Source organism: Micrasema longulum, unplaced genomic scaffold (assembly GCF_059751315.1).
Source record: "Micrasema longulum isolate JH-2025_06_02 unplaced genomic scaffold, ASM5975131v1 h1tg002823l, whole genome shotgun sequence".
NCBI lineage: Eukaryota > Metazoa > Arthropoda > Insecta > Trichoptera > Brachycentridae > Micrasema > Micrasema longulum.
Window position 1 is genome coordinate 1 of NW_028279947.1, and position 236,226 is coordinate 236,226.

General features: G+C 32.0%; 1 protein-coding gene across 1 annotated transcript; it reads left to right on the forward strand.

Annotated features, from left to right (window-relative positions):
* Positions 1-6,201: 6,201 nt before the first annotated feature.
* On the forward strand, positions 6,202-167,194 carry rsh (Rap GTPase activating protein radish; the record flags this gene model as incomplete). The annotated part of the gene is made up of 10 exons (XM_088241282.1): positions 6,202-6,346; positions 12,520-12,777; positions 28,152-28,281; positions 31,387-31,550; positions 63,558-63,789; positions 159,401-159,562; positions 161,332-161,483; positions 164,801-164,919; positions 166,386-166,568; positions 166,658-167,194. Coding segments are annotated over 10 exons (2,061 nt in total), but the record flags the coding sequence as incomplete, so codon positions are not given.
* Between the last annotated feature and the right edge of the window lie 69,032 nt (positions 167,195-236,226).

Here is a 236,226-nt window from a genome sequence, read left to right on the forward strand (position 1 = left end):
GAACCTGTTAATGGCCTAGACTTTCATATTCCCTTCTTTAGCATTTTTTTCATCCCTGCTGTAATTTGTTAATCTTAATGACTCCGAGGGGGTGAAGTGCAGTATTTTGTCTACAAACATTTGGACAAACTCAAGTATTGTAATACAACACATATATTTTTTTTAATAACAAAAGAAAATATTTAATTTTTGTTAATAACGAAAGAAGAAATACATATTTTTTTCATAATGAAAGAAGATATTTATACATTTTTTTTATAACGAAAAAGGGTATTCATATTTTTTATTAAATAATGAAAGAAAATATATATACTTAAAAAAAATTAACAGTTGTAAATGGGGCGGGATTTGGATAGCGGTGCATAAAGAGAGATATAAAATTAGACAAGTACTTTCTGGCATTGACAAGTATGTCAATATCATGATTATAATTTCCCTTCTGCACCTATTGATGCATAGGGCACTCGCACCAATTGCAGTGCATCCTGATCATTTTTTTTATACATGAAAGAAAGAAGATCAGTCTTACGCTTCAGTTACTATGACTATATAATAATAAAATATTCTTGTGTAAAAATACAATTTTCAAATAAATATTGCACGTCGGGAATCGAACCCGAGACCTCTTGCACGGCAAGCAAACGCGCTGACTTCTACATCGCGAGGCCGACAATTATGTAGTTCAAATAATTAAGTCATTTGAATCTCACCTGCATGAATAAAGCTATAATTTGTATTTTAAGGATTACCTGAATTTTTTTTTTTTGTTTTTCCATGTTTTCAGACTAGTAATAAATATCCTAGTCAAAGTCATCGCCAATCTGTGCTTTGATACGGCTTGCCCACCACATACCGCACACCGCATCTGAGGACATAAGTCTCTTTGGCGGTGCCCACATACACGGAAAATTTGCTCATTGTCCAACGAGAAAAGCTGCCCGATGAGCTCTCTTAAATTTGGTAGCCTTATCATCTTTGTGCTAAAAGAACGTAATCCAGAAGCACATAATATGTACTTCATTGCATTGAGAAAAGAGGGAAGTGAATTCTTTACTGACTGGGATTAAATTGATTGGACATGATCAATTCGCCAAAATGAGTACAAAACTTTTTAAAAGCCTTGAAATTCTTTTTTTCTGTTCTTCTATGATACAAGCAAGTTTTTTTAATGTAAAATTTGCAGTCATTAATTAATACTCTCTTTTTTACCATTCCTCATTTCGTTTTTGTTTTTCCCTAACTTTACCCTCGCATAAAAAATTGTGGGATTTCGTTCTTATTTAAGAACGTTAGTAAATGGTAGCATTCTCCATTAAAAACAAAAATAGTTCAATTTAATAAATGCGAAATCTTTTCCCGCGGTTATTAAAACTCTTAATGCAAAATACCTTGTTTTGGGGGAAAAAATTGTAATCAGTGTCCATTGCGTCGTTTTTATATTTTTCCTCGGGCAGGGAGCGAAGATCCTTAGGTATGAGCAGCTCTCGTTTCTCGCTTTAATTAAATTATTTTTTAATTTAAATTACAAAAAATGCAAGATCTTAGAAACCTCAGTGAGAGAAAATTGTTTTTACTTATTCTGAGAACTTCAGCACAATATACCACTCTATAATTTGTGAAACTTTTAGGAGGAACATGATTAGAGCATTAGAACCTCCGAGTTTATATTAGACACATTATTATATCATATATATTTTAAGATTACTTGCTATACTTGTTATTCCTTCTTTATTTTTTCTTTTTTCTCTGCTGCATTGGCATGTTTTTATACTTTTAAACTACTTTTTATTACTTATATTATATATGTAAATAAAATCAATATATTGCTGCTCTTACTATAATGTATCATTAATTTTGAAGATGTTTTTTAAATTGACTTAAATTTATTGTCTTATATTTCACTTAAAGATTCTTCTCATCGTTTCTTTGAATCCCTTAAAATAAATATGTGTATATTTATGTTTTTCCTTTTTTTTCTTTTATAATGTTATTACTATTTTATTTTATTTTTACATCTGAGCATGTTTTTCATTCTTTATTTCAATTCTTAATTTTTAATTACTCTTACAAATTTTCTTCATTTTTAATATTATTTCCATTTGTAAATACTCACTAAAAACTACAAACTTTAAAATATCTTCTTTTCACTTAAATTTTAATTTTTAAACAACTTTCATTTATGTTTTTCTTTTTCCTTCTCTTTTTTATACTTTCATAATTAACCTTACATATAATTGCTTTTTAATATGGAAACTTCACTGATCCATTAGAATTAAGTCTAATTGTGTAAAATATTAAACTTTGTAACTGTACTGTATGTTTCCTCAATAAAAGAAAATAAAAAAAATAAAAAATATATCTAGCTTTATTTGTGTATTTTGGTAATATTCAATCTTAGAAGCGGCTTGTGGTCTAAATTACAAACCTACTCAGACTTTTTAGCGAGTTTTAGAGAAGTAACAATAGGACTGATAACTGCCTGGGATATTTATTACCGCTAAATAGTTATGTACCTATTGCAAAACAAAGAACTCTTTCCTAACCCTTTGCTCCCTGGAAGAACACATGTGTTGGATTTAGGTAGTTGAGGGTTTGGCTGAAGTTCCTACACCAGTTAGAAATTGACAGAGAAGACACGAGGTTGCTGTATAATGCTTATTTATTACATGGCGAATAAGATGCAGCACTTGGTTGTGTAGCGCGAGCGTAGCGGCGATGATGGGTTGAAGAGACTGCACTTGAACTACACGCTGGAACTGAGTAAACTGCACTGATCTTGTTGGACTGACTGAACGAGCTGACTGACGTTGGCTACGTTCTCTGGTCTCTTTAAAGACGACGTTCCTTTGTAGTTCATTTCTGCATAGTAGGGAAGATGTGAATGTACTGTAGAACGATGCCCTCCGATTTCATGTGAAATACTCATTTTACGAATGTATTGGATTCGATTGAAAGTAATGACATTGCATCGTCGGTCATTAGTCTATTTTAGGTCAACTAATTTAACAGGTGTGTGTCCTCGACTATGGACTATGGACCCTACAAATGTATCCAGGGGTAAAATAATTCATATGTGTCTTATATGAAAATGCATTCAATGTAACGAATCAATGTCGGTACATATTTGTACATTTTCGAGTAGTGTCGGCTATTTTAAAGTAAAAAGTTCTAAAAAATGACGCGTTTTGCGAAGAACTGTCGCCCGATTAGTTGTGTAAAATTAGAACTAGTTTATAAACCTGAATATTATAATTATGACAACAATTAGAATTTTTTTTCTAACATATTTTGTTGTACGAAGGAAGTAAGTACTACTGACTTTGCAACAATAACCGATGAACCGGAGATTCAGTCTGTTTGTTTAATATATTCATATAAATATCTGTTTCTTTTTATTTTGGCTGAATTTGTGTGCCTAACAATGTGTGCCTATGTAGGATTTACAAACCTAAAATGCATATCTTTTTTACCACTTTTCTTCTATACTTAACTCTTTTACTGTAAATATTTTATTAATTTTTTACTACACATTACTTTTACTAAGTTGAACCATAACAATTAACTATGTTGTCTTTTTATTATATAACTTTGTATTTAACTTTAATTTTTTACAAATTGGCTACGGCCGTCAGTTATAATAATAAATAAAAATATATTTTTGTGGTTTGATTATAAGTCAACCTCGTGGTGTAATAGTCTGCGTGTTAGCCTGCAATGCAAGAGGTCTCGGGTTCAATTCGCGACATGGTTGGCGTGAAATATTTATTTAAAAGGGTGTTTTCACGCTAGAATATTTCATGGTTCCTGGACTGGTACCTGAAGCGTAAGACTGGTCATCTTACCTTCATGTAACAAAAAAAATCAAGGTACGCTGCAATTGGTATACCAATGCAGTGCCCTATGCACCATTAGGTGCGGAAAAGGAACGATGATGATGATGATGATGATTATAACGCGGGCTTTCCAATTATTTTTGTAAATATAAATTGTAAATATTCCCGGACGATGCAAATTTGTGTCTCTATTTTTTATTGTACGGAGTATTATTTTTTTAAATAATAAAAAGCTTTAAATAACATAATTCAAAATGAAAAGATTCAGAAACTCTACTAAATCTATGTTCAAGGAACAATTGGTCAACTTCAGATAGCCGTACAAGCATCAGTAAAAGTCGATTTAGAAAGGCCGCGGCATCATTCATTTTTAATTCTCACCTTATGGACAAAATCTTAATCTACTTAATAATGGCTTATCAGATACATTTTCCACTATTTTTATAATAACAAAATAAATAAGAATTTCCACTTCTATTATTATTACTGAACCCATTTATAACTCAATCCGCCGAGTTTTATTTGTTGACAGCCCAAAAACTGAAATTCTTCCTACTAACTTATTTTTGCTCATGTTCAAACAAAAATCGGATTAATTTTATTTTCTTTCATTTAGGAAACATACAGTACAGTTACATAGTTTTATATTTTACTCAGTTAGACTCAACTCTAATGGACCAGTGAAATTTCCATATTATATAATAATTATATGTAAGGTTATTAATTAAAATACAAAAAAGAGATGGAAAATAAACATAAAAAGAAGTTCAACAATATTTTGAGTTTGTCCAAATTTTTGTAGACAAGTTCTGGATTCAACTCCCCGGGGAGCTGTTTATATTAACATATTACAACAGATATGAAGAACATTTATGATAAGGTAATATAGAAGTCCAGGCATCTACAGGGCTCATGACCTGTCAATGGCTGGTTTAAGTGGCCACTTTACACACTGTGTAACATTCACCATTCTGCCTATATTTGAACATCTGTGTTCCTTTAATTCTTTTATCTGTTGATGTTTGTGAAGTTAAAGAGCTGAAACCCTTATTTATGCGGGTGAGATTCGTCGAATTGAATTATTTCACCTAGATACTAGGCAACGCCAGAAAATGTTATTTTTTCAATTTCTATACTTCTCATGGACCAGGTAATTTATCAACAATATTTTGAGTTTGTCAAAATTTTTGTTGACAAGGACTGGATTCAACTCCCTAGGGAGCTGTTTATATTAACAGTAATATGTTAAAAATAAAAATAAAATTTCATAAGATTCATCTAATTAAAATAAAACAATTAGATGAATCTCACCTGCATAAATAAAGGTTTCAGCTCTTTAACTCCACAAATATCAACAGATGAAAGAATTGAAGGAATATAGATGTTCAAATATAGGCAGAATGGTGAATGTTACACAGTGTGTAAAGTGGCCACTTAAACCAGCCATTGACAGGTCATAAGCCCTGTAGATGCCTGGACTTCTATATTACCTTCTCTTAAATGTTCTTCATCTGTTGTAATATGTTAATAATAAGAAGTTGTTTAAAAATTAAAATTAAAGTAAGAAAATGAAGAAAATTTGTAAAAGTAATTAAAAGTTAAGAAGTAAAATAATGAATGAAAAACATGGTTAGATGTAAAAATAAAATAAAATAAGAACATTTTTTTAAAAATGAAAGACATAAATATACACACCCATATTTTAAGTGATTCAAAGAAACGATGAGAAGAATCTTTTAATAAGAAAATAAATTTACGTCAATTTAAAAAACATCTTCAAAATTAATGACACATAGTAAGAGCAGCAATATATTGATTTTATATACATATACAATATAAGTAATTAAATGTAGTTTAAAAGTATAAAAACATGTCAATGCAGCAGAGAAAAAAAAGTAACAACAGGTATAGCAAGTAATATTTTAAATTTGAAAAAGCAATATAAGGAGAAAATTTTAAACCAAAGGTAGTTGATAAAATTTCAGTAAAGCGATTTTCGCGGTAATACAAATTTCAGTAGAAAAATTTGATTAAAATTAACAATATTAATGTTTGTAATGTGAAGTGCTGTAAGAGAAAAGGGGATCAACGGGAGTTTCATTCAAAAGCTTTCAAAACACTATTTTTTTAATAATTGTAATCCTGTGTGATAGATATCTATATGGTTAAAAAAGCTGTTTTAAGTGGAACACGATCTTAGTAAAAACGAATATATGGCAATTACTCGTATGTTGTATTAACAACATTAACAGTACCATATTTTACCTAAGTTTTTGGAATGACGTCTTTCCTACACCTATCGACGTAATTATTAATTAACGAAGATTGATTATAAAAATGTTCACGAATTGTATTTTCGTTGTTTCAGGTGTTCATTAAATCCGAATTGAAAGTCGGGGTCATCTACGTAAAAGAAGGGCAGTACACCGAAGAAGAAATTCTAGATAATAACGAAAACTCACCCTTATTTGAAGAATTTCTTCAAGTCCTCGGAGATAAAGTACGACTCAGAGGTAAGAATATTTATGCTAGGTATGTATTTTCTCGTAAACCGGCTTTAGGGATGATCGCGCATATAATTCCACACTATTCAAACATAAAATATCCCTCTCTTCGAGGAGATAATTTATGACTTGAGGTAACAGTAGAATATTTCAGTCGGTGATAGCGTTGCTGTTAATAGTTATTATCGTAGGATCGATAATCCATGACAGTATAACTTAATTCATTTATTTTATTTTATTTTATTTTATTTTATTTTATTTTATTTTATTTTATTTTATTTTATTTTTTATTTTATTTCATTTCATTGGAAAGCCAACAGACATTTATACATTTATAAGAATCAATTATACCATAAATACATATCATAAAGTCCAATTAGAGGCTTCCACATAATATTGTTATTGTAAATGTTGTCACATAAAAATTATACATAACATAAAATAACTAATCATACAAAACTTATAATATTACTAGAAATGTAAATGAATATTGGTTACACAGTTGCACATTACAATAAATAATACAACTTTAGTTGACCATACAGTGTTCATTTATTATGTGCCTACATACAGAACTGCACATCACCTGCATAATATAGGCTGCGGATTCAAGGCGCAACATCATAACTTGAATTGTTTTTGGAAATTTCACCTTTTATTCGTATCGTCGTACCCTATGGGCACTCCTTTAAAAACGTATTCAAATTTTCAAAAATCTAAAGACAGAACAAAAAATATGCGCATTTATTTATTTCCTGTCGGTTGAAATTTTTAGTTTCTTTTTGCGAAAAGGATTGCGAATTTCATACAATTTAATAATATTATTTTGTATTCAACAATATTTTGAGTTTGTCCAAATTTTTGTAGACAAGGATTGGATTTGACTCCTTGGGGAGCTGTTTATATTAAAATTTTACAACAGAGATGAAGAACATTTAAGAAAAGGTAATATAGAAGTCTAGGCATCTACAGGGCTTATGACCTGTCAATGGCTGGTTTAAGTGGCTACTTTACATATTCACCATTCTGCCTATATTTGAACATCTAGATTCCTTCAATCAATTCATCTGTTGATGTTTGTGAAGTTAAAGAGCCGAAAAATATAGTTAGAATGGTTTACAGTGTGTAAAATGGCCACTTAAACCAGCCATTGACAGGTCATAAGCCCTGTAGATGCCTAGACTTCTATATTACCTTCTTTTAAATGTTTTTCATCTCTTTTGTAATATGTTATTATTTTATATTACATCTATATTCCTTCAATTATTTCATTTGTTGATGTTTGTGAAGTTAGAGAGCTGAAAAATATAGGTAGAATGGTAAATGTTACAGTGTGTAAAGTGACCACTTAAACCAGCCATTGACAGGTCATAAGCCCTGTAGATGCCTAGACTTCTATATTACCTTCTTTTAAATGTTCCTCATCTCTTTTGTAATATGTTATTATTTTATATTGTTACGAACATTGAATGACTTTACATGTTTCACAAATTTATTTTGCTTTATGTCTATATGAAGGTTTTTTGCAATGTTTAGCCAAAATAATTACACATTCATGAATATATAACAAAGATATCAATAATGTGTGTTTGTATAACTATTGATAAACCTCCTCATAAATTATTTCCATAAAAAAATATTGGCTTATTTTGACTTTTTTATTACGAATGAGCTCTTTCGTCCATGTATGCATCCCTAAGACTAGTATTTTTTTATGAACTACAAAACAATATTACAGGCTAATTACATGTAATAAGTGAAATAAAGGTTTTTTTGTGTGTATAAATCAACAACAATATTAAAATTGTTTCAAAGTGCTGTCTTTTAGACGTTTGTCAGCAGGTAGGAAAAAAAGAATATGGGAAGAAGTTTTGAATTATACTCAACAACACTCAGACTATGCTACTCTACTCCACACTAATACTACATAAATGACAATGTATTTTATAAATCGAAGATAGGTGAAATTGTTGTTTACTCTGGATAATTTATTATCACACGGTTAAAAGACAAATTGCATTGTTTTTAAAAAGTTCAAATTTTATATCCATCGTAACGTATTGTGAAACCTGTTTCGATATAATAAGTATCACTCAACGTAAAACTGTAGAATTTTTGGAATATTAATAAAGGTTTTTTCTTTTTATCTACCAACTCGTCATAAAAACCGTCTAGCGAATTTTTATCGACTCTTTTTAGCACATGGCTTTAAGCGAAAATCCTTTTTTGTTTTTATTGCGTTCTTGTTTTGCTGAAATCGAATTTTCAGCCGTTTGTTGATACGCAAAATGAGCTTTTTTGTTTGCGCATCCTTTTGTGAAATTTGTTTACTTAATTTTTGAAAACCATTTTGGCACACTTCTGAATAAAAGTATTTATTTATTACAATTATAAATCCTCGTATTCTGTTTACTCAAAACTATTACAGCTGCTCTAAGCACTCAAATATGCTTAGTTTTTTTTTTAAAAATCTAATGTTTTTTTTCGAGTATGAATTAGACAATTTATTATATTATACGAGTATAATTTATTATTTTATTATATCGGTCGAGAGCGATTCGAACCTAAGACTTTTTGACCCGGAGCCCGTCAATATCTATTAACAATAAGTTCTAATCCAATTACTGACTTATTTAAGTCATGAGTCATCGAGCATAAGTCTCAAAAATCACCGAATTATGAACATCCTGGTGGTAAAAAAAATATTTCAATTTAGTTAATTTATTTCATATCAAAAAGTGGCAGCATTTAAAAACCGTGATTTCAATATAATTATATTTAACAACAACAGAAATTTATAAAATTAAAGTTTTTAAGAATATTTTTTTTCAGCCTTTATTACCTCTTCAGTTTTGAGATATTCTTTTTTATTCCAATAACGCATTAAAGTAAAACAATTCAATTGATATGAGTTTATGTTAAAAAATATAATGCCGAAATCGGTGCAATGAAATTAAATATTCCTTTTTTAGGTTACTTTTATTGTGTTCAAGCTTAGTTATGTACTCCTCAAATTAAATACACTCGTTGTAATAACATATTGATGGGAAATATTAATTATTAGTCGATCGCTACCACAGTTCTCAAAGAACCGCCAAAGTTTTCAGTATTCGTTAGGAAATGAACCATATACCGAACTCTTTCTATTTGAACAAATTATACAAGTTTTGAGCTTTTTGGAGTACCCTTCAGTTAGAAACTTTGTTAATACAGAAAGTATAGAGCAATCTGTGATTTATGTCGGTTCTACCGGAATACTTCTCAGTTCGTTTCTTTTAATTTCTGGGGGCTTAATTTTTGCCGAAAAATATCGTTTGCACCGACCGAAAACTTTCGACGAGTCTACCGAAATAATTATTTTTAAAAAAACCAAGTTCGCTACCTACGAGTCTCGCAAAACAAATTCTGCTTTGGAAAAAATCCAATGAGTTTTTTGAACAACTGTAAACATTTTAATTAAAAAGTGTGATTATTTTTAATATCACGAAATATTTAAATGTTTTATTATTTTTCTTTTACTTTTATTTAAGTCTAATCAAACAATTTAAATCAATCGTGAAATAAAAACATATTCCAGACATTAAATATACATACCTAAAATACTAAACTATAAATACTAAAAAAAATATTTTTTGGTTTTGGTTAACAATACGTATGACATTGTTGTAATTATCACAATTCTAAAATTATAATTATAAAATTTTTTGCAATACATTATTACTAACATGTTATTACAAATTATTTTACCTCGCTAAGCGAGTATTTAATTTCATAAATTGCGGTACAGTTTTTTTTAAATTTTTTATTAGTAAAAAATATTACACGTATTTTATGATAGCAAAATACAAGACCCTATTGGAAATCATATGCTAACTGGTTCATAATTTATTATTCAAAATATACATATTTAATGTAATAAGAGACAAACCTAATAAATATTACAACATAAATAAAGTAATCACTTGTTTTTTTTTATTTCATATTATTATTATTAAATTTGCTTCTTTTTCAAATTGACTTCCAACTTAAAGTATTTGATAAAAAACAAACAAACAAACAAACCATCACGCCGTTTCCCCGTAGGGGTAGGCAGAGAGAATAGAACGCCATAACACTCTATCTTGGCATACAGACCTCGCTTCCTCTACATTTATACATCTTCTCATGCACGCACGCCGATTATTCCTACTTTTGACATGTCCATCTTCAAGTATTTTATGGACTTGATCGTGCCATGTCTTTCTCGGTCTTCCTCGTTTTCTGCATCCGTCAACATTCGCATCGTAGATCCTTTTAGCCGTTCTTTCGCTGTCCACTCGCTCTACATGTCCAAACCAACGCAGCACCTCTTTCTCGATTCTGTCGATAATGCATGTCTCAGCCTTACACACTTCGCGGATCTCGACATTTGTGCACCTATCGTACATCGTTTTACCACACATTCGCCTGAGGGATCGCATTTCGACAGAACTCAACCTTCTTTCATCATCATTTTTCCAATTCCATACTTCGCTCCTATACATTTGAGTTGGCACTAGAACTCCGTTGTGAACTGCTAGTTTAGCCTCCTGCGATAAACATTTGTTTGCCAAAGTAGATTTCAGTGCACCGTTCACAATGTTTCCGGCACTCACCCTCCTTTCAATATCTTTATCGGCCTTTCCGTCCTTAGTAAACATACTTCCCAGGTACACAAATTCTTCTACCTGATTCAGAATATCTCCGTTCACACTGATCTCTCATTTTAGTTGTATTTGATTATAATAATAAATAAACCTTTTTAGTACAATTCCACTTTTATTTATAACTTTTGCCTATGACGATACCTGTCACGACTCACGACAAAACTCGTCACTGATAATAATTATAATTAACAGTGGAATTGAATCAAAAACGTATTTTTACTATTATAATTAAAATGCAGTTTTGCCAAGAAATGTCCGCAAAAAAGTCAATGCACCATTTATTTATTTATTATGTATACGGCCTATTCCAATTACAACAGTTATATGAAGAAACATGTGTACAAGAAAAAACAAAAATATCATTAAACTATGCATCAAAGACAAACAACGGTAATTAGACAATGGTATACAATATATGCATAAACACTATCAACATATAAGACTTCGAGCAAAATCATGCTAATCCATTTCAAGCCCACAAATTCTTAAATATTTTTTTATTATTGTATGAGCTCAGAGGGCTTTTACGTAATAAATACAAAAAATAAATTCAGTCGTTTTATAGGATAATATGCATAAAGTATTTGTGGTAACGATGTAGTAAGGTCACTTACTGTGAAATTTTCGTCACGGGTTTAATTCCAGCCAGTTGCGAGAAAAAACTTCCTTCTATATTCCTTCGTCCCCACCTGCTAAAAAACCCCTATAACGGGAGCTCAGCGTATTATTTCATATAAAAAACGTAGAAACCCAAATATTTTTTTGCGAAAAAGCTCACACCTTCATCGAGTTAAATGAGAAAATACCAAATTATTTAATTTATTGCAAACGCCTGAAAACAATTTTCAATTATATTATTATTTAACATATTACAACAAGATGAAGAACATTTTAAAGGCAATATAGATGTCTAGGCATCTACAGGGCTTATGACCTGTCATTGGCTAGTTCAAGTGGCCACTTTACTCACTGTGTAATATTTACCATTCTGCCCATATTTGAACATCTATATTACTTAAATTCTTTCATCTGTTGATGTTTGTGAAGTGAAAGAGCTGAAACCTTTATTTATGCGAGTGAGATTCATCTAATTGAATTATTTCTAGGCAACGCCAGAATTTTTTTTTTTTTAATTTCTATACTTCTTCATGGACCAGGTGGATTTATCAACAATATTTTGAGTTTGTCCAAATTTTTGTAGACAAGAACTGGATATAGCTCCCTGGTAAGCTGTTAACATGAATATATTACAACAGAGATGAAGAACATTTTAAAGGCAATATAGATGTTTAGGCATCTACAGGGCTTATGACCTGTCATTGATTGGTTTAAGTGGCCACTTTACACACTGTGTAACATTCACCATTCTGCCCATATTGGTACAAAATTACAAAATTAAACTCGGACGGGAGCGAGCAAGTATCCGTCAAAAACGGAACCTCGTTTGATGTTGTCGGTTTTCTCTCAATTTTAATTTAATTTTTCCTTGGTCCCCAGGTTTCGACAAATACAAAGGCGGTTTGGATACCGTACACGATCTGACGGGGCTGTACTCTGTATACACGAGCTGGAGGTCTATCGAAATCATGTTCCACGTCAGCACCCAGCTGCCCTACGAACGTCACGACCCCCAGAAGTTGCAGAGGAAGCGGCACATAGGAAACGACATAGTCTGCGTCGTCTTCTTGGAAGCGGACAACACGGGCTTCTCGCCAGCCTGCATCAAGAGCCACTTCTTGCACACCTTTATTCTAGGTAAGAAAAATATCCAACTTAATTTAATAGAAAGGATGAACTCCTTATATTATTTAAAGTCTGAGACAAAAACTCGCCGGCCGCCGACGCTAAGAATTTTATGCGCCTACATAGTCCCACATCCCGCTTTACATTTTCAAAAAAAATCGTTTAAAAAACCACGTGCGTCTAGCTCAAAGTGTTTCTCATAACTGACAAACATATTAACATATTTCAACAGAGATGAAGAACATTAAGGAGAAGGTATTATAGAAATCTAGGCATTTACAAGGCTTATGACCTGTCATCGGCTGGTTTAAGTGGCCACTTTACACACTGTGTAACTGTGGAAATGCCTAGACTTCTATATTACCTTCTCTTAAATGGTCTTCATCTCTGTTGTAATATGTTAATGTTTACAGCTCCCCGGGGATTTGAATCCTGTCCTTGTCTACAAAAATTTGAACAAACTTAAAATATTGTTGACAAACATATTGTCGGAGTTATTTCAAGACGCCACCGCTGGTCGAGTCAAAACTCTAATGTAAATTTTTATAGAGGCAAGCGGCTCCAGCGTTCCGAAACATTCCCAAAGTTTATTGAGTTAGAGAGAAAATTCAATAACTTTGAAGTGCTTAATATAGGATTATGAAATGATTTAGGAGTGAAATGTCTGTAACAGGCGCACGAAGCATGACGAAAAGGTGTTTTCGCGTGTTTTTTGTGTAAGTCAAAAATATTATCTCTATTGGCACGATGCGAAGTGATCATTTTATATTTAACCCTTAAACAGTTTCCAACGTACGTTGTCATCGGTTTAGCTTATTCCATTGTCACCTTTAAAGTCAGCCAATTAGATATCAATATGCCGATTGACGACATAATCCACAAACCAACCTTAGCAAAATATGTGACATCACTAATGACGTTATCATTCCTAATGGGAGTATGATATGTACTTTATGTATTATTTGTTTTATTAATAACAATAAAAATAATGATAAAAAAATATTAAAAAATAATACTAATGAATCCAGCGATCGAGGAAACTGACAGGAGAACCTACATTGAGAAAATTTCGGAAAAATTATAATATTTGGAACGCAATAAACAATATTGAATATTTGTGAGCTAAAATAAAAGAATCGACAATGAAAGGTTTTTGAAAACAATTATGTCCAAATGATGAGTAATTTTATACATTCTTTAGAAGCTCTGATGAAATCACAGATGAAATAGTAAGCTTAATAAATGAACTGAACTTGGACTTCAATAACGAAAAGTTGATGATTTGATTGAATTTAACTCAGTACCTCTGTCAAATGAATACGTAATTGAGCAACAACTGGTAAATGAAATTCACCGAAAAAATTACGAAGAAGAAGCTGATAAATTTGTCAAGATTTTTAAAATTAACAATATAAATAAAGCCTTCACCCATATTGTCATTTTGTTTACTCGTCTGGGAAGAATCCGATCCTTAATCTTATTTATTTATTTTACAGAAACAAACAGTCGACAATGATATAACAACATAAAAAAGATACAGTTTAAAGACAGACCAGCGAAGTTTCCAAATAAAAAGTAAACATTTTAAATTGTGGTACAATAAAAGGGTGTGTTCATGTTTATTTGTATGTTAGTAAGTGTAGAGGTGTGTTTGGGTGTATTTGTGTAGGATTATGTATAAATGATTGTATGGTGATATTGAGTATATTATTAGGTGTGAAATAATTGGACAAAAAAAGACAATAGAAATAAGAGTACAGAGAGAGAACTGCGACATATAGTCACTGCAACATTTTATTAAGATCCGATTCTGCTTTTATTAGAATAGGCGGGGATGTATCAATTTTTCGTACATAAATACGGCAATCTTTGATCCATGCGTATTTATGATCTTTCACTTTTGCAAGTTTCATTGTTTTTTATGGAGATCTTTATTTCGTTTAGTTAAATGATGGTTAAGATAAACGTTTCTATCATCTCTCAATCCTAAGTCACCAGTTTTAAGACCTTTTCTCATGCGGATTGCGCCTTTAAGATCATTTTTCTAATCAAACGTCTATTTCCTCTACTATAAACTTAAAAGAACTGTTCACCTTGCAAGGACATTATTAAACAAAAAGAAATAAGACTAACTTAGCACAAAAGTTATACGACTTTGATTTCTGAACAACAGTGTACATATGCTCAAATTCTGTTTTTAATTTTGCGGTTTTCTTATTTGGGCTCATGATTCATCTAAAATTGTTAAACTTTTCATCCAAAATTATTTTCTTCATTGATTCGTATTCATTAAACGCATTAAACTAATTAAAAACAATTCCGCTCCCCTTCAAAAATTAAGCTCCAAGTGAATTCATAATATTGTTTGAAAACAATTCCTTGTAGTGAAATATATGAAAACAATAGAACCTTTACCAGTCTATAGAGCCGATTAAATGAATCGCCAAATTCCATTAAATTATGGTTCTTCTCATCACAGAAGACTTAATCAGTTTTTGATTCCCAATTTATTTCTTCCAAAACAAAATATGAGTTCTCAATACTTTTCTGTTTTCAACTGGTTTGAACTGAATCGATTTATTTCAAAGTAACTAAATATTTTATGATAGTTGTAATTATTTAATTCCTTAATTTTTTTAATAAATGAGTAGTAGTTGTTATAATTGATCAAATACTTGTATTTAATTTTTTCTTGTCGGTCTGAATGTATTAAATATAAAAAATCGTATTTTTGTATTTGTGTAAAAAAAAACGATCTTTTATTTTAAAAATTGTGTATTTGTGTATTCAAAACATTAATTTATCAATTAACTAGTCAATAACGGGTTACGAATACTTAAAAAATGTGGAATTCAAGTTATCATTTGACTTCCGTTGTGCATTTATACCTCTAAAATTTCTCTTTCTCTATTGAGATTCTATTTTTTTCCCATTTTACAATTAACGTTGCATACTCGTATACAAAAAAATCAAAGATGCAAGATTTACATATATTTGTGTATATTTAAATGTCAACATTTTTTTATTAAATGCCACTACAAGAATACGATAGGTATTAAAGTAATATATGCTATACAATAAAAAAAATAAGCCATTCAAATCTGTTTTTTTAGTCCATTATTTCACGTTACTGTTTATATAGAATCCCTAGAAAACAGCATGATTTGCTAACAAAAAAAAAGAAAAATATATACGATGTTTGAAAAAAAAAATATTCGCAATTTTTGCGCTCCGATTATTAGATATAAATTAATAGTCAGCGAAGCACATCATTGCCAATCTACAAATAAGATTTTTACAAAACGTTGCTTCATTAGGATAAATTTTCAATCAACATTAGGTTTGAAATGCCTAAATTAAAAACGATACCTAAACTCATAAAATTATTTTCAAAATACCAACCAACGAAAAACCGTTTTTTGACCGTTTTCTCGATAATCGTGGATACTTATGATTAACCTATAATAAAAATAAATAAAAAAAATGTTCACAAAATTATTAAATTTACTATTTTAGTATTTATACGCAAAAGTAATATAATTTAATTTCAACCCAAAGCAATTTATCGTAGTTTAACTAAATCTTAATTAAGGTTATCGTAAATATTTTAACGACCTTACAATAGTTTTTGATGTTGTGATTTATTCGGGGGTTAATCAAAACTTTCCCTTCTAATCGTCTTAAAACTTTACCCACTTTTACGATTTACTGGATAATCATATTATTGTGTTTCTGGTTTCAACAGAATTAACGTATAATTAATGAGATGAATAAAATTACATTATTATACATCTAACAGTTAATTTACTTATAACACTTTAAACTGTTTCCGTTTTTAGTGACATATTTGCGTTAGTAAATTATAACAATCCGCAAATCACAAAATAGTTTGTAGTCTTGCTTAAAATAATGGAATCCATTTTAATTTGAGTACATTATAAATTAATTATTGCTATATTGCCATTAACATTTAACGATAACATTTTCTACCAAGAAAAATCAAGTTTTCTGTACGAAAAATAGAACAAAAATACATGTTTTTTTATCAACATGTTCCAGTGAAGATTATTGACGAAGATTCTTTAAATTTTAATACGAATATATTTTACGGTCTCGATATGTACCTATGAAGTCAGCGTTTGTAATCGCGGCCCTGGTGATGTTTTTTTTATTTTTTTTATTCAAAATCTATCTCGAGCCAAACTATTAATAAATAAAAGTGTATCGGCGCGTTTCTAATACAAATAAAAATAACTGAAATTGACCATAAAAAACAAATTCACAAAAATACAACCAAAGGTATCAAAAATTAAAAACAATACTACGAATTTATGAAAAGGGAGGAATAAAGTTTAAGTTTTGATTTTCAATGAGGAAGCTTTTTAATCGTTAGCTTATTTGCTCGAAATGTATAAGGCCTTGTGTAACTACCTTACACAAAATGTAACGCACCTACCTTTCAAATGTCCTGAATGTATAAGCTCTTTTTATATGCAATGTTTGGAGCAACTGAAAAAAAAAATATAGAAGACAACAAATATAAATAAATAGATAAGTAAAAATATACATGCATTGCAATGTCATTCTCTGTGTCCAGGAGCGTGATGAAAATATTTAGTTATGTGTGTGAAATCGAACCAGAACCCAGGTTGAACCTCGAGTGTTTTTCGACACGGTGCCTCTCAGGTAAAAATCCTTAATAAGTCAATCTAGTGGAGATATTTCCGCCTTCTTGCGTAGTAATTATTGCGTTCGCTTACCATTCTTGAAGACCTGTGTTCGATTTCTGGCGGGCAGGGCGTAGGTGCATTTGCCTGTGATATCCCGGGTAAATAAGTGAAATATTCTAGTTAGCTTGTGTACATTCATGGTGTAATTTCATTATTTATTTATTTTATTTTATTAATTTACTTTACAGAAATATACAGTCAACAATGACTTAATTACATAATTCAACTAAGGTTTAAAGGAAGACCAGCTAAAATAAAATTTCTAAATAAAAATCATGCATACTAATTTTGGTACATTTTTGAATGTCTGTATGCGTACATTTTTGGTACATTTTTAAATGTCTGTATGCGTATATATATGTAAAAGGGTCTGCCTGCGTATATTTGTGTGAGAGTAAGTGTGCAGGTGTGTGTAAGCATGTGCACCATTAAAAAGTTAGTGGGAGCTTATCGCAGCCAGATAGAATGAGTCTCAATTTATTTTTAAATCAATTTAGGGGCAAGTTAAATATATCAAATGATGAAAAAAAAACATTATAATCTCAGTAAGAACATAATTAGTGCTACAGACTATTGAGATCCAATAAATATTTTAATTTATTATGAAAAAAAAAAGAATGATATTTAAATCCACAAATTTGGAATAGTTAGTAACCGGTTTCATCGCTTTCGCAACATCTTTGAAGCTGGTATCTTTATTATAAAATTTAATGTATTTATACAAAAACGTTACGAAACCCGTAACACCCACTCACCCACCCTCTCACTCACTTACACTCACAAAAACACACTAGTATGTATTGTACGTGTATTTAATGTATTTCTGTGGATATCTGTCATTGGTTTTATTCTCTGTATATTTTATTTTTTATATTTTTGTTACATGTATTACTGTTGATATCCCCAATAAATGAAATTAAATAAAATTAAAATTAAAAAAGAATTAAAAATAATACGTTATTTGTTGATTTTACTTATTTTTGCCTGATGGATTTTTTTTACTAATAATATGTTGCTCAAGGATTTTGATATATTTATAAAATATTTAAAATATTTTTAGTGATGTAAGTATATGTATATACGAGTATTTGTATTGGCTCTGTCGGATATCAAACCTAACATAACTTATGAAGTATGATCTATAACAAAATAAACGTTAAGAATCTTTTTAATGTTAAAAAATAAGAAATACCTTTACATACATGCATGCTTAATCTGTTCTGACATTTTTAATGTTTTTATTTTAAAATGTCTACGATTTTTTACCCAATCTCACAAAGCTAAAATCTATCTGTGTTTTTATCAATGCGGCTCGGCGTTGGGGTAATTTCACGTAATAGACCAAATACATGATATTTTTTCTCGGAAAATCGGTAATTTTCTTATACGTCTAAGCCAATTCCTAGCCAAGCGCCGGACGTGTGGACTTATCCTTGGTCTAGTTTTTGAAATATTTTTTCGAGTACATAGTAAACCTCGACCTCACAGATTTACAGTAACTATATTACTCCTAACAAGATCAAGACCTTCCCCTTTCGCTTTCTTCCCTCACCCCTTTTCTCCACCCACCTGATGCACCCCGCCGATTCCAATGCTGAGACCACACGTTTTATAATATTTATGAATGCCTTTAAGGGCCGCGCATAGAATTAAGAATAGTCCAGAAGGATCGTAGAATCATATTTGAATACATCGGACTGTGTCCAAAAATCCCCCCACTATGCTCCACTTTCGCCGCGTGCATTAGTGAAGTCGCCGCGTAATGTTGCACGATAGGAAAAAATATAATCATAACACAAATGTAAGGTTAAAAAAAAAAAGCAATTTGTTTATTTCTCGAAAATTTTATTGTGAACTCGGAAACATTGATTGACCCAACAGAGTAGATAAGTAAAGGGTCATTTTATAAGAGTAATTGAATTGATGAACTTTGAACTAGGAATACAAAAAATATATTTGACATAAAACGGATATTTTTATATCATGTTAAATAATATTTTATGTTTTAAAGATAATGTCGGTTAAATGTTCACCACGGCGTTGTTTAATCCGAGGTCCAATTTTCATTAGTTCTCTCATTAGATGAGCAACGTAGGATAAAATAAAATACTACCCTGGCAACACTAACAAAATGTCCATTTTGTTTTCTTCGACAATCTGACAGGTGAAAAAATAATTCAATTTTTTTGACCAGACGCCGTAGTGTAGTTGGTAAGACAGCCAACTGTGAAACTGGCGTCGCGGGTTCGATTCCCGACAGTTGCAAGAGAAAAATCCAAGAAAGATTTTTTTCTCATTTGGTCTGGGTGTTGTGATGTATTTTTCATTACCTCCTTCCAAATTCCCCCTATCCCACCTGCTGACAAGCCTCAAAATAGAAGCTTAGCGGGTCATTTCCTTTAAAAAAATGTAATCTATTTGACACTTACACATACATTTGCTAATTACACATAAAATGTGATCCCATTCTGTTTTTTAAGACCCCAGCAGTATTTCTACACTCTAAAACGACACAATACGGCATGGTTGAATTCAAATCGGGAGTTGCGTACTGAGCGACGTCTACAAAGAAACTAATGGGTCAAAACGTATAACTACTGTTTTAAGAGTAGTTTAGTCGCCTTCTGTTTGATACGCGTATGCGGTTTCTGGACTATTCTTAATTCTATGGGGCCGTGTTTATAAACAATTTATCAAACGACTTTCTTACTAACCAATATTGTGTACAAACGGTCATCAGTAAGCATTTTAAACGATATAAAACTAGTCCCGATTTGTATTTTCTTTTAATAACTTGCCTGTCATATCGTCGGCCTTACTTGTCAAACTCATAAATTCTAAACATACTTTTGTTCGGGGGAGAGTAAAGACTGCTTTTACTTCAGTAGCGATGTTTTATTTGATATTTTTTTTTTTTACAAGGTTTAAACACGTATTGTATTAACATGAAACTATAGGCGCCAACTGCTACCCGCTAGAAAATTTCACATTTACAGCCTCATATAATCGGCTCTTTGGGCCTCGTTTTATAAGCCTTTGGGGCTTTGTTTGATAAGGTTCTCGGACACCTAGAATTATCACCTCTTTGAGCTACACATTTTTTTTTGTTGTTCGGAGCAAAAAAAATTAAATAAGAAGAATCTGTCACTCAAAATGATGCCACCATTCACACAAAATAACAAGATACAACAATCCGTTATTCTACGGTGACATAGAATCATTATTCTGTGTCAATATTAATTCATTCTTCACTTAAAATTCTATTTCCACTTATTATTTTCTCGATGGAGTGAGATGTTTTTTCTGAATGAAAAGTAGCATGTGGCACTTGTCAGCTATGATGCGAAAAAATCCCGTCATTCGGTCGCGTGACATAAAAAAACACATTCAAATAGACAAACACACTTTCGTATTTATAATATTACAAGCTGAACCCGACAATCCTTTGCGATTGCTAGATTAGTGTACATACTCGTATATAGGTATATGTGAAACGAACATCAAAAGTTTGATACCAATTAATAGATTTAGTTCAAATTAGATATGGCACAAATACATTATTATTTTTGTGTTTAGGATTACATAAATTGTGAGGATATGCGGTGTCAGGGAATTTTCAAATATATAGATATTTAAACAAATAGTAGAATTGATGAAACGTAATCCCTAAGCAACCTGTCATTCTTAAAAAATGCTATCATTTAAGTTTAAACTCACTGTGTTAATAAATACCGCTACATGTAGTCGTTATTTAATACACTCCCTCCACATACTCGAAATGTTTTAAAGGCCGCGGGTCTTTCTGTCGGTTTCGCTTATATTAAACAGCAATATTTTTTATCAATAATCGATTTACTCTAACGATTAAACGATTAACTATTAAATCTACAACTATCACTCCCCCTTTACTGTGAGATTGGTTTATTATATGGAGGGCCGAGCTTGGATATTTTCATTCTTCTTCTTGACTATATTGCAAACAAGAATGGTAGCTAAAACTGTGTTTACTTGTTCAAATTTAGTTACAAAAAGTTATTTTTATTACAGTAATTCATTAAATTTAATAACATCAAATAAGAAGTTTACTCACACAGCATTTGAAAGGTAAAACGACTGGTAACGCTTAAACGTATATATACTCGTAAAACGCTTTAATCGGCCGGCACGTCAACTATTAATTTAAAAAACTATAAAATGTTTACAAAACCGACCCTCAGTACATTTATTCTTTTGTGCAAAAGCAACCAGTTGGATTATGGAACGTATGAACAATTTGAAAATGACTAATAAACTAATCAAGCACTATTGCCCCTTAGGTTATAATCACCGATATTACATAAAGAGAGTAACATCAAACCACCATAGAGGGTTTATGTTGACGTCCTCAATAATTCATTTATTTCAATAAAACAACAGCTGTTATAAAGAAAAAAATACAATATTTACAAATGAACTAAATTAAATGCCAATTATAGTTTTCTGTATGCACATACATATTTATTTATTCTTTTTTTCAGTTCAGTTCAGGGCCGAAAAAATCGGCGTTTATCAAAAATAAAGCATAGTATTATTATGATCAGATCTGTTTGCTAAACAGTAAAGAAGGTAAAAAAAATATACAAATAAGAAAAATTAATATATATAAGCAAACATATTAGGTACTGCCTATTCTCACTAGGTATAGTACTTACAGCTACATTTATCATATATAAACAACAAAACAAATAACAAATAAGCCGATTGCAGGTTTTCACAAGTAGCACCACAATAAGTTTAAATAAATTATCAACCATAAAAAAAAACAGTAAACTGAATCCAAAAACAAAACTACAAATTATTTTGAAAGCAAACGCCATGTGTCATTATGATTATTTGCAAATAAACCGTTGTTTTGTGATTCAGTTATTATATTAAAATAATTAAAAGTTCGCCATAATTATGATGAGTTTTGCCTAAAATTAAATTAAACCAGAATAATATGAAAAACAGAGTTATTCTAAGAACTTTTGGGGGAATATTAATAGATTATTTCGATAGTAATTCAGGACCGTCAATTGGAACAAAAATCGTGCTTTGTATAGCTCCATTTGTAAAAAAAAAAATGTAATAATAATAAAATTAAAATAAATCGTACGAAAAGAAAAAAAAATCCTAAGGTCTTAAAAAATCTTATCGCTAATGGATTCACATGGAGTAATCACATATTATATTTTTTAAACAAGTGAAAACAAAAATAATCAAAGCATATAAAAAAAATAATCATGTATGAAGTTTGTTAACTCTTGTGTGGCTAGGATGTCGCACTAGTCTACCTTAGGTTAACCTTAGGTAACCTGAGGTTAGGAAATGATCGCCTGATAATCACAGTCTCTTTGCGTCTTATTGAAATTACGTATGTGTCTTGCTTAGTGATCTAACTAGATTACATATCTTTCTCTCAAACGAATGTTTCATGTATTTGTCTCATGGTACTCGATATTTTGTCATTTGTGAAGATCCTGATACACAAAATATTTCATTTGAAATTATTTTATATGTCTAATTACGTGATATATTTTTTTTGTATGATTAAGAAAGGGTCTCTGAGATGGTTTAGTCCCGTAGAACAAATAGACGACAAAAGAATGGTAAAACAAGTATATATGGCGAAAATAAAGGGCAACGTGAGACGAGGTCGACCAAGGAAGACGTGGCATGATCAGATAAACCAAAATCCTAAGTCTGGTCATGTCAAAAGCAGACATAACCGAAGGGCATGTATGACAAGATGTATGAATGTGGAGGAAGCTAGGAATGTATCCCAGGATAGACGTGTGTGGCAGTCCATTCTCTCTGCCTACCCCTACGGAGAAATGGCGTGATGGTAGTAGTAGTAGTAGTGTATGTGTTAAAATTTACTTGATGATTTTTAAAAAATTACCGTAATATTCATAGTGGTTGCCGAGATATTAATTAATTTAGTTCAATTTGCAACGCCGCGCCGGTTACATCACAGGAGCGGTCGGGTTAACGATGCCGCGAGAGAGATGAAACCGGTTATTCATATATCAAGCGGATTAAAATTTTAAAATGTCATTTATTTAAAAAAATATTTTCTGTATTGCAATGAACTTCCACCAATAAATTTCACTATCAAGTTTAAATAGTTTATTATGATAAAACACCTTTTTTATGCATTAAACAACCGTAAAATTTGTTCGATGAACAAAGAGTATAATTAAATACTCACTTCGATATTTACTAGTTGTTAATTATTATCGGGGTTCTTAACAATGTAAACGAATTACAGCGAATGTCTGCGAAATCAATTAATTATGTAAACAGCGTAATTAAACTAACCACTTTTCTCGTTCTGTTTGTTTTTCTTCCAGAATAAAGAAAAGAAAACCATTTCCTCGAGTGATCTTCTCTCTGCCCCTCGGATCATTTCCAATTCTGTTTTCGCTGCGAAATGTTCATTATTTTCTTTTCATAAACATAAGCCTATTGTCTTATTCTAGGGAGAATTTATTTTTAGAAAGCCGCTTCTTAATTAATACCACGTTTTATACAATGGTACAAAGTAAAGATTTTAAATGACGTTTTGACTAAGCAAAGCAAACGATGTCAGAACTAGATGAGTAAATAGTTAGGTATATTTATATCAAACAAAACAAAGGAAATTTTTCCTCTTGAACGCTATCAAATTGTGTTTGAAATATTCAATTTATTATAGTTGAATGTAAGTTATACCGGGTATCCCGTGGCAGATTTTATGCTTTAAAAAAATAAGTGGGCAAGTTATTTAAATGATTCTTAATTTTATTTAGGGTACATTTATTTATTTGTTATCATTATATTACATACACAAAATTATAATTTATATAAAGTTGCTTTGACTGTCTAACTAGGGCTATTTACCCCGTCAAATACCCCGTAAAACAGTCAAAAAATATAAAAAACAGTAATCAATTTATAGAAACAGTTATAAAGATACAGGACAAAGTGAAAAACAAAGTAAAAAATAAAGTAAAAACATGGTTAAAAATGTAGTAAAAACATAGTAAAATTGTAGTAAAAACATAGTAAAATTTTGGTAAAAACATAGTAAAAATGTAGTAAAAACATAGTAAAAAAATGTAGTAAAAAAAACGTAGCAAAAAAAATAAATTATAAAAACAAAGTAATAAATGCAGTGAAAACATAGTAAAAAAAAAAAAAAAAAACCATGAAAATATATAAATATGTCTATAAAAATATTTTGAAACTCAGTAAAATGCGAAATAAAAACAGAATACATAGTAAGAAACATATTTAAAGTCATAATAAAAAAATGAATGTATGTTGTATAGCAAAAAGCATATTTAAAGAAAGAAAAAAAAACAGCATATTAAAAAATAAAGTAAAAGATGTAATAAAAATTTAAAAAAATAAATACATAGTTAAAACAAGTTAAAAAGTCATGAGGATCTTAAAAATTAAATTAAATCTGTAAAAAACTAAAAATATATATTAACAATTGAATATGTATTTATGTTATTATTGTATATTGTATTTATGTACAACTTGAATATGTATTTATGTTTTTAAAGACATCATTATCCAAATGTCAAGCTTTAAGATAATAATAATAATTGTTATTATTATCATTATTTATTAACAAAAAATACAATTACTTTATCTACTACATACACAATTAGGCAATAGATTTCTCTGGATCATGCCTAGTCTGCCTAACTAGGTACAACCTGTTTGAAAGCAGACGTTTTTAGACAAAATAAACAATTACATTACTGCCTACTAGTTAATTTTCTTTACAGTTATACAATATTAATTTATCCCATTTATTATTTAAGAATGTATTTTAAGTAAATTTTCCGATTTTTCTCGACCTAAACTCAGTAGCCATTATTATACACATTTATTAAATTGAATCCGGGTCATGGTTTTTCAATGTTTGGGTAATATATTGAATATTTTGGGGCCTAGAAACCTGAAATTTCTTTGCCCGAATTCAGAGATTGTGGTAGACCCCATGACCCATCCTCTATTTTGACTTCTGGTAGTGTAGGAGTGTTTATTTTAAGATTTGGTAGAATAATTTGCTTTCACAAACATTATTATCCTAAAAATATTTAATTGCCTTATATCCAAGATCTCAAATTCCTTAAATAACTTGACCCTGGGGTACCTGAAGGGCTATTTAAAAATTATTTTAATTATTGATTTTTGAGCGGATTCGAAGGGTTTTAATATTAATTTATTCGTGCCTCCCCATCTTATTATGCCATAAGTTATAATTGAGTTACATTAAATAAAATATAGTTGTTTGAAACACTTTTCCAATACTTAACGCGTATTTTCAAAAACGCATTGGTAGAGATTGCTCGAAATCCTCGAAACCTCAGTTCTTATATTTTCTTTCGGTTATTTTCAGTGGTTGTGGCAGGTTGATTTAAGTAAACAGTGCTCTTGAGGCAGTTTCATAAAAAAGCCAAATTATCTCTTATTAGACAATCGTACCGGCCAGGAGATGTAACCATACAGAGATATCACTTTTCTTTGAAATAAATCTCTTACAGAAATCCATAGACGCAAACGAAGTGTATGCAATGGCGCCACCCTATTAAAACCAGCTGTTTCTGTTGAATTAAGGACTATTGCAAAGACTTTTTTTTGTTTTAAAACAGTTGAACGTATCCCAATATCCCTTAGAATTTACCCTCACCGCTAAGCTACGATGTTTTTTTTAAAAAATAGGGGTCAATGATTCCTCTAGCTGAAATAGCGCACCAAACAGTTAGTATACCTTCTAGCCATGCATTGGTTGTACATGTATTTTTCTTGGATTGTGTGAAATCTAGTATCATAAATTTTACTTGTTCACATAACCTTTAAAACAAAAATGTGCTTCATCACTGTAAAAGTTGTTTCTCAGTCCTGTTTCCAAAGGAAAATCTCTTTCGGCGTAAGTTAATCACAATTGATAGTCATGGTAAAATTTTAGGACTATTTAGATTTTATATGGATGAAACATATTTTTTTTCTTAATTATTTAATGCAAAGTTGATTAGAAGATTTCTCAAACCAACGAGCGCCTTTTTACTGACATCTGGGGGTTTTCCAACACTGAAGGACTTACACTTTGGATATTTTCATAAATTGGAACAGATATAGCTGGACTTTGCCAATGTCTGGTTATAGTTGTCCCCGGGGCTCTAAATCTGGCTACCCAATTTTGAATTGACTTAATCGAAGGCGTTTCACTTGTTTGGCAATATTGCAACGATTACAGAATGTACGCCTAGCCCTTGTAAGCGAAAAATAGCTTTTTATTTACGCCTCGATAGCGAACGCACGCATCTCTTCCGACCAACAATCCATGACAAATAAAAAAATCGGCATTACTTGCAACTTCAACGTCTCACCCCATTCCTCTCTAGGCACTTGCATTAAAAAGTTAGTAAAAATTAAATATGTAAGTTTCCGGAGGACATTCTGTAGGTAGTATAAAATATATTGCATGATCTGTATTTTATCATATTTAATTAGTTCGGTTTTTTTATGTATGGAAAAATGTGTGAATTATTTAATTATAATACGGACCATGTTTACTTATAAAATATTAATATTATTGCTAAAGTTATTTAAACTCATGAACATTGAGTAAATCATTATTGTATTTGGTTTTATAACTAAACGTAATTTTTAATGGTTTTTTTTACTGATAGTACAAAACCACGTTTGTGGTTCTAAAGTAAATTAAAATGGAGACTAACATGTCTACTTTCATAAAGCTGTAGTCTTTGGTAAGTAAACCAAAAAAAAACTTGTTTTTGAGAACAGTCCTTTGAGCGACGACGAATTTTATTTTTTTATTAAATTACAATTCAGAGCAGGCAAATTCGATACATTTTCGTGATAACACTTAATTGATTTTTCCGACCTATCGAAATAATTTCATGAAAACAACTCAACTTAAAGAGTTTTATTTTGTTTCGGAATTGATATAAAAATATTTTTAACTTTGAATACGCCATAGGCGTTGTTTTGTGTACTAAGATATTATACCTGTTGCTTAACAAATCGCTTTGTATTTTTATAAAACTAAAATCGACATTTCATGGATTCAATCGGGAAATATCACATACAACGAATACCGATAAAAATATATGAAATTAGTTTAGAATAATTAATTGTATTTTCAAAATCAATATAGATACTGTGGAGAAATGTTTTCATACATAAATGTAAAAAAGAAATTCAATAAAAATACATTCGTAGAAAAACGTGACGTGTTTGGCCTTGGTTGTTGTGACGTCAACATTTGCGATATTGTTCTGCATAAATTTCAACGACCACGAACAAATAAACATGAATCGTGACGTATTAGGAGCGTGGCCAATGGAATCACCGTTTTTGCGGGAATTCAAAATTACAAATGAAATAGTATTTTTTATGCTACTAATAACTAGCAAAAAATATTTTTTTTACTAGACAGTATTTCATAAATCAAAATAAAAAAGTGATATTTTCCGTTTGTGGAGTCAGCACACAAGTAAAACTGTCAAGCGACTTTCTGTCTTTCGTTCTTAAAAAAAATACACAAAAGCTCGTCTGATTTCTATATTTTCCAGATAGAAGCGTAATATTTATTTTTGTTTTTCATTGTTGCAGTTCGAGTGTCCGCCCGCATCAAGAGGAGGCCCACGCGATACGAAGTTTCTGTGGTGACGAGGGATGAAGTGGGTGCATACAAACCTTACCTCTGGGAGCAGAGTGTGTTCGATAAGGGACCAATGTTCAGGTATGAAACTCCTCCCAGACTTCATTCCATCATTCTACTACGCGTATATATAAAAGCAGTCACACTTACTTTTTTATTAAATGCTGGCACCATGGTGTGAGAATAATGCTTTGAGCATGCGGGTCCCTAGTTCGATTTGCGATAAAATCATGTGTTACGTGATAATGGGTATAATTGTATTTAAAAATTTACCCCAGTAATAATAAGGCAAACGAACAATAATTTATTTTCCTTCTGGCAACATTATTTTATTTGTTTTTCTTTGGATACGACACAGTGAAAAAAATATTTCGCAATGCCACGACGCGCAGCGCAGTGCTACTCTAGCACGGTTGGATCGTTAAACATTCGCATCGCGCCATCGCCGAATCTTAAGTACCTCGCGGATTTTTTTTTCTTTTTTCATTATTTTTTTATTATTAAATTTCATAAAAAGTACATGTTTTTGTAAAATTCTAAACATATCTACTTTTACACAACTAGTAAATGTTATCACTGTAACTCTCCAAAAAAAGATACTAACTCTTGTGCTTGGAGAGTGACTTACACTGTTTTAGCTGTTTATTTATAGTAGTTTATATAATTTTAAATACGAGTACATGAGAAAGAAAAATAAAAACATAGGATGTATAAAGCAAAAACATCAAACAATAATACATTCATACTAATTAAAATTTAATGTTGCTTTTACACGTGTTCAAAAAATTTCTTTAGATTAACTTTAAATTTATTTATTGATATATTATTTTTAATAGTTTTTAGTTCATTGGAAAGATTATTATAATTTTTTACACCCTTGAAGACAAAGCTTTTTTGACCATGACTTGTATGGAGTTTAGGAATTTTAATATTAAGTTGGTATCTGAGTGACTTATTTATCTCAATTTTTTTTTCTTCTTCATAAATTTGTGTAATGGAATTTATTTTATAAATAGTGTCTACTGTATGAACCTTAAATATTGAACTTCTGGTGATGGTTGCTATCATTTTTGGCTATCAAAATTAAGGCAACCGTATTTATTCTTCGAGGAAACGTATTGAAAAATATTCCCACTAACTTTTACTTGTAGGAATTAAAGTATCAAATTTGGAATAAATGTGGGTAATTTAGGAGACAGATTTTAGACTTGATACATTCTTATAAAATAGTTTATTGTAATGTTGATTCTACATTTTGTTTAGAGAATGTACCCCTAAATGTCTTCTTTCGGCGATTGAGATCGTACACAACATTTATCTTGCAACCTTCAATAATAATATGGCGCACTTTCATGCATTATCACGTATTGTATAATAATGTAAACAGTAATGCTGATATTGATATCTTTAACGATACATTAAATAATTTTACGAAAACTGTAACGCAATTTATAAAATCAAATAGTCCCTTATTTTAGTTAGGTAAAATAATTTGTAATAATCTGTTAGTAATAATTTACTGTTATAACTTTTATAACAACGATAGAATTCAATTAAGGTAGCCTATTTTAAAATAATATATTATAAACTTTTATTTTCTTTATTTGTGCATGCTGTGTTCACATCACTGGCGGCTCCTGACCGAAAACTTTGGCAGTGCATTTCTTTACATTTTTTCAACTTGTAACTTGTATATTAAGTTCAATAATATTATAACAATATGGCAGGTCTGACGTGATAAACGGGCAATAGTATGACAAACGACAGCCCGCGCATCGGAACTAAGAACGCTAAGTTCGCCTAACATTATACGCACGTTATAGGATACTAAATCAACTAAATTCGTACTAATATCATGTCATTACGCATGTTCAAAGTGATATTGCAAACGCACTTTAAACTTCAAATATGCGCATGCGTTGGCAATGCCCGGAATATGTATATTATCTTCTCCCTCTAACGCATGATTCACCAGTATGAAGCGTTGACTATCTCCCTCAAATGGCGATCTTAGGAGAAATTATATATTTCATACAAATTCAGGGTAAAGAATTGTGCAAAACAGAACATGCACAGGGACGATTGCGCATGCGTAGACAAGATGTGAAAATCGTCCGCTAGAGTCGATCTCGCTAGATCTTTTGGCGCTAGTATTGAATATTATGATTTTTACGAGCATAATATTGCAACGAATCCCTGTTTTTTTGTAGCTACCTATAACATATTTTTTATTATCAATAAAATTACTCATTTGTTTGCACATATATATATTTTACTTGGCAGTGCACTGCACTTATGCACATACTAAGGAACCGCGATTCACATATAATTGATGAACAATATCTAAAATTACAATTTGTGCTTATTATGCCAATGTCATATGTATTGTTTATTGTTTGTGAACCATAATAAATAAAATATAAAATAAATTATTAAACACACGGCCACCGAGGGTGTTTCCGCGGCAGTGCACCTCTTTTTTAGAAAGTTTATCGTTTATTTTGTCCAAAAAATATAAGAAACTTTTTTTTAAATACTGTACTGCAATGAAAATCGAGGCAACTATAAGGCTGATTTTCGTATCATGCCGACCGTCGGCGCTGACCATCGGCATTGACCATCGGCGCTGACTGTTGAAGCTGATATTTCTTCGTCCATCTTTCGAAAAGGCGTATCTCGAATAAGTTAATTTTTGAAACGACTTTTTAAGAGTTTGTTTGGATAATTTTCGCCTTTTAAAAATAATAAACAAATAATCTCACTGAGTTTTGGTGGGTTTTACTTATTATTTTATTTATTCCATAAATATAAATTATTTTTGATGAAAATATTCAAACCTCAATTTCGATGAACACTGAGATACGCCTTTTTGAAAGATGAACGACGACTTAGCGGTACTGACGCGCGGCGCGCACGGCCGCGCACGGCTCAGCGCTGACCTGTCAGCGTTATTCAGAAATTCTTCATATATTAGTAATACATATGCAGTCAACGTGAGCCGACAGTCAGCGTGAGCCGAAAACCAGCCTGAGCTTGCGATTTATGCGAAAAACAGAAGGAGGAATGATCACATACGGCATATACCCCTTAGTATTGCCGGCTATTGGACTGTATTAGTTTGAACCGTTACTTTAACTCTACTCTAGTATCTTTTGATTGTGGCTTTAATTGGAAGTGTCTGTCCAGGGAGTGGTTGCTGACGAAGATCGTAAATGGCGAGCGTGCCAGTTACTCTGCCCCGAAGTTCGCGCGTATGCAGGAAAGGACCCGCAGCCAGATGCTCGAGGACATAGTCGCCAACTTGGCGAACCACGCGGAGACGGGCCAGATTCCCAAACCGTATCGCAGGGGTAAGTTTATCTACCTTAAACTCAATGAGGAAGTTCAGTGTCTTTTTTTTATTTGTTAAAATACTATTAAACTAAGCCAAATTTTTATTTCTTTATTTTTATCTATCGTATCAGGTATCAGCGCCATGATTTTTTTAAAGTTTTGTATTTCTGTAAAAACTTTGCGTGTAACGCCAGAGGCCTTTTCTGTCAGTTATTCCAATTGGTTCGTTTACGGTAAGCAAACCGGATAAAATTCACTGCTCTCATATAATTGGTTCCGCTGAATTAAGCCTAAAGATCATCATTGACGGCCGAATAAAGCGGCGCTGGATTGACATGGGAAGAATTGAAAGTGCTGGCTGGCGATAGGGTCTCCTGGAGGCAACTTGTGATATCCACATGCTCCACTTAGGAGCGGGTGTGGAAAAGAAGAAGAAGATATCATTGGTTGGTTCATACGGACCAGTGACGTCGTTCAAAGTAGTTGCTTTATGCTCTTTTTTTTCCCTACATTTTCAAGAAATTTTGCGATACAAATTAAACCTTTAATTTTTATTGCACGCAAGAAAACATTTTTTGTATCCAATTTCCTGTAGGGCTAAAGTTCCTCATTATGTGCTGATTCGCTAAATAATGCTGATTTCTTCTTTAATCTGGTATTCCTTACACAATCTACTTAATATTTATTTCTCACTCCAAGAACTCGTCTTGTCGTATTTTTGTGTGTATTAATTGACCGTTATAAACCCGTTGTAAAATATGCTGTAGTCGGTTGACTCTCTTGACTATCAGTTACGCAAATAAATACATAGATATAATTTTTCCCAGCGAACAAACAGTAAGAAGATACGTCGCACCAATCTATCCTTACATGCAGACGTCTCTTTCGACTTTCTCCAGTATTTGTTTGATTTAACCATGTCATGTATTTCTATTTCTTTTATGCATCCATAAATGTTCGCATAATAATTATTTTTAGTCCTTATTTCGCTGTCTATTCGCTCTACATGTCCAAACTCCAAATCAATGATGCTCATTTTTTTTCAATAATACTTGTATCGGCCTTGCGTACTGCCCTGGGCCGCGATTGTGAACCCTATCTTCATCGGATCATATCGAGACGGGATAAAATAACATTGACATTTATGTACGAAAATGTGTATATTTGTATGAAAAATCAAGATATCTTCGTTAGTAACATGTAATTGGACATGTTTAGAAAAAAAAATGTAAACATATTCTATTGTACATACATAAGATGGTCGGAAAACAAATTCCCACGTGCGGGGAAATAGCTGGGGGCGAAGCGCTTGGGCTTCCACAATATATTATTAAAATACATTCATAAGAGATTAATGGATTATGTTAAAAATCTTAATATACTAACTTTCAATCAACATGGCTTTCAGGAAAAAAAAGGAACCGGAACAGCCCTTGTAAATTTAATAAATTTTATTCAAACAAACCTGGATACTGGGATCCCAATCACGGGAGTAATCTTAGATTTTAAAAAAGCTTTCGATACGGTTCATGTTGAGATCATGATAAAAAAATTAAACGACATAGGAGTAAACTATTAAATGTTAACTATTAAAATCATACTTAGCAAATCGGAAGCAGTATACATATGTAAATGAAAAAAAAATCCTTTTGCAAACAATAAATTATTAAATTATTAAACGTTTCAAAAACGGAAAAAAATCTCATGTATGAAGCCTATGTATAAACTTAAATATGTTATACGCAACTACTATGGAGAACAGGATATCAAAACGACATAAACAGACCACAAAGACAACAAAATAAAATATTAAAGTTAATATATGACCTTCCCTATCTAACTGCAACTAGAGAACTTTTTGAAAAAACTAAGCAATTAAATATAACTGAACTCTTCCAACTAGAATCATTAAATTTTTTCCATTAATTAGCCACTGATGTAATTGTAGACAAAGAACTAAAACTTGTAAAAAAATGTAGTCAACGTGGACATAATACGAGAATATCAGAAAAATACCATATACAACTTTCTAAAACAAGACAAGGACAATCAAGACTAATAAACCAGGGACTGAAATTATACAATAAACTACCAGACAAAACTAAACAAAAGACTCAGACAAACTTTTCAAAAGACGTTAAAAATATTATTTTGAACAACAGAGTATGAATGAAAAATGTTTTTATTATTTTTGTTAAATAAATGTAATAATCCGTAAGGGTTAGGAAATAAATTTACAAACAAAAAAAAATTAAGCAGAGTGGACGATATTTTAATTTTAATAAAATAAGTGAATATCTTCGTGTCGTATGCAGTGTCAATCAGTCACAACCCCAACAAACGAGATAGATTAATGGAGGCCACTAACCTGGTTCGTTCTTGTTGGAATTGCTATGGTCTAACTGGTCACTTGCGAGTGGCACCAACGCTAGGACAGACCCCTGATCTGAAGCTGAACACTGGTGGTTGGTGGAAACAAAGTCTGTGATGCGGTACACTTTCAGCAAAATAAACGCGCGATTTACGACACGGAGTCTTATTGAGGTGAGTGACTGGTGGAAAGTGAACAATGGTTGTGGGTACAAAGGATTTAGAAGTTATGACAATACTTGAACAATGCATACCCACCTAATTTGCAACCAGAAGACTTAATTTTACTTTGCAGATAAAATTGAAGATAAATTTTAACTTCCGTTTAGAATACGGGCCCAAATTTCGCCACTTTTGTGCACCTATCACACATGGTTTGACCACATTTTCGCCCATCAAGATTCCATATTCCCTTCTCAAAAATGTTTTCCCTCTATGTTGAAATAAATAAAAATATGAATAACTCCCTAGGGAGGAAACCCAACCAGTCTGCAAGCATTTAGACAAACTCAAATATTGTTTAATTAACTGCCTGGTAAAAGAAGAAGTATAAAAATTGGAAAATTGTTTTCAAGTGTTGCCTAGTAGGTGATTTGGTTCAGCCGGATGAATCTTACCCACGTGATAAAAGTTTCAGTTCTTTTACTTTACAAAAGTCAACATGGAAAAGTTGAGGAAATGTGGATGTTCAAACATAGGCAGAGTGTTGAATGTTTTACAGTGTGTAAAGTGGCTACTTAAACCAGCCAATGACAGGTCATAAGGCCTGTAAATGCCTAGACTTTCATATTCCCTTCTCAAAAATGTTTTCCTTCTCTGTTGAAATAAATTTAAACATTTTATTTAAGTTTTCTGGGGTAAAAAAAAAGTTTTAAATAATAAGTATCAGTAATGTAATCAGTAATGTCACAATAAAAAATCTAGTGCCAGTATGCCAGTTTCAAGAAATTATTTATTTTTCGTGTATTTATTACGTTGTTTAATTACCAACTTTTGAAACTATGCCAACTTTTGAGCAATTGGAGTTTAAAATAGGTATTTCCTATTTAAAATCAATTCACAACATCAAATGGTTTAACTTTATTAAATGAACTATCCTGAAATGAAAACGCGAGCATTAAAAAATATATATGGGATACTTCAAATAATTCTCCTTTCGTTATTGGAGCCCTTAACAAATTTAGCTGACGAATTAAAAGTTTTTGCCCATTCCAGTGCCTTCCCTCAACCCCCTCGCCCCTCCATTCTTCTAATTTCTCGTTCCTCGGTACAAGAAATAGGCAGATTATATCGAAATAGAAAATTGTAAATTTGTAATCTCGCCAATTTCTGAGTTCCGCCACCATTACTATTATGAGGAAAGCAAAAGTTAACGGGAAAAGGTTGTGAACTTTTAGTCGCTACTTCTTTTAAAACAAATTTCAAATGGCGGTGAAAAATATTTGATTATTTTTATATAATAGCTGATCTAACTGATCTCATAGTGTTCTTTTATTTTATATTGTAAAAGGTTCTTGTGCCGTATAATAAATAAATAAATAATCACTACCGCAAACAAATCATTTTCAAGATAGAATAACATTTTAGTATGAAAAATGTATAGGTGCTGGCGCCCCGACGCCGCTTCGTAATGTTAATACTCTTGCCGGTTTAAAATAATACGGTATATATTTCAACCTTGTATAAGCACTTTAAAAATATTAAAATTGTTTCTATGTTGACATTTTCGCGAAGCATTTAAAACGTGCTTAAATAAAATACTCTTCAAAGTAACTTTTTCTATAAAACAGTTCTGGACATCTCGTTATTCACTTTTGCTAGACTGTTCAAAGTTGCATTAAGTTTAATTGCATTCGTTTGTGTACATTCTCTAGAAAAGGAATCCAATGTTATGCAACTGAAAATTTAAAAAAAAACTAAACAACATCCTCTCTCGTTATGTTAATTGGTTGTTATTATCTTAGTAAAAAATTGCAGGTGTTCTTCTGTCATAACATTTTTATATATTTTGTTAAAAAAACGTAGTTTTAGAATAAATTACGTATTCAAAAAACACACAAACATATAGAAAGTGTCTTTAAATTGTCTTTGTGCATGTTTGCCTTATGTCTAGTACTGGAAATTCTGTAAAAAGTCTGTCTGTAGAGTATTGGTAGGGCTTTTTTTTAGCTCCTCTCAGTGAGGCTTTTTGTGCTTTCATTAATGGCTCTAATGTGGTTTTACTTGTTCCTCCCCATCCTTTTATTCCGTAATTGATAATAAAAAAATAAAAAAATAAATATCGAACATAAGATATCTAAGTTAAAAACTTCCACTTTGCCAAAAATCTTGATTCCGTTTTTGATATTATAAAATACAACGATAATTGAATTTTCACAAACTAATTTACATGAAATAATTTTATCAAAGCAAAAGTTGTTTTTCAAGCTTGCTTCTTTTCGAATAGCGATTTAAATTACTGACATAAATAAAATATGCCGCCTCTTTTATTTAGTTTATTTTATTTTTTGATCTCAGGATAAGGCTTTACTGAAAATTCCGGATAGGAATATGAAACACCGTGAACAAGAGACCCCCACAAAGCTGTGTGAATAGGGTAAATTAATATGTAAACCTCACCATGCTGTATTTGTGAATAAAACTTCGTCCAACTTAAACTGGCATAACAATGAATCATTCATAAAGTTTGCATTAGAATAACTTTACTATAGGCACAATACATACATTGTGCTTCTTTTATCCTACCTACTTCTGGAAGGGAAACTAACCAAAAGCTCTAACCCTTAAATTTAAGAATGTCTCTCATATATTTTTGAATCAAACCGTTATGTATTTATGTTTCAATAGATATGGGAGTTTACAAAAAAAATATTATGAAAATTTATTTATTTTATAATTTGTTATAGGCACGCAGCCTTTTGCTAATGCGCCTATATCTCGTGCACTGCTTTTTGTCTGCGTTCTTCTTCCTTCAAAAAAGCATCCAAACGGTTTTTGAACTTATTGAATGAAATGGAATGCACAATTAGACTTAACAATTTATTCCAGTCTGTAACTACCCTGATAGAAAATAAGTTTTTTTGGGATTAAGGTGGAATAGGGGACAATAGAGCTTTTAGTTATGACCCCGTAAATTTGTGTTGCGATTTAATTTATAGATCTCATGCAGGGGGCAGTCATAGTAATTATTCAGTATCTTATAAGTTTCAATCAAGTCCCCTCTCTTCTGTCGTTCTTCTAACGATGTAAGTCCTAGTGCTTTTAATCTACCGTAGTTCTTTTGAGTAATTTCGGGGTTTTTGTAACACAACTTTGAACTTTTTCCAATAACTCGATGTCTTTAGTAAAGTAGGGACTCCATATTTTATATCCATATTTCAATAGAGGTCTAAGAAATATCTCTGGAGTAATATTTTGAAATGCCTTTTTAATCAAATAGATTATTGACTAGGCTTTCTTGGCAATATATGTGATCTAAGCTTCCAGTTTTTAATCCGTCAATATGATTTTGCCGAAATATTTTTGATAACTTACGGGTTCAAATTGGACACTACCCTAAAGATAAGTATACATATGGTTGTTTTTGCCAATGTGAAGAACGGTTCTTTTTTAGCGCTAAGCGAGATTAGCCATGTTTTAGTCATTTCATTGATGTGGTCCAAATAGAAAGGGGTTTGCAAACAGTTTGGTGTCATCTGCAAAAAAACTCGATTAAGATTTTTTGACTGTTTTGAGATCATTAATGTACAGGACGAAGAGGATCGGGCCAAGGACTGAACCTTGCGGAACACCGCTAAGTACGTTATGCTCTGTAGATAAGGTGTTGCCTATTTCTACTTGAATAATACGATTGTTCAAGAAAACTTCAATCCATCTTAGTAACTTACCATGGATACCCAAGTGCTCCAACTTCTTGACCAATATGTGTAGGTAAAGGACTTATGAACTGGTCCCCGCTTCAAATGATTAAAGCAACTGACCAAAATGATATAAACAGACTAAAAAGATAGCAAAATAAAATATTTTAGTTAGTATATGACCGCCTTTATCTGATACCAAATAAAAAACTCTTAAAAAAACTAAACTTTTAAATGTAACTAAGCTTTTTCAATTAGAATCTTTAAAGTTTATTCATAAATTAGCTACTGATACAATTGTATACAAAGAACTAAAATCCAAAAATTACAACAGAAATGAAAATCATTTAAGAGAACAGAATACGGAAATCTAGGCATTTACAGGGTTTATGAACTGTCATTGGCTGCTTTGAGTTGCTATTTTACACATTGTGTAACATTTATTATTTTTCGCATGTTTGGACATCCATATTTCTTCAATTCTTTCATCTGTTGATTTTGGTGAAGTTAAAGAGCTGAAACCTTTATTATTGTGAAGAGATTCATATAATCAAAAATGTTAATATTTCACGGACCTCAAGCATTCTGGGCGAACGCGCCAATCACTACATTACAAGGTGGTTTTATCTCCACTCGTTTTCTTTTTTTGGGAGTTTTATTTGTGAGTCGAAGGCCCAGGGTTCTGGTTCTATTTCACACTCAGAACTATATTATCATCCGCATGAACATACAAACAATAATATAGTGGACAAATATCGAAATTATTTTAGAAACCATCACATGTTAGTATTTATAATTTTCTTAGACCCTTTAATTGATTTAAATTATTTTTTTTAATATCAATAGGATATGTATTCGAATGCAGAGAACAAATTGTTGTCGTCAGTCCATTTGCCTTTTTAAGATCGAATATAAAAGAAATTTAATCTTGCATTTTTCGCACATCTGTCGTTATTCTTCGATCACGACAAAATATTGCTATGGACATGGACTTTTGTAATTTGATACGAGTAAACACAAGTTTTTGTTACCATTTGTGTTTGCAATATAGCCATTAAAAAGATCGCTTTATACGATTTTTTTATTTTTAATAGTAACTCGTTTACTGACAAAAAAACATGACTTTTTTGTATGGGCGAAACCGATTGAAGAACCCGCCGTCTTTAAAATGGATTTGGGGTATGTGTAGGAAGTACTTTCAAGTCTCATTTGCGTATTAAAGTTTCGCCTTGTAAATAAAATACGAGTGCACCATTTGCATTTTTTACGTTACTAATTAAATGTTAAACCCCAAAAAGATATTTGAAGATGTTTTAAATGACAGTGAGGTTGTTTTTTTTTGTTATAAAATTAGTAGCTATCAAAAGTTGTGTGGCTTTACGAGGTTTATTTTTTAAGTATCTTCATTGCATCGCCGACATTTGCCGACAGACGCTCATTTGAAAAAATATGTTATCTTAAATCTGACAGCTGTCTACTGTCTGCTGTGTTACTTTATCTTTTCATATAATTAGTCTTACCAATATTAATTTCGATTTATTTTAAAATTTTCGGTATCAGGTCTCATTATTTTTTTAATAAGGAAATATCACGTAGGTACTATGAATACCGATAAATTATACAAAATGGATTTAGAATAATTAATTGTATTTTCAAAATCAATATGAATATTGTGGAGAAATGTTTTCATATAAACTTTAAAAAAATAATTTGAAAACATATCACTAGAAAAACGCAACATATTTGGGATCTACAGTTGTGACGTCAAGATTTGTTACGATGCTCTAAAAAAAATCGAATGGTTTGGAACAAAGTTGAAAATTAACATGAATTGTGACGTATTAGGGACGTGGCCAATGCACTGACCATTTTTACGGGAATTCAAAATTAAAAATAAAAACTTTAAAAAAAATATTTATGCTACTAATAATTATTTTTTTTACTGGACAGCATTTCATATACCACTTTTACTTAAAAAATGTTTTTTAAAAAAAGTTTTATTTCCCTATCATATGTGATGTCAGGATTTCGATTCTTCAGATAATTTCTGAATAATTTTAATTGTTTATTTATATTTTTTATTTGAAATTTATTTACTTACCCTTACGGATGCTGCATTCATTTACCATCTTCCAATACACAAATATTTGTTTACTCTTCTCGTTGCTATGGCCTTGGGTAGCTACAGTTGCTATGAGAACAATTTTCCATACCCATAGCAACCAACATCAACAATCTTGTTTTTCTTTCTCTGTATAATTTGTTCGGGAGACAGCCGCATGTTTCGTAGTTTATCTGCCCGCATCCGCTCGCCTTTTAATCATCTGCCCGCATCCGCACACTTTTTCATCTTCTGACCGTCGCGTCACGCCTCGACATTCATTGAGATATTCCCCGCATTAATTAAAGTGAAAATGAAACACTTCTAAGAAGAAAGAACTTGGAGATTTGGCATCCGGATTCCTGTCTCTGATCTCCTTTCCTGACTTCCCAAAGGTAGGATTTTTGTCTGCTGTGGATTGTTTGACGACATACTGTTTTTTCGGCATCTGCTATCTGCTATCTTCGCGAACCGCATCTTTTCTTACTCCGCAAAATTAACACAGATCAACAATACAATTAAATAATACCCACCCAAATTATAAATCGCTATAAATGTCACCCCATATACAAACACCCATATAACATAAACAAAGACGCCGTACTGAAATTAAACTCAACATGGTTCCCGGAACTAGACACTTTAAAAATAAAACGGAATGTGCCTGCTGCCGACTGCGACACGGTACAAATTAGTTCATAAAATTGTTAACCTTGCCTACTTCACGCCTATTGCTATTTTTACGAAAGTACCGCTGGCAAAATTATGTAATTAATAAATATTTAATTGATGAATATATTTTCAAAAAATCATTTTATTCTTTACTTCATTATTTACCCTGTGTGGAATAAAATTAATTGAATCACAATTCGAAATCACGTAACTTACAACTTGTTTTATCTTTTTGTTAAATAATTTTCCAATGCATTTTCTAAATATTGTTGAAGGTATGTAATTGGTGCCGTATTAAGTATCTTTCTTTTTCTTCTGCCTTATTCTTTTCACATTTAGATATAAGCCTCTAACAAACATTTGCAATCCTTTCTGTCTCCCGTTTTTTTCATTTATGTCCTACCAGCTATCGAGGCAATATCGTCGGCCCATCTATTTTGCGAGCCTTCCAACACCTCTTATGCTCGCCCATGGTCTCCACTTTATTATTCTGAGTCCAATCTGTCATCATCGTGCCTCGCCAAGTATCCTGCCCACTGCCATTTTAATTTTACTGTACGATCCGCGATATCGACGACTCCGGTTCGGTTCCTCGAGTATAAAAAATATACAGCGTATAAAGTATAATGTGGTAAGTAAAATACGTCACTGAATTCACGAGTTCGTGGAACGAAACAAATAATGATTTAATGATTATAATCTTCAATTACTTTTGTCATTATTTTTTAAATCTTTGTGTAGAGCTCGGGACGAAAAAAGCCCTGCTGGCAATTCATGTCGAATCGAATCCATGCAAATGTTTAATAAGAACTTGTATGTATTTTTTATACGGCCAAATTGTTCATAAATATGTTTCTTTAATAACCGTTGTGCCCAAAAGCAACCCTTTTTGTCCCAGGTGATTAGATTTGATCAACTGTGCTTTAAAGCTTGCATAACACTTTATTTTTTTATGATCCTATAAATTCAAAGAACTGATACTCAATATTTCCACATATACTTTCCATTTAATATTTGTTTGATCCTTTTTTAAAAACATTTTTAAGGATTTCAAAAAAAAATCTCTTTTCCTTATCGGCTAATACATATAAAGCACTGTATTGATAGACCCATTGCAGAGAAACTCTTTCAGAAATCACAATGTTTCTTCCGTTTTATTTGTCGATCTAAGAACTTTGGTTTATCGTTGTGATTGTTTTCAAACTATTTGATAGTTAAAAACCTATACCACTTACAATGATGCAAACATTTGTAACCCAATGATAAATAAATATTTTGTGTTATCCCGAACGGAAACTGAATAAGAAGATTTGTGTAGCATAACACTTTGATCATCTATGAAAACGAACGTGCAAATGGGTGTGGCTTTAACGATAATTATAAAATAATTCTAGTTTTGATGGCCAAATAATCGAATGTACGCTAAAACGGTAAATCTGTCATCAAATTGACAGCATCAAAGAATCTGCAAACTATTGCTGATTATGGTGAAAATACATGAAAATTTAATAAAGCATACAAATCAAATGCCAAAGGAACTGAGAATAATCGTTTTCATATTTAAGCATGTTTGATAGAACGAATTTTAGTATGTTGTGAGCATTCTCCGGCCACTTTTCTCCTCGCAATTACTAAAATGCCTACATGTACGCTAAGATACTACACAAATCGATCAGAAAAAGCAATGGTATAACATTTCACCGGAAAGTAATGTTTTTATCTTACTCAATGATTGTTTAAAATAGCTATTTCATTTTTTAAAAACGTTTTATTAATATGTTACCAGCTATATTCTGTCTCTGTCCTGCTCAGTTAGTCGGGCGTATAGTGAAACGATAAATAAAAGTGAGGCGTATGTGGAAGGGAGCGACATACTGAATAAAATTTACAGTAGACCGATGTAAACAATTCATGCTTTTTACTGTACTGCTTGTTTTGCTGGTCAAAGTCGACGTGATATGACGTGACGATACTTGCTACCTCCACTGGTCATTCCTTTTCGCAGGGGATGACTTTTTAGATCGGATTTGTATGGAGTGTTATCTCTATACGTTATATTCCAATATGATTAAGTGATTTATTTAGGGAATTTGTGAAAATTATTTACTATAGCCAAAAAAAATAATTATATACTAATATTCAAATAGCTTTTTGTGATTGTGAAGATTTTAAATGCTTGTGTGCATGGAAACACAAATCTCAAACTACATAGAATGAAAATTGTCGCGAGTACTAGCTTTCTTCTCAAACAATTTCTCAAGACAGAATAAAACTGTCGGAGGTAAACTGAAGCCCTCGACTTGAGCTTGAAATGTTTCTTCTGGCGAGTTAAACTTAAAACGTGTTAGTATGCATATTTTAGCAATTTAAGTCGACAAAGAAGAATTCTCTCGGTTAGTCTGATATTAGTCTTGGAATAATCAGGCAGCTGCCGCTCACTACTTCAGCTACTCCCAGCAATGAACAACATTACAACACGTCAGTTTGTACGAAACTTACATGCTAACTTTCATCTTACGAATTCCGTAATAATTATAATTGAGAAGATACTGTTACGTCGAAAGGAAAATTCTTTAAATAATATTATTTCAAATATTTGGTGTATGATTGCCTTTTTTAAAAATATTTTAATACAGTAGGTTTATTTACGTTCCCTCGCTGGGATTTTGCCTTAAGACTAAATTTGTATGTTTTGAGTGATGAATGCAATTTAGCCACATTTTTTACTCTCTCACGTATCTCAATGATTTTTTTGTGAGTAATATACCACAACCTTCAGTATTCTTTGAAATCAATTATTTAATTATTTATTCATTATTATAACAAACTGCTGTAGCCAATTTGTACAAAATTAAAGTTAAATATAATAGAAGGAAAGAAATGTTAATTGATATGATTAAACTCAATAAGAGTAATATAAAGTTAAAAAAAAACAATAAAAGATTTTTAGTTATACAGAAAAGTGTAGAAGAAAAACAGTATATAAGAGATGCATTTTAGGTTTGTAAATTTTACATAGGCACACATTATTAGGCGCAAAATTGAGTAAAATATCGAGAAAAACAGTACAGTAGTTATGATGATACTGTATTTTCTTCATATTTTAACAGTCAAATGATCAAACACCAAAATATTACTCTTAATTATAATGTTAATACTGCATCAATAAATTTTTATACCTTTGTTTTTCCTCTTCTGCAAAACAGCTGATTTAGGCATACCAGAGTGGACTTCTGTGAGCGAATAAAGCGCCATCTTTTATACCCCACAAAACTTTTTTTAAATACTTTGAAAAATCTTTTTTTTCAAATAAATAACATATCAATATTTTCGTGCACATATCATTGGTGAAAAAAATCACCTACCAATCGGATAGATTTTTTAAATTTATTTATTTTAAAGAAACAAACAGTCGACAATGATAAAGTAACATTTAAAAAAAATACGGTTTAAAGACAGTCCAGCAAAGTTTCTAAATAAGAAACATACATATTATTAAATTGTGTTACAACAAAAGGGTGTATCCATGTGTATTTGTATGAGACTAAGTGTAGATGTGAGTTTATGTGTATTGGTGTAGGAGTAAGTGTTCAGGTGTGTGTAAGTGTGAGCATTATTAAATAGTAAGTAGGATCGTATCCCAGCCAGAAATAAGGAGTCTTAATTTATTTTAAAATAAATTAAGGGTCATGTAAAATATATCAATAGATGAAAAAAAAATGCTTTATACGAGTAGTTAGAGCAAGAACAATAGAGAAAATAGTGTTGTGAATAGTTAGTGCTACAGACTGGCAGAAGGAATAAATATTTATTTCTTGTCACGCGAAAGGGGACACTAAGAATAATTTTGGAGAGTAGGTTAAAAGAGTCTACTTTGTTATTTAATAATTTATGTAAATAGCATAATTCCGATACAGTGCGTCTATTTTCAAGGGTAAAAAATCCATTTTGTTTGGCAGATTGGCTGTAAGTGCAAAGCGTTTTATTGTTTTTATAATGTAGGTATTTTTAAAATTTTCGTTGAACATTTTCAATCCTTTCTATGTTTGTTTTGTTCATAAACCTTAACAATTGTTACCTTACATCATGTAATTATTAATTATTATATTTTCTTATCTTATTTATTGAATTGATAATAACGGCATATATTTAAACGGTTGAATATCCATTAATATCCTAAGCTCATCCAGAACAAGATGATATTTTTTATTTTTTATTATTTATTTTTCAAAAATATTTACAAAATAGTCTTAAATTAAAGTCCTGCTGAGTTGCATACATACAACTCGTCAGCAGGTTCTTATAAATTACATCGATTATTTACACTTAACCTACATTAACAATAATTTTACTTGAAAAACAAATACAGATTACATTATGAATTGTTAAAAACTATTTAAAAAAAAAATAAAAAATCTAATAACCATAATTTGAGCAAACGTCGCACTTCTGTATTTAACTCAGTATTTTTAATATTGTTTGGTAACATGTTAAATATTTTAGGTATACTGTATTGCAGTGTCTTTTTGCCATATTTATTGCAGTATCTAGGAACAGCTAGCCCTTCCATACTAGTAAACCTGGTGTTGTAATCATGTACCAACTTGAGTTTATACTCGGAATACGACGCATGCTGACAAATTAATTTGTACCAAAGTAGAGCCCTAACAGACATTAATGATATTGAAATATTGTGTCTCTGGCGGCATACATCTTTATGTAGTAGCAATTTGATCATAGAGTTTTGCAAGGTTTGAATAAAATCAGTATTAGTTTCACTTGATAACCTCCAGGAAGTTATGGCGTATCGTATAATTGATTCAGAGAGAGATAAATAAATAATTCATAAAGTATTAACAGGGACATAATATTTTAATGTGTACATTCTATTACTTATTAAAATACGTATAAGGATTTATTTATCTGTATCACAGAAATTGGAAATTAAACATGGAATTTATAAACTAAAACACGAATCGGATCAAATACGTCGAAATTTCGAACTAAAACTAAAAAAAATTTTTTGCAACAGAAAATGCAAGTTTCAAAAATTAATACTTCAATATTTTCATTTATGTTTGTTTGCGTAAAAATCAAGATTTTGTTTTAAAAAACCACAGAATTTCATTTTTGTCTTTTTTGTTTGACCGAAAGTTAAGTCCCTACGCATGAAAGTTCAGTATTCGATTCCCGGTAGTATTACAGTAATAAAATGTCATTTTTCCAGCCCGGGTATTTATGTTCATATGTAATTGGGCCTTTGCCTTATCCAAATACTATAAAACATTGCTGTAAAAAACAGATTCAAATAAATTTATCGCTTGATATTATAATTCAATGGAAAACAATTATGAAAACTCTCTCATTCGCTGAAGACACTATTTTTGTAATTTTCCATTCAAATGTAAAAAAAGCGCAAAAAATGGTTCAAAAAGACTTAAAATCGCACAAAATGGGAGCATGACTATGGCTTACTAATGAATTTTAATAAAATAAAAACTGTTAATGTATCCTCACTATATATGACTAAATGCGAATTTGAGATTCATATGCGGGTGAGATTCATATGCATATATCATTAGCATCTCCCTAGGGATGAATCTAGTCAATGTCTACAAAAATTTGGACAAACTCAAAACATTGTTGATAAATCCACCTGGTCCAAGAAGAAGTACAATGTTTTTAAATTATTTTCAGACGTTGCCGAGTATTTGAGTTAATTCAACCATATGAATCTTACCCGCAACAATAAAGGTTTCAACTCTTTAACTTCATAAACGTCAACAGATGGAAGAATCAAAGGCATATAGATGTTCAAATATAGTCAAAATGGTGAATGTTACACAGTGTGTAAAGTGGCAACTTAAACCAGCCAATGACAGGTCATATGTTATATTCCCTGTGGATGCTTAGACTAATTCTTATTCTTAGAGGTCGAGATCAGTGCTATTCAAGCTCCTGACGTCACTGCGACCTGTGAAGATCTATTGTGATGGGTCCCCGTGAATAGTTCTCGCCCTCTAAGCCCCGGTCTATAACGAACCTGGCTGCTGTGTGGAAGGCGAGAGTTTACATTTCGCCGAATCTCCCCCTCCAAACCCAGGTCAATAAAGAGCCTGGCTTATGTTTGGAAGGCGAGATTTTACATATTTTTTTGCTAAATCTCCCCCTCCAAGCCCAGATCCGTAAAATATCGGACTATTTGGTAGGGGGTGAGCTCTTTAATATCCTCAGGTTTCACCAGAGGTTTTTATAAAGAATCACTAAGTATTTTATGATATAAAGAATCACATTTACATAGAATGTGTATAGGTGTTTCCTCATCTGCACTGCAGAACCTACATCTAGAAGTTTCGGAAAGGTTCATTCTAACAAGGTGTTTGTTTTATCTGCAGTGCCCTGGGCGGGCTCTAGTGATAACCCTCACTTGATGAGGCTGAGCTTTGTCAGGTCGAAGGCAAACCTTTGCTAGTATCCTTTGGATGCTAAGATTTCTACGTTACCTTCTCTAAAGTGTTCTTCATCTCTTTTGTAATATGTTGATATTAGCAGCTCCCTAGGAGGTTTAATCCAATCCTTGTTTACAAAAATTTTACTTTTAGTACTTTTAGTACTTTTAGGCTAATTATATTTCTTATAGTTTAAAAATTACTTTGCTTTTCAATTTATTTTTAATATGATGAATTTGATTAGTCCATCTTAAATTCCCATGTATTTAAATTACAAATATTTAATTAAATCTACTCTGTCTAACGATTTACAAATACATTCAATATTCGGAATTTGGTTATTATAATTACAGCAATAAATAATTAAGGAAAGATTTGGATTACATTTAGTTTTATTATTAATTTTAAATGTTATGTATTTTGTTTTCGAGTGATTTAGTGTAAGATAATTTGAGTCAAACCATGTATATAATAAATGGGGTAAGCAAATTGGATCCAAGCAAAGATTCTGGACCAGATAATATTCCTCCCCTCTTCCTCACCCAGTGTGGTTCTTCCTTGACTGATCCACTTACTAAAATTTTTAATTTATCCATAAAAACTGGTATATTTCCTGAAAGATGGAAAGCCAGCTACTTGACACCTATTTTTAAAAAGGGTGATAAATCAGATATTGCTAATTATAGACCCATCTGCATGCAGTCAACTATACCTAAACTATTAGAATCTATTTTTTTGATAAAGTTTACTCCAGAAATAAAAAAAGTTATCTCTCCATTACAACATGGATTTATTACAGGAAGATCTACAACGACAAATCTAATGTTGTATCAGCATCGGCTTATGGAAGCTATGGAGAAACGCCGGCAAACTGATACGATCTATACTGACTTTAGTAAAGCTTTTGATAAGGTGTCACATGCGATTTTAGTACACAAATTAAAACTATTAGGAATCTCGGGAAACATTTTAAAATGGTTCAAAAGCTACTTATCATCTAGGAAAATTTTAGTCAAAGTATTCGGTTATGGGTCGTATCAGTTTGAGGCATCTAGTGGAGTTCCTCAGGGATCTCACTTAGGTCCTGTTTTGTTTTTGCTTTTCGTTAATGATATTGTATCGATATTCGAGGGAGTGGACATTCTTTTATTTGCTGATGACCTGAAATTATCTAAGACTATTGCTTCTGTTAGTGACTGCGAATCTCTTCAATTAAACCTGGCGAGTCTATATACTTGGTGTCAGAGAAATGAGCTCTTTCTTAATATTGACAAGTGCAGTGTTATTACGTTTACCCGTAATAGAACTTCAATCAACTTCTTTTATAATATAAATAACACAGATCTCGTAAGAGTTACAGAAATAAAAGATTTAGGTATAGTGTTCGATGACAAGTTGTCATTTGCTCCACACATTGATGCAGTTACTAACAAGGCAATGAAGTGTCTCGGATATTTGCTGAGAACGGTGAAGGATTTTAATTCCATCGATTCGCTTAAATCTTTATATGTTGCCTTAGTTCGGAGTAACTTAGAGTATAATTCAATAATTTGGTCACCTTGCTATAAAATACATAACATAATATTAGAAAAAGTCCAACATAAATTCCTTCGCTTCATAAATTTTAAACTTAATATTCCCGTTGACCAAATCGACTACAACTTCCTATCAAATAATTTAAAATTGTCTACTCTCTCGAATGGGAGAATTTTAACCGATTTAGTAAACCTATATAAAATTGTAAATGGCGTGCTGGACAGCCCTGATTTAACGCGACTGGTCAATATTAAAATACCTTCCCGTCGCACACGAAATAAGTCGGTGTTTGTCGAGGTGTCCAGCGGGCACAACTACTATGTAAATTCACCTATAGCTAGACTTCATCGCCTTGGTAATGAATATGGCGATGTTGATATATTTCGTTACTCATTGAGCATATTCAAGACCAAAGTACTACAGGCGACCGACGCGACTGAGTCTAGTCAATAAATCCTCGATCGTATTTATGTATGCTTAAAAGTTAGCCCGTGTTATGTTTTATATTTTTAGTCTATAAAACCCTTTTCAGTTTTCAACATTTTAAATAACTTCACTTTAAAGTTTAGTTTACCGGTGTAAAAAAAAAAAAAAAAATTATGTTTTATTTAAATCCTGTTATGCCTTATATTATAAACATAATATAATGTATGTATTATGTCTTAATAGTGTATTATGTTAACTATGTAACTTTATTTTTAAATTTTAATAATATTTTTTTTTTTTTTTTTAATTTTTATATTTGAAAAATGTTAATTATGTTTAATGTGTAACTTTTTCTTATGATATAGTATGTATAATGTAAAAGCCCCATGGGCGTCAACAGAAAGAAAATAAAAAATAAATAAAAAATAATAAACTAGCGGACCCGACTGACGTTGTCTTGCCCAAACGTTGGCTTGCCTGCTATTTATTACCTTGGAAAAAGTCTTTTCAATAATAAGTAGATACCTAGGTACTTGTTTGTGATTAAATTCCATAAGTGAAAATTGTTAATATTTGAATATTGAATTTAAGTAGGTACATAGGTACTTGTTTATGGTTGAAAAAATTTTTTTTTTTTAAATATGGCATTATTTTTGCAAACTTCAAACTCTGGTCTTCTCACCAACAGAGGGGTGTACTTAAATAAAAATACGATTTTTAAAAAAGTATTGAATATAACATTATTTCAGTTTTACCAAAAATCCAGTAAACATAAATAAATTTGTAGAAATTATAAGAAATTTAAGGTAAGAATCTGATTGAGATCCACAAAAAACAAATGCTGTTTGTAAACATTCAAAAACAAACTTTTTATACACAAAAAACAACATCTTTCCATTTTTTTGTTAATGCGTTCTCCTCAAATGCAACCCTGGTGCATCGATGAATAAACGTTTATGCTCCTTACTTCTTTTTTACATATAAGATTGAAGTTTTTTATATCTACGAACACGCCCAGCTCAAAGATCTATATTTCTCTGAAAACTGCACGTAAATCGGTTAAGCCGTTTAGGAGGAGTTCAGTGACATCACACGTACAGAAGAATTATATATATATATAAAGATAAACGCTGCTCTCTAGCACTTAGAGAGAGAAAAAAATATGTCGACCTCATAGTAAATCTAAAAGAACATTTTTAGGTAAAGCGTTAAATAATGCTTTGTACATATATCAATAGGTAGGAATTACAATTTATTAAATTCCTGAAATCTAACATTTCGGTTATTATTGGATACAGGTTTATTTTTAAAATGTGCTCATTTAAACGATGTGTTGAATCATACTTTTCATGATACTCTTAAAAGTATTTGTCCCAACCTCAACCCAAGTAATGAACTATAAGCTTTAAAGATAATTACAAACTTTGTTTAGACATTCTCACTATAATGAAGTGTTATTAGTAAAACATCGTTGAATACGAGCGATATAGAGCTTTCAATGTAACCAACACCTCGCTTTCATTCACTTTAGCCTTGGTTTTCGGGTAAGTGAATACATTTTTAATAATATGTGCAGAGTCGTTAACCTTAGGAAATGCCTTCAACCCCTCGCGTTACTTAGAAATGCAGGGTAAACTATCTCCCACATTAGCGCAGAGGAATACAGCTTAAGTTTCAAAAGCTTTTAACAAGTGGAGAATTTCTGAGTTGGCAGATGTTGGACACGAGAGTTTTGGGAAACAAAATTTTGGTTAGCAATTTCTTTGGAAAACTATGTATTAATATTATTTAGATTTAACGCTTTATCAAAAATTCGACAGTTTAATGATGATAATATTGTATATCTTGATATTATTCGACAAAATGCCTTATTATATTATAGTTTTTAAGTACTTGTAGGTGATTCAACAATTTTTGAGTATGTCCAAATGCTTGCAAACTGGCTGGATGTCCTCTCTAGGAAGCTATTCATATTTAAATTTATTTTAACAGAGAGGGAAAACATTTTTGAGAAAGGAATATGGAAGTCTAGGCATTTACAGGGCTTATGACCTGTCATTGGCTAGTTAGAGTGACCACTTTATAAACTGTGTAACATTCACTATTCTGCCCATGTTTGAACATCCACATTTCCTCAACTCTTCCATCTGTTGACTTTTGTGAAGTAAAAGAGCTGAAACCTTTATCACGTGGGTGAGATTCATCCGGCTGAACCAAATCACCTACTAGGCAACGCTTAAAAACAATTAATTTGTATAATTCTTCTTTTATCAACTTGGTAGTTAATTAAACAATATTTGAGTATGTCCAAATGCTTGCAGACCGGCTGGATTTCCTCCCTAGGGAGTTATTTATATTTCAAATGACGTATAATTTTGAGCTGTTGGGGCTTATTTTTAAATTTGGAAAAAGCGAACACAACTTATGTTAATACCTAATACATACTCCGGTGACAACTGTCATCGAACGGACGCGTTACGGTTGGCTGGGCCATATACTGCGGATACCTCTTGAGAACCTTAACCATGTTTGCCTATTTTACAAGCCATCAGGTTCTCGACGTCCTGGACTGCTGACTGTTTGTCTGGAGTTTATGTCAGAACTACGGCAGGAGAACCTGACTGAGAATGCACAGGAGCAGGTATCTGGCAGAGATGGCTAAAGGATCTTTATGTTCACCGTACGCTTCAATTAGGGAGCAGACAAGGGATGATGATGATATACATACATACAACTCGTGTCAAGCCATTATTTTTATTATTATACTTAATGAAATATTTTTTGTACAAAATTAATCTAAGAATCCTCCTCACGAAGGGAATCTATTCAAAGAAGGACTGTACAGTATGGAAATTTAATTTGACCTTTTTCATGTGTCACTTCAATATTTTTTTACAACTATGTATTTAGTCCAGTTTGCTATTAATTTTATTGTTGTTCTTGGTTGACATTTTTTTTTGTTTTCGTTTCAATTGGCATGATAGGGAAATATTACAGACTACTATGACCGATAAAAATATGTGAAATGGATTGAGAAAAATTAATCGTATTCTCAAAATCAATATGGATATTGTGGAGAAATGTTTTCATACATAACTTTTAAAATAAAATTGTTAAAAAATATGTCACCTCAAAAACGATACATGTTTGGCCTCACCTATTGCGACTTCTAGATTCGTAGCGATGTTCTATTTGAATTTAAATAGTCACAAACAAAATTTTAATTTTAACCGAATCGTCACGTATGAGGAGCGTGGCCAATGCAACGAACTATTTTATCGGGAATTTGATAGAATAATTTTTTAATTATTTTTTAGTCTTCGAATAAGTACAAAATTATATTTTTACTCTACAGTATTTCATGATCAGTAATCAGTAGATGTAGTACCTGCAGTTATCGTAGCCATTTTCATTTTAAGTCATTATTTTGTTATTTTATTATTCATTTACATTATTTTATTTATGTACCTATCTAGCTATGCAAGTATCTGAAAAAGTGTTTTTCTTAATAAGATAATTAAATAATAATAGTAGGTTATCAAAATTTCATTAACCGTTTTTCTAAGGAAAAACAATTATGCTGTTTTTTTTTTGTTTTTTTTTTATTGATTTTATTCACAATAAATATTTATTTAACATTTATCAAGACACATGTCCCAATTTTATGGAACCAAAGTCTTGTGTTGAGTTGGGACGATATATAATACAATTCCCAATTAATAATTATCAATACTGAATCAGCAAATTTAATTGATTCTTATAACAAATAATAATAATGATAAAAATATATCACCGTTTCAACCTTAAATATGTTTCAATATTTTCAAAGTACCTATTTTGAGACATGTTTTATAATCATGCGTATTTTATTTTTTCTCCTTTTCCGCATTATTTTATTAGATTTGAAAGATATTTTATTAGATATCTTAATCCTTATCAAATACTTTATCGTACATACGTTTTTTTTACGTTTCGAATAAATTTAAGACAAGAAAATAAACATTGATATTAAATGTATATTGGAGGCACTTCTTCTTCTATTGCCGCTTCTACCGGAGGTTGGCGATCATCATTCTGAATTCATCACGATCCTGGGCCAGTCTAATCAGCGCTGCTGCATCCGGTACACGGAACAACGGTCTAAGATTTCTGAGCCATGATGCTATTTCCCGTCGCATAACCCGCCTGCCCTCTATCTTTCCTTCCATAATAAGTTGGAGAAGGGCATACTTCTCATTGCAGAATATGAGACCAAAGTTTCAGGTTTTTTTTCTTTTGACATTGGTTAGTGACTCCCTCTCTTTGTTCATAATGCTTAAAACCGCTTCATTGAAGGCACAATTAGTCCACGAGATTTAAATCATTCTTCTGGGCAGTTTTACTTCGAAAGCCTCAATTTCGTTCATCATTTAAACTTTAAGAGTCCAACCCTCCACTCCATGCAGCAACACTGGCAATACATAAGTTTTTGTTGTTCTCCATCTTGTGCTTTGTCTCAGATCTCGGTTGCACAAGAGTTTCTGCATTTTATAAAAGGTTGATCTCGCTATTTAAATTCTGGTCTTTATGACCAGAGTTTAACCTGGTCGGTAAATTTTTCTCTGGCTGAAAATAATTCAGGGAGTTTATAGTGCTATTAGTTGCTTATAACAAATTCTGTTTACGACTTTGAATTCTTAGCGGAAGTTTTAAAAAAAATGCAAAATATGCTAAAAAGTTTGTGTCTTACAAAGTGGTCTTTATTTTTGTAGTTGACAATATTTTTCTTGTAAATTGATAACTCAGAGAGAGTCCAGAAAAATTCTTACTATATGTAAACTTTAATATGGGTCTACCTCTTTCTGAGATATCATATAATTTAATTTGTTTCTTTTTTGTTAGGTTTTCTATTGCAGGAGCCATATTTAGGATAAACTGAGTGTTTTGTAGAAAAAAATTAAATGTGTTTAAGTACTATTAATTTGTATCGTCATTAAAAAAGCCAAAGTCAAGATATGCTCAAATAACTAAATCTTTGAGAATACTTTGCATTTAAAAAAAACTTCCACTAAGGATTCAAGATCGCAAACAGAATATGTTATTAGCAACTTTCAGTTCCATCTAACACACTTATTTATTATTAAAACAAATTGAATTATTTCTAGGCAAAACTACCCGACGTCTGGGCTATTAGCCAGCATCTTACTTTGTAACACTAACTTTGTGGTTATTCATTATAATAAAAAAAACACAAAACGACTTTTTTTTTAAACCACATATTTTTACTGTTTCTATCAACTGGTTTCTAAGCTAAACAAGCTTATTTATCAATGTGTACATAACTAATTAAGCTGCGGGTTAGGCTTTGAAGCTTTGAAAGTTGTTAGGAGAAAAAAGAAAAGTAAGTGGTCGAAAATAAAATTATTTTCTATTTATTTTATTTAAACATTGATATGTTTACCAAACACAAATGAAAACGTCCTTGTACTATGAGATTACGTTCCTTCTCATGTTTGTCAAGGCAGAGACATTTACGGTCATAAATCATTCTTCCGCAAAAAGGAAAAGAATCAATCTTTAATTCCCAGAAACAAAAACGTTCGACACTTGGTAATTGGCTCAATTAATCAAATCGACATCTTGAAGAAAAGTCTTCATTTTATTTCTTTATTTACTGAACTGATAACCTAAAGGTCTCGCTGTAATATTTATAAGGTATTTTTATTTATTTTTTGTCGATCAATACGTCACCCGTGTCAAATGTCAGACAGGTTGATGGTTTAGTCACAGTGGAGAAATTAGTTAGCTTTAGACATTTCTCCGGATTTATTTCAGAAAGGTGTACGAATTGACACTTGAACACTTGACACTCAAAAAATACTGAAATGATCGTATTCATATAATCCGTGATTTATCAAACATCTAAAAACCTTGAGTAATAGTTATTTATTATTTTAAAAAAACAGTTTTTTTTTTATTATCATAAAATCTTAAAAAAACTTGTACTCCTAGGAGTTACAACAAACTTATTTTAGGACAGAACAATATTTACATAACGGTATGGTAATAAAATCAGTCATTTTATGTTCATAAAACTGAAATAACATATCAAGTTAAGTATATAATTAAATTAAATTAAAACAAAACAAAAAAAATTACATTTATGTGAGGTAAGAAATATTTGAAGGAAAACAAGAACTCATAACTAAATTTTGCCTTCCGCGTACTTTTTCAAGTAGTAATTTATTAAATTCACATTGTCGTTTTTTGATATTCTATAGAACTTCGGTAGCATGTTGTGCTCACTAGAAGTAAAATACAAAAGGTTTTCTCTCATGATTTTATAACTATGCTTCTGTAAAAAAGTGTTTTATTGTGAAGATCAAGTGCCGAAATTTAACTATTTAATATAAAACAATTTCTGTATAATATAGTTCTACCTATCTATGTTCATTTAAAAATACGAATGATACGTTTTTTTCTGTATCACGTTAAATAACTCGAACATCAAAAGTAATCACATACAAGTTTATCTGACATCTTAATCAAAGTAAAATAATAATAATCAGAAATTTTAAGCGGAAAATATGCGTATAATAATAACAAAAAAAAATAACAAGCGGATAGGTTCCTTGGTACCTACACTCTACACTACGCACACCGATGCGTTTCTACTATCATCTCCCAGGGAACAGCCAAATGTGAACCAAGTGTTTTTACAGCTATTTACTAGGAAAAAGACAAAGATCCTGTTTACTGCATACCAAAATAAAGCAAGGACGAGTTTGAGTTTCAGTATCGTCTATTGTCTTGTTAACCTTAATAATAAGTTAAGGAATGCTATCTTTGCTTAGTTTTTTTATATTTCACTTTTTGTGCTGTTACATGTTCACTTATTTGCTATACTTACTAGTTCTTTGCTCAATGTATTATTATTGCGTTTTGTAAAATTATTTTTTATTATTACATTTTTAAAATCATTCTTATGTTGTTGAAATTCCATTTGTCGATGCGTTTTGAAGCTGCAAGACTTTTTGTGATGTTAACTATCATATTATTTTTATCATATTGAGTAAATGTTATAAACTATCAAATTTCTAAATTTAGTAAATGGGGTCTAGAATTTCAACCGTCCATACGCGCAGAAGCTGCAAGACTTGTTGTTATCTAACTTCCAATTTTATAAATTTGATTTTTATTTCGTTTTTAAAACTTAAGAATATTTATAAACGGTATTTTATTTTATTTTATTTTATTTTATTTTATTTATTTTATTTTATTTTATTTTATTTTATTTTATTTTATTTTATTTTATTTTATTTTATTTTATTTTATTTTATTTTATTTTATTTTATTTTATTTTATTTTATTTTATTTTATTTTATTTTATTTTATTTTATTTTATTTTATTTTATTTTATTTTATTTTATTTTATTTTATTTTATTTTATTTTATTTTATTTTATTTTATTTTATTTTATTTTATTTTATTTTATTTTATTTTATTTTATTTTATTTTATTTTATTTTATTTGGGAAATCAACAGTTCTACATACATATTTTTAGTAAACAAACAAATATAGTGTATAAACTCAGAACTAATAACAGATTTCCACATAGTATACAGTTAGTTAAGAAAATATATTACATATCAAATAAATACATACAATTTATACACATAAAAATGTTATTTTCATGTACTCAATAATCAAAGATTTTTTAAATATTTATTTTAAGAACATTAAGTTACTGTAAATTGGGGGGGATAAGGACAAAAATGCTTGAAGAGAGGATAAGGAGGGGAGGGGAGATGTACATATTTATTATTATAATGTCTACTAAGTTACATAATACATTTTTAGTGTAAATTTTAAATCTGACAGAGTGAAGTTTGTGTAATCTATATTTTTAGATTTTGTATTGTACATTGAAAAAGTTCTACGAAAAAAAGCATTTTTAACATACGATGTTTTACTTATTGGTACATGAAACAGGTGGTACCGTCTACAAATCCTGGCTGGCACATGTATTGTTATTAAACCAAGCAGCTCTGTACAGTCAACCATTCCTGTCATAATTTTGTAAAGCAGTAGTTGGTCCGCACACACTCTGCGGTATTGTAGAGAAATGATTCCATGGTATCTTCTAAAATAACGATACCAGTCTAACAATGTTGCGAGAGCTATAAAACCGGCTTTTGTTCAATCAAACAATATGGATTAAGTGTCAACGTATCATTTATTGCATTTTTTTATTTCACTCATCTATTTTGTATTTTTTAAACATGTTTTTTTTAAAGTTAAACTTATTTTTTTTTATTTTACTAAAAACAGAAAACTTCTGGCTAGTTGGGACTTGAAACAGAAAACCTCTATACAATGCGAAAAAATGAATTACTTAATTTATCTTTGCTATCCTCAAGTCACCATTTTTTTTTATGCGCCATGTAAGATAATGGAAATCCCTGAGATTGGAGTTTTCTAATATATGTGGTAAAGGTGCAATAAAACAAAAAAATAAAATAAAACATAATCAAAAGCTCATTGAAGTTGTTTTTTGGCAAATAAAAGGCAGTTGTTCTGGTGGAAAAATATTTCATTATATGCAAAGTTAAAGATAATATTGAATGCTAACTTTTTCCAAGGCATTATGCTCTCTTAAGCTCCAAGCCACTCTCTTCAAAATATTTTTAATATCTTTTCGAAAGAAAAATTTGAACTTACTTATATTTTTTATGTATTTTGTTGGTGAAAATTTGGTTTTAACCCGCCCTGGGGCTGACTAAAGCCCGGTTCATGCGATTCAGAACTAGACCAGAAATTGGTCAGATTTCGAGTAAAAAAATATTGCGCCGTATATTACTAGGTGTTAACATAATTTTTATCCTTTTTTTTCAAAATGAAGAGAATAAGATGACACAACAATAAAAAATAAGTTAGTCAAAAATTCATAGCATCTTACAAAACACTGCGCAAATATCGCGAGCAGTTTTGCCGCTTTATTTCCCGATTGAACACAAACTGTTTGGCTGGATACCGGGTCTTCGGCTAAAGAGGAGTCCCTAAACCCGATAGCCGGATATCCGGCCCATTGTCTTTGACTTATCGTGACGTGTTTAGTAGATCCAAGCTACACTGACGAACAACAGTCAAGTTTTAAAATAATGAGGGTTATTTCCTTTCTCTCAAACTCGGTTGATATAAATAAATCAATTTAATGGGTATTTTCGCAGGTAAATGAATATTTAGTGTCCATTAGATAATGAACTCATATTTGAAATCCGTCTTAACTCTTTTTTCTATCATTTACCTTTTCTATAGTTTATTAAAGGCATATGTTATTATTTGCAACTTAGTGAAGGCTTTGTGGATAGGTACCAAATATTTTGTGTCTTATTATGGATTTTCCTGCTAAATAAATGTGTGCCTAACACTTATTACGTGTTACGCATACTTAATACCCACAAACTAGTTTCAAAATAAAAAATTGTATCGTTTAACAAAATCAATTTTCCATAAGAAATTATGCAACAGAGAACATTCAAGGTAATAATGTTGATTTAAATTCATTTCCACAAAGAGGGAAAATATTTTTGAGAAGGGAATAAGGAAGTCTAGGCATTTACAGGGCTTATGACCTGTCATTGGCTGGCTTAAGTGGCCACTTTACACACTGTAACATTCACCATTCTGTCCATGTTTGAACATCCACATTTCCTCATTTCTTCCATCTGTTGACTTTTGTGAAGTAAAAGAGCTGAAACCTTTATCATGTGGGTGAGTCCTCTCAAAAATATTTTCCCTCTTTGTTGAAATGAATTTAAATGTGAATAACTCCCTAGGGAGGAAATCCAGCCAGTCTGCAAGCATTTGGACATACTCAAACATTGTTAAATAATGTTAAAATCAACCATATTTCTGCAAAACATTATACTAACGACAATATGGGTATGTGGAATAGTCTAACTCAAGAGTTTGTCACAATTAAAAATTACGTCTGTATATTATATAAATTAGATATTTTAATGGCTTATTTTTTCATAACTCTAATAATATTTTTTATATTCAGTTTTTTGATCCGTACAAAACAGGCTTAAGGCAATGGGCCTTACATCTACCAAACTGTAGGCACATCATGAAACGACCTGCAAATTTGAATACTCCGCAAGACGGTTCAATCCCGATAAAATCAGGGATCTTTTTTTTCCTAAACGCTATGAAATATTCAAATGGAATCCATGAATAAAGGTTCAAAGTGCTTTTTGTTTTGAAAATGCGGGCGAGGAATATAGAGCTGGTGAAAAATATCACTTATGTTCATTTAAGGGAGAAATGAATGAAAAATGCTAAAATGTTATATTTCAATCAGATATTTAAAGTATTTGCAGTAGCTCTAGCAAAAATACAAAAATATTTATAAGTTTATCTTTCTTTATTTTTATTTATTATTCTTCAAAAACTTTTGTTTTTTTTTGTAAATTAGTCGAAAAATTCTCAAAGATCGCTTAAAACATTCAAAGTTCAATCCTGTATTTAAGGTATTTGTAAACATTAACGGTATGAAGGCTGTCTGGAGATCGGATATTTACTCAGTGAAAACCAAATGCCGCCTATATAATGCCTGCATAACACCTATTCTCATCTACGCATGCGAATCGTGGCACCTCACTAGGGCCCAAAACAGCAAAATTCCGAGTTTTGAAAATAGATGTCTTAGAAGAATCTTGGGTGTGCGGTGGTTTGACTTTGTGAGGAATAAAGTAATAAGAGAACGACGCAGCAAACTCCGGTGACAACCGTTATCAAGCTGTGGCGATACGGTTGGCTTGGTCATGTGCTGCGGATGCATCCCGAAAGCTTTAACCACGCTTGCCTACTTTACAAGGCATCAGGTTCTCAACGTCCTAAACGTCCATTGCTGACTGTTCTTTGGCAGTTCGTGTCAGAACTACGAGACGCGAACCTGACTCGGGAGTATGCACAAGAGCTGGCAGTCGACAGAGATGCTTGGAGGATCTTTGTGGACACCATACGCTCCAACTAGGGAGCGGACATGGAATAATGAATGAATGAAAACATTGTACGACCTTATTTTTTAACTTATCGATATGATTAATTTTTTTCTATCCGTCGACAATTTGAATTTTAAAAAAAAGTTTTACTGGATCATTATTTCATTCATTATTTCAGTGGTATAAATCCCATACTAATCGTCGTACGAAAAAAGACCGATCGACCAACGCTTCAATCACGTCCAACTCGCCGAATTTACACAATATTATACTCGGATTGAGAAAACATATTGAATTGAAATTGAATGCGTCCTTTTAGAATTATTTTTATAAAATTTCAGAGAATCATGTTTTTAAATAGGTTTCTGTACATTTTTCACCGAACACTTTAAATTTATTTTTAAATTGTAGGGAGTTAATTGCAGACCGCACGTAACTACACTATTAGTTCAGTATCAAGCATTTAACTCTTGTGTGGCTGTGATGTCACACTAGTCGACATAGGACACAAGACTTGATATATCTGTCTTATTTTTTAAAATGATGAATTCGTATTTTTTTTAATCTTCAAATGGACATTTTCACACCGGATTTGGAAAGTGAAATTTCTACAACTATGCTGGATGTTAATACAAAAAAATATTTATCCTCGCTACGCGAAAAAAGAGTGTCCGCTAATTCAGCAACACGTATGTATAAGAAAGAGCACGAAGATAGAACTCATCACAAGGAAGACAAAAACGCTGTTCTATGGCAGGTGTTAGTGTGAAAGAGACAAAAACAAAACTAAGTAAAGTGTAAAATAGATTCAGATTTCAGCCGGTTGATAACAGTGATGGGAAACGCACGCGCGTAATCTGAGCGGCGTATTTATGATTATTAATTTATTTTATTATAACAGGGCTAAATTATATGTTTATTTGCACAAATAATGGAAAAGGGATTATTAAACAGTATGTCTCCATGTTTTTTTTTTTCAATTTTTGAACTTATAATTATTCCGTCTTTTACTAGTGGTAACACGATGTTACATCTCCGCGCGCAAAGGGATTATTTATCACAGTCTTTTAAGAGTTAAGAAACTTTTACATTCTATTACTTCCTCACAATATTTTGAATAATCTTACTTTGCCTGTTTATCTGAGAAAACTTCTCCAACATTTATCACATGGGCTATATCTTCGCTCTAGTAACGAGAAAACCCTTTCAATACCCATTTACTGTTCCTTTTTTTTTTCTTTCACAGCAGTACTTGCTGGATTGTGGAATAATCTACCATCTAATATCAAAGACGCCCCCCCTTTTTCCTAATTCACATTTAAATCACGATTGGACCCTCTCCATTCCTCATAGTGTAGTCTGGATTTTAACTTTTACAAATTTTTGTTTCTTAAAAACTGAAAATTTAGGTGACAACGTAAGCTGTGTCCGTTTTCTTCCAAATAAAGAGGACAATAGGACACGACCAAAAAATAGCGAATAATGTATTGTCTCAATTTGATTTACAAAAAATAAGTCAATAATTCATAGCGTCTTCACCGCTCACTGCGCAAATATCGCGAGCAGCTTTGGCAGTTTTATTTCTTCGATTGAACATGGATAGAAAGAGTGTCGATAATGCTCAGTTTTGCATACATAATATTCTAATTTGAAGGCTTGTAACCAAATAAAATAATAGATATGACGTTAAAGCAAACAATATCTTGTAGAGCAGACAATTTTCTTTTGAGTGACGTATACCTTTACCATTTTATTTAACTTTTTCTGCTCATTTTTTAATTTGGAAAAAAACGGACATAATTTATGTTAATGCCTCATACAATATCTTCATCTACACTATTTATTTTCTCAAATCAAACGGTTTGGGTAGATTAGAAGAAATTACCTCAAGGAAGTATACCCGCCTTTATAACATGTACATAATCTGTGTTTAGTGTACATAAAATTTTCAAATAAAGAATTAAATACAGACAATTAATATGCAAGTGTTCCGTTTCCAATGAACAAATTTAGCCTTGCGGGAAATTGGATACAAAAAATGTTTTTTTGCGCGCTTTTATAATTCAATTTTACGGCAAAGTTTCTTGAAAATGTACGAAAAAAATAATAAAAATTATTTTAATAAAAACGCACTACTTTGAGCGACGTCACTGGTTCATATGAAGCAACCAGTAATATGAGAGCGGTGAAGGATATCCGGTTTGCTTACCTTAAACATGCCAATCGGGAGAACTGACTTAGAAGAATCTTTTTTCCAATTCATGTTATAGTTTAATTTTAAGATGAATTTTGCTAGAGTGTATTTTTGTAGTTGTATTTCTATTTTAATAATATATGTATGAAAAAATAAACAAATATATTTATTTTTTTTAATCTCTGACGTCACACGCAGAGTTGTTTTAGAAATACAAAGCTTTAAAAAATCATAGCGCTGATAACACGCTACACAATTTTTTTTATTTTAATTTTGGATTAGTTTAATAGTCTATTAAGAAATAAAAAATAAAAAAATAAAGCACTGTACTTACTCATTAAAGTTTATTTTAATTTTACACAAGACCTAGATTAGAATATGTTCTGCAGTGCGGATCCCTGAACGGTTAGAATTCTAGTTTCCATTTTTTTGGTTTAGAGTCTTTATTCAATAAAATACGCATTATTACAATATAAATATATCATTTAAAAAAAAACAAAGTATCAACCATATTTTGTCTCGATAAACTATTTGATAAAAGTTTATCATCGGGTGCTCAGACATAAGTTTTAATTAAGAATCAAATGAAAGAGTACAGGCATAATATTGAACCAATATAATAATTTCGATATAATAATAATAATTTCGTGTTTGCGTAATTGCTTGTTTCTGATACTTCAAAAAATGAAATATATTATAAAGAAGATAGAAATAACTAAACAAAACTAGATAAAACTGATTTAATTATTTTTTTCAAAGTAGGAAAATAGGGAAAAATTTTATTATAAAATTTAAAGAATAGCCATTTACTTGAAAAATGCTTAAACATAAGTAAATATATACATATATACTCGTTCATGCATAAATAGTGTTTTTGTTAATTTAACAAAAACAAGGTAAAAAAAAAAACAAAGAAAATCAAAAATTTCAATTCATATCTACAGAAAAAATTAAAATATTATATTAAAAATGCCTATTTGAATAAAGGTTTAAAATATTTAAATAAAATAGGAAAGGAAGAAAATAAAATAATAAAATTTATTTATGAGAGATAATAATACTGAGTTTAAGAACGTTTTACGTAAATAATAAATCAATATAAGAAATGTTACGTCTATTAACCACATTTGTATTAAAAACAATTTAAAGTTATTCTTGTGCACACAGTGCTTTGTTGATGTGATGCATAATTACAAAAAAAGTATAGACCGAACACAGCACCAATATTACATACACAGCATAATATACAATGCATTATTTTAACAAGGATATCGAGATGTAATAAGAATAGATCCTGAATAGGTACAAATGTTGTTATTCGTGTTAGTATTGTTATGGTTTTTTGAGTTTAGAGGGTGGTATGTGATGGGTGGATGAAATGTGTGGAAATTACTAAAATTTTTTGGATCCTTATTTTTTTTCACTCTCAGGATCCTGGAGGCCCATCGGCCACATGCGTCCTTCGTCTCCCCTGCTGGACTCTGTGCGGGACCAGTTCGAAGACTACGATCAGCTGGCCAAGGACTTCACTCGCGTGTTCCTGAACTCGGAGCCCAACGTGCTGCACAATGCCGCCCTGTTCGACGTCGTGTTTCTGGTTGGCCAATCAAAGCAGAAGGTCAAGTTCATCGGAGTCAGGGCCATCCTGGGCGTGAGGAGCAGGTCAGTCAATCAAAATATTATTAGGCATAATAGAAATTATAAAACGGACCCTAAAGAAAAGCTAGGAAAAAGTCCAAATATTGTAATCAGGAAATTGATAGAACACTGCTGGGAATTGAGGTTGTGGCTTCATTGGAGCTGGGCGCTTGAATGACATTCTTTTTAATTGAGATCGTCTATTTTTTTGTTTTTATTTAAATTATCTTTTAATCTTTTTTGTTATCCTCTTAAATGTCTTTTTGTTTTTAATTTTTTTGGTTTGCTTTATAATTTTTATATCAACTTATTTTTTACGCGAATTGTGTTGTTATTTAATTTTTTCTGATCGCTTCATATTTTGCACTGGTTATAATATGACTGGTTGTCTATTGCACTACTCACCCAGTCGAGCTGAAATAAAAATGGTGATTATTATTTAAATTTATAGAACACTAGCGGACCCGTCAGACGTTGTCCTGGCCAAACGTTGCGCTTTGGCTTTGGCTTGCCTGCTATTAGCTTGGAAAAAGATTTTAAATTGATAAGTTGGTACTAAGGTACTTGTTTGTAATTAAATTCCAAAACTTAAAATTGTTAATATTTAATTAAAGTAGGTACTTTTTTATGGTTGAATTCCAAAACATAAAATAAATATTTTTTCAAATATGGCATTCTTTTTGCAAACCTCAATCTCAGATCTTCTCACCAACAGACAGGTGTACTTATCTAGTAATACGATTTTTTTAAATGAAAAAAAGTGAATTTTATTTTATTTCAGTGTTACCAAAAATCCAGTAAAAAGAAATAAATGGGGAGAAATTTTAACGAATTTGAAGGAAGAATCTGATTGAGATCCACAAAAAACAAATGCTGTTTGTAAATATTCAAAGACAAACTTTTTTATATACAAAATAACAACATCTTGAAATTTTTTTTGTAAATGCATTCTCCTCAAATACAACCCTGGTAGATCTATGAATAACATATTTATGCTCTTTACTTATCTTTTACATATTAGATTAAAGGTTGAAGACTACGAACACGCACAGCGCAAAGATCTATCTTTCTCTGAAAACCGCACGTAAATCGGTTAAGCCGTTTAGGAGGAGTTTGGTTACATCACAAGTACAGAGGAATTATATATGTGAATATTTTCAAGAAAAGAATGTGGAAGGAAGTTATGAAAAATACACCACAATACCCAGACAAATTCAGAGATAAATATTTCTTGAATTTCCTTTTGTAACTGGCAGAAATCGAATCCGTGACACCAGTTTCATAGTTGATTGTCTAACCAACTTTTCAACGGTGCCTGTGAGCGGGATTTTGTCACATTTATAAATCAACATATGGGTATATATTGTTATTTGAGTATTTAATTAAAATAACAACCTTCAGTATTTCAACGGTGTTCCTGCAATATTGCGTAATCTGATAATGACCGCGATGCCGGTCAGTCCGTCTACCACGTGACCAGTTGTTTTTATTTCTGCCGCTAGGGGCACTGCGGGCGCAATAGCTGGTACCACGCGATCTGTAGTACCAGCGTTCACAGGAAAACGCTCGTAATAATATATATTATGTAAGATTATACATATTTGTAAACTGCGAAGTAATAAACTATACAAAATAAAGAAATACCAATTATCAAATGGGAAAAAATATATAACCAAAACAAAAAAAAAACAGTTATGGGACTCAAACACAAAAAATAACCAAGTAAATAGTTTATATGAAAGAACCCTTCCAACATCTATCGCAACATGAACTATCTCTTCATCCTAGAAATAAAAGAACCCTTTTAATACCCATTCACCACTCTATTTTTTTTACTTTCTCTTTCACGGTAGTAGCTGCTCAATTGTGGAATAGGCACTGCGGGCGCAATAGCTGGTACCACGCGATCTGTAGTACCAGCGTTCACAGGAAAACGCTCGTAATAATATATATTTTGTCAGATTATACATATTTGTAAACTGCGAAGTAATAAACTATACAAAATAAAGAAATACCAAATATCAAATGGAAATATATATATAACCAAAACAAACAAAAAAACAGTTATGGGACTCAAACACAAAAAATAACCAAGTAAATAGTTTATATGAAAGAACCCTTCCAACATCTATCGCAACATGGACTATCTCTTCATCCTAGAAATAAAAGAACCCTTTTAATACCCATTCACCACTCTATTTTTTTTACTTTCTCTTTCACGGTAGTAGCTGCTCAATTATGGAAAAATATACTAACTTATCTCAGAGACGCCCTTCATCTTTCTTCACATTTAAATCGGGATTAAAATATCGCCATCTAAATATTTGAGTTTTTCCTTTCTCCCTCTTCTTTCCTTCCCATCCTCCCTCTTCTCTTCAAATATAGTGCACATTTTTAGTTCATTTTTATTTTAAATTTTGTATAACGAATATGACCGAAAAAAGATGGCATGATCAAAATACTTGAAAATTGACATGTCAAGAGTAGGAATTATTGGCATGCGTGCATGATAAGATGTATGAATGTAGAGGAAGCGAGGTATGTATGAAAATACAGGGTGACATGTCATTCTATCCTCTGCCTACTCCTACGAGGAAACCGCGTGATGGTTTGTTGTTATTTTTGTTTAATTTTTTAAATAAAATTATAAGATTCAATACCTAGAATATGCTGCTTATTTTCTTAGACTGGACGGTTAGGGTATATGTGTATAGAATTCATATGTATATTAAGGCTATAGTCTAGTAAAACGTACAAAAAAATTGCCATTTAAAACGATGTTTTTGAAAAATCAGGCATCTAAAAAAAAAATTTAATGTTTAATACTAAATAATAAATCAATGATTCAATAAGTGTTAAATAATAAGTTATTATTATGAACTCAGTTTAATTAAGTGAGTGATTTTTGAGAAGTTAATCAAACGTTGTTTTCATAACAAGTTTTCATTAAAACTGAGAGCAATAAATGTTTCTTTCTTTCTCAAGTACCGTACTAAGACAATTCTAAAGCAAAGCACCTCCTACATACTTCATATTTCTTATAATAAACTTTCCAAACAAGCTCAAAGTTCCGCGATGTCATTTTCTCGTACAAAAGAATCCAAAAGTAAATTTTACACTCTCGTTCAGTTTTCTCAATCTTCCCGGATGTTTCTTTGAACTGAATTAAAGTCCGTATAATGTTTTAATCAGCTTGATATCTTTTCTTTGTGTAATCTCATTATAATGACAGATTTCCCGGAGGAGACGAAATTAATAACTCTCACTGAGAGCCATGGCAAGGGTGTGCTTCCTTCAGATATGAAAGGCAAAGGAATACCCTTGTAAAATTACAATATAAGCTCGTTTCTAACTTACTTTTCATATTGTTCTCTTATTAATAGTTAAGTAGCAAAAACATCCCGAATTTAAAACTGCTTTGTTTCATACGCATGTCTGAATAATTAATACCCTAAACCCTTTAATCAATTTTATATTTGAAACACTAACTTTGTGGTTATTCATTTTAATAAAATAAATACAAAACGGCTTTGTTTTTAACTACTTACTTTATTATTTTTTTACCGACCGGTGGTTTTGGAAAAGAACACGTTGGGTGCCTAAATAAAAATAATTTTTCTAAATTCGTAAACCATCTGATAATTATAATTTTATTAAAGCCACTGGATCAAAAGTTCTTCGTGATAAAAATAAAAATAATAAAATTAGGCAACTTAGAAATTAAAAAAGCGATTCAAAATAAAAAAAAACATAATAAATAACCAAATAAACAATTTTTCCTTTAATCCAGTTTTAAAGATCGTATCCATCTCACTTCACAATTTCCGTAATCAAAAGAACAACGTGACAAAAACATTTGATTTATTAGCTCCATGTGTATCAATAATGTAATATTTAGTTATCACGGTAAAATAAAAGTACGATATTATTCATTGATTGAGTATACCTTGATAAAGAAGCTTGTGTAGTTTTGAATGCGGTCGGTAGAAAAAAACATAATTTATGTGGCAAAATACAAAGTTGTTTTATATTTATATTATTTTATTACATTTTTAATTTTGTGACCTCTAGACTATTAAATATCATGGATAAGTATATTTATTTATTTAACGCTTTATATACATATACAATTTTCATACATATTATAAGGGCAGGCATATTGCCTTAAGGAAATTTCTTCCTACCTACCCAAACCGTTCAGTTCAAATCTCAAAAATCATTTTTTATTGATAAGTAGGTACCTAGATACTTGTGTATGATTAAATTCCAAAAATAAAAATTATTAAAATTCAAAAATTGTATGTAAGATCTTACCCAAAATCAAAAGATTATTGATAAATTCACCTGGTCCATGAAAAAGTATAGAAATTTTTTTAAAATATGAAATAACAGGCGTTGCCTAGTATGTCGGTGAAACAATTCAATTAGATGAATCGCACCCGTATATATAACTTTTAACTTCACAAACATCAACAGATAAAAGGATTGAAGGAATAAAGATGTATAAATGAATAGTGAATGTTACACAGTGTGTAAAGTGGCTACTTAAACCAGCCAATGACAGGACATAAGTTCTGTGGATGCCTAGACTTCTATATTACCTTCTCTAAAATCTTCTTCATCTCTCTTGTAATTTGTTAATATTAACAGCTCCCTAGGGAGTTGAATCCAGTCCTTGTCTACAAAAATTTTGACAAACTCAAAATATCGATAGCAAATATACTTAAAAATGGAAAATTCTACAAATTCTCAATATTTCATACAAAACTAGTAAAAAAAATATATTTGTGAGGAGTTTTTAAGAATTACGAATAAGAGACAAAAGTCAAAAAAGACAAAAAAAAATCTAATATTTCCTTTTTATTACAAGCCTTTTTTGTATTCAACAAAATGTAAACAATTTGAAAGGTATTTAAAAATAAATACTTCGTCAACAAAAAATTCCTCAAATATTTATATTATTTTATAAAAGAAATATCATTTTATACTAGCCCATTTAAATTCCTTTGTATAAAATGTTATGGATAAAGAATTCCCAAAAATATAGTAAAATATCGGAAAAGACTCGTGTTTTGTTTCTATCAACATTTTGTTAAGGGTTGTCTGTGCTGATATATTTTCCCGGAAAAGTCTTGAACTGCAACTCAGAAAATGATCACAATGCCAGTCCTTACAAACAACAGTCAAAGACTGCTTTTGCCATTCTCGCTTATTATTATCTTTTTATTTTATACTGAGCAGTATCCGTCTAAAACATTAATCGCAACGTATTATTTGTCGATTAAATAAGTTTCGAAAGGTGTACGAAGCTTGTAACAATCAATATCCACACACAGGCCATGCCTTTGCGGGATTTTTTTGTGTTAATGTAAAAGTTTTTTTGGTATTTGTAACTTATACATATACCAATAGTAAAATAAAAAGAAAAAAAATCAATAAATAAATAAAAAAATAGAGTAGGAGCAAGTTCAGTTGTTTTTCACATTTTTTTTTTATTGTTGACGTTTTTTTTTTTTTCATTTTTATGTATCGGATTATCAGCGCAATGTTTTTTTTAAAGTTTTGTATTTGACTTTTTGTAAGTTTAATCGGGTTGTGGTCCTGTGGCTAGTGTCTCGGACTCACAGACCAAAAGTCTGTGGTTCGAATCATACTCTTTATTTAATTATTTTTTTATGAAAATAAATACTTGCGTTCTTATGATTTACCCAAATATTTAATTTTTAGGGCCATTTTCAACGAGTTGTAAATAGCTCACTATTAGAAAAGGGAATCGAGCTGGGGTAGAGTGGGATTCGAACCGAAGGTCCGTGGGTCCGAGACACTAGCCACAGGACCACAACCTGACATGATTCCATTTTCTAATGGTGAGTTATTTTCAACTCGTTAAAAATGGCCCTCAAAATTAAATATGTGGGTTAATCATAAGAACGCGAATATTTCTTTTTTTTTTAATAAAAAAAAAAAACTACTCCGCGTGTGACGTTTTAAGATCTCTTCCACTTCTTCGCGGTCAGTTTTGCTGATTAGTCCGTTGACTTTCCCTAAGCCAGAAATATTTCTCAACTCTTTTATCGTTGGTTGATTCACGTGAACTAGCGACGTGGTTTAAAATAGTTAGTTTTTATTAAGATAAATTAATCAGGTTGTGGTCCCGTGGCTAGTGTCTCGGACTCATGTCTCAAAGGTCCGTGGTTCGAATCCGACTCTACCCCTACCTGATTTTCATTTTCTAATAGCCAGTTATTTACAACTCGTGGTTAACAAAATGGTCCTAAAAAGGCAATATTTTGGTAAATTATAAGAGCGCAAATATTTCTTTTTATAAAAAAATATAAACAATAAAATAAAATAAAATAAAAAATTTCAAAATATGTTTGTTTTTCATAGATTTTCATGAAACTTTGCCGTACAATTTAGTACACTATTTTTAACCGCGCGTAAGAAAACACCTTTATATCCAATTTTCCGTAGGGCTGAACTTCCTCATTTTTTTTTTAGTTGGAGGCTGTCCCGCCCCATCAGTCGTATCTATTACACATGAGAAATGCAAAGGTCCCATTTTTGTATAATTTCTTCCAGAATCTTCCCGTATTAACTCTCATCTGCTGATTCGAGGCGTTTGCTTACTTCTTACTTTGCCGCATCCATAACAGATTTTTTTTTAAGCAGCAACTTTTATATTGCTTTCACTGAAATATTATTTTCCCATTAATATAATTATGTATGTAGTTCGGGGGAAACGGTACCTTTCATAGAATTCATGGATACACCTACTAATGTAAGATATTGTTCGATCCGAAACTACGTAGTTGTGAAAAAATACATTCTTATGACAATATTTTCAATGTTATTTTTATTTTAACCGTCCCTATGGTGTAATAGCTAAGACGTTTGCCTCTCGTACGCACGGAGGGTTTGTTTTGTGCTGTAATTCATCACTGTAATTGGGCTTTCTGGTCTGTTGTGGGGCAAAAAAAAACGAAATAAATATTAATTTACATAAAATTGACGCTTAAATATAAAATGATCCCTTGTGTGTTTTTTTCTTTCGTAATATTCAAAGAGTTACAATAAAATCTGTAGTTAATTGTTTTTTTTCTAGGGTAATATAAATTTTGTAGTATCCTCGAAAAACACAAGATGCACAGATTTTTTTTTTATCTCTACTAGGTCATCCAAGTATCACAAATATTCAACTAAACCGAGAGTACACAATCTAGGTAACACTTATTGCGAGACTGCAGATATTTTGTCGAATGATTAAAGCTCGTATAAGTTCACTTTATGTAATAAATTTCTGGCAACAAGGTTTGGTGATATATTTTTAAGCGTCATCATTTCCTCTTCTCTCATACTACTCTGTAAACATTGCAATCCCTAGGATATTTTTTTATTACTTTTTACAATATCATATCTATTTTTTGTTTCTAATAATTCACACTTGTTTTAACTTATGTACAATACTGATGTTTATTGTGTAATTTTTTAGTTTATTACATTAATAGTTCAATCATTACTTTTTCTTATTCATTTTATACGTGCTTTATCAAAATGTTTTACAATATTTATGTTTATTATGTAATCTTCATTCTAACAATAAGTCTTTGTAACCTTATTTTTATAAAAGTCTGTAATACGCATTTTTATTTAAATACAATAGTTTTATCTTTTGCTATTGTTTGTTATGTGTTTCAAGTAAAAATTGTTTTACTTTTGTTCATTATTTTTTGTAGATACTTAAATCAAGTTTTTTTTCTTAGTTGTATAAGTTTTGCTTTGTACTTTTTTACATATATGCTAAGCATTTTAAACCATGTTAATTGTTTGTTTTTTTTTTCTGCTAACTTAAAACTGTGTATTATTATAGCAACACTTTTTGGTTTTTTTATTGGCTCATCTTAAATAAAACTACTTTTATACTGGGTATATTGATTTATTTGAATGCTTTAAGACATTCATGTACATCATATCATCTTTATATTCTTACTTGTTATATATAGGAATATGTATTTTAATATACCAAATGCTATATTTTATTTCTTACTTCATACACGGTTTTTCAGGGCCAGACCGCGAAACTTCAGAGCAACGTTCATCATAGTAAGCTTTAAAAAAATCCCAATGAAAATTTTCTCAACAGTCATTTTGAAAAAAAAAAAAATTTTATGATCTCAATATGGAGTATATCTTTAATTTCTCGAAAAAGCAGTCCTTCCACAAACCCCTACCTTTCTCCTACCTTTCTCCTACCTAGCCGCTTCCCTTGTCCGCGTCTGGTGCGTATCGTTTTGTGGGTCAAATACGTTTTTATCGCATATTTTTTGTCGGGCAGGGGTAGGGGTTTGCGGAAGGGATGCTAGTTCAAGAAATTAAAGATTTACTCCTTTTTGAGATCATAATAATTATTTTATTTTTTTTAATTACTTTTTGGACAAAAATTAAAAAGATTTTTTTAAAGCTTACCATGAGGAATGTTCCTCTAAAGTTTCGCGATCAGGCCCTGGAAAACCGCGTATATGTTATCTATGATCCATACTTGTTAAAGACCTCCGAGCGTTTATGTGAATTGAATAAATAAATATCAATACATTTAATTAGACCGTGTCTTACCTCCCCAAATCTATTTCGCTATATAAGATTATGCGGGCTAACGAAATGGTTATGTGCGTAATACTAATGTCCTTCTCTAAATCAGTTGAGGGTTAGAATAAATTAACAATGATTTTCTTCAATAGCCATCCTTTAGTACCCTAATAGGCCGTTAAGGGCTGGCCGTTTAATGTAAAGCTTATTCTACAGTCCACCCTATCTGAATAGGGTGTGGGGTGTAAAGACCAATTTTGGCAACTTTGCAACCTTTCCTATTTATGACCCAAACGATATTGTTATGACTTGTATTCAAAATTCCTTTACGAAGCAAAGATAACAGGTTGTTGGGGCTAGTTTGTTTAGCAATTTCTACGATAGTGTCCGTTATTTCATTGTCTAGTTATTCGCACTGAAACGACGGTGTCTTTTGACCTTACAAAAAGTGTTGATAATTCAAAAAACGCTAAATCATTTTCATTTAGAATCTCATTAGCGGGAGTATTTTTTTTTGCCTGTATGTATATTGTAAACTAGTGACCGATCGATGCACGATGTTTCGATTTCAACCAGTTTCGGCCGAAACTTCGGCTCAGCCAAAACCTGCGGTACCTGATTACAAAATCCGTGCGTCGAACAGGCGTTTTTGATTCTATCCACCACCGATTTTCAATGTTTTTTTGTCAAAAATAAAAACCAGGCTGATTTTATAATTTGTTGACTTCAGTTTGTAGTTTAAAGATCATTTATATTTTTCTAATTCCTTTATGGTACATAAGTTAAAGTTCTATCTTCTATTAAGGAATTCTGAAGATCTGTTATATATCATCATCATCATCAGCAGCAGTATTCCCTTTTCGCACCATCAGGTAGGCACTGCATTGGTGCACCGATCGCAGCATACCTTGATCATTTTTGTTACATGAAGGTAATATGAGCAATGTTACGCTTTAGATGTAAGTTCAGGGACTATGAAATATTCTAGTGTGAAAACACCATTTTAAATAAATATATTTTAAATCAACAATGTCGGGAATCGAACTCGAGACCTCTTGCATGGTAGGCATTACAGCACGAGGCTGACTTTTATATACAAATAACATAACAGTGTACCAAAAAGCGCTAAAAATAAACAAATTTACGCATTACATTTATACCATCTTTTTAGTGAACTCGCAGGGTTTAATAATTAAGTCGCCTAATTTTGTGCGTTTTCAATTGACTTTTAACATATTGAAATCTGTTTCTGTTTTGGCCGAAACTAGAACAGAAACCGAAATTCGATTTCAACTGAAAATCATGTTTCAGTCGGTCACTTTTTATTTATTTATCATTATTATTATATGCGCTAAAGGGGGTTATACATGACTGTTCTAGTTTTTTTCAAGCGTTTCATTACAAAAGTTAATACGTAGGTCAATAACGTCTTTTTTTATTATTGATATACATTATGCTTTATAAATAATGATAAAATATTAGATAAAAGTAGGTAGATACTTAATTAAATAATTTCAAAAATTGTAACCGTTTTAGGCAAAAAAAAAAGAAACAAAAAATATAATTTATTTATACAAAAGTCAGTGATTTCTCAGCATTGGAATCATGTTAGTTATTTTACTTTCACTGCCGTTAGAATTATTTTATTGTATACCTTGGGGCTTCCAATCTCGTCGTACCGGGATCTCCTCTGATCCCGCTCGAGGCAAGATTGTTTTTTTACGGTATCCCGCAGAATTTGGATTTGGGGAAAATATGACACTTTATTTGGTTGATCATAAAGTTTTGCTTTTTTATATTTTTAATTTTTAAAATAGGTTTTTTAATTTTTTTTTTAAATAAAAAGAAATATTTACTTTCTTATGATTTACCCAAATATTTAATTTTGAGGGCCATTTTCAACGAGTTGTAAATAACTCACTATTAAAAAATGGGAATCGAGTTGGGGTAGAGTGGAATTCGAACCACGGACCTTTGGTCTGTGAGTCCGAGACACTAGCCACAGGACCACAACCCGATGTTTAAAACGTCACGCATGAACATATTGTTATGTATACATTAATAATAGCAATGTTTATATATTTTATGTATTGATATGAAGGGTCCGCGACTAAAACGGGCTGATTGCATTTTTTTGATTTTCAAGATAAATGACATTTTTTTCTCCTGAATTGATTCAGTGAACTGGAAGATTCAAAACTAACATAATGTGGCTCGCTGCCTTATAAATGGCTGACAAAAAAAAAGCGTACATTCGAAAATTACTGCAACAAACTCGATTTTGTCACTTCAATAAGGAAATTTTAAAAACATATATTAGCAGACGTTGTTTGCGCCACATGTACTGTGTATATGTGTTTGCACATTTACTTGTAGGTTTCTATGTTAAATTTATGGCTACCTACTAAGCCCTGGTGGAAATGTTGTAATTATCCTACTGTGGATACATTTTTTTCTCCAGCTTAAAAAGAACTTAACTGTCAACGAATATACATGTGATTTGATATACTCAGCGCAATTACTAACAATTTATTTTAGCCATCAAGTCATTCTAAGCCACTGTGTCGTGTTATCGTGTGAATTTATAATCAAGAAACCGACAAGTGCCGATCTGACCACAGGATGTGATATAACCTGCCGTGAGAGAGAAGTTCGAACATTGAGGTTGGAAGAAGGCCAGTACAAGTTAGGTTATTACATTCATTTGTATTGGGGTTTGGTAGTAAAGTAGGTAAAGATAACTAGCCAAACAACGCCAAACCCCGCGAACCAGCAAAACGCAATATTCGAGCGTCCATCCGCTATCTGGCGAGTGACGCGTTCAGACGTTTTTGTTTGTTCTTTTCTATAATTGAATGATAAAAAATATACTACGTTAATCAAAAACCTATACATGAGACCATAGTCCACAAATAAGGTTTTTACTCTTATTTTTACTGTCCTGTAAAACGCGTCAACCTCGCGGTGTAATGGTCAGCGCATTTTCTAACCATGCAAGAGGCCTCGGGATAAATTTCCGACATGATTGGTATGAAATATTATTTTTTCAGTTTCAGTGCTGCAGAGCATTTATCGAAAAAATAATACTTAAGTTCAGTAAACTCAACGTTTCATTTATTTTATTGATTAACGCCCAAAAGGCTTTTACATATACTGAGTTTATAAACTATTTACAAATATAAACAATAAAAACAAATTATAATACTAGAAACTCAATTGTTATTGAAAAATATTCAATCAGGAGCTTCAGCCCAACGGGAAATTGAATACAAAAAATGTTTTCTTATATAGTACTACCGATGGCATAATTTTACTTAGAAATAAAGGAAAATATCACAAAAATATATGTCATTTAAAATGCTTGTATTTTTTTTTTAAATAAAAAATTAAGATTTTGCTGAGGCCACTTTGATGTTACATTTATTATCTTCAAATAATTATATCAAATTTTAGTTCAATTCTTAGTCTTTATTAAGATCCTAGATACCTAAGTTAAGTCTAAATTTGAAATGGCGTAATCTGCCGGCTTAAAAGTAATTATATTTTAGTTACATAAAACTTTTAAGTATGTTTTTTAATAGAAATACCTTTAAAAGTTATTGTTTTATCTAATTTCTGTTTTTTTTTTTTTTATAATCGTGCGATTTAAAAGAAACATTCGTTTTAAAATAGCAAAATCGTGTGATTTCATAATTTTGCGCGCGTTTTACCAGACTACAGCCTTAATTAAATTAAATGTATAAATTCACAAAGGCCATTTTGTGTTATGTGCATTCTGGTTGAATTAATGAACTCAACTCAAAATTACAAACCAAGAACTGCATTTTTCGCTCCGTGCAATGACACACACATGCTAATCAAATTTAATACGCTTAAGGAGCGTATTTATACCTAGACCAATGCGTTAAGTCATCGTAATATTATGGTCGTTCAATTTGTTTTAATATATATGTTTAATTAACTGCTCCTTTGTAGCTCAATCACAAATGTTTATGACGTCACTAAAAAGTCCTTAACGAACTTGACCGATCACAGTGGAAGTGGATTAGTTCATCATGATCACGTGGTCAAACGCCACACGAGTCTAATATCTTATGATTTGTGCTATTTGTCTGTTTGTCCTTTGTTTTGCTCTTTGCAAGATTATCATTTTAAAATAAATTAATTATAGCTACGCTTATAAGTAAATTGTTGAATTACAAAAATATTAAGCTTGTTTGTTTTGTCTTGATTAATTCATTTATGATAATGATATCTACGACATTGTCATCATAAGGATTTTAGGCACCTATTATTTTACCTATTATTTTAGGCACCTATTATTTAGGCACCTATTATTTAGCTTTTGTTTTACTTTATTTCTGTCTCAAATTAAGCTTAAAATGTATGTATATTTTAACAAACGCGCTAATTTGTAACACACTAGCCCAGATGACAGATATAAATATTCATACATATATTCATCTAGAACATTTTTTTTTTTTTCATTTTTTAAATTTATTTACAATTTTTAAAAACCCGTTAGGGTTACATTAGAAATTTAATATTGTCTAGTCATTTTATGTCTCGTCTAGTCTAGTTAGTTCAGTCATCATGTGCTTTTTCAGATTGATTTTAAATTTGTCTCCATTAAAAGTTTTCAAGTAGTAAGGTAGGTCGTTGTAGTGTTTAAGTCCATTATGTAGTATTTTTGACTGTCCTGTGTTTGTCTTTGCTTTTTCAATATGATAGTGTTGTTGTTGTCTGGTGTTATATTTGTGTATGTCAGCATTTTTTACTAATATTATGTCGTCGTCTTGTATGTTTCCCAGTGTTATTTTGTGCACAATTTTTAAGGTCTCAATTTTAGTCAAGTAGTTTATGTCAAACTGGTGTGTTTTTTTGTACAGTTCAGTCGTAGAAGTCAGGTAGGATAGGTTGTATGTTAGTTTAAGAATTTTGTTTTGTTGTCTTTGTATTCTTGTTAAGTCTGTCTTGTTGCCAGTTGTATGTACCATCATGTAACTCAATTTACTTTTGACATAGGCTTCGTACATTATAATTTTGATTTTACTTTCTAGATATTTATAGGCAAAGATAAATCTGTTAACTTCTTATTGTGATCCAGGCCCTGGGTAGCAAAACCGAAACCCTTAATTGGGTCGCGACTGAAAAAGGGTTATGAAATATTCGTTTAGTTTGTTAGTTTTCCCTTTATATTAAAACAAAAAATATATGACGATAAAATTAAACCTTGTAAAAACATTTCCTCAGTTTGCTGTTTTACGATTTGTGTTGGTTTTACAGAATAATTTTGCCAGCGCTAAATTTACAGGATTACACTCTCCGATTTTGCCATCGCAACGTTACCCAGATTTAATTACGAGGTGAAACTTAATAACTGCCCCTAAATGTTAAGTATAGAGTTCTTGCGATCCCTGAACTTATATTTGCTAAAGGCCGCTAATACTAAATTAAGGATGTACGAGGGAGAGACTTGGTTATAAATTACTTTCCTTGCGAACCCAGGGGTCGAAATGCGTCTAGAAAATAGATTAATAAACAACAAATTAGAAAAATATGGATTGGCCAACATTTTTACTTTCTTTATTTATTTTGTTCATTAACGCCCAAAAGGCATTTACAAAAAATGAAAATAAAACACCTGCTAACATAATAAATAATAAACACAGATAATACAGAAAAAATATTTGAAATTAGTTAGATAGGATATAATAAAAAGTTTTACAAAGTAAAAAAAAAAACAATAATAACAAAGCTATGCAAGAAAAAACAGTAAGCATGGAAACAAAAAATGCAAAGATATAAGCTTATGTAATAAATTATGTAAAGACAACCCAGTAAATAAAGTGTTACGGTAAGCAAGAGAGACAAATTAAAGTTAAATTAGTAAACAAGCAATCATATATTATCGCGAAAAAATAAGAAATAAAAATATGTATATATGAAATGCGTATTTGCCAATACTACAATGCAATTCGATATAATAGTAAAAAATAAAAATCAAGTATAAGGTAATAAAAATAAACAAGTAAGTATTTTTTTAATTTATGAAATTGAATTGTCAATAATAGTTTGACAAGCAGCTACAAATAAACTTGATATTGCGGACTTATAAGATAGTAAAGAATTGGACAGAATGTCTGCAGCCGTTCCATAAGTGTTACCTAACCTATGCAGTCTCGGTATCAATGAATTGTTTTGTTGGTTGGAAGAAGTAGTGGAGCAATAAACAATAAAGTACTCCTAGTGTTGACAGCAGGTACTCTAAAATTAATCAATTCAAGTATTTTTGGTACGTCAAAAAGAGAGTTTACAATTTTATACAGTACAACGAGATCATTAATAGTTTTTCTTTGAGAAAGTGTTGTTAGGTTAAGCAGTGTTAATAAATAGTCATAATTCACATTTTGTATTGGAATGTATAATAATTTATTTAAAACGAAACACTTTTTAATTTTTACCACATAAGAGATTAATATATTATAACACAACTTGTTTCAGGTATTCTGAATTACCTATCATCAGGTGTAAATATAAACTGACTGAATGACTTTTATGTGGTAAAAATTACTAAGTATTTCATTTTAAATAAATTCAAAATATTTTTCCACAAAGTAAATGCTAAAACAATAAATAATGAAGCACTAGCTTTGTGATTATTTATTATAATAAAATAAATACAAAACAACATTGTTCTAATGATTGCGATTCGATTTACATTGGAAAATCTAAAAGAAACTAAGTTAGTTTGTTTGAAAATGTCCTAACAAGACGAAACGCGTCACAATATACCCTTTGTTTATTTTATAAAAAATAAAATAGAATTATAATTCAATAAACTTCTTTTATTTTGGATACATTACCAAATTAAATTTAACGTTAGAGCAAAATAACTCTGACAGTGCCTAAATAATAATATTTTTTCTGAATTCGCAAACCATCTGATAAAAATAATCATAATTTTAGTTAAGATACTGGATCAAAAATATTCGTGTTGAAATAAAATTTTAAAATTAGATTATTTGGAAACCGTAAAAATTATAAAGCTATTAATAATAAGAAAATATATATAAATAATTAAAAAGTATCTCCTTAAGTCAACTCCTGCCTAGTTTTATAAAACGTATCCATCTCACTTAACACTTTCCATCTTTACAAGAACAGCATGACAAAAAGACTTGATTTATTTAGCTCCATGTGTTTTGGTATATAATGTTTTGATAATATTTAGTAATCAAAGTTAAAATAAAATATGATAAGATACGTAAGCTAAGTACCTTAATAAGGAAGTTTGTGTAGCGTTGAATCCGGTCGGTTTAAAAAAATAAAAAATAAGTGGTTAAAAACAAAGTTGCTTTAAATATTTTTTGTTATTACTCTTTATTTTGTTTTGTTTCGAAAAAACACCAGCATGATAGAAAATATTTACATTTTATATATCAATTTTGTTAAGTCATTTATGGTTTTCTACTTATATATATTTACTTATTGTTCTACCACGCAGGTGTAAGCATACGTTTTCCCGATTTATTCCAAATCTAAAAATTAGCACCTTAAGTAAAAAATGAATTAGAAGTTATTCGATGGAAAAATTTCTGCTCTACAAAAATTGTGTTTGCTTTTAAATTACAAATATTATTTTATTTGAATACAAGCCATCAAAGTGGAAATTTAAAATATTCGAAAATTAGCATTTTCGTCACCTCCTTCTGTTCGCGTTCAATATAGGTAATAAAGCTGCCAACGCTGCTCGCAATATTAAAAAAAAAATGTTGTGCACTGTTGTATTCTTCATTTGGAAAAAAACGGACGAAACTTATGTTAACACCCAATACTTTACCCATCTAAAATAAAAAAAATATTAATTATTATTTTTAATGAAGGTTCTAGCAGTGCGCAATACACGTTTGAACATAGAATAGTGGATATTTCACAAATACTAATTCGGCCACTTAAACCAGAAAAAGCTGGCCCTAAGCTCTATAAAGATAAAATCTTTTTTTTTTAATTTAGTGTGATTTCATTTTATTGTTAGATTAATTGTAAGTTTGATTTAGAAGATTGCGAAATTAGCAGAGTCTTATTTATCATATAACTTTTTTTAATAATTGAAATCTCAATAACTTCCTTAGGGGGAGATTCTGTATATCTACAAATATTTGGACATACTCAAAACATTTTTGATTAACTAACTTGTATAGGAAAAAGTATTAAAGTTGGAAAAGTGTTTTCAAACATAGCCTGCCTAGTAGGTGAAATAGTTCAGCCAGACTAATATTACCCACACTAATAATGGATACAGCACTTTCACTTCACAAAAGTCTACACATGTAAGAATTAAGGAAACGTAAATGATTAAACCCAGGCAGTATGGTAAACGTTCCAGTATGTAAAGTGGCCACTTAAACCAGCAAATAACAGAGCATAAGCCCTTAAAATGCCAAGATTTTCATATTCTCTTCTCAAAAATGTTTTCCCTCACAGTTGTAAGAAATTTAGATACTAAAAAATATTTTGCGGACATTCATGAACAGTAATTTAAGATATTATTAAAAATATGAATTTATACGTTATTCAGTTTTGACAACATTTCGAATCAAATAAAATATATTATTATAATAATAATTCTGTTCCACCAATACATATAAAAAAAAATATTTGGATATAAATATTTCTGGGATGAACAAATTTTAGGTGTAATTTAAAACACGTGCAAAAAATGATAACTTTCCGTTTCAACACTAGTTCTATTAAAACACACAATGCTTATTAATATGTATCTTTTTTGGATTTGACCCAACGTTTCGGCTACCATTGCAGAAGCTATCTTCATGTATAAAAAATATGTGTTAATCTACTAGTAATTTGTACCGTGTCGCAGTCAGCAGTAGGCACATTCCGTGTCATTTTTGTAGCGTTTAGTGCCGGGAACCATGGTGAATTTAATTTCAACCGCTGTCTCCGTTTAAATTTTAGGGTGTTTGTGTATGTATATCAACTGCCTCTTTTATTATTTGTGCACTGTAATTTCTAGGTTTATGCAAAATCTTTGGTTCGAAGGCGAAAAGATGTCCCGTGTCTATAAAGTGTTCCGCTATTGTAAATTTTTCTAGTTTTAAAATTTATTTACTTATACATAAACACATGTTTTTTCTACAAAACACACAGTTTGTTCTGAAGATGGCTCCTGCAATGGTAGCCAAAACGTCGAAATGAAATCTTTGCACCTATTTATTAAGTATTTATTTTTAATCTTTTAAATACTTATAATCTACCAATCTAAGAACAGGGTACATTCATGCTGACCCTAAAACAAATAAAATTCCCGTATTGGAGTTTCTCGTTTGGCCTGGAGGTTTACTTTAAACCTGAACATTTCAGAAGAGAAGTTTACGAATTTCAGATCGAAGCAAACAAATCTCGTTCCAGAAACTATTCTGCAAGCCAAGTGTTTGACTAACTTTACAATAACTAGTCCTCCAGTTACCGAAATAACCGTGAAACTTGTGTATCGAGTTGCTTACCCGGTGATACTTAAATATGGAAGAAATACATGGACACATATTTTTTTTAAATCTATATACAATATACAAAACTATGTCCATATGTGTGTCTTCGTTGGACTTAATAACTACTTCATCATTTACGTGCGGTTTCCAACGAAACGTAGATCTTTGCCACCTACATATTTATAGCGATTAAAATCTTAAATTTATTAATAAGAAAATAAGTTAGAAGCGTAAATGATTTTGTCCATCACTTGGGCTTCATTTGCCGAGATTGCAGATACAAAAAATTGGAAAGAAGTTTTTTTTGCGTACAAAAAAAAATATTTTAAATATTTACAAACAAAATATGGATCCCAATCAGATTATTTCTTTAATACCCTATAATTTATATCCATATATTTCTTTTTACTGGATTTTTTGTAATATTAAAATAATATCAACTGACATTCGATACATTTTTGAAAATCGCATTCCTAAATACAGTGCACCTTGGTTAGTGAGAAGAGCAGAGTTTGACATTTGCAAAAAAAAATCTTTTTGGAAAATTATTTATTAAATATTTTGGAATTCAACTATAGACAAGTACCTAGGTACCTACTTAAATTCTGTATTTGAAAATGAATTATTTTTAATTCTGGAAGTCAATTATAAAGAAGTACCTAGGTACCAACTTACCAATGAAAAGTGACATCTTTTTTACGTTTTTCCGAACGGTTTTTTCCTAAAGATTTTTAAGTAAAATTTTGTAAGTGTACTAAATGATATTTCATTTTAAGAGAAAATGCGGTCCGACTTTTCCTCATTCAAACTTATTTCCGTATTTTCTCTCTGGATTATGACACTAAAGTGGTATTTTTTTTACGCATTATAGATATTTACTAATGTCCCTTTTATTTCATTTTTCCATAAAAATTATTATTATGGGAACTAGACACTGCTGTCTTCAGGCGCACGGTCTACAAACTATTTTTGAAAAACGCAAAACGTATCGATACAGAAAATTTTATTCTGATGCTTTGTCTAAAAAAAATAACAAAATCGGTTGACTTTTAAGGGGCGGAAACGGGACCACGAAACGTCAATTTTGTATACTCTAACAAAAAGTCTGACATGCAGTTGTCTTTTTCGCACAGTATCATTTAGGCATCTGCAAGACAGTGACAAGAAAACAATGTTTGAATACCTATTTATCAATATTTTCTGTCCTCACAATTTATATAAACCGAAACACAAAAATAATAATATTTACGTACATATTGAATTTGGAATAAATACAATAATTCATGTCAAACTTTCAATTGCGTTCATTTAATATAGATACGAGTATGTACTCAAATCAAGCAATAGCAAAGCATTGCCGGGTTCAGTTTGTTATTATTATTTTAAGCATTATCTTTGTGGTCAAACATTTTACTAAATCTTATCAAATATTTGTAGATTCCCACTTACTGACTTTTCTATGTCTGCCAGTTTCACGACGTACCCCTCTCTTTGTCTGGATACCAATTAAACTAACATGCTAATTTCACTACACACCTTCACCATATTTGTTGCACAAAAATATAAAACCAACAGTTTTTCCATATATAAAGTTATTATAAATCATTATTTCATGGGTATACTGGCAAAAAGCTTTAACTCTCGAATCCCTGTTTTGAGAAATCAAGCATTCAAGTTTTGTTCCAATTTTATTCTTTTATATCTTATTTAAATAACGTAAGATGTAAAGTGGTCATTTAAGCAAATGTTTTTAATTTTTCCGTTTCTTAATTTTATATTAAGTAAATATTAAGGTATTTAAAGCCTTTAGTCTGAATATAATACCGGGTATACGACATAAAATTAAATTTATTTTTAAAACTACAAATATATGAAATTTAATATGACTTAGAGTATTTTGCATGTTTGTAGATTGTTAAAAACTTTACGAAATTGCATCATTAAGTCAAATCCGCATATTTTCGAATTTGCGTTTTTTGCCAGTATACCTACGATTTATTATTATAAAACGTAATATATAATGGTAAGCAGCGTATAATCGCTTATATAGACTCTTCGCCGCTGATTTCACATTCCATTCCTTAAAGCTTCGTCGAACGAATCATTATTTCTGTAAATGACTGAAGCAAGTTTTGTTCGAAGGCGCAAAAAGAAGCTATTGATCTTTGATATCAAAAATCACCTTTGACTAAGTACGACAAAAGCCTCGCCTTCATAATTTTCTCTCCTTTGATAGTTGTGACATTGAAGCCTGCCTGTGACCATTATGAGTTGCGTGGTAAAGGGATTACAAAACTTCCACATTTAAGTCAAATTTAGTTTTGTTCGCCCCGTGGCGGGAAATTTTAAACAGAGTAGTGCTCCTCTTCATTAGTACCTCCACAACCTTTCTAATACACAGCAGAATTAATTAAATCTTGTTTGTTTACCTGGATGTCTGCTACCTGGCTGCATCGATGAGTTAACTTGATTAAGTACTCAAAATGTGACGTCGCTTTTAAACCGAGTGCTCTCAGTCAATATAAAATATTAATATACTCAGCCTTAATGACAAATTATTTCTTAATAAAAATATAAATAATAAAGCTTTGTTTTAAACTTTTAAGCGATACAAGCTTCAACCGGTAAGGTGGTCTCTGGGGTATAATGTTAAGGTTCAGATATTTAGCTCACGCACGAAAGATTTCGGATTTAATTTCCGAAATGAATGCAAAAAATACATTTCGTTTCTCTCAAGCCTGGGTGTTTTGTGGTGTAATTTACCACTGTAATTTGGCTATCTGACCTGTTAAAACGCAAAAATAATAATATTTTCTATTACTAGTGGTACACTCTTGTTTTATTTTAGAATAAATGCAAATGATCGAATTTAAACCTTCCTTACCCCTCATTCCAAATCTCAACAAACACAAAACATAACTTGATATGAATACTTAATTTATTACTTCCATAAATATGCACTCGACTCAATTCACAATTAATATTATAAAATATAATTTATACAACCAGTATTTCTTATGAATCAACTCTCACTGCCTCTACCATGGAATCACTTCTCTACAATACCGCAGAGTATGTGCTGACCAACTACTGCTTTACAAAATTATGACAGGAATAGTTGACTGTACATAATCACTTAGTTTGATAACAATACATGTGCCAGCCAGGATTTGTAGACGGTACCAAATGTTTCATGTACCAATAAGTAAAACATCGTATGTTAAAAATGCTTTTTTTCGTAGGACTTTTTTAGTGTACAATACAAAATTTAAAGATATGGATTACACAAACATCACTCTGTCAGATTTTAAATAAACACTAAAAATCCATTATGTAACTTAGTAGAAATTATAATAATAAATATGTACATCTCCTTTCCCCTATTTATCCTCTCTTCAAGCATTCTTGTCCTAATACCGCCCAATTTACACTAACTTACTGTTCTTAAAAAAATATTTTTAAAATCTTTGATAATTGAAAAATATTTACGAGTACATGATAATAACATTTTTATATGTATAAACTTATATGTATTTATTTTTAATATGTAATATTTTTTCTTTACTAACTTTGTATACTTTGTGGAAATCTGTTATTAGTTCTGAGTTTATACACTGTATCTGTTTGTTCACTATAAATATGTATGTAGAACTGTTGATTTTCCAAATAAAATAAAGTATTCAATTCTCAATTATATCTCGATTAAGTAGCACGTGCAATTAATGTAGTTTAAAACATTATTTGTGTTTAAAGCATTAATTTTGTCGTGAAATATTTTAATTCATGTAAGTAAATATTAGTATTTAACCACTTATCGACTTTTTATGTCTACCAGTTTCAAAACGCACCCATCTCTTCGTCAGGATGTATTTTTGTCCGTTAGTAATGAAATATTCATATTTTCTAACATTCATGGTTAAAAACAAATCGTTTTTATTTAAAATTTAACTTTATATTGAATAATAACAAAATAAAACAAAAAAATCAGACCCTTAATTATTATAACTGTGCCTGTTTTTTTCCCTTTAGTGATGCCAAAACATTGTATCAGCCGAAAATAAGTTGCAGAGGCATTTATTATATTTAAATGTTAATAATTGCCTTTTTCAAATATTTTAAAATTAACATCTCATTCATATATTTTGAAGTATATATAATCGAATCCACAGAACAGGGGGTTCTTTTTTGTAATCCAAGTATTTCGTATTGTGGTTTTGACTATTAAAAAAAAACATTTCATGAATACAATAAATTCATGACTGGAATATTAATTGTCTGCGGTTCGCTTTCTAGCAATTAGACGTCTTTTTAAGGTTTTTTATGACAAGATGCTGACTATTTAAAAACAAAAAACATGAATAATAAACAAAATATGATTATTTAACTTATCAATATTTAACAATATTTTGAGACAAAGACGGGATACAATCTGTCATTGGCTGTTTTAAGTGGTCATTTTACACACTGTATGACATTCACCATTCTGTTCATATTAAAACATCTATATGCCTTCAATTCTTTCATCCGATAAAGAATTTCACCTGGTCTGTGAAGAAGAATATAAATTGAAAAAATACATTATTCAGTCGTTGCCTAGTATGTAGGTTAAATAATTTAATTACACGAATCTTACAAGCATAAATAAAGGTTTCAGCTCTTTAACTTCACAAACATCAACAGATAAAATAATTGAAGGGATATAGATGTTCAAATATGGGCAGAATGGTGAATGTTTCAGTGTGTAAAGTGGCCACTTAAACTAACTAATGACAGATCATAAACCCTGTAGATGCCCAGACTTCTATATTACCTTCTCTAAAATGTTCTTCATCTTTGTTATAATACGTTAATATTCTATCTTTTTTAAGTTAATTTTACCGGTATCGAATTATGTACAATTCTATAATTTTAATAAATCTAAAGTATTATCTACGTTATCTTTGTATATAATTCCTCTGTGCGTGTGATGTCACCGTACTCCTCCTAAACGGCTTAACCGATTTACGTGCGGTTTTCAGAGAAGTATGGATCTTTGCGCTGTGCGCGTTTGTAAATAATTCAATCTTTAATTTTATATGTAAAAGAGATGTGAGATGCATAAATGGTTTATTCATTGATCTACCGGGGATTGATTGATCACCATTGATCTAACAGTTGCGTTCGAGGAGAATGCATTTACAAAAAAATGGAAAGATGTTGGTTTTTTGTGTATAAGAAAGTTTGTTTTTGAATGTTTACAAACAGCATTTGTTTTTTGTGGATCTTAATCAGATTCTTTCCTTAAATTCCTTATAATTTCTACCTACTTATTTCTTCATACGGGATTTTCGGTAGTACTAAAATAATACTAAATTCAAAACATTTTTTTAAATCGTATTCCTACATAAGTACATCCCTCTGTTGGTGAGAAGACCGGAGTTTGAGCTTTGAAAAAAGAATGCCATATTTTTTTTATTATTATTATTTATTTTATTTAGTTCTTTGATTAACATAGTCTAATATATATTTACAACACAATATTTACATCTATACTTATTCTAACATTATTTATTACTATTATTTATTTATAATATATATTTATTATATACATACGGCCTAAGCCAATTACAACAGTTACATGAAGAAACATAAATGCAAGAAACTAAACAAAAATAACATAAAACTATTTAGCAAAGACAAACAAGGGCAAAACAATAATTGTATACAATATATTAAAAAAACGAAAGATGAAAAACTTTGAGCTAAACCATGCCAATCCAACTTCATCCCAAACTGTTTAGTCGCGAAGAGATCTACGAAAAGCCGGAAGATATTATAAATTAGGATATTATACACTGAATATCCTAATTTATAATATTCACTGTTTCATATGTACATTTTCATTAATTATATTCACTATTTACACAATATATATTACCTAATATTTTTCATGTATATATTTTTTATATTTAATTTCAAATATATTTACATTTATTTCATTTTTTATGCTTTCTGGCATTTCCTCAAATAATTGAATTCCCTTGTACATAAGGCAGTTCTGGGACATTGCATATTTGAAAAAATATTTATTTTATGTTTTGGAATTCAACTATAAACAAGTACCAAGATACCTACTTGAATTCAATATTTTAATATTAACAATTTTTAGTTTAGAAATTTAATCACAAACAAGTATCTAGGTACCTACTTATCAATGAAGTCTTTTGCCAACGTTTGGGCAGGACAACGTCTGTCGGGTCCGCTAGTATATGTATAATCTTTAACTTCGAAAAATATAGATCCACAAAGTCTAAAACATATCTGTCACATTAAAATTTTCAGCAACTTAAAATGAGCCATTGAAGTGGCCACACCCTAAAAATGTTAACGTAATATAGTAATTAATTAGCAACCACTTCCACAGATTGGTAGTCTAGTGGACTTGCGCATACAATTAATACAACAATATCATTGTACACTGTACAGTGTACAGAGCAGCGACTGCCATATTCTTCAATAGAACTGGTACTAAGTGAAATAATTAGGCTTAAGGCTTTCAAATACATACGTACGTGCTCATAGTTACTGGTCGATTAATTAGATCTGGCGCGTTTGCAAAACTAACACAAACGCATTTAGAATCTACAGGATGTTGATTTTAAAAAGGTTTAATAAACTTTATCTAACCGTGCTATCTTTTTTTTTAAATCCGTGTTGGACTAACAAATTACAACAGGGATGGAGAGTACCTTAGATAAGGTAATATGGAAGTCTAGGCATTTACAGGGCTTATGACCTGTCATTGGCTGGTTTAAGTGGCCACCTTACACACTGTGTAACATTTACTATTTTGCCTATGTTTGAAAATCCAAATTTCTTCAATTCTTCCATTTGTTGATTTTAGTAAAGTTAAAGAGCTGAAACCTTTATTGTTGTGAAGAGATTCATCTGACTGAATTATTTCACATACTAGGCAACGCCTTAAAACAATTTTTCAATTTTTAAACTTCTTCTTGGACCAGTTAGTTTCATTACAATATTTATATTTATTTATTGTCTACAAACATTTGGACAAACTCAAATATCGTGTTGGATTAGATTAGGTTGTGTGTATGAAAAAAAATACAATGGGTAAGAAAATGTAATAAATTAAATTATTTTTACTCAAGCACATTTTATAATAATAATATTTTTGTTCATCATTTTTGACAGACTAAATAATAAAAAGGCTAGTTTTCTGCCGCCATTTTTGGCGGATTTTTCGTTATTAAAAAAAAACATATGACGTTGAGTTAACTGATTGTTTCTTTTAGCTCCTAGAATTTAAAATCTAATTCGTTAATGTGGAACTGGCAGAGGAAGCATAAAAGCCGAGTAAACGTGGTTGAAGTGCGATCTCTTTGACGAATGTGTGGAAAATCAATGTACGACAGAATTACGAATTATGAAATCAGACGAGAGTGTAAATCTGAGTAAAGTATAATTGATAAGATTAAGAATGGGTCTCTGAGATGGTTTGGTCACGTATAACAAAAGGACGACGAAAGAATGGTAAAACAAGTATATATGGCGAAAACGAACGGCAACGTGAGACGAGGACGACCAAGGAAGACGTGGCATAATCAGATAAACCAAAATCTTAAGTCTGGTTATGTCAAAAGCAGATAGAACCGATAGACGTGTATAACAAGATGTATGAATGTGGAAGAAGCTAGGAATATATACCAGAATAGACGTGTGTGGCGGTTTATTCTCTCTGCCTACCCCTACGGGGAAATGGCGTGATGGTAGTATTAGTAGTAGTAACATTCTATACGTAAAAATGGTTTTGTGTGAGTATTGCGAACGCGCCAACACTAGATAATCGACCTATACATGATTAGATTAAATGAAAAAACATATTTGGAAACCAGTGTTTTTAAACAAACAAACCATCACGCTGTTTCCCCGTTCGGGTAAGTAGAGAGGATAGAACGCCAGATCACTCTGTCTTTGCGTACAGATTTCGCTTCTTCTACATTCATACATCTTCTCATGCACGCGCGCAGATTATTCCGACTTTTAACATGTTCATCTTCAAGTATTTTTTTTTGTCATGCCATGTCTTTTTCGGTCTTCCTCCATTTTTGCATCCATTATCATTCGCACCTTAAATATTTTTAGCCGTTTTTTAGCTGTTTATTTGCTCTACATGTCCAAACCAACGCAGAGCTCCTTTCTTGATTTTGTCGATGGTGCTAATCTCAGCCTTGTATAATGTACGGATCTCAATATTTGTGCATCTATCGTACATAGTTTTACCACAAATTCACCTGAGAGATCACATTTCGACAGCATTCAGCCTACTTTTATCCCTGGTTTTACAATACCATGCTTAGCTCTTATACATCAGGGTCGGGACCAGGAGTCCATTGCGAACTGCTAATTTTGCCTCTTGCGGCAAACATTCACTCTGTTCCCGGCACTCACACGCCTTTCAATATCTTTCTCAGTCATTCCATTCCTAGTAAACATAATTCCTAGATACACAAATTCCTCTACTTGTTTTAGTATGACCCCCTTCACAGTGATTTTTACATTAAGTCATACTTTCATTTCTTTCAAAAACCATCACATTCGATTTATCGATATTCATCAACATATAAATTTGGTAACATTGAAAATGATTACGGCGCATCTTTGATCAATTTTAATATAGAATCACTACAAAAAAGGCGCCTTAGATATGATTTAATTTTTCTTTTCAAAATTCTCAATAACATAGTTGATTCGCCGTATCTTTTACAAAATATTGGTTTCCGTTGTCCTCTTCGCTATACTAGATTAAATTCCCTTTTTTATGTACCAACTTGTAAAAACAATTATACCTCGAATTCATTCATTAGACGCACCTGTAGAAATTATAACGGACTCAGTATTGATGTAGACATTTTTAACTGCACGTTGCATTTGTACAGAAAATTTCTTCATGGGGTCGATTATTTGGGATAGTTGCTGAATGTACATCTTGAGTGGTTTATGCTATGCATATGTGCCGCATGTAATGTATATGTTTGTGTTTGTTTTATATGTGCGTTCATGTGTGTGCGTGGATGGCTCGGAGTGTACATTCGGTATTTTTATTTATTTTAATTTATTACCTCCATGGAAAACGCAAATGTCAACAATTATCTTTTTTTCACTTAAAATTCTTATTTATTTTTTATTTTTTGTCACATTTAATGTTTATATCTTTTTAATTTATGAAAACTTAATTGGTCTTTTTATGTTAAAAAATTGTTGTTTTTAATACTGATTTTGTATGACTGTATGTTTTCTAAATAAAATAAATAAAATAAAAATATCGCTTTCCTTGCATACATCGTAGACCTTTGTTACCAAGAACTGCAATTCTTCTTTGTTTTTAGCAAGAAGCATAGCATCATCAGCATACAAAAGACAATTGACAGTTAAATCACCCATTTTTGCTCCCATTCTTAAGCCTTTCAGTTCTTTCATAAAGTTATCGGTATACAGTATTTTTAATCCATTGCTTAACATTAAAAACATATTTTTGCTATTAAGAATCGCATCAAAATTCAAACGAACGCAGAAGCATCCTGCGTTTATTTTGTTACCAAATCATTAGCAACTAGCAAAGCCATTTATTTATTCATTCATTCATGCATTTAAAATTACACTTGTTTAAATATTAATGAACTTATTAAAGCTTTTTAGGCTGTGTCCGTGTCAAGCCATTCATTTAACAACAAAAAATACATAGTAAAATTAATTACATTCAAATAAAATGATTATAATTAACAATAAAAATACAAAGTCAAGTTAATTAGATTCAAATATAATGACATGTGATGCAATATAATACCTCAATTCAGAAAAACAAGTTATAAGTAATAAATAATAAAATTCCAAAGAATACAATGTAAAAAAGATAATCAGATATAAATTGTACAAATTTAGATTTATACATAACCAAATATACAAAATAATAGTATTATTGATATCAACAAAATAATATTATAATAGTAAAATATAGTAGTTTTTAAAATAACAAAATAATAGTATCATTGAAATCAATAGAAAAAGTTTATATGTATAAAAAAAATGTAGTCTATGTCGCGCTTATAAGTGCGTCAGAGCGCGAGAGAGACAGAGATTATTTTTATAATGCGTATGCTGTGCGATGTCACACCATACGCTTGTTCACAGATACTGCACACTGCGTTTGTGTAAGTTTTGCGAACGCGCCAGCTTTAAATAATCGACCGGTACATAGTATTATTGTACCGCAGTTTAAACAATGGGAGTAAGTAGATCTTCAATAAACTCACATGCACATGGAAAATAAGCTTGGTATTAAGCTACAGGCTTACCAAACTACTACTTCTACCATCAGGTTACTTCCTTGTAGGGTGGGGTAGGCGGAGAAGATGAATCGCCACACGCGTCTATTAATTAATTATATATTTTGAGAGCTATGGTTGAACATGAATATTTCGAGTAATAGAAGAATTAAAAATAAGAGTGTGGTTATGTTATGAAAGAATGATGCAACAAATATACGTGTATGTTGCTATAATGAGTGATAGATAACGTTGAACGAGGATAGAGAAATATCACGTACTATAAATGACGATAAAAATACATAAAATGGATTTTTAAAAATTAATTATATTTTCAAAAGCAATATTGATCTTGTGGATATGGATTTTTTTTAAATATTAAAATGTTTTCATTCATAACTTTAAAAAATATATTTACCCTAGAAAAACGCGATGTGTAATGCGATGTAATAATAATTGTGACGTCAAGATTCGTCACGAGGTTCTATGAAAAATTTAATGGATTCCAACAAAGTTCAAAATAAACATGAATCGTGAAGTATTAGGGGCGTGGCCAATGCGATGACCGTTTTCGCGGGAGTTCAAATTACAAATTTTAAAATATTTTTTATGCTACTAATAAGTAGATTTTGTTAAATAGGCTGTATTTCGTAGACCTTAATCACTTTAATTTTGTTTAAAAAAGCGTGATATTTCCCTATTTTAGATTCAGTGTGACAAAGCCGACGTTGAGTTCTGCTTTATTTTCACAACAGGGAAAACAAATAAAAAAAGTACATAATATAAATTGAACGTAGTTATGCAAAAGCAGCCAGTTCCCAAAAATCGGGTTGTGGTCCCGTGGCTAGTGTTACGGACTCACGGGCTAGAGGCCCGAGGTTCAAACCCCACTCTACCCCAATTTGATTTCCATTTTCTAATAGTGAGCTATTTACAACTCGTTGAAAATGGCCACCAAAATTGAAATGTTAGGGTAAATTATAAGAACGCTCATATTTCTTTTATATAAAAATTAGATATTGGTGTTATCAGGTGCCGTTCGGTCAATTCTACGTTCTGCCAAAAACAGCCTGGTCACATTCATACAAAAAGCAGTAATAATCACTTTCAGAAAATACTTACAGAAATAAGAAAAATTTACAGTATAGATGAGTTTTTCGTTACAAGATTCTAACATATTATTCCATGGATATTATGTATACTTGTGTGTTATTTTTATAAACACCTAATTTTACCTTATTATTTTAATTATTTCCATATGCATGAATTAAGATTTTCCATGTTGTAATGTACACATATATGAATATATAAAATTGTAATATGCAAATTGAAATAAGTGTGATCCCATTGCCCAGGGTTCGCGACGTGGACGCTAACGAGTTGGACTAGTTAGTAGTGTTGCCGGTGGAATGCAACTGGGCGTTCGCAGCATTTTATAAAAGCACACCCTCTAGGAAGATGTCTCACTGCGACTTTTTTTTATATTTTTTTTTTTATTAAGTTTTATTCATTTTAACAAGTAAATAACATACAAAATTGTATTTTTGTTCCCGCAAAGCCGAAGCTTGTCTGCGGGTTACATTACATTTTTTTTTTTTAAATTTATAAGTAAGTACATAGTTTAATAATAATTAAAGAATAAGATATATTTATACACTTAAGTTTCACTTGCTGTTTAATAATTTTTTGACTATTTTTTTAAATGAAATTAGGTTTTTTTCTTCGCGATTTTTGGCTGGTATTAAATTGTACAGTTTTGGTACTACACTACCCATTGTTCTGTCACCATAGTAGTTTTAGACTCTACTATTAGTTCGAACCCCATGGAAGACTGTCTTTCTTCAATTTCGGTTATTCACTTTTTTTTTTTGTTTAAACTTATTTGTCGAACACATTATATTTTTTACAATCAAACCGCGAAAATAAAAAAATCATCTAATTATCGAAAGCTTTTATTGAACCCCTCGCTGCAGTATTGTCATTTTGTGATCAATCAAATAGTTGACCATGAGGTCAATATATTCGCCTTGCCCTAGTTTCCCCGCATAATTATGAAGGAATACATCGTTAGTTCCAAATCGGGACTGCAGCCATACTTCAAAAACAGACTAATAAATAATAAAGCAATCGAAAGCCAGATGATTGAATGTGGAAGAAACTAGGAATGTAAATGTTTGCTAAGATATGTTGCGTTTCATCCCATATTAACCCTTATGGAGAAATATCTCGAGTAGTAGGATTAGTAGAAGAATTGAAGAAATATTTACTTAAGCATTACTACTATAATAGCGCCCTTTGTACGTATGTAGTTACATAAATTATATTACCTGGTACGTAATCTGTGTCTATTGACAGAATACATGAGTATTTGACCCTCGCAGATACAATCTCTTGTTACCTGGTACACCTGGATTATACATTAGCTTATTGAATTGAATCTCTCTTGTGTAAATCCCATTGTTGGTCTCGAAAGCTTCGACAGGTGAATTCACATGCCTGAACTTAATTCCTATACAAATTTAATCAATATAATGTTACAAATATAAGGTGTTAACATAAGTTGCGTCTGTTTCTTTTCCAAATTTAAAATTAAAACAGAATGAAAAACGTTATAGTATTTCATTCGAAAGAAATTTTTACGCTACAAGATAATATTGTGTTTGATTTTACAATAGATTTATAAGATAATAAGAAATTATTATGAAATAAATACAAGAGCGTCAAATATTTTAACTTGCGAACAACCTAGGTTTAACATAAAAAGAAACAATTTTGTGTTAACATCAATAAATTTCTACAATTCACTTTCTAATGACCTAAAAAATATACAAAACATATACGTACTTAAAAAACACCTAAATAAAACAGGTCTTACAGCCAGTGAGTGCCAGTGTGACGAGTGATATGTGATGTTATTTTATCGACTTTTTATTAAAACTATTGTGTCATATATTATATCCCCTCATTGCCAGCACTTTTGCTGATTGGAAAAATTTTGTACAAATAAAATATGTAATGTAATGTAATATTTTAAGTTAAAAACGATGTATTTTGTCATAAATAAATCAATCGAATATAACCTAATGTTATTGCATTACAAGTCTTTAAAATGGAATGTCAAATAGAGAAGAACGTGAACATTTTCGCCTCCTACTTCTGTCCGGGTTCAATCGAGGGAATAAAGTAGTCAAAGCTGCTTGCAATATTTGCGCAGGATAAGTTTAAGATGCTTTTAATTATTGGCTAATTTTTTTTGTCGTCATCTCATGTTGTCATCATTTGGAAAAAAATACGGAAACAATTTGTATTTACACCCAACAGATAAAAATGCTACGACGACTTTAAAGCGTATTCTATATTTTGGTAAAAAATACTTATCGGTGAAGATGCATCAGTCAAAAGAAAAGAAAAATCTTTTTTTTACCAAACATTTCGAGTAGTTTTCATTGGATTTTTAACGTCATGAAATTTTATTCAACAGTGGTAATATTCAAGGTTCGTAGGTTTTCACGGCCTTCAGAATACAGATAGTGTTTTTCTGGGTTATTATGCCGTGTTTGTGGGCTTTGTATTGCCGACGTTTCGGAGCACATTGCAGTGTCCATCTCCAGGGCTGAATGTATGAGTGTAGTTTTTAGTGTGTTTAATTGTGAGGAATTTGTACCGTGTCGCAGTCGGGCAATGTATGTGGTTAAGTGTGTGGAGTTTGTACCGTGGGCTTTGGAAGCACCGGGTACCATGAGGTTCGTAGTCGTAACCCATCATCCCTGTTTATGTTATTAGGATGCTTGTATATTTCTATGGCTTCCTTTATTAAACGGGCTTGATGATTTTTGGGCTTTCCAAGGACATTTGGCTCAAATGAGAAATTATGCCCTGTTTCTATGTAGTGCTCTGCAAGAGCTGATTTGTCCGGGTAGCCCAACTTGCATGCACTCTTGTGCTCTTTTATTCTTGTCATTATGTTTCTGGCAGTCTGCCCTATGTAGACTGTTTCACAGCTTTTGCAATTTAATTTATATACTCCATCTGTTTCAAGTGGGTCCCGATCTTTTACTGATTTTAGTAAGTTTCGTACCGAACACTGTCCTTATGTCCCGTTTCTTAAGCGTTTTTGCAATTCTATCCGTGACATTTTTGACATAGGGAAGGAACGCTATTCTTTTATCCGTATTAGCATCATCCATCTTGTAAATATTCTTTGGATTTGTTACCGACATTATTCTTCTTTTTATATCCTTCTTTTCATAGCCATTACTTTCTAATACTTTTGTCAGTATATTCAAACGTCGGCAATACAAAGCCCACAAACACGGCATAATAACCCAGAAAAACACTATCTGTAGTGGTAACATTTAAGATTCAAATACGTTTTGATAATATTACCAGGCCGCAAACGAGAGGAAAATGCAATCAAATTAATGTATTTCATTGTAGACTTCCCCACAATCTGCACATTCATTAAACCTATGTTTCGTGAAATATTTTTTAGGGCATGAAATTAATATGCGTTTTTGAAAGTACGGACAAAAGCAATTAGCAAATGACAAGCATTTCCATTAGTCGACTGTTTTTATGACCCCTTTGAGCAGTGAACGTGTATCAAATATTCATTAAGCTTACAGTATGCCGCGGGCAGCACTAAACATCAAACCTCTGCCTGGTCAAATAATAATATATCGTACTATACTGCACCAAATATTGCACACTTCGCAAACTATGGGGTATTTTCCCCGACACGGGAAACCTTCTCGGAAAATTAAATGGCTCGTAACGTTCACGCTGAAAACTTATTTTAAGTGTCAAAAGAACAAAAATAAATTATTTTTACGAAGTACCTAAACTGTAACGTCAAATTAAAAGGAAATTAAAACTCTCATTTTTCTGAATAATATTTTATGTTTCACTCGTTTTTTATTTATTTAGTCGAGAACTAACCAGTACTAAGCCAAAGTTCATTTCGTTGTTACTTTTAAAATTATGTATAAAGTACTTTTTAATTCTCGTTACTTATTCGCACTGAATTTTTTTTTTTCAAAAAAATAAATATTTGCGTCCTTATCATCATTGCATGTCCGCTTTTTAGTTGGAGCCTATATGATGTCCACAAAAAGCCTCCATGCATCTCAACAATCTTTGAGTATGTCCAAATGCTTGCAGACTGTCTCGATTTCCTCCCTAGGGAGTTGTTCATGTTTGAATTTATTGCAACAGAGAGGGAAAACATTATTGAGAAGGGAATATAACTACCTGATAAAAGAAGAAGCATAAAAATTGGAAAATCGTTTTCAGGCCTTGCCTAGTAGGTGATTTGGTTCAGCCGAATGAATCTCACCCACATAAAAAAGGTTTCAACTCCTTTACTTCACAAAAATCAACAGATGGAAGAGTTGAGGAAATGTGGATGTTAAAACATGGGCAGAATGGCGAATGTTACACAGTAAAGTGACCACTTAAACTAGCCAATGACATGTCATAAGCCCTGTAAATGCCTAGATTTCCAAATCCCTTTCTCAATAAGGTTTTTCATCTCTGTTGCAATAAATCCATGCATCTCTGTCGGCTGCCAGCCCCTGCGCGTTCTCCCAAGTCAGGCTCGCGTCCCGTAGTTCTGACTACCGAACCACTACTAAACTACCGACAAACAGTCAGCAGTGGACGTCCAGGACGTCGAGAACCTGTTGCCTTGTAAAGTAGGCAAGCGTGGTTGAGGCTTTCTGGACGCATCAGCAGTATATGGCCCAGCCAACCGTATTACCTCCGCTTGACGACAGATGTCACCGAAGTTTGCTACGTCCGTTCTCTTATTACTTCATATATTACAATGTCAAACTACCCCACACCCAAGATTCTTATGAGACGCCTATTGTCAAAACTCAGTATTTTGCTGTTTTAGGCTACTAATATACTCAGTATTTTGCTGTGCGGTGCCACGATTCGGATCCGTAGATGGGAATAGGTGTAACGCAGATGTTATATAGGCGGCATTTGGTTTTCACTCTGTAAATATCAGATCTCCAGACATTTGCGCTCTTATGATTTACCCAAGCATTTTAATTTTGGGGCCATTTCCAGCAAGTTACAAATAACTCACTATTTTATTTTTCTTTATATTTAGTTTAATAATACAATTATACATTTGTACAGTTTTAACAATTCAATTTTCGTATTTTTACTAAAACTAAAATCCCACCAAGCCACGTTTGGTGGCTTGTTAGTGTAGATTTATATTCAAACTAACTTATCTTATATTATCCACATTTATAAAAAAAGGTAATTAACAGATATAATTAACAGCCGGAAATATCAAAATATACATGTATATTCAAATAATAATAATAATAAGCATAAGTATACGAAAAATTAAAATATTCACACGTAAGCTACTTTTAATCGAGTAGCCGCTCACTTATTTTCTTATTGTGTGTTAAATTTAAGTACTTTCGGCAATAAATTAAAAATGCTAGGTTCTAAATAATTGAGAGTTCTTTTACCATACGTATTACTTACTTTTGGTACTACCTAACCATCATTATACGTGAAACCTGTATTATGGTTATATTTGAGAGTAATTTTGAAAGTATTACTTTTAAATTGTTCTAAAATGATGCAATGCCGTAGTAATCCTCGAACCAGCAGATGCATAAAATAAATAATAGGTTTTAATAGGCTCGAGGCTTGAGAGTGCATCGGTAATATGGAGTCCGCACGAAGCGAGATACTCCCTCGTGTTGAAGAGGGTTCAGAAAAAAATTCTGAGGTATCTCTACATGAGGGAGTATGGTAGTTATCCGTGGCTCTATCCCACTGAGTTCCTCTTGGGTATGCTTGGGACCAATAGTTTGCAACTTAGAAGGGATGGGTCTACACTGACCCATTTTTTCAGACTGGTAAGGGGTTTTATCGATAACTCGGCCATTTTAGAGAGTTTCAATTTTTATGTTCCTGATGGCTATCTCCGACAGCGTCAGCACAGACTGTTTTACCTCCCGGTTTCCAGAACCAACCTGCCTCTGGTCATGCCGATTAGAAGAGCAGTCAAGCAGCTGAACATTATCACTTTGGAGATCGACATCTTTCTCATTAGTGAAACTATGTTTAAGAGGCAAATACTCTTGCTATTCGAGAGTATTATACCTTAATAATGTCGAACCATTGCTCAAGGGTTCTTGGTTCGATATAAAGTTCCAATTTAACGTCTTAAATCCTTTGTTATTTGTTATTTGTGAATAAATAATTTGAGTTTGAATTTCTGGTGGCATTATTGCAATATTTTATTGAGCCTGTTAGTGGTTCCGTATGGTAATGATACAAACTCCAAATTCCGTTCCCTTCCACCATATTGATTCTCTTCATCTAAACAGGTTTTTTACTGGTAATTAAAAATGCTTACCTAAATGAAAAAAATCATAAAAAGTATTGTTAAATTTAAAACATACAAGTTAATGTGCTGGTTGCTTTTAAGAATCACTAAATAACTTTTTCTATTTGATACCTCTTTGCAAGCTTTGGGTTGATTTCTTTATAAATCAATTTATTTTCTCCAATCAAGGTACTGGCACGAGTCAGAAGTTGAGAAAGGTTTCAGATCTAACCGGTCTGTTATTTTACGCAGAATAAGGGGAATTCTCCCACCCGTTCCCTTATTGTGAATTTTTAATCAGCAGACTGAAAGCAAAACCTTGTATCCAATTACTTTATTGTAAACAATGGGGAAAACCAAAACCTTAGTTATTTATATTATTCTGACAGCCAATAATGAGCGTTCAACGATGAAAGACATTCTTAGAACTTACACTGATTTTCAATCGGGATACATAACAAACAGTAATAATTAATTACTTTTGAAAAAAAAAAACAAAATTAATTATCTGTCCTCACTGGAGTAACCCGTACCAAAGCCTGTGTTTTATGGCGAAAATACAGATAAATTTTACATACAAAATGAGTTGATCATACATGTTATATTATATTACTTTATTAAAAATACAGGTATTAAAAAAAAAAAAAATATTCATTGGATGTACATATTTCTATTGGAGTAGAGAATTCAAAATCGACTTGACCAAATGACACAATCCATTTGACTTCTATGGAAAGGTTTATTTTGATGAAGTTAAGATAAAGAAAACGTTTAAAATGCATGTGTATTATTAAATCAGTGAATTATTATTTATTAAATACATGCAGGCGCCGTGGCGCAGTTAGTTAAAAAGCTTATTTTGAAACTGGCGTCGCGTGTTCGACTCTCGCTAGTTGCAAGAAAATTTCCAATAAAGATTTTTTCTCAATTGGTCTGGGTGTTGTGGTGTTTTATTTATACATTCATATTTTTCCTACCTTCCAACCTCTAAAACAAAACCCAAGCAGGTTATTCCTCAAATAGTTTTATTGCTTTTTAATACACGGGGAAATATTTTTGCTCGTGACGAAGAGGTGCCGTTTTTCAAATTAAGTTTTAATCCTTTTGATCGTGTGTTTGTATAGCGGATTATATGTTAATTGTCTTTACTAGTCACGTCACGCGTTGCTTTTTTTTAGGCTGTAGTCTGGTAAAACGCACGCAAAATTAGGAAACCATACGATTTTGCCATTTTAAAAAAAATGTTTTTTTTAAATTATGAAATAATAAAAACACATTTGGAATATCCAGTGACCGGTTTCATCGCTTTCGCGACATCTTCGAGACTGGTATCTTTAAAAGAAATAGCTAATACCAATGGATACGATTGTGACTCAGAAAAAATGTTGAAGAATAAAAATCAAAGTAAATTCATCGAAAAATACTTGTGTTCTGCAAATAAAAATACAAAAAATGAAAATTAATCCTGGAAGAAAATTATATTCTCTGGTTCAATATCTTTAAATATTAGTAAATTCTTACTCCCCAATACCCAACCCGCGTTCTAACAACAACAATTTAAGGAAAATACATTGAATTAAGAATAGTCCAGAAACCGCATACGAGCATCAAACAGAAAACGACTAAACTATTCGTAAATGAGTAGTTTTACGTTTTGACCCTTTAGTTTCTTTGTAGACGTCACTTAATACGCAACTCCTAATTTGAATTCAACTATGCCGAGTTGTGTCCTTTTAAAGTGTATAAAACTGATGGGATCTTAAAGAAACAGTATGGGATCACACTTCATATGTAAATAGCAAATGAATGTGTAAGTAGCAAATACATTACTTAATAAATTAAATTGAATTATTTTTCCGTCTGTCAGATTCTCGAAGAAATCAAAATGGATATTTCGTTAGTGTTGCCAGCGTAGTATTTTTTTTACCCATCTTTGCTCATCTAATGAGAGAACTAATAAAAATTGGACCTCGGATTAAACAACTCTGTGATGGACATTTGACCGACATTATCTTTTAAACATCAAATATTATTTAACATGATATTAAAATATCTGTTTTATGTAAAATAAAATTTGTTTAATATTTTTACTTAAAAGTTCATTAATTCAATTATTCTTATTAATTGAATCTTTACTTATCTACTCTTTTGTGTCAATCAATATTTCTGCGTGCACAATAAATTGTTAGATAATTTAACAGATTCCTTTTTTTTACCTTACATTTGTGTTATGGTTATATTTTTTCCTATCGTGCGCGGCGTTACGCGGCGACATCACGAATGCGCGTGGTTCGCCACGTGGGGCTTAGTGAGGGAATTTTCGGACACAGTCTGATGTATTCAAATATGATTCTACGCTCCTTCTGGATTATTCTTAATTCTATGGGAAAATACTTGACAACTTCAAATCGAAAATATAACTTTTAGAAATTTCAAAATGTTTTTCCACAAAGTAAACGCGGAAACAATAAATAATTCAACAAAAGTACCTGCGAAAAAATTCTTATTACGCAGATAATAACGAATATTTTATTATACACATTTTGAGAAAAAATAAATAAACTAAAATAAAATGGATGCTGAAACAAGCAAACATTATGACAGTACGTCAACTAATATATTTTAATGTAATGTTTTTTGTTCATAAAATGATTAATGGTTATACCTCAAAAGAGTTGACTCAAAAGGTTTTTTCTAATCAATGTGAACATGTATATAAAACAAGAAATAAACATGAAGTAAGACTACCATTTCGTAGGAAAACAAGTACACAGAACTCGTTGATGCACCGAGCTGTACAGTATTATAAGGAAAAACCATTAAAAATAAGAGAGCAAAAATATATTATTTCATTTAATGTCAGTTAAAAAACATTTGTTTAGCAGATAAGTTAGTTTTTAAAAAGTAATCTTATTCGTGTTAGCTTTATAGAAGTTTTCTTTTTAAGTGTACGTATACTGTTTAGAAATATTAATAATTAGTATATGTATTAATATGAATTAGATATAAGTTAATATTAGGACATTAATTTATCATGTGTGTACTATTTTAAGACTAAATAAAAAATATATAAAAAAATAAAAATAGACATAAATGAAAATCAAAAATGGGGATTTGATATAGAAATTAATAATTCCTTGAATATATTATGTGGACGTTACATTTAAACAGCCTAAGATTTCAATTTAAATTGAATAATGTAACATAGAAAGCTGTAACTCCAAGGGAAATACTTGAGTTTCCTAATGATCTATATCTTGTGTGATTCGTTTAGGTACAAATAATATATTTCTGGTTTCAGCAACACGAGTTAGGCTGGAAATTTTTACAATTGTAACTCTATACTATTGAAATGAATTCCATGACTGAAATGTTTAAAAGGTTTCCTTTGGTATTTTTTCACTTATACAACTCAACTTTTATTTAAAAACAAAAATTTTACGTTTAAATTTGTTGCACTAGAGGGAAAACATTTTTGAGAAGGGAATATGGATATTTAGACATTATTATCAAATGTTACAGGGCTAATGACCTGTCGTTGGCTAGTTTAAGTGGCCATTTTACACACTCTGTAACATTCGCTATTCTGTCTATGTTTAAACATCCACATTTCCTCAACTCTTCCATCTGTTGACTTTTGTGAAGTAAAAGAGCTGAAACCTCCGGCCAAACCAATTCAACCCAGCTTCATTTTCATATATTTAAATCACTGGCAAGTTAGTGTTTTTATTTATGTTTATGAGAATAACTTGCTTGATTTATATTATTGTCTTTCTGAGCACGCGTTTTTCGAAAATCTCGTTTTTCGGGAACAACTTCACGAAAAAGTGATCTGATTTGGAGATATTCCACAGAGAGGGGAAGTATTGTAAACTTTCGTTTTTTATTAATTTTTTAATTGTAAAATTGTGTATAAAAATTTTGTTAATTTTTTTCTTCAACTGCGCCAACCCGTTCATCACTGATAAAATATGGACGCCCACTTCGTTCGTCGTCGTGCACATTATCACGACATTCCATTAGATTTCTTATCGTGTGTTTTGCGTACACCTTACAGATTTGTTTATGGATGTGGACTAGTTTAATGTTATTCGCATAAAGGATACGAATTACAGACTTTATCTTACAAACGGCAGAATTTCAAATTTTATTTAGCATTTCAAACACGCACTACGAAGCGTACATAACTACTAGACAACTTATAAAGGGTTATTTTCCTTGTCAATAAATCAAGGTAAATATATCGCGTATACGTATACTGCCATTGCAGCGCTGTGATGACAAAAATACAAACGGAATAAATAAATAATAATCAATCTGTCATTAATTATAACGATAAATTATTTATCCTTCTTACGCATGCCTCATTCTAATTTCATTCTACCAGTAACTTATTTTCATATATTTTAATAATTAAATAGTATTAACATATTACAACAGAGATGAAGAACATTTAAGAGAAGGTAATATAGAAGTCCAGGCATCTACAGGGCTTATGACCTGTCAATGGCTGGTTTAAGTGGCCACCTTACACACTGTGTAACATTCACCATTCTGCCTATATTTGAACATCTATATTCCTTCAATTCTTTCATCTGTTGATGTTTGTGAAGTTAAAGAGTTGAAACCTTTATTTATGCGGGTGAGATTCATCTAATTGAATTATTCCACCTACATAGTAGGCAACGCCTGAAAATGTTATTTATTCCATTTCTATACTTCTTCATGGACCAGGTAATTTATCAACAATATTTTAAGTTTATCCAAATTTTTGTAGACAAGGACTGGATTCAACTCCCTGGGGAGCTGTTTATATTAACATATTACAACAGAGATGAAGAACATTTAAGAGAAGGTAATATAGAAGTCCAGGCATCTACAGGGCTAACCCCACTTAAACCAGCCATTGACAGGTCATAAGCCCTGTAGATGCCTGGACTTCTATATTACCTTCTCTTAAATGTTCTTCATCTCTGTTGTAATATGTTAATATAAACAGCTCCCCAGGGAGTTGAATCCAGTCCTTGTCTACAAAAATTTGGACAAACTCAAAATATTGTTAATTAAATAGTATTTTTATTTTAATATAAAATTCAACTTTCTACTCAGTACCTACTAAGTATAGCCACTTTTGCTATAAATACAAATATCCCGACGTGTGCGAGCATTTCACGTATTACTCATGTGTGGTAACAGCCACCCCCAACCCCCGTGTGGGGCGGTGGGGGAGCATTACCGAGAGTCGCATATTGAAATGTTTACAGGGACGTGAATAGCGAGACAGCGCGATTACCATACTAAACTTCGCCTGAGATGTAAGGGGCCGTAACAACGATAATTGACGAATAGTCTTTTCAGCACGGAGTTAAGCGTAGCATCTTCAAAAACCATTTTTAAGAATATGAGTCACTACTCACTCATGTTTTTTCATCATCAATCCCATTCCGCACCGTATGGTGCATAGGGCACTACATTGGTATACCAATCGCAGCTTATTTTGGCAAAGAAGAAACATTCACATTCTATCACTTCTTCACAATATTTTAAATAATCCCACTTCGCCTGTTGTTTATCTGAGAGAGCTTTTCTAACATCGTTCACAACATGGACTATCCTTTCATTCTAGTTACGAGAGAACCCTTTTAATACCCGCTCACCGCTCTATTTTTTACCTTCTATTTTTAAGTAGTATCTGCTTAATTGTGAAATAATATACCAACTTATATCAGAGACTTTACATTTAAATCGGGATTAAAATGTCACTATCTAAATATTTCAGTTGTTCCTTTATCCTTCTTCTTTCTTTCCCATTCCCTCTCCTCTCTTCAAAGTAAAGTGTTTATTTTTCGTATGTTTTATTTTGTTAATCTTTGTTTTTATTTTTTTGTTAAGTCTTATGATTCAATGTGTCCAACTAACTTACATATAAGGAGCGAAAAAAAGTAATATATTTTCAAATAATATTTAGAAATATATAAAAAAAAAGCAAAAAATAAGTACATGATACCGCAATTATAAGATAAAAAATAAATATAACAACCGGAATACTAAAATATAAAACAAAATTATTGGTTGAATAGGCATTAACCTTTTAGAATAACATAATTAAATAAATATGACAGACGCCATGGCGCAGTTGGTTAGACGCGGGTTCGATTCCTGTCGCAAGAAAAAAATCCAAGAATGATTTTTTTCTCAATTGGTCTGTGTGTTGTGGTGCAATTTTCATTACCTCCTTCTATATCCGTTTTATCCCACCTGCTGACAAGCCTATCAATAAAATAAAAAAATAATTATCAAACTCCTTCATTCTGTTACAAGTAAAGGCCAAAAAATGAATAGCTTTGAATATCTAGAAATACAAACTCGGAAAAAACGACAATTAATAACATTTATTCTATCGATTTTAGATGAACGAAATACCTAATACTAAATATGTCTTATTGATATTTTAGCTGATTGTAATAAATTGTTATGTGGCAATAAATTCTCCAAATTAAGTGTACAAAACATTAAAATTAATTAACATAATTATAAAAAATCCTTCATGTAGAAGTATGACTCAAGTTAAAAATGGTAGAGAGAGTATTTTTGCAGTAACTGCACATTACTTCTCATTCTTAAGTATTTTTCCAATACATCTCTATATTGGCTTACAAATCTGACACGAACTAGCAAATGTATCGCTGTGGAAATTTCTCGAATTCTGTTGGAAACGTAACACAAACTCTCTTTAAATAAATGATTTACTCAAAACAGTTTTGCGTCCGGTGAAAACACAAAGTGCACTTATTTTTCATCTTAGATTTGCTATAGAGTATTCACCAGCTTTATATTCGGTTTGAAATTTTTAAACGAAATGTTTTTGACTTTTGCATCTCATATCATTTTTTAAGAAATATGTTGGTTTATTTTTCTTTAAAGATTTATTACTGATTTATTTTAATGTGAAAAGTTAAAAACTGGTGGCGTTTTTATCAAAATGGGTTGTTTAATTTTACGTTTTTAATGCAAAAAGATTTGTTCATTTAACAAAAATTTACTAGTTATTTGACTAATAACTTATCAACTGATTTTTTTTTGTAGTTCTATTTGACTTTAAAGCCTTAACTTTCGGGCATACATTTTATAATACTTAATCAAACAATGAAATGATTTTATCTGAAAATGTATTTATAGAAATGGCGGACTCATACATATTTAATGATAACAGTTTATTTAATGGGTTCTCGAATCGACCATAAAATAATAACTAGATTTTTAAAAATTAACTGAGAACTAAATTTGATTGGATTTAGAGTCGACAATGTTTAGAGTATGTCTAAATGTTTGTAGGCAGGCTGGATTTTCTCCCTAGAGAGTTATTTAGATCTAACTTTGTTGTAATAGAGAGGGATTTTTTTGTGTGTGTTGTTGGACATACTCAAAACATTGTTGATCAAACTAACTAGTATAAGAAGCATAAAAATTAAAAAAATGTTTTAAGGCAATGCCCAGTAGGTGAAATAGTTTAACCGGATGAATCTCACCCACATGATAAAGGTTTCAGCTCTTTGACTTAACAAAAGTCAACAGATGGAAGAGTGGAGGAAATGTGAATATTTTTAAATATAAGCAGGATACTGAATGTTACGCAGTGTGTAAAGTGGTCACTTAAACCAGCCATCGACAGATCATAAGCCCTGTAAATGCCTAGACTTCCATATTTCCTTCTCAAAGTTTTTTCTCTCTTTGTTGTAACAAATTTTGTTTTTTTTTCAATTTTATTTATTTTTTATTCAAATAATATACTTATACACTTTGACAATTTAAAAAAAAATTCAAATGTCATATTTTTTACTAAAACTAAAGTCCCACCAAGCCACTTTCTGTAGCTTGCTTGTTGTTATTAATGGCAACTTAAATATTTACATTCTTAAAATGCATCCTAATATAAATATTTTTTTTCAAATGCAAACTTGACAAAAATAACTATGTTTGAAAATGGAAATAAAGTGTACCGTGGTACAGTGGCGACAGTACCGCGGAACCACAACCCTGAAAGCTAGTCTTTTTAAAAGTCTACGTCATTGAATGATATCCACTTCAAGGATTATTTGGCATTAATAACGTTTTATCATTTCTGCCTAGCATTACGGGCAAATAGCGAGATGCTAAAAGTACGCAGTACTTACACTTATTGTTTTATAATTTTGAATAAGCCACTTTAACTCATCATCACGACATAAACTAACTTAGAATTACTCGCGTTGTTTTTTATTTATATTTGTACTCCAGTATTTAGTAGCCTTGCGTGTCATGTACAAGGCTAAAGTACTCGGAAAAAAACGTTTTTGTTTTTCTTGGAAATGGGATGTTCGATTACTGATTTTGGTTTATTACCTTTATGAGTCCAATAACCACTGTTGCAATGTTCAAGAACAATGGCACGTGGTAACTACTTTTAACTACAATGTGGATATCTCTTAAGGATATTCCATCTTTCCTGCATTCTGCTTCAAGATTATGGCATTGTAAACTGAAAAATGGGCACAGAAATAACAGATGTTCGATACTCTGTGAAGAAATATCATCGCATGGACAATAGTCATCATTCCTTGATTTAAACCTATATAGATGACTTCTCATAGCTCCGTGTCCGGTGAAAATTTGGGTCGTTTTGAAAGTACTTTGGTGATGATGACGGAAGTTTGCTGCATCATCCAGCGTTGGGAAAAACATTTTAGTGATTTTACCTGTAGAAGAAGCGCGGTATTGATCCTACCAACGCTGCTGCGTATTTTGTTTTATACAGCGTTTAGCAAAGATAAGGGGAAATTCTAAAAAGAAAGGTGCCGTTCTTTTACACGTTGCGGCTCTTGTTTGTTCATCCGCTCTCTCATTTCCTACGATACCAGCATGTCCTCTCATCCAGCATATTTGAATGATCATCCTTCTTATTTTTAGATGCTTAATTTAACTCGGAATATCTACAATTAATGGATTTACCGACCGAGTATCAGTTATAGCTTGTACGCCCGAACGACAATCTGATAATATTTTTGCAATAACCCATTCCTCTGGTGGTTTTTTTACTGACTCGCGTTGTTATTACAAAATATTGTATCAGTGAAACAGAAGAATGAAAGAAAGAGAGTGAAAGACGATAACATCAATCATAACAGGAACATTTTTTAAAGAGTAATGTGTATAAGTGTTTCCTCATCTGTACTGCTGAATCTTTATCTAGAAGTTTCGGAAAGGTTCATTTTAGCAAGGTGTTTGTACAATCTGCAGTGCCCTGGGTGGGCTCTAGTGATAACCCTCACTTGATTTCGGCTGAGCTTATTAGGTCAAAAGTAAAACTTTGCGATGTCATACCGCAAAGTAAAAATGTTTTTGAAATTAAAAATACATAGTACTCAGCTTATGTTCAAGGAGAGTGAAACTACAACTGAAAAATGAAAAACGTCATCAAAAATAAAATAATCTGTTTGACAATAATGAAATTGTATATTTGAAGATAAACCCGACCTGTTTCCCCGCGAATAAACCCAAAAAGGGCGCACTTATTTTGAATTTATTATTAACATGCATGATGCTGTCCTATCACGTGATACGACCCCCTCCTGTTTTCAGTTGTGCCGCAAAAGCCTTTTGTGTTTGAGAGTGCAATTATTTTCCCGCGGAAAGCGGATTTTTATCAAATCGCAATTTTAAAAACCATATGAATTCCACCCTCGGCCCTTTGAAATGGGGATAGCTTTGTTTAAAATAAACATCGTAAAGGGTGAATGGGAACCAGAAACCACAGTGAACTCGTGCGTTTTCTTGTCATTAAGATGGTACAGAAATTAAATGTTTTTTTTGTCTTATTTAATAGCTTATAAATATGATTCTGGGCCATCAAAATTATCATGTTTTGTTTTTACGAAAAGTTTTTTGAAGATTTATTGATTTTTTAATCCCAACTACGAATGAAATATTCCTCATAATTAAACAAAACGTCGGGAATATGATTAAATTTAGTGAATTCGTTTAATTCTTTAAAAACTTGCTATTCTGTTACAATATTCAGCACTTAATTTTTATCTTAAATTATTCTCAATTTTACTTTGTTATATTTATATTTGACATAAGATTTTCTCATGCTACTTTATTTTTAAATACCTAGACTATAAAAACAATAAAACGCTTTGCACTTACAGCCAATCTGCTACACAAAATGGATTTTTTACCCTTGAAAATAGACGCACTGTATCTGAATTATGCTATTTATATCAATTATTGAATAATAAAGTAGACTTTTAACCTACTCTCCAAAATTAATCTTAATGTCCCCTTTCACGTGACAAGAAACGAGTATTTATTCCATCTGCCAGTCAGTAGCACTAACTATGCACAACACTCTTTCCTCTATCGTTTTTGCTCCAAAAATAATACTTTTTTTCATCTATTGATATATTTAACACACCCCTTAATTTATTTAAAAATAAATTAAGACTTATTCTCTCTGGCTGCGATATGATCCCACTTGCTATTTAATGATGCTCACACTTACACACACCTGAACACTTACTCCCATACGAATACACACAAACACTCCTCTATACTTACTCTCATACAAATTCACATAAACCCACCCTTTTGTTGTACTACAATTTAATATGTATGATTTTGATTTAGAAACTTCGCTGGTCTGTCTTTGAACCGTATTTTTTTTATGTTATTATATTATTTTTGACTGTTTGTTTGTGTAAATAAAATAAATTAATTAATAAAAATCAATAAATAAATTCTTTTATCCTCCTATAAATGCTTATAAAGATAAAAAATAATACATGTTGGTTGCGCGAGTGGTTCATGGGATTAAGTGGTTTGTGACTGGATAGACCGCCTGTGGATGATGGTCCACCTTTCCTTTCCATCCTGCAATCTCCCTTCAATGTTTGTTATTCTCCTCGTCTCTCAGGCCATGGGCAGCTACGGTTGCTATGGGAAAAAAATTCCATATCCATGGCAACCAACATCAACAATCACAAAAAAAAATCGCTTTTTGATCATTTCTGCCAACTTACGCATGTTAGAATTTTATCTGCCCGCATCTGCTCGTCCTATAATCATCTACCCACATCTGAACATTTTTACATCATCTGACCGCCGCTCCGCCACATTCATCATTATAGTTTGTAAATAACTTGAGTGAAAATGCCGTGTTCACCAAAAAGGAAAAAACTACCCAGAAGCCAGGACTTGGAGATATCATCCGGATTCCTGTCCCTGATTCCCTTTTCTGTGTTCCTAATGGTAGGATTTTTGTCTACTGAAGTTTGTTTAGCCGCATACTGTTCGATTCTGCATTTTTCACATTAAAAAATACTTAAATAATGATATATCTTTAGTAAATAATAAAATAACTTTTTAGTAAGGCCCTTTTTTTGTTCTCACTGGGAATTGAACCCTGAATAAATAATAAATAAATTAAAAATAAACCAATCGCGTTACCCCACCTCTACTCCCTCTCTCTCACAATTCCCTACAAATTCTTCAATATGAGATTAAATATTTTTTAATTAAGCTTAATGCATGTTTAAACATGGTGGTGTTCGCATCTCAATAAATCTGCAAGTGATTTATGTATTTTTGAAAATATTATATATATACTACGGTGATGGTGAAGGTGGAGGTGTATTTTAGTATTTGTATGTTGGTGTAGTGAGTTTCCTGACGAAGAGACGAGTACGTCTCGAAACCGGTAGACTAAACAAGTTAATAAGTGGTTATATACTTATATTTACCAACATTAGTTACAATTTTATTATTTTACTAGAACACTACTACAGTTTCAGGAGAGCACTCCTCCCATAGACGGGTGATATAAAACTACCGAATTTAGGATAATAGTAATAATAATCCGTTAGGCTTTATAAAATTGCAACTCTGATTGTCTTTATGGTTTTGTTGCGCCACTCCTAAGACATTGTCATTGAAAAGGTCTTTACTCGATTCTCTTTCTTACCATATTCAATAATCAACTAACAATATACAAGAAATTATACCGCACACTCCGCTGCTTTATCTCTAATAGAATTTCTATCACAAATTATTATTGAACGCATCATATTTGCGGCGTAAATGTATATTTAACCCCAAACCGAAATCAAAATGGCTGCCAACCTTAACAGAGTAAATGTATGCATGCCGTGATATAAATTCTTGCGTACTGTAGACGGAAATGTTGGCAATATCACAGCCCTTTAGGAGCGAACGCGGAACCACTAATTAACCAATGGTTTTAACTATGTCGACAAAAATTACACATCACCGAGTTTTACCAACTAAAACTGCATAATCTGACGTACAGATGGGGACCGGTTGTTTTCCAGTTTTAAGTTCAGAGGTTTTGTTATGAAAATGTGTACACAGCTAAACACAGTATTAATTCAAAGTTAGAACATTGTCATAGCGATAATAATATTTATTTCTTCTCTAACTCATATAGTGTCCATGCGACTTTAATTTGGAATCATCTCCCATCCACCGTCAAAGATGCTACTACAGTGTCTGTGTTTAAATCACGTCTGAAAAAACATCTTCTTTCTCATCTTTAATCTCTCCTTTCCTCTTTCATCTTTTTTCCTTTTTCCCATTGATTAATAATTTTGATTAAAGGTAATTTATGTGCAAATACAGTTATTTCTAGTTATGCCCATCTTTAGCTTTTTTCATTTTTATTTTCTAATAAATATGTTTTGTAACTGGAATTATTTTAAAAAAATAAAAAAAAATTTGGTTGGTTGGAAGAAATTGCCGTTTGGCAATAAGCCCGCCAACGTACAATTAGCATTATGCACAAAAAGTTAAATAAAAAACATGTAAAAATAATAATCATAATTAGAATAACTATTTTGATGCGATTGCGTTTTTGACTTTCATGTTTTGATGTTATTTATTTTTATTTATTTAACATAATTTATATGGCGCCATTTTTGGAAAATCAACCTCAAGAGATCTTTGTTCCTCATTTACAATTATGATTATTTTATAGGAGCTAGATTACAACACGTCTTGCAGCTACAGAGCGCAAAAACATTTAGAAATCTATCCCCCATTTACACTTCACTAATAAAATAACTAAGAGGAGTTTTTAATTAATAAATAATCGTTTACAAATAGAATCTAGATTACATGTCCTGCAGCTACAGAGCGAATGGGCGATTGAAAATCTAGACCCTGTTTACATTTGAAGTTTAAGTAAGAAATAATTTTATGTTAATTTAATTTACACTATATGCATGCAAGTTAATATCACCAAAAGCAGCTTCAAAGCGCATGGACAATAATATTCTAGCAACTTTAAACTGATTTTAAAAGGTTAACAATAAAAAAAATCGACCAAAGTAGTAATAAGATTGCAAGTGTACATTTACATGATTAAAACGGCACAAAAATGAATCAGTAAAAATCTAAACAAATTAAGCATTCCTTAACATATTATGGATAAGATGGCGAAAGCTATGGCCTATAACCGAAGGGTTGAGGTATTGTAAGTGTTCACCGTCGGCTGTTATCTGCCCAGGTGGTAATTTTACTGAGATGGTAGATGCACATGTCGGTACTAAGTGACGATGCCTTTTCTTCTTTGTTTCTTATTATCGGGTTGTGGTCTCGTGGCTAGTGTCTCGGACTCACGGACCAAAGGTCCGTGGTTCGAATCCCACTCTACCCCAACTTGATTCCATTTTCTAATAGTGAGTCATTTACAACTCGTTGAAAATGGCCCTCAAAATTAAATATTTGGGTAAATCATAAGAACGCAAATATTTCTTTTACATAATAAAAAAATAAAAAAAAGACGCTATTTTCTCGCTCAAAATGTTTGTTTATAATTATTTTACATTGATTTATGTTTAGATACACGCATTAAGTTTGATATTTTAGTAATTTTATGCGGTATGTAAAAAAAAAGTGTTTTTTTTTAATAACTTTGATAAATTGCACTATTAAAATATTATACGGATTTTGTCCTAGGTAGTTAAATTTAAGCACTTCATCGTCACAAATTAATTAATTTCAAATTTTAAAATATACAGAGGTTCTTTGTGACTAGCTTCGGATTTCCTGTGTTTAGGCAGGAAGTTTTTTTATGTATTCTTTTTCTTAAAATGATGCTTGAAAAATTCCAAAAAAATAAATTATATAAAAAAAAAATATATGAATTGGAAAACATACGGATAGTAATAAAAATTAAATCCTAAATACATTTTTTTAAATATACCATTAATAATTATTAGAAAATGAAACGTGAGCGTGTGGAGTTCATAGTCCATAATCGATTACATACGCGTGATAAAACATTTCACAGTGCGATTACCGGTGAAGCAATGTCATATTTTTCTTTAGAATCCAATACAACGAATTATGCAAATCTAACTGTATTGCATAGAAAAACAAGAGCATCGTTCTGCAGTTAATTAACACGGTCCCTACCATCGAGAGATGAACAACAAAGGAACGCGGTCTATATAATAAAAAGACCACAGGGCGCAGTCAAGGCCCAGTTCAGTCGACCAGTCAACGTCAGTCTGTCGAGCCAGCCCGAAGACTGTGCTCCACACAGTCACTCAGCTCTAGCATGTAGTTCAACTACAGTTACTGCAACTCCTAATCGCCGCAACATTCGCCCGACATAATTCATTATTTGCCATGTAATAAATAATCATCAAACAGCAGCCACGTGTCTTTTCTGTCAATCTCTAACTGGAGTAGAAGCTCCAACCCTCAACAACCTTATCATACAAATATAAATAAGAAAATATCCCAATAATAATATAAATAAATGCATATAAAAAAATATAGATTTATAAATTCTTAAACAGTTTTAACCGGAGCACGGTAATAGGATCGCGAGTTTCAATATATGTTGGTTAAAGCGTGCAATATAAAATGGTGTCTAAAACAACGCTATAAATGAATAGTGTTTTTCTTTTCACTTTTTGCCTACAGTATTGCATATTGGCGACTTATGCGTAGTAACTTAATGTTTTTTTTTTCACAATTCTACACGTGCTTTCGAATCTAAAGGTTTATTTGGAGAGAGGAACTATTTTCCACACCCCGCCTGTTCGGCGGTTGGGCGCGCAGTGTATTTAGTACGATTTCCATAAATAAAAACAATTTGAAACTTCAATGAGAAGATATTGTATTTTCACTAACAACACACTCATATTTTTTTGCCTTAAAAGATTATCTGCAAGTTTATTTTAACCTATTGAAAAGAAAAGATTAACTGTTAGCACGTCGATTTTTTTCGTCTCGATAAACAAATAATCCAATGTCCTCTAGACGTAAGGAATGAGTCTAATTTATCGTTATTTAAATTCGATTTCCTTAAAAGTTGTTTAACTTATTTTTAAATAAAAGCCTACCAATTGAACTGTAAGAGTTTCTCGTAGATAAATACTGAAGATAGATATCCTTAAATTCAATCCATTGGATAAATATTCAGATCGTGCTTTATTTTTTCTCTCAAAATAAATTAAACCGTTCAGTGCAATTAATGGTACAAGTATGATTTGATTAGGTAAATTCAGTTCAAGTAAAGTGTTTTTCAAATGTAGGTATTGAAAATAACTACAGAAAAATATTGTTTATATTGAATCCGTCAATCAGTAGTAATCTCTAAATAAACATAAACGGTGTGTGAGTATGTCCAAACGCTTGCAGACTGGCTAAATTTCCTCCCTAAGGAGTTATTCATATTTAAATTTATTTCAACAGGGAGGGAAAACATTTTTGAGAAAGGAATATGGAAGTTTAGGCATTTTTATGACTTATGACATGGTATTGGCTGGTTTAAGTGGCCACTTTATACACTGTGTAACATTCACCATTTTGCCCATGCTTGAACATCCACATTTGCTCAACTCTTCCATCTTTTGACTTTTGTGAACAAAATGCTTTCCTTCTCTCTTGAAATAAATTTAAATGTGAATAACTCCCTAGGGAGGAAGTCCAGCCAGTCTGCAAGCATTTGGACATATTCAAGCATTGTTCAATTAACTACCTGGTAAAAGAAGTATAAAATTGGAAAATTGTTTTCAGGCGTTGCCTAGTAGGTGATTTGGTTCAGCCGGATGAATCTCACCAACGTGATAGAGGTTTAAGCTCTTTTACTTCACAAAAGTATACAGATGGAAGAGTTGAGGAAGTATGGATGTTCAAACATGGGCAAAATTATGAATGTTACACAGTGTGTAATGTGGCCACTCAAACCAGCAATTGATATGTCATAAGCCCTGTAAATGCCTAGAGTTCCATATTTCATTCTCAAAAATGTTTTCCCTCTCTGTTGAAATAAATTTAAATATAAACGGTGTGAAAACACACATTTTGAACATTGAAAAATGTAACGCAATCGTCAAAATATACTTCGAAAGGTTAAAAAAATCTAGTCAAGTGGCATTTGAATCTTATTTTTCCTATTTTGTTACTTATCTGACTACGCGCGCCTACCCGGAAATTATTAGTTTAGCGCACTGAACTGATAAATTATAACTTAATTACGGATCAATTGTGAGATCTGCTGACTGTGTGGTCCGAAAACATATTGAATTCCAAATGTATGGACAAAACAGAACCTTTCACTATCGGCAGGTATGCTAATAACGTGATTGATCAAAATAATTCATACCAAATTATTATTATTAAACATTAGGGGAAATGATCAGCCACACTGATTGAAATTATAAACGAAATTGAAGTTAGAAATCTGTCATTGAAAATCTAAAATCAATTTGTGAACAGTTTGACATGATAAATCAAACCATTGCGCATTGATTCTTTGTGAGGGGGTAAAAGGATAATAAACGCGGGTGGGTTTAATAATTAATTACTTCGCATTGACAAGGGTTTATTTATTTGCCAATTATTGGTGTTTGTAAATTTCGTTTTGTATATTACCTACCGTTTTTATTATTAGTTATACGAGTATTTCACTCTGCGTATTTACCTTGTGATAATTTACTGTTGAATCTTAGTTGCTCAGTGAAAGAAGTAATTTAATTTTTGCACAAGATGGCTAAATGCATCAAAGTATTTTAACTGTGGAGTTACAATAATTTACTTCATATTTATCAGCATTCCCTTTTCGCATCCAATGGTGCATAGGGCACTGCATTGATATACTAATCGCAGCGTACTTTGATACATTTTTTTGTTACATGAACCTAAGATGGTCGATCTTACTCTTCAGGTGCCGGTTCAGAGATATAAAAAATTCGTACCAACCATGTCGGGAATCGAACCCGAAAACTCTTGCATGGTATGCAAACGCACTTACCATTACACCACGAGGCTGGCAATACAATGAATACAGTATACATTAGTAGTTATATTATACGTAGTTATGGTCCTGACAAAATACCTACAATACTGTTAAAAAAGTGTGTTGACTTCCTTGCATATCCCTTGTATATTATCTACAATAAGTCGCTATATGAAGGACATTTCCCCCAGTATTGGAAGTCTGCTTTCTTAACACCTATACATAAAAGTGGGGATAAATGTGATGTCACAAATTATAGACCGATTTGTATACAATCTGCAATACCAAAGCTCTTCGAAAAAATAATTTTGCAAAAAATGTCTTCAATTGTCAATCAAATAATAATTCCAAATCAACACGGTTTTATGCCTTCAAAATCAAGACTGACTAATCTTATAATATATGAAAATGTTATTATGAACTCTTTTAATTTACGTAAACAAGTGGATTCAGTGTATACAGATTTCTCCAAAGCGTTTGATAAGGTGAACCATAGAATCATGATCGACAAGTTATCCAAGTTGGGTTTCTGTGGATCGATTTTAAAATGGTTTCAGAGTTACCTAAGTGGTAGATCATTGGCAGTAAAAATTTGTGACACCACATCCAGTACCATTGAGGCGACTAGTGGAGTCCCGCAAGGATCCCATTTGGGTCCGATACTTTTTAACATTTTTATCAACGATATTGTGGACATATTTGATGGTGTCGAAGTTTTGTTGTTTGCTGACGACATGAAAATTTTTAGAGTAATTAACTATTGATGATTGATGATTGTATTACTATCCAACATAACTTAAATAAACTATTTTCGTGGTGCTCAACAAATAAACTCCAACTAAATGTAAAGAAATGCCAAATCATGAGATTTCACAGGACTAAGTTTCCAATAATGTTTAATTATTCTATTGGCAATTCTGAACTTGTATCCGTTTCCGAAATACGTGATTTAGGTGTTATTTTCGATACCAAATTATCATTTATTGGTCACATTAATAACATTAGTAATAGATCTCTAAGAATGTTGGGTTTCATTATCAGAACCACTAAATATTTCAAAGATATTGGTGTACTTAAAATAATGTACACGTCACTTGTAAGAAGCATTTTGGAGTACAACTCTACAATCTGGGCTCCTCATTATTCTAGGCACCAATATTGTATTGAAAAGGTCCAAAATTAGTTTTTACGATTTATAAATTTTAAATTAGGTGTTGGTATTGAATTTTTAAATTATGATTTGTTACTGTTTATTTTGAAATTATTAAGACTAAGTGACAGGAGAGTTATAACTGATTTATTAAATTTATATAAAATAATCCATTCCATGTTTGACACCCCTGCACTTTTATCACTAATTAGTTTTAATGTACCGAAAAGGACAACTCGGCAAACCTACCAATACTGTGGCAACAATACTTCGACATCATATGGTAAAAATGCAGTCATCAATAGACTTCACTCTCTAGGCAATAAGTACCAGGACATTGGTGACTCATTTCACATGAAATTTATTACATATAGAACGGCTCTTCTTCTTTATTTTATTGGTAATAGTTCTAGGTAACTATTTGTTACTTTTGTTAAAAATTTGTTTTAAACTTCTTTATTAGTGTTTTTTTTTTCCTTTTTTCGTTTCTTTTCTTAATTAATTTATAAGTAAAAAATATTTCTCTTTATCATTTTTTTTACATCATTATATATTTTTATACATAAACATATACTTTTTACCTAAATATTAGTTTTCAATAATAATACAAATATATATTTTTTTTAAATGTTATTCAAAATTACTTCTTAGTTATTTTTTTAACTGGTTCAAAGTATTTCTAATACCAAATTATCTTTTTTTATCCATAATTCTACAACTGGTAATATTTTATTATTTTATATTATAGTTTATATTTCTTAGACTTCCTAAATTAATAATATTGTTTTAAATGCTCTGTATTACTTATAATTATGCTTACATGTATGTATATTTAATAGTATTTGTAACTAATATGTAAAAGGCACTAAGTGCCGTTTATTTCAATAAAATAAAATAAAATTAATAAAATTAATTTTATACCAACAAGCACCAATTCATTTATTTATTTACTGACATCGTCCATTTATTGACCTTTGTCTACCAATAATAATAATGAATTTCCATTCCACATTTAATGGTGCATAAGGCACTGTATTTCTTGGTCAACGGCAACGTGCCTTGGATCATTTATGTCTCATGCCGGTAAGATGATCAGTCGTGCGCGCTAAGTGGCAATCTTTGAACCTAAACTCTTTGGATTTGTTAATAGAGCTAAATCTGATTTTGAAAATAAATTAACTCTAAAAACACTTTACTGATCATCGATTCGTCCTATTCTTGAATACGCTTCTGTAATATGGTCTCCTTCATATGTTACTTATATTAATTGTATCGAATCAGTTCAGAATAAATTTAAAAGAAAAATTGCAAACAAACTAGGAATCACAAGAAATAACTATAAATATACGGATATGGATATGGAACTTTTCCTGAATATATCCAGACTCTCACAACGTCAATTTAATGCAGATTTAATTTGCATGTTTTAAATACTCAATAGTTTATTTGATGTCCCGACTATTCTCAAACAAATATCTCTTAATGTTTCTTCACGTAGACTCAGAAATAATGAAATTCTGTTCATTGGTCATCATGAGACTAATTGTGGTTTTCATGCGCTTCTACCCAGAATGGTTAGATTTGGAAATGAAAATCAAGATTTTAATTATTTTGATTGTAAATTGTGTTTTTTTTACGAAGAGGCTGAAAAAATATTCCCAATAAATTGACTATATATTTGTAGAATCAACCTGGATTCCATAATGCCTGTTTAATGTATTAACTTGTCTTTGCTTTTCTTTGTTGTATTGATTCTATTATTTGTTACTGTATTATTATTGTTTTTCACTGTCCGATAGTTTGTTAAATAAAATAAAATAAACATTTCATGTCAATCATTTTGGGAATTGAACCCAAAACCTCTTGCATGGTCATCATCATTCCATATCCTCTCCCTAGTTGGAGCATATAATATCCACGAAGATCCTCCAAGCATCTCTGTCGGCCGACAGTTCTTGTGCATCCTCTCAAGTCAGGTTCGCGTCCCGTAGTTCTGTCATTAACTGTCGACGAACAGTTAGCAGTAGACGTCCGGGACGTCCAGGACGTCGAGAACCTGATGGCTTGTAAAATAGGCAAGTGGGGTTAAGGCTCCCAGGAGACATCCGCAGTACATGGCTGACCCAACCGTATCGCCTTCGTTTGATGTCAGCTGTCGCCGAAGTTTGCTGCGTCCGTTCTCTTATTACTTTATTCCTTACAAAGTCAAACCGCCGCACACCTAGGATTCTTAGGGGAGACTTATTCTCGAAACTCAGTATTTTTCCGTTTTAGGCCTTAGTGAGGTGCCACGATTCGGATCCGTAGATGGAAATAGGTGTTGCGCAGGTGTTATATAGGCGGCATTTGGTTTTCATTCAGTTAATATCAGATCTCCAGACGTTTGCGCTCCTATGATTTACCCAAACATTTTAATTTTTCACATATTCTTAAAACTCAGAATTTTGGGCCCTAGCGAGGTGCCACGATTCGCATCCATAGAGGATAATAGGTGTTTTGCAGGCGTTATATATGCTGCATTTGGTTTTCACTAATTAAATAATTAATATTTATAATTTTAATTAGTATACTAAATATCAACAAATAAATAAATCTCGCTTAGAAGGTAAGCGCAAAAAAAATGTCTATCTTGAAAGAAGCTATTGTATTTTATTGTAATTTACATTTTTTTCTTCTACGAATTTTTTAAAACTTTCTGTTAAGTTTTGTAATGCAAATTAAAATACGCTGACGATGATGATATTAGGCTTCACAAAATATCATTTTTCCTAAAAATATATTCTCCTTTCCGGGCAGTACCGGAAACTAAGCTTCCTTCTGTCATGGCCGACCTAATAACATGGCGGACAGGAAGTCAGCTTCTGGTTACGTTAAATATTCACTTGTAGAACCTACCTGCGTTAATTTACTTCCGTTGATGCCTCTGTATTGTTCCGTTACAAAGCTTATTTTAGAATGATAATTGATTAATATTCCGAGAAAACAAATATGAATGTTACAGGTAGGTAACGTCATAGATTTTACATACTAATGATAGGTCAAGAGCTTTGTAAATGTATGAACTATATTTTCTTCTTTAAAAATATTTTATACAGATAATTAAGATGTATGTAAGATGATTAGTCGTTCGCTTCAGGTGTCAGTACACGGGCTATGAAATATGCTTGTAAAAAAACCATTAAAAAAAATAAAGGTATTAGAAGCAAAGTTAGAAGGAGTTAATAAATAATTTGGGAAAAACTTTTTAAAAAATAATTGTGAGATTTGTAATTATGCTTCACCAACTCAATGGAGAATGCTTAGTTTGCGGTGTCCAGTAGTATAATTAAAATTTGTTTTTGCAAGATTAAGAAATGGTTTTGAATTACGCTATTATTTACGTAGGCAGGTTTTTATAGATATAGTTTATTTTGACATCAATAACTATTTTTTTATTTTTGTCTGAGATTTTTAACTTTGCTTCTGAAACCCTCAAATCTTTTATGTCGACCATGTCGGGAATAGAACCCGTGACCTCTTACATGGTAGGCAGACGCGCTGATTTATTCCGTCCATTTGGCTATGAGGCGGACAAATAACTTTTTTTTTCACCACAACAGACCAGTAGGCCCAATATTGTTAGATAAACAATAAATATGTTTTTATATACCTTGTTTTGAGTTTGTCCAAACGTTAGTAGACAAAAGACTGGATTTCACCCTCTAGGGGGATTATTTTTTCCAATTTAGTTTTACACGTATATTATGTGTGGTTATCAGGGGATTTCAATGTTGTTTCTTTAACCGCAGCAGACTAGGGAGTGGTGAATTACAGCACAGGACCGCAAGGCTTAAGAAAATTCATAATGTAATTTTTGTGATTTCACCTGGATTTGAACCCCGAACCTTCCATACGTGAGGCGAGAACCTTAGCCACTACACCACGGGGATCGCCAATAGTAGTGAATTAATTATTAATATATATTTTTAGTGCATATGCTTAATGAAATGCATGTCGTGTTGGTTTTATATTTTTGTGTAACAACTATGATGACGGGGTATAGTGGGTTTTGCATGTTGGTTTATTTGGTGTTCTGACGAAGAGACGGGTATGTCTTGAAACCAGCAGACATAAAAAAGTCGGTAAGTGGTTATAGACAAATATTTGATAACATTTAGCAGTAAATTAATTTTACGGCGCCATTTTTGAACGTTTTACCTGAAGGGCTGGCCGTTGAGTTAACTACTGAACTAGGCCGCGATTATGAACGACTATCTTCATCGGTATATACCGAGACGGTATTTACTAATATCGATATTTATTTACGAAAGTGAAGTGTATAATAAGAGTCTCTAAGAGTGTATATTTGTTTGAAAATTCAAAGTATTTTCGTCGATAACCGGTAATTAAACATGTATGGAAAAAAATGTAGTTTATTTTTTTTTCGTACAGAACACTTAATTTTACTTTGTAGATACAATTTAAGATAAATTTTAACTCTCCATCAGAATACGTACCCTGCTTATTAACTTTATTTTAATGGTTTTAAATATTACGCTTATAACCTGGGGCAATGCTTCTAATTATTACTTGTCTGCAAATACCAAACTCATTTAAAGTCCTTATTTTTAATACGATTTAAAACCTCAAATATTTACTTTATCAAAAACACTGTTGAAGTTTTAAGCGCGTAAGCAATATTTATTATTCACCTGTTTGCACGAGTTCGGAGTAGATATAATTTTTTTTAAAAGGGAAAAAATATACTTTTGCTAGCGTTGGCATCGCCCTGAAGCGTTTTCGGTTTATTCGTTTGTATGGGTAGAGACGTAGAGAGGGATAAAGCGTTTACAGTTTATAGCAGAAGGTAGGTACTGGGGCCAGCAGCGGTACTAATGTTCTTCCTACGCCCCTGGCTGGATGACGCTGATAACAGGGCTGCATTGGAGCTTAAGATAACTTAAAGGGAAAATTTAATCCATGGCCTACTCTACTAAGGACAATTATTACTGCTGATTTTATTCCATTTTATTAAAGTGCAAACTTTATCAGCTTAGAATGTGTAATGCTATAGCTTTTATTTTTATTCATATTGGTGGGAAAACGAATAATTGCGGGTGGCGAAGCCTTAGGGCTTCTACGATATTATTAAGCGGAGTGGACTGTATTTTAATTTTAATGAAATAAGAGAATATCCTCGATATACGGCATGCAGTGTCAATCGGTCACAATTTCAACGAACGAAATGGATTGGGAATGGATGCCACTAACCTGGTTCGTTCTTGGTGGAATTTTGGTGATCCGACTGGTCAATTGCGAGCGGCGCCAATACTTGGACAGGCCCCCGATCTGGAGCTGAACACTGGTGGTTAGTGGAAATAAAGTCTATGATGCGGCACACGTTCAACAAAATAAACGCGCGATTCACTACACGATGTCTTATTGTGGTGGATGATCAAAGAATACTTAGGTGAGAAGTAAACGGTGGCTGTGGGTAAAAGGATCTTGACTTGTGACAATAAACATTGTTACCAACGCAAACCCACATAATTCGCAATCACATGTAAAGACATATTACAAAAATATAATAACGTATTCTAAAGCTAAGGGGCCTGTGTTGAGTTGAGATACAACAAAAAAGAAAGTGGAAGTATGCATATTATTAAAGAATACTATTAATAAAAAATATTACAAAAACATGAATGTCAATAAACATCTGGACAACAAGCTTAATAGTACCATACATTTATTTATTTATTTCACATAAAACTTTACATTTTATTATTTTCTATATAAATACCTCACTTGGCCTAACCTATTGTCAAGGCATTCATTTACATTATGTTTATAGTATGTTCTAGTACATAATAAATAAATATCATATAATAATTAACACTATGGATATTTATTTATTTATTCGTATTTTTCTCTTACAAACTATAATTAATAATAAAAATAATGTGACCTCACTGAGGTTACCCGTGCCGAAGACACTTAACAATATACTTTTTTTAAATGTTTCTACAAAATTATAATTTTTATATAAACATAAAATATAAACAGCAGACATGCAACAATAATTCCAAGTTCAAATAGACTTCTGTTTTAGTGGGGTGACCATCTCAAGGCAGTTCTCGGGACCCAAATCCAGAAGCCATTTTTTAACAAATAATTTGAATTTCTGTTTATTTGTATTCAATTTTAAATCAAGAGGTAGAGTGTTGTAAATTTTGGGAGCATGGTACATGTAACTCCTCTGACCAAACGACGTTATTATTTTAGGCAGCACGAATAGTTGTCTCTTTTTTTATCTTGTTTGATAGATTGTATTATATTTACTCCCACCATTTTTATGTGTGTGAACGTGTGAACGAGAAATGCCCTAGCGTACAGTTGCCTGATGTCCAGAATACCTACTCGTTCAAACACCTCCTAATATAAATCTATGCAATATCTCGCAGCAGTCTCCCGCAATGGTCTCTTCTCTTAGGCAAAACCCACATTTGTACACTTCTCCTGAAAATGGCCTTCGTTTTGTATAACTTAAAATGTTCATCCAGAACATTGAACACTCTTAAGGCCACAAAAGAGAAATTTCTCTGAGCGAAAGCCGTACGTGTTTTCGGTATAACATCATTTAAACTACAGGAAATCCTCGCACGAGCATTCTGCTGGGATCTGGTCTTGTAGCCACATGGCCAGAAAAACAAATTGCAACACATCTACCTAACCTAACCGTATGTCTATCTAGTCGTGGATAGATCATAAACAGTTTATTACATAAACGCAAGATGATCAGACTTTTGTTAAAGAATGTTAAAAAATGCCATTACCTCGATGCTACTCTGTATCTAATACAATCCAAATCTCGCTCTTGTTTAGTCCTGAATATATCTGCCCTCCCCTGTCCTGGTGTAAAAGGCTTTCAATGTTAAAATTAAGCCGTCGCTTTTTTATCCCAATTTTGTCGCCGGCTATCTTTGTTTATAATATCATGAAACCTCAAAGGGGTGAAAAATTTCGCCCATTCTAAAATTCCGATAATGCTTGCACGTAACACTGATTCGATAGTTTCGAGAAATTTCAATGGCATGCGATGTTTTTCAAAATATTCTTTTCTACATTTTCAAGTCAAAAACTACTTGTTTACATACTGTCACTTTATTATTATTCCTTAATTATATTTATAAAAACTGATGATCCGTCAACTGAAATTTTTCCCCTCAAATTATAATACCAGGTTGGGGTCATGTGGCTAATATCACTGACTCAAGGATCAGAGGTTCATGATTCGAACCCCGCTCTACTACAAATCTGATTCCCATTTTCTAATAATGAGTTATTTACAACTCGTAAATGCCCCCAAAAATTTGAATATTCGGGTAAATCGTAAGAACGCAAATATTTACTTAAAAAAAATCAACATTTAACCTTTTCATATTTAAACCAATAGATATTTACATGAATATTTTGTATTTGGACCGTGATTTATAAAACTAATATAACTTGGTGATGAGGTGACGGTTGACGGGTAGACTTCATAAAATACCTTGGCGTTATCATTGATAGGAATTTACGATGGGAGGCTCAGGTCCAGTCACTGAACTCTTGGTTGAGAAAGCTGTGCCATCTTCCTTTCTTAGAGACATTCTGAATATTGACACTCTCAGAAGTGTGTACTTTGCTCTGTTTCAATCCACTGCAATCTGTAAAATAATTGGCTGGGGCGGTTGTGCGGCATATATCTTAAAGCAACTTATAATTTCTTATTAATTATTACTGAGAATAATATTTTGGCGCTCTCTAACATTGCTATCAGAACAGTTGTTCCAATGCATGAAGACGCTGGATATGAGACAACTGTACCTAAAAAAAGCACTTACACGCTTCTGGTCAAACAATAAGGAGAGGTCTCAGCAGAATGTCCGTACGAGGTTTTCCCAGAGCATGAATTATGTCATACCCAAAACCCGTACGATTTTTGTTCAGAGACATCTCTCATTTATCGCACCGAGAGTGTTCAATATTTTGGAAGAAAGTATTAAACTCTCAAGGACAAAAAATATTTTCAAGAAAAGAGTTAAGGACTGGATTTTCCTTAGTGGGAGGGATTTGAGTAGGAAACTCCAGAATGATTTACCCAATGCTTGAGTTTACGGTTTACCATATTGATGTGTCATATATATGTTTTTTTAAATATTTTTTTTATAATTATTTTTTATGTTTCTAATCCTATATTTGTGGTGATGTACTCGTGTGTCTGTGTCATATAATTACTCGTCCCATCTCAACATAGAACTTTTGATCCCATGGAGTTGGGACTTATTGTCTAAAATAATGTACAATAAACTTATGTATGTAAATAAATAAACATGTAAAGTGGGTTTAGAAAAATTCATTTTATTTTCGAATATTATGGCACCACAGCAGTATTTTTTTACACACTATAGGTATTTACCATTATTATGTCACTGTTGCTTTGTTTTTTTTATATGAATTGCTTATTATGGGAACTAGAACCATACGAAAATCCGTAAAAACGCCCAGTTATTTTCGCTGCCTTTGGGCGCATGGTATACAAATATGATAATTATTTTTGAAAAACGAAAGACGTATCAATACAGACAATGTTATTTTGATACTCTTTCGAGATGCGGAAAACAGGACAACGAAACGTCGATTTTGTCTATTTTATTTTAGTTAGACGTAAAAGTATCGGGAGAAATCTGCAAGACAGTGACGGAAAAACAATGTTCAAATACCTGTTTATCAAAATTCTCTGCCACCTTATAATTTATGAAATACAAAACTAAAAGTGTACGAGTATACTCGTATGTACATATTTAATTTGAACTAAATCCGATAATGGATATCAAACTTTTGATTGTGTCCATTCAATCTAAAGAGTATATACTAAAATCACAAAAAATAAAACATTGCCGGGTTCAGCTCGTCAATTTATAATTTTAAAAAAAAACTTTATTTTGCTATTATGTCCTGTCAAATATTGAAAACGGATGCTGTATGCTTCCAACGTACGTAACTCAGTGCAAAACTGTCGCATGTCTAAAGAAAAGTCGTCGTAATTCTTTATACTGCACAGTTAGTAAATATAGTTAATCATCAAATCACTATGGAATTCGCTTACAAGAAGTTCATTATCATAATTTAAAATAGAATATGAACGCATTACAACAAAAATAGAAAACAGAAATTTAGAGATTTACATGGTTTATGACCTATCATTGGCTGGTGTGTTTATTTATTTGACATATTCTTATATGAAGTTTCAGCAGACTTTCAAATAGGCGTAATTGATGTCCGTTCCAGCAGAGACCTACTTGTCATCTTGACATCATATGATCGAATCCAACCAATGTCAGCGTTTCTTACTTTATTTCAATTTAAAATAGTTCTTATTTATATTTTAAATGAGCTTCTGTGATAAAAAGTGCCCACTTCAAAGCGATTATAAACTCCATTAAATCTCAGTTAATGCCGAAAATACTCGCTTGAACATGCTTTTTATTTGATTTTTGTCAATTTTCAAGACGGTGCGCTTAACGATCGTTTGTATTTATCTACCGATTGATTACAAAACCGACTCTTTTGACGTCTCGATACGCACTTAGAAAAATATAAAACAGATGGAAAAAATATAATAACGATTTTTTTTTTTATAGTGGCTACATTTTTTCCGCCTATTAAAAATGTTAATAGGGCAGAATCTAGCCAAATATTTTTTTGCATCCAGAGGTTCGTTTTCCAAACTGACAGGTGTATCTTAATTTAATTCGACTTCAAATTCACTTATTTCCCTCATTTTTTTAAATAAGTTTTTAAGAAAAAAGTGCCAACCTCAGAACGATTAAAAATTTAAATAAATCATAATTAAAGGAAGAATTGCTTGGTGGAATAAAATTTTTGACACTTTTAATATGTAGATATGTGTATCGAGGGGTACTAGACCTGTCGGTACAAACCGATGTACTTGCATCAAAACTTGGTGGTGGGGGGGATCGGTACTGTATCTTCGTAATCGCTCGGGAGATTTTATCTTCAACTATCACGTCATAATGAAGCTATGTCAACTTAGTTCGTAGATATGTGTTCCGTGACGTACGTTTCCCCTTGTTACATATCGATGTACCTACCCAAAACTTGAAGGTGGGGGATCGGTAGTGTATCTTCGTAATCGTTCGAGAGAATTTATCTTCAGCCATACCGTTATGGTGAAGGTATGACGTCCTTAGCTTCCCATCATAATCGCGGCCCTGACCGTTGCAAGTTGCCAGCCGAATATTTTTCGTGAACAAGCACTTGAACTAAAAATCACACTAACCTTCCCCACCGCGTTTTCATCTCCTTCGCCCGCAATTATCTCTGGCCCTTGAAATTTTCGCGGTAAAAGCACTTTTCTCGCACACAATATACCATACCGAGCTGCGAGTTGTGAAACCTTAGAACGTTTTATTAAGAGGCTGTATAATTATACATGGATGTTTAATTATGTCAAGGGTTGCGCGAAACGTTAAATACATCCACTTGGAAAATAAAGAGAACACGTTTTCTCGAGTATTGTATTTGCGACTCGTATCGTTTTCTAAATTAATGTTCTTTTGTTAAAAATTAACATTGAAAGACTCCATCCACTTATCCGGATCCGTTCTAAAGTCTTGTGGCCTCTTTGTTTTAGATCCGCACATTGAAAAAACATTTTTTTTAGCTGTAATGAATAGTAAATAATTGATTTTTTTCAAAAACTCTTTGCTTACAAAAGATTTGGTTTTTTTTTTCTTTTTTTAGAATTTACGTTTACTGCTTTCAATGTCCCTTCTGTCACCCTCAATCTTGTTTTCCCAATTCTGACGGCGAAAGGGTAAACCGGAAGAAACATGTCCGATCGAGAGAACCAGGTACCCCCTAGGTACCCCCGAGGATTATTTTCTTTCTGCACATAACTACCAAATTACGTCAAGATTTCAAAAGCGGCGTTTTTCTCTTTCGACAACGAATAAAATATTTTTATTTATTACATTTGTTTTTCAATAATAATTCTAACATTATTTTTTTATTTATTACATCAGTAGGCACAAATATTAACAGAAGAAAGTAACGTATCCTCAACTCAATGAGATCTTTCTGTGTTGATTTGGGATACAGCGTTAGCAAAATTTAAAGCGTACAAATTTTAAAATACAAAAATTCAAATTTTAACATACAATTACATATGACTATCTGAAATAACTACTGGTGCACCAAACCATAATTCAAAATAAACCATATTCAAACTTATTACAACAGAGAGGGAAAACATTATTTAGAAGGGAATATGGAAGTCCAGGCATTTACAGGGCTTATGACATGTCATTGGCTGGTTTAAGTGGCCACTTTACACAATGTGTAACATTCACCATTCTGCCCATGTTTAAACATCCACAATTCCTCAGCTCTTTCATCTGTTGACTGTTTTCAGGCGTTGCCTAGTAGGTGATTTGGTTCAGCCGTATGAATCTCACCCGCATGATAAAGATTTCATCTCCTTTACTTCACAAAAGTTAACAGATGTAAGAGTTGAGGAATTGTGGATATTTATAATAAGAATGTTTGGATAATTTATTAAGCGCCATTTTTGTGAAAATCACCTCAAGGGCGCTGTACAATAAATAAATATCCCAACACGTCTTGCAGCTACAGAGCGCATGGACGGTTGGGATTCTAGTTCCTCGTCTCCAATTATGATATATATGAGCTAGATAACAGAACGTCTTGCAGCTACAGAGCGCATGGACAACAAGAAATCTATCCCCTATTTACATTTTTATTTTTAAAATTTTTATTCATGCATGGGCAGAATGGTGAATGTTACATAATACGTAAAGTGGCCACTTAAACCAGCCAATGACAGGTCATAAACCCTGTAAATCCCCAGACTTCCATATTCCCTTCTCAATAATGTTTTCCCTCTCTGTTGCAATAAATTTAAATATGAATAACTCCCTAGGGAGGAAATCCAGCCAGTCTGCAAGCATTTGGACATACTCAAACATTGTCAAAATACACCAATTTAAGCAATGTCTCCCAGCAGTCTCTTGCAATGGTCTCTTTGCCTAGACAAAATGTAATTTTGAGTATTCTTCCCGAAGATGGCTTTTGTTTTGGAGAACCAAGTTCATCCAGAATTCATGTTGGGGCCACAAGAGAAAAAAAATGTGCAAAACTCGCACATGTTTTAGGTATTACATTTGAACTACAAAACCTTATACGAGATTTTGCTTAGATCTCTTTTTGTAGTCGTATGACGAATGCGTCAATGACTCTTTTGTAAACATTTTTCTACTATTCAGTACATTCTTGAATTGGAACAGTGTCTCAAATGGGAAACTTTGGAGACATAGAGGCATCACTGAGTATTAACTTTTGCACATTTATTAGGGAGGCTCCCTAGCCCACTATACCATTTCGGAGCGCGCTAAGATCCAAGGTGTTCCTAAGCGAACATAATACAAGACACAGTTATGTTAATCTGGAAACTATCGACCGGATCTGCACCTCCCATCGCAAATTCTGACAATAATTATTCCCCGATATTTTTTGGAGTCAACTAATTTTTAAATCTGGCACAAGTAATCACATTTAATTTGAAAATAAGATTTCGATAACTAAAGAAAATGGTTTTAATTCTTGGCTAATATTTTTGGTAATGATTTAAATAATTATATTATTTTATTTTATTTTATTTTATTGAAATAAACGGCACTTAGTGCCTTTTACATATTAGTTACAAATACAATTAAATATACATACATGTAAGCTTAATTTAAGTAATACAGAGCATTTAAAACAATATTATTAATTTAGAAAGTCTAAGAAATATAAACTATATAAATTAATAAAATATGACCAGTTGTAGAATTATCGATAAAAAAAGATAATTTGGTATTAGAAATACTTTGAACCAGTTAAAAAAATAACAAAGAAGACAATTTTGAATAACAATACAAAAATATATAAATATATGTATTATTATTGAAAACTAATATTTAGGTAAATAGTATATGTTTATGTAGAAAAATATACAATGATGTAAAAAAAATGACAAAGAGAAATATTTTTTACTTATAAATTTATTAAGAAAAGAAACGAAAAAAGAAAAAAAAACACTAATAAAGAAGTTTAAAACAAATTTTTAACAAAAGTAACAAATAGTTACCTAGAACTATTACCAATAAAATAAAGAAGAAGAGCCGTTCTATATGTAATAAATTTCATGTGAATCTGCCATCTGTATCTGCCAATATTATGTCTTCTTCTTCATTGGATTACTCAAAACTTAACGTTTTAGTCTAGGAATGCCAGGCACCAGATATATGACACGCCTCTATTCCTTGGGCCAAGTTGAAAGCAGCGTTTACTAAGGACCCTTTTATTCAGTCTATCCATCTCGCAAGAGACCTTCGGCGTCCTCTTACTAGCTTACCTTTTAACGTTTCCGAAATATAATGCACTGAATGTGATGCAATTTTTATTGACTGTATGTATAAATGAATAGGCCTTCAAATATGATTCTATTTTCTTGCTCGTAACTAAATACTTAGTTAATTATAAAATACTAGCGGACCCGACAGACGTTGTCCTGCCCGAACGTTAGCTTGCCTGCTATTAGCTTGAAAAAAGTATTTTAATTGATAAGTAGGTACTAAGATACTTGTTTGTGATTATTCCAAAACTAAAAATTGTTAATATTGAATTTAAGTAGGTACCTAGGTACTTGTTTATGGTTGAATTCTAAAACATAAAATAAATATTTTTTTAAATATGGCATATTTGCAAACGTCAAACTTTGGTCTTCTCACCAACAGAGTGGTGTACTTATGTAGGAATACGATTTTTCAAAATGTATTGAATTTAATATTATTTAAGTATTACCAAACATCCAGTAAAAAGATATAAATGGGAAGAAATTATAAGGAATTTAAGAAAATAATCTGATTGGAATCCATAACAAGCAAATGTTGTTTATAAACATACAAAAAAAACAACATCTTTTAATTTTTTTGTAAATGCACTTTCCTCGAATGCAACCCTGGTAGATCAATGAATAAAACATTTATGCTCCTAACTTATTCTTTACACATAACATTGGCGATTTTAATATCTACGAACACGCATAGCGCAAAGATCTATATTTATCTGAAAAGCGCACGTAAATCGGTTAAGCCGTTTAGGAGGAGTTCGGTGACATCACACGTACAGAGGAATTATATTTATAAAGATGAAAATGGCTGGCTAAATTTGTGGGAACCAATCTAATTTATAAATGAGAAACTTTTAATACGAAGAGAGCGCAGAATGCTCCACGCACGGTATATATTTGTAGAAATTTTCTGGTTACTGAGATGTAGAGCTCCTACCCAACTGGGTGACTGACAGAAGACGCGAGGTTGATATTTAATGCGTCTTTATTGCATGTCGATTAAGATACAGCACTTGACTGTGTAGCGCGAACATGACGGCGACGTTGAGTTGAGCTGACTGCACTTGGACTACATGCTGGAACTGAGTGATTGCGTCGAGCTGACTTGGCTGGTTTAACTTTTTGTGCTGACTGGGCATCACCATGCCCTGTGGTCTCTTTATAGGCCGCGTTCCTCTGAAGTGCGTAATGAAGTTAATGTACTGCAGGATATTGCTCTTATGTAGACGGGTGTTTTATGTGCATTACTGTCAGTCTTACAGTATTTAATTCATTGTATCTAATAGATAACGTTGAGTTGTTGCTCTATTTTTCAGGAGAAATTATTGCATGTCTGTGTGTCATCGATCAATGTACGTTGACAACATTGCACAGCTCTGAATGCACTAATAATTAGACAGTTAATAATAAATCATCATCACTATCATTCCTTTTCCACACCTAATGGTGCATAGGACACTGCATTGGTACACCAATCGCAGCTTATCTTGATCATTTTTGTTACACGAAGGTAAGATAATTAGTTTACGCTCCTGATACCAGTCCAGGGACTACGAAATATATAAAGAAAACGTCCTTTTAAATAAATATTTCATATCAACCATGTCGGGAATCGAACCCGAGACTTCTTGAATGGTAGGCAAACGTGCTGACCATTATACTATGAGGTCGTCAATCACTTAATGAAAAATAAAGTGTATGATATAACTCAATTCCTCCGGTGAAGTTGGCGTAGCGTTGAATAAGAACATGTTATTTTTAAAATGCACCTGCTATCACTGATATATAATTATTTATTTATTTATTTAAACGCTGCTTAGGTTTTTACATGTTTTACACATATACATAAAATATAACAACAGACATGTATTTTACACAAAAATAACAAAAAATAAAGATGAAAAATAAAAATAAAAATCTGAAAAAAACATCTTTACATATTAGTATAAAATATATGGGTATCCCATTCATATTTTATTGTACATACATATATTGCAGTAGAAAGAACAGAAGTGCATTTTTAAATATTTATATTTTATTTATATTTATTTATATTGTATTTTTAGATAGATATGTATTTTACACAAAAGTATCAAAAAAAAATATTAAAAAGAGTAAGAAAAATAAAAAATACATGTTAATAATCATCTTTACATATAAGTAAAAAATATATGGGTATTCAAAATAACACATTCATATATTCACATACAGTGGAGAGAACAGAAGTGCATTTCTTATCAGTTATATAAAGAGAATTTTAAATTCGAATAAATGATAATACAGATATACGAGTAAGTCAATAAACATACACAATTGAAATCAACATAGTATTATTTTGGTTTTTTAATTTAAAGATAATAAATTTATATACTGCATTTTAAAATTCAAAAGTGTTACATTTAAAATAGGTATTTATATCATTTGTGTACTGGCGTGGAGATAAAAGTTAATATTTAAACAGTTTTTCGATTAAGAAAATAAACCTTTTTTAGTGTTTGAAATAAACCGATTACTCTCTGCCTCTGTGTTTTCAGAATGACGCGTTATTAAGCAAGAAAATGTGAATATGTCGTCAATTTTCTCGACACAAAATACATTTTCGATTCTGCCACCCGCGCCCCTCTGTGACACAGATCACTCACTTTGATACCATTCATCACACAGAACCCAAATCCATCTCCAACCCTTGTTGACACTTTCCTTTCCAAAACTGTTTACTGTTCAAAAATAAAACCAGCCCCCATTGCTTACTTCCACCCAATGTTTGAATTTATTGAGTCGAACTGAGAAAAAAGCTGAAGCGTTTTTTAAAATATTTATTATCCTATAAAAATGCTCAATTCATGTTACCATTTGATAACGCGAAAAAGCCACAGAGACTATGTAGGTTGGCATTTAAAAATTATTATTTTTATGGTCTCAATTTAAGTTTAATTGGCAAACGGAACCGACTTTATCTTCAATGGGGAAGTTTAAAACTACGGGAAATTGATTTTTTTTTCTTATGTGCGGTAAAAATAAGAGCATTTTATTGTATGGTCAAGTTTCCCTACAATGTATAAAAAAAATCATAACAACGAACTTCGTCAAGAGTTCATCTGAATCAACCAATGATAGAGTGTTTAATAGATTTTCGGTTTCCGGAAAGCCAACTCAACAATCAGCAGAACGCACATATGAGAACTTGTGACATCACGGGCGAAGTAATTTCAATGTTACAAAACTTAAGAATCATGGCGTTGATAATACGATATATAAACTTATTTATTTTTAATTTTGGCTTAGTTAAATAGTCTATTAATAAAAAAAAGCTAACTCTCTTATTGATTTTGAAACTTATCATCGTATCAAGCATGAATATAAAGCGGTAAAATAATCAAATGGGATACTTGATTTCTCTTCTGAAAAAATACTTTTCAACGCCTGTACTTAATTCCTGTTGTTTTATTTTCTGTACTAATAATTTTTCGTATTGTTAAATTTTCTTTCCATTAAAAAAATTAATTAATTGCACATAATTATTTTTTTCTGTATTAATATCTGATGAAAATCCATCAGTCAACAGTTGACTAATTTTTTTGGCAGACAGTTGCCGTCACAAAATCGAGTAACAAAAAATTAGGTAAGTGCTCACTTTCTCACGGTAATTTAAAAGCAAACTGAGATACGTATTTTTCCAAACAAATAATGGTGATAATCCAAACACGGTAATGTGAAATTCATCTTCATAAATATTTGATAACGTTCGCAACTGTAAATAAAATATTATTTTAAATCCAACGTCATGACATCGTGGTTTTAGCTTCCAGGGTTAATAATACAATATTTATATTGGCAAAGTGACAGTAGTGAACTCACCCATCAAACAACTCTCACATTTGCCTCCACTAAACACGGGACTGCCTTTGAAGTTCCTGAAAAAACTTTAAGACGCTTAAGTTCATCTTTCAAATTTTTCTATAGGAAGAACTTTTTTCATTTTAAATAGCTGTCACGAAATCTATTACACGTTAACTTTTATTCGAATTGAAAACTTTGGCTGACAAAAAAACGCTTTTCATACAAATTTCAAAATTCTAGCTGGTTTTTATGTAAAATATAATACGATCTCACTCCTCAACGCGTTTTCTTCGCGAATTTTCTGAGTTTTTATTTGTGAATCGTTGAGTTATTTAAACTTTTAAAGCGATTAAAGTAAACCTATGATCAACAATACTTTGAATATGTCCAAATGTTTTTAGACAGGCTGGATTTCCTCCCTAGGAAGTTATTTAGATTTTAATTTGTTGAATACGGAAGTCGAGGCTTATGAATTGTCATTGGCTGGTTGAAGTGGCCACTTTACACATTGTGTAAGATTTATCATTCTGCCTATGTTTGAAAATCCTTGACTTTTGTTGAAGTACAGGAGCTGAAACCTTTATCATGTGGGAAAGATTTAACCGGCTGAACCATTTCACTCACTAGGCAACGCCTAAAAAAAAGTTTTTTTTAGGTGAAATGGCTCAGCCGGATGAATCTCACTCACGTGATAAAGCTCTTATGATTTACAAAAGTCAACGGATGGAAGAGTGGAGCAAATGTAAATGTTTTAACATACGCAGAATGGTAAACGCTTAAACCAGCCAATTAAATTATCCCACCAGATTCGCACGCTATGGTCAGAGTAATTAAAAGGAACATACCTTTTAAATTTAATATAAGCCTTGTACATAATACGTAAGGCAAAAAATAAGCAACTCCAATATTTAAAAAAAAAAAAATTTAAAAAAAACAGCCAATGACTGTTTATCAGTCTTGTAAATGCCTAGACTCCCATATTCACTTCTCAAAAATGTTTTCCCTCTCTGTTGCAACAAATTTAGATCGAAACCTAACATATGATAGGTGCGAAGGTTTTCACGGTCACTGTTATCAATATTATGTATCTTTTTTGGGTGATACCGTGTATGTTGGATTTGATCCGACATTTCGGCTACCATTGCAGGAGCCATCTTCAGGGAAGACTGTGTGTTTTATAGAGAAATGTATGTGTTTATGTACTAGTAATTTGTACCGTATCACAGTCAGCAGTAGGCACATTTTTTCGTTTTTGAACCAAAAATTCTACAAAAACCTAGTAATTATAGTGCACGAATAATAAAAGAGGCAATTGAAATACACAGACATCCAAATATTATAAACAAAGACGACGGGCTTAAATTAAATTCAACATGGTTCCCAGCACTACATATGACAAAAACTAATAGAAATGTGCCTACTGCCGACTGCGACACGGTACAAATTACTAGTACATAAACATAATTATTCTTTCCTACAAAACTAGAAATGTGCCTACTGCTGACTGTGACACGGTACAAATTACTAGTACATAAACACATACATTTCTCTATAAAACACACAGTTTTCCCTGAAGATGGCTCCTGCAATGGTAGCCGAAACGTCGGATCAAATCCAACATACACGGTATCACCCAAAAAAGATACATAATATTGCTTACACATGATATTCGCATATATTTTAATAATTCACATGTTCGCTTACAGGTTAACGACGATAATAGTTTTTTTTTTAAATATATTCATTTTTGTACTTAAGTTTCGACTTTATTTTACAGACAATTGAAGATAACTCTTTTAAACTCCTATTGTAATCGGGGTCCTGAAAAGGATCAAAATAAAATTGAAGTATAAAATACAATAATAACCCCCAAAAACGGTACAAAAACGATTGTTTTTTAATATGAGAATCTACGCATTTACAGGGTTTATAAAAAAATTACTCGAAAAAAAAAAGTTGTATTACGTATCTAGTATTGCCTGATTTAAGTGACCACTCTATACACTGCGTAGTATTCATCATTTTGCCTATAAAAAATATGTTATAGATATTTTTTCAACTCTTTATATTTATTTTTTGTTAAAGAACTGAAACGTTTATAAATTGCTTGAATCGCTTGAATTGTCATTATTACTTTATTTATTTTGTTCTATTTTTAGTTACAAACGAAACATAGATTATTGCGGGTGATTTAAATTTAGCTTTAAGTTCTAAAAATCATATCTTCTTCTTGGAGTGCCTTGTCAGGTCCCCTCGTCGTTGGCGATCACTACAGCGAAAGCATCTCGGTCCTGGGCGACTCTTATATTCCGCAGCCAGGACAACTGCTTGTTAGATTTACTCGCCATAGTGAATCCCGGGAAAAGATCACGAGAGTCGTTTCCCGTTGCCTTCTCTAGTGAATTTTTCTGTCCGGATTACCTTTCCTTAGCTGGATGGTTCTGGTTTGGAGGCGCCAATAAACTCGCCTTTCATCCTTTCGTTATCTGCTGTGATCACACCGTTATGAGTGTGATCCCATTGCCCAGGGTTCGCGACGTGGACGCTAACGAGTTGGACTAGTCAGTAGTGTTGCCGGTGGAATGCAACTAATCGCACCCTCCAGCAAGATGTGACTCACTGCGACCCTACTGACAATTCGAACCCCATCATATCGGAAATCATATAAATATATTATTATTAAAAGAAAGTAAATAACGAAATCGATCGATAAATAAGTCATCAAAATATGTATGTACACTTACGACTGTTTTTATTTGCTTCATAAAATATATTTGACGTTTTTATGGATATGAAAGTCCGTATGCCAAAATATTTCACACAGAAATAGCAATAAACCGTCCATGACGCGTCGTGTGCCGGGCGCCGTGCGGCAGGTATAATAATAATGTTCATCGTTCAACGTTATTTATTTATTTGTTAAAAGACTATCAAACTTAAACAAAAAATATTATTCATAGATTTATGTACCATATTCGTTCTCTTCAGTGAGTTATTCTGATTGGTGAGTTGGCCTTCCCGGAAACCGGAAATCAATCACATCACTCTATCATTGGATGATTTATAAAAACTTGTGACGTCACTTAAATTCATCATCATCATCATTCCCTTTCCACACATAATGGTGCATAGGGTACTTCATTGATACCCCAATCGCAGCGTATCTTAATTATTATTTTGTTACATGAAGATAAGATGAGTCTTACGCTTCAGGTACCAGTCAATCGACTATGAAATATTTTAGTTTAAAAACAACTTTTTAAATAAACATTTCATATCAACCATGTCGGGAATTGAACCCAAGACCTCTTGCGTGGTAGGCAAACACACTGACCATTAAACCGCGAGGCCGACTTAAAGTAGTTATTTTTTATTATTTTTTTACATACATTTTAGAGAAACATTGCCGTACAATTAAATGTTCTCATTTTTACCGCACCAAAGAAAATATTTTTAAGATCATTTTTTTAAATGCGTAACCTGATAAGCTGGTCGAGTTAGCTGGTGAATGGTCAAAGACACCTTGGCACAGCAAAAAATTAACGTCACTGAAGTGTTTTTTCAGCAGGGCATCCCCTAGGTTGGGAATCGGCCTCTGTAGAGGGATCTCCGCAGACAGGGTTACAAAGTGTTATGTCACTGTCTCTTCTTGAATGAGGAAAGGAAAGCAATGTTGGACGGTCTGATGGATGTTACCAGACCAGTCTAGAATCCTTAGAATAATTACAGAATATTTACTCTGTTAACTCTTTGGTTGAGAAGTAAATGATAAGATTCTCAGGGGTGCCCAATATTTGCCAAAGTCTCGTCTCTGAGTGAAAGTGCAGAATGACTGATAAATTGTGTATATTGTCAAGGAAGCCCAATGCTCTAGGCAGGAACTGAATAAATACTTTGTGCAGTCTTTTCCTATCAAAGGGAAGTAGTGTTGCCTTTCTAACCCTCAACCTTGGTGTTGTAATTGTCAAACGTATAATTATTATGGATAACTTATATAGCGCCATTTTCGTAATATAATACCTTAAGGGTGCTTTACAAAGTGATTATATATATAAATAAATTTAACTGAAGCATTTAAATTTGTACTTTAACCAAAACAATTTATTTTGTTATCACATGCTACGGATTTATTCAAATGATTTAGAGAACAAGTGGGTTCTAAGTTTTTTCCGAAACGTCACTTCACTATCACAGCCTTGCACCTCTGCTGGGAGAGCGTTCTATGCCATAGGGCCTGCGACCGCAAATGCGCGTTCACTGAATTTAGTGCCCTGTTTGCGTAGAGATATAATATTTTTTTCTTTCGCCGTAGACGTAGCTGATCTAAGCGTAAGACGCCTGTCAGCTAGTTCATCTGGAATACATAGTTCCCTTAAGTATTCCGGAGCAGAGTTGTGCAGTGATTTATACATAAGCTAACAGGGTTTGTATTCCACCCTCTGTGGAAAACAAGTGTAATTCCTGGAGTAGTGAAGTGAAATTACTGAACTTAGAGATTCCGAAAATAAGTATCGCTGTAACAATTAATACAGACCGTAGGCGAGTCATTTTGTTCATTGGTAGACCCGTCACACGAATCTATCTCTTTTTCATGTACCTACATCACAGCAACTATGCACAGAACTCTCCTCTTATTCGCTTGGCGCGTAATTATAATGTATTTTTCAAAAGCATAGATGTTTTCCACCCCTCGTTAGAAATTTTCATTAATGATATTTTTACTGTCCCTCTTAAGGAAAACAGTTTACCAATTAGAAGGTTTCGGAAAGGAAACTACGATCTGATTAATAAAAAGTTTTTACAAATTAACTGGATTCAACAATTCCTCGGCTTATCGTTGGAAGATACCGTCTCCAGGTTTTACGATTTAATTAATGATTTGATCGTAACACACATTCCTCTCGACACACGTAGTCGCAAACGTTCATATCCTACTTGGTTTAGTGATTCTTTGTTAAAATTAATTAAAGAAAAAAAGAAAGTTCATGCCAAATGGAAAAAGTTTGGTAACCTTCTCGATTACGATGAGTTTGCTCTGTTGCGTCATCGACAAAAAATACTTCAGGAAGATTGTTTTCAAAAACATGTTGTATCTTTACAAAATAACATCAAATCCAACCCCAAGCAACTCTGGTCATATATAAAAGAACGTCGAGGTGGCTCTGCTTACCCTAAATCCTTCGAGTATAATGATCAGAAATATAACAGTGGTCAGTCTATTTGTCAAGGATTCAATGATTTCTTCAGTTCGGTCTTCAGCAAACCTTGCACTTCATATTCTGTAGAAAATCTTGCACCACCATATTGTGATGACGGTAGTTTAATAGATAAAATTGAAACTACTGAAAGGGAGGTACACAAGTTCTTGTCTACACTCGACGTAAATGGAGGTGCTGGAAGTGACGGAGTACCTCCATATTTTATTGTAAAATGTGCAAAATCATTATGTATCCCTCTCAATAAAATAATTAATTTATCTCTCAAGCAAGGATATTTTCCCCTGAAATGGAAAGAAGCTCATATCTTACCAATACACAAAAAAAGTTCAAAAAATAAAATTTCTAATTATAGAGGTATTTCCATACTCAATACTTTCAGCAAAGTGTGCGAAAAAATAGTTTATTCTCGGATTTATCCAATCATAGTAAAAGGAATACCTCCCCAACAACATGGGTTTCTGAAAGGCAAATCTACTATCTCCAATTTGATAGAATTTATAGATTATGTTTTTCACTGTATGGACAAACTTGAGCAGGTTGATGTAATTTATACAGACTTCGAAAAAGCTTTCGACCGAGTGGATCATATCATTCTTATGAGAAAACTTTTAAACTTGGGTGTAAAAGGAGACGTTCACAGATGGATCTTATCTTATCTCAGCAATAGAAGCCAAGCTGTTGTTCTTGGTGGTTTTCGATCTGAGTTTGCTGATATTTCCTCCGGAGTACCCCAGGGTTCACATTTGGGACCATTGTTTTACAATGCGTATCTCTATGATATTTATGTTGTATTTATGAACGCAAGATTTTTGATGTACGCAGATGATAAAAAAATATACTTCAAAGTTAAGAATCCCCTTGACTGTCTTAAACTTCAAGATGATCTAAACCGTTTGACAGAATACTATTTGAAAAATCGTATTAACGTCAATGTATCAAAGTGTTTGCTTATTTCTTTTTCGCGAGGTCGACATCCAATCCCATATCATTATATATTATCAAACCAACCTGTTCAGAGAGTTGATACCGTACGCGATCTGGGTGTTATTCTTGATAGCAAACTTACATTTGAGAATCACTTCGATGACATACTGACCCGTGCACATAGAAACCTTGGTTTTGTACTTCGTACATGTCAGGTATTTAAAGATATCGCGTGTATTAAAATGGTCTACTTTGCTCATGTTCGCAGTTTGCTCGAGTATGCCTCTTCTGTTTGGTCTCCACAATATGTCACACATAAAGAAAAGTTTGAGAAAATTCAATGGACATTTCTTAGACATCTTAACTGGAGATGCAGGTATACCGATCTCAATTATATGTCTTCCTGCAAAAAACACCACTTGCTTACTTTAGAAGATCGCCGTCTACTGTTGGACATGGGGGTGCTTCATGACATACTCAGTGGACGCCTTGATAGTCCGGCTCTTTTGTCAGAGTTATCATTAAATGTCCCCGGCTACCGCACCCGTCACACGTCGAGCTCTCTATTTCATGTGCCAGCAGTTCGTACGAACTATGCCCAGAACTCTCCACTTATACGTTTTGCTAGTGAATATAATTTGAACTTTCCCCTTATTGATCCATTTGATTGTAAAAAAATAAAATTTAAAATGCGCGTCTTAAAACATTCTTTTTTGTCTTATACTTAGTTTCAATAATAAAGTTTTATTTTATTTTATTAAATTTTATCTCTATTTCTTAATATTTTATATATATTTATATTTTCGATACCTGACACCCTCTTTCTAATATAACACCCACACACCCACCCTCTCACTCACTTACACTCACACAAACACACTAGTATGTATTGTATGTGTATTTAATGTATTTCTGTGGATATCTGTCATTGGTTTTATTCTCTGTATATGTTATTTGTTATATTTGTATTACATGTATTACTGTTGATATCCCCAATAAATAAAATTAAAAAAAATAAATATTAATTTAACTGCAGTTAACCCACTTTTATACAAAATATGTTTCTTAATAAAAATTTTAAGATGTTTTTATTCACTCATATCACACACACTCACCCTGTCCATAAACCCACCCTCACACCCATATACACTCACACACATATTCACATACCCACCGCTCACTCCACTCACTTTCCCACGCATCCTCGCACACTAAAACTCGCACACATGCACTTCTACATGCATTAATGTTTAACTGAACTGGATTTTTATAATTGTATTTATGTGGAAAACTGATTTGACTTTATTTTATGTTTTTTATAGCTTTATTTTTTGTTGTGTTTATTTTTTTGTATTGCTGTGGTTTTTCTAAATAAACAAAATTTAAAAAAATAATGTTATTAGACCTGTGTAGATACCATTACAATAATCAACTCTAGACACTACAAACGCATTTATTAATTGACGGGCGGCATCTACCGGAAAATGTCAGCGTATGCATTAAATTTGGCTGGTAGAAGCATGAACTTATCGTGTTACTAATTTGAGCGTCAAGAGACAGGTCAGAATTAAGTAAGACTCCCGGTAGTATAACGGTTTAACGTTTAGTACTAACAATTTTTTTACTGTGACTTAATTAAATTGAATTATTGGGTTGATGCCAAAATTATGACCGTTTTTTACATTTACAATTAAACATTTTTTATTAGATTTGTATTATATATTTAATCAATTAAATAATTTCCATCAGTTCTTATGACCTTCTTCCATCTTTCTATCCACTTATTATTACCATTAGTGTAAAATTCCGTGGATTTTGATGGGAAAAATGTAGTAAGGGATGTTTTTACCTGCTCTATTGTATCATTTTTTTTAATTGATCGGAATAAATAAAAATCGGAAGGAACAAGATCTATAAAATACGCTGAATGCTTGATAACATCCCAATTCAACTCATTTAGCTTGTGTTGGGTCATCATAGACACATGTGGTCGCTTGTTGTCGTGATGAAATACTACCCCTTTTCTGTTTACCAATTCTGGTCTATCCTTTTGAAGGGCGATGTTCAATTTGGAGAATTGCTGACAATATTATTTTGCTGTCATTGTCTGATTGCGTTCCAAGAGTTCAAAATACACAATACCCTTACAATCAAACCAAACACAAAGCATAACTTTTTTTTTATGGATTTCGGCCTTCGAAGTTGTTGTTAATGGGGATTTTCTATGTATAGCCCAATGTCTTTTTCTTGTCACGTTGTTGTACACAACCCATTTCTCATCTTCCGTTACCAAACGATGCAAAAAAGGTTCACGTTTTTGTCTCGCACTCAAAGCAACGCACGTTGAAATACGATCTAATAAATTGGCAGCCGACAATTGATGAGGTATCCAAACGTCGTACCGCGAACCCATCCTCATACGCTTCAAATGTCTTAATACGGTTGTTTGGTTGACTCCCATCATCGATTGACGCGATCTTCCTGGTGGTTAGACGTGGATTGGTGTCAATTATGACTTTTAACTTGTCATTAAATTGAGTTTTCCTACTGACATTTCTTGGTGGAACTGCATTTTTATCACTATAATTTTAGCTTGTCGTCATCAGACTTCAATGATCGCCCGGTACGTGGTTTATCAATTAGTGAAAAATCCCCAGATAGGAATTTTGTAAAAAATCTTCGTACCAGTAGAACTTTGATGACATCTGCTCCATACACTTCGCAAATGTTTTTGATTGTCACACTCGCGGTATTGTCTTTACGGAATGCACTTTATCGACTGACATTTTGAAAAAATACAAGGGCTCTTCACTGTACTCTGGCCAGGCCAAAACTGAATAGAAAGTAAAGGGAAAGCATCCTTAATACAATGGAATCATTTAAAAGAAGATACTTTTCATCATTTCTAAAGATTTTTTTTTTTACTTGGGATCATAAAAAACGGTCATAACTTTTGCATCAACCCAATAGTAAAAAAATACTTGTTAAAAGTTGCTGTAAGCTCTGTAGATTGCATGATTATGAAATAAATATTTTAGTAACGGGCTTCGGTGTTCATATTTTTTTCAGAAAAACGGTAGTAATAATTTCACTTGATGACCTCAAATTTACAAAAAATACCATATTGGAAATATTTTTTCCGTCAAAACCCACGTAACACTGTATAAACTAATGTAATACTTGATGGAAATGTTTTGCTACTATTTATTCAATTTAAAACTGCACGCTGTTTTCCTTTTCGTGTGAATTTAGTTTTGCCACCGGGGGCCGGGGCGGGGGCGTCTCTCTGGGGTGGATCAGCACTAACGCTCGTGGTAGGCGGCGGCAGGCGGCGGCGGGCGACTGTCTGCGCTTCAGATTTATACCTAAAATCCATCTCACCTCCCTAGAGACGGATGCTGTGAATACGAATTCAAAACAAACACTAAATATATCCAATACACTGGATTCAGACGAGAAATGAACAGGAATACACTTTGATATAACTCCACGTATTTGTTTTTATAAAAATCTAATATGTAGATACTGAGCTTTGTATTACATTTAAGGTTGTTTATCTACACTTCGAATACCATACGTTACTTTAAATATTATTAAAAAAATTGCTTCGTACCTGCATAGGATGTGATGATCTATATTCATGTGCATTTTTTAGCATTTGTTAAAATATTACATATTTATTTAAAACAAAAAATATATCAATTCAATGTGTGTAAATCAAATATAAAATCTGTCAAATATGTTTTTTTATATTTGAAGCACTAACATTATATTAACAAATTATAACAGGGACGGAGAATACCTTAAATAAGGGAATATGGAAGTCTAGGCATTTACAGGGCTTATGACCTATCATTGGCTGTTTTAAGTGGCCACTTTACACACTTTGTAACATTCACCATTTTGCCTTCGTTTGAACATCCATATTTCTTAAATTCTTCCGTTTGTTAATTTTAGTGAAGTTAAACAGCTGAAACCTATATTGTTGTGAAGAAATTCATCTGACTGAATTATTTCATACTAGGCAACGCCTGAAAACAATTTTCCAATTTTTAAACTTCTTCTTGGACCAGTTGGTTTTATTACAATATTTGAGTTTGTCCAAATGTTTGTACACAAAAGACTGGATTTCACTCCCTCGGGAGTCATCATTGTCTATAAATATTTGGACAAACTCAAATATTCCAACATTATATCATTATAATAATATAATCAAAACAACTTTGTTTTGAACTAACAATATTTTTTTTTCACCGACCAGTTTCAAAGCTAAACAAGCTTCTTTCACGGGGTATACTTATTTAATTCATTCTTTCCTATTTTATTTTGTCAGTGTGCTGCCAATGAAACTAATAAATCAAGTTCTTTTTTCTTGAAACGATGGTAAAGTGAGATGGATACGTTCAAAACTAGACAGAAGAGGACTTTTTATTCGGGTATTTTTTTTTTCTTATTTTGAATAGCTTTTTTAATTTCTAAGATTTCCAAGTTGTCCAATTTTAATATTTGATTTTCAACATGAAGAACTTTTAATCTTTAAGTGTCTTTATTGAAATTATAATTATTTTCTTTCAGATGGTTTGCGATTTCAGTTTTTTTTATTATTAATGCACTTTAAGTGTTCTTTTATTCTAATACTAAAGTTTCTTTTAGTTTTTCCAATGTAGATTAATATAATCAACAAACTTTTTTTTGTGAACATCTGTTAAAAACATTTTAATCCAAGAATCGAATACGTTATCCAATGTACGGTAGACAAACGCGGCAACTAATAACGAAATCGAAAAACTATAGCTTTTCCATTTTGCATGATTTTTGACATTATTTTTGACGGTAAGTAAATTTTTCCGTCAAAGTCGTCATCATCAGCCCTCTCTTGTCCAATGGTGATCATAGGCCTCCCCCTAGATCTCCACATCTCCCAATCCTGAGCGAACCGCAACCAACCAGTTCCTGCAACCCGTCTTAAGCCATCAGACCACCCTGTGGACCACCTGTGGACTTATCCATGTCTATTAATGCCTATTCCCTCCCTATTAATAAAATAACTAAATTATTTCTAATAGCATTTCCGTAGTACTTGTTACTAGTAAGTACTTATTGTAACTTTGTAAGTAATACGTATTTTTATTTTATGCATATAACATAATCATTTCGTTATCTTCTCTATATTGTAAGTGGGTAGGTCCTTAAAGGGGGTGACGCGGTGAAGTTACTCTGTTTGTGCTTCCCCCTCCACATTACAATATAATATCCCCTTACAACCCGTGTTCACCATATTCAACTTTATTTTAGAATTTCCCGAAATGTTCTACCTGTTGACGTTCGTTTATGGTTTCATGAACGCTCCGAGAGAGAAAATCTTATCATATTACCTAAAAAATATATTATTTAATTCATACATAATGAAAAGGTTGAACTCCCATTTTTTATAATTATACAATATTAACATTATAATTGAAATATTTTTTTATATTTTTGCAGAAAAAATTTCATAGTACCCTTTTTTCTGAACTAGAATGACTCATATTTTCGACCTATGTTCACTTGTTTCTTTGACATTATTAAATGTAATATGAAAGGTTAACCAGTTACTTATTCCAATGTTTGTAGATTATCATCCGTTTTTTTTATTTTATAAATCCAAACTTATTTTCTTCCAAGTCGGTCCTTCAATTCTGAGGATCGTGACCACCTTGAACACTTCTGATTAGTCTGTTCCACTCCAGTCTGTCCTCAGCCCGACGAACAGACACATCAAATTTTAACCCCGTAGCTTCCTTTATTAGGTCAGTGCATCTATATGGGATTCTACCCTGGCTTCTCCTACCTTCAACTCGGCCAGACATTATTGCCTTTTCTAGATTATCTGGCTCACGTCTAGAAATATGTCCAAAGAAAGTCAGTGTCCTGCTCAGACACACCCCTGACAGACGAGTTGTAATATGGAGCTCTTCATGCATTCGTCCTTCTGGCTGTCCAAGGCACACGCAGCGGCCTTCTCCCACACCACATCTTAAATGCATCGATCATCTTCCTCTCGTAGGCACGCATTGTCCAATAACTTTGAATGGCCAGTTGCGGCGAAAAATAGTCGAGTTGAAAAGTTTTCAAATTAAATTGTTGTTACACTATTGTTAAAATGGTCAGATCATGGTTAGAATTAAAAAGTAAGATAAAATAATTCATTTGCACATTTAGACAAAAATGAATCAACGATTTGGCGTTAAACATTTTTTAAACTCGCACCCTGGAAATAACAGGGGCACAACTCAAAAACTTTTTTACATTAGAGCCACACACCCGCGTTTAAGCTAATTCCTGTAAGTATATATAATCCAAATATATTTAAAAATATCAGTTTGTATGTTCCCAATAATTATACTAGAGCGAGATGTCATGCACTGTTTTAAACACCCATAAGCCGTATAAATGCCAGTCAGAATTCATCCATAATTGACAATGAGGAACTTCAGCCCTACGGGAAATTGGATACAATTTTTTTTTTTCTTACGCGGGGTAAAAATGTACAGAAAAAATAATAAAAAATATTTTGATAAAAACGCACTATTTTTAATGACGTCACTCGTTCATGTGAATCAACCTATGATCTGAGAGCTATGGAATATTTCCGGTCTGCTTGTCGCTTCTGGACCAATGGGAAGAACTGAATGAGAATAAGCGAAAATGAACCTCTGACGTTACACGCGGAGTTATTTCAGAAACACAAAACTTTGAAAAATCGTAGCGCCGATAATACGATATGTAAAAATATATTTTTTTTACTTAGTTTAACAGTCTATTAATAAATAATTATTTTTTTTAAAACCTCTGAACTTCCTCATTCGCTTGCTGAATGCGGCTTCTGCAGATAACATGGATCTATATTTCTGTTCACATCGGTAGTTTAGCAGCTATCTGCTTTCTACTCATAATGTATGTTTACAGTCTGCGTTACGCAATGGGTTAAACAGCCCGTAAAGTAATGCAGACTTCAATTGTTAAATAAATCAATAAAATAAGTAAACTAACATTTATTCTAAAAACAAAGCCACAAAGCTTAAAGTTCACGCACTTGTGCCATCTAGTACCCATAAAATGTAGTACCTATAAAATTTGGTATAAAAATTGTGCGGATAGGAAATACGTTAAATAAGAAATATTTCTTCATACGTAACTGAAAAACAACCTACAATTTTAGACTAGTGCCATTATCAGCTCGCTCGGATGCAAACTTATATTTGTATGATGCAACTGGCTCTTTTTAATCTAAATATTTGACTATTTCAAATTTTATATTGCTGTGAAAAATTAAAAAAACATCGATTTAAAAAAAATAAAAAAATCCGCTGTCTTTTTTACGTTTAAATCTTTTTCCAAACATTTTCACTCATAACGTAATAGCACTATTCTACTACTAAATAGTCTTCTTTCTTTTAAGGCATTTTTCTACAAAATGAAGTAAAATACAAAATGGACGAATCGAGGAATCTAATTTTAAGACGAAACCGGGTAGTGAAGCTAACTTATTTGCGAGATTCTTTGGTCGTACATAGCACCTGAAATTGTCTTCTTAGTAAGGCATCGCTTTATTTGCATACTTAGTTATTGATGGTTTTGTTCATAATGTATTACTATATTACATTCTATTTTTTACCCTTCAGTCATTTTACTTTTCGAACCTTTCAAATATTTCAGAAATCTGCATGCTAAACGTTTAAAACACTGTCAAAAACAAACGCATGCATATATTTGTGGACACCATATATGCTCCAACTAGGTAGCGGATATGGAAAAATGATGGTAATGATATACCGATGTTTTTAGTCTGCCCAAATCTGCCAAAATATCTATCGAACAAAAGATCAACACGGTAATAATTGTATTTATTTATTATTATTAAACAAACACAAATCTGTATATTGGCACGAGTTGTTTGATGTTCAAATATGTGCAGAACTTTGAATGTTTCAATTAGCAAAATTATTACTTAATCCAACCAATAAGAATGTTTTGACCATGCCCAAATATTTGCCGACATTCTGGGTTTCTTCTCTAAGGAGTTATTCAAATTGACTTTTTTTCCAACAGAGGGAAAAACGTTTTTGAGAAGGAAATATGTAAGTCTAGGCATTAACAGGGCTTATGACCTGTCGTTGTGTGGTTTAAGTAGGCCACTTTGTAACATTTACCACTCTGCCTATGTTTCTCTTCTCAAAAATGTTTTTCCTCTGTTGCAACTAATTTACAGTCAATAACAGTTCATGAGCCGTGTAAATGCCAAAACTTCTATAAATTCTTCTGAAGATGGTTCTTCATCTCTGCTGAAATGAAAAAGAAACTATATACCTACGTATCTAAAAATGTGTTTGTCCTCACAAATTAATGTATGTTACTGTACGAAATTAATAATAATATATTAATTTATATACATTTACAATTTATATACATTTAAGGGCGGGCATATTGCATTGAGGCAATTTCTTCCTACCTACCCAAAGATTCTTAGTGAACAAAGGAAAATAAACATTGTCTTTTAGATACACTTATGTTTTAGAAAAAGCTACTACGCGTAGATTTAAAATAACGTATTTTTGAACAATTTATCGGTATTTTCAAAGCATCAATGTATCGTATGAGTCTACGGATATTGCTGTCGTCCTTCGTTCCTCCTATCTCTAGTGCCTAATCTCTCCAGCCTCGAGTCTGGAAACTCAGAAACCTGCGTGGAAATTACAAATTACAAATTCGCATCTGCGCCTTTTTTATTTCATTTATCCAAACACGCTTCACGGGGAGACCGCCATTTTGGGCGCGTTCGGAAATGATGTGTCAATTTGCTGTTTATTTTGGCGGGAAATGAGTTACCTGTCGCTGTTTACCTCTCAAAATAATATGCCCCCGTGCGTGGTGTTTTGTTGTGTTACCTCGTTCCTTTGTCAGTATTGCCTTAAGACTTATTTTCTCTCGCTGTTACACAATACCGTAGCCGCCGGAAAACTGACGCGTCATTGTTTGAAAACAGTTGAAAGCCTGGCAGCCATTTTATGGTCTAAGTATTGTAGATATCAACGTGTTGTTTTAACTGTCATACAAGGTGGTTTAGACGATCTCATCTTTATCTTATTACTTTAATTTTTTATTTCATATCGTTTATATATTGATCATCATCATTCCCTTATTCACACCTAATATATATGGCATTCAATGAGGAAGTTCAGTGTCTTTTTTTATTTTTTTATTTGTTTAAAGACTATTAAACTAATCCAAAACAAATCTTTTTTACTAACCGTGTATTATCAGCGCTATGATTTTTTTTAAAGTTTTGTATATCTGAAACAACTCCGCGTGTCACGTCAGAGGTTGTTCCCTGTTAGTTGTTCCTATTGGTTCATTAACGGTAAAACAACCGAATATCCTTCCCAACTCTCGCATCATTGGTTGGTTTATATGAACCAGTGACGTCAATCAAAGAAGTGCGTTTTTATTAAAATATTTTTCGAGTTTCGACGGCTATGCGCTCTGTGGCTGTGTGTTGAGATGTTTATTGTACAGCGCTCTTGAACTGATTTTCACAAAAATGGCGTTTTATGAATTATCTTAAATAAATAAATTAGTAAATTACATTGTTCATTTTTTTAATTAACTAATCATAGGTACAATAAGAAGAGAGTAAATGAACTTTGCTAACTTATCCCGATACCCGGGGCAAAACTTATGACCATCGGAGCAGATAATACCACTATAATAGTTTGCTTTGAATCTAACTTTATATTCTAGAGTTTGAGATGTATGTATTATAAGCATAATATTAGGCTTTGCCAACATAAGGTTTGTTCAATATGGACGTACAAATGCTTAGATTGCATTTAGGGTAAAGGCAAACAAACTTTTCATTTTAATATTTTTTTTAAGAAAAAATCTACCAACTGTAATATATCATAGAAAAAAAGAGTTAATATCTTTAGTTTGAATCCAGGATAGTGCGTGTTTTTTAAAAGAAGGAAAATTTCGAATGTTGGGGATCAATGAAATATTATCAGTAAAAAAAGAATTAAAAATTTTTGGGCCTCTAAAATATGTATGTCTGTGTACTAGCCTCGTTTTACAATGTGATATTTCTATCACACAATTTCTTCTTTGACTTGATCTATTTGAATTAATTGTAAATACATTTTGTTTCTCAATATATATTTTAAACATTGAAAACAATATAGTTGTCTTATTTCCAAAAGTTTAGATTCTTGGAACAATTGAAAAGAGGGAAAAGTGCGATTTTTCTTTATTTATCTTCTCTTCTTCCTTTTTTGGATATGTTGATAGCCGATCAAAATTGCAGCGTTGATAACTTTGAAAACGTGTTTCGAATACAGCGTACTCTTTGCTTGCTTTACTCTATATCTCTTATTGAATTCCCTACATTATTATCCTATATGTGTCAAAAGTTTTCGAGCGCTATCGGCAAAAAAAATGTATACAACGCAACTCCCTCCTGACGATTTCGGATTCGTATACAATAAAAAAAAAACATCTATCAATGTTCAAAAGTAAACTATTAAAAAAATAATGAATAGAATCTTTAGTTCCATTAAGTAAAAATATCGATAAAAATAAAACGTTACTATTGTCTTATGCAAATATTATTTTAATTTATCTCGATGTTAATTGTTTAGTTTGATCGACTCATATACATTTTTTAAATATATTGTTTGTCTAAAATTTTTAATTTATTGGTATCCTTTAAATTACTAGTACTGATTACATCTGGATTTCATTAACTGTACAATTATACTTGTTTTTATAAATGCTTTGAGGGAAATCTTCAAAGGAAAATAACCCTTCTGTCTGGAATATAACAAGGTTGTTCTGGATATCTTTCTTTGAATACACAACCAATTCCATTCAAAGATTGCCGTTTCTTTCAATGCCGCGTCCCACAAACATCTTCAAAGGGGAAATAATTTTAATTGGAAAAGTATCCTATAATTTTATCCGTATGAAAATCATACTACCACTAACAAGGGAAGGTAAAGTGGGATTCAAACACAGATTCACCTCTTTTTACTTCTTGGCTTTGTATTACAATACTTTAATCATATACAATATTATTGTATCATTTAACTGAATTATGAAACGGAAAAAAATATTTATGAAGAAAAAAAAATATCAGATCTCAAACAGAAGGTTAAGAAATACGTGTTAAATCTTTTTATATATTATTTCTCTGTACGTGTGATGGCACTGAACTCCTCCTAAACGGCGTAACCGATTTACGTGCGGTTTTCAGAGAAATATAGATCTTTGCGCTGTGCGTGTTCGTAGATATTAAAATCTTCAATCTAATATGTAAAGAAGAAGTAAGGAGCATAAATGTTTTATTCGTCGATCCACCAGGGTTGAATTCGAGGAGAATGCATTTTCAAAAAAATGGAAAGATGTTTTTTTTGTGTATAAAAAGGTTTTTTTTAAATGTTTACAAACAGCATTTATTTTTTGTGGATCTCAATCAGATTCTTTCCTTAAATTCCTTATAATTTCTACCCATTCATTTATTTTTACTGGATTTTTAATAATACTAAAATAATATTAGACAGGCGCCGTGGCGCAGTTGGTTAGACGGCCATCTGTGAAACTGGCGTCGCGGGTTCGATTCCCGCCAGTTGCAAGAAAAGAATCCAAGAAAGATTTTTTTCTCAATTGGTCTGGGTGTTGTGGTGTATTTTTCATTACCTCCTTCCATATCCCATCTATCCCACCTGCTGACAAGCCTCAAAATAGAGGCTTAGCGGGTTATTCCTTAAAAAAAATTTTTTTTTTAAAGATTCGTTACATTTTTTAAAAATCGTATTCTTACCATAAGTACACTCCTCTGTTGGTGAGAAGACCGGAGTTTGACGTTCGCAAAATAATGCCATATTTGAAAAAATATTTATTTTATGTTTTGGAATTCAACCATAAACAAGTACCTAGGTACCTACTTAAATTCAATATTTGAATACTATCAATTTTTAGTTTTGTAATTTAATCATAAACAAGTACCTAGGTACCTACTAATCAATGAAAAGTATTTTTTCAACGTTCGGGCAGGACAACGTCTGTCGGAACCGCTAGTAACTTATAAAATATAAAATATATGTACATTGTTATTATTAGAGCACTCATAAGAATATGTTTAAGTGTGCCCTATTTCAAGATTCAAAATAAAATAAAAAAGTTCAGTGATAGAAAATTCAATTATCTATCATTGAATTACCTATCCTTATCTGTTTTGTATAAATACATTGAATTTCTTAATAAAGATACCAGTCTCGAAAATGTCGCGGAAGCGATAAAACCGGTCGCTGGATAATCCGAATTTGTGGATTAAAGTATCACTCGTCTTTTATTTCTATAATAAATTACAATGAACTTCCATGAAGAATTTTTACTTACAAACGTAAATGTTACGCAAACAATATTCAATATCACGGGAAACCGCGTCGTGCTGCATTTGAGAATATTATTTGTTTTAAAATTCACTCTACCCGCCATTGTAAAACCTTTCCCCACCCCTAACTCGGCGTGTCCGTGATTCGCAGAAAGAAAATTGCTTCGGATAATAAAATGCAACAGTTTCTGTACCGTAAAATTTGAAAGGCCGAGCAAACGACCCAATATCGCGTCTCAAAATGGCGACACGCTTCATGTATTTTGGTGTTACTGTCGATGCTCTGTATATCCTTTATATCCGAATTCTTATGTCTGATTACTTTCATTTTTCGATCACAAAATACCCGCTACTACGGAGGCAGATTTTCCGTGATGGGAATATTTACTGTAAGTTGGTATTTTAGGGCTACTGGTTCAACAAGTGATAAAATAAACTTTCGATTTATTTACTGTTTCTTTCATATTAGAAATCGTTTCAATTCCGGGCCTCATGTTGTCAAATTGTCCGATCGCTCAAACATTTTGTATATTTGCACAGTCATCGTCGGCGTCGCGCGTCGGGTCGATATTTTTTTATCGAAGATAAAAAAATAATGACACGCCAATAAGCATTTATATTCTTTAAGAATATATTCTGAAGGTTATTATTACATGATCAAATATTTTCTTTTCCAGAAGTACTTCGAATAGATAATATTAATTGATCCAGAGAATGCGCACCGTGAACATATAATTTTAATATTTTACGGTTTTTGCTTGTATTTGTAATTTTCAATACTTTTATTTATTTATTTGGAAAAAAACAATAGTTTTTACATATAATTCATATGGAAGATAAAGTTACATTGGAACTTAAATAGTAAAAACAGCCAATAATCATTTTCCACGGCTATGTAAGTTATTAATCGAATGTACACATTAAAATAACCCGATAATAGGATATAATTCATTTAAAAGTTAAGAAATGCTAGTAATTTAGAAACTGCAAATAAAATATTTATTTATTTATATACGGCATTTCTGCCATTTACATATATGTGGTATAAAGAGTGCTTAGAAATAAAAAGATAAAAAAAAAAAAAAAATCGAGTATGAGATATTAATATACTCGTACTATACACATTATTAATTACTTGAAATACATACATATTTTAAAGAAATTATACAATAACAAAATACATTAATCAATCAAATTATAATTATTCCAACCCAATCTTCTGAAGATGATTTGCTCTTTTTGATAAAAATATGTTGGTCACTTTATTTTTTAAGTTAGGCAGAGATAAACTAAATATATCAAAATGTGATGCATATTCATTCCCGGTATTCTGTAATCTAACAATAAGTGAGCTATATTGAGCTACCGTTCGAGAATTTTGGCAATAAAATATTGTAGATGCTCTGCTTTATCTAGGTGGTACATAGAATGAAATCAATATGTAAGTATAATAAATAATAATAAAAAGTTTAAAAACATAAAACAATAATCATAATAGATAAAAATAAAATATGTATATGATGAATAAGTACATTTATAAATATATTTTTTAAATGAGAAAATATGAACAAAAATACAACTTATGTAATAATATTGAAGAAGGTACAAAATATAACATTTTAAAACTATTTTTATGCCTTTTCATACTTTTTTAGCCTGCATTGGGTACATATATATTGCTAATTTTCAAAACATTTTCATTCCTGTTTGTATTCACCTTGTATTATGTCATTTTTAAACTTTTTTATTTATTTATTTTATAGATTGTATTATGTATATATACATCATTTCGAATTCATTTCCATGCCTTAATTATGTTTATTTTATAATTTTTTGAAAAAATTTCGAACTCTTTTAATTGAACCAGTGAACCATAATTTCTATTCTACTTTTGTAATTGTCTAAAATATATTTTTATTTTAATTTTTTTATTTATTTTTGCACCACAACATGCCAGGAAGCCCAATTAAAGTGGTGAATTACATAACAGAATACCCAGGCTTGAGAAAAATCTAATTGATTTTTTGTGTTCTCGCCAGGAATCGAACCCAGAACCTTCCGTGCGTGAGTCAAGCGTCTTGACCACTACACCACGGAGGCTGCCAATATAATATAAATCATTAATATCAATATAAATACGTCTGTAGTTAAATATTGTAATCTTTATGTCCCTAAATGAGTTTTTTTACAAAAACTCCTTGGGAATATTATATGGAATTATGTGTAATATGTTTTAAATTAAAATGATAATTTTAAAAAATCCGGGATGAGGTCCCACGGTACTGTCGCCAACTCGCGAATAGGTAGAGGTCCGAAATTTGAAACTCAGCTCTACCCCATCTAATTCCGTTTTCTAATACTGAGTCATCTGTAACCACATAATTAAACTGTTGCCTGCTGATATTTAAACTTTTATAACAGAAAAACCCCGATTGGGGTTAGCGGCATTTGCGTATATAATAATTAAGTAAATATTTACTTTATATTTTCAAAATGTTTAACTTTTTGTCTGCTTGAATCTCTCCACTGTGCCCGGAGTCCGGGAAAGGCGATATATTTTTTTTTAACTTCGGTAGAAAATGGCAGCCTCGTGTAACTTTTTATGATTGGAAGCATGTTATAAAAAGAGGAAAAGAGCACAATAGTACCTACCTAAGTTAAATAACTTATATTATCGGAAGATATTCTTCCCACCGTCGAGTATTGAGTACCAGAAAATAATTCATGTCGTTTTGAGTATACCAGCTGCCAGATATTATTTCATTTCAAACCTTAAGCAAACTTTCTTGTAATAAAAGTTACCTATTAAAACTTGAAAAAGACATAAGTTTTTTTTCTTCTTTATCGTACATTTGTACAGGATAAGTACTTTATCGTAATTGAAAACATTAAAAATATAATAATTTAATATTTAAAGCACTAACTTTGTGGTTATTCGTTATAATAAAATAAATAAAAACAGCTCTAAATAAAATTTGGAGAAATAAAACTTATACTTTGTTTTTTGATACACTCACTTTATTTTTATCAACTAGTTTCGGTAACCAACTGTTACCTTCTTCAGGGTATTTTTATAACTAGTTAAAAATACCCTAGGATAAAAATTTCAAGAATATATATATATATATTCTGTTAGGTCAAACCATAATACATACTGTCGCATAATAATATACTTATTTTTTGTAGTATTTTTCACACAACGAATTTTTCAATCTACGAGTTTAAAAATATTAATTTTCTCCGTTTTTTGTTTTATGTAGAAACGTCCTTTTTTCTTATGACGGCAGTATAGTTGTTAGTTATAGGTGAGATTGCGCCACTGAAAACCAATTTATAATGCAAAATCGGAATATGGAATAAAACTTGTTGGTTTTCAATGTAGTTACTATGGAAGAGTACTCGTTTTTTCAAAAATATATATAGAGTCTTCATTGAATAAAATGCATATTATTACAATATTAATACATTGTAAAAAGAAAACCATGTATTAATCATATTTTGTCCCAATAAACTATTAAATAATAGTTTTTCATCGGGTGCTCAGACATTAGTTTTGATTAAGAATCAAATGAAAGAGAATAGATATAATATTGTACACATATAAAATAATTAACATATATTTTTCAGTTTTTGATACTTTGAAAAATAAAACACATTATTAATAAGATAGAAAAGAAAAAACTCAACAAAACTAGATAAAATAGTTCAATTGTTTTTTTTAAAGTGTGAAAATAATATAATTAAAATTAAAGAATAGCCATTTACTTGAATTAAGTTTAAACACAAGAAAATATTTATGTATACATGCATAAGTAGTGGGTGCTCATAAATGTAACCAAAACCAGATAAAAAATAAAACAATATAAATCTAAAATTTCAATTGATATCTACAGAAAAAATATAATTAATAAAAAAATAATTCAAAACACCCGTTCAAATTAAGGTCTCAAATATGTTAATAAAATAAGAAAGAAAGAAAAGAAAAAGTTGAAATTAAAATAATAAAAATGTATTCAATGAGTTGAGCAGCTAAGTCAAATAAATAGAGATCTTTAATTATATTTTCCTGTATTTACAATATTATAGTTAGTAAAAAGTATTTTTTCAATTAAAAACGTATTTAATTGTACTTTTGTTTCATTACACTTTTTAGTATTATGGGGAATCTTTTTAGTAAATATGTATAGTTGTGAGATCGTAAAATCGTCCCAAAACAATTTTTTTTTATTTATGAAAACTCACTGGAAATATTTATGTATTATAAATATGTATAGATAGTAACACGGCCATTTTATTTCAATAAATTAAGAATGAAAAAAAACTACAAATTTTAATCGTTGAAAAATACAGCATTTTCGAAAACAAAATAATGTATTGTTAATAAGTAAACAATACTAAAAGTATAAATAAAATTACCTTATTGAATAGCATTTTTTGCTTACTATATTACGTAAGAATACCTTCAATTTTAGTTTTTTTATCTGTTTTTAATTTTATTGATTGAATTTACTTGTATTTATGTTAACATAACATAATAATTCAATTAATTAATTTAGTTAATAAAAAAAATATATATAAGAGCCTTGTTTCTCTAAAAACAATAAAAATATGTAGACAGGTCAAATAAATGTAACTATAAAAGTGAAAACCGTATTCAAAGATAATATATAACATACAAAAAGTGAAGCTCTAATGCAGCCATAACCTTGATTTCCAGCGGCGTTCAACCAGGTGGCTGATTACGACATTTAGATTTTCTCTCAACGTTTCTGTATAAAATTTTATTTCTTTATTTTTCTTGTTTTTCTTTTCTTTCTGTATAATTTAGAGTCATAATAATAAACTCATATAAAGGTCTATTTATTTTCATTTTTGCTGAATTTGTGTGCCTAATAATGTGTACCTATGTAAGATTTACAAACCTAAAATGCGTCTCTTATTTCCTACTTTTCTTCTATACTTCACTGTTTTTCTATAAATATTTTATTATTTTTATACCATACATTACTATTTTTGAGTTTTACCATAACAATAAACTATGTTTTCTTCCTATTATATAACTTTGTATTTAACTTTAATTTTTACTAATTGGCTACGGCCGGTAGTTATAATAATTAATTAATAAATAGGTATAATTGTATGTATGCATAACGGCAGACTTCAATCCTATTTTATTTCAGTAAAAAAAACAATAAACGAATCATATATCATATTCCATATGTATAAAATATTGTACTCTAATATACTGATTTTCGTTTTTGATAATCAATTATAATAATTTATGTACGCCTTCATCAAAAAGTTTAATGTAAGTTTGTGTGAATATCGTATGCCCCTCGCTCAGACGTTAAAGTATTTGCGGATATTTTTCCCAAATTGCGTTACAACTGTAATTTAAAACTCAATTTTTTTGTTTGCAATATTGTTATATTTTACCAAAGTTGTAATATATTGTAATTTGGAAAAATAAACCGATAAAAAATATCATTTTTTTTAGTTAATGCTGGACGTAAATATAAATATTTTTGCAGGGTTTTCCAAGAGATGTTGTACGGCATCCAAACTGGGTTCGGCTCTCCACAGGTCCCCGTAGCGGAGTTACTAGCTCGCCCCGTACCCTCCCTGCTGTCGCCCCAGGCGGCCCGACCCAAGACGAGCAACTTCTTGCAAGTTCCAGACATCGAGTCCGCCAGGTGAACTGATTGAACGCTTCCTAGTACGTAGACACCGCTCGCTACTTTGTGAACTGTGAACTGTCCCGACCATCTAATTATTATTCCCCTCTACAATGGCACTAATGAGTGAGAGAAAGCGAACAACGCAACGTCTCGAGATACACATGCTCGTACATACGTAACAGATTACAAAGCAACTGATTAAGAACTTAACAGTGAATTTACATTCTATGAACAGAATAGTTAAAGCTAGTTCTAGTTAGTTTATAGTATATTAATCAATCTGCGCAAAATGTGTACATATTTGCATACTTTTATGAAGATGCATAAAATATCCCAAACAAAAAACAGAAGATTGTATCATATCCTTGTATTATTTTATTGTATTTATTATATTTACGGCTGAAGCCAATTACAACAGTTATATGAAGAAACGTACGTATAAGAAACTAAACTATGGAGCAAAGATAAATAAGACAATAAAATAATGTACTCAATATATTCATAAACACGATCAACAATAAGACTTCGAGCTAACCCATCCCAATACAACTTCATCTCACACTGTGTTAAGGTGATTCTAAACGAAAATATGAAACGAATTATTCATGGATGGCGCTTTTATCATTTTTTATTGAAAAATTACATTTTCACGTTTATTTTTAATGGAAATTTTACAAAACTTGGTTTGCGGAAACTTTACACTATATTGATTGTAACAAATACCATAATGATAAAATTTAAGTCCTTTTCACAAAATGGTGTACAAAACAAAAAATAAGCAAAATATTTAACTAATGATATTATGGGCTTATAATACTGTACAGTCCGTTTGAACATTTACTCTTCTCTTCTTTTCCACATCCGCTCCTAAATGGGGCATGTGGACATCACCAGTTGCCTCCAGGGCTGGTATTCCGAACGCGCTTACAGCGCGCTATAATGCGTATTTAGTACGTAAAAACGCGCTATACCGCGCTATAATTTCGTTTGGAATACCAGCCCAAGAGACCCTATCGCCAGCCAGTTCCTTTAATCCAGTACATCAATACAGTGCCCCTTAGTTCCGCCGAATAAAGTCGAAAGATCGTCATCGACAGCCTTCCAGCAACAGCCCGCAGGTTTAAAGAAGAGGCAACTTGGGTTTAGGTTCCCCTGAGGCATACGCAGCACATGTCCAAGCCATCCTCGAGACGCTCGTTATAGGAGGTTGCTGCGTCCATTCTCGGACTTCAATGTTAGTTATAAAACCGAACCATCTTATACCTACCTAATATTTTCCTCAAGCACCTACTCTCAAAACTCAGAAGTTTGGTGTTCCGGGCTTTGGTGAGGTGCCAAGATTCAAACCCATAAAAGAGTACTGGCATTATACAAGAGTTGAATAATTGGAATTTTGTTTTGAACGAGTATAGATTAGAGTTCCAGACAACACGCATCATGTTAAAGGTTGTTCCAGCAATTCCTAGGCGGGTTGCGAGCTCTTTGTGCATGTTTCCATCCTCAGTTATGTGAACTCCCAAGTATTTAAAGCCGTCAACTTTCTCGAGCCTCTGTCCATTATTATACAGAGGCTGATCGGGGTCAGGACAGGGTTTGTTGCACAACATCTGAGTCGAACATTTAAAGTACCTATCTGTGAACCTAGTAAACATACAAATTTTGTTTGTTTTGGTAAACGCACTAGAACGTTCTGTCACTAGCACATCAACATAGGGATTCTAAACATTCTAACGCACTGTACCTACCTCACATTCTTAGTTTTACTGACTTTTTTTTAATTCCAGGCCAAAGAGTGTACCGAGTTCTCCGATGGTGAAGAGAGCATTCTCTCGCCTGGGGACCCTGACGGCTGGTTGGGGGCGGTCCATCCGCAAACAGCAAGCGCACCTCAGTGCTGATGACAAGAAGAAGTGGGCTTCTTCTCAGGATTGTTCCAGTAAGGACAACAATATGTAGCTTAGTTTTTTTATGAATAATTACGCACAGTTTTTAAATATTTTTTTATTTATACGCACGAACAATTTTAAAAGATTACTAAATACCTCCAGGAGAACATGCAATAGAACATGGGTGGCCAAAATTTTAAATACTACGGGTGACCTGCTTCGGATTTTTTTGGCGGCGGTCTATTAACACTGAAAGTGGTCGGTTTAAGCCAAAAATATATTAATATTAATAATAAACATATATAATACTAAAACCAATCCAATATCAAGTTATTTGAATAACAGCAATTAATAATAACTTCGTATGCAAATAAAAACAAGATGTTCTTTTATTTTCGTTTTATTAACGAAAGTGGTGTACTAGTTGGTACTTATTAGCTTTTCGATTCGTAAATATTCGGAAGGCGCGCAGGAAACATGACATTGCATATTTTCTGAAAGCTTATCATAATTTGGTTCATAGCTACTTATTGCTGTTCGTAAACATGCTGCCAAATGGTCATCTGTCAAGCTGGAGCGATGTTTTGTTTTTATTGCATTCATTATAAAATGCAAATTCGCAAATGAAAGTGGATCCAAAAAAATGGCGACCCACTAGGAATGGATACGTTTTAGCCACCCATGCTTTATAATGTTTATAGTATAATGAAAATAAAAAGTTCCGGGAGGATGAAAAATACAGTTTAGGGTTTAAAATCGAACCGGAACCCTGGACTAGTGTTTTTGACTCAATGGCTACTCTCATATATGAATTCTGATATGATATGTAGTAGTTGGCGCGTTCACCTACCATTCTTGACATCCTGGGTTCGACTCCTGGCAGAGTGAACGTGAAATATTGGTTTTGAAGATGGTTCTTCACTGCAAAATTAAATGTTCCTGGACTGGCACCTGAAGCGTAAGACTGATCACCTTACCTTTCATGTAACAAATATTATCTAGATGCGCTGCAATTGAAGTGCCAAACGAGTGCCCTAGGATGAGTATAGGGAAATGATGTGATGATGATATATGATAACAAGAGAACACAGTAAAAATCAAAGTACAACCGTCATGCCGTTTCTCCTTAGGGGAAGAGAGAAAATGGAGCCATATAGATCTTTACTGGCAAACATTCCTAGCTACTTTCGCATTCATACATCTTCCAATACACACCCTAGATTAAATTTTTTTTTGAGATGGCCAGATCTGACATTTTGATTCATTTATACATTCATTCATTCCTTCATTTTTTTGCACCACAACAGGCCAGGAGGCCCAATTACAGTGGTGAATTACATTACAGAGCAACCAGGCTTGAGAAAAATCACATTTTTAATTTTTGTGTTCTCACCGGGAATCGAACCCGGAACCTTCCGTGCGTGAGTCAAGCGTCTTGACCACTACACCACGGAGGTATGTATCTGATGATGCCGAGACTTTTTAAGTCATCATAGAATTCATAATTTATTTTTCAACAATGCCGAGGGTGCTACTCCGAATCTTCTCACGGGGTAGAAAGTAAGGAATTTGGGGATTCTTATTTTTTTCATGCAACCACACTTTTCTTCAGTATGGCCACACTGATAATTTAATGTCAAATAAATACAAACATGTGAAATATTGATTTTATTATAGAATGTTATTGCGTTAGTTACCCTTAATTAGAATGAATTAACCAAATTGTATTAGTTTTTTCCCATTTTTTAAACAGTTTTATGTCGTACATGTCCATGATGAAACTGTTTATTTTACTTCATTTGACGTTTATTCATCGATGTGGCGATATATAAATCAAAATGTATATGTGTAATACACTAAACCAAAATAATTTATATTGGCACCACAAAATTTCCGTTAAGAAAATTTGTATAAAAACTTGAAGTATCTTATTATTTATATGTATGAAGTATCTTTGTCAGTTACCTGTAACTGAAAAGTTTTAATAAATAATAATATGAATACTAAATTTTTAATACAGAATATTCGCTTATGCTTTATAGACAATGGAAGATAACTCTGTTAACTTCACATTGTAATCGGGGCCTTGGACTGACACCTGAAGCGTATGGCTGATCACCTTACTTTGATGTAACAGATGATCAATATACGCTGCATTTAGTGTACCAATGCAGGGCCCTTTGCACCATTCAGTGTGGATATGGGATGATTGTGATGATAACCGATGATAATGGCACAAAAGAATAAGATATGGTGGCATAAGAGAACCAGATGTGGTGGCATAAGAGAATCGAGTATGGTGGCATAAGAGAATCAGATATGATGGCATGAGAGAATCAGATATGGTGGCATAAGAGAATCAGATACCGAATCAGTCTACCTCTTAGTAAAAAACACAGATCTAACATTTTATATGAATTACATAAAAAATATTAAAGATTAAATTGAATCGAATTCCAACTCAATTACATCAATTACAAAGGTGATTTGCAAATTCTAATTCTTTTCATAAACCTTTTTCTGAATGCCGTTTGCCCACCACGCAAGAGGTCTTGGGTTCGATTCCCGACATGGTTGATATAAAATATTTATTTAAAGGGGTGTTTTCACACTAGAATATTTCATAGTCCCAGGACTGGTACCTGAAGTGAAAGACTGATCATCTTACCTTCATGTAACAAAAATGATCAAGATACGCTGCCATTGGGATACCAATACAGTGCCGTATGCACCATTAGATGCGGAAAAGGAATGATGAAATGCCCTCATAACCTCACATTTAATCAGGAACTCATTTGCATATCAAATAAAATATAAAAAATAAGGAAAAAAAATTTAAAATATATTTATAGATGACAACCATGAAGTTTCGCATAAATAAATTGTCTATGTTTTTATGAATGTATGCATGTGTATGCGCATGGATGTGTGTATGTGTGTGTGTGTGTGTGTGTATTTACATGTGTATATCTGTGTTTATATATATATATATATATAATAGTTAACATATATAGTTATACATATAGTTATATATATATATATATATATATATATATATATATGTGTGTGTGTATATATGTGTATGACTGTATTTATATGTATCAAAATGTGTATACGAATAAGTTTATATTTTGTTTGTCTGTGCTCTATATTAATTTGTTAACTATTATAATATATTGAAATGTAACTGCCTAGCTTGGAACGGGGTATGTACCCTCGTTAGCTGGGCAAAGTAAACATGGAATTGTATTTTGATAAAGAGTGTAAATAAATTATGATAATGTAAAACTTTAAACAATATAAAATAATGATAGTGTAAAACTTGATGTAACTTCAAATGATAATATAAACCTTTGTCTTTGTTTAGATAAAGATGGTCGTGACAAGGGAGGTGGAGAGCGCGCTGGTGCGGCGTTAGCTGTACCGCGGCTGTCTGTTTGTGCTGATGCACAGAAAGTAGATAGAGCCAAATTAGCACAGACAGAGGTATTTTTGTTTTAAGTATTTTATTTATTTATATTTATTGTTTTGCACACAGAGCTATGTTGGTATTATTACTTCAAATACTCAACCTAACACAGCACCAATTACGTACACAACACAATATATTATAATACAATTTCTATAAGGCATGTCTATGGATTGTTCGTTTTACCCGACTACAGCCTTAAGTGTCATCATTTTTGAGGGCTCAAGGCATGTCTATGGATTAATTTGTTGACGCATTATGCCGAAAAGCTCTGTCATTACGACATTCGACCACCAGTCAGGTGTGATGTTTACAATTGAAACCGAAATGCCTGCTTGTGTCATGAATGTGTGTAAAAATATTTTAAATAAACATTGTAATAAGAGTTGAATAACTTTGGTAATTTGCTCATCAGTGATTTACAAAGCTTAAAACCATAGAATTTAGAATAGTCCAGAAGGAGCGTAGAATCATATTTGAATACATCAGACTGTGTCCAAAAATCCCCCACTTTGCCACACATTCACCGTGCGCATTCGTGATGTCGCCGCGTAATGTTGCACGATGGGAAAAAAATTAATCATAACACAAATGTAAGGTAAAAAAAAGCAATTTGTTAATTTCTCTAAAATTTTATTGTGCACGCAGAAACATTAATTGACACAATAGAGTAGATAAGTAAATTATCATTTAATAAGAGTAATTGAATTAATTAACTTTGAACTTAAAATATACAACAAATTTGATTTAACATAAAACTGATATTTTTATCTCGTGTTAAATAATATTTGATGTTTTAAAGGTAATGTTGGTCAAATGTCCACCACGGCGTTGTTTAATCCGAGGTAAAATTTTCATTAGATGAGCAAAGTAGGGTAAAATTTTTTACTACCTTGGCAACACTAACGATATGTCCATTTTGTTTACTTTGATAATCTAACAGATGGAAAAATAATTCAATTTTTAAGTCATGCAATTGCTACTTACACATTCATTTGCTATTACACATGAAATGTGATCCCATTCTGTTCCTTTAAGATCCCAGCAGTATTTCTACACTTTAAAACGACACAACACGGCATAGTTGAATTCAAATCGGAACTTGCGTACTGAGCGACATCTATGAAGAAACAAAAGGGTCAAAACTACTCTTTTAAGGGTTCGCCTTATGTTTGATGCGCGTGTGCGGTTTCTGGACTATCCTTAATTCTATGCTTAACAGTAACAGTAATCATTCAAATATATATTTTTTTAATAAACGTCAAACTACGCCTAGCGTCGCAATTGCAAACCTCTTCTTAGTTATGTTTTTAAATAAATGTGCTGATATGTATTTATAATAACTTCCTTCCATATTCCCTTTCCAACTGGCAGCTGTCCACTGACAAGACTCTGATATAAAGGCTTAGCGGGTTATTCCAAAAAAAAATATACCCACATATAATATTATAAAAAATTATTTTTTTTTGTTTTATATTTCCAGTTTTCAATAATTGAATTTGATCCGGACACCTTTCGGATACTGCTGGACTACCTTCACACTGGCAGCTGTCCACTTACTTGCGCATCTATTCCTGGCCTTATCTGCGCAGCGGAACACTACGACCTACCTGAACTACTGCAAGCATGCTTTCATCATGCCAAACAGTTCTTACGCATTGATGTGGTAAGAAACCATTCCTCCCTTACCTTCAAATTGTAATGTCAATGTTTTCAATTAAAAAGCTCTAATTATTGGTAAATCTCAACTTCCAGGTGTGTACCATGCTGGTGTCTCTGGAAAACTACTATTGGCGTTATACTTCGGCCTCCGAGCTAGTCAACATGATTCTAGCGTTTGTAGAACAGAGAGCTTTTGCTCTCTTTCAAACTCCTGAATTTCTTAATTTATCCGAATCTATGGTCCAAATGATCATGTGCAGAAACCTGGATTGTCCAGAAGTACGTAAATTCGAGGCAATGCTTAGCTGGGCCCGCCACAAAATACGCACCAAGACCTCTTCTCGACTGGATGCTAAGCTAGAATTCAAATGTGTCATGGAGAGATTAGCCAGGGACCTGAAACTTTATAGAATATCTCCGCAGGAATTGATCAAAGTGGTGTTGCCTTCAAAAGCCATAAAAAATGAGAGGATTTTAGAAACACTGATGTTCCAAGCAAACTCGGGGATGTATCGTATTCAGGACAGTTACTTGGAGGCGTGCCAACAGAAGCTTCAGAAACAAGACTCTAGGTTCTCCGAATGGGAGAGCTTTGACTATGGACTTTAAATAATTGATTAGAAGTAAAGAATCGAGGTAATGAACTATTCGTAACTTTCTGAATTTACAGTTCAGGCAATAATACAATGCACCGGGCTTCGGTTGCTCTATGTGGGTTGCTCTATAACGTCTCATTTTTAAGTCAAAACATTATAAGGCTTAAAATGTTTGGGTAAACAAGATAAAATATGTTCAGAGCCCATTGTTTGAATAATTCAACAATATCGAACATATGCACATCCGTGAAAGCGGCCCAAATATGTATTTGTGCCTGAACTAGCCCAAACCAACAATGGACTAAGGTCGGCTGGTCCGTACTAGCCGCGAATTGTACGTCGCATGCGTATCGTGTATTCTAATTCTATTGAAGAAAGTATTTTTCATAAAAGTGACTGATAAATTAAAAAAACACGATTTTAAATATTTATTATACATATGTATCAAAAATATTATAATATTTTATGTATATGTATTTAAAGAAAATATAATATCAATATATCATCATGTTATTAACTAATACATTAATGTGATTTGGACAATCTAGCTGTTTGTAAAACTGCGACATATACATTGTTAATACAAATTATTTATGGTGAACACTTCATATATGTCTAAACATTATCCCAAACACTATATGTATGTGTACTTATTGTGCTGTTTGTTTCTCTGTATCCGCGCTTATAAATATACTGTCTTTCCCGCTAAGTTAAGATAAATGCTTTATAAGAATGTCCCCAAACTTCAATGATACTGCATTACCACTGAAAATCACATTTTATTTTCCATTTAACAATGCCAAATATTATCTGCAATGGTCAACTCAGTGGTTTGTGTTATTGCAAGATAATTACTATCTGTATAGCTTCGGTTTATTTTCTTGTTTTTAATTAGTTTTGTAGGCTTAACACCAATAATATAATTACTAGCACTTATTAAAGACAATACTTTGATTGCACATTGTAGATACTTTATTTTCTTGATCCATTAATTTAAATGAGTGTGATTGCACGATTAAAACTTCGAATTTTATTTTTTAGTCATTTTGTAGTTATTAAGTACATGTCTAATTGCACCAATTTATATATGTAGTTCTTTATTTTGTATTATAAAACGCACATAAATGTTAGATATAAATCTTAATTATTAAAGGATTCAGTCAGATTTCAGTGGTAATCATTATCATTGTTTCAAATTCAATTGATTGTATTGTATAATTAATCAAATATTTTCTTTTAACTATAAATTTCTTTGTAATTACTTGCTCTCACAATAAAGCAGCGATTTTTTCCTACGTGTAGTTTAAAACCTGTCCTGGCTGTCCTAGTTTAGAAACAATATCTGTTTGAAATAAATGTGATTTTCTTTGTATTATTTTTTTCAACATTTAAATATTCATTGATATTTAAATTTACTGAATATATTGTCAGTATCTAAATAAAACCCTCTAAATGACAAAATTTGAGAATACAAGTAAAAAATGCAGTTATGTGCACTGAGGTATAATTAAATAGACATGATGCTTCACAGAAAAATAGGTTCGAATTCTGGTCTTAAAATGAGCATTGTCACGTCATGCTGCATCAACATTGCCGTGCAAAACGTGTAGTAGAGTAAAAGGGGCTAACTGTCTGTGCCACTTACTCTGAATTCAAAGCTGTATGTGGCGCCCTTTCGCGCTGCTTCACATTTGCTTAGCCTATACAGCTAGCCCGCCATATAACGCACACCGCATCTGAGAAAAATTGCTCAATGCCGAACGTGAAAACCTGCCCGAAGAAGCTCTCTATAATCTAGTAGCCTGATTGCATAGCATATTCACGGAAAAACACTATTTCCAACCAAATACAAGACAAGCTCCGAGACCCACGTTGAATGGAACACTAGTCGGGTGTTTAGTACCGCATCTAGTGTATGCATATTTATCAATGTAAAAGATGCAGTTATATGTCATTTTTCTAGCATTATCAACTCCCAAAATCCCCTAAATCCTCAGGGGTTTAGTTTCAAAGTTATCATGTACAAAAACCCAATAAAAGTACTTAAGTAAGTAAAAAATGTTTTCTGGTGAAAAACCATTAATTTCCATTTGAATGGCAATTTGTATGACATTTGTGTTTGGCAATATCTGTTAAGTGTTTTTTTTTTTAAATTACTTACTAAGATTTTACATATTTTTTTCGACAAAATATTCACAAATATCTTTTCAAAACAAAATAACGTTTTTTTTTTTTGTCATCAAAAAAAAATATGTAAAAAAAAATTATCACTAAAAGGCAAGAGATACATATTCCGCAATTTACCTGCATTCATGCTTGATAAAAATATTAACCCATTGGTAAATATTTTTAACAAGCATGAAAATGTGAAATTAAATTTTTATAAGGATAGCGTTGAAAATATTGTTCGTTATTTACTAATCTTTTTACAGTTTTTACTTTTTATTTTTTAGGAATATGATTATTTTATTTAAATCAAAATTATTTTTCAAAGTTTTTAAAAATTCATATTATAAAATACAAAATCCACTTTCCTCGTGATACTCGTACAAATTTTGTAAATGATTAGTTTATTTTAATCTGATAGCCCATAAATATTTTTATATTTCCACGTACTTTTATTCCAAACCTATTTTTTTGTAATTTTCGTAAAACTTCTTCTAAACAAATAATATTTACAAATTGTTGGTTTTGTTATTGCGTTGCATGATATAAATATTGATTGAAATGTTATGTAAGATAATAGATGGATCAAATATATTTGTGTTCATGTATGATATTTATGTTAAGCGCCTAAAGTCTAACAATCCATCGTCATTCATGAATGCTGTCAGACTTTACATTGATATTTAACACATTATTGAGTAAGTGTACCATAAGTTATTTATCACATTTACATATTTAAGATGTTACCGTAAGTATATTATTAAATCTATAGAAAATATGAAATTTTAAAAATGTTGACAATGTTTTTATACTTAAAAACTTTGATGATAAAAATACTATGTATGTCTTTTTAAAAAGCCATTTCAAATGTTAGTTTTATAATAGTTTTGCCAAAATGCGAGTATTTTATGTATATAATATTATTTATTGTATAATTTATCATATTTCCAAATACATACTCCATGGTGACAAATCATACATCAGTATGTTTACTTTGGATATTCAGATTGCTTTTAAATACTGCGCTGAATAAGTTATTAATAAAAATGTACATGCATTTATTATATCAAAAAATAAGATGAACATAAAGAAATTCATTCATTAATTATTTAACTTGCTGAAGCTCTTTGCATATTTCTTTAACTAGAGGCATTTAGTTTTCTGCCAAATTATAAAACCACTTGAGCAAATATTTTTGTATTAATGTACTTTAAATCGCAAAAAACATAAATTGGTTTTTCTATTTAAATTACTTTTAATCTTAATTAGAGGCTAAACAAAGTATTGGCCTCCATCAATTTGTTAGTTTAGCTACATTGAAGTCTTAAGTTAAATATGTTTATATTAAAAATACTTTTGTGTTAAACCCTGATTGCTTGTGTGTTGATTATTTATTGGTTAGCATCGGATCATTCTAGGATGGTATCCTTTAATGTAGCAAGTAGAGAATTATGAGTTGGGACTTTTTTATTATAAATGGAGTTGCATTGATGTTTATTAAATTGGCGTTTAGCGACAATGGTGATTTGTTGATGTACGGGATAATTTTGCCGTTGGATAGGTCCATTGAATGTTGATGCAAAAACATATTTAATGATCAATCAAGCCCTCAATCACAAATCATAGTACCACCTCTAAATGTGATTTTGAAAGGTTTGTTTACTTAAATATACTAGTCATGTGCTAGAAAGAATAATTGTGCAAAGACTGCTAAATCCGTATCATCTTAATCGCCAAAATTGCTGTAAATTTCTAATATACCTGTAAAGTAGAACTCAACATAGACATACAATTTTTACCATGGAAATTTATAAAGAAAATACACTTAATTTTGTTATTATGTTATTACCACAATTTTATGAGTACAAGAAATTTTACTTTTATATGCCCTCGCTGACTCTAAGTTGTACATGTTTTGAATAAACACGGTTATCAAAAATAGAATATTAACTCAAAATAGTCAAATAAATACTGACAAAAAAGAATGAACAATGAAATTTCAGCTTTGTTTTCTTTTTCAGGGATCATAATTAAAAAAACTATATTTTGTTAGGTAAAAATTTATAATCTCAATAAAAATACTTTTCCGAGCTGTTTTCAAAGAATCAATAAATTAATATTTCAACATATTTTATTCGTTAGAAATTAGTATATAGAATAATTTTGGTTTTTATGTTTTATATTTGAGGCGGTCAACGCTTTTACGTTAATGTAACCCACAATTGACAAATCGACTTAAACATTGGAAAGACCCATTTTTTCCAATCCCTTAATGAATTACTTACACCATTAACAATTTTAAAACATAGTTATGTGCATGGCTAAGCTTTTAATGCGGTTATTTCAGTTCCACATATTTGTGGGTTACGTCACTTTTGTGCTGACTGACTAATTTATTTTTTTTGTTTTTTTTATTTATTGAAAAAAATTGTTAACAAAATAGCTATAACAAATGGTAACTGCCTCTCTAATAGAGTGGAAACTTGTGTTTAGAGAGGGAGTTTTTTCACATTCATTTTTATTTTTATATATATACATATGTATGATATTTTATGTACATTTCAATTTTACTATCTAAAACAGATTCCTTAAGATACACGAACTGCAAGAATGAAAAAATAAAGGTATATTTTATGTAACAATACATTTATTGTCATTAATGTACAAGATTAGCTTATTACATGTTGTAATTCATGTTTTTTTCCAAGTATGCAATAACTGTAAATTTAACTCAATGCACATCAAAATATTCAGTATTTGGCAGACAATATAAAACCAAATTAATTCTTAATTAATTTTGAAGCAGGGGAATAATAAACTGGAGGTTTTAAATTTATTATATGTTTTTTTATATCCCGAACTGTTATTTTCGAGTCATACTTTTCATCAGCATTATGACTTTTTTGCTCTTTCGACCCTCCGAGGCTTGAGGTTTACTGTTTACATAAATATATCCTGAGTAATGTCAAAAGGTTTAATTTAAAATTGATGAATTTTTCAATCAGTTTTTAATAAAAAACATCTCTGATGTTACAATATTTGAGTTGGTCCAAATGTTTGCAGACTAAGCCCTGTAAATGCCTAGACTTCCATATTCCCTTCTTTAAGGTATTCTCCATCCCTGTTGTAATTTGGTAATCTTAATGACTCCTGGGGAGGTGAAATCCATTCTTTTGTCTTCAAACATTTCGACAAACTCAAATATTGTAATAAAACCAACTGGTCCAAGAAGAAGTTTAAAAATTGTAAAATTGGTTTTCAGTCGTTGCCTAGTATCTGAAATAATTCAGTCAGAAAAATCTCTTCACAACAATAAAGGTTTCGGCTCTTTAACTTCACTAAAATCAACAAATGAAAGAATTGAAGAAATATGTATGTTCAAACATAGGCAAAATGGTGAATGTTACACGGTGTGTAAAGTGGCCACTTAAACCAGCCATTGACAGGTCATAATCCGTGTAAATGCCTAGACTTCCATATTCCCTTCTTTAAGGTATTCTCCATCCCTGTTGTAGTTTTTTAATCTCTGATGTTGATTTTTTTATGAGCTTATGAATGTTAAGTAGATATTTATATTATTATTTAAAAAAGATAAAAAACATTTTTTTAAACCGCCAGCGGCACTGCTGTTTAGCATTTGAGCATGTCAAATTATAAACAAGTACATATATATATATTTTTTTCCATTAAAATTGATTTTTTGTCTTGCTAAAATATAATAATTTTAGTCTTTCCTTAGTTTCCATTCTTTTGTTTTTTTTTAACCACCACCCAGAGTAAATATTATTATCAAAAATGTATAATATTTCACGTGGGACCAACTGATTTATTTTTGTCCGACACCGTAATTGTCATTTGTTGAATTTAGTAAAAAGTGTGTTTCCATACGAACAGTATTTATGCGTTTATTGTTGTGTTGTTTCAATTAAAAGAATTTTTCTTTACAAGTATCCACTATAACTTGGATGAGAAATTTCATTGTTTTTTGTATTTGTTAATAATCTACCAAAGTAAGATAAAACATTTTTTCAATTTATCATATAATCAGGTGTGTTTGTGAGTTTTCAATGTTTTGAAATTTTAAGATTATTACGCCCGAGACAACACAAATTCTCTACAGTGAGTTCTGCTGGTTAGCGAATTAATTTCCCGTAATTCACAAAAATTTGTGACGTCGTTCAAAGTAGTTAATGTTTTCATACATTTTAGAGGCTGTACAATTAAATACTCTATTTTTTACCGCTGTAAGTAAACATTACATATATCCAACGTCCTGTAGCACTGAACTTCCTTATTGTTTTTTTTTTAGTAATCTAACAATTTCTAACTATCAAAATAAAACAATCATAAAAATCTACAACAATAACATAAAATTTTGTTTGGTAATTTAAATTTTCAACTAAAAAATAAAGTTAATATAAATATCAAATACATGAACAAACCAAAAACTTGTCAAATTTTCTATCATTGACATGTTTTTAAAAATTAATATTGAACCTTCTTCTACAAATGCTTATTTCTAATCTCAGTTGATTTTTTTAAATCTTGCAATAATAATGAAGAAAAACATCAAGCAAAATATACATTTAACTCTGAATGTTCTTATTTTACCTACTAAGACTACGTTTCTTGAATACAATTTTATTTTGTTGCATTATTATTAGTTACAATTTCCAAATATATCTTTAAAATTATGATTGCATAAATAATGTGTCATTTCCGCATACTCACCAATAATGCACTTAATACTTTTAAATTCAACCAACAGATGTCAGGCTCGGTTATATTTATAAGACTTCATTTTATTAAAAAATATAAATATGAGGCAATAATAATTATAATTGTTGACACATTCAATGTTTCCATAATATAGTATAAAAATGTGTTTGTTTAGATCGCTTAATATAAACTTATAAATTGCAAATATCAACGATATTACTAGTAAATTATTATTCCTCATACTATTATTTCTAGTCAATATTGTATTGTGGTCTTATCAATAAGTTTGATTACTTCCACCTAATTTATGAAATAAATTGCTTTTTTTAACAATGTCAAATGTATGTACGTTGACACAATTATTGCAGATTAATGGAATTATATATGTGGTGTTTGTTGTACCTATACACCTATCATTACAAAATGTTTTACTGTGAATATCCCTTCTATAAATGAGGATATGAATTAATAGAGATAATATTAAACGTGTTCACTCTTCTATAGTGTGCAATCTATGATGACTGTATTTTGTTTGAGAAATTTATATTACAGAACATGTTTCTATTTCCATGTTCAAGTAGTGGTCACTCGGTGACGCAACCATATATTATTATATCATATAAACATATAAGTGTTGAATATTTATGTTACTATATTAAACAATCATTTCATTATATTGCTAATGAGCTTTTAAGGAATTTCTTTATTATAACCGAACGAATAAATAATGATCCAAACTCCAGAAACAGTTAAAAGGAATTGAATATACTGTGTATTCACAGTCATCGGTCTCTGTAGTCCGTGTTCCTTAAAAGCGTCATTGTCTATAATATTTTGGATCTAACATTTTAAATATAAATGTTAAAAGAGTGTTGTAATAACTGTTTATAAATTTTGTTGCACAAATAAACTGATAAAATGACTGTTCTCACAACTGCTGTATTAAAACTGTGCATTTTTATGATGATTATTGAATGTATGCAAAAAAATGCAGTAAAATTTATTTAGATATTGCTTTTGGCTTTTAATTTATATCCCTTTTTACATACAACAATTTATTCTTCCCTTCTAAGCAGAGGCTACCATAGGTCCAGTTGGCACAGAGGACCAGACACTTGCTTGCAGGGAAGGAAGGAATATAAAATGCTTGTATTAATCTACAACGTGTATATTTCTGTTCCTTTTCAGTAAGTGACAGGCTGCTAAAGCTAGGGTTTCCTGGGACAGCGGTGCCTGTATTTTAACGGCCGTAGTGAACGGTAATGCGGTGGACAGCCGTCGTAACGGTGACTAAAGAGTGGTTTCCTAGGAAAATGGTGTTATCAACACCATTAAACACCGTTTTCCTAGGAAACCACCCTCTAGTTGCCGTTACGACGGCTGTCCACCGCATCACCGTTCACAACGGCCGTTTAGATACGGGCACCGCTGTCCTAGGAAACCCTAGCTTAACGCCCATAAATCCAGCGCTGCTTCTCCCTTTCATCTGGAATGGGGTTCGGTCTCCTCCGGGTGTCCTCTCCATTGATTCTTGTCTCGCTCTTGGTCTCTGGCTACCCTTATACATGTTCCACTCTCTTCTCCCCTACCCCATTCCTCTCTTACACAATCTAGTATCTCTTCCTTAATCTGCTTTTAGTCCGCTTCTATTGGAGTTTCGACTCACTTGGTTTCCTTGGTGCCCTTTCATCAGAAATTTTTCAAACTTTTAATTCATATTTTTTTTAAATTTTTGTTTATTAAAAAAAACAACAGCAATACAAAAATATATACACAACATTATAAAAAAAAACATAAAATAAAGCCAAATCAGTTTTCCACTTACAATTATAAAAATTCCGTTCAGTTAGATATAATTCATAGAAGTGCATGTGTGCGAGTTTTTTTTTTTTGTGGGAGGATGCGTGTGTAAAAAAGTGGAGTGTGGTTTTGGTAGGTATGTGAATATGTGTGTGATTGTATATGGGTGTGAAGGTAGGTTTAGGGACAGGGTAAGTGTGTATTTGATATGAGTGAATAGAAACAATTTAAATTTATAATGTAAAAATATATTTTTTTTTATAACGAAACATAATTTTTTTCAAATAATGGTTTTTTAATTTTGGTTTTAAAGGTCAGTTTACTGCAGTTAAATGTGTCTATGTTATTGAAAAATAAATTATAATTATGCGTCAAGCAAATCAGAGGAGAGTTCTGTGCATAGTTGGTGCGAACTGTGGGTACATGGAAAAGAGATAGATTCGTGTGATGGGTGCGGTAGCCAGGTACGTTAAGGGCCAACTCAGAAACCAGAACAGGACTATCAAGACGTCCATTAAGAATGTCATGTAAAATTCCCATATCTAATAACAAACGACGATCCTCAAGACTAAATATATAATGTTTATGACAAGAAGTTTTATAGTTAAGGTCTGTAAATCTGGATCACCAATTGAGATGTCTCAAAAATGTTTTCTGAATATTTTCAAGCCTTATCTTGTGTATGGAATACTGGGGAGACCACACAGAGGAGGCATATTCAAAGAGACTACGAACGTAAGCGAAATAAATTAATTTGATACTACCAATATCATTAAAAACTTGGCAAGTGCGGATAACAAAACCTAAGTTTCTGTGTGCCCGGTTCACTATATTTTCGATGTGGTTTTCATACATAAGTTTTTTATCTAGAATCACACCAGAATCACGAACACTTTCAACTCGTGGTATAGCTTGATTACTCAAAAAATATTGATATGAAATAGGTTTGGAGCTACGTGAAAAAGAAATGAGTAAACATTTTGAGACATTTACATTTATGAAATTTTTTTCATAGTAGTCTGTTAATCGGTGAAGATCGTCTTGGAGATTATGGCAGTCACTAGTATCTTTAATATTCAGATATATTTTTTTATCGTCAGCATACATCAAGAAATTTTAATTATGGATGACTGCATATATATCATATAGGTACGCATTATAGAGCAAAGGACCTAAGTGTGAACCTTGAGGAACTCCCGATGTAATATCTATAAAATTGGATCAAGAAACCTCCGAGTACGACAGCTTGGCTCCTGTTGCTTACGTAGGATGATATCCATCGATATACGTCACCTCGTATTCCAAGGTTAAAATTTTTTCTCAGAAGGATGATATGATCCACACGATCGAATGCCTTTTCAAAATCAGTGTAGACCACATCCACCTGTTCACATTTATCCATACAACGAAGTACAAAGTTCGTAAACTCAATTAAGTTAGACGCGGTTGATTTGCCTTTGAGAAAACCGTGCTGATGTGGAGGAATTCCTTTAACAATAATGGGATAAATGCTTTAATAAACAATTTTTTCGAATACCTTACTAAACGTATTAAGAATGGAAATACCCCTGTAGTTAATAATTTTAATTTTAGAACCTTTTTTATGAATAGGTAGAATATGAGCCTCTTTTCATTTGAGAGGGAAATATCCCTGCTTGAGAGAAATATTAAATATTAGATTTAAAGGGGAACATAGTAATTTCGCGCATTTTACAATAAAATATGGAGGCACTCCATCACTACCAGCACCGCCGTTAGCATCCAACATGGACAAAAGTTTACAGACCTCACTTTCCGTAGTTTGGATATTGTTAATTACTCCATCATCATTGCAGTATGGTGGGTCGAGATTGGTTACGGGATATATGTCAGCAGGTTTTCTAAAAATAGAACTGAAAAAGTCATTAAATCCAAGACAAATTGACTGACTTTCCTCACATTTTGTATCTTTATATTCAAAATATTTGGGGTAAGTAGAAATACCACGACGAGTTTTTATATGGGACCATAGCTGTTTTGGATTCTTTTTTACGTTGTCTTGCAGCGATCTAATGTACTTTTGGAAGCAATCTTCTTGTAATAACTTTTGTCGTTTACGCAACAATGCAAATTCGTCATAATCAAGCGGATAAGCATATTTTTTCCATTTTGAGTGAGCCTTATTCTTTTCCTTGATTAATTTCAAAAGAACATCACTGAACCAAATGGGATAGAATTGCTTTTGGATTCTTGTATCAAGAGGAATATGCGTATTTATTACTTTACTAAGCAAATCATAAAAACTAGTAACTGTATCTTCTACAGTTAAACCAGCAAAAAATTGAGCTCAGTTTATTTTTGTTAATTGCTCATTGATTACATCATAGTTGGCTTTACGAAATCTTCTTCTCGGTTCAGTGTTATTAGTAAAATGAGCAGCAAAAATATCTGTGATCGACAACTCCAATAATGGGTGAAAAACATCCTCCTTTACTAAAGGAAAGCTAGAGTGAATGACTTCGGTAGTGAAATTACTAAAAATAAGATCAAGTACATTGTTTTTCGAGTTTTAAGTTAGATTATATTGATAGAAATTATGTTTTGTGAATAACTCGATCAATCTTCTTCCTGCCTCCTGAAATTCAACGGGACCCTTATGACTGTAAATTGGTAAATCGAAAGAGTTCCATCCAATATTGTATAAGTTAAAATCTCCCGCGACTAAATAATAGTCTTCACTCGATTCTAGAATATTTTTGAATAATGAAATTAGATCTCCTTATATCTAAGTTAGTAGTAATTATTATTATAAAACCATGTGGAACTATCATATGATTAATTGTAAAGGATCTTTACCGACAAGCCATATTCATTGGCTTGGTGAGTCCTGTAAAAAAAAAAAAAAATGTCAAAAATGTCTTAAAATAACTAAAATGTAATATTGTATGTACATAATAAATAAATAAATAAAAAAAAAAAAAAAAAGATGTTGAATATGTTGAGACAGAGGTACGTGGTTTTCATTTTTATTTTTTAGTTTATTATTGACGCTATCGGGGGGAGCATATGCAGAACAAATATGCAAGTCACGGTTTGCGAAAGAGCGATTACTGTTGCGCGAGCGAAGCGATGAAGCTGGAATAGTAACCCATAAACACTCGGAGCGACTTGTCTCCATTCCGAACGCTCGCGAGCGCCGAGGCGTCTAAGTACCAAAATCATAACTCCACCACCATTCGTTTTACCGCTCACAATACAATCACGGTCGAGACGAAATACGTCATATCTACTGTCACAGATTTCTGAGTTGAGAACACCCTCGCAAAGCCAACTCTCAGTTATTATTATTACGTCATAGTTATTAGAAATTATGTTTTGATAGAAAATTGGCAATTTTGAGCGGAGACCGCAAGAATTTTGATAAAAAGTGTTAATTTATCGCCTTTTGAAAATAAATGACCTGAGAATATAACACAATTTGACATATTTACTAAAGTAATAAATATATGAGAGTAATTTAAAATACATATATATTATAATGGTAAAATTTTACGCCTCTTTGTTTATAAATATTGTGAATTTATATATATATGTTCATTTATTATATTGCACTATAGAAATCCAGGAGGCCCAATTACAGTGATGAATAACAGCACAAAAATATAACATTTATTGTTGTGTTCTAACCGATAATCGAACCTGGAACCACCTTCAGTAAGTAAGTCAAGCATCTTAGCTATTACACCACGGAAGCCGCCAATATTGTCAACTGTCAAACTGTCATCGACGTGTAATCTAATTTGAAAAGTCCTCCAGAAATTAAATTTTTACATAGGTTCGGTTTAAATTTATGACAGCGCATAGAATTAAGAATAGTCCAGAAGAAGCGTAGAATCATATTTGAATACATCGGACTGTGTCCAAAAATCTCTCCACTATACTCCACTTTCGCCGCGCGCATTCGTGATGTCGCCGCGTAATGTTGCACGATGGGAAGAAATACAATCATAACATTAATGTGGGGTAGAAAAAAAACAATCTTTTAATTTCTCTAAAATGTTGTTGTGCACGCGGAAATATTGATTGACACAACAGAGTAGATAAGTAAAGGGTCATTTAATAAGAGTAATTGAATTAATGAACTTTGAACTTAAAATATAAAACAAATTTTATTATACATAAAACTGATATTTTTATATCATGTTAAATAATATTTGACGTTTTAAAGATAATGTCGGTCAAATGTCCAACCACAGAGTTGTTTAATCCGAGGTCTAATTTTCATTAGTTCTCTCATTAGATGAGCAAAGTAGAGTAAAAAAAACTACTACCCTGGCAACACTAACGAAATGTCAATTTTCTTTTCTTCGACAATCTGACAGATGGAAAAATAATTCAATGTTTATGTAATGTATTTGCTACTTACACATTCATTTGCTTATTACATTGAAATGTGATCCCGTCCTGTTTCTTTAAGATCCTAGCAGTATTTTTACATTTTAAAAGGACACAACACGGCATATTTGAATTCAAATCAGGAGTTGTGTACTGAGCGACGTCTACAAATAAACTAATGGGTCAAAAGATAAAACTACTCATTTATGAGTTGTTTAGTCGCCTTCTGTTTGATGCGGTTTCTGGACTATTCTTCTATGTGACAGTAACTCACTTGAAATTTATGAGAAAAGAAGTAATAAGTCATCACTCTTAATCATGCTTAATATTGCTTAATAATGTTGAATGTAAAACAATTCAGATACAAAATACCTAGGTACACAATAAATGTGCTTTAAGAACTCTATATATTCCTTTTCCATATTACAAAGACGTTGTGAACATTATGAAACTAAAAATATTTGCATTCTTATAATATTTCTGTTTTTAGGTCATTTTCAACTAATCATATTTAATGCGCTAGAAAATAGAAATCAAGTTATAGACAAAAATCTTAGACTTCTAATTAATTCTATTCCACTATGGTGAGATGACAACCAGAATGTAATATAAAATTACAACGTACAATTAGTAACTATTGGTACAGATATAATTAGTAACACGGCATAGAAATGCAAATGAATAGAAATTCAATTTTCGGCGACGCGACGCCATGAAGTTAACATAGATTTACTCTATTATGGCGAATGTGGCTCCTTTTCGCGCGTTAGTAAAATTTGGAAATTTATAAGCGCATGCGCCTGTTGTTGCCGCGTAATTTAAATGTGTCAAGCGTTTGAAATAAGAAACCATAGGGATGAGACAATTTATTATGTGATCTCTTTAGAGATCTTTTAAGATGCAACATAATAAAACTTAATCGTAAAAAGTCCACCTCATGATAAACTGATTGGGATATTGAATAGTATACATGATATCGAGGTTATTGCCGGCTGAATAAAAAAATTGGTTTAAAAATAGTAAAAAAAACACTATCCTCTTTGACAGCTACAAACAAGACATACCCTACTTTCGTGTAGTGTTTTAAAAAAAAACTGCTATCGGCGATTCAATTAGGTACATATCGTTTCATGATTACACATCGTATGCGATTTGTGCATGAGATGCAAAAATTAAAATACGTTTTTCGTAATTTAGAATTGACATTTACACTAAAAAACGTATCCCATTCAAAAGTTTTTTTCTAATATATATTCTCTGGAAAAGATATGAGAATAATTACACAACTTGTATAATCGTTTTTAGTTTTTCAACAAAGTTGACAGAATGACAAACTTCGTACAAAAATCTAACAAAGCCGATGTATTTTTCACTGTCGTATGTCGTGAAAACAAACGTTTAAAACTAGTTTTATCAAACTACCTGATATTTAAAAAAAAGTTAAAAATAATTTTCTAACGAAAGCTTTCGTATATTACGTGGAAAAACATATTATTTTACAATAGCAGATTACGTCAAACTGGTCAAACGTAGGTCAATAAAAATCTAATTCAATCAAAGAAACTTGCTTTTTAATTTCGTCATTTCGCCTGGCAACGAAAAGGATCTTCAAGTTCTGTATTATTAAATTTGTTCATACCCACCTTGATTCTATGTAAAATGTTTATTTACGGAATTTGTGAAGCCGGGGACATTTCATAAAGTGAATTCATGAATGCCGGACAGTTTTGTCGAGTGCCAAATTATTTTATTGTCGTCATAGATATGTATAGAACATAGATACAAATATACGTAAAATGAACGTCAGAAGTCCAGCAATATTAATATGTAATATTTAAGTAGTTTCCAAGAAGCTCGAAATGAAGTGTGGGGGTGTTTATTGCCTTGACAAAAAATGAAAGCCCTCATTTCACAACGAAAACTCTACTAAATATTTTTTTTAAATCTGAAAATTCCGTTACATGTTGATGTTTTTTCAAAGATCAAGAATGTTTTCGAAATATTTATGAAAATGCAGGATATTGACTACTTTATAAAAAATGAGCGTGGAAATTATTGTGGAGATTTAACAAAATTTCGCAAAGAAGAATTTTACTTAATTTCTCTAGAAGATGGGTTTTCTAAAATTAAATCTCACTCTAAAATATTTTTTATATCAAAAACATTTTTCCCTTTGTGGTATGACATTTTACCGGTTTCGAGGTAACTTCCTCATCATCAGGACTCAAAAGTGATGAGTGAAGTTCAAGCCAGCTTCGGGGTTAAACTCGAACTTGAAGTTAAAGCGGTTTATACAAATTTAAATATTAGTAAATAAAAGTTTATTAAAAGATTTTCTTTAAAAGGAAAACTCAATAAATTGTAAAAAAAAAAAAAATACAGCTAAATATGAGTAAATAAATTAAAACAAGCAAACAAAACACACATCAAAAAGCACAAAATAAAAATGTTTCCCTGCTATATAACAATATATATTGGAGTAAATACTATTAGTTATTATGGTTAAATAATAACTGATGCAGTGGCCCTTGAGAGATCAATGATAAATATATTATGTGTGCCATATTTTAATATTTACTTCTTGTACTTTTCTATTGAAAAGGAATTGTATAAACAGAAAGAATGAGTACCTAGATAGCTAGGTAGCTCCCCGAAAAGGGATCGCACATAGGTGTGATCCCTTTTTGGGGAGCTTCGAATTCACCGCTCTAGATACTGCTCTCTTCATGCCCAAGGTCTGGCGACGCCGACGGTTCATTGATGATGTATTTGTGGTTTGGGGCCACGGGTCAGAGACTCTGAAAGTGTTTCTAGAATATCTAAATAGCCCGCACCCTGCTATACGGTTAACAATGGAAATAGAGGAGAAACTGATCCTTCGATTCCAGGATGTGGAAGTTGCAAGGAAATAAGACGGTAGCCTTGGTCAAAAAGTTTATATAAAACCGACTCGTTTTAATCGTTATCTTCATGCTACCTCCATACTACAGCCGTCACAAAACAGGGCCTCATAACTCATAAATACACTAGCCTCGTAACTCGTATTTGTGAAGAAAGTCATTTTGCTTAGAACAGGAATTAAACATTTTAATGAAAGCGCTAGAAGGAAAAATATTATATATTGAATATAATTGCTTCCATATCGAATCCGAACAGAACAGAAAACAATGCAAACGGTAATAATAAAGGGACAACTTGTTTGCAGTACGTACAGAATATTACGGGCAGATTGGTCCAAATTCTTAAAAAATCATCATCGTTTCATGTCCGCTCCATAATTGGAGCATATGGGTCTATCCTTTCAAGTCAGGTTCAGCGTCCGGTAGTTCTAATATGAACTACCGACGAACACTGACATGCAGAGGACGTCCAGGATGTCGAGAACCTAATGCCTAAAGTAGGGAAGCGTGTTAAGGCTCTCAGGAGGCATTTACATTATGCGGCCTAGCCAACCGTATCGCCTTCACTTGATGACAGTTGTCACCGGAGTTTGCTGAGTTTCTTATTTCTTCATTTCTCACTAGTCAAACCACCGCACACCTATGATTCATCCGAGTCATCTATTCTCAAAACTCAGTGTTTTGCAGTTTTTGCCCTAGCGAGGTTCCGTGATTCGCATCCGTAAAGGAGAATATTTGTTATGCAAGCGTTATATAGGCGGCATTCAGTTTTTACTCAGTCACGTCTTAGAAAACACTGCATCAAAACTGTTTTCGACACAAAAATTAGAGACCGTCTGATATTAACAAAGAGCCGGGACCTTCTCGAAACCATTTACAAGTTAAATTGTAAAAACTGGCCTAAGATGTACATCAGACAGACGGCGAGACAAATTACAACTAATGAAAAGGAGCGTACGAGTGCATGGCTTTGGCCGAACAGCACGTATTTATTTATTTATTTCACGTTTTACATAAAAAAAAAAAAATAATATGATTTTTTTAGTATAAAACGGGCATAAGTTTTCTTTCGAGTAGGAAATCTTAAGGAGACAAAATGTCTCCAAACTCGTTTGGTAAAAGAAGCGATCGTGACAATGTAAACAGAGGTGATGTGAAAATCAGACAAGAAATCACATAAAAGCAAAGTCGTTTAATTAACAACCCGCGTATAGCAACGACTGCAGGACGATACAAATCCTAAATATATAACTTTACATATCTACACTAATAACATCTACCCTGATTATGGACGTTGTAATGCGATCCGAAACGTCTAAAAAGAGTGCAAACGACACTCAACTCACAGCAATTTATTGTGAACAAAAAACATCATTCAAAATTATAGTATACCGACTTTTAACGTCACATTACTTTTTTAAAAATATGCGTGTGTATTTTATGTTTAAATATGAAGGTCGGTATTATGACTGGTTGCATGGATTTATTATTTATTATTGGCCAAATATATCATTGCAGACGTGTAATTGTAAGTTTTAAGAAAACAAAAGTACAATAAAATAATTCATTTTAAATTTAGCGCCTTCATTAGTACCAACTCACGCTGTAACATGGCGAAGCCTTCGTTTGAAAGTTATTTGAATATAATTCTAGAACATTTTAGTAAGTGTTTTCAAAATACACAATTTTCAATATTTTCAATTCTGTAGCAGAATACTCATCAAAATATCTGTATAATCATAAAAAAAAACATCGAATATTCACCGCCATGATGAATCCAAACCGTGGGAAATACGTATTTTACAAGCGGAAGGTTGGTGCAACTGGTTTATAGAAGAGGGGGGAGCATTCGGTTCACCCGTCAGCCGAGCAGCGCCGAACAGCTTGCGCGCGCTTGCCGCCGTGTGCCGTGTCGGTCCGTGCGTGCACGGTTTTACTAACATTCGTATATTTTCGATTTCATAACCTATAACGAACGCGACTTGCCGACGGTCAGTGCCAGTTTGTGACCATGATGGATAACGGGATTATGGGGATGGAGCAGGGGGTGTATGGAGACGGCTACATGGAGCCGGAGGAGGAATGGGAGCGCGAAGGACTGCTCGACCCGGCGTGGGAAAAGCAGCAGAAAAAGGTCAGTTACACGGACACTTCGGGTGCAACGCATCCTGGCGCATACCTGCCTGAGAATTCCTCAATCTGACAGATGCACACAAATGCATCTTCGACCGGGGGACCCGAATGACACTGCGCCTGTTAAAGTGGCAAATTTAGTTATTTTCTGGTGTTTGTTTATATTGGTTTATTTCGCGTTGTACGAATTGCGGATACTTAATCCTCGACCCTTACCTGAGCTTCTATCCTGATAGATAATATCGAGTGAATATTTAAATAGGATAACCGATAATACCAGTGATCCTCTCGATTAAATGGTCTGTTTATAGTGCTCTATCTACTACAGATGGGGTGTGTGGATGCAGAAAGGTGTTTATTTGTCATCAAATGCATTTCTGCAGTGAATATGAGTGCATCTAAATTGTATGCAACCATCTCCGGCTGTGTCACGAATTATATTTATTGTAATCGTTTAAGCCGGCGTGATGGATCAAATTATGGATATCCTATTTCTAAAGAATTATTAAATACTTACTTATATTACTCACTAAAAACATTAAGTGTAGTAGTCTGTTGACACCTTTGGAGTTGATCCAAATATCTTTAGTTATTTTGAAATATAATTTGACCTTGCGAATTTAACGCGAGAGGATTACATAATTTTACGAAATTCAATTTTAATTTCAAAAAGCTTACGAATACCGCAATTCGCGATGCATTTATTTTTACTTTTTATTAGCGATAAATATATCGATGGATTGTCCCATCCCTAATTATTTTTAATGTAAAGTAAGTAGGTACCGAAATAAATATTCTAGTATTACTCGTGAATTGTGAAGTACCTATCTACAGAAGGAAAATATTTTTTTAAATTTGGAGTGATCCCCTATCTGTTGGAAATGTCACTGTTTACGGCCTGTTTAAGACATTTCTGGGTCACGTTTCGTTCTCCATATAGTATTCCAATTCCAAGATGCCCGAGTCGTAATTTGTAATACAACCTGCTGTAGAATTATTTGTGATGTTGGAAAAGTTAGAACTATTTCTGTCCAACATCTTCCCACAGCCAGCGTGATGTAAGGAGGCCGCGAGCCACGACAGTCTCTACTATATCTCTTCTGTATTAGAAAATTATATTTCCAACCAATCCTTTACCTATCGCATTACGTTTAGATAATTTATTACACGGTAATGAATGTGAGGTTTGCGGTTAAAAATATGTTTGTGGAATTTGTGCCGGTTTAGAAATAATATTACGGTGTCACTTTACCTTCTTTCGCATGATACTATCTTTAAATAAATAAATAAACGACTCGATATCTACCGCGCAGATTCCTTGCAAGGGTAAACAGAATGCGGGGTACCAGTAAAAAGGGGTTTTCGATTATACGGATTATTTACAGGAATGTAATATAAGCAATGAGTTTACTTCACCTTAAGATATCAGTTCGTTCACTAAACCTGGCCCCGATTGCAATGGGAAGTCAACAGAGATCTTAGATTGTCTATAAAGAAAAATCGATATTTGTGTACGAAAATGAGTATATTTGTATGAACATTTAAAGTTTATTCGTCGGTTACCTATAATTGAATATGTTTAGAAGAAAAAATTATATGCATATTCTGCTTTTCATCCAGAAAACTTAATTTTACTTTGTAAATAAAATTAAAGATAAATGTTAACTTCCCATTGTAATCGGGGCCCTGCTCATATTTCTGTGGCTTAGGTCTAAAAGGGCCAATGTCGTAAATCACAACATTACAGGAGTGTGATTCTATAGCTATTTTGTGATGTTATAATAAATTATTTGAACTGAAACTATTATCAATAACAAAAGCACTATCACATATGAGTATGTTTATAAATTTGTTAAATATGTATATTTTGTTATTGACATCAACCCTTTTCAAAATGTTAGCAAGAAAAAAACGAAATCGACATTGTCTCTTTTAGACCCAAGACAAAGATTTATTTAACATTGCTAACTCCCAAAACAATTTAATTTGGGAAATAGTTGGCTTTAAAAGGAATAATGTTTTTGTGCTCCTCTTCCTGTTTCTGCTGCTAAAATTTTGTAAAATGGGATACTTCTGCTCTTTAAAAACTTATATTATACTCGTAGATGCTTTTTTTTAAATACCTTGGTCATTTACACAAAACTCACTAAATTAGATACGTGCATTATGTACTAGAATTTTACATACTACCAAATTAACTAATTGAGATATCTAATTCAATAAATAGTAATTATTTATACATTATTATCTGCTTTCTGTAAAGTGTGATGAATGATTTTATTTGATTCGTGACCAGAAACCGTAATATTTATTTAATCCAATATATAATACAAATACATAGTTTACAAAATAAAATGTTTATACCATAGGTACATTCAATATTATTTCCTTTTTATTTATGGATGTAGCCACTCCACTAGCCCACAGACACGTTCCGGAGTGTCAGTGTATTATTTATTTTATACATAATAGTACATACTTTCACATCAATTGTTGTGTAAAAATTCAATAGAAATATGGAAAAAGATTTTAAAACACACCTACTTTAATAAATTGAGAAAGGACCTTCAAGAGATTAAAATTATATTCTGACAAATAAAACATATTCCTCGGCTTCCTGTCTAGTCCTTTTAGCAATCCATTTATGGACTAGAGTTTTGAAAACATTGTTTTTCATTTTGCTTACCGATATATCCATACTTAAAAAGTTGTATGGCTTAGGGGCCAGAAAATTATAGTGCCTTTGTCCGTAATTTGTTTTTTTCTTTGGTAGCAGAAGTATTGTTTTTTGTCTTTGCCTAGTGTCGTAAATTTGTTGTCTGTCATTATGTCTGTCAGGCTTTTGATGAAAGTGTCTTAAAATTGTCTTTATGTATATTTACCTTATATCCAGTACAAGAAATTCTGTAAAAAGTCTGTCTGTCGAGTATTGGTAAGGCTTTTTGTTGGCTACTCTTAGTAAGGCTTTTTATGCTTTCATTAATGGCTCATTTGGTTATACTTGTTCCTCCCCATCCTATTATTTCAACAATTTTAAATAAAGTTTTTTTATTGACTCACATTAATATTATTATTATTCATAAATAATGACACAAGACGTATAATAATAATGTATCATCTTGATTGTTCTGATATTTATTTTATTATTGTAAAAATCATAACATTGGATTGTATTTGTTGAACGTATTCTAAGTATGTGACATAGAAAAATATACCCATTTTTGTTTTACTATTTTACAAACACACGTTGAAAGATTATTTTTTCAAATTATGTTCATTTTTGTCAATTTTTTGTGAAATTCCACCGCCATTCGGTAATATATACGTAATAACTTGTATTTTCATATAAATTATAAATCAAAATTATTTATTGAAACTGCCAATACATAAATTATTTTTTTTATCAAGTTGCATACAAAATATACGAGAATTACTTGTAGGATTCTGACGTAGTTGAGTCCATTGCAGGTGAAGTGAACTAATTGACATTTTAACGTAGTTATGCAGAAAGTAGCCAGCCATAGAAAGATGAATCCGAGATAATAACACTTTTGTGAAAAGGGTGAATAATCGAATATACACAACAGTTGGAATGTTTTTTACTTTGACAAATGATAAATAATGCACGCATTCGTTTTTTATAATATAGAAAAGAATTCAATTATGTATATGACAAGATTTAATGCTTTTTATAGTCTGGCTGACCGCACAACCTAAGGTGCATTTTGCAGAAAACAGCCATCCCTAGCAAAACTGATGTGTTATGTCATCATGTATATTATTTGACATCGTCATATTATTTGACGTTTATATTAGGGCACTTAATTGTAAAGAATCACTTAATTATTTTTTTTTATAATACCTTTAAAAATAATTTAATTATGTTTTAAATGAAGTTTGGTGATTTTGTTTTTAATCTGGCTGACTACACAACCTAAAAGATGTATTTTGCAGAAAACAGCCAAATCTTATATTGAATGAAACCTCATACAACGAGTGGAGGCGTATAAAAACCTCATACGAGTACAAACTCAGAATGTATGAAGTGACATTTATTTTCATGACATTTCGACATCATGGATTTTTCAGAAGGTGATTAATTTTTTTTTCTATTTTGACATGGATTTTTCAGAACGTGATTATTACATTTTTTGTATTAAAGCGGCCTGGCTGTTTTAAGCAGAACATAGAAATGACCTTCCTGGGCCGCGATTATGAACGCTATCTTCGTCGGTACATACCGAGACGGTATAAACTAACATCGATATTTATGTACGAAAGTGTATATATTTTATGAAGATTCAAAGTATCTTCATCTGTAACCGGTAATTGAACATGTTTAGAAAAAAAATGTATACATATTCTATTTTTCATACAGAAAAATTAATTTTACTTTGTAGATAAAATTGAAGATAAATTTTAACGTAATCAAAATTTAATTTAATCAAAATACGTACCCTGGGCCCCGATTACAATGGGAAGTGAACGTTTATCTTCAGTTTTATCTACAAAGTAAAATTATTTTTTTGTATGAAAAACAGAATATGTATATATTTTTTTCTAAACATGTTCAATTACATGTTGCCGATGAAGGTACTTTAAATTTTCATATAAATATACACATTCTTGTACATATACAGGATGTTCATTAAACCCTGTCACATCCGAAACCACGATGATCAGTATGAGCAAGAAATGACTTCTATATTGGCACATTAAATTATTTTTTTAGAACGAATAAAATTTTAAAAAATTAAATATCAAAAAAGCAAATGGTTGCTTACTTCGGCTGAGGAACGAGGAGAGGGGAGGGGGGAGTCTGATTCTGCGCCGCGCTTCCCTCACTTCTTCCCTGCAGAAGTAAGCAACCATTTGTTTTTTTTTTTAAATATTTTTTTAATTTTCGTGGTTCTAAATATTTTTTCAATATGCTAATATGTCTTCTTGCCCATACTGATCATTGTGGTTTCGGATGTGACAGGGCTTAAATAACATTCTGTATATTGATTTTACTTTATATCGTCTCGATATGTTGTACCGATGAAGAAAGCGTTTGTAATTGCTCCCTTGAACTTGATAACAGCAATGTCTCCTTCTTTTAAAATTGTGAACTGTATGCTTTCTGCATAACTACGTTCATTTTAAAGTTGAAGTTAATTCATTGCTTGTACCGCATATCTGTAAATCTGTATAATCCAAAAATCTTTTTTCTGGTTCTTCGTGTATAAAACATCCATTTTAATTTAAAATATCGAAACAGTTTAGTTAAAAAATTGACCCAAAGCTCAAGGAGTTAAAACTATGAATACAATAGTTCGTGCATTTTATTTCTTTATTTATTATACACGCCCAGAGGGCTTTTACATGACAGTTACAAAATTAAAATTCAAGCGTTTCATATAATAACATTTAATGTGTAGGTCTAATAAATATAAAATGTCTCATAAACAGAAATTATTATTATTTTTTTTATTTGTAAGTATCGAATTACTTTATGCTTTATATATATACATAATTAAAGGTAGAGTATTACATAAAAGTAGGCAGGTACACAATCAAATGTTTTGGAAAATAATAACAGTTTTAGGCATAGAAAAGTATTCATTAAGTATTATTTAACTGTAGTTTAGTAAAGTACAAAAAGTTTTGTCAGTTTGTTCACTTCGCCTGAAATGGTCTCATTTTATGACAGTCTTACATGTTTTTATTGTTCGCTGGATCCTAAATTGAGATTGTAACTTGTAACAGATTGAATGCAACGTGCATGAATAAAATTTATCGCTTAATTTACTCTTTGACATTCCTTTTATAAAACTATTTAATTTTTAAAACGTTTTCCGTTATTTAAATTATTTACCTGTTGAAATTAGTATTCAAGTGAATCTTGTGAAAAATTTATCGTTCTTGAAAATACCTGCTTAGGCGAAAGCGCTCGATGAACGAGAAATTAAATCAAGGAGTTGGATTGATACTAATTAATGAACTATTACATATTAAATTATGGTACATAGTTAAATGTGTACGTGCGTATATATATATATGTAAGAGGGTGTGTTTGTGTGTATTTGTATGAGAGTAAGTGTTCTGGTGTATGTAAAGCGTGTGCATCATTATAAAGCAAGTGGGAGTGTATCGCAGCCAGATAGAATGAGTCGTTGTTTATTTTTAAATAAACTAAGGGGCATATTAAACAAATCAATAAATAAAAAAGGACGTACAATTTGAACAAGAACGATAGAAGAAACAGTGTTACGCATAATAAGTGCTACTGACCGGCTGATGAAATAAATGTATAAATATATTTTTAAATTAAAAATTTTCATTGATAAACCCTTACGGGTTACATACATTTAACAATAAATTTTTACTTTTAAAATTCACATTCTACTGTTAATAATAATATTTTTAACATCTTTTGTAAAGGTTGTCTGAGTCTTTTGTTCAGTTTTGTCTGGTAGTTTATTGTATAATTTCAGTCCATGGTTTATTAGTCTCGATTGTCCTTTTCTCGTTTTAAAAGGTTGTATATGATATTTTTTCTGATATTCTCGTATTGTGTTCATGTTTACTACAGTTTATTTTCAAGTTTTAATTTATTTAGTGTTACGGGACAGTTAAGGCGAGTAGGTTTGAAGAGTCTACGTTATTATTTAATAATCTTTGAATGAGACGCATCTTTTTTTATTGTAAAGTTTAAATCCTATTTTTAATTTCGATTCGCATCATAATCCCCTTATCCGGATCTAATAGGTCATAGGGCACCGCATTGGTATTCCAATCGCAGTTAGCGACCATTTGTTATTTACAAGATGACGAGATGATTAGTTCTAGACTTTGGCCGCCAGATCTTGAAATATTGCAGTGAAAAACCACGTATTTAATAATATCTCACGTTGCAAGGGAAATGAGACCTTGGTCTCTGTTGTGATAAGCAAACGCACTAACCAGTGCACCACGAAGCAGACTCATCTCAAATCGATTATACCTTTAAGGAATTGCATATTTTTACCCGTCCATCGAGTCAAAAACACTGTCCAGAGTTATCGTTCTGCTTCACACACAGGGCTGTATTTTTCAATTCGGAAAAGATATCACCGTCCAAAAATTTATTTATATTGATGATTGACCTTGTCTTTCAATTAATTAAAGAAATATCATGGTCTAGGTCATTGTTCTATCGTTTTACGAATAGACACGTAGTACTTACACTTATTTACATTGCCTGTTAGATAATATGCCGATTATATTGTACTTTCTAAACGTCACGGGTGTTTTATTTATTAAATTCAAAAGGTATTTTACTGGTCAATCAATAAAGTTATTTTCAAGTGTTCACCGATACGAAGGAATCAATATCCCATTTGAGAATCATCACAAAAAGGGTTACCTTTGGTTAATAATGAATTGATTCTACTAGTAACAAATAACACTAACGTGAGGTGTTTTTTAAATGAATTCTTTAGACTTTCAAGACTATTAATTGACAATAAATACATAGTGTTCCGCTGTCTAAACACTAGTTTTATTTTCTATTCTTAGACCTTTTTATCGTAACTTTTACAGAACTGAAAAGATAAAATACTCGAGGAATTTTATGTTTAACTCGATCGGGAACATCCCTACTTGAACTCATTCGTCTTGAGTATCTGTACGCAGATTTTGAATCTCGCGATTTTTTTCAAATTTGAGGTGAATTTTCGTCGGCAGTCATTTCGCCGTGTAGTCGTCGCCGGCTTCCGCTATTTTTATAATCGGGAGTATTTCCGCCCACGCGGGCGATTATAGGTTCTAAATAAACCGGAGAATGTTTCACATTGTGAAAAAATCTCCCGCCAGAGACCGCCAGGGGCAGCGCGGAAAATCGGTCTCGAGATACTATTAAAAGATTTCCCAGCCTACCCATCCCGCAGGACTCGAGACGCGAGATAGAGAGGGACGGCTCGATGTTAAATAGGCGCGAGTGAGGGAGACGGGCTCAGTAGGCGTCAAGTTTCCGTAGGCTATGCCCTAAAATGGTTCCGGCGCCCGTACAGCCGCTTCCCACAGTCAATTTGAATGCACAACTTATTTCCCGCGAAGTTGAATCCCTGCATTATTTTATTTCGCGATGTCTATCGATTCGCAAAAAACGCATCGGAGATCCGAGCGCCGAGCGTCGCGAATCGTTGTACTATTTGCGTTTGTTTGCGAAGCTGGTACAAGCACAGGTGCAGGCAGCAGGTGGAATACGACTGGGTGCTATGCACGATGAACTGACGCATCGGAATGTTCACTGTTTCGAGGAATACGTTACATCTTTGAGGATCAAATTAATAAATATCATACGCAATCACCTCTCCGCCTAAACACTTTATAATCCGAACCTAATACTTATATTTTCATTACTTTTACGGTAAAAATATGGTCGTAAATTATTTATTAACCCTCATATTCTTAATGTGGAATATTGTACCTCATGTCACACCATTACCGCTTACTTTTTCCCAGCTTATGACATCTCATAGTCCTGTAAATCTCGGATTAAATGAAATATTAATGTATCTAGAGTGCCTATTAACTTATATTATTCTTATTTGTCATACTTAGTGTAATATTATTATGTTTTCACGCGATATCCATCTCGTTTTGGTTGGTTTTATAAACAAACATTTGATTGTAAAGAAGCAAACAATATCACTTTTTACAGTGACGGTTTGAAAAATTAAAACCTTCATTCAAAACCCCCACCCGCCTTCTATGCTAATTAGAATCTCCTCAATTATCACAAAATGCTGGCGAGACGACACGAAGAACTTCAAATTGAAGAGCGTGACGCGACGTTTGGCGCTGGCGCCCGTGGAAGAATGGAAGCAGATGCAGGACGCGCTGTTGTATCGCTCGCGCACGCAACCCCATTCCGCTTGGCCGAGCGCAGCCGGATCAGCCAAGACTCGGTATCCTAGATCCATCACGGCCAAGTTTCTCCTCCTGTCGGGGGTTCGCGCAACTCCTGGCCGCTGGCCACCCCACTTCACCCCCGCGACACACATATCGTGATTTATCTCGTACAGGTTGACGCTCGGTGAAAGTCTCCGTCACCTATCCGATGCATTTAGCCCGCCGCCCACGCCAGAGTGTAGAATTACACGATCACGTCTTTCGAGATAACGCCGTGTTGTTTTCTCTAGTCTCGTTTATTATTTCCCATTGTCGCTGATCACTCAGACCGAGGACCGAGTCCGGGGCCCCGATTACAATGGGCAGTTAACATTTCGCTGCCCTAGTTCTTATGTTCAACATACCATTTTGCAAATTTTACAAGATGCATTTTTTGTTTTCAAGTGGAGATTTGCACTCAAAAAAATGCTGAAAATACAATTTAAAAACGGAAAAAGTAATCATTCTTTAGCTACATGGACGCGTTATAAGGTAATGAACATATTGGCATTCATAACTCAATTTTGCTAATTATGGTCTATTTAACACACAAGAACTAGTGCGGCGATTTATCTTCAATTTTATCTACAAAGTAAAATTAAGTTCACTCCTGTAATGTTGTGATTAACAACATTAGCCTTTTTAGACCTAAGCCACAGAAAAATGAGCAGGGCCCCGATTACAATAGGAAGTTGACATTTATCTTTAATTTTATTTACAAGTTAAAATTAAGTTTTTTGTATGAAACGCAGAATATGCATACATTTTTTTCTTTTAAACATGTTCAATTACAGGTTACCTATAAAAATACTTTGAATGTTAATGCAAATATAATCATTTTCGTACACAAATATCGATTTTTCTTTACAGACAGTCGAAGATAACTCGGTTAACTTCCCATCGTAATCGAGGCCCGGGGCCTTAAGAGGATATGCGTCAAAAGAGCGGTTTGATGAATAGGTATTTAAACACGGTTTTTCTGCCTCTCTCGCAAATGCCTTCCCGAATATTGTGCGAAAGGCAACTGCACGTCGGACCACACACAGGGATAAAATATGGGAATACGTTTGTATGAAGAAAAGTCACACCGCCCATCTTCTTTTAAGCTTGAAATCTTTGAATCACGGAAACAGATAATAATTTTCTTGCGCTATATTAAAAGTATAAAACTATAAACGTTTGCAACGAGAAAGGTCAGGCCTACAAGAAATTGCAAAGTTTCTTGAAAATGTATGAAAAAATTATATAATCTAACTACTTTGAACGACGTCGCTAGTTTTTATCAATCAACCGATGATAAGAGAGTTTTGATATATTTCCAGTTTACGGTAAGTCAACTGACCAATCGGCAGAAGTGGCCGAGAAGAAGGGGAAGAGAACTTGAGACGTCACACGCGGAGTAATTTCAGAAATACAAAACTTGGAAAAATTGTACCGCTGATAATACGATACATAAAAATTTTAAAAAATATTTTGGCTCTGTTTAATAGTATATTAACAAATTAAAAATATTTTGGCTTAATTTAATAGTCTATTAACAAATTAAAAAAACCACTGAACCTTATCATAGTTAGTGCATTTTCATTCTGTACAAATCAAAGGCTAAACGACAAGTCGCGTATGCAAGCTCCCCAAAATATTTAGTTCGCTGCTTAGGAAGTAAATCTTCTGCAGATAAAACAGGAATGACCGAATGATACCGCACGTAAAGGTATACATGATGTATCTCTTCGTTCCCGAGACGTGTGCTGAAAATATTACATCCGTTAACGTCTCAGTGTTTATGTCCCTACACACGTATTCTCTTGTGCAAAAAGCGTCTTCGCGATATTTGTAATACATTCTGATGAGACAATGATTGTTTTAACACATGTCTTATCTCTTTATTTCATGTCTCGCGTCATCCGTGAGTGAAAAATGTATTGAATTGTCCATTGCGTACTCTCATTGTGTACACGAAGCGTGAGTATTGTCCCCGAACAGTTACCGAGTTACTACATCTTCAACCCGATGAGTGATGAATGAATCAAGCCTCTATACGAGCTTACGTGAAAGCGTCGCTCTCCAAAATTGATTTAAATACGTGTTATCTCATTTTCGAAGCCGGAAACCTGACGTAGGAGGTGCCAACAAAATATTCTTAAATACGCCGACAGTTTGGATAAAATTAAACACAATTACACGATTGTATTCGTGTAGAATTCTTTTTATAAACACTTCAACCCACACCGAGTATCAACCATCAGCCGCTGGGTTATTTCTGTCCCTGGCACTACAGACCTAAAGAAAAGTCATTTAGGTCACTGTATTACGGAAAGTTCATCGGAACTTGTACCTTGGAGAATCTAGATTACCTTTACTCACTTATAAAGTACACTTCTAGAATAGATTACGCCCGAGTTGTACAAATACAATAAACAGTACATTTCTCTTCCATTGTTTCCCCGTCTCGACTATCGTGAGACCACATTCCACCAGGGCATATACCTAATATTTTATGTATCGCTTATTTGTCGTCCCGAGAAACATACGGGCCACGGATGACTTACTTTTTACAAAAAGTTTCCCCTGGATTAAAAGCATTTCAGTCACAACTCACAACTACTTTTCCTTTCTCTAAAAAGTTTCATCAACCAGTCAACACACAAGTAGAATTAATTGACTGTCAAACTTGTTTTTTAATCTTCTTATAGGCTTCTCCGGCAATCTAGTTATAATAATGTTTATTCAATATATCTAATGGAGAGGTTGGATAGCGATCTGAAGCAACATTATTGACAAGTATTAATTTTGCTTATCAAGAAATTAATTAATTTGATCTTGAAAAGTAAAAGGTGAGTGTGTCATGCCTACACTGTATTCAATTAACCTGTATTTTTTAGCACGAGTATTATCACTCTTCGTATTTTATACAAAATGTTTGTCGCAGGAGGCAAAATTTAAATTTAAAGTAGCGGTATTTGAAGTTCGTAGTGAAGTCCTGGTGCCGACCCTAATTCATAGGAGCGAAGTATATAATTGGAAAAACATGAATGAAAGTAGGCTGAACGTAGGAAAGTAAGGTAAAGGCTGTAGAACAGAATTCAGTTTACTTTCATTCGTGTTTTTCCAATTCCATACTTCGCTCCCATAAATTAGGGCCGGCACCAGGACTCCACTATGAACTTCTGTGCGATCTATGCGCAAGTGTCGATATCCGCGCAAGAGATAAGGCTGAAACAAAAAATATCGACAAAATCAAGAAAGGTGTGCTGCGTTAGTTTGCACATGTATAGCGAATGGACAGCGAAAGAACGGCTAAAATAATTTAGGATGCGAATGTTGATGGATGCAGAAAACGAAAAAAACCGAGAATGTCGTGGCCTGACTAAATTAAAGTAAAGTCAAGTCAGAATAATCGTCGTGCGTGCATGAGAAGATGTATGAATGTAGATGACTGTATAAAGGCTGTCCTTTTTGCCTACCCCTAGGGGAAAACTGCGTGATGGTTTGTTTGTTCTTAATGAATCCGAGAAAAGAGCGCCGTGAAAGCTGCCAGTGGGTACTTTCTTTTTGCTGACGTATACTTCTATCTATTCATGTTTTTACAATATTCTAATTAATTTGAAATCGGAAATGATTCCTATCATTTTATATTGGTTTCCTCGAACAAATCGACCTTCCGTTCATATAAAATTACTGTTTATGTTAATCGTAAAATAATATTCATATTCGTTTACGATATCGTAAACGTTGCCCTGCTAAACATCAATAACAACATGAAGTTATCGATCGTTGGACGGTCGCGCAGTCGGTGCAATTTTAAAATATCGACATTTTCTATTTACAATACTATAAATAGCATTGTATTGTTTAGCTTTCTATGCACGATAGCGTTCTAAGTAATCACTTTCCATTTCGGAAACTGCAATCCTGTTTGCCATTTTGCTACTCTTGACCTTTAGAACGAGTATCCGTAAAACCGCGAAGATACAGAACTAGAACTTCTTCAGCTAAACTTGATATTGCTGATTTCTAAACTAAACATGCATGTTTCCAAGATTGCCTTCGTTTCGAATTACTGTTAATTCATTTGTGACAGCTCACGTTGCAATCTCTCCTCTTTCTGCTGTCTCTAGTATCACTTCTTCAATACTCAACTCATCCGTCTGAGTCAATCGGTAGCTTAATATCAAGTTTAATCTACATTAAACGTATTTCATGCCAATTCTCTGTCATCTACGGATTGACGTTCAAAATGTCATGATAAATACTGTTTTTTACATGCAGCTTTTGCATGTAATATACCGTTACATTTCAAACTAATAACGAACATTCCTTTTATTTTATTGCACCAGACACGACACGAGAGCGGAATGCCAAATCTTTTTACAACCGCGTAACCTTGAAAAACTGTATCGTGTCAAGTAAATGTATGGAATATACTCCGCACAAACGTTTTTTACACAAGTACACGAACGTACCCATTGTAAACAGAATTGCGATTTGTTTGATTTATATAACGCTATAATTAAACAGTTTTAAAACTATTTTCTTGATTTCAAATTTAATAGTTACCTACTTAGATCGTTCCACGTTCTAGTCCAGGGCCCCAGTACAATGAGAATGCGAAGTTAACAGAGTTATCTTTGACTATCTATAAAGAAAAAACCGATATTTGTGTACGAAAATGAGTATATTTGCATAAAAATTTTATGTACCTTCGTCGGTAACCTATAATTGAACATGTTTAGAAGAAAAAAATGTATGGATATTCTGCTTTTCATACAGAAAAGTTTTCATATAATCATTCTCATTTTCTTACATAAATATCGATTTTACTTTATACCATCTCGATATGTACCTACTGCTAAATCGCGGCCCAGGGCCCCGATTACAAGGCTGTAATATTACTAAACCGACAAAATTTGGCACTCATTAGTTTGGATAATTTGTGTTTTACTGTATTTAAAGATCCACACCGTAGTCACGTTCTCACGTAGTATTAAATACACAAATTTTCATATATTTACGTTTTTTATACTAGTCTTAATTGCTATGAAGTAACTTTAAAAATACTCATAGCATAAAAATATAAATAGCAAAATGAGAAAGACAGCAAAATTTGTTCAACTGTTAAATTCACGTTTAGTTAAATCACTTTTAGCTAAATCGCTTTTAGCTAAATCTCTCAAATTTTGTATGAAACGTGTTACAACCGTCGTTTGTTAGCTGCGAACAATGTTTTGATTTTCCAAACCTCGTAAAGGACTATTATAAGGATTCACAACTACGCATATAAATGTTATTCCGAAAATGGAAAATAATCGGTAATCAACATTCTTTCAATTCTGATATTTGAATTCTGGCACAAGTTTACAAAATTCAACTATTATATTCGACTTTTGCTACATAAGAAATGCCTGTTCGTTTTAAAAATACGTACAACGTTTAGAAAAGAAAACTCTTAACAAGTTTAATGGGAAAATTAAGTAGGTACTTATGTTTTTATGAAGAAACATTGAGAGCCGCTTTGTCTGTTGTAATAAATTTTACTCGTCCTATTTTCCTACGGCTACGGAGAATAATCTAGATTTAATATAATCTTTTTTTAAGTCGATGGTCCCGAAAAATGTATGGGTTATCTGGAGTCATTTACTTTTTATCATCCAGCAAATTATTCATCAGTACTAACGTACATTGTAGTCCGAGAACGGACGCAGCAGCCTCCTATAACGAGCGTCCTGAGGATGCGGCGGTGGACCTGGCTTGGGCACGTGCTGCGTATGCCTCAGGAGAACCTAAACCCAAGTTGCCTTTTCTTTGAACCTGCGGGCTCACGCTGTCCTGGAAGGCCGTCAATGACGATCTTAAGGCTTTATTCGGCGGAATTATGGGGCGTTGGATTGACGTGGGAAGATGCAAAAATGCCGGCCGGCGTTAGGGTCTCCTGGAGACAACTGGTGATGTCCACATGCTCCACTTAGGAGCGGATGTGGAAAATAAGAAGAAGACTAACGCACAAAGTACTCGTGAATGGATTGCGATTAAAATGTATCTATACATTAAATTTTTTTACGAAAATGACAAATGTTTACTTACGACACTTTTTTGGGTTATCGTTGATGTGATTTCATAACACATTTTGGATTTTCTTGGGAATCGTTTATGTTGTGATTTTCTAACACACACCTACACAATCCATTTTCTGATCCATCCGACATTTTCTTGAAATCTAGTAAGACATTCATACATTTCTAATCAATAAGTAAACTAAGCAAGTACCCAAAATGGGTTTAGCATAAATTAACATGGGTATTAGGTTTATATGTATTTATATAATAATATATGACGTGATTAATCATTGAAAAATGTAAACATTGTTTGAGTACCTAGTGACATACGTGTTTAATAAATCTAATAATAATCTCGATGAATGGTGTGACCAAGTACTAATCAAAAACATATTACTATATCCCACATTAATTAAAAACAGTACTATTCTATTGTAATTAATTTATCGTCAGACTGAAGGGACGTTCAAGAAAATTTGGTGCTACCAATAGTAATAATTGTAACCAAAAGAAAACGCAACAGCCTTCGATAAGCGTAATTTGAAAATACGACGAAGTGACTTTGGAAGTTGAATGCCGCCTGATAAGATCAACCGCGCCCGCCTTTTTTACTAGCCCTTGGGCCGCAGCCGCCCCGGAAGACTGTCCGCCACTGTCCCCGACTGTATTCAGCGGAACTTCGGGAGGCTGAAGTGTTCTGGGACGAAGTAAAGGAGCTGGCGCAGGACAGGATTGAGTGGAGATGACCGGTGGTGGTTATATGCTCCTTAAAGGAAGTGAAAATGAATTAAAGAGTAGAATCTTATAATTGTAAAATGTTTTCTTGTACAGAACAATGCAAACTTTGACAAAAATGTTAAAAATCAAACACATTTTTACGCGTACCTATAATACGCATTATAGTTCACCAATCAAAATATCCCGATTGACTATAAAGTATCGTTTACACGTAGACATTACATTTTTAACCATAGACAATAAATATAAAGATTTCTACATCAACGAGACATATTTCGGGTAAAGGTAACCCGTTGAGCACGAGGGATACGTTTTTGACGAAATCCTACGCAACAAGGGTCATCTATGTGCGATTAAAAAACAGTTGTAAAAGATGAAAACAAACTACGTTTATTCAAAAAATTAACATTTATTTATCACATGAATAATTTTTCAATATATGTAATCGTATATAGCACTAATTCGTTCGTAATTTTCACCGTTTTCTTCTAATAACTCAAGACTGACATAAACTGCCGACGATCAGTCAGCAGTGGACGTCGAGAACCTGATGCCTTGTAAAATAGGCAAACGTGGTTAAGGCTCTCAGGAGGCATCCGCAGGATATGGCCAAGCCAACTGTATCGCCTCCGCTTGATGACTGTTGTCACCGGAGTTTCCTGCATCCGTTCTCTTATTACTTCATTCCTCACAAAGTTAAACCACCGCACACCCAAGATTCTTCTGAGACACCTATTCTCAAAACTCAGGATTAGAATTAGATCATATTCTTCTGAGACAAGATACCTTTACAGCCAATTATTTTGTATATACAATAGATAAGGCAATATTGTCTTGTCCCAGCTAAGTGAACAGCCTCGACTACGCAGGACAGAACGCCGGGACAATACGAAAATTCGGCCGCAGAGAGAAGAAAATTCACACGTGAGCGCTGCGGAAATGAATACACGACGACGTTTATTATGAGCGAGTTTACAAAAAAATAAATACATAAAGATGTATTGCAATTGTTAAAGGACGAAAAAATATGTTTTTGGCGCAATTTCAGCTGCAAAAATGCGCGGGAGCGACGCGTACATGCCCAGCAAATCGCTATTGCTATAAGGTTCTGTCCGTGCGCGTTTACACAAGGACAATGCGGCCGCGCACTTAGGTGGAGGTGATCATTGTTCCGCGGAGATAGCCTGCCCGTCTATCTCCGTGACAACGTCTCTTAACAATTTTCTTTCCTAAAAAATTATGTTTACACGCGGACAATTGTCGAGGCTTGGGACCGAACAATAGTGTATTGTCCACGAGTAAACGGCCTTAAACAAAAAAATCCGCTAGAGAAACGTGACGTCACAGACAATAAATAAAGCGGGGGCGGGGGTTAAAGAATGTAAATGACCTTTTAAAAAAAATCTCTTAATTATTTTATTCAATTAATAAACTTCCTGATAAATGTCATCTTTATAATGGGAATAGTTATTTCAAAAATGTATTTTTATCAAGTGGACTTTTTAAATATTTTTCTTAATAATAACTCTAGAACCATTTTTGTAAGAATATGGTTTGTCACTATTTGAGAATGTCACTCCGTCGTATTTTCATGAAAATGGGGTTAATATCATTTTAATGGTTTGATAACATACGATATAAACGTCAATTTTACCTATAAGTGCATAATTATCTTATAATTATTTCAAATGACTATTCAGACGAACATTTTTGATGGCCAATAGAATTTATCAAATATATATATCTAGGTACTTTTTTTTGTTGGTTCCTATGTATTTATGTATTTTTGCAGCAATAATGTGTAACAGTTTAAATTATCTATTACGTACGTTGACATTCAACCCATATAACATATTTCGTTAACTGTAAAAAATAAATTAATTTATGCGCTTTTCTTAAATATGACAACAGCAAAAAATAATTCATATCAATTTACCGATATCAAGACAACTCTCCAATTTCGGATCGGTTGGATCCAAAACTAAATCCTACAAAAAATATTTTTTATTTGGTTCTTTTAATGTAATATATTTATTTTATTTAGGTAATTCTGATTTGTTTTATTATTTTAATAAAACGTACTTGTTCACACGTTTATGATTCAAATAATATGTATGTGTATATTGAAAATAAATAGTTGAGTTGTTTTACCCAAATAATTCAATTTTGGGAGCTTTTTTCAACTAGTTTTTCATGACTCGTTATTAGTACAGATCCGCTATCTACGGTACCACAGCCCGGTTCATCATTAATGTCTATACTTTGCATAGTGTTGTTTTACATTATTTATATTTTCGAGTATAACCTATATTTTTCATTGTTTGGTACTGTTATCTTATTGTAGAAACAAATTGGCTTTATAATGAATTTTACGGCACTAAAATAATTGTTGATAGCTCTTTTGTTGTTTCGTATTGTGTGATAGTAACATGACATTATGTATTCACATGGAGACAAAGGAAAGCATAAAAAATTGACATTTTCCACGCGTCAGTCATTGTAAAGGATATTATTTTTTAATGCACGATGCGATCATCGCGAGGTGTTGGTCTATTGCTCGGTAACTAAATGACACATGTAAACATCATAGGTCTCTTTTACGCCGTGGCTATGTTTGCCGAGTAAATACACAAATATCGTGGTGCAACGAGCTAAAACAGAATCGCTGATTAGGTCAAGACAATCATTATGAATAATTTCCATACAAGCAGTGCTCTGACATGACGGTCTAGTGACAAATCGTCAATACTAAACTAACCTAGGCTTGACTATTACAAACAGTAACAGCAATAAATTCCAACAAGTGGTTAGGTTCTCGTGTGAGAATATAATTAGATACTATAATAATGATTGTATACCTATTTACTAGCTCAGTTGGCGCATTCTGCAATACCTATCTTAGCAACCATTTTTTAAAAAGTAAAATAATATGTTCTGTATTTCAGGGTTTTACTCTGCTGCTTAGTGCACTTTTCGAGTAAAATCCTGCATTTTACATTGCGGCTTTATAAGGGTAGTTTTTTTGTCTTGTTAAATTAATGACGACAGATTTTTTTACATCTATAGGTTCTCTAATTTTTTTTAATACTATTTAAAAAACTACTTTATTTATTTTTATTTATTATCATTATATTACATACACAAAATTATAATTTATGTAAAGTTGCTTTGACTGTCTAAGTAGGGTTATTTACCCCGTTCTAAGACAGTCAAAAAAATATAAAAAACAGTAATCAATTTATAGAAACAGTTATAAAGATACAGGACAAAGTGAAAAACAAAGTAAAAAATGGAGTAAAAACATGGTAAAAAATGTAGTAAAAACATAATAAAAATGTAGTAAAAACATAGTAAAAATGTAGTAAAAAAACGTAGCAAAAAAAATATTATAAAAACAAAGTAATAAATGCAGTGAAAACATAGTAAAAAAACCATGAAAATATATAAATATGTCTATAAAAATATTTTGAAACTCAGTAAAAATTACTTATCACGAGTACATACATATTATTACATTACATTACATATTTTATTTATACGAAATATTCCTAATCAGCAAAAGTGCTGGTATGAGGGGATATAATATATTATGACACAATAGTTTCAATAAAAAGTCGATAAAATAACATCACATGTTACTCGTCACACGGTTGTAAGAACTGTTTTCTTAGGTGTTTTTTAAGTACGTATATGTTAGGAATATTTTTGAAGTTATTAGATACTCAAATTGAAAATAAGACGCCTTAGCCTTACACACGAACAAAGCTTACAAATTGTGAAAAAATATTTATAAATCAATGTTCAGTTCGCCAAATAAAAAAAAAAAAAACAGAAATGATCATGTTAATTGACCTCCAGTCATGCGATTTGACGCTATTGGATTATTTCCTGTGTTACTACGTTGTCCATGGAATCAAACCAACACAGTAAGTATATTTCGGAAATAACGCTGGGTTTATGAGAATCATGTATCCGCGAAGGATATTAATTTGTCCGTTAATATTTTTATTTTTTTAATAATATTGATTTGTCGAACTCGAGAAAAACTACCTTATTCCGACAAATATTTTATTCTTTTATTTCAATTTAATATTGCATCACGTCTATAAAAACATCCCTCACGACTCGTACCACGCTTTCGTGGTGTATTAAGAATATATATTAAAATGATTTATTTTATAAGATTTTACCATTGACACTTGAAATGTGTGAAATTAACAAACTTTAAAAAAATCTTCTACAGTACCTACCATAAACCGTAGACCAACCTGCATGCATTTGCAGTTGTATTTAAATTAAGTTTTAATAAATTAGTAAGCAAAATCCGTGGTTTTTAAAAATAATTTATATGATTGGCATTTCCGTTGACTAATTAGACAAAACTTGATTATTTTTACCTGGAAATGTGACAAATCGCCACGTTTGATCTGGGTATGTCATCCTCGTTTACAGTTTAAACCTTGGATGCAAATAAAAAATAAATACTTATTTCAATTGGTATTTCATTTCGCTCGATCAGTTTCCAGTTTCTGAAACTGATTTAATAGCTATTTGTTAAACTTACGTTTTCTAAGGCACTACTGGATCTAAATTCTTACATTATTCGAGGTTGCTCCAGTTACTGGGTCTGTGTGTTATTACTTATTGTATATAACGAACTTTGTAAATAAACTATTGTTTGCTTTAGCCTTTGCCATCTGTGGAAACCAATTTGTAAGTACCTTCATACACAACCAATTTTTTTTTTAATGTCCCTTAATTTAATATTATGCTCAATGCGGTCATTCAATTTCTTTATTTATTTAGTTACAATGAAAAATAATACATAATATACAGAAATATTCTAATACTAGAAAAGACAACTTATTTTACATGTAAACACTAATAAAATACATATTTTAATTGATTTAGTTATTATCATATACCATACATAAAATTATGGATACAAAGTTGCTTTGACTATCTAACTAGGATTATTTACTCCGTTCTAAGCTAGTCAACAGTAATCAATGCATAAAAACAAATAAAGGTAGAAAACGTAGTGAAAAACATAGTAAAATACATGGCAAAAAAGCAGCAAAAAATGTAGTAAAAAACATATTTTATAAACCCGTTTAAATACGTAGTAAAAATAAAATACACAGTAAAAGACATATTAAGTAACATATTTGAAACCCAATAAAATCCGTAGTCAAAACAAAAATAGACTTTTGTGTATGTATGCATGTATTAAATTAACAACGTAAAATATTAAAATTGAAATCAAATTGTTTTAAAAATTAGTTCATTAATATATAATACATCTTATACACACATGTAAACGTTAATAAAATACGCATTCAAATTAAATAAATTATATAAATTATTAAAATTAAATTATTGTAAACAATTCATTCATTAATATAAAACTAATAAAAACAATAAATAACATATGCATCGAAATAAAACAAGCAATATAACTTACATAATTAAATTATTGTAAAAAATAATATATGAATAAAAAAACGATGAAAACGAAAACGAATATAAATTACACTGCCATTCGCGATAAAAATATTCCTGTGCTAAAACAAATATTACCAAGTCAAACAATGATTTTTTCCAACGTTTCTGAGTAACGCACGAATATTATTTAAATTATTCATCATCATTATCCTATCCGCACCCAGTGATGCATAAGACACTGCATTGGTACGTACACGAAAGGGAGTGCATATTGATCATCTTACATGAGGGTAAGGTTATCAGCCTTACGCTTCGGTGCGTTTCTTGAGGCAATAAATATGCCAAATCACCTTTCAAATCATGTTGACTTTGCCAAGAATCGAACCCGGGACCTAAATTATTACTGGCGAATACACTTAACCACTATACTACACTACATTTTTTCCCTTTTATTTTTGTAAAAAAATGTGGAATCGTTTTGATTTATAATAATAATAATAATCACGGTTTATTAACAAAAATAAAATTTTCTTTATCTACTACATACACACTTAAGTAATAGATTTCTCTGGATCATGTCTAGTCTGCCTAACTAGGTACAACCTGTTTTAAGGCCGACATTTTTATGTAAAATAAACAATAACATTACTAACTACTAGTTAATTTATTATACATTCATACAATATTAATTTATACCATTTATTATTTAAAAATGTTCTAGAGTAAATTTTCCGATTTTTCTCTACCGAGTTACCAATTTTTTACAAATTTATTTTATTGAATCCGGGTCATGGTTTTGCAATATTCGGGTAACATATTGAATATTTTTGGGTCCAGAAACCTTAAATTTCTTTGCCCGAATTCAGAGGTTGTGGTAGACCCCATGACCCATCCTCTGGTTTGACTTCTGGTAGTGTTCCTTTTGGGATTTGATAGAATAATTTGCTTGCACAAACATTATTATTCTAAAAATATATAATTGCCTTTTATTATTAATATCTAAAATAAATTGACGCTGGGGTACCTGAAGGACCTTTTTAAAATTATTTTAATTATTGATTTTTGAGCAGATTCGAGAGGTTATAATATTGATTTATTAGTGCCTCCCCATTCTATTATGCCATAAGTTATAATTGAGTTACATAAAATAAAATATAGTTGTTTTAGTTTAATTTGGGTGAAGATTTTACGTATCGATTTGAAGATATGGGAAAATTTTCTAATTGCGGTATACATTTAGTGAAATTGCATGCATTTTTAGTTTAAAATAAAAATATTTGGACTTTGTTACATTCCAAGTCCATATATACTTAACTCATTTTTGACAAAAATGGTAGTCACGGCCTTAGTCCACATGACAGCAGTATTATTCTCTTCAGAAAAGCCATATTTTTTATTTGTATTTCATTTAGTTGTTTGTTTTATGTAAATTCTATGCAAAATTAGTTATATATCTTTCATTTTTTCCTGGCGTAAAAAGTGACTCGTCTTGAATTACTGAATAAATCTAAAAGTTGATTGACCAGATAATATTGAGCACGAGACAAGAATGTCGTTAAGGTTTTTCTGTATCATACGCCAAAACTTTCCAACAGGCGTGTACTTTCTATTATCTGTATTGACAAGGTAAATTGTTATGCTTCCGTTTAAAAATCGCGAAATGGACTTAAGTAATATAAATTACTGTCAATGATTTATCTACGCACTGTAAAACACAGTAATCTTTTTTGCTGTTTAAATGTAAATAAAAAAGCGATAGAATTACATCGTATCTGGTATCCAATTTCGGTAGAAACCTTATGACCTTTTCCGTTCATAATGAACGTCGTTTGATCGATCACACTAATAAAATTCATCATACTGATGCATAGGTAGAGCTTTTAATTACTCCTGCGGTTAAAATGTGGCCTCCGTGGTGTTATGGCTAAGACGCTTGACTTACACATGGAAGGTTCCGGATCGATTCCCGGTGAGAACACGAAAAAAATTCAATGTGTTTTTTCTCAGGGTATTCTGTGATGCAATTGGGACTACTGGCTTGTTGTGGTGCTGTATTGTATCAATGAAAGGAATCATTGTACAATTTTCAAAACCATATAAAATTGTATTATTTATTAATTTGTGCAGAAATATTACACTTTTTGGTAGTTTTTTTTTTTTTTTATAATTTTAAAATCCCGGTAGAGTTATTTAATATTAATTCAAGTCGGGTTATGTCTCGTCTGGTTATTGTAGTCATCGTGCGGTTTTTACTGTTGATTTTCAATTTGTATTCAATAAGTAGTCAGGTAAATAATGAGGACGTTCAGCCCTACGGGAATTTGGATAAAAAAATGCGGCCGTAAAAATTAGAGCATTAAATTGTAGAGGAAATTGGAATACCACCTTAACTTTTGATGGAAGGTGAACACCTACTGGCAATACGTATAAATATTACACGCCACAGTTGCAAGTTGCAAGCCCTGATTTCAGTCGATAAAGTAGTCTTCCATTGATTTAGGATGAATACTGACACATTTCATGAAATCGTTTCTGTCACAACTTTTCCCGTAAGTTTGTAACCGGATGTTATCCCTATATTTTCTTTTATTTTTATTTTATTTTTATTTAGAAAACATACAGTCATACAAAATAAGTACTAAAAACAACAATTTTTTAACATAAAAAGACCAATTAAGTTTTCATAAATTAAAAAGATATAAACATTGAATGTGACAAAAAATAAAAAATAAATAAGAATTTTAAGTGAAAAAAGGATAATTGTTGACATTTGCGTTTTCCATGGAGGTAATAAATTAAAATAAATAAAAATACCCAATGCACACTCCGAGCCATCCACGCACACACATGAACGCACATATAAAACATACACAAACATATACATTACATGCGGCACATATACATAGCATAAACCACTCAAGATGTACATTCAGCAACTATCCCAAATAATCGACCCCATGAAGAAATTTTCTGTACAAATGCAACGTGCAGTTAAAAATGTCTACATCAATACTGAGTCCGTTATAATTTCTACAGGTACGTCTAATGAATGAATTCGAGGTATAATTGTTTTTACAAGTTGGTACATAAAAAAGGGAATTTAATCTAGTATAGCGAAGAGGACAACGGAAACCAATATTTTGTAAAAGATACGGCGAATCAACTATGTTATTGAGAATTTTGAAAAGAAAAATTAAATCATATCTAAGGCGCCTTTTTTGTAGTGATTCTATATTAAAATTGATCAAAGATGCGCCGTAATCATATATTGCAGTAGTTTCCATTTAATCGTTTTACACTACATCATCACAGATGACATAGGCCTTAAGGGACACTTGAGTGCCTTTTGTGTGGAATAAGTACAAATAATTATTCCTTATTATAAAAAAATAGCGTAATTTCAAATATGGTATTCCAAATTATGTGCATTTTTGTAAAAACACATTTTTCTTTTTTTTCTAATTTTCTTATTTTTTTTTAATGTTTTAATTAAATGAAAATTTCGCAGACATTTTATAACGAATCATTAGTTTAACTAACTTTTTATCTAGTTTGATTTATTAAATCTCCTTTATTGTACATTTTGCACTCTAAAATGTAAATGGTATTCCAAATATGCTTTACAGTAAAGTTTCCTGAAAATGTATGAAAGAAATAATGAAAAAATATTTTAATAAAAACTAACTACTTTGATCGACGTCACCAGTTCATATGAATCAACCAATGATAAGAGAATCGTGAAAGGTTTCCGGTTTACGGTATGCCAGCGGAACTGACCGAGAAGAAGCGGAAGAGAGCTTGAGACGTCACACGAGTAATTTCAGAAACATAAAACTTAAAATAATTTTAGCGCTGATAATACGATGCATTAAAAAAATATTTAAAAATTGTCTATTAATAAATAAATTAATTAAAAAACTGAACTTCCCCCATTGTAGTGTCCATCCATCGTACATTGTTTTTTTACTGTCTTGAATTTACTCTAACGGCGCACCTCTTTTCGTATTTGGAGTAAAGTTATGTTTGATTGTACTTCTTTATTTGATTTTCTTTAATTATTTATATCGGTCCAAAATGTTTACAATGCTTATCGTTTAGATATTGTACTTATAGTTTATTGAAATATACAAGACCGAGATACAACCCGTGGTACATTTATCACTCGCGGCTTTGTATATTATGAATATTGTATTACATTGTGGTGTACTATAATCCCTTTGGCATGAGCTGTTTACATTTTTGTGTTTCTTATATTTATCTCCATTGCGAAAACAAAACGTTCTTGTAAATATTTGGCTTCTTGAAATATGACGCGGGGTGAGTGGGAGTTGACTTCTCACTAAAATTATTTTAGATTGTTGTGCTATCGTTTCGCTGACTTCTCGCTCAGTTTATATTTTGTGCGAACTTTTATGTGACTTCTGTCAACGCAATAATGATGTCTCAAGGGTAACTTACGACATTCCTTATGCATTTAAATATTAAACATTAAAATGTTGATTATTACGACTTAAAGACCTCGCATCTTTTAGTGTTGACATCTTTGGCACAACATTCCCATAGTGAATCATACGAAGATTTCTCTCTCGTCTCTCATTATTGTCAAAGGATACATAAACACAATTGTTACGCAATGTAAAATGTAAGCGAGAACAATGAAATATTTACAATATTTGATACTTTGTTACGTTTATAATTCACATCGCTCATTAAACGCTACTTTTCTTGTTATGTTTTAAAGTTTACCAGCGTTTTACACATGATAGATTAATGCAGTTCTTGTAGTTTAATTGTCCAATTAATTAAAAGTGCCCCGAACAAGACAGGTTATAAATCTCAAACTGTTTTCTTCTCGAGATAAAATCTATAATATCACATAGTGTGGTATACTTCAGAAGTAACATCTCTCCGCTGTAACAATTTTATAACGACTGCTCTCAAACGTCTATTATCTGGCGCAACAGACATGTCCTTATTCCGCGACCTACCTTAAAGCCGCCTCATCAAAAGTAGATGATGAAGAGTGGAATCAAAAGCGACAGTATGACTTATAATAGTGACCTTCTTGCTGGGTGGTATATTTTAGTTTACGATAGTAAAAAAATATATTTGATTTGATGAAGTAGTAAATCCTGTTTGTGGCACGCGACCGGTGCAATCAAGTTGCATCTTCGGCGCTGTTCGTAGTCATAAATATGCTAAGTTTAACTTTACACCCTGTATTGAAAGAGTATTGAAATTCCTTAACATTATCTGACAGTTGAATTTAATCTCGCTCGGACAGATTCCGATATAATAATAGTGACTTTTTCTTTTACAAAATAAAATCGTCCTGCCCTTATCACGATGCAGACAAATCTTACGCAATACATGCCGCTATTAGATTTTCATTTCTAATTGATTAAATTAAGTTTCGATTGTGTATTATATTACCTCGGACCACGAAGTGGGTAAGATTCCTCCGCGTGACCTGGTTCCGGAGACTATCAGCCCGCGACTCCGATACTTGGACAACACTCCATATCGGGTGTGGTGGGTTCTAGAAACATGTTCCTATCTGCAATATTTCCCCTCCGCAGCCTCCGACGATCTGTTTTTCAGAGTGGTCTTGCCAATTCCAGCAAGTGGGAAGACTTAAATGTCATTATCTTGTAGGTTATACCTGGAAAACAGCGCAACAACCGCCGATAAAATGATTTACATTGTACACCCATGTGCTCAATTTGTGCTATTTGGAGAAAAAAATGTATTAGTCGTATAGAAGACTAGGATACGTACATCTGCTTGCAGGGGCGAATCGTCCCAATAAGCGATTATGCACAGCTTACTATTATTTTTGACTTTCTATAATAATGTTTTATAGTAACTAAAGTAAAAGAATAAAGCTACGTATATCGCAAAGTTAATAATAATTGTTGTATGAATTGATGTCCACAGACTAAATTGCCATTTATAATCACATTACTTAAATGGTATGTACCTTTACGTAGGTACAAATGAATGAACATTTTTGGTAGATTACCCATAAAATAAATCACTGCTCGCAACTGCCTGCTTGTATTCTTACCACGTTCTTCGTCTTTGATGCTGTTATCAATAATCTAATTTATGAAATGTTTTTTGCTCCTTAAATTTATCGTTTAATTTGCCAAAATGACTTATTAAGAGTTTAATACACGTATTTACATTCAAGGAAATAACGCTTGTGTGTGTAGGTAGCTAGATATCTGTCGCTTTCCGCCCGTACATACTTACTATGGCTGCGGCGCATGCTCTGGATATTTGAATTTTTTTTTTTTATTATTAAAAATTATAAATATGAAAAAAAAATCTACAAATATTCCTAAAATGGTCGCAAATAAAGTGCGAGCGCACGTGATTGACAAATTCGATTTTTAATTCAATAATATTTTTAGCATACACCTACGTATGCGTATTTCCTATATCAACGTACTGAATAACAAGGTACCTCAACCTTTGAATCTGGATACTATACTTTATTATATATGAGTCTAGTCCTATTACAAATGTTTGAATTTCCGCGCACGCGCATTAAGATTCATAACGTTGTCATATTGTTCTACGAGACTCTCATAGAGATAAGAGCATCCAACTCGTGCAATGCAAAGATAAAACGACTCTAATAACATGTACCATAAAGATTTAAATAATTTGGCCAAAATTTAAGAACATCTCGAGATTTAGGTACGGTCCTAATATTTATAGCTTCTCCGGCAAATTCGCCGGCTCCTGTTCTCCGTAAACTTATAGACGATAAACTGTTCATCATTATTATTATAATGGAAAACTTACATAGTATCATACCTCGAGCGTTCTTTACAAAAGTGATTTTACGCTATATTGATTTTAATTCGATATCTACTATCACGCCTACTGAAAGCAAGACCAAGATTATTTTTTGTCAGCATCCCCACTGATAATATTTACCGCACGCTCTGGTAAGATATACATGTCGCGAATGTCAATGTAAAGTAAAAGACAAATTCCAAGCAAAAAGAATCATGTTGTAGTAACTGATTTATTTACCCAGTTATTACATCACATTAGAATATCGGTCTGACTGTTGCAATAAAATTACTACCATTGTTCAATAGTTCAGCAAAAACTGGTTGCCGAAGATAATGACATTGTAAAATGGCCGATTTTAGAGGCCAGACATTCGTTTTGTAATATTTGATTGGTTTTCAAAATGCACATTTAGATGTAAAATGTAAACAACTCCAGTTTACTCGGCCTCGAAATCAAAATCGTGATACAAATTTGACCGTTTCGATTACCTGGATTTAGAAAGTGTCTATTTTAGTTAATGCTTTCTTGGGCGACCTTACTGTGATACTTAATACTATTATTTTTAGGTGTAAATGGTTGCCTTTCCCTTAATAAAAGCGATCGTTTAGCGATAAACTACACTTCAAAACTTACTTTCTAAAATGGACATTATTCGACTCATTTAATTGGATGATAATAATATGCTGTATTAATAGTTACTAACGATGTTTGTTTCCAAAATAATCAGCTACAGCTACCAACTGCCGATCGTAAATTATATAATTTAACGAATACTTTTCATTATAAATAAAATATAACTGCATATTACGTGCAATTACCTAGCTAAAAGGAATTGGATGAAATGACTTTGGTTTTAATAAATAATTATTTATATTACATTCACTAGAAACTATTAAGCTTATGCGTAGTATACATCTTATGCACTGTGTTTGACATAATATAGAAATGATTAAATGTCCAAGATGTCCAGGCGGTTTATAGCCTTTCCCTTACTGTGCCAAATATCCGCGCGTCACGGCGCTGTGTAGTCATTACACGTGCAAATATTGAAAGATTTTAAATCGGAAAAATATAATATTCATGGGCAATTGCTTAGATTATTTAAAGTTTAAGTCAAAAGTGATCATGCTTTAAATCTAATTGCTAGAAACATGAAAAAACTATTAGCTCATGCTCGCTGCGCGGGCGACAGAACCACCCCTGACGAAACTCGGAGAGCTACTAAATGGCGTATGGCAGAAGTGCTGGCAACCTCGCTGTTCGTGCGTGTGCCGAGTGAAATTGTCTCCTTGCTCCCGTAGTATCGAGAGTGAGACGTAAAGAGTGTGTGAGACAATCATATATTCTGCATTCTTTTACTTCACACTCCGCAACATGTGACACATTGGTAAACTTTCTATTGTATAAGTTATTTGTCTCCAAGCTTGATAAAATGCTTTTTTATTGCCAATGGGTATTAATTATTCAGTAAAAAAATATATTAACCGATTCGTAAATGTATAACGGAGGAGTGCCGAAAACCTTAACCCAAAATCTATTATGTTTGTAATAGAGACATTACAGTTATTGGATGCAATGTGTACTATGTACACATCACCGGGAAGGGAGACTTAAATTCATTAACCGAGCGTGCATCGAGCCCTTTCCCGGGAGTACTTTTCAATTGCTTCACAACTCGCTTTGTCGGGAAATTCTGTCTGGGGTTGGATGTGAAGGAGGATACATGTACATGATACAATGGTGGCGTCGGTCGAAGTTAAAGGGGAGTGAAATAATCAATATAATCTATGACGAAAAAACTAAAGTACTTTGTATATTATAAGACGTCTTAGAAATATAACTCTAAGACTGTGTTAAATAATTCCTTTGCGCACGGTGATGTAACATCGTGTTACCACAAGCAAAAGAAGGAATATTCTGACATTTGTAAAACAAAACATGGAGAAATACTGTTTAATAATTCCTTTTCCATAATTTATAAAAATAAATATATAATTTAGCTTTGTTATAGCAAAATAAATTGAAAATCATAAATATGCCGCTCATTTTAGATGTGTGCCTCCCCCATCACTGTCAATAACCGACTGAATCTGTTTCGCACAATAGGAAAATATCATATACTACGAATGCCGATAAAAATATATGAAATGGATTTAGAATAATTAATTGTATTTTCGAGTGACGTATTAGGGGCGTGGCCAATGGAATTACCGTTTTTACGGGAAATTTTTTTTCAAAATTACAAATTTAAAAATATTTTTTATGCTAACAATAATTACCAAAAAAAATTTTTTTACTGGACAGTATTTTATAGACCTTTATTACTTAAAAAATGTTTTTCAAAAACGTTATATTTTTGTATCACGGGCCACGGAACAGCGTCTCTGTCTTCCTAGTTATGAGTTCTATCTTCGTGCTCTCTCTTATACAGATTTATTGTTGTTTTAGCGGACATTAATTGTTCGCGTAGCACGGATAATTTTTTTTTTATTAAATAAAATCCTACATAGTTATACAAATTTTGCTTTACAAATCCGATGTAATGTGTACATTTGAAGATTACAAAAAAAAACATCTTCATCATTTAAAAAAATAAGAGAGATGTATTAAGTCTTGGATCGTATGTAGCCTAGTGTGACATCACAGCCACTCAAGAGTTAGAGAGTAGTTTAGCTCCAAATTCTTATTCAGAGCGGCTACAGACAATAGGGGAGACCGAGGAGGGTTGAAGCAATTTTTACATTACCTAGTATATCTCCGCCTTAAATAGACCTTCCTCAATGAACTTCATATTTTAACGTAGCCAATTATATACACTATAATATAATCTTAATAAAATAACAGGAAAAAATAATCGGGGTCAATGAGAAAATCGGCTAAAACTGAAAAAACTCCCTGCTTTAAAACTCTCCTAGTACCGAAGTAAGTTGGAATAGAGGTCAAGGTAAGTTGTAACAGTTTTGTATTTGGGATTATTTTTTATTTTTTTAACTATGCTATTTTGAAAATTGAAAAAATATATATTTTGAAAAATACGCGTGAAACAAATTTAAATGCTGTAATCAACAGTTGGTATTTTAATCAATAAAAATATATTGGTTAGGCTTTATCGTGCAGTAATCATAAATTATAGCAAAAGAGTATTTCGTGCATATTGATTGGGCGTTCTGAAACAAGAAAAATTAACAATTCGGTGTCCAAATACACACCACAAAACATTTTAGTAATAAAATAAATAAAAGAGCTGAAAAACTTCCTTTTGGTATTTTTTTCACACAACCACTCCCTGTAAACTGCTGTTGCCGACTCCAGCAAGTACGTCAAAAAAACAATAAATGCGTGATGTTGCAAGTTCGCCATCGACCATAGATTTCTCGGAACCGCCATTGTTTCAACTCTCCTCTGTTACAACTCTCCTCGGTCTCCCCTACTAAAATTTCTACGACGGTAGCAAACTCCAGCTCTGAGTGGCACCGTAGGACAACTTGCTCAGTAACACCATAACATATCGAGATAAATCAATCTTTGCATACATTTTAATCGGGTTAAAGTTTTCCTTTTGTTCCAGTTTGACGTGTTTATGCTATGCATTTAATTGCTAAAACTATAAAATACTTTATTTATGTGCCATGAACATGACAAGCAACGAAAGTGGTTAGCGACCAGTCGTCGATAGCGGTTTTTAAATTTTAAAATACGGTTTATTTATTGCAAACCAGTAAATATATCGTATTAAGTATTTTGCATGCCTATATGAAAATAACACATTGCTATGTTTTAATTTACTGACAAAATAATAAAAAACGCGCTATTTTTTGCTCATCTTTCTACAGATTATTATTCTTCTGTACGTGTGATGTCACTGAACTCCTTCTAAACGGCTTAACCATTTTACGTGCGGTTTTCAGCGAAACGTAGATCATTGCGCTGCGCGTGTTCGTAGATATTAAAATTTTCAATCAATTCTGTAAAAAAATGGTTAGAAGCATATTTTTTTTATCGACCTACTAGAGTTGCATTTGACGAGAATGCATACACACGAAAAATGGAAGCATGTTGTTTTTTGTGTTTAAAGAAAGTTTGTTTTTGAATGTTTACAAACAACATTAGCTTTTTATAAATCCCAATCACATTTTTTCCTTACATTCCTTATAATTTATTTCTTTTTACTGGATTTTTAGAAATACTAAAATAATATTAACTCACATTCAATATTTTTTTTTAAAATTGCATCCATGAATAAGAGCCGAGTTTTCCATTTGCAAAAAGAATTCTATATTTGAAAATGAATTATATTATTATTCGGAATTCAACCATGTACCTAGGTACCTACTTACCAATGAAAAGTCTTTTACCAAGGCAATAGCAGGCAAGCCAACGCTCGGGCAGGACAACGTCTGTCGGGTCCGCTAGTTTAATTTAAATTAAAAAATTACAACAGGGGTGGAGAACATTTTAGAGAAACGAATATAGAAGTCTAGACATTCAGGGCTTATGACCTGTCATTGGCTGGTTTATGTGGCCACTTTACGCACTGTGTTTGAACATCCATATTTCATCATTTACTCAGTTTGTTAAGTGACCACTTAAACCAGCCAATGACAGGCCATAAGACCTGTAAATGCCTAGACCTCCAAATTCCCTTTTCTAAATGTTCTCCATCCCTGTTGTAATTTGTTAATCTTAATGACGCTAAGAGGTGAAATCCAGTATTCTGTCTACAAACATTTGGACACACTCAAAATATTGACATTTAATTTTATTAAATATACGATATCTTTACTGTTTTTTTTTTAAATTTATTTATTTTATATTAATGATGTCTTAAAATTCGTCGAAAGGGTGATTTTATTAACTCATAACTTTTCCTAATAGTATCTGCACTACAGGATTGAGAACCGTAAAGTTGCATTTGGTATTTTTCTTGATAACGTTTAAAAAACTGGAATAGGTATTTATTCCAAACTTCAGTCATCCGGATTGCCAAACATCCGAATTATTACCAGGAAATAAAACCGCAAAATAAGGACCTCGCTGCTCGTAAACGAGTTTCTTCGTCAAAGCAATTAACTTTGCTGGACAAGTTTGACTAACTTTTCAATGTGATTACAATTCGCTGTTTTAAAAGCGATTTCAGACTGGATTTTGCCTTCTCTTTTGAAAAAAATTGCCTTAATTTAGTGATTAATCCAATTATCTAGATTTCTGCATATCTGGATAACGTCTGGCACTCATTAATCCAGATCATTTACGTTTTACGGTATCATAATGTTCTTATAAAATTTTACTAAATTTACAATTTTATTTTATCTTAAAGCCCGTGACCCGATTAAAATGGAAAGATAGCAGAATGAATATTATTGAATTGAATATAAATTAAAATCTATTTTTCCGTAGGTATTAAAATGTCCATATTTTTATGAAAATTTGATTTATGTATCTTGTTTTTGAACATGCTTTTAAATAAATATGTATTTTCATACTGAAAATCCAATTTCACTTTATATTTAAAATCGGGTTGTGGTCCCGTGGCTAGTGTTGCGGACTCACGGATCAGAGGTCCGAGGTTCGAACCCCACTCTACCCTAACTTGATTTCCATTTTCTAATAGTGAGTTATTTACACTCGTTGAAAGTAGCCGCCAAAATTGAAATACTTGGGTAAATTGCACGTAAATTGTAACAACACAAATATTTTTATTTTTTTTTTAAATAAAAAGTAAATACATAAAAAATAAACAATTCCTTCAAATTCCCACTCTGTTACGGGCCCAGTTTTTGTTTACGAAACCAGTCTTCAATTAAATGCCTAAGAGATTTAAAACGAAATTTCGTATTGTTAAATATTTAATAGAGGATTATGGCATTCTTAAAATGAAACGCAATAGCCCTATAAAAAAATGTTAAAATTTTTTTCAGAAACTGGTAGATATAAATTTTGAGAAGGCGTAAAGACATTATTCTTTTATATACGGTTTGTATGTATATTGAATAATCTTAGTGCGGGACTTATATCACAGGTATAAATATGTTATAATAGGTTTCTATAATACGCGTACAAGGACGGGATAGAAAGGCATCAGCCTAAGGCATTGTTTGTAAACAGACCGAGAAACAAATACAATTTTACACTCCCGACCTGTTTTAAATTCACCCCACGCTCCGCCATTGTCAAAGAATCGAGACGTGTGCTGCCTTTGTAAAATTTCCAACATAAAATTAAATGACAACTTTGGCATACCATGTTAAATAGATTCATTATTCTAATCATCTTATTAATACAATAATATTTAATTATATTGGCTTAATTATTTAATTAAAGAATTGCGTTATTTTACAAACATTTACGAATGTTTAAAAAATATTTTTACAAAAGTAGTAGGAAGGCGGTCCCGCCAAATTATAGGACAATCGCAGTCTTTCAAAAAAAAATTTTTTTACTTCTTGTTTTTTCTAAAGTATTTACTATAAACTTATTTAACAAAGTTTTATCTAATATTCCCAAAGATTTTTTGCCAAAAAATCGTTTAGGGACATGCATATTCCGATTTCACAATTTCTTCAAAGACACGGGTATATTCTTATTCTTAGAGGTGGGGGGTCAGTGCTATGCAAGCTCCTGACGTCACTGCGAGCTGTGAATGTCTATTGTGACGGGTCTCCGTGAATAGTTCTTTCCCTCCAAGCCCAGGTCTATAAATTGTCTGGCTATTCTGTGGAATGCGAGTGTTTTCATTTTGATAAATCTCCCCCTCCATGCCCAGATCCGTAAAGTATTGAGCTATTTAGTAAGGGGCGAGCTCTTTAACATCCTCAGGTTTAACTAGTGGTCCACCGAGGATGAGGCTCCTTTTATGATGTAAAGTATCCCATTCACACAGAATTTCCTCGTCTGCACTGCAGAACCTACATCTAGAAGTTTGGGAAAGGTTAATTCTAGCAAGGTGTTTATTCAATCTGCAGTGCCCTGGGCGGGCTCTAGTGATAACCCTCACTTGATGAGGCTGAGCTATATTAGGTCGAAAAATAGTATTTTATTAACTGCATAGTCTGTTAGGCAGGCGCCGTGGCGCAGTTGGTTAGACGGCTAACTGTGAAACTAACGTCGCGGGTTCAATTCTCGCTGTTGCAAGAAATAAATCAAGAAATATTTTTTTTTCAATTATCCTCGGTGTTGTTATATTTGTTATTTTTTTATAACATTCTTCCACATCCCCTCTTTCTCGCCTGCTGACAAACCTCTAAAATAGAGGCTTAGCGGAATTTCTTTTTAATAATTTTTTTTATATTTTTTTAAATGCATATATTGTATTTTTAAATATAAATAAATAGTCTTAATTCAATATATGTACTGTGCGTTAAACTATCGGTGAACCAAATAAACATACAAATTTCGATTGTGTTAGTAGGCACACTAGAGCAATTTATATGAAAACTTATTATTACGCTCACATAAAGCACAGTTTATTAAATATTTAAATGACTGTACAGTGTTTTCAAATTATTGTTTTCATATTTTGTAATTTTTCTCTCTTTACTTATATATTTTTTTTAAACTGTATTCTCTTTCGTAATTAAATTAAAAGTACCTACTTGTAAATAGTAAAGCGTCCCCGGCATCGGTTACCCCAGTGAGGGTACTATGGTTTTTAATTTTAAAAAGTAAAAATTCATTGTTTGAAATAAAATAATAACACAAATATCAAATTTAAATACTGCACAAAAATGTTTATTCGTACGAGATTTAACACTTGAAACTCCCTCTCTTGTCAAATATCCTTAGTTTATTGTAATCTACTCGACCTTGATTGTTTGTGTTATCCTCCCCAAAGTATCCTAACCCTACATTAGACAGGATTTTACAGTAAAAAATCCTCCGACCTTGGGCTAATGCTATACGGAGAGTTTAAACCTGTTTATAATTGGGTGCCTATATTATTGCGCTCCTTGCATACCTGTTTACCATTTAATCCAGTTATTTTAGGCCAGTTTTTAGTACAAATCTGTTAATCGTTCGAGGTTTTTACCATTTTTGTTAGGCAGTACAATGCTCTACCCAATGTCATTTTATGTCAGTTTGTAAATGATTTTTTAAAAATATTAACAATTTATATAGGACGGCCCTTCACCTGTATTTCATGGGAAGGAGAAGCTAGCACCATTTAGTATTCTTCAAAATTGTTTAAATTTCTTTATTAATGTTATTTTTTTTTCTTTTCTTTTCTTGATTTTATTTTAAAGTACAAAATATTTCTCTTATCATTTTTTTTTTATCAGTATGTATTTATATGTATATTTATATTAGTTACCTAGGTAGTAGTTTTAAATAATAATACATGTAATTTAAAAAATAAAAATCTTCGTTTCGTGTTATTCAAAATTGTTTTAATTTTTTTTTAAATATGTGTTGCTTTCTTACTTTTTTTTTCTCTTTTTTAACAGGTTTAAAATATTTCTATCACCAAATATTTAATTTTTCAAGTGTTTTTATAACTAGCAATATTATTTTTAAACCGTGTATCCTCTTTTTTTGACTCCTTTATTTGTAAATAACTGTTTAGTAATAATTTGTTTTAAATACTATATTTTACTTATTTCACTTTCATGTATGTATTTTATTATATGCAACTTATATGTAAAAGGCACTAAGTGCCGTTTATTTTAATAAAAAAATTAAAAAAATTGTTGATGATATATTTATATTGTTGATATATTTATATTGTACAACAGTTATTTTTCACCGGTCTATGCCCATTCTTTTATTATTTGTTTACATTTTTATTGCTAAGGTCTTCAGAAAGTCAATGCACATATAAAGATATGCGGAAAGCCGCAGTGGTTTAATTTTTTATTACTTCCTCTGGATTTTAAAAAATTTGACCGTATTTTGCGCACGTTTGTTTGCGGTTTTACCTCTCGCCTTCAAACAAAGTACGATCGTGTAATCTATGGAGGACGTCCTGAGAGATGAGTCCGTCGCAAGGGTAGAAACCATTCTCTTTTTTTTTAATCTTTGGAGATATTTTCGGAAAGCACCATGACCCGAAAGCGTTTGTGTAAGCTCGTAAGCATCCAATATCTCAACGTCCTTAAAATGTTTGAAAAACAATTTAATTATTTTACCTGTATCACTTGATAAATGAGGGTATTAGAAGCAAACTAAGAAATATCCACAAAATACGGAAAATTAGTTATTGATGCCAAAATAAAATGTTTATATAAAAACCCTCCTACCTTAATAATAGCGTAATTCAAAGCCGTCTCTAAATCTTGCAAAATCAGATTTCAATTATACTACTGACACCACAAACTTAGCGCTCTCCATTGAGTTAGTGAATCATAATTATAAATCTCACAATTCTTTTTTCAAAGTTTTTCGCTAATATCTCAGCAACTCCTCTACAATGGAGATTTCTAAGTTTGCTTCTTATACCCACAAATATATATCTTGCACTATTTTTTTTATGAATGACATGGGAATATGGTCATAGGTAGGGAGAGTTTTCATTTTGGAAGCTTTTTTCGCTAATTCATCTACTCGCTCATTTTTCCGTTTCCATTTTCTTGGTGGTTCATAATACATACGTAATATGAAATTTTTCTACACTTCCGTTTTGTTTAAGGCCCAAGACACAAACTAGCCGGCCGTCGACGCTAGTTATTTTATATATAGTCTCATGTCCCGCTTTTTTTTTAAATTTTAGAATTCAAACCGACGTACGTTCATCTCAAAGAGTTTTTCAGAACTGACAAATAAATTGATACATCGTCGAATTATTTTTGAGTGATACCGCGCCGCCGGGCGTGTCAATACAAATTTCTATGGAGACTGGGGACTTCAAATTTAATTGGATTTCGGTGAAAATTTGGGTTTTTTCGGTGTGATTTTAATGCATTTAGAGTATTTTTAAAACCTAGTTTATCTGGAATCATGAAAGGATTTTTTAAATTCAATTTCTGTAACGGGCTCAAGGAGCATGTCAGAAAGGGACTTTTCGCGATTTTTACGTAAGTTCCTGCATCAATTTCTCATAGGATTTTAAAAAATTCCATTTTTCCTACCTTAGATATTTACCTAACTATTCGTATAGAATTAACAATTCAATCATCAGTAATTTAGCTTCTAGAAGTGATGTTTTTAATATCTGACCCTTAACTCTCACTCAGCGAAACGAAATTTTACATATGTAAATAAATTCTTGAATGAAATTTGAGTTTTTTTAAATATTTTTAGTATTATTGTTTTCCTCTTTCCCTTCTTATTTTTATAAAGACGTAAGATTTAAAAAGGGGGTACTAATTGATATATATTACACATTATGTTAAACATGCCAAAAATTTGGTTTATAAAAATAAATCAAATTTACGATTTCACCCTCCTACGGGCATCTTCATTGTTACATTTTGATTGTAAGATGTTTTCTCTGTACCAAAAAAATTGTCTAGTTTTTTTTTACTATGCATAGAAAACCAGTGTTTCAATGAATTAATTCATTTGAAATGCCTTATTTAAAATTAACTAACATAAAAATAATACTTTTATAGTAAAAAAAAACTCAATAACCTGGTTCCAACAACAGCGCCAGATTTTTTTTTTATGTATCAGATTTATTAATATACCTTAACAAACGATTGTTTCAAATAGATAGGCAACAGAAACGAATAAATTCCGAATTAACACAGTACAGTCACTGTATATTTTCCTATTCTGTCATTGTTAAAATATCCAATTTATCCATTAAAAAAAATCTTGTTAACTTGGTCTTAGCACCATAAAGGGTTCAAAATATTTCACGCGCTTTCGTCAAAATGGGCCAAATGAGTTGTATCTTTCTTTTTTTATGCAACCTGTTTTGCCCATTTTTACAAAAACATAAAAGAGTTATTTAACTTTTTTGTCCAAATGACCCTGAGCCAGATGTTTGACACTCTAAGACCGCCTAACTGTGATGTTTCGGTTACAATATCAATTCGAAATGACGCTTCATCGGTTAATTATCGAGGCAACTTCCTCGCATGTTGTATGACGCAGTTAACTTTTATCATGACATAACCTCAATTGGTGACGTTGCCCTCATGCCTAAATTAACCCCAACTACTTAAGTAATGCACATTTAATTAAATAACCATTGCAGTATGTTCCCTGCCTAGATTAACATCCTAGGACAGTCAATTAACTCAAATAAAGAAGTAAAGTTACTTTTAACTGCGGTTATTCTAATCAAATTACACTTAACAAATAATTTCATCAACAAAATTTCGGGTATGTCCAAATCTTTTTGGACACATTCTGGATTTTTTTTCCCTGAACCGTCGGTATTTACATTAGTATTAAATATTGTTTTAAAAAATCTTGTTTTGTTTGCACCACAACGGGCCAGAAAGTGGTGAATTACAGAAAAAAACCACCCAGGCTTGAGAAAAATCAAATTTAATGTTTGTGTTCTCTTCGGGAATTGAACCCGGAACTTTCCAAGTGTCGGTCAAGTATTTTAGCCATTGCGCCACGAAGGTCGCCTTGTTATTATATAAAATCTATTTATACTTATATTAATGATAATTCAGTGTATGTCCCAGAGCACAAGAGCTTGTCCTTTTTTTAGAGAGGAACAGCATTGAAAACGAAAACATAGTATCATATAAATATTAAAAATGTATTAAACCCTAAAGCTCTCCCTCCACTTACCCGAAAACCATTTTAAAAACCGTGAGTCTTCCTATCGCTTTCCCTCGTACTAAAAACAAACTAATGTTTTGTTTTGTCAATAAACGAGTTACTCTTTTAAAAAAATAATTTCATAAGCAGAGATTACTATAGATGCAGAGATAATTGAACATAGTTATGCAGAAAGCAGCCAGCCATAGAAAAGTGAAACTGATAAAATAGAACCTTTGTGAAAAAAAGAATTATCAAATCTACACAACAGTTTGAATGTGTTTGAATGATGAACAATAAATACACTAGTTTTTTTTACATTACAAACAGGAATCAAATTATGTATTCGACCAGTTTCAATGATTTTTAAAGTACCCTAAAAAAATTTTAGTGCTCTGGGAATTGAGAAATGCCGTTTTTGGGAACGACGCCATCTTCAGAAGGTGATTAATACAGTTTTTTTTCTATGAAAGCGGTTTGGCTGTTTTTAGCAGAACATAGAATTGACCTTACTGCACCCGAAATTGTGGACTGGCTGCTTTCTGCATAACTACGTTCAATTATAGACATATACATATAGAGAATCGAAAAATACCTCTATTTTTATTTTGTTTCACTTTGTTTTCTTAGTTTCCTTTTTTCTAGGAACATTTCTAAATTCTATTTTTATGTAGCGAAATTGACTCTGGATTATTCACACCTTTTATTAGGGTAAATATTATTATTATTTTATTCGTATTCATTTATGTAGAAATTATATTACCATATTATATTGTCTTGTTTGTTTATATATATTATATTTTGAATTCCAATTTATAGACTTTCCGATAAATTAACATGTGTTTTTGTGCGATTTTTGTATAAGTTTTCTGATACGCGTCTCGCGTAGTTTAACAATATCTGTCGCCCGAAATGTCAAATATTTGGCTGCCAATACTGTATGTGAAAATGTGCGGAAAATACACACGATTTAAATCATCCAGTTTGTGAGTAATGCCTCGCGATAAATCCGTGTCGGATATTATGAGGACATTATACTTCGTCAGGCTAAGAATGCAAAATGTTGTGACTAGACTTGATCCATTTTGAAAGTAAATACTAAATGCTTTATACCGTGTAATATAATAACATAATACTTAGGGATGTAACGATTCTGATACCGATATATCGGCATCGCCGATTATATACAGCCGATATTAAGAGTTTAAAAAGCTAAAATACTTGTCTTATCAACTGAGCTCAGTTGCCTCAGAGCGTCTGTTTTCAACTGCAGGTCTCATACAAAATGATTTGCGTAACAGATTGTCTGCTAATAATTTGAACAAACTTTGTTTTCTTAACAAAAATCTACCAAAACTTAACTTTAATTACTGACTTTATCTTGTGTATCGGTTTACTTTACCACTTTGTGTAATTGAATGATAATTACTTTCTTAATTAGCGCTTTGATTGCTTGACAATATTCTTGATTATTCCATAAAAATAAATGTTTTCTTCGAATTTCAATTTAACATTTTGGTTTAAAACCTTCTCAAGGTTCAGTCTCTAATAAATATAGGCAACTTTTATGCAGAATAATTATTTATTAATTATTTGATTTTTTTTTCTATTTCTACTAAGCCACCGATATCGGTATCGCCGATTATTTACTCTAATGTTCGGTATCGGTATCGTATCGGCAAAATTATGTATCGTTACATCCCTAATAATAATATTTACGGCTTTTTGTCGTGATAGATCTTTCGATTGGTACCACTGTCTGTTGTCAAATTAATGACCACAATTTTTCTTTTAAATTTGTGCTCTGTAACAATTCGCATTTATAGTAGAACGCCTTACATTTGAACAACACTTGTAAATTATGAAAATTTGCTTTAAAAATCACTGTTCAGTTTGCCATCGCGTATACTGCCCTCATAAGCAAGAGGGCTGTTTTATTTTTAAAAATCACAAAATGAGTTCAATAAGAGGTAATGTTTTACAAAAAATTTCCAACCATTTGACGAATAGCAACGAGCGCTAAAAAATATATTTCAGTTCAAAAACTGCTGTTTTAATTTTTTTAAGAAATAACACAATATCTATAGATCCATAAGCAAAAACTCAGTGTAGATATGACACACAAATGTTTTAAGCTTTGGAAACAATAGGGAAATATCACATACTACGAATACCGATAAAAATGTATGAAATGGATTTAGATAAATGAGAAATGTTTTCATACATAAATGTAAAAAAGAAATTCAATAAAAATACGTTCGTAGAAAAACGCGACGAGTTTGGCCTTGGTTGTTGTGACGTCAAGATTCGTGGTACTACACAAATTTCAACGGCCGCGAACAAATAAACATGAAACGTGACGTATTAGGGGCGCGGCCAATGGAATTACTGTTTTTGCGGAAATTCAAAATTACAAATTTTAAAGAATTTTTTTGATACTAATAATTAGCGGAAAAAAAATTATGTACCCGACAGTATTTCATAGACCTTTATTACTTTAAAAATGTTTTTTAAAAGTTATATAATTAACGAAAATCCGGGTTGTGGTCCCGTGACTAGTGTCGCGGACTCGCGGATCAAAGGTCCGAGGTTCGCACCCCGCTCTACCACAACTTGGGTGAGTTCATTAGTTTTTAATTATATATTTATTTCACTCTAACGCAATCAAAATCGTATTTAGCTCTCGTTCCCGCTTATACGATACGAATGAATTTACGAAACGAATTAGTTACAAATACTGGTGTTCTGAATAGGATTATAAAATAATTCGCAATTAATCTCGAAGATTTTTCCATTTTTATAATTCGCAAGGACGCCATGATAGCGAGATCAAAATAATAATCCTATTGCGAGAAGATTGAGGGCGATGCCTTGTATAATATTCTCTGTGCATGATTCCTCGCTTCATTTACCTTCATGGATTATTAAAGTTTCAATGGATCCAATCGAATCGATTAAACTTTGCCCAAATTGTAGCCTCTGACATTTAATAATATTTTTGGCATATTATTATGTTATTCTGAAATAGTTTTTATGGAATAATTTGCCTAAATCTACGGTACAAACACTTGACTAAAAAAGTTGGCTATCATTAGAATGGCTGTTTTCGTACGCTCCAGTTTCATTGGTTTGTTTCTTCTTCTTGTTTAGGTGTTTCTCATGCAATTATGAATGTCTACTACCGGCCATCAATAGACGAAACGATAAAGTAGTCGATTCTAATTTTCTGAAACAAAATTTGGAATATTTACACCATAGAATTAAGAATAGTCTAGAAGGAGCGTAGAATCCTATTTGAATACATCGGACTGTGTCCAACAATTCCCCCACTATGACTCACTTTCGCCGCGCGCATTCGTAAAGTAGCCGTGCAATGTTGCTTGCTGGGAAAAAAATCATAACACAAATGTAAGGTAAACAAAAAGCAATCTGTTAATTTCTCTAAAATTTTATTGTGCACGCGGAAACATTGATTGACACAACAGAGTAGATAAGTAAAGGGACATTTAATAAGAGTAATTGAATTAATGAACTTTGAACTCAAAATATAAAACAAATTTTATTTGACATTAAACCGATATTTTTATATCATGTTAAATAATATTTGATGTTTTAAAGATAATGTCGTTCAAATGTCCCCCACGACGTTGTTTAATCCGAGGTCTAATTTTCATTAGATGAGCAAAGTAGGATAAAAAAATTACTACCCTGGCAACACTAACGAAATTTCCATTTTGTTTCTTCGACAATCTGACAGATGGAAAAATAATTCAATTTTTAAGTAATGCATTTGCTACTTAAACATTCGTTTGTTCATTACACATGGAATGTGATGCCATTCTGTTACTTTAAGATCCTAGCAGTATTTCTACAAGGACACAACACGGCATAGTCGAATTCAAATCAGTAGTTGCGTACAGAGCGACGTCTACAAAAAACTAATGGGTCAAAACGTAAACCTACTCATTTATGAGTAGTTTAATCGCCTTCTGTTTTATGTGCGTATGCGGTTTCTTGACTATTCTTAATTCTATGGTTTGTACTAAATTCTAATTGTAGCACATTCCTAAACAAACAAGCAATACTGACATTTTTTTAAAAATGCTTTTCTTTAATTATGATAGTGAGTTGACTTTATCAAGTTATATTTCAATAAATTAAAACTAGTGTCTTAATAAAAATATATCTACTCGATATTTGTTGGACTTGAACTCGAAGTACTTATTTAAATTATAATCAATGAAATAATTATGTTTGTACGCGCATATTTTCTTTATTAGAATCGGAAACATTTCATATCGAGTTTCCGTCCGTGGAACTTGTCATTTTGTACTCATCGACATTCCTGGCTCACCGACTAATTATTTACATGAAAAACACCACCCTTCAAAGAATACAGGCTGCTGACTACAAGGACAGTTTTAGTGACGTCGCTATACGAATATTAGACTGTAAATACAATTGTTTTATTAGATTTATTAAAGTCATCCCAAATTTTTCTTCTACTTTACTTTGGCGTATTATGTACAACCCATATCTAATGAATTGTTTTGAAATTTAAATAAATATACATGTTTTTTTTCTTTATATCAACTAATCGGCACTAGACCACGTATTCTCTCTTTCGTGTATTTTCTTTCTGTCGTATCCATGGTAAATATAAATGTAAAGTCTGCGATTAAGAACCGTTTTTCCACAACACATTTGCTTGAAACAATTTTTCAAAAGGTTTTTTGTGATTTGCGTCAAATCGCGTAAACAATATTTTTTTTTTTAAATACACGTTACAACTAAAGCTGAAGGTAATCTAATTGTGGGTTTATAATTTTCTTTTACGTTCCATTAGCACCCAATATAAACTATTGAAATTGGGGATGTATACACGACAAAATATAGTTTTTTCAAAACACGATAATTTTTCTAGTAAAACTTTAATATTTTTAAAAGTGTTATAGTGAATTTTTCGGTAATCGATGCGTCTCAATACTGGCTTTTTTGAGCTGGGGTGCTATTCTGGACAAACAAAACACACAAGATACAAGTGTTTTCTACGGCCGCGAGAGCGTTTGGAATATCACCCCTTGTGTAGTTGCGTGCAGTATTCGGTTATGTGGGCGAATTAGGTTTGTAAGACGTAAATGAACACAAAATATGTGTCCTTTAAAGGATAAAATGCTGTATGATACCCATAATAATAAATAAATATTTCTCACCATTTTTTATGTTTATACGAGTATTGTGATGTATCATAAAATAAGCATAAAATCAATATTTGTATTTCTTTTTCTGTTACAGGTGAGCTAAAGCATCTTTTTGTGCGGCTGTTCTGCATACTTGGATAAGGTAAACATTGAATGTATTCTTACACTGTATGCTTGTTCTATAAATTATCGATTGATGTGATCTGGTATAGAACGATATGCCGTATGAATCATGTCAGTAAATAAATACAATCCAAACAATACTTTGTATGATTCATACATGACAGAAAATATATTTAAATATTCATTGAGCAAGCATTTGAGTATTGCAAATCTGTCCGTACTCCAAATAGACTATGATAGCATTCATTTGCTTCGCATGAATCTCCTTCACAACTCCACACCATATTTCTGTTATTGCCTCGTAAACTTTAAAATATTTGGATTATGTGTCTGAATATGTGTGCATATATGTATGTGTATGTACAAATAGTCATATAACATAACCGAACATAAAATATCGTTTTGGCGGCTTTGCCCACGAGATTTTTTTAAAATTTGAGTTTAAGATATTATATCGGACTTTTTTATAAAAACTGAAGAAACAGAAACAGTGAGACCAAATCCATCAAATAATTGGGGCTGATCGAGTCGGCAACGGATTTCCCTGGCCGCCTATTCCATTTGGACAACCGTCTGCCTAAAACCCTGTATAACTTAAAACCGACTTATTTTTGTTTAAATCTATGTTTATAAAACAATTTACATGATTTCAAACAAACAAACAAACCTTCACGCTGTTTCCCGGTAGGCAGAGAGGATATCTTTCATCTCCTAACTTATTTAATACGTGTTTTGACCGGTTTCGTATCATAGCAAATTTCCTTTGCCAATGTTAAATAAAACAATTATGGTTATGAAAACAATTTGAATTTCTAGTTAGTCCTGTAAAATTTAATATTAGAAAATAAATTATGTAATAATCAATCAAAAATACTATGGTTTTTTTTTTTTTTTTTTTTTTTTTTTTTTTGTAGTTGCAAATTATTTGTACCTTGCTTTTGTTATGTGCAAGGTTTTATCGAATACATTTATCTTTAAATTATATTCCGTTGACTTCAAAATTTTTCACCGTAGACTTACAATAATAAAAATAAAGCAGAATCAGAATAAACAGAAAAATTCTAGAAATATTACATTAACAAATAATAAAAAATAAAAAAAAAGTAAAAGTTGGACACAAAAAAAAACAAAAGGAGCTAGATACCACCATTGAATAACTTAGCCTGCTTGATCGTCCCTGTAATGAATCGAACGGTCTCTCTTCGTGTATCATTACAGTTCAGGAGCTCAGCTAGGTTATTAGTCGCAGCAATCCGAGTGTTTATTTTGCATTCAAGCTCCCACCTCGGCCTATCAAACATTGGACAGTATACAAGAAGATGTTCCACAGTCTGCTCAGTGATGCCATCACATGGACAGCAACTATCGTCTCGCAGCCCAAAGCGATGCAGATATTCCCTCATGCATCCATGTCCCGAGAGAGCCTGAGTTAATTCATATGTAGGCGTTTCATGCTTCCAAAATGTTTTGGCCTCGTCTGTGCTTCTCAAAAGTTGCTTGATCCACTTATTGGCAGTTTTTTCTTCATAAATTTTCCTCCACTCATTTAATTTATCTTTTGAAAGGGACCACCTTACATGGCTTATTGGGACTTCATCAAAGTTCGGCCTCACTTTTTTGACTGTAGCAGCCTTGGCTAGCTCATCTGCTCTCTCATTTCCGATTTCTCCAACATGAGCTCTAACCCAGCAGAATCGAACATATATGCCTTGTATGCTGAGAGCATAGTGAAGTTTTTGAATGTTGCTTATAATGGCATTCGTGGAGTAAACAGATTTGAGCGCGAGCAGTCCAGACATACTATCGCTGTGAATTGTGATAATTGCGGGACTAGTTATTTTTCTTTGTATCCATAATATTGCACTTTCAATACCAATCAGCTCTGCCTGGAAGACTGAACACTCATTTCCAAGTTTAAGTTTTCGCTGGTCTATCTCCCTAAGTTCCTTGTATACAACAAAGGCCGCTCCAACATGTCCGTTCAGTTTGCTGCCATCAGTGTAAATATGGATAAGGCTAGTTTGAGTAAGTGATAGCGTATTTGTATTTTCCTCTAGATTCACTTGTATATTAGCACACTTAGCGGGATGTGGTAGTGAGCAATATTCAACCCGGCGCTGACATACACGGTCATTTGGAAGTAATTCGCTTACTCCACTACGTTTCGTTTCATCCAAAGACACGATTTCAGCAATTTTGAGATCTATGGGCTCAAGATCTGCAATTATCAGAGCTGCATAAAAAGATATCGTTCTATATAAAATACTATGGTACAATATTATTATTCAATAATATTTTTTTATTTTTTTAAATATTTATTTTATTTTACACTTTATATACATATAAGGGCGGGCATATTGCCTTAAGGCAATTTCTTTTTACCTACCCAAACCGTTCAGTTTGAGAAATAAATAAATACATGGACATATTGAATCTTACAATTTTATACAAACATTTAAAATAAAGATTAACAAAATAAAAATATATTTAAAAAAAGTAACACTACTATGAAGAGAGGAGAGGGGGTGGGAAGGAAAGAAGAAGGATAAAGGAACAATTTAAATATTTAGATAGTGACATTTCAATCTTGATTAAAAAGTAAATAAAGAAGGGGCGTCTCTAACATTAGTGGGTGTAGATTATTCCACAATCGAGCGGCTACTACTGTGAAAGAGGATGCAAGAAAATTACAGCAATGACAGGGTATTAAAAGGCAATATTAGCAATAAATTACAGATAGTAAATTAATTCGAACGAAATTTGCTATTGCGTCGTAAAACATAACGCAATCATTATTAGCATTGAATTAAGTAACGACTAAACGAATTTTTTTCGCACATTCGTGTGCAATGAACTCAGCTTTGAAAGTTTGTTTGAAGCAGATTTTTTTATATTTTTGTCTTAAAATAGTACAAACATAATAAATGAATGTCCCAATATTAACTTATATCTAATTATTATTAAAACATGTACTAATTATGAACATTTATAAACAATATACGTACACTTAAAAAGAAAACTTCTATAAAGCTATAACACGAATAAGATTACTTTTTAAAAACTAACTTATCTGCTAAACATATGTTTTTTTAACTGACATTTAAATGAAATAATATGTTTTTGCTCTCTTATTTCTAATGGTATTTCCTTATAATATAACTGTACAGCTCGGCGCAGAAATGAATAGTTATTAATCATTAATTATAGAAAATTAGAATTTATAGGCTGATTTGCTGCAATACCAAAGATTAATTACTGTCTTCATTAATTTGCAGTATTTTAAATATCAAAATATGCGTATTGAAGTATTATTATTAAACAAATGTGACGGCTGTTTGTAAAAGAAACAGTTCTCATTTTATTATTTGAACATAAAATATTAGTTCACGTTTTTAAATAACATTTTTTGGATTATTCAGTGCCGAAAATCTGCGTTTATTATAGTCAATAATACAACATATTTTGTTTGCAAAACAGTGATAAAAGTATTTAATACAATTAAGTAAAATTAAATTATAAGCAAACGTGCTAGACATTGTCTATCATCACTAGGTATAGTAAATACCTAAAAGCAGTTAGCATTATGCAATGTAGTAATATGTAATATGTATTTGAATTGTTAATTGTAAATTGTTTCTTTTTGAACCTCTATTACAATTTAAGAACAAAAATCCAATGAACGCAATAATTCCATACATAAACTTGGTGACAGTGTGACTTAAATGTAAGAAAGAAAAACCAATATAAAACACGGACTTTGGAAAATGACATTAAAATTGTAATATGTTCAAGTACCTATTGGTATTAACTAATAGCAAACATGGAAAAAAAATATTTATTACAAGTCACATTTGCGGTGTTTGCACGTTTTGCTATACTTTTCAAATTGGATAATAAGGCTGACATTTCGCCACTGTTGTTTACTCCGTATTTTCTTACTTATCATTTGGTACGTGTAGACTGCAGTATACAGGGTGTTCTTTAAACCCTGTCACATCCGAAACCACGATGATCAGTATGGGCAAGAAGACATATCAGCATATTAAAAAAAAATTTAGAACGAAAAATTTATTTTAATAGAAAATATAAAAAAAAACAAATGGTTGCGTACTTCTGCAGGGGAGAAGCGAGAGGGGCGCCGCCGCACGGTTGACGGTATATCAGACTCCCCACTCCTCGTTTCTCCCCTGCAGAAATAAGCAACCATTTGTTTTTTTAAATATTTTATTTTTGTAAATTGTATTCATTCTAATAATTTATTTTAATGTGCCAATATGTCTTCTTGCTCATACTGATCATCGTGGTTTCGGATGTGACAGGGTTGAAAGAACATCCTGTATATACTATGGCCCATTTCACATGTATCGGCCCAAGCCACACGGCATGGTAAAATTAGGGTGGGTGGGTACTAATTTATTGTTTAATTTATTTAGTTTCTCCTCACATGTAAAAATTTTGCTAAAGGAAATCCATTGAACATTAGTTGGCACATGGTGTACTGGTTAGTGCGTTTACCTCCCATTAAATAATATATATATTATATATGTATTGTCTTAATGTAAAACGATAAAAATCAATCCACCCTTAGTTATTTTATCGTGGCGGGTGGATTTTTACTGTAGTGTGTAAAATAACTCTGCGTTCCACGTCATCATAGATAATCTTTCACAAATTTGTTCACTGTACGTACGTGCGGTAAAACTATGAAACGTTTACCGCAAAAATACACCTTCATGTGTTTTCAAGAAACTTTTGGAATGTCACCTCTTTTCCTCAGACCTTTAAACGTTTTTCAGTCATTTCTACCTCTACTCTTTTCCCCTATAACTGCTCTATACAACCCTTTTCACGCGCTCATTGTCCACACTTCCTCTCCCTGTTGTCACGAAATTGATTTCTAAAAAGAGGTATGTTAGTTTTGATTTATACTTTATATTATTTTTTCTCTTCGTCTAGATCTGTTGATCTGTTCTGGCAGATAGATGTTACTCTTAGAACGTTGCGATCCAAAGTTCCTCCATCTTTTAAGTGGTCTTTCAGAAATACGATGACCTTGTTGGCTTACAGTAGCTGCAATGTAAAGGATTCTTGAGTTGTCCATTCTGTTAAGACGATCTCTCAAGAATCTTCTACTTGCTCTGCTCCATCGCACATCTTCGGTGCCACAGGTCCGTCTTATTACTTCACTGCAGATTTGATCTCTAAGCGTCCTCCCGATTTATATTAGTATTGTTTACGTTTTTTCTTAATTATTTTATTGCTTGGTCGAATAAAATTGTTTTGTAGTATATAAACCCATCAAGGGCAGTTTAAAAACATTTTGAATGAAATAAATGAATATACTTATATATGGTGACCTAGTACACTTGCAGAAGACGGAATGCGGCCACGACCATTCGGATTCCAATCTCTTCCAGCATCTTTCTATTAATATCTTCCCACCTGTATGGATCTTCAGTTTACTACAAGACACGTCTGCTTCTCATTCACTCCTTCATTCTGCCACCATCTGTACCAATTCTGTACGAGTGTGTTTAAAAAGTTGCGTAACAGCATAATCTGTAGGCGAAATAAAATACCAGTAATGGCAGTAATGGCTCATAAAACGTTTAATTTATTTTGCTAACCTGGAAACTAAACCATCCATTGGGATGAGTATTTTCATATTATATATGTGTAATTTCCCCTATTCGGTTTTTAGCTTTGATGCATTTCAATTAAATGTGCAAGCTTCCTAAAGTTCTTATTATTTTTCTTAACTTATAATGCGATTTTAAAAATACGCTAAAGCTTGCTATTTTCGTTGTTCTGGACATTCAGCATGTACGAAGTTACCCCATTCATTGCCCGATTAATAAATATTTTTTTGTTTTATAATAATAATAATAATGTTTGGATAATTTATATAGCGCCATTTCTGTGAAAATCACCTCAAGGGCGCCGTACAGTAAATAAATATCCCAGCACGTCTTGCAGCTACAGAGCGCATGGACGGTTGGGATTCTAGTTCCTCGTCTCCAATTATGATATATA